The sequence below is a fragment of the Danaus plexippus genome (genome assembly GCF_018135715.1).
Source record: "Danaus plexippus chromosome 3 unlocalized genomic scaffold, MEX_DaPlex mxdp_25, whole genome shotgun sequence".
Classification (NCBI taxonomy): Eukaryota; Metazoa; Arthropoda; class Insecta; order Lepidoptera; family Nymphalidae; genus Danaus; species Danaus plexippus.
The window spans coordinates 2,482,795-2,771,152 of record NW_026869844.1 but is presented as its reverse complement, the minus strand read 5'-3'; the positions used below and the strand labels follow the sequence as shown (position 1 = coordinate 2,771,152).

At 32.9% G+C, this 288,358-nt stretch overlaps 21 protein-coding genes and 2 long non-coding RNA genes across 30 annotated transcripts; 14 read left to right on the top strand and 9 right to left on the bottom strand.

The window, feature by feature from the left end:
• Nucleotides 1-40,596: 40,596 nt before the first annotated feature.
• LOC116769778 (uncharacterized) lies at nucleotides 40,597-43,872 on the bottom strand. Its single transcript, XM_061526733.1, has 3 exons — nucleotides 42,261-43,872; nucleotides 41,777-42,097; nucleotides 40,597-41,708 (listed from the first exon to the last, which is right to left on the bottom strand). Exons 1-3 carry the CDS (start codon nucleotides 42,316-42,318, stop codon nucleotides 40,696-40,698), a joined length of 1,392 nt encoding a protein of 463 aa, XP_061382717.1. The 5' UTR covers nucleotides 42,319-43,872; the 3' UTR covers nucleotides 40,597-40,695.
• Nucleotides 43,873-44,234: 362 nt separating this feature from the next.
• On the top strand, nucleotides 44,235-46,329 carry LOC116769411 (cytochrome P450 6k1-like). The gene has a single exon (XM_032660491.2). It carries the CDS (start codon nucleotides 44,265-44,267, stop codon nucleotides 45,753-45,755), a length of 1,491 nt encoding a protein of 496 aa, XP_032516382.2. The 5' UTR covers nucleotides 44,235-44,264; the 3' UTR covers nucleotides 45,756-46,329.
• Nucleotides 46,330-47,908: 1,579 nt separating this feature from the next.
• On the top strand, nucleotides 47,909-49,681 carry LOC116769661 (cytochrome P450 6g1-like). Its single transcript, XM_032660817.2, has one exon. The coding sequence runs from the start codon at nucleotides 47,973-47,975 to the stop codon at nucleotides 49,461-49,463; it is 1,491 nt and encodes a 496-aa protein (XP_032516708.2). The 5' UTR covers nucleotides 47,909-47,972; the 3' UTR covers nucleotides 49,464-49,681.
• Nucleotides 49,682-51,570: 1,889 nt separating this feature from the next.
• Nucleotides 51,571-53,346, top strand: LOC116769900 (cytochrome P450 6k1-like). Its single transcript, XM_032661099.2, has one exon. The coding sequence runs from the start codon at nucleotides 51,721-51,723 to the stop codon at nucleotides 53,203-53,205; it is 1,485 nt and encodes a 494-aa protein (XP_032516990.2). The 5' UTR covers nucleotides 51,571-51,720; the 3' UTR covers nucleotides 53,206-53,346.
• Nucleotides 53,347-59,677: 6,331 nt separating this feature from the next.
• LOC116768575 (uncharacterized) lies at nucleotides 59,678-70,077 on the top strand. Of its 4 annotated transcripts, XM_061526774.1 has the most exons (7): nucleotides 59,678-59,838; nucleotides 60,145-60,314; nucleotides 60,546-60,597; nucleotides 68,051-68,225; nucleotides 68,423-68,592; nucleotides 68,838-69,004; nucleotides 69,126-70,077. In XM_061526774.1, exons 2-7 carry the CDS (start codon nucleotides 60,283-60,285, stop codon nucleotides 69,319-69,321), a joined length of 792 nt encoding a protein of 263 aa, XP_061382758.1. In that variant the 5' UTR covers nucleotides 59,678-59,838; nucleotides 60,145-60,282; the 3' UTR covers nucleotides 69,322-70,077. The 4 variants fall into 4 exon arrangements, with proteins under 4 accessions (XP_061382758.1, XP_032515213.1, XP_032515220.1 ...); XM_032659322.2 differs by lacking the exons at nucleotides 59,678-59,838; nucleotides 60,145-60,314; nucleotides 60,546-60,597 and adding an exon at nucleotides 67,330-67,462; XM_032659329.2 differs by lacking the exons at nucleotides 59,678-59,838; nucleotides 60,145-60,314; nucleotides 60,546-60,597 and adding an exon at nucleotides 67,350-67,466.
• A 3,503-nt stretch (nucleotides 70,078-73,580) lies between these two features.
• On the bottom strand, nucleotides 73,581-84,576 carry LOC116765593 (DNA topoisomerase 2-binding protein 1-A-like). The gene is made up of 26 exons (XM_032655123.2): nucleotides 84,324-84,576; nucleotides 84,009-84,160; nucleotides 83,798-83,930; nucleotides 82,988-83,095; nucleotides 82,513-82,650; nucleotides 82,239-82,360; nucleotides 81,762-81,937; nucleotides 81,597-81,694; nucleotides 81,384-81,503; nucleotides 80,882-81,109; nucleotides 80,540-80,714; nucleotides 80,305-80,421; nucleotides 79,788-79,984; nucleotides 79,502-79,671; nucleotides 79,221-79,420; nucleotides 78,914-79,063; nucleotides 78,079-78,201; nucleotides 77,422-77,568; nucleotides 76,811-76,953; nucleotides 76,262-76,363; nucleotides 76,077-76,127; nucleotides 75,800-76,004; nucleotides 75,368-75,498; nucleotides 74,677-74,877; nucleotides 74,275-74,498; nucleotides 73,581-73,791 (listed from the first exon to the last, which is right to left on the bottom strand). Exons 1-26 carry the CDS (start codon nucleotides 84,411-84,413, stop codon nucleotides 73,599-73,601), a joined length of 3,894 nt encoding a protein of 1,297 aa, XP_032511014.2. The 5' UTR covers nucleotides 84,414-84,576; the 3' UTR covers nucleotides 73,581-73,598.
• A 311-nt stretch (nucleotides 84,577-84,887) lies between these two features.
• Nucleotides 84,888-85,957, top strand: LOC116768598 (pre-rRNA-processing protein TSR2 homolog). The gene is made up of 4 exons (XM_032659348.2): nucleotides 84,888-85,137; nucleotides 85,212-85,347; nucleotides 85,449-85,585; nucleotides 85,730-85,957. The coding sequence occupies exons 1-4, from the start codon at nucleotides 85,033-85,035 to the stop codon at nucleotides 85,892-85,894; spliced, it is 543 nt and encodes a 180-aa protein (XP_032515239.1). The 5' UTR covers nucleotides 84,888-85,032; the 3' UTR covers nucleotides 85,895-85,957.
• Nucleotides 85,958-88,586: 2,629 nt separating this feature from the next.
• On the top strand, nucleotides 88,587-93,732 carry LOC116779190 (alpha-1,2-mannosyltransferase ALG9). Its single transcript, XM_061526631.1, has 9 exons — nucleotides 88,587-88,841; nucleotides 88,969-89,135; nucleotides 89,540-89,726; nucleotides 90,120-90,319; nucleotides 90,738-91,015; nucleotides 91,310-91,464; nucleotides 91,857-92,041; nucleotides 92,432-92,656; nucleotides 92,810-93,732. Exons 1-9 carry the CDS (start codon nucleotides 88,741-88,743, stop codon nucleotides 93,097-93,099), a joined length of 1,788 nt encoding a protein of 595 aa, XP_061382615.1. The 5' UTR covers nucleotides 88,587-88,740; the 3' UTR covers nucleotides 93,100-93,732.
• Nucleotides 93,733-94,060: 328 nt separating this feature from the next.
• LOC116779168 (tubulin beta chain-like) lies at nucleotides 94,061-95,693 on the top strand. The gene is made up of 2 exons (XM_032673351.2): nucleotides 94,061-94,255; nucleotides 94,335-95,693. Exons 1-2 carry the CDS (start codon nucleotides 94,199-94,201, stop codon nucleotides 95,628-95,630), a joined length of 1,353 nt encoding a protein of 450 aa, XP_032529242.1. The 5' UTR covers nucleotides 94,061-94,198; the 3' UTR covers nucleotides 95,631-95,693.
• Nucleotides 95,694-96,306: 613 nt separating this feature from the next.
• Nucleotides 96,307-98,041, top strand: LOC116779183 (tubulin beta chain). The gene is made up of 2 exons (XM_032673379.2): nucleotides 96,307-96,516; nucleotides 96,651-98,041. Exons 1-2 carry the CDS (start codon nucleotides 96,460-96,462, stop codon nucleotides 97,920-97,922), a joined length of 1,329 nt encoding a protein of 442 aa, XP_032529270.1. The 5' UTR covers nucleotides 96,307-96,459; the 3' UTR covers nucleotides 97,923-98,041.
• Nucleotides 98,042-99,037: 996 nt separating this feature from the next.
• On the bottom strand, nucleotides 99,038-100,703 carry LOC116779176 (tubulin beta-4B chain-like). Its single transcript, XM_032673365.2, has 2 exons — nucleotides 100,473-100,703; nucleotides 99,038-100,384 (listed from the first exon to the last, which is right to left on the bottom strand). The coding sequence occupies exons 1-2, from the start codon at nucleotides 100,527-100,529 to the stop codon at nucleotides 99,098-99,100; spliced, it is 1,344 nt and encodes a 447-aa protein (XP_032529256.1). The 5' UTR covers nucleotides 100,530-100,703; the 3' UTR covers nucleotides 99,038-99,097.
• A 450-nt stretch (nucleotides 100,704-101,153) lies between these two features.
• On the top strand, nucleotides 101,154-183,770 carry LOC116769849 (diacylglycerol kinase eta). The gene is made up of 22 exons (XM_061526728.1): nucleotides 101,154-101,500; nucleotides 109,243-109,353; nucleotides 152,659-152,739; nucleotides 160,263-160,408; nucleotides 160,771-160,969; nucleotides 162,738-162,829; nucleotides 166,125-166,330; nucleotides 166,444-166,640; nucleotides 166,845-166,990; nucleotides 172,647-172,758; nucleotides 173,237-173,424; nucleotides 173,662-173,737; nucleotides 173,822-173,932; nucleotides 174,130-174,236; nucleotides 174,420-175,784; nucleotides 175,854-176,273; nucleotides 176,388-176,562; nucleotides 178,019-178,248; nucleotides 178,376-178,496; nucleotides 178,863-179,006; nucleotides 179,247-179,366; nucleotides 179,733-183,770. The coding sequence occupies exons 1-22, from the start codon at nucleotides 101,363-101,365 to the stop codon at nucleotides 180,012-180,014; spliced, it is 4,767 nt and encodes a 1,588-aa protein (XP_061382712.1). The 5' UTR covers nucleotides 101,154-101,362; the 3' UTR covers nucleotides 180,015-183,770.
• Nucleotides 160,214-162,203, bottom strand: LOC133320043 (uncharacterized). Its single transcript, XR_009753503.1, has 3 exons — nucleotides 162,058-162,203; nucleotides 160,798-160,961; nucleotides 160,214-160,385 (listed from the first exon to the last, which is right to left on the bottom strand). It is a non-coding gene; the product is annotated as an uncharacterized LOC133320043 (long non-coding RNA).
• Nucleotides 183,771-184,479: 709 nt separating the features above from the next.
• LOC116767538 (probable glutamate--tRNA ligase, mitochondrial) lies at nucleotides 184,480-188,032 on the bottom strand. Its single transcript, XM_032657925.2, has 6 exons — nucleotides 187,511-188,032; nucleotides 187,218-187,413; nucleotides 186,860-187,074; nucleotides 185,560-185,675; nucleotides 185,084-185,193; nucleotides 184,480-185,018 (listed from the first exon to the last, which is right to left on the bottom strand). Exons 1-6 carry the CDS (start codon nucleotides 187,864-187,866, stop codon nucleotides 184,482-184,484), a joined length of 1,530 nt encoding a protein of 509 aa, XP_032513816.2. The 5' UTR covers nucleotides 187,867-188,032; the 3' UTR covers nucleotides 184,480-184,481.
• Nucleotides 188,033-188,401: 369 nt separating this feature from the next.
• On the top strand, nucleotides 188,402-190,846 carry LOC116767633 (DCN1-like protein 1). Its single transcript, XM_061526756.1, has 3 exons — nucleotides 188,402-188,533; nucleotides 188,673-189,272; nucleotides 189,506-190,846. Exons 1-3 carry the CDS (start codon nucleotides 188,531-188,533, stop codon nucleotides 189,698-189,700), a joined length of 798 nt encoding a protein of 265 aa, XP_061382740.1. The 5' UTR covers nucleotides 188,402-188,530; the 3' UTR covers nucleotides 189,701-190,846.
• Nucleotides 190,847-192,681: 1,835 nt separating this feature from the next.
• Nucleotides 192,682-193,744, top strand: LOC116769317 (NADH dehydrogenase [ubiquinone] 1 alpha subcomplex subunit 2). 2 transcript variants are annotated; one of them, XM_061526766.1, is made up of 3 exons: nucleotides 192,682-192,881; nucleotides 193,016-193,122; nucleotides 193,253-193,353. In XM_061526766.1, the coding sequence occupies exons 1-3, from the start codon at nucleotides 192,802-192,804 to the stop codon at nucleotides 193,336-193,338; spliced, it is 273 nt and encodes a 90-aa protein (XP_061382750.1). In that variant the 5' UTR covers nucleotides 192,682-192,801; the 3' UTR covers nucleotides 193,339-193,353. The 2 variants fall into 2 exon arrangements, with proteins under 2 accessions (XP_061382750.1, XP_032516283.1); XM_032660392.2 differs by lacking the exon at nucleotides 193,253-193,353 and adding an exon at nucleotides 193,602-193,744 and having other exon boundaries at nucleotides 192,689-192,881.
• Nucleotides 193,742-195,511, bottom strand: LOC116769310 (probable pseudouridine-5'-phosphatase). The gene is made up of 4 exons (XM_032660374.2): nucleotides 195,205-195,511; nucleotides 194,878-195,096; nucleotides 194,553-194,785; nucleotides 193,742-194,347 (listed from the first exon to the last, which is right to left on the bottom strand). The coding sequence occupies exons 1-4, from the start codon at nucleotides 195,320-195,322 to the stop codon at nucleotides 194,171-194,173; spliced, it is 747 nt and encodes a 248-aa protein (XP_032516265.2). The 5' UTR covers nucleotides 195,323-195,511; the 3' UTR covers nucleotides 193,742-194,170.
• A 331-nt stretch (nucleotides 195,512-195,842) lies between these two features.
• On the top strand, nucleotides 195,843-233,660 carry LOC116769304 (glypican-6). Its single transcript, XM_032660359.2, has 11 exons — nucleotides 195,843-196,243; nucleotides 217,926-218,078; nucleotides 225,852-225,975; nucleotides 226,187-226,297; nucleotides 227,188-227,344; nucleotides 229,036-229,198; nucleotides 229,374-229,958; nucleotides 230,249-230,402; nucleotides 230,604-230,782; nucleotides 230,871-231,014; nucleotides 231,096-233,660. Exons 1-11 carry the CDS (start codon nucleotides 196,024-196,026, stop codon nucleotides 231,392-231,394), a joined length of 2,289 nt encoding a protein of 762 aa, XP_032516250.1. The 5' UTR covers nucleotides 195,843-196,023; the 3' UTR covers nucleotides 231,395-233,660.
• A 1,175-nt stretch (nucleotides 233,661-234,835) lies between these two features.
• On the bottom strand, nucleotides 234,836-238,088 carry LOC116767878 (kelch domain-containing protein 4-like). Its single transcript, XM_032658393.2, has 9 exons — nucleotides 237,876-238,088; nucleotides 237,610-237,783; nucleotides 237,390-237,511; nucleotides 237,143-237,251; nucleotides 236,353-236,580; nucleotides 235,937-236,137; nucleotides 235,557-235,743; nucleotides 235,226-235,435; nucleotides 234,836-235,060 (listed from the first exon to the last, which is right to left on the bottom strand). Exons 1-9 carry the CDS (start codon nucleotides 237,984-237,986, stop codon nucleotides 234,927-234,929), a joined length of 1,476 nt encoding a protein of 491 aa, XP_032514284.2. The 5' UTR covers nucleotides 237,987-238,088; the 3' UTR covers nucleotides 234,836-234,926.
• Nucleotides 238,089-238,334: 246 nt separating this feature from the next.
• On the top strand, nucleotides 238,335-245,655 carry LOC116767371 (general transcription factor IIF subunit 1). Its single transcript, XM_032657661.2, has 13 exons — nucleotides 238,335-238,580; nucleotides 240,040-240,215; nucleotides 240,900-241,034; nucleotides 241,310-241,411; nucleotides 241,750-241,818; nucleotides 241,978-242,096; nucleotides 242,607-242,732; nucleotides 243,020-243,125; nucleotides 243,332-243,397; nucleotides 243,721-243,863; nucleotides 244,241-244,342; nucleotides 244,584-244,707; nucleotides 245,423-245,655. The coding sequence occupies exons 1-13, from the start codon at nucleotides 238,560-238,562 to the stop codon at nucleotides 245,628-245,630; spliced, it is 1,497 nt and encodes a 498-aa protein (XP_032513552.2). The 5' UTR covers nucleotides 238,335-238,559; the 3' UTR covers nucleotides 245,631-245,655.
• Nucleotides 245,656-245,939: 284 nt separating this feature from the next.
• LOC116778854 (beta-alanine transporter-like) lies at nucleotides 245,940-274,248 on the bottom strand. Of its 2 annotated transcripts, none has more exons than XM_061526765.1 (12): nucleotides 274,093-274,248; nucleotides 257,947-258,173; nucleotides 253,209-253,395; nucleotides 250,179-250,308; nucleotides 249,781-249,909; nucleotides 249,472-249,664; nucleotides 249,246-249,351; nucleotides 248,473-248,705; nucleotides 247,831-247,910; nucleotides 247,367-247,542; nucleotides 246,793-246,947; nucleotides 245,940-246,655 (listed from the first exon to the last, which is right to left on the bottom strand). In XM_061526765.1, exons 1-12 carry the CDS (start codon nucleotides 274,093-274,095, stop codon nucleotides 246,592-246,594), a joined length of 1,683 nt encoding a protein of 560 aa, XP_061382749.1. In that variant the 5' UTR covers nucleotides 274,096-274,248; the 3' UTR covers nucleotides 245,940-246,591. The 2 variants fall into 2 exon arrangements, with proteins under 2 accessions (XP_061382749.1, XP_032528803.2); XM_032672912.2 differs by lacking the exon at nucleotides 274,093-274,248 and adding an exon at nucleotides 259,094-259,198.
• On the top strand, nucleotides 247,899-248,846 carry LOC133320058 (uncharacterized). Of its 3 annotated transcripts, none has more exons than XR_009753512.1 (2): nucleotides 247,899-248,046; nucleotides 248,389-248,846. It is a non-coding gene; the product is annotated as an uncharacterized LOC133320058 (long non-coding RNA). The 3 variants fall into 3 exon arrangements; XR_009753510.1 differs by having other exon boundaries at nucleotides 247,899-248,121; XR_009753511.1 differs by having other exon boundaries at nucleotides 247,899-248,288.
• A 5,728-nt stretch (nucleotides 274,249-279,976) lies between the features above and the next one.
• On the bottom strand, nucleotides 279,977-285,355 carry LOC116778870 (solute carrier family 22 member 3-like). The gene is made up of 12 exons (XM_032672936.2): nucleotides 285,277-285,355; nucleotides 284,794-285,008; nucleotides 284,286-284,469; nucleotides 283,875-284,004; nucleotides 283,598-283,726; nucleotides 283,212-283,404; nucleotides 283,037-283,142; nucleotides 282,654-282,886; nucleotides 281,647-281,726; nucleotides 281,236-281,411; nucleotides 280,491-280,645; nucleotides 279,977-280,075 (listed from the first exon to the last, which is right to left on the bottom strand). Exons 1-12 carry the CDS (start codon nucleotides 285,295-285,297, stop codon nucleotides 280,039-280,041), a joined length of 1,659 nt encoding a protein of 552 aa, XP_032528827.2. The 5' UTR covers nucleotides 285,298-285,355; the 3' UTR covers nucleotides 279,977-280,038.
• Nucleotides 285,356-288,358: the final 3,003 nt, after the last annotated feature.

Below are 288,358 nucleotides of genomic sequence, written 5' to 3'. Positions count from 1 at the left end.
TGTTTTGAAAATGCTTTAAAAATTGAAATTAATTTGATGGGCAACGAAACGAAGACACTTTAGCAACATTGTACTATCGTCAAATGATATTCAATTAACACATATATATTAACAGATGCTGTATAATTTTATTAATAAAACTGAACATCGCCAAATCATACAGATATTCATGGACTTAAAAACATTTGAATAATTTAAACAAACTATAGGATATATCCTTGGTAAAAGGGGAAAAGGGCAAACGAGCAGACGACCAACCTGATGAGGGGTAGACTCCGTCTTCCATGGACATCTGCAACTTAAAGAATATTGCGGGTGCATTGCTGACGTAAATTTTGGAAGAGGGAAAAGAAAGATTAGGAAAAGGGAAGATCAACCAGCTCTCTCACTCATCGGACAAAATGCAGCCATTACGTCACGTCGATCTTCTGTGAGAGGGTGGTACTACCACGGTCGAGTAACAGACTATGTTCAAGTTTGACCATAGCTACGCTCTACCATCATGACATTTAAGATGAATCTAACACTACTTCTCACATTATCAACAACCTAAATTCGGTTCTCCCTAAAAATTTTGGTTTACCTTGTTAAGTAAGGGTTAAAGTAATACCAAACGGTCACAATTTTTGATTATTTCTATTTTACGTTCACATGCAATAATCTATACGAAATTCAAAATAATTTTTAAATATACGCACCAACAGCTGATTGCAAAAAATTTAACCAAAGTAAAGAAAGATTTGCATTATATATCATTATTTATATTTGTATTGTACAGAATGGTCTACATAATGAAAATTGACAACGATTGTTGATGGCAAATAAGATCGAATTAAGCTCATGTAAATAACGAGTCACATTGTTACAGGCAATAATTTTTTAATGACAAAATATTTAAATAAACAAAAATAAAAAGGTTTGTTTTACATCGTATTACTTTTTATCATACGGTAATATACACATTGTTGCTGTCTTAATTATGGTTACTTGAATTGAATCTTGTAGTTATATATAGTTATAGAGATAACGTTCTTTTACAAGTATTAAGATTATCTTGATTGCCTTGATTTAGACGTATAATTAAAATATTTAAAGAAAAAAGGATTTTCCATATACGTGCATATTCTTCGCACTTCGGTTATTTTAAATTAAGAAAATTTTAATTGAATCTCTTAAAGGAATCAAAGAATGTACCCTTCTTGGAAAGTATTTAAATGAAATCTCCTGCTTCTCTACAAAGTGTCGTCACATTATTCAACCGAGTTTTGTCTCGCGACATTTTTACGACAATTGAAGAAAGTATTCAAATGTGCTTTAATCAAAACTTTCAATAATTTCTGTAACTTTGTCTCATCCAAATAGATGTAGAACTGGAAATATTTCGTCCTTTAATTTTTGTCTGTCTGTTTAGATCTTCTTAATCTTATAATAACATTGATTGGCGAAAATATACGAATGCAATAAAAATCTTCCAAGTTACATAAAATATGCTTTATATTTTAATGTTATTTTATATGTTAAAAAAAAATACGCATTGATTAGTATAGGGATGATGTGTGTATAATAACAGGGTTGTTATCTTAGTTATAAAGTTTAAGTTTAAGCTATAAAACGTTTTATAAGCTGACATTAATTTGACCCGTCTTTAAAGGCATCTCCATCAAATCCACTCGATGTTAAGTTGCGTCATCACCGTCTAGAGACTCAGGTGTGTTGTCGTTCTATTGGAACTTAGAAGACAGGGGAAGGAACTGAATGGTAATGGAAGGAAAGACATAAAAAGATCTAAGACTTTCCCGAGTAGTCATTTAAATTAAACTAATATTTTCCTACTACTCAGAGCATGCTTGATCACGGTTGCTGCAAAGTAACCGAAACGTCGGGAGTATGTCGTTTTTAAAAATATTAAAATCCGCGTAGTAATCCGTAAATAATAGTTTCATTTAAATGGAAAGAAATACTTCAAACTGTGACTCGATGCAATAAACTTCAAGGTCTCATGGCCAGTTTATGCTAGTTGCTATATATAAGTATTTATCTAAAATTACTTTTTCCAGTATATTCTATGGGAAATACTATACAACAAAAACGAATCACCAATTTTAAGTACGGTTTTGTTAAAATTTTATCTTTTTTAATATTTTTGTCTAACTTAGTTTTTGAACAATTCAATCAGAGTAGTAAGTACTACACACAAGTGTGTGTTGACAATAATCAAGTCTCTTGTTTTACGCGCATTGTGTTCGCAATTTTCAACTTTAAAGTAAATCATTCACGTTAACAACCAGGCATCATAACCCCGAGTTACATCAATTCGAAAGTTTCTCTTTGACTTTGAAATTGATATACGTTTCTTGTAAATATGTTTTAATGGGAAAGTAAATTTCGGTCCCCAGAAATATATTATTAGCAATTTTACGCATCGAAATTTGTAATTAAATTATGTTTACGTCAAGTTATTTTAAGCTTTTGAGATTTTTCTTATTTTGAGGTTTTTATTTCATAAATTTTGACGTTATCTAATCTTAATCTAAAATTTTTATTAAATTCGAATTAAAGGATAATATAACAAAAGTTGATATCAATGTTTTTTCAATCTCCATTTATATCATTCAAGCTAAACGTTAAATCTTAAAGTTTATTATGAGTAATGTCCTTAATGACATACATTTGTTAGCTCGTATTTCTCATGAGATCCTCTAGACTTATTATTACATAGTCTACTCTAAACAGTCATTTCATATGCAGACGCCACAGCTGATGTCTGCCAGTAATTAACTAATCTCCAAAATTTTCGAAACGTTCATAATCTTATCTTTAGTACTTTTCGTTGCAAGACATGTTTATTATGAGAATTCTTTCTTCGTCCCGATTTTCCTTCCAAACCTTTTGCATTGTTCTTAAAACTAGAAATAAAAAGCAAAAGTGATAAGCTGTTCATATTGAAGTGGCGACTTCGTGTAATATATTTTGTTTATAATAATCATCACAGAAAACCTTATGCGTACTTGGTGTAAATATATTTATAAAAAGAAATTTGTGTATACGAAAATATAGTAGATTCATACTTAGTATTTTTAGTGAGTTTAGTTTAAAGTTATTATTTAAGTAGGACGCCGGACAAAATATATACAAGTTGTCAGTCTCATATAGCCTGGTTCAAATAAGCTCTAAGTCCCTGACTATATCATGGCCAGACATCAGCTGTGCCATATGAATATAAAACGCCTCGTTAGAATAACTCCTTAATAATAAAACTCAAAGGTTTAAAGTGAAACACAGTTTGTTAAAGTTAATTGTTTAGTATGCAAAGCGTTATATACAACTTAACTTTGCTTTAAAATATCTAATTCGTTGAATTATATATATGAATATTGTAAATGGTTATATTTTGTTAGTTTCATTTCGGATTTATAATTTTAATAGAGGTGGTTATTACAGTAAACCAAATAAGTACACATGAAATCCCAAACCAACCGAGGCAAATACGAGAAAGCAAATTCTAAAACGACTTCAAATTCGGTGATATTTGACTAATAAGCATCTACTAGGTAGGTAAAATATTTTTGTGTTAAATTTTAATGCTTACTTAATTAATCGTTAGTTTTAACAATCATTGTTAGATAGTCCAACAATGCGTATTGCTTCAATGCATGTTACATGGCCTTCGTCAAACAAAAGTGATGCGACTGACTTAGTAAAAAATAACAAGAAAAAAGGAAATCAAAAAATAAACGTATATAAAGTAGTAATATTTAACGTTTAACGTGAATCAGAGCAAAATATATTATATTTTACTATCCGTCGGTCTTTTTCAAATAAATCAGTGTAATATTTTAGTCGCTTGTGTAAATTGCAGCTAACAGTCGTGTTAAAGAGAATATTTCTATAATAATAAAGTAATATTGACTTTACGTCAAACTTTAAATAAAGCAAAAGTCCAACAAGATGTTAACTAGTAGCCTTAACCTTATTTGTGTATATATAAATTGATTTTATGATTTGATTAGTAAAATATGTTCTCACCAAATTTATCATATTCAACATAAGAAGGTAATAATTATTACTCTACGAGAAATGAGTAGCAGGTACTTATATAGATTGATAACGTTCTTTTTATAAATCTTAAACTTTTCCTCTATTTATAATCCTGAAACAGAAAAGAATCAAATTACTATTACTTGCTATTTAAAATTAAGATCGTTTGTGCGCTATTCATAAAGGAAAGCGAAAGGCTTAACTTCAAAACTTACTGTAACAGAAAAGGCCCTAAGGAGAATTATTGATAACTATTAAAAAGGAGACCTTTGATTGAAAATAACTAAAACGATATTTTATATAGTCGTCATCTTTAAGACTTTTACGTTTTTTTACATTGTTTTCAAAAGTTTTTTTTATGTTATTTATTGGATTATTATAATATTTTGGAGGCTGTGATCAAAGACTTGTTGCAGGGATTCAAACTCAAGTAACTGTAGTGATGAAAATGATTTACTTTAAAATATTTCGTAAACAGTTTTAAAAGTGCAAAAAGGAGGTTAGAAGATCAACGTGTCCAGCGATGATCAACAAATTTCCAAAGAGGGTAGCAGCCACAGTCGCCGTTGTTCTGCCACCAGGTATTCACAGTCGATAGGGTAGATAGGTACACCCCTGTTACCTAAAAACAGGGATTTAGATTTTGTGCTTTCTCACAAAATCAAACGCCCCAGATCTGTACAAAGCTTATAACGACCAATGTCAGCCTTTAAAAACGACCACGTACGATACAGACAGCCTGGCTTCACCGGGCTGCCCACAACCCCGCATTCCACCCAATATGGAATGCTCCGAATACGAGTCGTCATCGGAGACATCGTCGCTGACCTCAGCTGCGGGCACACCTGTGTCTGCACCTGTGGGCACATTTGTGTCCGTACTTGCGCCTGCACCTATTCGTGTAGCTGTTGGGAAAACCCATTCCACCGTTGAACCAAATGAACACAGGAGTCAAATCTACTTACCTGCCGCCGCTCTGTATTATAGCAAACAAAAACTGGAACGATATTTCCAGCTTCCTCAACAATAAAAATATTAATTTTATGTCAGCCTTGGACAAGGAGGTAGAGATCAAGGTCTCTACGGCCACGCCGGCTGTTCATCATGCCCTGTCCGCGATTTTACGAAAAAATAATATTGAATACCCCAGCTACGTCCTCCCGGAGGAGCGTGGGCTAACCGTAGTCATCAAGGGTCTCCCCGCGGAGATACCTGTTGAAACTATTAAATAGGACCTTCAGTCCCAAAACCTATCGGTGTTAGAAATGCATCGTATGCACAGACCAACAAACAAGAAACCATTCGACATTGTTCCAGAGCACCTGACCCCTACCCCGGAAGTCAGACGTCGACTGTACAGACACAAATGTACTCAAGACACACCAAGACTACATATAGCCACACACCGCCTTCGGGCGTCATACGCTCCATCCAGACGGGCAGACGAGGTGTGCCGTCTGCCCGTGATCACGGTTGCTGCAAAGTAACCGAAATGTCGGGATTATGTAGTTTTTAAATCATAAAAAAAAAAAAACCGCGTAGTAAATCCGAATAATACTAGTTTCATTTAAATGAATACTCGCGAAAATCTTAGATCTCAAAATCGTTAGTCTTACTTTCAGAATGATAAAAAATATTAAAATTATTCTCCAACTGAAATTTCCGATGACTCGTAAGATATCTTTGTCTTGTAATTTTTTTTAAAATATGTTGTATTTATTTTTAACAATTTTTTAAATTTTATATAAAGAGCGATGAAAAAGTTTTTTTACGGCTATATATGTCATTGCAATGAAGTTTCGTTTATATCTCGTTATATATTAAGTAGGCGAGAATCAACATAAAACGTCGGACTAAATTTTATACAAAGGCAACGTCAATCGCATTGATGAGGGTATTCAAAGTCCTCAACGGTGTAAGCTGACAATTTTTTTAGCATATTAAAATATTCGACAACAAAACCATAAAAATAAAACAATTCAATAACATTTAAATACTTTATTTATATGTCATAGATTTTTTTTTATTTTGTTCCAAACAAAGCAAAAAAGACCTGTGGAGAGAAAACGATATGCATAAATTTATATGTAAGGAAAAGTTATATAATTTTTCAATTTACATTTATACGTTATTTATATAAATGGAATAAATCAAATAAATTGTTTCAATGTTTATCACCAATCCCAAACAAATAAAGATAATTTTAAATAACTATTCCAAAACTGAACCGAGACGAACGCTTTTCAATTTATCGTAAGCGTCCCAAATTCCGCATTCAATCGAAATTGGGAAATGACATTTTTTGTTGTCCTCAGACAGACATCTGTTATGCTTGGATGGGAGTAAAAGATTTGATCTTCTATAGAAAATGTTTTATCGAAGTTTTATTACAATGACTCTAAATTTTTTTTTCTATACGTTGAGTATAAAAATTCATAAGCATATTTATATATGCAAAGTTTTTTGAACAAATGAACTATACGTATTTAAAAGTTAAACTTTTGTTTTAGTTTCAAAACCTAAGGTTATATGTTTGTTTTGTTCGGTGATTAAAATAAACATTGTATTATTTCTATTTATTCTATTCCATTCCTATGTTCTAACTATAGTATTATTATTTTTTATTTTAGTTTAAAAACGCGATCATTTAATCTTGAACCCAATAAAGTATCAATTGAAAGCCTTTGGTCAAAAAAAAGTTTTACTTGCAGCCTAGTTTTATAATTCCATCCAAATAACAAATAGTGGATGCACTATCATTCAAATCATAATATGAAAGGAGATGAGCACCACGTATACGAAATCACAGTTTCTGAACGTTAAACATATAATATTGATATCAGAATTAAAAAAAAAAACTTATAAATATCAATCATATTTTTTTTACTGAATTTATAAATTAAATTTTTTAATTCAATTAGTTCAAAATTCAATTAGTATCGGATATAACTCACCCGAAGATTATAATAGATTGTGATTGTTACGATTGAATAAACGAGTAACCTAATTAGAGTACAAAAAAGTTTAAGATCATATAAAGATATTCCATACTGTAAAAAAAATCATCAGAAGTGTCAGATATTATTTATTTAAGAAATATTACAATTAATAAACTGGAAGTTTGTATTATAATTTCTATATAATGCTGGCCAGGATATCTTTGTTTCAAGAACTTTGTGATAGTTTCATCCCGTCTACCCGTGATCACTGTTGCTGTAAACTAAAGTTTAAACAGAGCAATGGAACCGTACATAACTACTACTGTAAACAATGTGCAATGGAACCGAGACATCGGGATTATGTGGATTAAATATAAAATAATAAAAGACGAATAATAGCCCAGAAGCTTTACTTTCATTTAAACCTTGTGCTATTAGACAAAAAAATCAAAATTGTTTGATGAAACAATTTTCTAATATTATAAAAGAATACAGATACTAGCTCATCATAACTGTTTGAGTCACAATTTAACTCTTTGGAATCTACAGTAATTAAGCTTCTATTCTATTCTAAGTCTTTAATTTAATTATACAGTTACTGATCCTGTACTAAGATGGTTACTAACCAAAGAAGTGAATGAAACTGGAACATATCTCTAATATTTAATACCTTCTTAATAAGTATATAGACAAATAAAACAAATCACATGCTCATAATATAAGAAAAAAAAACCGTAAATATAATTGACTGGTGGTCTGAAGGCTTTTTGAGGCGCTCGCGGTACGCAACTCGGTCGGCTTCTGGTCGGACGGCGAGCTACCCTTGCTCGCTGTTCGCAGATCCACGCTTAATATCGCTGGAGATCGTCTCGCGATCCCCAACGCCCGGAGAATCTCCTGCGGTGGCTGGGGCGTGAGGAGGATCGAGGAGGACTGCTTCGCAGAAGGGGGAGGGAATAATAAATTTGTTAAGGTGTATCTCGAAAAAAGATAAGTATCGCGAAAAAAAATCATACAGATTGTTTGAAATAACATTATCACTCAATTTATAATAAAAAATATTATTAATAAATATAATTCACATAAATATATCACAGTACAAGTTACTATTTAGAATATTCTTTTAAGCAAACTTAGCCTTAATTGCAAACTGTAAAAATCCTAATACATCGACACAGTGGAAGATGAAAAAGGAAACTAAATCTCTGAAAAAGTTGTTTAATTCGGATAATCTTTCCGAGTGAACTTCTAAAGCTTTTAGCCAAATTTAATCTGTTATAACTTATTTCGTATAAAAAGGATTTTATCAAAGTTTTTAAACTTGAACTATTAGTGAGTTGATTTTTCCTAAGCTGGTCTTTATTGTACTATTTTTAATGTTTTAAAAATAACTGAAAAATAAATTGTTGTCATTATCTCATCTTTTAATAACAAACTTTCATTACTCATATTCGTGTGTGCTGTGATATATTATACACTCATTTATCTTCAGTGGAAAGGACAAAGCGCTGCCCGGAGTCAATGTAAAGAATTCTTATAACTCTCCAGATAGCGTCTGTTCTAAATAATGTCTTTGTACTACGCTTGAAGCAAAACTTCTGTTTCGTAGTAATTGTATAAGTTCAAATATTGGCATTCAGCATAGAATTTATTCCAGTCTCAATAATTCATTTCTTTATTAGTTACAACATATTTTATACTGTTACTTTTATATAAGCAATGTCCATTGACTTGAAAAACCATCTTCACTCTATATATCACCATCTTCTTGTGAGCTCTTTACAAGTAAAAAATCATTTCTTAAAAGTAAAAACAAACAAAGTCATGAAAAACCTCTGACTAGTTGTGGAATACATTTTCTCATTCAATTTAAACTTATTTAACTGACATCAAGAACGGAGGAGGCGCTTCAATTAACAAATCGTAGGTAATACATAATTATCTTTGTTATTTTACAATTGTTATTAATGTTACCGTAGAATTATCATAATGAAAATGATATAAATTCGTATAATATAAATCATATGTTTTTGATACTGTAATTAATATTTTATGTTGTTGATAATTTAATATTTTATTGAGGTTGCTGTAAAATTTATTCCGTTGTATATTATATTAAATATTTTTGAATAAAATCACATTAAATAAATTTCGTTTCCTATTTGAAGTGCGTTGAGAATTCTTTATTTTTTTATTAAGACCAAATACTATTACTTATACAGAGATGGACTTATTGCGTTTTCTGATAAAGAAAAAGTAGTGTACACTTTACAGAAGTCTGACTCTCCCATCAACTGATTAACGATAAGATGTCGTCGGATGTTATTGCATTTTCTTTTGTCATAGAACTTCTCTTTGACTCTGTGTCCAGACATTGGCTCTGCTGTGAAAACTGCACTTAGACTTATTTATAAATAAGATTGAATGATTATACAGAGTAATTATTTTTTAATTTTAACCTTAACGTAACTAAGTTAGTGTTATAAATTTGTATATTTTGGATTGACCGATTTGTGTAACTAAATATTCGTTTACCATAAATATTGGTAATATCATTAATATAGAGAATAAATAATATTAAATAAATAATAAATTATATTAAATAAAAAATATATTCACTTATATATTCCCTTTTCAATAAAAATAAAAAAATTTAACAACTAACATAAGTTATTTACAAGTCCAAATTAGTCAAGAGAAAATACGAAACTAAGATCTGCTATATATATTTGAACGGTTTACATTTACAAATATAAAATAAAATAGAACTTACTTGGAAATTGTTTAACCGAAAATAGAGGAAAGGGTGCCCCGTGACTTTGATGAGGGTATTTCAAGCCCTCATTGTAATAAGCTGACAAAAATTCTTAACATCTATCAATATTGTAATTTACTCAACTGAAACTTCAAATAGAAAGGAGTTTATAATGTTATGCATAGGTAAATTATATATTATTTGTTCCTATTCTTACTAAATTAAGCAAAATAAATTACAGACAACGCTCATATACAAAAAATAAAACCCAATTTTAAGTTTCACATTGTATTTATTTAGGATAACTAACTTTTCTATACCAACAGGTTAATTTTTAAATATATATATATCTATATCTACATATACGTAAGTCCACCTATATATATATATATATATATATATATATATATATATATACTTAAATTGAAGCGAATCCCACCAATAGATTTCCATAACTAAGTGTGTCTTAATTTTACTGATAATTATGTTGACCTAGACGTCTCATCGACCTAAATTGACTTGCTTATTGTAATTAATATAATTAAATATTTACTGTAACAAATTTATACAAAAGGATACTTTCCAAAAATAATCATTATTTATTATATAATTTTTTTAAAATTTTTAAAAGGTTCTTTAAAATAATAAAATACGCGTAGTAGGTAAATCCAAAATGTATTAGTTTAATGTAAGTTTTAATTAAATTGGTTTTAGATTATCAGTATTTTGTATATTATATCGGGCTTTTAAATAAAGAAATTTTCTTGAAATATTTCACTTTACGTAACACTAATTTAAGCGACCCAAAATTCCTCTAGCATATCGTTCTTCGGAAATATTTAATCCGTTTTAATGAAATATAATTTTGATGTCCCGAATATATATATTGTATCATATGTACGAGTTATAAGGAGCTCACAATGAAATCTCTTATGGTGTACTTAGTCATACTATGATCGACACTCAGATAGATAATTGTAATCTCATTTCCAAATGATGATGATGTATTCATAAATATTACAGAGACAATGAGTTTGTTAAGCAATTAAAAATTTTAATATCTTAGTAGTATTTAATTCATCGGCTATTATTTTAATATACAACACTAGGAGCATTTTACTATAAGTCGTATTTGGACGATTCAAAAATTATATAACCCCAAAATTTACTTACATGGAGGATGTAAATGCCCGGAGCTATTTGATTCTCTCAAAACTTTTAATGAGAATACTAGTTTTGCAAATTATTCATGATTGAAATGTTGAATGTGAGGGCAATTTATACATACAAAAAAATAAGGATAATATCATTATGTTTTTTTCAATTTCCTGCATCTATTTTAGTATTAAATAATAATTATTAAATAATAATGTATGTAAATAAATAGATAATATGTATTTTAATTTGATTTATTTTCAGTATAATATTTTGTAATGTGGGTATGAAAATTAAAAATCTATTTTGAAACACTAAGAAGTTGATATAAAACAAGGTACTATTACAAATAATTTTATTTATTTTTCCTTTGATAACCAAGTCAAATGATATTAAGATTTTCTACACATTAAGCAGTCAGAATAATCACAGCCAGAAACGTCATATAGTCGAAATGGTTCACTTTGGAAAACTTCTAAAATTTATAAAACTTCTAAACTCACATGTCAATAGAAAATGCGAAAACTTTTCCGGGTGAGCGGATGAAGAGTAGCGTGCCAACGCAAAATAGATAAAAATGGCGAGTCACAGTTCTCAATTTAAAATGGAATGCTGGGACACTGAGCAATGGATGCCATTGATAACATCGAGGGCTTGGTATAAGTGTATTTATACAAAAAAACTAACTTTCAACTCGATTGTATAACATAATAAAGAAAGAATAATTCGTTCACGAATCGTATAAAATATTAATAAATGAGTAGTCTGTCACAAAAACAAGTTTTATCTCTATTGATTCATATCGTATCATTTAAATGAAACTAATATTTTTCGGATACTACGTGTATTTTATCATTTCTAAAAACTACATGCTGCCGACGTTTCGGTTACTTTGCAGCAACCGCGATCACAGGCAGACGAGATGTGAATGACATTCACTCGCGAAAGTCTTCGATCTCATTATCATAACATTTTCTGACTTGGAATAAGTTATTAAGGTAAATTATTAGTTTTCATACATTTTTTTGTATTATTTTTTCATTGTTACTGTTGATAGATGGGAATTATGCGGTAGGTGGTGAATGAAGAATCTCAGTAACAGTAGCCTATGTATAGGTTCACTCTAGCCCTGAGCTTTAAACTGTTTGATTGAGAAAACATTGACGCAGACATACTGATGATCCTATGATATGAGTACGAGAAAGGAAGGAAGATATTGCTGAGTACGTACTAAGCAATATTCTCCTATGGATACGGATCTAAATACGATCTACAAGGAAAGGTACATTGACATATGCAATTTACCAAGTTCTCAATTGGTCACCGCTGGGCGATCGCTAGACGCCTGCAAAAAAAAATTATCTCCTCATAGTCCACCAGCATCCAAACCAGAAAAATTAGAGTTTTCCAGAAAATGGAGACGTTAATAAAATATTTTCAAGACAAAATACGAAACCATTCTCTATGTAAAAACAAAGTAACGAAGCTTACGTATCCGAACAACACGAAGATAGATCTTCCCCCATGTTTGACCGCGAGTAAAGTTATGAGGCTTCCAGTAACGTGGCTTTCGTGACGCATGGAAAGACAACGCAGATAAAGTACGAGTACTTCCGAGATAAATGTCAGGCTTGCATCATAAATGTTTTTTTAAATCAACAATATTTATTCTTCTTAACTTCAATGTTGCTCATTAATAAACTTAAAACGTGTATGTCATCATTTTGTAATAGTAAAGACTTAATTTATCCTTCAACTCCTTCATTATTTCACGATACACTTTATTTCACTCTATGAAAAATTTGAAACTGATGTACATAGTTACAAAACGCATTAAAATTGTCGGATTTTAAATATTCAATTAATAAAAAAAAGAAACTTAATATTCTACATGTCGAATCAGCAACTTTGTTCTTCATAATATCTTCTTCTGTTTAACAAAAAGACAATACCATTTAAAACAATAAATTTTTTTTATAACCCATAATTATGTTATTATATAAAAGTTCTTATTATTACGATCTTTTATGAAGCAATGTAAAACCGATTTGGTATTAAAACTGATGAGTCTCAACTAGATGATTTCACTAATTGTAGTTGTTGCGAAAAGAGTAACTTTATTGCATAGATATGAAAGTATTGATAGCTCGTGTTAGACCGATTCCGTAATTTTTTTGAATATTTAATTACATAATCTGCTATCCTCACATCTTTCCAATCGTCTGGGAGAAGGACATCGTTGTCTTTTAAGTCAAAACACATTGTATTGCTGTTTTTATCTACTGTTACTTATACAGAAAGTTTCATTCAATCTTTGTTTACTAAGTTACACTAAAGAATTGAATAAAATAAGTAAATTTAATATGTAATTTATTACTAGGATTAAATAATAAATTAATTATCATATAATATTTTCCTTCGAATGGCTATAATAAATACGTAACTATTATTCTTCAGTACGTTGGATAAATTTATTAATCAATGTTTTGAATTACAGTGATGACATAAAATTGAGGTTTATAATTAAATTTCAATATTTGTCTTCATCAAAACATCTATCAAAGAAATGAAACAGAGAATCCTTATTAAAAATTGTCAAAAGAATGATAGAGCCGCGAGCAAACCCATTAACTGTGGGTTCCTTGTATTCATTACAGCTGCTTGATGGAAATTAAAGACTTCAAATTGAGTTGGACGTCGTTACATGGTGTAAAGAACAAAAATATGACGGCTCCTTTGCGGTTATCAGACAAAATTAATAGGAAAAAATATGAATTTAGAAAGCATTTCGCAATAAAAAAAAGACATTACAAGATAAGAAATAGTTTAAAAGTTACTGATAAATGCGAATGTTTTGTAAACAAAAACTCTTTTTCTAATTTATTAATAAACTATTACCTTTATTTTAATTTTAAATGAAATCTATTCTGGTAACACACGACGTATGTAAAATATGAATTAAACATTTTAATTGTTATAAAATATAATTTATATGTTTATCTTTTGTGATATCGTGTCTTATTAAGTAGGCTTAGACTGTTATAAACAATAACCACGTCTCATGATACCCATCAAAAACCACGCGCAACCAAATGAAAATATTACACGGGTTATTAAAACTATAACCATTTAATTTGTAAAATACAGAGTAAACATTTTAAATTGAAGAAATAATTAAGTCGAAGCCAGGCGACTTATTTATCGAGGACTATACAAACTCCATAGAATTCTATTTGCGTATTGACACAGAGCTCACAAATAAGCGCTAAAGGCAGTTCTACTGAACAGAAAATGCTCTTTTGAAAATCCTTCAGAAAAATTATAACCTTCTCATGAATGAAACAGAATCAGGACGCTATTAAAACGATTTCAATAATTTTCCTCTTTTGTATATTATAGCTATAATTTTAGTAGCATTTCGCTTAAAACTTTAACGTTAAATACAATTAACTCATTGCATACTCTTCATAACTTTTGGTTTTTTTTATTTTTCAGTACTCGAAACCTGTTTTTAATTTATTGATTGCCTTGAATGTGTCAGATAACGATATTATTTTTATACCGCCTTTTTTCAGTTCGTACTTTTCTGAAACACGAATGATTTCCAGGTGTTTTTTATTCCACTGTCATTATTGCATTGATAGTTTTATAAATATCAAAATTGTATGTCCTAAGTGAATATAAAAAATAAATTAGGTACAAAATTATTGAACCGATAAATGATATCAGTAACGTAAACAGATTGTTTGAAATATTCATGTAAATATTTGTTGTTAATTTATCAATAAGGTAATGTATATATATCTAAATTACTTTACAAAACTCATTTCCATGATACACGTATCAAAATTGAAGTTGTTAAGAAACTTTACTCTTGCCAGGCTGTGTACATATTTGTTCATGAGCTTCTGAAATATATCAAGAAATTGATATATTTACACAGTGATTGCTCCTAAGATACTTGATTATACAACTTCAATCAATCACTCAAAACTTCATAACAAGACAGTTGACTTTTAATAATAAGATATTATAAAATTTCACCGATAAAATAGAAATAACGTTTTTTGTAGTGTTCATTTTCAACATTATTGAAGATTTAATTTCCCTTAAACACCAATAGACTAGAATAACATCTTATTTTATCTTTTAAATTCAACATCTAGGACGATAATTACGGTAGAAATTTTTCTCTGAAATAATTTAACTTATTACAACATGATTTATATTTGAAAAACTAAGTCATGCTCAATTCTTAGATGTCACTATGATTCAAGAAAAGCTATGGCATCATTACAAACCATTTGCTTTAAAATTTATTTATGTTTGTTTTTGGCCTAGTATGAAATTATATTTATAATATGCTCTAATAAAACATGTTTAGATTAAATTATTTAAATAAAATTATTTGTAATTTTACTCTAACATACAATGAGTACAATCTCAAAATATTCAATTTAATTACTTACTTTCAACGGCATCACACATAAGTGATGAGTCTAGGAATAGATAAACAGACAGAACAAATTGTCGCCAAGACAAAAGTTACAACCGTAATTTTTAAACCACTTATCTAACTTCAAATAAAAACTGCATCCTTATTTTTGTTGCACGTAACATTCCGCGACCGTTACACCGCTCCGCACGCTGCTTCATTACATTAATACTGCATACTCGTACATAAAAAACACACATGTAGTTTATTCACCTGTACCTTCCTTTGAACATTGACTTTAGAATTCCGTTCATACACTAGCTCGGAGCTCATAAAAGCCACCAAAGACTTAACTCCTGGACTTCACTGAGCAGAAAATGTTTTATAAATCTTTCAGGGTTACTGTTGGAAGTCATCTGTTTAAAAAAATGCTAAGCTTACAAAGAACACCGAACATATACACTTATATACATATATATATATATATATATATGTATATATGTGTGTATCGTTATTTTAAGGTAAATGTAGATAGTTATTTCAATATTTTCGCTTTAATTAGATCAGATATAAATCGGAAAATTAATTAGTTTTGCTCTACCTTCGCATTGGCTCGAACAATGTAACACAAGTAACGTAACGACAGATGATACTAGAGAGTTCAGGATAGGAATAACATTAGTAAAGGGTAGTCTGAGCGTGTGAAATCGACCCTCATCGAATGCAACAGAGCAACGACAGTTACTTCACGCTTAGATAAGTAGAAGTCACGAGTAATCACGAGTAGATACTCTGAGAGGGTGCACAATAACAATACTACAATAGGACTATACCAAATTCCATTATATACTTTGAATTTATACGAAATAATGCTTAAAAATAATGATAGAAGTCTAATACAAAAAACAATGGAGAAGAAGATAAATATTTTTAATAAAATTCAAGAAATAATATTATCAATATCGTATGAAGAGAAAAATATTTTTTTATCATTTACCCCGTAAGCTTGTGATGCGTTAATCATAATTTGTATATATTGGATCGGTTCTTTATATTATTGGGATATGAAATTTTCCTCAAAAACTTAAAGGAGCTTTTTTGAGAAACAATGTAACTGTTATATTTACATATAATTTTTTACAATATACGGATAAACACAACATCTACAAAAGCAGTTACAACAAAAGAACTTTGAATAATAAAACGGCATTAGGCACAATCAAATAAATTGGAGCGAGTGTCAAAAGCCGTGATTAGAAAAAGTTCTCCCTTTACATATTCTGTTTCTTTTACAAATCCCCACAGATTCAAAGGTTTTTCAGCTTCATGGCTTTTTGATATACCTTATACATATTTTAATATCACTTACAAAATTATTCCGAGAACAAATTTAGGATTTGTGAATAATTAACAAGTTAGATTCCATACATTTTCATTGAAGATATTATTTAATAGTAATTCGAAGTATACATTTGCCATTTAAATTTTAAATTTTAAATAGGCAAGAAGATAACTTATACAGAAATAGAGTACAATTAAAAATAAACGGAATTATTATTCAAGCAAATACCAAGTCGTTATCGAAAATTACTTGATATATTTTTGGTAGTGGTATCTGTTTTGGGCTTTATTAATAAAGCTAGGCTCCACGATCTAGATTTTTAAAAATATTTTCATAGAAATAACCATTAAAGTGAGTTTATAAGAAGTTATTATATTTTCACGGCCTTCATCTTATTTATTTTGATAAAAATCTGAAAGTGATCAATATGAATTCCACGTATAAAATTGATTTAGCCCGCGGCATTTTCATTCGCTTGAAAAGTTTTAATGAGATCCAGCAATGAGTTTTTCTTTTGGTCTATTAATAAAAATAAAGAAAGAATATTATATTATTGTTGATCCCAGTCTGTTCAATAATCAAATTAAATTTAAATTAAATGAAAGACTTCTTAAAATTAAAATTCAGTCTTTTATATGAATTATTACATCCATAAATAATTAAATGAGTGTACTCGAACATATAAAACGATGTTCAATTTTTTCATTAAAAATTATAATGTCTTACCACTTATACGAGTACGTACATGTATCAGAGGAAATAAACAAATATTAATACTTGCACAATATTAACATTAAAAAAGTTAGGCAAGCAATAGTTTTGTAAAATTTATTTTGTACAATTAATCAACCAGTGACTAGTGTAAAGAGTTTATTTTGTTTGGAAGTATGGTCTGTAATTTTGGGGAAATAAGATGACGGTTATGTTTGTAGTTAGTGTCATTTCTATAACAAGGTATGCATTAATAAAATAATATAAGTTAGTTCTGCAGATTTTACTTTAAAAATAAGCATTATATTTTCTTTAAAAATACACACATGGTTCATATAAAATTCACTTAAACAATATATAACGAACTTCGACATGAACGGCTTATTACCTCAATGCTCTCAGTGTGTCTTAATTACTTGTTATTAATTTAAAAAAAACACTATGTATTCGAGCAAGCAAAATTAGAATTTTATCAATCTCATTCGTCTTGAACTGGTTGAATCGATGTCATCTCCCACGAATGAGGGTCGTTTTTTTGAGAGGAGACTTTGAAATATATAATATAGGGTTAACTTTCTGTTAAGTTAGAAGAGAATATTAATGATTTCGATGCAAACCAATTTAAATTTAAGAACGAAAACCGGTATAGAAGAACGAAAGCCGGTCGTGACAAATTAAATTTCAGTTGTCAAGGTTTTAATAACAAAAGATAAACCAGTTAGTTAGTACTACTATGCAATTCCATACAAAATAATAATAACTTATCAGCATCAGTACATCTAAAATAAGTCAAAAATAAAATGATTAAGAAATAAATAACTATGACAAAACATTCTCAAAGTATTTATATAAATCAAATTTTTGCTAAGAAAGACAGAAAAATATATTTGTTTAAACTTTTTTTTTGTATTTTATCTATTCCATTATTTTATGACTGGTTCTTAGGCTTGTGTATGTAATATTTTTGGACTACTTATTAGAATTCTCGTCTTTATAAGCGGTTTTCGATTTCAATCCCTCGCTAAGCAATAAATATGAGAACGTATTTTTTTGCTTAAAATATAGAAACGGCGTTGGCGGATCACATATTCTGTTTTCCTTTTTTTTCCTTCCTATGAAAAGAAATATATATATTATACATTTTATATCTACATGACATGTTATTTATCAATTGTACATGCAAGAGATTTGTTAGCCTGCATAATACAATCACGAATACAGCATTTATTTCTACAAATATTATTAAAAAAACTTTTACAAATTAAATGTTAACCATTCAGTTGTTGCAAATCACAAATATTTTGTTTTATTAAGTAAATATTTCGTTTGCCTCGTTTTGTATATGTAAACATATATAATGGATGTGGAATCATAAGAATAAAATCTTTTGCTAATATTAGAGTAACTTATCAGCTCTATTACAAAAAAATCAAAGATCTTCAAAATTAGAGAGTTATTTAAGTTGGAGTTGGGTAAAATTCTCTCTTAGTATTGGATTTTTTTTTCATTTCCTATTGGTGCTTTGAAAATCGAAGGTTATGTAAGTAATAACTTTCACTTCTTTTATGTTTTTAATTTCCTGATCTTAAATGTTCACAATATATATGGATTTTTTATAGTTATTCTAAAATCTAATATTACTATATATATAATAAAATATGCAATCGAGGGCCTATTGTCAGGGATAAAGTAGATGAGTTGCATTTTCGTCACAAAACCTGTTTTAAGTGTAGATTTTTAATTATTCTTGTATATATTTTTAAACAATCCTTAATTACTCTTTCCCTCCGTCTGTGATTAGTGTATTTTTAATCCATATAAATTAAATGATAAGTAATCAAAATATTAACATTGAAATTTTAAGCTGATGTAGAAATTTTAAAAACAAGTGTAGAATTGTGAAAAAAAGCTGAAAGTTAAATTAGTTGCATTTTCAGTATCAAAGAGTTATGTCAAAAAGTTTATCAGATATTTTTTGTGACAGTACGGTTTTTTAAGTGTAGTAAATAGTAAAATTTGAGAAAACTTTTTAGCATGCTGTCTGCAGATGTTTTGATCGGTAAATAATATGCTTCTCTATTCGTGGATATGTCGGGATTAGGATATGTTCACGACATCACCGAGTGGGGTGACAAACCATACAAAATTATTAATGAAATTATAGAAAAAAGACCATGAAAACTTATCCACAGTGTAAATAGACTTGTTTTGAATTCCACAATAAATCTAAAGGGTACTTATGATTTACTTTACCTGTGATTCCTTTTGACTCACAAAAATTTCAAATTTCGAAGATAAATTCATATTTCTTTTTCTACTATAAACTACCACATAATAGGTACTCCTATAAACACAATATTTATCAAAAAAATTAGGTAGAAATACAAAATACTTACTGGAAAAATATCAAAACCTGTTAACCCACACAATAAACACATTAGGCCATAGGAATAATGGTAGGTGTCAAACATTAAACTGTCTTTGTCTATATGTGACTGATTATCTACGAAATATGTGTCAATGAATGATAATAATAATTAAATAAAAGCCTTGCTTCCATTCGACAAACTTCTTCGCGTTTTCTCCACAAAGTACTCTATATTATAATTCGTCGAACAAACAAAAACGTTGACATTGGAGAAATATTCCACGATTCCAGTGCGAATACAGCCATAGCATAAAAAAAATATATTTCAGAATTCAAAGCATAACAAATTATAATTTATACGTTAAATACATGTTATTTTCATCATTTGTAGTTTAAATCAGTTTTAATCATGCTTGTTTAAAATCAGTTAAATACCATCGGCCACTTATTAAATATTAGGTCGTATCATTTTCATTGATGTAATTGATTCAAAACTTCGCATTTTGTATATCACTAAAAAAAATGTTACATCAAAAAGGCCCTTCACCTATAAATCGTTCAAAACCCATAATTTTTTTATACACTTAGAACTTAATTTAAATATTACATTACAAAAGTGAGAACATCAGTATGGGTACGCAAAAACTTTAATTGAGAACCTAAGAGTAGTGAAACTTAAATAAATTTACTTCATAGAAATTGCCTAATTAGATATAAAGGGTAAGTGAACTGAACTGAACTGAGCTATCATTGAACAATAAAAGACGAATGATAAGGGGCTTCGCCTTATCATTTTCCTGTAATAGGCTAAGTTAATAGTGGAGTCTTTGAAGGGGAATAAATGTGGCTCTAGTAATAGTCACTCTATGTTCCTTTAATAAAAGGCTGGTTGACAAACCACGTACTATTTGCGTGGAATTTCATTTAAATAGAAAATTCATCATTAATCTCCAATAGTCTATTTAATGCGGCATTATAATGCGCTGTTTACCATTACTGCTATTAAAATATTAAATAGGCATTAAAAATTATTTATTCTTAATGGTTTGATTTGTTTTAAATAATAATAATAGGAGAAATAAGGGTTTTTACAACCTAATTTATTGAGCCAGTAGGTATATTTTTGTTACCTTATTGAAATTGGTGATATTAATTTCCTCTTGTAAACGGCAAGGATGCTGATGGTTCATATACTATTGGAAGAAGCTGACAAGTTTGATAGGTTAATATTGTCCTCAACTCGCTTTCATCATAATCTTGACTTATAAAATAAAAATTATGTACTTTTTTGTTAGAATATCCGTTTAGTGGTTTCATAAACTAATTATCTTGTTACGTGTTCGGCTACTGTTATTATACATATTTTAATGCTATTTAAAAATCACTTTAAAAAATAATTTTCTGTCATAACTCAGAGTTTTCATATGATTCCGGACACACTCATTAAAGACACAGAAAAATTTAGGAGAAATAATATGTTGAAACCTGAATAAGCAGAATATTATCTTCATAAAATAAGTTTTCGCGGGTTAGGAGCCAATTTTCCACTATCAATTATAATTCCTCTACAATTTTATCATCCTAACCTAATCATAAAGATAGGATTAAATTATCATCTCATCACATATCAACATTTTTGTTGTGTTAACCATTGAATAATTAATAAGAAAACATTTGCTTAAATGACATAAATTTATAATCAAAATATTTTTTTTTTTTTACAAACAGATCACTTCCTTGATTTTAAATTAACTACGTATTGTATCTTACTCGATACTCTTAAAATCTATGGTTAATACTTATATCTTATTTCTCGTTCTTTGACGTAATTATTTAATAATGCTTTCTAATGTTACTTTTTCTCATAAGACGCTTTTTGGTATGCTGTATTTAAAATGTTTAGGTAGCCATCATAGCTTAATGTAAAACCTAAAACTTCAAAGTTAACAAAGCACGTTTATCATACTCAAGTTCTTCACTTAAGTAGGCCATGGAAGTCTTCGTAACTGCTACAAGTTTTAAATGAAGATTATGTTAAGATATAAAGAGTTTGGTCGTGAGAATTCTACAAAATATTGGTGACGTTATTTACCATTTTCATTTTCTAAGTTTCAAAATCATGCTTCGTAATTTGTTAACTGGTGATATTATTTTCAATATAGTTTTATGCAATGTGATTATATAACGCTTCAAAGTAACTTTAAAGAGTGTCAAGAACACCCGTGCCTAATACAGAAACTTTATTCACGAAATTCTTAGAGTAATCGTCAAGAAATGATTAATGTGTGCTGTCAGATATCCAGCTGAGGTGCTATAAATGAATTCAGATCTTATAATCTTCTATTGTGTGTTAAATAGGCCAATTACCTACAGCTGTATATTTACTGGGCAAGATAAAATCAAATACGAAACATAATTTAAATTAAAATACAATTAAATTGTAATGAAAATAATGTAGGAACAAAATAATGTATTATCTCAAACAGAACGAGGTCTGAAATGTCAATATAAACAAAGTCAGAACATAATACCCAAATTGATTGCAAAAGATATGAGAAATATTAAGACAATAATACCTCTGTTTTGAAAACATTATTTCGCTCCAGTTATATGTGAGCTGTATCTCAAACATTATACACTTCTATATTATATTGTTTTCTGTTTTGTTCTCTTATGTGTAATGTGGATCATTTTAAAAATTATGTTTTAAATACTTTAAAAGATCAAGTACTTGTATTTGTAGGTATCTAGAGAACCATTTCTCTAAGTCACAGAATTAGCTGTTTCAATGTTTTACCCTACGAACTTATTATTTGTTTCTCTCCAAGAATTAAAACCACATAAAATAAATACCAATACGTTAAATATCTATTCATTTTAAGCACTCATAGATCCAATTTACCAGAAAAACCAGCAAAGGGTTGGAAAACTGATATTTGTCATAAAAACTTTTTGCGGAAACAAAATTGCTTCGGGCGACGGTTTAAACTTTATCCAGGATTTAAAAATTTTTATCTGATCACTTTGGTATTGTATTGATTAAAGAGTACAAAGTGCCAGTTTTTAAATGAAAACTCTTTAAATAATGGCAATGTTTACTCTAACAGTATCCTTACTTTGATTGATTACATTCAAATAAATAATCTCAACCTAACCGTAAAATTACTAATACACTTATATACGTCACATAACCTTTTATTATGTTTCTAAAACCTTATTACTATTACGGATATGACTTGATTTATCGAGATTTTATCGTTTTCGTTGAAATCAATTATTTCAGAAGAAAGCGGTAAAAAAAAACTTCCAAAAGTAATTTGAAACAAAATAAAATAATTAAATCTTGCATATTATTTATAATCAATATCATTATTTCTTTGCTTGAAATGCATACACAATAATGTTCACTTATTGTAATTTTCTGAACATAAACCTTCTCTTACCAAAACTTATTATTACTTTCGGTTTGGTTAATATTTAATCTATTTTATGAAAAATATTTTATAAGAATACTTCGTAATATCGTTGAAACGAAAATATCAATTATAATTAAATAATACTCAAAAGAGAGAAGAGAGAGCTATCTCTAGTACTCTATCAGTATAGTAGTATAGTATTATATTAGTTCTTTGTAAGTGATGTTGTAAATTTACTATTATCACCGTCAAAGTACGATGTTTCAGGAACATTATCAAACACTCCCCATCGTTTAGGTAAAATATTGAATATGGTCCATACAAATATCACTTTGTAGTACTTGTTTCAACCGCACACTGTGGCTGACTAAATCATCTCATATCGACAAATGCATAAATAATGGAGCACTGTCGAGTGGATCGGTCAGTCTAGTTAAACATAACTGGGTATATTAATTTGTACGTTCCTGTGAAATAAACATCGATGCAGATATAAATTATTGAAAATTACTATCAGTACTTATAACTTCCTGATAAAGTTTATATAAATTTTCATTGCTGTCAATCGTAACTGTTATTATTTAAGATAATTAATTAATAAATATGGACAAAAATCTTTTGTACGTAATTAGTTATCCTTGTTATTTCATGTAGCGATCTCAAAAGGATGTGTCTGCAAACATAATCGTGCAACTTTCATCACGCCAGCATGAATGCATGGCCTTTGCATGAATCATTATGCAAATTAAAGTCAGCCGGCAACTACACACATCAAATAAGATCGCATTAAGCACATGCAAATAACTAGCTGGATTATAAACGAATTAATTTGATGTTTGATTAAAATTTGCAATAAAATTATAGGATCAACAAAAAGGAAGTGACAACAGCTTTTCAGATTATAGTTTTAAATATATATATAAAAAAACGCGTAAATGGAGAAGTTTTGTTTCTCGTTATTTCATGTAATATATTATGGGGATTACGTGGTTACAGAGGACCGTCATAATTTTTATCTGCATATTTTAATTCTTTAACATTTTTATCTAGTTAGGTATATTTATGAATTTTATGAATATTAGATTTAAACGAATGACATGTATAGTATTGTTTGTGATATAAAAATATGATTGGAATAAATCTTTCATAGGTACAACTTGCGCTAGACGTTAAATTTGCAAATCAATTAAAATGTTGGAAATACAAACAGTTTCCGAAGCATATTAATTTTGGACCTCTGGGCTGGGGGATAAAATTACGGTTTTGAAATCCCCGATATAAAGGAATTGCTATTGGGTACTGCTGTTCCCTTCTCAGTTTTCAATTTAAATCAAAGTCATAAAACGAAGAAGTTATAGTTCATTTTACAGCGGGGGGTTTCATACCCTCACCGATAACTTCTTTCAATAGGGGAGCAAGCGAAGAAAACTTTAATTCATAGCAATTAAACAATAGAATAAAGGACAGAAATAATCTCAAATAGTGCAACTTAAGTCAAATAAACCAATTTAATGAGAATCCAGTGATTACGTCGCTTCGTTAATAACACATTATATATTCCTATAAGCTAATTAGTTTATATCATATCTTTATGTTATATTTATGTATATAATTCGATATTATCTTTACATCAGGGAATATCGCTATGAAAAGATAAAAGTTTGAACGAATCAGGCACCAACTTAACAGAATATTCTTTATTTCAATATTATACGCAACGAAAATAATGAAAATTTAAGATTGTATCCATTACTTTTACGTTAAATCCTAAAACTATCGTTTACTGACAGCTTCTGTTTTCAACATGTGAAATTTATTGAAATTTGGGAGATAGCAAAATAAAATCGAGGAAAAATTTATAAATACTGTTAATTGCATTAATTAATAAACCTATTCCAGATATTAACGATTAATAACTGCACAAAGCTTTGTATTTGATTATTAAAATTAAATTTCGTTATTCGACTTGGCTGTCAGAAATGAACATAGCATAGAAATAAAAACATATGAAGTGACGTTTTAAAAAAATATTAAAACACTAGCCGAGGAGTTCATTAGAGCTCTTACCGACTACATGTATAGAAGCCTCCGCTCAACGGCCATTGCAGCATACAAATTCTAATACACATTTGATTACTTGTACGAATTTTTACTATACATACTTAATTATGTAAGAGATTTATAAACATTTCTTATAGTATAAAATAGGTAATTCATTAGAATTTTATTACAATAAATTGTGAGACGATTTTAACGTTATAGTTATTGTAATCGACGTGTTCAGTTAATCGATTCCAGTTTAAAACATTATTGCATCAGCTGTAATTTTAATTCATACTTATAATAATAAGACGACGTCTTAAAAATTCAAAGGCTATAGATGTTATCCGGGAACTACTGCTAAACGGAAACTACTATCCGGGAACTACTGCTAAATGGGTTTGATGTGGTTAATACCAAAATAGGATATTCTGAATCTGTTTATATAAGACATTTTTATATTAAAGGACTATACAACAGAGTACTACTGAAACGTAGTTCTGTTGGCTACAGGACTTCAAAAAGTCATCAACTTATTTGCATTTTAATGTTATTCTATAGTGAAACATGTACATAAAAATATAAGCCTTTTAGGAATTACAATTAATCATGATCCCTTAGATCTTGAGTTACGTGACAGGGATTTGTGGTGATAGCTGTAATTGCGATAACAAACGCAATCACATACTGACAGCGTTAATGTCGCTTCATAGCTTTGCATATGAGATATTATAATATTATGAGACGTCAGTAATCTTATAATTACGGCACTCTTTCTATCAGACAACGTATTGATGTCAAAATATATTTATAGATGGTTATTTATAAATGACAGAAAAATCAATTCATTACGATAAAAACGAGAGATTTTTGTGATTTTATAAATGAATAAAATATATTAAAAACTAGGAAAAATAAGTACGTAGCATAAAATGACTTCAAGAATATCTCCTCATGTATATCCTTATTGCAATATGCGATTGCTAAATGTAAAAGCCAATAGAGGACAATTTATAGCGAAATATATCAACGGGGACTAAAGCTATCGTAAAAAGCCATTTTTTACATGAATCTTGCCGTGATTGTATCGCATTTCCATGTTATATGGATTTGAATAACGGGGAAGATTTTATTTTTTGTCATCTTAAGATACTTTAATCTATAAATCTATAATCAAATCTATATATATCAAATCTGTAATCAAATAAAAATACATCTAACTCAAACAACGCTGAGTAACATCTCCTAAAACATAAATATATATCATAATCTATCAATGCGTTTTTAGTGTGTCTTATTTATGACGACCCATCGACTTGTATCAATGTATTACTATCAACAGGATTTCCGTGTCCAAAATTTCGTAGTTGGCTTTGTCATCAAGAATACGGCAATAGTTGATATTTTTTATTTTAGTGGCTTTGTGTGACATTTTTTCTTTGTATTTTTTTTTTCGTTTATATTATTTTTATTTCCATAATTATAATTTATTGTATATAACTATATTTACAGGCCGTTAGGGTTGGCCTATCAGAAAGTAAATCAAGCGATGCACTCAATACGTAGACCTTTCCAGTAATGAGCAAAGGAAAATCTTTTACTAGTGGATATGCATGTATGAACTGTAGTGTTTATCACGTCGCTCTGAGGTTGTGCGATCGCTCAAAACATAAGTAGTTACTATAATTTTCTTTATTTTCCAACGTAGAGAAAACCTTGAGGCGAGCGAGGATTAATAGATTCTGAAATAAAACCAATTTTTCAATTATTGCCTGGCACAATACTTATACTACCATCAAATTAAATAGTAATAAATTATAATTATACTATTTTTTAAAGATAATCCTATCACAAATTTATTTTGAATTGCCCAAAAAGTTGCCAAAGTTTCCGTGCACCCCGTTGTATAAACAATAGAAAGAAATTAAAACATTGAATGTGATTCATATATAACTATAAAATATATAAGCTTAAGTTTTGATACACTTACCAATAATGGATGGTCGTAAAGAAATGCGATGTTAAAGGCGGCAACTTCTACGTCAAAAATTATTTATGACTCCATCTATTCAGGCTTACACTTACAAAGAACAATGTATAAAACATACTCGTCTTTCATCTTACACTTACAATTAGCACATCTGTGTATTGAAATCTCTATAAAACAAATAACTAATTGGTTCTTACGTCGCTGTATACGGCGGGTAACAAACAACAGAGTTTTCACTAATTGATAAGGCTATATGTAGAGATACTCAATAAATTTAACTACCTGCGTAAATTTATGATTGAAATTCCTCGTACTGATGTTAACATCAAGCAAAACATACTATAGCTGTGTCTTTAGAAGTACAATTTATTCATTATGATTTAAAAACGTTATTATTTTACAATAAAGACTAAGTTTTAATTGTTCCATCATGCACCTTGCTTTTTAATCTTATCAAAAAGTTTATTCTCCCACACGTCGGAGAGCTTTAACAGGGCAACACTAATTAAAAGCGCTATTGTTCCCTTGAGGAATTACCTCGGAAAAATGTACACAAAATATTACGAACAAGGTTTTTACAAATTTTCCTACGTAAAGTTGAACGTACGTCGCTTAATTGTGAAAGTTTTAACGTTTATTGAAAAACGTTGAACGTAATATTCAAACTTCTATGTATAGAATGTGCTCTTCGTTTAATACATTAATATTTTCACTCTGACAGCAACTATGGAGAGTATTAAAACACGCTTCACATTAATTACAATTTATAAGTAAACCTGTTATACTTTATATTTTTTAAATATAGGTAATCAATTAAAGACAAGAAACTTATACAACGAATACATTATTAATTGGATCTAAAGCCCACTTGTTATCTTAAAAGTATAACTTAAATGATTATAAGAAAATAATGCAAGTAAAACATATGTTTTTTTTTCTCGAAAGTCGTTCCCATAAATAAAATTAAGTTTCAACTCGCTTTGATTTCCATGTGGATTAAACCTTTTTGGTAATTTTTTGTTGATATTATTATTAATTTTTAATTTATGCATCCGAGAACAGCCGTGTGTTCGTTTTTTCAATATAAAAAGAAGCTATTAAAAAAAGGGGGAAAAAGAATTGATAAGGGTGACTAACTACACAGTAGTTTAAATCTACGGATATACAGAATTCGTGAAATTATTTCTAAGATTAAATATGCTTGATTTTTTCATATTAATTTTTTTAACATTATTTTGAAATAAAGTCTTATTAACAATCGATCCTAATAACAAAACAACCATATTTGATCCATAAAAAAAATTATTAAGAACAAGCTGCCAGGACAGACTTCGTTCTGTCGAAAGTTAAGAATAAAAATTAAATAAACGTAATGTTTTTCGAGTTATCACCTCGTTTCTATGCTCACAATAAAGAAAAATAAGAATTACATTTTGTAGACTAAAATAATATCTAATGTTTTATGTTATATAATATTTTTTGGTTGATTTCTTGGAACGTAAACAAATATCGCTGATGGTTTCCCTACACGGGAGCATGCAACATGCAACTGTTCCTGAGAGGAACATGGATTTTCCAAATTAACAGCGCAAACACTTAAAGACTGACCCTGTGATTTACTTATGGTCATGGCAATCCCCAGTGGAAATTGCAGTCGCTTACGTTGCGTTAACACTGCAATTCGTAACGCTTTTTACATCTTAAAAATATAATCAACTTCAATATAAATTCTATAAACGCGCATTATTTTTATATTATTGACGTTTCCAATTTACGTCAACTGTTTTACAGCAAATTTTATTTAAAAAAATATTTTTTTACGATTGGTCACACATTTTTTTTTTTGCATAAACATCTTACGTGGGACTTGAGGAACATACAAAAAAAAAATCAATAGGTCGAGCCATATTCAAGTAATGCAAAAAAGTGAGCAACATCCATTTTTATTTATATGCATAGATTATATTTTTTTACTTGCAAATCACTTATAATTATAACATAGTACTTATATAATAATTAATTTATAACATGGAAAAGATTATCTAATTAGAATTTAACTCTGCTTTATACGATAACTGAAAAATCCAGTGTACGATGTTGAGAAAGCAATAAACTACGCAAATATCTTAATAGCCTTAACAGAAAGTTGGAAACTTGTTCAGTAACTTTGTGAATCTTGCCTGCATCAGCGCCAGCTTGTGAACTTTAAAATTTTGCCTGTATGCTTCCATTAGTTAATTTGGAGTATTGTCGGTTTCAAAGCTAGAAGTCTTCAATGAGTGTTTCGTTTTGTGATACTGATATAAATGCTTTACTATTATAATTTATTGAATAAAATATTGCTAAACACTTAAAACTGGATTCTGGACATCTTAATAAATAATTTACGAAAACCAGATTCAATTTAGTAACCTTTGCATTTATTTTTTAACACATTCCATATAAACGGTCTGATCGAATATTATTTTTCTTCATTCAATGACTATAACTTTTCTTTTAAATATAAATTTTATTTCCTTCGCAAAAAGTTATATCCGAGCAAAGAAAATCGCGTAAGTTAAATTTCCTTAAAGTTATACCGTGACTCGTGAGATCGACTCTTAACAGATTTTTGATTGTGCCTTTAATATTTAAATGGTTTTGGTCATGGAAATGTAGGATGTATTTTTACAGTAAAAACATCATGAACACTTTTCGTATTAAAAAACAATTATAATTTTATTACCATCGGTTATATATATGTATGTTTAAATTGAAAATTATGTTCAGTTTAAGTGACTTTAAAAGAGTATATTTTTCATATATTAAGAAAATCTTTTTGAGGATTAAAAAAAAAACTTTGCATTACACTTAAATCAATTAATCCAAATTTAGCCATACTAAGAACAAAATCAGGTTCTTAATATTTCAAAACAAAGATCTGTAAATTTTTCCTTAATTTCTTTGTTTTTCGCTTACAAAATTTTATTTAAATAGATTCTACAATAAATATTGTGTTAACATGGATATTAAAAAATCAACATTACAAGACTACTATAATGATTTTATATAAGCAATCTTAGTTGTTATATATGAGAGCCATTAAATCACAGACTATAATAATTGACTGGCAGCCCGAATACCGAGAACAGAGATAATTAATGGTTTTGTACAGACCAGTTATAGTAAACATAGAATGGAATAAACTAGCAATTAAGGCAGCAGATGTATTATTACGTAACAGATGATAGGATAAGATATATTGAAATTTTCTTGAAATTTCAAGGAATTTTCCATGTTTGTAATGTTAATGAAAATCATTAATTTAGTATAATCGGTCGATCGATATATAATAATTATTGAAATAAAAAAAAATATTCAAGAATCTTTTGCAGTCATACCAGCCAAGCCAACATTAACTGCTGCTAAGAAGTTTATAGAAATAAATAAAATTAGAAAGGTGTTTTGTAGTTGTATAAATAGAAGCTTTTTACTAATATTTTTTTTAGACTCTACTGGACGAAACTTTTGTAGATAGCTGATGTCATAAGAAGTAACTTATACTATTTCTGCTCTGTAATTTTTTTTTTGTTAGACACGTTTATTAAAAAATAAAATAACTTTTTGTTTACTCGTTTTTAAATAAAAAGAGGTAAAATAATATTTTTAACAATAATAAAAATCATTAGCATCATTTAGAGCAGACTTTTTTAAATAATGTTGATATGCTTGAAATCTGTTTACATTTCCAATTACTTATGAAATTGAGAATTGATTAAAGATATGAAAAGATACCGTCTGTCAGCTTGACAAGGGTCTTTAGTCCCTCAAAGCAAAACTTGACAAAAATTCTCAACATCTGGCAATAACATAGAGTAAGGAACTCTATGTGAAGTCAACAATATTTTGACTGATATTCATTTATGAATATCGATTACAAATAACTTTAGAGTAATATGAGATGATGATTGGAGGTAAATAAGACAAAATCTAGTTTCCTCTTTGCCTCAAAATCAACGAATTTTGTCTTGTACCAGCTGAGTCCAAACCCCTTTTCAATATTATTTTTCAACCTTTCTAATTGCTTTAAAAACTATATTTAAAAATATCTATTTGAAGTTCAGAAAATTTATTAACAAATAATTTCTTTCTTGTTGAAAAAAGAAATTAAGCTATTGGGTATACATTTTAAACTGTTTTCGTGATTTTCTTTTACATGGACATCATGAAATAACAAAAACGCATACTATTCAACAAAAAATTTAGTTCCGTTTAAATGAATGTTCGCAAAAACTTAGCTACCATTACCAGTTTACCCGTAAATTTATTATTTGTTAGTAAACTTTACAGACGATTTTTTTTTATGTGTTTAAAGTACACTGTACCACATTTTTATAAGCATATTCATTTTCTTCAATATCTGAACGTTGATATTTGAAATAAGATGCTTTTCAGAAACGTCCTTTCTCCTAATGTATTCTATTCACTTAAAGCGACAAACAGCTGAAAGTTTGAGAAAAGTTATTTTTATGGAACCAAAGTTTTGCAACTCTTAAACCGGCTGAGAGATTTACAAAATAGTTCAAAAATTTTGTACAATTTGTACAAAACTTTTAAATTTCTCAACAGTTATCACTTAATTGCTGCTGTCGTCTTTATCGTACACTAAGGTACTGTCAGTTTCATCGTATCGGTAAATAAATTACCGAGTGTATTTGTATCACTGACTATTTATAAATAAAAATCTGTGAAACAGTCCTTATGCTTGACGTTACAAACTCTCTCTGAGAATGCATAATAATTTATGAGGTAATTTTGAATATAGGAAATATATACAGTATTAATAACTTTCCCATTATTAAATACAATACCTTTTTACGTGTATTATACAAATTTTTATGTAAGATTTATGTCATTTATTCCTGTCGTATTAAGGCTGGCGGCGTAGTAAGTAAGCGTAAGTCGCTCGGTAGGACAACCAGGGCGAGTTCGTTGCCGCCAATATCTCGAATCAGCTGACTGTTCTGCATTCATATTGTCATTAATTCGTGCTATTTGATTGATGTTTCTCTATTATCTAAATGATGTTAATTATCACATATTATTCCGTAATTTAAGTCTCAGATTGGAATAAAAATATATTAGTGAGGTAGTTAAAGTGAAAACGTTGTTTTCATAACCAAAAATGAGTGTATTTTTTAATTTTAAAACATATGCCTAAGATAAAAAAGTTTAACTTCTATAGTGATTTAATAAAACCACCAAAACTTTATCAATTTTTTGGCAGAAATTTTAAAAGTTGAAAAGTACTGTTGTATGTTATATACTAGATCGATCTAAGCGCAACTTAGCGCTTCAGTAATAAATACCTATACACTACAAAGCGAAGAAATATGGCGCTAAAAGCCGCAATTTTAACCTTAAGACATTCTTATTTATGTCTACGTAAAATAAGGATAAAATAAACTTAAGCAAGGCTTTCAAGATGTACGTCGAGGCTTTTTATGTAAAAGTCTTTGGAAGCGGTATTGCGTGTTACTAAATTACGTGTTAAATAATTATAAAAATGTTTGTGCCACAATGAATACTTATACAGATAACATGTTTTACAGATGTCTCACACGTCTCAAAATACAGCTTCATTAGTCTTATTAGTTATTATTATGTATATATTTATATATATGAACATAATACAAGAATTAAGACTTTAAATTAAAATATAAAAAAAAGAAAATTGTAGAAAAGATTCCATTGAAATATGAACCAGAACAGTGGAATGAGATCTTTTGACAGTGTAAAAGAAATAGTATCTTCTGGGAGAAGTTTTGTAGGAGCTTATTTATCCGAATTGGGAAAAAGAAGGTTGAATGCTATTGTTCCTATTATTATTAGATTGTTGATACTCAGAATTACATAATATATAGAAAATCCAAACAGAACAGTGCCAGAGTCTCAAAGTTTAAATTGATAAGATTCATTGCGCAAATACTTTGATAATTACTAAAAAGTTATTTAAGCGATATCTTGGAGGTCCTCGCAAATAACATAAACATACTAAGTGCTTCTTCGTAAATTGCAGGCAAGTGATTTATTTGACTGGAGTATTCGATTACGGACTGGCGTCGCTAGTGGTGCAACGCCGTTTGATTTACGACTTCTGCATTACATTAATATTAATATAGAGCTTATATTTTTCAATAATTATTTTCACTTCACGCTAACGAGGACAAGTAAATACTATTCCATACTTAGCACCGTATTAAAACACATAAATAGGAACTAAAGTAACATATTTCAATCACTACAATAATAATTATAGAACAGTTACTATTAGAACAGAATTTTTTAACCAAGATAAAATAATTAAAAAATAAGTATTTTTTTGAGATGCAATCGGATGATATTGTTTCATCTAAGAAGGGCATCCAGCAAAAAGTATTATCAGATAGCGACGTAAAAAACATTGTTCTCAACAAAATGGAAGTTTGTCCCTAAGAAGAAATGTAATGTTCACCCAGAACCGTCGGGGGCTTTTTATTTGAGTTTCTTATTCTTTGCCGACGATACGAGCAAAGTTTTTCATAATAATCTACTTCTACCGAAGAAGCGTAGATTGATTAAAATGAAGAAAGATTATATAAGAAACAAAACATTATAGACACATCAAAGTTGCAACACATTGATATTTCGTTATAATTAAAAACCGTAATGAAAACAGCGAGGTTTATTATAGCTTAAACGCAACAAATGCACAAGAATAGAACTTCACTGTTTTCAATTGTCTTAACAATCTAAAAGTCATAACAATAAAACAACTCCGAACGAGCGTTTAATGTCGTGATTAGAAAAAGTTATCCTCTTACAACTTTTGCTTCTTCCGCAAAATCGCTGTATCTCGTTACAAAGAAACAAATTTTCGCTTATATTATAAAAATCTCAGAGACATTGCAACGGATCCGTTGATATTTAGTTTGTGTTCAAAGGCGAATAAATCGCTCTATATATATTGTATCTCCAGTAATTGAGATGACAATCAACGAAGTTGGCTTACGTGACTATAATGACAGAAAAGGAGGTTGCTGTGGTGAAATTTCATATTTTCTTTTCTTAGTGGACTGTATGATTATTTTTGTTTAAGTTGCAGTTATAACCAGTACTGCTAGCTTTTGTTACATGCCTTTGTTATTCTTAATTACGGAATAGAATATTTATACTTCTAAGCCAAAGCGAAATCACGTTTACTGCCAGAAATCCTATGGCAAAGATTTTTATGATGCTTTCAAATATCACCATATCCAACCCTATATAATGTTATAGCAAGCCATTACATATCTTTACGTCTTTTTGCCTAAACAGCCAAAAACGTTTTTGTTTATTTTCTATTAAATGTTACCGCAAAACGTCAAACAAGACGCCAAAATTAAAGAATTGATATTCACGTATATATATATATATATCATTTTGCTTTGCACGAACAGTAATTCGAATATAAAAATTAAAATATAATTATACAATAAGTTTGATTGCAGAAAATAATTGTCAAACAAATTAATGTTAAGATATCAAATCAAAACATTGTATTTTATTGTAATTTAAGAATATTTTAAAGCAATAACTTCATTAATTTAACCTGTTACAACTATAACGTCCATTATAAATGGAAGAAAACTTAAAGTGTCATTTACGTTACGTATATTTAAATAAGGTATATAACATTAAATGAAATTTAAATATCTGGATACATTTCCAGTACTCTGGAAAGTAATGTTAAATCTACATACAACTTTTATTGCTAATGTTTGAGTGTCACTCGTCTAGATTAAAACGTGAGGAAATTTAGCTGAAAAATAACATTAAATAAAAAAATATATATACAATTTACTAAGAACATATTCATTTTAAATTCTACATCTCAAAAAAAAACATAATAGTACAATTATTAATTATAAAAATAAAGTAATAATTGAATATAATTATTAATTGCGTAGTTAGATGCAATATCGCAATTCATTGTTTAGAATATATTACTCTCGAGAGCCGTAATAAGATATCAAATTACCTGTTAGAAGAATAATATTAAATTAAAAAACAAATAACGTACAAGTATAGAAAATACATCTATAAAACTATGCATACATCTTTATAGCAGAATTATAACATCAGCAAATAAAACAATTACAGAACAATACGTTTACAGAACAATAATCCTGTACGAGAGCATCAAAGCTAATGGCATTTAATATCCTACTTTTATACGCAATATCGCCATAAACCGAGGGTTATCATTTTAGCGGAGGCTTCGACACATTACACCGAATCCAGATGTTTGTTATGGCGGACTTAATTTTCCTCATGTTATCCTAAACAACTTTATGTTATATCAATTACGTTAAGATTTTCGTACAATCCTTGCTGTTTGTACTCGATATAAAGGACTTTTTTTTATTGCACTATGCCTTAATAAAAATACTTTCATGTAGATTACTCATAAATAACAGCGAAATCAATATATCAAAAGGATGCCAACCCATACCCGTCATCGTAGTTTTTGACAAAGGCTAATAAAATTTTATATTAAATTATTTGTATATGTATAGTATTCGTATTGAATATTTGCTGTGAGATATCAAGTTTACGTAAGAAGCCCGTCGAATTAAGTTGTTGTTCATACAACCACGTTTACTAACTAGGATAACAAGCTTAGAGTTAACTTAGTTCGCATTACATCGGTGGTTTTGAAATAAGAAGTCATATAGGATACTAGTGCACAGCGCAAGTTTAAAATTTTTAATAAATGGGAATTCATAAAGTTTGGCATTAAGAACTTTTTGGTGGTTTAACTCTCGCTCCTCGCGTCATTCAATATCATGACGAGTGTATTCTCAAATGACAGTTTGATAAAGTAATATGGAATACATACATTTTGAGCTTGGTGTAATGCAGAATTTTTGGTGAAGGAAATAAAAAAAAATGGAAAGAACATAAAGAAAACGCCATCAGTTCTATTGTGTGAATAAAATTATCCCAGGTTTCTATAAGTTCATTATGGTATTAAAAGAACATGGTGACGTAAATTGCAATCGTATTTAAAAATAACTTTAATACGAGATGGAATATGTTTTTAAAAAATTGAAATTAAACTCACGTTAAAATTGAGAAACCCAGTATTTTTGAATACTAGTGATAGCATTCTTCGCCTTCCCACAAATGTTTTCGGACTTTACCCCACAAAAATGGCAGAAGTGTGACGACCATCATTGGACAAGAGTTTAATTTTGACAAAGTGATAGATGTGATGATTTATTATTGTCATCTCATCTACCTTAGAAATAAGTTAGATCCGAGGTAGATGCGGAAATTGAGACATGTCTACTAGGGAAGAAGATTTGGTATAATTTTATAGTATAGATAGCGGCCTGTCTCGTCTTCATACCGGTGCATATATAAGATTTTATATATATTTACATTTTATATTTAAGTTTATTTGTCAAGTTCATGTGTTATTTATTTTTAAAAGTTATCCTAAGCTATTTTAATTTTTGAATTCTCTATATCTACATTTTTATTTTAAAGCTTTATTTAAATCTAACGGTTGTTACTTTTATTTTACAAAATTATTATCTGAAACTGTCCACTGCAATCTGTGGTGACAGTGGTATTTGTAAGTGATAACAAAACATATTGATTTTAAGGAGACCCTACTCGAGAAGAATACTATCACCCGTGAGATTAGCACTTTTTTCTTAGATCGACAACAACAATCGAAAACTTTTGTCGCACATATTGGTATATATCTTCACAGGATGCTGAAACCTTTTAATGAATGTCTTCAAATCTGTCGGAATAAACAGAATTTGCGGAATGTGAGCGAGCTGTCCGTCCACACGCCCAGTGATGATTGATACTACAATAACATAGTCCCGTAATTCCTTTATCAACAGCTCTGTGAAATTACGCATACTACGAGGGCTTATATTTCTGAATAGCGTAATTAAAATAAAAATAAAATTTTCTTCTGTAAGACTTTCGATGTCAGGATAGATTCTATCAAAAATTCTATACTGTTAACAATTTGAGCCAATGTCTTGTATAACAATACTTGCGGGCTATTTGTAACTGCCCATGGTAATTATCCATCTATAAGTTATAAAAAAATTTTAAAAAAACAATTTTGGTTAATACTTAAATGTGCTCTCGTAATTGTGCGAATATTAAGATTTTCAATTAATTGTCATGAACGTGATGACTTGAGATACGCTATAATAATGGATTTGGACTTTTTTTCTTAATCCGATAAAATAAGGATACAACTTTTGATAAATGCTAGCTATTGAAAAGGCAAGTAATAGAGAGTAAAACGTTAATGAATAATTTATAAATAGTTCTGAGAAGAACTTTTTATTTGAACAAAAAAATTTGCAAGAAAAATTGTGACAACAAAAAAATGTTGTCCCTTACTACTGTTCCGTGGGAGACCGACCACACGATTGAACCGCGATGATACCTACTTCATATATGTGCCCGCCCCTCTCTCTGCAAGGCCGGGCAAGCATAGATAAGAAGCTGCCTCTCCGAATCGCGGCTGATCTGTGACATTTCAAATTCCGATTATCTTTTGAATTAAATATACGATTTGAAAAATGCGAAAAGTAATGTGCAGGTATTAAAACAATTTTTGATACGAAACAATTTATTACGATGAGGAATCATAAATATTTATGAACAACACGAACAACGGGATAGGATTTTTTTCGTATTTCTATTACTTATTTAATTCGTAATATCTATTGAATGGAATAGCCGATTTAAACAATCAAAAAATATATGAATAACATTATTTTATTTTGATCGGTATTGCTATTAAATTTTAAAATGTAAAACGTGATTATTTTTATATAACTATAATAGTTGGACATATGATATCCCGAAGTTTTTTGCAGATATGTTCTGTAATATTGCAATACTAGATAATACTTTTTTCTAACATTAATACTTTTCGCAGCGCATACGATGAAATACGCTTTAGGGCACTTTTTTATGCCTTGGGTTGCTTTACTTCAGTTTTAGAAAGAACCCCTAATCTTTTCAAACAATAAATACAGTCTATATTACTTAGGGTGAATATAGCTTTTCAGTGGTTAAATAATTTTTGGATAGACACAGTAGTTTTTCAGTTTATTTATTACAAACATACCCACACACACACAATTTTTTTTTCCAATTTGTAAAACTATAGTAGATGTAGATTGTTTATACAAATATAATATTGATATTTACTTATGAGCTATTATGTGGTTTCATTTCGAAATATTTCTTAAAAGTATGCCTATCAGTTTAATTAAAACAGATTAACAATATGTCTACTATTTTAATTAAGAAAATATTTGAATCAGAGATAATGAACTTCATAAAATAAGGTTTCCAAATTATTAGTATTAAAAGTAAATAAGAAGTGAAAAACATAGTAATGGTACGAGATTGATGGTTTATAGTACGTTCGAAATCAAAACACTTGTAAAACTTTCTTCCGGTGACTTGGGAGTATTGTTTTGTAGGTATTTAAATATCTAAATGAGCCAATCTAAATTGTATTGAATGTTTCAAACATTTAAATTTCCTTTTCTTAATGTTGGTATGAAGAATAAAATTTCAAAACTTATAAACTTGGGCAACTTTTACATACATATGGAAGTATCACATGACAATGTAAGTGATGTTTCCTTTACCAAAAATCAATTAAGTAAATTCAATGATTTCATGCTTGTTTTTTTTTATTTTTAATAAATAATTTTAAAAAAATTAAACGAACAAAAAATATAAAGACATACATATATGTATATACAATTTCAACCAAGCATTATTTATTCAAAAAATCGTTCAATTTATTTAACTGTCATGTCGGTACCAAGATGACACAGTGTATAGGAATCCACTTTAAATTCTGACAAAGGTCGGGAATGTGATCATATTTGCGGAGGCAAAATATCACTTGTTTTCATTCTCTCTAGCTTATAAAATTTGTTCTTTGCAGACGAGACAGGTGTTTGTTCTAGGCGTAAATCAAGAGCTCTAGCGAAGGTGAGACAACATATATTTAGATTTTTATAAATAATAAGTGGAAAAAATTATTTATCAATCCTTGCCCTCACACTTAGAGTCCCAATAGTAAACAACCTGACTTTTGTTCGGATTCACTCCGACACCTTAAATTCACTACCGAGTTTGATAGATGGGAAATAATAAAAAAATCTGCTACTAGAAAAGTTTAAGCAAACATTCAAATATCCATGATTCTTCTTCATTCTAATATCTATAGCTTCATTACACTCAGAAAATACGGTATAGTATGTGAAACTAAAATTACTCACAACCAAGCTCGAAAGGGTTTTCAATAATTTCAAGAGACATTAACATTTTTACAATTAGGAGAGAAGAATCTTCATGCTTTACCAAGAATTGCTAGGGTATGCATCCAAACTAGATTGTTTAAAACGCAAAGAAGCCAAAATTATCGCTGAAACAAATTTAATTTATAACTCTTTTGTGCTGTTTGCACTTAAACTCTCCGAAACGGTTTAACTGAGACTGAGATAAAAAAATCATTGGTCATACCAGGTAGGTCTAGAAGAATCGGATAACATCTATTTTTCATCCCCCTAAATGTTAAGGGTTATCATTCATTTGAATTTTATTTTTCTTTTTCAAGTAACATTTTTTGTTTTAATATATATATTTTTTTATATACAACATTTCTAAAATATATACAATCCTATTTTGTTTAAATTCTACATATAATTCCTATTTTTATTTGTTCATTATAAACTTAATTTTTTCATATAGTTTAATCTTTTTCTCATGACTTGCAATAAAAATTTCAATTCAATCTTAATTTTCCCCTTTATGGATTTTTTTTAAATTATTCTGTCCACAGATACGCATTAGTCTTAGAAAATCGCAATCAGTTAAACTCTTATTCAGAATTATCCTATTTGAATTTATTATTTCTTTCTTAATTTAATTTGATCATCAGCTTTCGCTGCTCGGTAACTGATCAACTATCAATCGATCAGTTATCCCCACCAGATTGATTAGGGATGAGAACTTTGCCGTCATAAAGCGCAACATTTATGACCAGTTGGATAAATTAGCCGGCAAAAGCTAGTATCATAATAAAATTATTGTTTGGAATATTAAAGATTCTGAAATAAAAGAATTTGTTTTGTATCACATGTCTAAAGCAATATTTAATAACAACTAGTTAACTGAGATATGCAACTAATTATTGCCTCTATCTTAGCTTGTTGGCTTAGGTTATTTTACCTTTAATTGGTAATTTTTCAAATAGATGGAAATAATATTTACGCTAAAGTAAATAAAACATTTCTCCTTTAAAAAGGCATAAATTTTTATTTAATTTTCATACTCTTTACAAATACAGCTACATTATTATCAAAAATAATTCTGCAGGAACAATAAAAATATATGTAGTATTTATTTTAAAACTACAATATTGATAATTAATTAAAATCAGACTTTATTAGTTTTGTTTCTTAATTTCCGCACAATCCTTTGTTTACTTTTAAGTGGCGACTTTACGATAGGCACAATACGACAAGTGGTACTTGGGACATCACGAATCGTTTCAATCTTGGAAACAGTCGTAGGTATAATATTGTTATCTGTTATACTTAATGTTTTAATTTCAACTTCCTCTGTCATAGCTGTTGTCATTTGATGGGCAGATTTAAGATTTGATACATTGTTCCAAACATCAACACCTTCAGTATTACTAGTCACTCGGTCCATCAAATCCAAGCTTACTTTATTCTGTTTATCAATCTCCTCCGACATAATCGCGATCACTTGTAAATAATTTTTCTCATTCGTCATATTTACGTTAGGCAAATATTTTTCATTATCTGTGGTTTCGTTTGTCGGTTTTGTAGAAATAATCTTCCCAATATTGTCACGACCCTGTTTTGGTTGATCTTTTTGCTCTTGCACATTCATATGATTCGTTTCCGTTATATCATCATCATCATTTAACTTACTTATATTGGAACTATGTTTGTTCTTACCCAAATCTAATGTATTTTCTATCAGACTATCAATTAATGTCTCAAGTGAATTTGCATTCTCCCTCTTATATAAATACAGACTTTCAACTTTAACACCATCATTATTTTCACGTTTAGTTAAATATTTATCATAAAATTTTGGAGCATAGTTATTTTCACTGGCCAATTCCGGGAACATAGATGCTAAAAACTTGGACTTTCTCTTCTCATTGTTTTTTTTGTAATGTCTTATTCCATAAATAGGTTTCTTTCCGTGTAACAGATGTTTGTTTACCGGCCATCTTGTTTTTGAAACGTCTATTTGGTCTCTTTTTAATTTGTCATATTTCATATTCTTCACCTGCTCCCTCAAATTATATTTCATTTGTAGTTTCGGTACTTTCTTATATTTCAAAACTAATTCTTTAAACGGATTTGTTTTATATGACATTTCCATTGGCTGGGTTTTGATCGTCCTTTCTTCTGAAATGAGACACGGTCATTAGAAAATTTATATAACTATTTACCAAATATTTAATTGTATTACTTACCAGTGTCATGATTTATGTTGTCCAAAAAATTTTTATGACTCTCAACCAAAAACAATAAAGATTTTGGTGTTTCACGGTTTTTTGCATTTATGCTATCTACGACAGGTTGGAGACCTGAACATTTTTTTTCATTTTCAGTTCTTTTTAAACAGCCATTTGGATAGCAGTATGTAGGCTGTTCAATACACATTTGAATGCATATACAAGCGGGTGGAAAGTTATGAAATTCAGTAAAAACCATATTAAAAAAATGTTCTACTGCTTCAGTATTACCTACATTTTCACAAGGATTTATTTGTCGAATAACTGTTGTGTGGTATACTGAAAAGCATTGTTTAGTTTATTAATATGTTATTAATTGTGCATAGGTAACAACTATAATATAATCTTTACTTTAGTAATCTTTCAGTATTCTAATTCTATTTCAGTAATTTTTTTATTAATTAATTATTATTATTATTTTTTTAATTCAGTAAAAACTCACCTTTCAAGGATATTAAAATTACACTAATAGTACATATGAAGGAAATGTTAACATTCATTGTGAAATCTACTTAAAATGAAAAGAAATAATACTAAAATTTGAGTTTATGAAGAGTGAAAAAATATTACTACTTCGATATTTACTAGCCAAAAAAGTTGGTTTTCATGGTAAAAAATCACTTGCGACTGAAGCTTGTTGATTCCGAGAACTACTGTGTTTTACTCCAAGACAATGTCAGTGCAAAACTTCCTGTTTAAAATACATATCCTAATAGGAAATTTTTGTGTGGAAAAAACATCCCGTTGATGTTTACCAAATAATTTTAGCACAATTTGTAGATAAAATGTTCTTTTTTATATTTTCTTCCGGATAGTGCATTGTGTTTCTTCGCTTCAAATTAAATGTGTCTTCTAAACTAGTATTACTAGTATTATTTTATCCCAGATGCATTATATGGAATATAGTTTGCCTGCGAACTGACTTTAGCAACTTAGTTTCACACTATCAGAGCTATCCGATGTAACAAACTTTTCCTTCCATCTGAATTCCATCTTATCTAACTACAATTTCAGCTGATTCTATCAAACCCAGGTCTTTATAGTTGTTAACTTGAAAGTACACAAAGTCATATATATAAATGATAATATCCCTAAATGATTTCTTCAATTTAAGTCACAAATTTAGTTGTTTTATAATTTTTCCTTGGCATTATCAATAGCCTCTGAAGCAAGACTTAAACAGCTATACATATACTTTTCTAGAATTCTTAGAACCACTATGTAACGTTGTTATTAAATAGACAACGTTCGTGTTCAAACTACTTATATCTACGATTTAACCAATGACCTCGTCAATTAATCTGTAATCTCTCGTTTTTTTTTTTATTTTGTTTACATTTCTTATCGCAGCAAATAGTTAATAAATTAAGTTATAAGTTGGTAATATTATGAAGATTCCTTATTGTTTTCTGTATCAGTCACGTAATCAAAACTATATTTAGATTATTTTTTTTTTTCAGAAGAAGTTGACACAATCTTTTATCAAATACAGTTAATTTATTATTATATTAATAACAATAATATTGAAATTAATGACTTATAAAAACTATAATATATTCTAGAAGTGATGAGAACAAAATATGTTTTTTTTTAATTTTTTATCCGGAGTTATTGAACTTAATTTTATAATAATGCAAGAGCAAAACAATGCTGATATTTTTTGTCTTCATCGTCATAGTTGAAAAAACACGTGAACAAGTTCCTAATAAAGAGTCTTACTTTGCAAATGGACTCAAAGTTATTAAAATCGAACTCAGCATTCAAAGTCTTTAAAACTTTCAGTTTTAATACGTATATTTTATATAAATTTAAACTTAAGTCATATACAAAACAGATTTTTTGTAGGCAAATTAGTTATTTTGCTAATAGAGTTGCTGACTTTTATGTAAATTCTTTGAGTTCTCTCGGGTCTAATGTCTTGAATTTGCTCTTTTTCTCTCAACCTTATTGTGCTTTGAGGACTAGGTGAGGTCAATATTAATAAATTATGATAGTGAATAAAAACTCCAAAACTTACTTGACTGGAGGCGTCAACTGTTGCCCTTCTTATCGCAGATTAATAAACTTATATTTACAAAAGACAGTACCATTTTATTTTAATTATTCTGCAAATTTATTTTTTTTTTTAATAATTTTTATATTAATGTAAGAATTTTGATCTGCATTTTATATATACTTAAGTACAAAAAATTTGCATTCCTTCACTGAATGAATCGTATATATATTATTATAGTATAAGTAGTAGTATAGTATATATATATAGAAAAGAATACATTTCATATTAATTCTACGTAAACAAACAGAAATATAACATTATAAAATAGCCCTTACAATGAAAGACTTATTACGAAATCGTTTAGAAGATAACTTTATGCATATAAATTCTTATATAAACAATCAAGCTCATTAGTTTTGTTATTGTTGGAGTTCATTTCTCGACACGAACATGTTGTTTACTGTACTAATTGTTATCAGTATTGTGATTGTTATTACTTTATACATTGCTGGAAAATGTAACGAAAATTATTGGAAGAAACGTGGTGTGACTTTCTATGAGAAGAATAGATTGACTGGTCCCTTCTTAAATTTTCTTACTGATAAAGAGCCGCTGTTTATTCATCTGTTTAAAATTTATCAGCAATATCCTAATGAACCGGCTGTTGGAATTGGTGGATTCCTTACACCCACCCTTTATATAAGAGACCCCGCGAATGTACAAGCTGTACTTTCATCAGATTTTAATTCTTTCTATCACCGAGGCGTTGAAATCAATGAGGATGATGTATTGGCCAACAACATCTTGTTTCTAAATGGCAATAAATGGAAACTTATAAGACAGAGTATGACACCTCTATTTACTGCATCGAAACTGAAAAGCATGTTCTATATTATCGATAAGAGTGCACAAGATTTTTTAAAGTACTTAAGGGAAAACAAAGAAATTCAAAAAGGTGACGCGTTTAAGACTTTGTCTACATTTTGTAGTGCTGCCATCTGTGCTACAGTGTTTGGTGTAAATACAGAATCAATATTCGATTCACCATTTTTAAAGATTGCACGGGGAAGTTTCCGTTCAACTCTTATAACTAACATACAATTCCTTATGTCACATTTCGCCGAAAGATTCTGTCAAATATTAAATATAAAAGCTTTTAAGCAATTTGAGGACTTTTTTGTAGGAGCCATAAAGCAAGTTATTCGTCAGCGTGAGATAGAAAATATTAGAAGACATGATTTTGCTGATATTTGCATAGCTTTAAAGAACAGTGGGAAACTTGTTGACCCTGATACTGGTCTGGAACTAGAGACAACGGATGAGTTACTCGCCGCTCAAGCATTTTTCTTTTTTGTCGCTGGAGTAGAGCCGATAGCTACAGCAATGTTTGCCACTTTTGTGGAATTGGGTAAAAACTCGGAAATACAAAAACGTGTTCAAGACGAAGTGGACGGCGTTTTCGAAGAACATAACGGACCATTGTCTTATGATATCATTTCTGAAATGGTTTATCTCGATATGGTCATCAAAGAAGCTATGAGATTGCATCCCGCTATTGGCTTTGTAACGAGGAAATGCGTTCAGAACACTATTTTACCAGTTGGTAACATAAAAGTAGACAAAGGGACAAAAATTTTCGTTCCGATATATGAATTACATCATGACCCGAAGTATTTTCCCGAACCAGAGTTGTTTAAACCAGATCGATTTTCTAGTGAAAATAAACATAACATCTTAGACATCACATATTTGCCATTCGGTAAAGGTAAAAGAATTTGTATTGGTATGAGATATGCTCATATGCAAGTCAAAACTGGTTTAGTTCATATCTTACGACATTTCAGTATTAAGACAAATATAAACAGAGATGGCATTAAGTATATGAAACATCAAATTCAAGTGAGATTGGAAAATGTAGATGTTGAATTTGTACCTAGATAGATGTGAATGACTCGGTGTTTATTATTAATAAATAAACTACAATCATATTTTACAGTACTTTAAATGACGAAAGCTTCAAGTACAGATTTAAACAATATTTATTAAAATAAAACTAATATTTCTCGGATTTACTACGCGTATTTTATAATTTTAAAAACTACATAATCCTGACGTTTTGGTTACTTTTCAGCAACCGTGATCACGGACAGACGACACATCACGGAATTATGTAGCTTTTTAAAATAATAAAATACGAGTAGTTTATGCGAAAAATATTAGTTTTATTTAAATGAATGCTCGCGAAAGTCTTAGATCTCACAATCATTATATAAATAATGTGTTTACTGCCTTAAACATTAGTAATATTTAAATACTAGCTTGAAATAAATATTTGAAAGCAAAACATTCTAATGAATTGCTATGTGAATTGTAACACCTCACAACATGTAATGTATTATTTAATGTTTAATATTAAGCACTAACAACCATCACTTCTTTTGTACTTTTGTAATGAACTTAAATAAAAGTATATTTTTTTTAAAACGCTTATTTCATTTGCGGTCAAGGAAGTATATCCAACGAAGGTGACTATTTATTAGATGAAGATATTTAAATAAATAATCTCATTCCTCTCATTCCTTTTACAGAATTTGGTTTGAAAGAGTTTTTATTTTTTTAATTCAACCATAAAGTTTACATTACAACCGCCTATGGCAGTACAAAATTATACTTATTTTAATTACTTACTGATCCAGCGTCAAACTGCTTGATATTTTCTGTCTAGTAAAACAAAATATGTATAAAAATGTCTCTTATTTGAATATCGAATCCATGCCACTAATAAAAGGCATAAAAATGGAATACAAATAAATAAAAAAAAAAAATTTTGTTCACAAATTATTTCGTTAGCATCAAAGCTACGATAGACTAAGAGACAAACAACAGCTCTACTCCCGACGTAAACTCGGTCAGTCAGCACATGTATATAATGAAATTTATGATTATTATGTATTAACCAGAAAAAATCATAATAAATTGGTGAAAACTGTTTTATGAGTATAGTATATCGTAATTCTTCTAAAGATATTGGAAATATTGTTTGTTTGTTTACCACAAACGTGTCCCTAACTACTTGAATGATAAGAAGTCACTTTACATTTTAACTTCGTATCTCAAGTGATATGACTTGACTATGATTATCTGTTTTCATGTATAGTATTCATATTGAAGAAAGATAATGCTTACATTAATTAATTATTTAAAAGTTTATTATACGCTAAGTAATAGATGAAATATGGGTTAATTTAGTTATTTTTAAATATAATGAGATCTAAGATTTTCGCGAGTATTCATTTAAATGAAACTAGTATTATTCGGATTTACTACGCGGATTTTATTATTTAAAAACTACATAACACCTCGTCTGCCCGTGATCACGGTTGCTGCAAAGTAACCGAAACGTCGGGATTATGAAGTTTTTAAATAATAAAATCCGCGTAGTAAATCCGAATAATACTAGTTTCATTTATTTTTAAATATTTATATTAAAAATCACGATAACCCAAGCTACTTATACATATTATTCTATGATTGAAACAGTATTCTTCCTTTGAGCAGCTTGAATAAAAATATATATTTATGTTACAATAAAGTGCGTCTAATGTATTAACAACAAAGTCATCACGAGCTTATAGTCTGAAGTGATAAGACAACTACTTAAAATTGACTAGTCATGATGATAATTTATTGCAATTAAAACCATACCACTGGGATATTAGGTTATTTACACATCGTAAAATATACTAATATATAATATAATTTTTAAAATATTTGATATTCGTTAGGTATGTTACGCTCAAAGATCGAAAACGCTCAGTGAACGGAAAAATAGCTCACAATGCGTTGTGGTCAGAGTAAAACATCCATATGGCTTAAATCGTGTAATGGTTCTAATGAAAAGGCACACGACGCATTGGGGCAATCGCAGAAAGACCAAATAGCGATATTCTCTGAATACTAGATTGCACATCAGTTTATATGAAATTAAAAAAAAAACATAGATATATAATGAGACGAAACCTCTCAGCACAATCATATCCATCTGGCTTATAATCACTAAGATATTCATTATAAAATAGTAAGTGATAGGCCAATTGATAATCACATATGTAAATCGGTGCACACTTGTTTAATTACAGTAAATAATTAGTCTCAAACATGTTTTTCTCGGTGCTTGTTATATTTTTTGTGATTTTACCGCTTATTATTTATACTATTGGCAAACGTAACGAGAACTATTGGAAAAGACGTGGTATAGTTTTTCACAGCAAAAATAAGATAACAGGCCCCTTTTGGGAAGTTTTCACTAGTGGTGAACCGTTTTACCTACATTTGCAAAACATCTATAACCAATATCCTGATCAAGCTGCCGTGGGAATCGGAGGATTTCTCACTCCTAGTCTGTATGTAAGAGATCCTAAGAATGTGCAAGCCATATTGTCATCAGATTTTAACTCTTTCTACCATCGTGGTTTTGAAGTAAATGAGAATGATAAATTGGCTAACAACATTTTGTTTCTAAACGGAAGTAAATGGAAACTTATGCGACAGAGCATGACACCTCTGTTTACCTCACTTAAACTGAAAAATATGTTTTATATTATGGATAAAAGTGCCCAAGACTTCGTTCAATATATAAAAGAAAGTCCTGAAATAAGGAAAGGCAACACATTTCAAACATTGTCGACGTTTTGCAGTGCAGCCATCGGCGCCTCAGTTTTCGGTCTCACTACTGAATCGATTTTCGATTCACCTTTTTTAAAAATTGCACAAAAAATTTTCGAACCAACGTTGAAATCAAATTTACGATTCGCTATTTCCAATTTGTCCCAAACATTATTTCATCTATTTAAAATACAATTTTTTAAAGAATTCGAAGATTTCTTTATTGATGCCATCAAACGAGTGGTACGTCAACGTAAAGAAGAAAATATAAAAAAGCATGATTTTGCTGATATTTGTGTGGCCTTACAAAAAAATGGGATGCTTAAGGATCCCGAAACAGGATTAGAATTAGAACCTACATATGAATTACTTGCAGCACAAGCATTTTTCTTTTTTAATGCTGGTGTGGAACCCGTTGCTGCAGCAATGTTTAGTGCGTTAATAGAAATCGGTAAAAACCCAGAAATACAAAAAAAGGTCCACGAAGAAATTGATCGTACTTTTGATAAAAATAACGGAAAATTAAATTTTGATATTATTGCTGAAATGGTTTATCTAGATATGGTCATCAATGAGGCGATGAGAATGTATCCACCTATTGGATTTCTATCCAGGCAATGTGTTGAAGATACTGTACTGCCATCGGGAAATATTCCTGTGGAAAAAGGTACAAAAATATTTGTACCAATATTTGAATTTCATCATGATCCAAAGTACTTTCCTAATCCAGAAGAATTTAACCCTGAACGATTTTCACGTGAAAACAAAAAAAAGATGTCAGATATTACTTATTTACCCTTTGGTAAGGGTAATAGGATTTGTATTGGTATGCGTTATGCCCATATGCAAACAAAAACTGGTTTAGTACACCTATTAAGAAACTTTAATGTCAAGACAAATATTGGTAAAGGAGGAATAAAGTATGTGAAACACCAATTTCAAATGCGACTTACTAATGTAGATGTTGAGTTTCTAAATAGATAAATTTTTAACACTAGAATTATTATTCCTGTGTTAATTGTGTCCTATAAAATTTGTAAGGAATTCTTTGCACATTCGTTAAAAAATTATCGTTAATCATGTATAATGACAAAAGAAAATTGCAAAAATTTTTATAACCTACAGACCGATTTTTATTTTTACTAGCGACCATTAACCAGTTTATATACACTAGTTTTTAAATAATATATAAATTCAAGGAAGTTTATTATTTTTTAATAAAGACTGTAACGGTTTAATGATGATAATAATAAAATAGCTTAGCTTTAAGGTGTGTCTTTCAACGTTACATGCTTTTATAATATGAATAGAGCAATAATATAAACTTGTTATTCATAATTTATTAATGACATTTTTTAGAATAAATAGTTAATACGTTTCAAATAATAAAAAATATTTATCTTGTGGTTATACCAAATGTATAATAATACTAGTTTTTATTCTTTCTTCAGTCCCAATTTTCGGTTCTGATGTCTTAATGCTAATGTAGAATGACCTTATATTAATGAAAGTAATGGGAACCCACTAAAATTACAATACCAAGAGAACTTCTTGATCGTAGACAATGATGCTGTTCTGTCGGATGACCCGACTGACCCTCGGCGCTCGTTGATACCCGGGTCAGAGTGTGTGTGAGTGAGAGAAATACCTGTCAGCATCGCACGCCATTAAGCGACTAAGCATGTCCGATGGAAGCAGTATCCCCAGAAACTCTGGAGTCACGATCCTCAGCAGTGAGGTCACGATCAAGACGAAGAAGAAGATCTTTATACTAGGCTATACGATAGACCAAAATGCGGTTTGACATATAGCATTTTTCGCATTCATGCAACCTACACAGCACCAAGGTTAAGTTCAAGGATTCTTCGCAATAATACCTCTTTATATTTCTATTTAATACTAATAGTTTATTTATTCATATAGGATAAACATAATAAGATTATAATTTTTTATTTTAATATCAAAAACGTCCTGTAATTTCTTGTGCAAAAAAAAAGTATAAACATATATTTTTATATGTTTAAACTTACAGAAATTTTAACAGTCAATGGTTATAAATATTTTTAAAGCGAAATTTTTTGTTCAATATTTTGTTTTACTACGTTATATTGAAGGAATGTTTTTTATGAATTCAAAATTATAGAACTGAACTGAGCTAGATTTATTTGTCATATACTATGGTCTATAAATTTTTTCTATTGATAAGATAGCCTGTAATTGAAATAATAAGACTTCGAGAGACAGACTTATGAAAGAAATAAGGACAGAATATCAGCTGATTTTTTCTATATTTTAGGTGCGTAAAAAGTATCATTACAAATGCAAGCTATTTATAGTGTCACATATACTACAATATACTTTAAGGTTTGATTATATGTTCAAATAAAGAAGCAATTAAAATATATTGGTCACAAGTACTTAAAAAAAATATCCAGTAACTTTGAAGAGTACGAAATTTCTATTCAATCCTCCTTAACTTGCGTTACCCTTCGCCACATAAAATCTTATAGCACTGAGATTTAAAAATGACAAATTATACATTTATCAGTATCAAATAATGCTATATATATATCAAGTAATACTATAGCTGCTGATTTTTTATTTACGGTCACAGATCTTCTACGTTTATAGGTTAAAGATCAAAGGCCAACGATCTAAAATTTTAAATATTATAATGTAAATTAAATGTCATTATTGTGCAATAATATCTACAAATTTCAAATTAATAACTAAAATTTTGCTCACAAACTAACTATTTCTACACAATGACACAAAAATAGGTATAATTTAAAAAATGATTAAATTTTATTTTAATCAAAGCTAAAAAAGAGCGTAGATAATTAATAATTTGTAGTCAAAGTCTCAACCGCTGACCTGTTCCCAAAGCTGTAACTAAGATAAATATATTGTTTAAATGAAACTAATATTTTTCGGATTATACTAAGCGTATTTTATTATTTTAAAAGCTACATATTCCCGACATTTCGGTTGCTTTGCAGCAACAGCAGCAGCTGTCTGTCTTTTTTTTTTCTCGCCTTGCATTTTTATATTTTTCAAGGAAATCCACAATACATCGTTCTACAGATAAAACATTAGTCGCATCCACCTCCTGTTAGTGAAGTACGTGTCACAAACAATATTTTTATCGGATTTTTTGAGAATCACTGTGATTTTTTTCAAATAAATAGTATACTGTGTGTGATACGTGTATATGAAAAAGTTGATATTTTTACATTGAAACATGTTATTGACGTTGTTGATTTTTAGTTCATTATTATTACTATTTATGATAATTGGAAGGTATAACAATAACTATTGGACGAAACGCGGTGTAGTTTTCTACAAAGGAAACCTGTTGAATACAATACTTTATGATTTTTTTACTGGAAAGAAATCATTGTTCATGCACCTACATGATATCTATAAAAAGTATCCAAACGAACCGGTCGTTGCGGTTGGACTATTCTTTATACCAGCTCTATACGTGAAAGACCCCACCAATATTCAGTACATATTATCATCAGAATTCAAGTCTTTCTATCACAGAGGTATTGAAACAAATGAAAGTGATATATTGGCGAAAAACACATTGTTTCAAAATGGCAAAACATGGAAGCTTTTACGAGAAAACATGACACCCCTTTTTACTTCATCTAAATTAAAAAACATGTTTTATATAATGGATAAAAGTGCACAAGATTTCGTGAAATACTTAAAGAACGACAGGGAACTAAGAAAATATAACGCCTATCAGAAATTATCGATGTTCTGCTGTGCCGCCATCTGTGGAACAGTATTCGGTATTGGTGCTAATTCAATTTTCGATTTACCGTTTTTAAAGATAGCACAGAAAAGTTTCAGGTCAACCCTGAAAATCAACATGCGTTTTGCGTTATCCACTTTGTCCAGAACTTTATTTAATAAATTTAAAATACACTTCTTTAAAGAATATGAAGATTTCTTTATTGGTGCCATTAAACAGGTCGTACATCAACGTGAACAAGACAATATAAAAAAACATGATTTCGTTGACACTTGGTTAGCATTACAAAAATGTGGAAAACTTAAGGACTCGGATAATGGTTTCGAATTAGAAACAACAAATGAATTACTCGCCGCCCAAGCGTTTTCGTTTTTTATAGCCGGAGTAGAACCTACTGCCACAGCTATGTTCGCTACTTTATTTGAATTAGCTAAAAATCCAGAAATACAACAAAAAGTACACGCAGAAATCGATAGTGTTTTTGAAAACCACAGCGGTGCATTAACATATGAAATGATTTCTAAAATGGTATACTTAGACATGGCTATAAAAGAAGCTATGAGATTACATCCATCTATTGCAACATTATCAAGAAGATGTGTTCAAAATACTGTTTTACCGAATGGAAATATAGTGGTAGAGAAAGATACAAAGATATTTATACCTGTATACGAACTTCATCACGATGAAAAATACTTTCCCGATCCAGAAGCATATAAGCCTGAGAGATTCTCACGTGAAAACAAACATGAAATCATAGAATTTACTTATCTGCCTTTCGGTAAAGGAAACCGAACTTGTATTGGTATGCAATACGCACGCATGCAAATAAAAACTGGCTTAGTTCACATGCTACGACATTTCACTGTACACACCGATATCAATCAAGGAAAACAGAAATATTTGAAACACCTAATTCAATTAAGACTTGATCATAATGACATCAAATTTTTAACTAGATAATATTTTCAAGATACGAAGTTTTTATAAGCATTTAATTTCATTTTCACTCTAAGATGAGAGGGATGTAAATTAATATATCATGCTGTTAAAATTTTAATTCAATTGTATCTTGATATTATAATAAAGAGTGATAAATCAGTATTATTGGTTGCCTTTTGCCTTTTTTTTCTTATTTCTATGTGTTAAAAGTTGAGAGAAAAAACTGTTTTCCTTATATGTGACTAAACTTGTGTGTGTGTGTGTGTGTGTGTGTGTGTGTGTGTGTGTGTGTGTGTGTGTGAAATTACACAGTAACATAATAGCAATTCGATTAAATTATCAGTTATTGTTCAAGCTCATCGTGTAATCTCTTAGCACTGGTGTTCTATACAAAGAAGACGTTTTAATTTTATATTTTGCTTAAATACTTATTATTTGTAACCTGGTTTTTGAAATTCATTATCTGTTTTTCACATATTTTCAGATTATTTATTTTTATGTCCAAATCATTTTATTCTGGTTGCGTCAATAAAATAGCTTACGAAAGGGTTAGAATAGCTTATGGAAGTTAAACGATGCCTGTAAATTATAACCTAACGAAACATACAGCCTCGCTGACCACAGCACCAGTTGGTGGGACAGCTTGGTCTGGAAACTGCAGGACCATTTTGTTGGCTTCTAAAGAAAGGTGACACAAAAGTAATATACCTTCCAATAATGAGATCTAAGATTTTCGCGAGTATTCATTTAAATGAAACTAGTATTATTCGGATTTACTACGCGGATTTTATTATTTAAAAACTACATAATCCCGACGTTTCGGTTACTTTGCAGCAACCGTGATCACGGGCAGACGAGGTGTGATCAGGCAGGCAGGCCCGTGATCACGGTTGCTGCAAAGTAACCGAAACGTCGGGATTATGTAGTTTTTAAATAATAAAATCCGCGTAGTAAATCCGAATAATACTAGTTTCATTTAAATACCTTCCAATATTTAGTCTGTCTGCATATTAAGAAATAGGGTTAGAAACAATTGTTTCAAGTATGTTAAATCAATAAATACGGTAACCAACCCGCAGCGACATCTAGATAGATGCAGATACATCACGTAACTTCATGTACAATACAAATGGTATGCCACGATCCTGCAATGGTTAGACAAATAAATTAGAGCCTACATTCTATTCTAATGTCAAAGTTCTATTTTTCTAAGGATTCATAAAATTCTGTTCAGTAGTTTTTCCTCGAACGATCAACAAACACTCATACAATCACACAGCAAAAACATCTTTACGAAGCTTTGCGTGTATAATATTAGAAGGATAAATTTTAGCACTCTCATTTATTGATTATACATTTGTTTCTCCTAAACTATAATAAAAAAATCTTATTTAGATTGTCATTTTAACTCCAAGAAAGTCTTTTCCAAAATAAACGTATTACTTGTCTCAATAAAAACAAGGAACAAATATTTTTTCTATTATTATTACTATGAAGTCGCTATAAAGCAATAAGTTTTTTTATCTACAAATCTTATAAGCTTAAAAAAATATATTATGTAGTTTTTTTTTTGTTTATGGTTCACAACTTTAAAATAGTCCGTGACATATTTCTTATCTTTAAAAAGATCATAATTTGAATAAAAACAATGTGTAACATATTTTATCTAGAATTAATATTAAGGAAGGTCTCGGAATGAAAGTGAGAACAAGGCCTCAGATCGTTAGGACTTAAGTGTGTGTTCCACCAAAATGGTAGTCACTGGCTTTCACCTACAAAATCTAAATATCGAGCACAGTACAGAAATTTAAACTTCATTGTTTTCAAATATTTGTAACAACCAAATAATCTACTTGTCTATTATAAATGTATATTAAGGTGATGTTAGATGTAAAGTATGGTTTATGTAAAAGACCTATAGTTGAAAAAGAAGTTAATGAAAATCCTTTGGTATAAGCATCTCTCATTATAACAGTGATCAATTTGAGTAGATTTGTCTCTTGAACCAGTTCCAACCCCGACTGTTTACACGTCTGTATCATTAGTAAGGATAAGTACATCAAAAAGATATAATTTTTACTACCACCATAGAAAAGTTGATTGTCAGATTACGAAATAAGCCCGTTGTAGTTTTCTTGTAGACTTGTTTTACCTTACTTACTTTGTTTTTGATATGCAAATAAAATTCGGCGAGTTAACATTTCAAATTAGGAGTACTCATCGTTTTATATATAATATATTGTTATTTGTAATTAATTTATCTACTTACTACTCTACTAGGAAAGGATTTGTGGAAGTGGAAAACTCACTTTCTATTAAATTCTGTTACTCTTAACTAAATTATTTATTTTTTTTATTTAATTTGCAGCACCTTAAGTCTCTTAACGTGTGCATTGATATATGTCATAAACAGGGCTTTCAAGGATAATAAAAACGAATTTGTTTTTAGAAAATTCTGTTTTAAGCTATTCTTTTAAGAGCGTTTACAAGCAAGTATAAGATAATTGGATCAGGAATGTTGTTTCACAAGAATGAGTGAATATTGCGAGAACGATAATAGCCTAAAAACAAATAAGGAAACTATAATTGATACGTCTAGTTCCAAAAACAGTGTTATGTGTAATATTAGAGATGAATTTAATGATAAAAAATATATTACCATCGGACTTATAACTTCACTCCTATTATAATAAATAAAGTTATCACTAAAAAAGGCTTTACAATAAATATGGATCATTTTAAACTTCTGAGCTCATACAAAAATAAACATTGAAATATGTAGAGAGAGTAAGATGAATTTTCGCGTATTTGCTATTAATAAAGATAAATTTGTGTAAAACTTCGTCGGTACGCTACTTCTCTGAAACTATAATGTAAAATCAATTGTTTGAGTAACAACCCGGGTTTGATTAATAGAGAACCAATAAGAAATAACAATACTGAAGACTCCGTTGTATAAATAGGATGATTACAACTATAGTTCGCCTCTTGTTTAGAACAAATTCTTACAGAGCTCTCTGTAATCTCAAACCCTAAAGACGTACCTGAATACTGTTTAATACAGGACAAGGTGATGACTGTAGCCTATACGATATAGGATTATGTAAATAGGATTGTATTATAAGACCTTTATATAGGAATCAAGTAAATGTTGCACACTGACAATAATAGTAAGTGAAAGACAGTGAGGAACTATTAGTTTTTACTTATATTAAGTTTTTATTTTGACATACAAATATATTTGAAGAATTAAATTTACAGAATAATTAATTCACTGACCCGAATCAGGGCGCGATAGTTGAATTGTCATAACGACTGGAAAGCTGCATATCAGAGGTCGCAAGTTCGAACCCTAATCGCTATGATAAGTGTTTATTCTATATTTTCTTTTGAACTTTAAAACAAGGGATAAGCTTCATTTGGTAGAGTAGATGATCTATTATAATAGGTTAATTATAAATACCAATGCCTATAATTTTATTTCTTAAAACAAAATATTCCTATGTGAAAAATATCAGCTAGCCCCGACTGTATTTATTCGGATCGTAATATAGAATGAGCCTTATTCAGAAGTCCGAACTAACAAAATATCGGGCAGAAACTACAACTAGTACTACTAAAACTAGTATAACAGATATTCTTTCTTCAGCTTTTTTTAGACACTCCGGAAAGGCATTCGATTCACTTTACTTTTAATGGCACTTTGCTCTCTTCTCTACCTTCAAGGAGAGACCCTGTGAAGACCGGACAACACGATCTGACACTGGAAAACTGCTGAATTTAAGGTATTATAGCAACTGTGTATTTTTTCAACTGGCTTGCTAAACCGGAAGTGAACAAGATACGTTTTTTTCTCTCAAGCGGCATTCTTGATGTTTTAAAACTCAGTATGCCAGCAATCTTAAAGAGAAACTTGGGAAGAAAATGACGCTAGATATAGACCAACCAAATAGAAGCAAAACATCTTCTACCTCTAACTTAACTTGCGGCTTAGTCTACAAAGCCCATAGCAACTTTCAATAACTACAGCTACTCTATCCCACAGCTCAGACGCAAAATATAAATACTAAAATTTGCAACACAATTCTACATAAAAAGTTACATCAAAGATGGCCTTCCCTTTATGACTATTCTTTTTTGAATATAAATTCCCAAATTTCCTGGAACGAAAAGATCAGACAATTAAGGTATTTTAATATAATCAAAACGTTTGCTATGGAAATAAAATATATCTGAATAAAAAATATGGCAATTATTTATCATGAAATTGAAAAAACATTTTGGTATTAACTTTTACAAGTAAATATTATTTCTAATGAGACTAAAATATAAGGTATGTAAGTAAGTAAGTAAGTACTCGGGGTATATAATATGTACAACTATTTTTCACCTTACGTTTGTTACCATTTTTGACTACGTGCGTTTCAACATTTGATATATGGTTACGCTTTGATGTAAATATTTAGAATAAACAGCACATACCAATTACGATTATCGTTACATTAAACTAACTTTTATAAAAAATATATCAAAAATGTTAAAAATTCAATAATTTTCTCGTTTAAGTAAGAATATATATTTAAACAGACTTTGTACCTACCCAACTATAAATGCAAAGGAAATTGTATTTTCTAATCCCTGAAGAATTTCTAGTTTGCTTGTGTTAGTTAGCTACGAGCTTCAGTATTAAGTGTTATCTGAAATTTATGTGAATGGCCATTGTATATAAATCTCTGAAATATTTAATAATCAGAGCAGTGTGTAATTCTGTACAATCAGCTCGTCCGTTGACGTCTACGACGATGTTACAATTCCAATTTGTTATACTACTACGATGTTACGATTCCAATTTGTTATACAAGTTCGATTAGAAGATACGACAATCAATGAACCCAAACTTACCTGACTACAATATAAACCACGCTACATAGAAAAATATCTTAAGTATTGCTTGCTTTAATCACTGAAAAATATTTTTAGAAATTATATTTTCTAAAACCTTTTTCTTATCATATCATAACCACGATGACAAAGACCACAGAGACAGTAGTAGGTGTGAATACAGTATTGCCAGCTTCCTTTTGCTGACATTCTCGTTATATGACTAGAATAATGTAAACTCAATCGGAATAAATAAAAATATGCCAATGTGAAAGAGAAACCTGTACTTGACCGAATAGATCATATATTCTTATTTTGTCCAGATGGGCAATAAAATGGGTTATAACAATTCAAAAAGACGTTCCACGAACGAAAGAACTATAATGCTGGTTTAACTTCACCTACCTGCCTTAATGCAGGCATACAATATATAAATAGATTACATTTTTCAGGGCTAGTCATACAATTTTGCCGCCGCGAGCACCTTTTAACGATGCAGAAATCTTCGCCAGTTGTTAGAATTGGTGAGTTTTATAATATTACTCTCAATGTTACAATTTTAACCAATTTAGAACCTTTATTAGGGTGTATATAAACGAAGTGATTATAGTATTTATAGTCTGTGTTTATAGTATTTATGCCTTGATTTATTTATACAGATTCAAAATAAAGCAATATGATTATATTGTTCAGGCAATATCTGGGTAACCCATCGTTACCCACGCGCACATTCTTAGTCTCATTATTGAAGTACTAATGGTGTTATGTCTCAGATGTAGTCCATAAGTTACGGCAAAACCAATCAAGTGAACGGGGATTTATAATCAAGAGTTGGAACGTTTTGTTCGAATTACTAGGTACATTTTGCACGTATCGAATATAAAAAGTTTAAAGGGGAAATATTTTCCGTTATTTTTATTAATTGTGATTAAAAATGGCCACATAGTGTCATGGCCACATAATGGTCACATAGTCATGGCCACGTAATGTCAATAATGTAAAAGAATGTGGCGTTTTCGTGTATGGAAGTCATGTGATAGCGTTGTAGTGCCGCTCTATCACAGCTAAATCAACCGATATTTATTTTATGATATCTTTTTTTCAGTTTTAATCATTTGTTGTTGTATTAAGTTTTTTCAATAACGTAATTTTTGATAATTCCAAAATAGTCTAAAACCTCTCTAAGATTTCTCAAATTTTATTGTTGTGTTATCGTATCCACATTGTACACATAAATAAACTTCTTTGAGCCGAGTGTTTGTAATTGACACAGTAAATGCAAATTGTAAAAATATCTACCATTCATAAAATAATTCTACTCATTCATTGCACCATTTGAAATAAATAAATATAAGTTGTTAGTGTGAGTGATGTGTGACCCGTGAATTGCTTAAATATTCTTACGTAAGCTTTCCTACAGTTTAGTGTTGTAGTGGTGCTATATAAGACATTTAAGTGTAACTACTATTTTTCTTAAGTCAAAAATATTTCTTGTAAAAATATGTCATAAATTTGTTTGAAATAAGAAATAGTTCCTTGTTTTGTACTTACACATGGACGGTGTGAAGTGTTACTAAATTGAAAATAGTTTTTTGTAGTTAAAAATGGGATTTGTAAGAAAATGGGACTCTTCATGTCCGCGGGTCTATGTCAGTTGGCACAGCATTGGTACCAAGTGGTCGATACAAGACGTCCCTCCGGAAGACGATGAAACAGCCCTGCAGCTTCTGAGGAACTACCTCATTCCTGATGAACCCCTTGGTTCTATGAGCAGTATGTTAATTTCATGAGTAGAAACTCAATTGTTTCTGTGGTCTTATGAGAGGAAAAGGTAAACCGCCGTTTAATATAATAAATTAAAACTACTAAAGTAAAGTTTTGTACCATACTCCATATATTTTTAAAATGCTACTGTTGGTTTTTACCTTTACGTTTAGCCAATAGTAAAGGAAAAAATTTATATATTTTATATTTTAATATAATAACCGCTTAATCTGATTGCTACTAAAGAATGTCGCTAGTATCGAAACGTAAACTTTGAAAAGTAGAAAATAATTTATAAAATATTGTATCATTTAGAGTTCATCGATGATCCGGTGAGCTTAAAATGCATAACTGATATCTGGCGTGAATGTTTAAAGCAGAGAATGACACTCACTTGTTACATTGAGGAAGAAAGTGAAAAAGCTTTAGTAGCACTAAATGTTTGTGTTGTAGATGACATTGCACAACGGTTTCGCACTATCAAGGTCAGTTATGTGAACTATTATGAAATAATTTATTTTAAATAAATATTGAATTCCACAAGCTGATAAAAAGGTCTCAAATACTTGAGGCACCAGAAAATAAATAAAAATTTATTATTTCCTTCAAATCTACCTTCATTCCACATGTCAGTGAAACCGTTTAATATGTCCAAAAGACTATTATTGCATTTTGTGTTGTTCATTTCGTAAAAATAACTAAAAATAATTTTCTAGGTTGAAGGTGAGGCCTGGAAAAATGTGTTCTCTGCGATGGAGTACGTGCGGCGTAAGTGTGATCCGTTTAGATATTTGAGCTGTAGTATAATACTAAATGCTTTTGGCCTCGTAGTAAAGAAAGAGTATAGAGGTCAAAAGTTAGGAAGCAGGATTTTATCAGCAAGGTGAGGTAATCCATTTCAATATATAAAGAATGAAATTATAGTTTCAAGAGGCCCGCAATAGTATTTATATTAGAATTTTTTCATTGTTACGCATATGGAGAAAATAATTCCACAATTTAGTGATTGATTTGTCTAAACAGCAAATTTAATATTACTCAACGAACTCCTGTGTCATCCCCATGGTATACAAGCCACTTCTACAATATTCAGTGGTTCAGCGACACAAATAACAGCAGCTCTAAGCAGATTCAGATCAATATGTGAAGCTGCCCTGAAAGAACTCGCCGATAACGGTTTGAAATACCCTCCAGATGAGAACAGGTCGATAAAACTGATGGTCAAGAGCTTTGTTTGATTCTATTAAATAGAAATAACTGAGCAAATAAAAAACTTATTTTAATAAGATAAACGTGTTTAAGATATAAATAGAATTTGATATTAAAATCAAGGCCAGTCTTCACATAACTGTGTAATAAAACAAGTTCTTTAGAAGAAAAAAAATAACAATTATTTTTTGTCTATTTTTTTTTCTTGTTGGATATTTAACTTAAAGAAAATTATTAGCAATTGTCTTCGTTGTATTAACAATATATCTTTTTTCATAATTATCATTTTGCTTTTACTAATTTAATCTTAGCTGTTGTGTAAAAGTTCCGTTAGTCAGTTAGGATAAAATTTATGTAAAGGAGGCGAAGTTGTCTTAATAAAACGGATTACTATAGTAAAATATTTCATAACATTTAGTAATGAGATCTAAGAGTTTCGAGAGTTTTATTCATTTAAATGAAACTAATATTATTCGGATATACTACGCGTGCTTTCTTTTTGTTACAAAATAACTTACTCCCGACGTTTCGGTTACTTTTCAGCAACCGTGATCACGGGCAGACGAGATGTGAGTCGTAGTATATCGTAGTAAATAATTTAGAATTCGACGAATTGAATAATAAAATGTTATCAATAGTCAAAAAGCGTTATTTATTACGACATAATGCGCAAAAAATCCAGATCTTGTTGGACGTTACTCTTTACTCGTAGCAAAGAGTTTTACAAGAATTATTACTCTCCAGAAAATTGTAAGTATAATTTTAATTTATTTATTTATATGTAACCTTGATATATAATAGATTTCAATTTCATAATACCTATTACAAATCTTTAGTTCTTTGAGACGCTTACTTATATAGAAGAAAGGCTCCACTGAGGGCTTATTATAACCATAAATTTAAAAATAAAATAAAACTTATCCTTTTTTGAATAATAATAATAATAATATATTTATTTAATTTATCCATTAATATGTGTGTACGTAAACGTTGACTTCCACACTAAGCTAGGTCTATAGCGTAAACATCGATGCATTTGATTAGCATTCAGGATTTAGGTAATTATTACTACGCTTACAATAATAGTAAATGACAATCACACAGGAAGTGGTGTATCCAGAAATCATAAGTGCTTTGGTACTGTATTTAAAGGTTGTTTACAATTTTAAACAAGTTTTATGATGTTATGGTGTTACAACAGTTAAAAATTCAATTATAAAAGAATCATAAACTAATCAATCATTCGAAAGTCTGATTTGTAAGTGAAGTGTAGGAGTTGTGAGTGTGTGTGTGTGTGCACGTGTGCGTGAGTGGGTGCGTGCGTGTCTCTATTTTTAGCTGAATGAAATAAGACTTACCATAGCTATAATTTAGTTTTTATTTGACTACTTTTATAAAATGTTCGGTATCATCGTAAGACCAATTTATTATTAAATTTGTGATATTTATTTTTACTTCTCTATGTGAAATGTTCCTCAGATCGCAAATCTTATTAATTTTGTTGTAAATATAGGTAAAAAGAGAAAAGATAAAAATCGTGCCTTAACTCTGCTTTTTGTTGTATTTTATTTAATACTAGTTTATGAGTGGCTGATACGGTTTGCAAAATATAAAGGATTTTAAAGGATAGAAGGATTTTGGCTTCTATGTATAAGATTGACGTAGGTTTAGGTCGGTCGTAATAGTACGGTTTTTTAAGCATGACTTTTATTAGAAAACGTTGAGCTCTTTTCAGAGTAATCAGGTGTGTTTGGGATGCCCCACCCCAGGTTTTTATGCAGTAGTATATTATTGACTGACATGGTGTGATATATACAGTTTTTGATAGATTCATATCTGCAAGTTTCCTAAGCCGCTTGATGATGTGGATAAGTTTGCGGGTTCTGGCCGACATAGCACCGATATGTTCTTTAAATGTCATTTTCTCATCCAACATGATTCCAAGGTATTTTAGATTGTGTACTCTTTGTATCCCGGTACAATCGCAAGTGACTGTTCGCAGGGAATCAACGGCCATGGGAATCACCATTTTGTTACTTTGTTCTACTTGCTGGTGTATCTATGATAAAAAATACACGTTAAAATACCAAATTATTTGAAGCCGGTCTTAGATACTAAGAGTTTAGTACAATTTTATAGTTTACATATTTTTCCTATACTAGTTGTTAATTACTTGCCAATGTTTATTTTTTCGAAATAAACGGCGCATATTTTTATTGATAAAAGAAAGAAAAACTAAAAAATACATGCAATGAAACTATTTATTATTATAATACACTTCATTAAGATTTCCATATATTTCTATTATTTTAAATCTGGTGGGTTTCAAGAACTGATTATAGTAACTGATTAATTTTTGATTTTTTTACTGATTCCTGTCTGTCGCTGTGCTTTAAGATACATGAGTATAAAACTTTATTCCCTGTTGTTTATTGATTTAATTATTTTTTTATTCTATATTGTTTTTGCGATTATTGAAAGATATTCGTTTTTTAAAGCCTGCACTATTTCTGTATATGAGCGCTTAGTTTAGAGTATATATATTAAGTATATAGGTATATATTTATAAGTATTTGGTCAAAAAATATGTCACAGATGTGTTCACTTTACTCCAATGATCATATATCCTTGTTTCCTTTGGCTAACTCCTAACGATATAATATGGAGTCATTCATGCAAATAACTTACATTACCAGCACGCTATTGATAGGATGTTGGCATTACCAATTTCTGACAAACTAGATATTATCTCCTTAACAGTAAAGAATGAATTTTGATTAGCAGAATTATGAAAACATGACAATCTTTGTAAAAAGCTATCCGTATGTTAATCTATTTAATAATACCATAGACGTATATTTAAGAAATAGAGAAAATGATGCTTACCATGACTGACGGCTTGGGTTAGTCGGGTTTAAAGAATAGAGAACAAACAGATTGTTAAGAAAAACAAACTGCCTCTTTCGGACTCATTTGGTTATACATAAGACAAGTTTTATGAGAATTACTTTTCATACTATATTTATTTTACAAAATACATAACGGCTTCTAACAGTAGGAGTTATTTCAAATATAAAAAAAAAATTGTCAATAATTTTATTAAACTTACTATTAACGAGAGGAAATACTTAAAATTTTAGGTGCCTGTAATATATTTTATACATATCCACTGATTCACTGAACTAAACTAAACAAATTGAAATTAAATTTTACTATCAATTGGGCTTATGCATGAAAACCATTTAAAACCATCTCATACTCCAGTTCTGTGGAAAGACAGACGAAAACTTAACAATTAAGAATCGTACCTTAAAATGTTTTGTACATTTTTTTTCAGCCTGGAAACATTTTTTACTTTTATTTAATAAATTGAAAGTGAAACTTGAAGTTAATATGAAGTATGATCTGAAACAACATCAACAAGATCTGAAACAACAACTAATCTGAAACAACGTCAACAAATAACACATATAATAATTTAAATTTCCTCTCGGTTGGATCGTCCTTGAATTATAATATTACGAAGAAGGTTTTCACTATTGTTATCCAAGTCAAAACAAAGTTAATTATTTAATTAAATTAAATATCCTTTATTTACCACCTATAACGAAATCTGTCTGCAGTAACTAATTCAATCACTGAGTAACTATATTTAGGTGTTACAATTATTGCTACGGCTAATAAATACTCTTCGCAAAGTGATTGATTTTGCTTCTTAAATACATATCAATGGATTTTAAAAAGATTGAAGGTGGTTTTTATGAAACGCACAAATATAATACTTGCGAAGAAGTAAGCAAAAACCAGTAAGAGTTATAAAAATATATAAAACCTCGTATAAACTAGTTTTTACTTATTTTTACTGACATTAATTAAATGTTCACAATTATATGGTTACATAACGCAATAAAAAAGTGTTTATTGCGTAGTTCTATATATTGAATCATTATTTTTTTATAAAAAAACAAACATGATAAGGCTATTCAAGATGAAAAGATATACCAATCACATGACTTCGCTATCCCTGGTACCGTCTACTTTAAGAGGTTCCTTAGTACTTGGGGTTTGAAACTAGCTATTTTTATATTGCTTATGCATTATAAACAAGAAAGATGTAGATGTTGACATTTTCTCCCTAATTTTCCTCTGTTTCAGATTTTCTCTTAATAGGTAAAAAGGATATGTACTTATAATGAAGCCATACAAAGCATTCTCCGTAGACAATTGTCTTTGCATTGTAGTTTTCCCTGTCCCTACCCTTTCCTGCCAATTCCTTATTCTTACCCCTCCATCTTCCTCAATAACCAAGCTTGGCAACGCATCCGAAACATAAAATATGTTGCGGGTGTCAATGGACGACGGTGACTACTGCTTATCAAGTAGGCCGTCTGCTCGTTTGTCACCTTTCTCATATAAAATAAAAGCTAAAATATGGTGTCTTTTAAAGGACGAGTTTACCTTGCTATTTCAAAAGAAAGTCCGTCGCCCATGGACATGTGTAACTTAATAAATGTAGCCAAAGCGTTGCCAACCTTAATTTTTGAGAAAGAAGGAAATTTTGAGAATAGGGAAAGGACATCCGGCACTCTAACTCATCGGACGATAAGCATTGAAGACAACTTCACGCCGATCTATGAAAGGGTGGTACGTTACCGTTCGAGCCAGCCCATGTTCGAGCTGTAGTAATTTGACCACAGCTAGGCCCTACCACCGAAAAAGCTGAAAGTAGCGAAAGAAACATCAGGTCATTACAAGTAATGCTCTGTTAGGAAATACCATCAGGCTTTTTGTTATAGATCAGGGGTTCCCAAACTTATTTTTGGCTGCTGCCCACTTTGCGTACTGAAAAACCACTATAACTTATTCAAGCTAACTGAAATTAGAAATCACCTCCCAGGCTTCTATACAACGTTCCAATTTTTTTTCTGGCTCCCTTACCGCCCCCCTTCAGGCCAGCATCGCCCACAAGTGGGAGTTATTGCCCACTTTGGGAAAGAAGGTTATAGATTAAGACACCGAATGCTTAGTTTATGTAAAAGACTTATCAAACCTTTATAGAAGTAAAAACTATTTTCTAACGTACAGCACCAAAGGCTAAATAATGAAATACTGACGTTTAAATGAAACGAATATTATTCGGGTTAAATTCGAATAATCTTATAATTAGTTTCATTTAAATGAATACTCGCGAAAGTCTTAGACCTCATTACTGACGTTTATCTCTTAAGGGCATGTATACTCTCCTTATTATTAGGATAATATTTGTTTTCAGAACAACTCTGTTTCAAATTGAAAGTGTTTAAAGTAAGACACTATTTTAGTCCGGATAAAGTAAGAACTTCTCTTCTTGCGCGTCAACATTTTTACCATAGTTATGATTCTTTTTCATTAGTCAGCACGTAGTTAACTTGGACAATTCCTATATGATCAATGTATTGTATATTGTAACGAAGTCTAAGTCTACAGTCTCCACGAGAGGATTTAAAGAAGAAGTTCGAGATCATGTTCCTGTTCTCATCAGAAATAACTCAATGTATCGCCATTTTTATTCGTCTCTTAAAATTCTTATATCACTGTCATTATATGTATGTACTTACGCTTTCATATTCTCCTATTTTATCATAATTGATAACTTCACATAGTGTCCTTATCTTTACAATAGATTTCGTTTTGTGATGTCTACTGTTGATATATCACCTGTATTTAGATAATCTTAGTAAGGGCATTAGAAAATGAAAAAAATATAACAAAAAAAGAAATTTTAAGAAATTTCTTACAATACTCCGGTTTCTATATTATTTTTAAGAGAAGACGCGACTTCTTTTTCTGACTGAATATCGATTGTTAATAATTTCACCCTTAAACTCCATCTAAACGTCTGCTACATGTGGGAACTGGGCCTCTGTAAATGTTCAGCACTAACAAAATTACAAAGCAGGTATCAAGTCACAGAAACCTATGCTAATGTCAGTAACACATTGCTATCCTAAAAACGACTCAAAAATGCAAAAGTCTTTATGTTACCTGCATCAAATAAAACTTTGTATGGCTTAAGATATTTAAGGCTCTTAACAGCCGCCTTACAGCCTAAACTGTGAGCATGTTAAGCTTTTATGACAGTTAAATTTGTTTAAGATATCACTTTGCAGTACTATGTGTGTTACAAACGAGTTTTTACCACTTAATCGTTAAGACCAATAGAGGAGTAAGACAATAGTAATTTACAAACAGAACAAGACTCTATATCCATTTACAACGAGTGATTAAACTATTTTTCAGTGTGTGTTTCGTGTTTATCAAGTATATCTCGCATGAAATCATCCGCAGTCGTATCAATTTTTACAATAACCTAGTGTTGTGACTAACGTTTACAATCATAACTACTCGTAGAGTGGAGAGTGACGGTTGTGCTTACGGAACATATGTAGGTATATATTTAGGATTAATATTTAAAATACATCAGTGAGTTTCCTTTTATAATTGTTCTTGCTAAGTTTTCAGCTCTTATATATCGGCCATGCATATTTATTTATTATTTTTTATGTAACGTTTATGCATATATTTTAAAAGGACAATTACATTTAAACGTTTTTAAGGTAAAATGAGGTGAACCGTCACTTTTAAGGCAGTTCTTAATATCTTAAGATGAACTGCTCGCTGTCGCTAATGGGAATGACCTCCATCAGGAAATAAGTCATTAAATTTTGCAAGAAAGTTTCGATTAATATTGTACGCAAAATTATATAAGTGCTTCATTATATTTTTTTCTTTATCTTAACAAAAAATTTACATTTTAGATCTTTCCAACTTAGAAATATTATAAATTATTAACAAAACTTACTTTCTACAAAGTCATCAACCATCTTCAAATAGCACTCTAATTCCAATATCTTGTCTAGCATTCGCGAAAGTATAATTTGATAATGTAATTTATAATAAGAACGACATGTCGTAGGTCGAATAGCAATTATTTTTAAAAGTACGTGTATCAATAAAAATAAATATATTACAGATAAAAATGGGTTTTGTAAGAAAATGGGACTCAACATGTCCTCAAGTTTATGACAGTTGGCAAAGCAACGGTGCGAAGTGGGTGATACAGGATCTCCCACCAGAAGACGACGAAACAGCTCTGCAGCTTCTGAGGGAAAATCTTATTCCTGATGAAACCCTCTGTGCTCTCAGCAGTATGTTGAATTTCATAATTTCATTATAGAATATTATTCAATTTCAGCCACAGTTACTTAAAATAAAACTTTAACTCCCAATTCCAACGTCTGTTCAGCCATACGTAAAACATATACATATGCACTCACTTATGGACTTCAATTGGTTTACATTACTAAAAGTTAATGCATTGAAAATGTTTCAACTGTCGTTTTAGATCTTAAAGATGACCCAGAAAGCTTTCGGTCCATATCTGATTTCTGGCTTGCTTGTTTTGCTCAGAGAATGAGCCTCGCTTGTTACACGGAAAAAGAAGGAAAGAGAACCTTGGTAGCGATAAATGTTTGTGTTGTTGATACAATTGGAGACAGCGTTCCGAAAATCGAGGTTAGTTTTAAGCCTCAATAAATAAGGAATGTTCTTTGAGTTGCGATGTTCTAAATGATAAAATTATACACAGGAAAATAAAAATACAACCAAGTAATAGTAATTCATCGGACTTAGTTTAAAAAAAAAAAACATTTTATTTTTGAGCTCCTTTCTAAAATATAAATTTTCTAACCATCGTTTTAAGAACAGTCGTTGTTTAAAATTAAAATCTTGTTTCATTAGAAGTCAACCTTAAATTCTAGATTGAAGGAGAAGCCTGGAAAAATGTTTTCAACGCTTTGGAGTATATAGAGCACAAATGTGACCCGTTTAAATATTTTGGCTACGATATTCTACTTCATGCACTCGGCCTGGTGGTGAAGAAAGAGTACAGAGGTGAAAAGTTGGGAAGCAGAATGTTATCAGCGAGGTGATATAATCTATTTGAATACAAAAGGAAAATTCATTCTATTAAAATAAAATATTTGATAACTTTTTATATCTGCATTGGAGAGAAATCGTTACATTGAACTGATATTTCTGTTCTCCAGGGAACCCTTGAGTCGTCCACACGGTATAAAAGCAACGTCTACAGTATTCACCGGTCCAGCATCACAAATATCAGCAGCTCGAAGCGGATTCAAATCAATATGTGAAGTTTCTCTTAAAGAACTCGCCGATAACGGTTTGAAATACCCTCCAGATGAGAACAGGTCCATAAAACTGATGGTCAAGAGCTTTGCTTGATACATTAAATACTATCAAATAAAAACTTATTTAAATGAGACAAACGTGATTAAGGTATAAATAGAATTTGGTATTCAATATCAAGGCTAGTCTAAACCAAACTAGTGTATGACGCTAGACGTTTCATAGTACAAAAACACTTATTCATTATTATTTTTTACGTTGAATGACTTGTCATCTAACAATTTATTATTTTCTATTGCAACATTGTTTAAGGATGTGAATACATATATAACATATATTAATTTTTTATTAAAAATCTCGTTGTCATAACCATCAATTCTTTTTAAATAATATATTTTAACAAAGGGTACTAAGTCATTTAAAACTCACTATTAGCTACATAAATAAGTAGGGAACGAGTAAGAGAATATGGTAATCAAAGTTTAAAAGTCAAAGAGCATCAATTATCAGACGATGTGACGTACAGACAATGAAGGTCACTACGCTTAGTACAAATCTGCATCGCTTCTTATCCAACATCCTGCTGTAATCTATCAATAAAAAAACTCTTAACGCTCGGTATGTAGTGTGACAATGCTAGCCTGGCGTAAATATACAGACGCAAGGTGAATGTCTAGTTAAGCTTTGATGATCTGAAACTATTTTTAAAATAAGATTATGCCCTTATCAATATCGTATAAATCACTTTTATCACATGTTTGTTATCATTTAAGTTAGTTTTACTAATTATATGTAATGAAGGCACCACTCGAGGCTTATACGCTCGTAAAGAATGAACAATTTTAAAATTTACTTTTTGTTTTTACATTCTTTTCTGTTTTTTTGGTTTATTTATGATATAAAAAGGTTACACGTGCATTGGAAAACATCGTACAAGTGTGCGTTAGACTCGTTCGCCGATTGAAAAAATAGACCGATAAAATCGATTAAATCGATAAAATAACAAAATATAATCGATGGGCTTAAATGAAGATGGGTTAATACACTTTCACTGGACAGAAATTCACTCACATATTCTTGAGAAACGTGATATTATGACAGATTCTGTATACATTTTAACTAAAAAATAATGATGACTACACTTAAACAGAATTATTGACATGAGAGCCAAAAGAATAACGAAATTCTCTTAAATAATATAAAAATAAAAATTATCTTTTTAATTTAGTTACGTTAAATAATAAGCTGCTTGTTTCATAAGCGATTAATCATACAGAATAACACGTCCACTTTGGCGAAACTCCAAATATTACTAGAGGTCCGCGACTATACATTCTCAAGTCTGCTCTGCAGGCCACTGGCTGATATATTTACTTTAATAGTTAAATTAAAACTTAAGCAAGAGATTAAAACATCGGAAACAAATATATTCTATTATTTGAGTTGTTGGCATTTCCATATATTCGTGAATGAACAAGGTTGTCACGAGATACTGAGGCTTAGTTCCTGATATGACCGTTAAGGAAAAAAATGACATGCCAACACAAAAAGCTCTTCTAAACTTTGATTTTTTTTAAGTGCAATAGTATTATTTATGTAACTTAAATATTTCGTGACAATCAACTATTAACATGACGTTATTTTATTAATTAATCATCATCTATCGTTATGACTACTGTAATGTGTTTAAACAATACCATATTATTATGGAGAAAAAAAAAGACATTAAGAAACACAGATTGTTAGACAAAACAATCGCACATACTTTTAATAATGTGTGTTATATGCTCTTATTAAAAATTAGTTTGAATGTTGAAGAGAAGGTAGAAACTGACAAGAAAGCAAAAACATATCCACGCGCGAACTCTGCCGTGCTGGTTGCTATAAGCCTAAGTGTTGGACACCCTTAAAGTGACCCTGTTCAACAACCCGCGCGTTCGTCAATAAATATAAAGTCATGAACACACTTATATAACAAATGGAGAAGCACTTTCTTTAATCAGAAAAATCTTTATAATATCCCAGTCGAGTCTTAGAGTTGATTACATTCTCGTAAATATTGTATCTTGTGAGAAGGCCACATCGCCACAAATATCATTTGAACTCATTATCTTGACCTACTTAGGTATAACAATCCTAGTTTATTATTAAATGCAGAACTATAGACATTCGCAAATCTTAAGCAATTTACTGGGCAGATGTCTTTTTTTACTGTTATCGCATATTTATAAATAAAAAATTATACATATAATTTACAACACAAAGAGATTTTAAACTTTTAAATTTTTGGGGTCTAATCTTTAGCAATAGTGGCCCCATTATATTTTATAAAAAAAAATATATTAAAATCGAATACACAAAAAAAATTTATTTTACTACCTTTTAAAGTGGCTCTGTCTTTTTGGACATCAGATTAAAAATAAGATTCATCCAGTTCTTCGCGGAATTCAATGCGAGACGCTGGTAGGTAATATGAGCGATTTGAAAATATTTAACAACTAATTAGTATTCAGAAGTTGTTCGGTAAATTGTCGCTAATACAAAATAGCAAATACGATATACCTACTGCGAACATGACTATGACATGTCGCTTTACAAATACCTATTGTATAAAAAGGTAATAAATACATAACTAAATATGTTTTGCTGTTATGACATTGAAATCAGAAATCATTACATAATAATGACTGTATCATTAGTAAGATGACATACAAAATAAACATTTAAATTTTGACGTTGTGCGATGTTTTAGAATAAGATACCTAAGCTTGATCGTAATCAAAAAATAAGTCCTGGTAATTCCCGTATGAAGGGACTTAACTTTTTAATTTTGTTTTCCTTTATAATTGTTTGATTCCAAAACATCACTCAGATCTTCTACAGCGTCTAAATCATTGGTTCTAAGAACGCCTGCTAGAAGTAAGACACAATCCACGAGCTTATATAATTATAAAACAAAATATCATACATAATACGTTTATTAAGCAAAAATTTTGATATTGGCAAATTAGTCTACAAATCAAGTGTCAATGAAGCCATAGCAAAAAAAAACAAACGAAATAATTAACAATTTAAACGTCTTGTGCTCGAGAAAAAGAAATACAACCTAGTTTAAGTAAATACGATGTTTAGGACTATATGAAATGAATATTCAAATAACATACCAAAAATAATCATAACGTGAAGCTAAACGTTGTAAACAATGTTGAAATTTTTAACTAACCATATTAATGTCATTGTAATACCGAAATAAAGAGAAAAATACTTGTAAAGAAATACAAACCTCTTTTCGTTTATATTTAAAAACTCACTGTCGTCTTAAAATAACTGGTGAATTATTCTTGGCTGGTTGTTTTAAATGTGGCCTTCATCTGTGCGAAGACATGCACAGTATACATTCTGCCAGTGTTGTATGAATTGTTCTATCTATATTAAGTTTTGTATATACTATAAAACTTAGCAATACTTTAACATAATGCAGAGAATACACATTTACTATCAGCAGAAAACTTCAATCAAACGTTTATTTATCAAGTGATAAGACTTTAGAAAATTATACGAGAATTGTCTTAACAATTATTGAAAAAAAAAAAAACTAAAATAGGTATAAAGCAATATACATTTTGGGAGACGAGACGAGAATCGTCTGTCCGTGATCACGGTTGCTGCAAGGTAACCGAAACGGTGGGAGTAATCCGAAGATATTAGCTTTATTAAAATAATTATTAATTTATTTCAGAATGGCATCTGGCCACAGCATCCAATACCATGTTTCATGGAAGCTTCCGGGATAAAGTGGTATAAATATTAATTAAGAAAAGAAATTCAGAAACAAAATTTTAGACCGACTTTAATTTGGAACCAAATTGATTATATAAAATACTTGTAAATATTTTTTTTTTTCGGTCAGTCTAGATTATTCCTCAGCGACGAAATCTAAGTTTAAGATAAGTAATGTCTGAATAGCCCGATCTATAAACGAATTCACGAAGAACATACAATTGGCCAAAAATTAATTTCGCTTGTCGATCCTCTAAACAAAAGCAGAAAATTTTCAGTGTCATTTCATAGACTACCTTATTGTCATTACAATGGCAGATTACAGCACGCATGAAGGACATATAAAAAAATAATGGCAAATAATATAAAAGTACATACTATTAAAAACAAGGTAAAAAAAATAGGGTAAATTTATATATTTTTTACCTCTAACGCTATAGTTGAAGATAATTATGTGATCGTATTTCCCATAAGAGGGATTTATTCAGAATATCATATTAAATAAAACGAAAGCCCACAACTCAAACCCACTACACATATGGACGCAGTTCAAACAAACGCAATAAAACACAAACAGCTCTATATATATTTAATTAAGGTCTAAAATTGGGAAAGCAGTGTTGCAGCGGGTCGGGGGGCGTGTCCTCGGTGAGGTAGGAGCTCAGCAGCACCGGGGGGCAGACCGGGGTGCCGCGAGACACGAACCAAGAGGAATCCCTCTCAGACAAGGGATAGCGCTTGAGATCAGCGAAACACACCGTCACGTTCACCTCGGAGTACGGGGGCCTGGGGAGAAATATATTATTATCTTTCCAAATCCGGTCAGGGAGAGGAGCTTGGTCGGTGGGGGGGAGCGTTTATCGCGTTAGATAGACTCCTTAGACCTACACCTGGATCGCAAGGCCCGGCACCGTTGAAGCTCCTCTCCCAGCTACGACGGATCCACCCGCCACCCGCACGGTGAATCCATTACTGCTACAAAGTTTCGTCCCGTATTATTATATATAAATACTCGAATTAAATTTTGCATCAATTTTGATTACATAAAACAATCTTTAGTTATCTCAAAGTCGAAAAGAAAATTCAGCAAGATTTGAGCCTGCGTCTTCTGCGATACCTCGTTCCAGTAACTTTACCGTTTGGACTATCGTGTCCTGATCGTAACCTATGAATTAAGCTATATACTGTGGCTCATCTCTTAGGTTTCGTTAATGAAATCCTTATCCTTATCTATATTATCTAATAATATCGAAGCATGTAGTGACTAACTCATCGTCACAAGCGATTCCGTCGCCAGCCTCCAGCAACCTGGCCAGTAGCCTCTTCCTAGCCGCGGGCACGTGTAGTATAGCTCTCATGCCGTCGAAGGGCCCTCGCCCCCCGGCCTTCCTCACCGCCCTCCAGCGATAGGCCGCCTGCGCTAAGCTCTTCTCGGCCCCGGTCAGAGTCGGTAGACATGCCGCTTTAGGGTTTCCCCACTCGTATTCTTCTTCCTGATAACATTATAAACAACATTTATACGCCAGAATCGCATATATATTTGGGATCAGCCTTTGATATTTTTCCATCAGTTCGAAATGATTTTTATAACAAACAGCGTCTTTCGAATAACGAACAGTGTACTTTGACCTAATATACTCGTTGATACCCTGACGTCACCCATACTCTCACCTCGAGGAACCTCCCAGCGGCACGGCTCCTGGATACATAAGCGGGATGAAGGATCCACTTCCCAGCGGCCACTGAACCCAGCATCTTCTCACTCCTCCCCGGCGCGGCGCACAGTAAGTGCGTAGCGAACAAATCTAGTTCAGGACTGTCCGACACTTCCCCGCCCAGACACTGGATCATAGCGGCGATCTCTTCACGGTTCTAAAATTTAATGTGCACATATTAAAACTGTATATAATGTATTGAAGAATGTTGATCTTCAACGTAGAAAACTACGTGACGGAAGTTGATGTAACTTTACATTAACGTCACGTAGATATCAGCACACATACGGATCGATATATGTCAAAAAATTCCGTGCAGTGCCAGCGAAGTCAGTTCTATTTTGTTTGAAAACATCTGACGATTTGTAGATTTAGCTGCTGGTTAATTACCACATACGTTGTCTGAACACACTTTTTACATAGAGAGAGAAATTTTAGAGTCCATATTAACGAGGACGAGAACGAAAACGATAGCATTTTTCTTATATGAACAGCTTACTGTAATTCAAAGCCTACCTTCATTATTTTTCTTCCTTATTGGATTCACAATAAAAAGGAGGTAATAATGAAAATCAACTATTATCGGACCTCCTTGGACGAAAGCAACAAATATATTACGATTGTGGCCTAATAATGAAAACAATTACGTCGACATTTGACGACAACATGAACTTCCTGACTGTCGGTCTGTTGGTGTGTTCCGTCTTCCTCGCGGTGTCGTCCCAGCCGACTGTGTTCGGTTGTGACTCGGGGGCCGGCTCGCTGTCTTGAGGCGGGGCTGGCAATTAACATTATAATATGATAATTTTGAATCGTTTGTACGAGATTTCACTATGCTGTGACAAAACGTAATAGAAAAAATATTTAAATTTATTTTTTTTCATTCCATTATATACTACATCCCATACTTAATACTAATTATCTATCAATTAGTACGAACTTATTCTAAAGTTGGCATTAAATGCCAACATTGCAAGCAAAGCTGTTGGACATCGCGTCTGCTATTACCTCCTACTGTCATAGCCAATTTCCAAATACTGAATGAAGACACTTTCTTGTTTTCATGTTATAATACATACGCGGATCGCTATTATGTGAAGGAACGGAGTCTCTTGTTCGTTTCCGTTGTGAACTCAGTCGGCTGGCGAGTACAGCGCTCAAGCGCTGCAGCTGTGCGTCGACCACCGGTGGCAATGTTGTGCTTTTCGGCGTATCGACTGTTGTAGCGCTGACAGCGCTTTTGGAGCCGTCGTTATCTTCGGATATATTCATCCCACCCGCGCTCTGGATCGAAAGAAATGTCAAATAGGTCATAACGAAGCTTTACAATACCGCATCATATAAACAACACCTTACCTGATCTTCAAAAGTTTTCGCCATTTTCGCCGGCGGTGTTTCTGCTTGTTCCTGTAAAAATAATAAGATTAGAGTGCATTATCATCAATGATTATTTATACAACAAAACAAATTACTTCATGAATAAAATAAAAATCTCCATTCGACTAGCGATTAGCGACACTGATTAAAGAAATAATACCAACGTGCAAATGCAATTTCCTGGGCACAGTGTTGTTACTGACGCTGCCATCTGTTGGCGAGTCGTTGAACTGAGACAGAAAACGATTCCTGATCTCTGATAACGGCTGGAACATAGAAGAAGACAATATTAATAATAATAATATAAATAAAAAAATCATGTATTGCACGCTCAAACATTTCTATGCGAAAGGGTTTTGGACAGATCAACAAATAATTTAAAATCACAGATAAATAGTACCGCCTCTGTTACAACTTACATATACTGCCCTAATTGATCTCAGCTAAAAAGCTTCGAGAAATTTAGAACTATTATGACTAATTATCAGATTGTTTGAGAAAAAACTAAAAAAAATAATTATATATATGTGTGTATACAGAAACCAACTTCTCTATTTAACATATTAATTATATATATCAATAATAATATAAAGTTTTAGAAGAAATCACAGGAACGTTTATCACCGAGTTCGTGTCACAAATACATATATTTGTTAATTCTTATATAAGACCCATTTCAGAGGTTACCCCCGCCCTCCTACCAAAGAACTGACCGTGTGCGACCTCGCGGCGGCCGGTGTCCCGGTAGGGAGGCGGTCCACCAGCGACCAGAGCGTCTTCCTCGCGCCCGGAGACAGGCGACCGCCCGCCACGGCCGCACAGAACGAACTGTCGGGGGTACACGGAGCACGGGGGACTGCGGGTACATGGACATAGAGAATCATTTTTTTTTCTCATTCTATTTACCACATAGTGCTGTGACGTAATGAATATTTAAGAAACGCGTCATTCCAGAGGTTCCTGGATTCGAAAATCCCGTTCGTGTCGATGAAATTTTACTTCAATGTTTTCTATATGAAATTTGATAATTTTTTTAATACAGCGCTATCTGTTATAATAAACATTAATATTTATAAGTTCAGAATCGGTTTGAAAGTTGTTAGTACAGATAACTGTACTCAGCGTCGTCGGTTTAAATCAATGACCTAGTGTAGAGAGCCGGTTGCCCTTTCCCATTTCCCACCCTTTCCTCCCCCTCTTCCCCAGTCAAGGGTGGCAACGCATTCGCAAGACTATGTTGCGGATGTCCATGGTCGACAGTACTACCTCCATCAGGTACGCCGTCTGCTCGTTCGCCTCCTTTGTAAAATAAAAAAACACATACAGGGATCAGTGGGTGTCCTGATGGGGTCGGAGGGCATCTCCCCCCTCCTGACGGCCCGCAACCTCCGCCGGGTGGTAGGACTCAGCCCCATGAGATTGGGAGTGGACAACGCGTCGTCTAGCTGAGGTGTGCGGACTTGGACGTCGGCTGTTGAGAGAAGATAAAAATAATGACTATAAAGCTATGTACACACGAGATGAAATGACTATAAGATAGTTGTTGAACTTCCCACACGGAAACTGTATTTCACGCAACGAGATCTTAGACTGCCGCGAGTGTTCGCTGACATAAAACTAATGTTTCAGGATTTACTACGCGTTTATGATTATTTTTAACAGCACATTGCCGAGGTTTCACATCACATTGATTGATTGATTCACATCCCGCGCCCGGGCTCACGAGCGCCGCAAAGTAACCGAGTCGTCGGTAGTACGTAGTTAAAAATGATTATACACGCGTGGTAAGAACGAAAAATATTAGTTTTATTTCAATTTACTCTCCGCATTTAGTTGACGCATGTGCTATATTTTTACTTAATTCAGATGACTATTTTGTGGATCACGTTTCATTTAATAATCTTTAAAACCATATCCAGCGTCCTCAGTTTGAGCCGCGGGTAGACCAGTGTCTATATTCTCATAAGTCATCATTCAGTGCCTTGTTTATCTCCGTCCCGTGTGTCGTGGGATGTATTCGGTGTCTCCTGTGAGTCTCCTCCCAGCAATCCTTGACGCGCCATCGCTATGTACCGGGAGGCTGGGGACATTTCTGTGTCAGCACCTGGAAAATTATGACCAACCAGCATTACGACTGTACAGACACACAGTTTGTATTACAGAAAACGGCTGAAACCTTTGAATAATGGTGTCATTTTATGGTTATATGTACTTGGTACTGTTCAATAGTATGATGTCCAGTGTAATGTAGGTAGTTTATTTTCTTTAATACTACAACTGATAAATGTGTACAGGAGTCTCTATACGATAAACTACGGATATAGATAGGGGGGGGGAAATATTTTATTGCAATTGGGGAAAAGGAGATTCTATAAGTCGACGCTATCAGTCCGCTGCCGCGGGACATAGACCAATGTTAACTATTACCAGCTGTTTGCATCATACAATAACGACTGACATGATTTGTTATTTCTTCGTCCCGGCGACAATCACACGTCATTAGTTTTTAATGATAAAAGTAAAGGCATAATGAGATCTAAGACTTTCGCGAGTATTCATTCAAATGAAGCTAACATGTGCGGGTCAGTGCGCGGCATTTTATTATTTTAAACTACATACTGCCGACGTTTTTTAGTCTGCGGCGACCGCGACCACGGGCAGGCGAGATGAGAATGTCTCGTTCGGGAGTATGTAGTTTTTTTTTATGTAGAAAATAATAAAACAACGCGTAGTGATCCGTAAATGTTAGCTTCATTAAAAAATAACGACATTTTTATTTTTTTGATTAAAATTTCTGCTAGCTAATGTCTAAATACCTTTTGTGACTTGTTCCGGTATGGAGCCACGTCTAGGCGCGGCGTTCGGTGGGAACATAGCATTCTCTTTGTCCGTGTGCCTGTGTTCTACACTCGTGTCATCACGCGGCCTCTCTTCCTGTCCCCGCTGCTGTTCCGGAGACGGCGGTGCTGTGGATTTTGATTGAAAAATTATAAACTAAACATATATAATATAATGTACGTAGGACAGCTCTGAATATTATTATCTTTCGACACGCCTATCTCATTTCGGATATTGTAGGCGCCGTGTATTCTATTTTAATTTATTTCGTTAAACGTCACTCACCTTTAGTTTCCCCTACTAAATATTTTGTTTCTTTCTTTCGAGTACCAGCAGTAGCGCAGTCGACGAGCCAGTCCGCGGTGACGGCGGGCAGACCCCACTTCACGGCGCCTTGGTACTTATCGCCCGAGGCCGTCGGACATATCAGGTGAGTAGAGGCCAGAGCGTTCGCCGTGTTGCGGCGACAGAAGCGAAGCTGCGTGCTAGAATAAAGACATTAACAAAAAATAACATATGCGAATGGATGGGATCAAAATGATACGTAATTCTTCATGTTCACTAACGTGGCGCCCAGTAGTTTGGCGAGCTCGTCTAGGAACGCCCTCTCGAATCCGCTGTACGTGCTCAAACTGGCCACCACTCCTTCTAAGGGAGGCACGCTCCACTGCGGCAGTTTAACAGGACGATGATAGTACTGGATCTCTAAGAGTTCTTGTCGGGACAAACAATCTTTCTGGAAGATAAATTTAAATAATAAAACAAAATTCCCATAAAGCTGTTATAAAAATATCACACAATTCTAAAACACCAGACAGGCTGGTACAGAGGCCAGCGACGTTATTTACTCACAATCCAGAACACCGTGACGAGGTCCCCATCCCCGTCCTCATCCCCGTCCCACTCCAGCGGCACCAGCACGTAGGGCGCCGCCCCAGAACCACCCCTCACCCCGCCCCCTGCCACCAACAGCCCGCCAGCCGCGGACACCTCCGCAGCTATCTCAGTAATCGCCTCCTCATCCAGACCTCGGACTTGTATCGTTACGCCTGGAATTTGTTATTACTGAAGGATATCTATTTTTTAATCCCATAGACCTCATTTGATTGAACTATAACAATTTAAAGATAAAGAAACATGTATTTGATTTTGGTTCATATTTCTTCCACTCGGTCAGATGTCTCAGAACATATCCGAATGAAGTGTTTCCGAAATAATTTCTTGGAATGAATTAAATATCTTTTCTCATGATTACTGAAAATTGACTAAATCTTAAATAGTATACATTATCTTTCCCGGAAATACTGCAAAATAACCTACCGTTAGATAGTGTAAATCAACTTACCCTTAAATGTGTAAATTAACATACCCTTAAATATCTGCTCTATGTCCTCCTCAGAGGGCTCGTCGAGGTCTTCTGTCACATCCGGTTGCTCCGGCTCAGCTGGCATCACACGTTCTGGAGTCTTCTCTTGCTCTTGTCTTTCTGCAACAAAGTTTAATGGAAGATAATATTTCAATATATCTGTATACACCCTTAGAGGATACTTTGGCCTTATTTTAATATCCCATTAATGTTTGCATTGGCTATCATATATACTCACGACTCAAGTAATGATGAACGATATCATCCGGCGGTTCCTCCACCTCGGGCGTGGGCGGCGGCAGGTCCAGGGGTCCGTGTCTCAGTAGCTGCATGTTTCGCTTGCTCATCGGAGACGCGGGTTCGATCTTTGTGCGAGCTTTGACCGGTGTTGCAGGTTTTGTATTTATTAAAAACTGAAGAGGCAAAAAAGTTGTCATCATTAAAACTATATGTATTAACTAAAATCACCTGCGGCTATACCCTACGACCTATTTCACGTGCAGGTGTACGCTACATCAACTGAAGCTATAAACTACTGTAACTGTACTCTACAAGCATACGACATGTACACGTCACTCGCCTCAGCTTCTCCCAGCGGCCGTCCAGCCAGCACGCTCTTCACCAGCCACATAGGCTGCAGAACGGGTACACTAGGCAGCGCAGCACTGGCACTAGCAGCAGCGGCAGCAGTACCGGCCAGTGCGTGTGTGACGCGCTCGTGTGGACAGTCGTACCGCACGCCGCCGCAGCGAGAGATACAGGCGGCGGCGCGGTCGCGGGCCGGGCCCTCCACACCCGTCAACCAAATCTAGAACACATACATAAGGTTATTGCTAAACAAATTCCTCGCCAGATTTCATTTTATATTCGGTCATAAGAACTAAACTAGTGATGTATATCTAACCTACATAACTAGTGATGTATTTCTAAGCTACGAGTACAACCTTACTATCAAAGAGATCACCGTTTTATAATACATTAGTATTTTAACACTATAAATAACTTGTCATCTAAGAGTGAATAAGGAAACAAAAATCTTATAAGCCTAAGGATCAGAGGTAAAGAATGACAAAATAACTCACACAGAATCCATCGAATATGGGTCCGGCTTTTTTGATAGTAGTCACATCAAGCTTCTCAAAATGAGACAACAATTCCTTCTCTGCTGAAGTATCATTTGATTTCTTTGCTTCCTGTGATAGCTGAAAAGTAATTAATAATTAGAATGTTTCTCCACCAAAGAATTGATCAATAATATTGTCATAGGACTGAATACTTTCTTCTCATACACTAACCTTCATTCTACCAGACATTGTTGAAATATCGACGGCTCTGCTCTCATCGACAAAATTACTGGGAGGTCTCAGATTTGTTATTCTTGAGAAATTCAAACCTATAGACAGACATACAAATGGTTACACTCGCACAAATATATATAAAACATATTTCAGTACACTCACTCATATCCGGTGCTCTATGTTCCGATAGAGGTGATGATGTAGAGGCCCCAGCGACTCTATATTTTGATAAAGGCAGCGCCACACCACGGGCAGCGGAATCAATCACCCAGGACGGTAGAACACATGCCTTACCATATTCCAAAGCCGCTTTATATTTCTCACTTCCTATACTGTCCCTAGAAGAAAAAGTCTCATATAGTACAAATATATATAATATGAATATTAATTGTATTACAAATAAATACATGCTGTTACATTATTGACCAACTTCAAAATAAGAGGAGGTTCTCAACTCGTACTTATATTTTTTTTATGTATGTTCCCCAATTTTATCATGACTGCGATGAATGGACTCAATATATAATGTCGTACAAAAAGTGCTTATAAGTAGTCTATGTCACAAATGACCAAAAGCTAATCTGCAAAGTCATGTTTTCCATAAAACTATGAATAATTTATATAATTCTACAAACTCACTTATTGAGAACAACAATATCTGTTGTCTCGCTCTGGAATGCTCCGGAGAATGTTCCGCCATTTTCACTGACAAGCTTCATTACCAACGCCTTGTCCTTTTTAGTTATGCCGGTTGTTGTGACCTAAAATCAAATATCATTAAAAAAAAAAAACTTGTCTCAAAACACTGCAACTGTATAAAGAGGTTTCATTCTTGCCAAACATCCAAAAACTAATAAAAAAAAATTAACATGGAAAAAAATGTTTTTAGTTTTATGTTAAATAGTAAAAGTACCTGTAAGTTTGCAAATGGTGGTAATTTATGATCGTCGAAGTCTGATGAGGCAGCACTTATGTTTAGCCTCAGAGATGTTTCCCATACCGCTTCAATCCAGGTATCCTTCATCACGGGTAAATTCCTTTCCACAGCTTTCTATATTAAACACAACATAATCTGAACACTTCCTTGATAATCTTATAAGGACAATTTAAATAATGACTGTTTTGATGAGATAAATTTTGACAAGTTAAAAGGTCCAGAGCTCAAAAGACAAAATGCAATCTTATTAAATGGACTGCTGTATGGGCCGTTATAATTTAGGCCATTATGGGCCAATATAAAAATAAATGCTAACAGACAAGATAAAAAACTTAAGTTGACTCTTATAGTACAATTGTTATTTTGCAGGTCTCACTGCTTATGGTATACAACAAATTTATATATATATATATATATATATATATATATATATGTATTAAGGTAAACATACAACATATTTATCGGAGAGCACTGTGTCTGCTACTAGGTGAGTGGTGTCTTCTGTCAGCACCGTGCTATATAATCCTCCCATCCAATGAACTTTCTTCTTGATATTTTCCTGCGTACACAACAAAAGCTTTCTCAAACTGCTCTATACTTTTAACATTAATATAATGATATCTAAGACATTCGTGAATATTAATTTAAATAAAACTAACGTTTTCGGAAGTACCATCGCTTTTTTTTATTATTTTAAACTACATACTCCCGACGTTTCGGGATCATGTGGTCACGGGGAGATGAGATGAAAATGTCTGTCCTTATCATCTAGTCGTCAAATACAAATGATGAACCTATTCCTAGTGAGGTAGACTTATTGACCTCGGTGGAATGATCTCTAGGGATGTTGGTTTCCCAAGGAACTGTAAGCTCTATTAACACAACGCGCTTTAAAATTCGCAATTACATAAATATGTCTGGTTTGGAGGCAGACTCACAAATATACTCTGAGATTCTGTATGGTTTCTCATATGTATCCATCATTACAGTCCAATCCGGAGTCACTTTAGGGATAGAAAAAAAATGCGATAGTACTTCCAAAAATATTCATTTAATCACCATTAATATGTGCTCCATAGTTAATTTTATCATAATAAGACACCGAGACAACTTGACACAAATCAGTTCAAATTTCCATACACAAAAAGCATGTTACAAGGGTGTGGACAACTTTTTATTTTACCAAATATATTATACTCATGACGAACTTTAACAAATTATATCTTATATGCCATAAATATATAATATATAAGCATCATACCTTCTGTTGTTTTGAAAGACCACTGGCTGTGACCACAAGACCTCTCATGGCTATAGTGAAAACCGGCTCAGGGCCTGATGGTATTGATATGCCCTCCGTTAGACAACACGAAATACATCGAGGCCCTACTAATCTACAAATTTCGGTTTAAAAGATATTTTTCTGGTCTAATAATGTAAAAAATATTTCATAAAGCAAAACGAATACCCACAAACATTTGGTCAACCTGAGTCTCTCAAAAAACTCTCCTTGAAACTCAGAAACAACAAAAACATCTTTCTTTGTTAGTCCTATAAATTTCTTCCAAGTAGCCTGGGCTTGCCACTGCGCCTTGATACCTCCACCGCTGTGTTGCTCACAAGCCTAAAATTTAAAATGATAATTAAATGGAACATTACGAAACACTAAGCATTTAATTGAGAGAACTGTAATTGACGGAAAACTATCCAATTGACCGGTTAAAATATTTTGAAAAATTTAAAAGCACTAAATAATATATGTGTCAATTATCTAGTCAAGTTCTTACAGTGAAAGCCAGCTGCATTTCCTCAGAACAATCATTTTCATTTCTGCACTCCGGAGGGATAATAAACGTAACATTTATATCTTCATTCATGTTATTTACTAAGTCAATAGTCTAATAAAATTTCGAATATTATTTACAATTAGAGCATTATAAAACCTTATTTAACATATTTATACACTTTGGCGAGCCTCAAATATATTTTTTAGTTCAACAGCATTGCGCGCGATTGTTTACAACTGTCATTTGTCATTTTGAATTTTTTATTTTATGTAAAACAATGTAAATATTGTAATTATTCGTCTATTAAATTAAAAATTTTTGCCTGATCGGAAATTTAAGAATATTCTATTTTTTTAATTTTATTTATTTTATAAAAATTATAATTTGAATTTAAATTCGTTTTTAGTTTTACAATAAGATTTATTAGATAATCAATAATATCCTATTAATTATATTGCAACGTTCCAGCTACTAAGATACTATTTAGCTTTTAAGAATATATTTTCTCAACTTTCATTTCACTTTACAATCAAAATGTGTCAAACACAGATGTCAGTTGTTACTGTCGCTTACTCAGTACTCACCAATATTTCATTACTATGTATTAACGATACTTGTATAGGTTATAGGTATTTTGAATTTTATAAGAATGTGTGACGATCGATAAGTGTAACAATATTATTATTTGAGTGAAAATTCAATCGTAAAAATGTTGTACGATGATTTTAAGCCCATTGTTGATCTTGTTTTCAACAATTGGACTGCTTTACAGCTGGCCGTAGAGCATGGAATGGGCGCTCCGGGCGGCGAAAAAGTAAGTAGTTATATTTATTAATGAAAAATTGAACAATAATCAACGTGAGCTTTTTTTAATACGTATTTTTTCAGACAGCTCAACTGATGTGTGTTTATGTAGCAAGATATTGTGTAGAAAATGTAGTCGACCGGGACGATTTAACAGAACTACTAGAGGACTTAATGGATGAAGAATTTGAGACAGTGTGCCACGATAATTCACCTAAAGGTAAAAATGTTTTTGTTTTTGGAAACCCTTTTTATACATAACAAGATTCAAAAATAGATGTGTAACTAGTAACTACTTTCAATATCAATTTTTTTTTATAGAGGTAGCATCGTTACTGGTTTTCTACCTGGGCCTTTTAAAAGAAGGACGTCATGAAGAACTCAGAAATCATATAGAATCAATGCCCAAATGTCAAAAATGGCTGAGTGAACCAATACATGAATCTATACCACCTCAAGTAAGTTGTTTTAATGTAAAAAGATTAAAATATTCATCTTTATTAAAAAGTACAATATCAAAGAGGTTGTAAAAAGAAAAAAAAAAAACAGTGTAACACATTAAATAAATGAAGGGTTAACTGTAATGTAGAATATTTTATTAGTGTCATGGTAACCCTGATGACGATACCACAAGCAGCGGTGAGGACAACAGTGATGAAGAAAGTGAAGCTGCAACAAGTGCAGCTGCATCACATAATGAACCTGAACCAATGGATGAGGATGTGGAACCCGGTTGGACCATGGTCAGGAGCCGGAGGAGGAAATAAATTATTAATTAATATAAAATATGTGTAACGTTGTAACATAATACAGGAAAATTTGTTATACAACTTCATTTTATCCGTAAAATAATATTATAAAAGAGAAAATGACTATATCATTGTTAAATGTATTGTTCCCGGCACATATCTTGGCAAGGTTTTGACATAGTGCAACAAAAAGAGGTCACTAATGATGCTTATCGACAACAAAAACTTGTAACATTAACTAAAACAATGAGTTCAGTTTAAGTGATCGCAAGTGTACTCCGGAACAAACATCCAATCACATGCATGGGATTGTGCCGTCTCGTCCTCCTCCTTCCGCATTATACCTAAACACCTACAAATGTCATTCAGTGCAACTGTTGTAACTTGCCAAGTTACGTGCCGGCTACTATAACATGTTTTAAATGTTGCGGTCATTTAGATTTTTCTGAATAACTTTAAATTTAAGTTAAATTAACCAATATGTATTGCATATTGGAATTATTTACCATAGTTTTCTGGTAAATTTTAAAATACATACTTTTAATAGTGAATTTTTTTAAAATAATATATAGGTATAAATCTAAAGAAATCCATTAGGAAGGTTTAAATGAGGAACTTGTTTGTGAATCACATTTTAATTTAATTTCAACTGAATAGTTTATATGTAAAAAGATATAACTCTGAAAAACTATGCAAAATTCAAATATCTTACCATAGACAACTAATTAAGATTTTTCTATTGTCATTGGTATTGTAGATTTTAATGAATCAAGGTATCTTTATATATCAAGAATTTAATATATTCATTCGTTTTGTAATTCACCAATTTTCACTTGTTGGGTAGAAGTTAAAAAAAAAAAAGTAAAAAAAATAAGTCATAGAATACATATACAGTTTACTGTAGCCTATTCCAGTCTTTAAGTATAAGGTTGAAAAATTACATTCTTTAAATCTATTTTGTACTATTTAAATAAAGTGTTGTTAGTTTAAGTAACTACTTTTAAAATAAATGCTAGGTATTTTTTTCATTAAAAACCTACTGGCCTAAAAGTTTTGAGTGTTATCTGAGGAGATAACACTCCCATTGTCTTTTATGTACACATTTTCGAAACCGCAAACCTCCGGACGCTTGTTATTTTAAAGAAGCCCTAAAAAAAATTTATATATCGTAGTAATGCTTATGTCGCGAAACTGATCAATCTTCCGACAGTAGTTTTCCATTGATCGAGACCAACTTCTGTAAGTCCTTACATGCATTTCTGGCCAAATCTGATGGTACATAAGCTCATACGAAAAATGAGAACGCCACACTACTCGCTTCTGTCCGAAAACTGAGCGCACTTGCCTTTCCCAAAGTCGACTATAACGCCCCCTCGGGGGACTTACGGGCCTAAAGGGGGCGGTAAGAGACCCAGAAAAAAACGAGGGCGTTATGTAGAACTTGGGGGGTGATTTGTAATTTCATTCAGCTAGGGTAAGTTATAATGGTTTTTCAATAGGTGAGAAAAGGGGGGCGCAAAAATTATTCTCAAAGTGAGCAGAAGATAAAACAAGTTCGGGAATACCTAACTGGAACGAATCTAGTGCTCTCGATGGTATTCATGCTATAATGCTGAAAACTTGTTCAACGGAATAGTTTCCTATTTTGACACTTATATACCACTAACCTTTTATGTTCAGTATAGTGCCCAAATGTTGGGAAATGCCAGCGTGAAATTTGTACCCTAGAAGGGAAACAATCCGTACCCTAATTATAATTGTCTGATTTCAATTACCGCCGTAAGATATATCGGTACACTAAGAAAACAATGATCTCGGTGATCGACGATCCGGATTTTTCAAAATTGGTCGACCAGGGACCATCTGGTGCCACATATTAATGGGGGTATGCTCTAAAATACAACGGTGAACCTGTCTAAAGCTTTCAACACGGTCTGGCAGAATAATCTTATTGGAAAACTTTCTAGCTATGGTCTTGGTCTAACTTTCTGGAATTCGGTCTTACTGAGGTACCGTCCTATACAAGTAGTTCTTAATAACTCGTCTGAGCTGCTGGCAATCAACGTTGGAGTTAATCAGTGGTCTGTCCGCTCCACAAGTCTACTATTGCCAGGTATTTTTGGTTACGTATATAACAGCATAGTTGTGGAATGGTTTCAGTCAAGCTCTATCGCTAACCGATATCAAATAGTGGTGGAAAAAGAGACCATGTTGGAGAATTTTTACTTCACACTTCAGTCCAGGAGGCGGTGACAATTATGAGGAAATTTAACGCCACCAAAAATTACGTCTGTTACTAAGACTACACTCAATCAAATAGCAAGTAAAGCGCCATTTGGCGTCTCAAAAGGAATATACCGTAACAGTAGTTGATAAAGAGTTTTTTTTGTAATGTATCTTGGTTCATTGGCTATTTTAAATGTGGCCTTCAGAAGTGTATTAAAGCTTAAAAAAGAATTTTAGATTGTACCTGTAGTTTCAGAGCTTAGCATTAAGCTAACCAAATAAACTTAATAATTTTGATATATATGAATAATTAAACGTATCATAAATTTTGCAAAGTAACTTTTTAATTTAAAAATCAATTATGACAACATTTTGCGACACTGACTTTATGAAATTAATAACAAGTAAAAATCTAAAGCATAGGACATTCTTAGTTCATAAAATAAATATTTATATTTTTCAAAACGCAACATTTAAATTAGCTTTTATATTTGACATTGCAGCTGACAACTGTGAACCGATATCGCGTTAATGTTATGTAGGTACCGAAAATAGTTTTTGTTAATATTAATAATTACTAAATACGAATTTACATTCGATGAGGTAGTACGTAGTATTGAATCATTAAAAAAGGACCAATGCCACTAACTGCTCGACAACGAAGTATTCACAATAAAAATGGAGCTAAACGTACTGCTAGTTTTACTAAAGGCAGAAGATCGCAGAAATCTAACGAAGGGTAAGATTTACAGATAAGTGGTATTTTTATTAATAAATAATCAACTATAGTCAAAATTAATGCAGATGCCATGATAATGGAAGAACATATATTTTTAAATAACCTAGAAAATATTTTTGTCTTATAGAGAATATCTGTTTACAAATGCTCCATCAGACCTTCGAAGTATAGCATATCCTGGAGGAGCAGTGGCCCTAGCACTGCTCCTGTCAGCTCGCCTTGCATCTGCTTACTGGGGACAAATAGCAGACTGTGATGAAACTTACAATTATTGGGAGCCATTGCATTATCTGGGTAAATAGTAAAACATGTGTGTGACGTATAGCATAACTTGCAATTTAATAATGAGACAATGTACAAATTGAATTTTTACTAACAATAACATACTCTGAGAGCCATATTGGCAGAATGTTTTATATTACTTTGTGTTCATAATATCTTCATCTATTTGCAGTTCACTCTTTTGTTGAGCAAAAATGTATATAATACTAATATGTAAAATCTCTATTACAATTTTTTTTGAATGTCCAATATATTTATAATGTTAAAACATTCATATATGTTGCTACTTAAATGTTACTCATAATAGTATGTATGAATAATAAGTACGTATTATTGTGACTGTTAACAACTGTGTTAGGATTTTATTGCTTGTAATATTTTCTATACATATAAAATTGTGTGAATATTTTTCACAGTATACGGCAGGGGTCTTCAAACGTGGGAATACAGTGCCCAATATGCCATTCGATCATATATGTCTCTCTGGTTGTTTGCCGTACCGGCTAAAATACTATCCCTCATAATGACTCCTGTGACTATATTTTATACTCTGAAAGCACTACTGGCAGTGTTGATGGCTTGTTCTGAACTGATGTTTTATAAGTAAGAATATGTAACTATAACCATTTTCCATTTTGTGCTGACAATGTACTACAATAGTTTAAACTTTTACACTTCATCTCTTGAATATATACATATTACTATTTAAGTAAATTAATTATGGATTTTGTATAATATACAGAATATAGTAGTGGGAAATCAAATAAAATGTGTTATCTGTGATGATCAGTGATATGTAATGCTGAATATTATTTATTACAATTATGTTTATGTTCTACTGAAGTCTTGGGAAGACTAGAGCTTGCAGTACGAGATATATCAACAAAGTATGGAATTGAACCTTAAAAAAATTTAAAGTATTTTTATTAATATTAGAATGTTCTATAACGTGTTAGAATTTGAGCAAAAGCATTCTAGAATTTTCTATCACAACAGAGCCGTGTGCCATGAGTTTGGGGTCCATGTTGGTCGAGTGTGGTTGTTCCTGAACCTTCCAGCGGCTGGGTGCTTTGCTTCATCAGCTGCTATGTTACCGTCGTCTTGGAGCTCAGCGCTGGTGACGGCGGCCCTCGCTTGTTGGTGGCGTCGTAGATATCCGCCCGCTATCTTCCTTATCGCTGCCACTGTACTACTAAGTGAGTAAAGAGTTTTTTTTTTTATATGATAAAGGAGGTAAACAGACGGCCTACCCGATGGAGGTAGTGCCGTCGCCCATGGACATTCACAACATATTTTTGTGGATGCGTTGCCACCCTTGACTGGGGAGGGGGGGAGAAAAGGTTGGGAAAAGGGAAATTGCAATCGGCTCTCTCACTCATCGGAATTAGAACAATGTCTCAGTTGAACCCTTACTTACGTTTCGGTATGGAAATAAATATATACAAACTTTTCCGCATGTAATGTATTGTTATATGGTTCAATATTTTCTATCTAACATTCTACTATACATTTAATTTAATCCACATGCGGTTTTTTTCCTTTGATTATACCCCTATGTAATAAACATTTTTCTTGTATGTATGCTTTCCTTAATAATTCCGTATTTCTTTCCAGGTTGGCCATTCACAGCACTCCTGGGTGTACCGATAGCGGTGGATATGTTGTTATTCAAAGGACTTTTTAAAGAATTCATTAAATGGTCAATGATATCACTGGTCATAATCCTTCTCCCGACTGTTGCTGTGGACTCCTGGCACTACGGACGCCTTGTGGTCGCTCCGTGGAACATTGTAGCATATAATATATTCACCGAGCACGGTCCTGACCTGTATGGCGTTGAGCCGTGGACCTATTACTTTGTGAATGGATTCCTTAATTTTAATATTGTATGGGTAAGTGTTATACCTTATTGGTACCAAAAAGAAATAATGAATCATCGGTATTATAACTTAATTTTGTATATCGTGACATAGGTCTGTGATTTTTCTATTGAAGGAAGAAATGCCGGAACTCAAAAATGTTGGCATTTAAAAAAAATATCCTAATGACTATCCTATTCCGATTTACTTTCAATCTTAGTATATGGCAACTGTAATTTTTTTATCGAACTTCGAAATCATGAAAAAATATACACACCTAATTTTATTTGAACTAAATTTTTTATTGTAATTGTTATTTTTTACCAGGTCTTAGCTCTGTCCTGTCCCCTACTACTGGTCGCGTGTTCCCTTATATCAACTCGATCGTCGCGTGCGTCGTTTTGTATCCCCTACTGGCTTAGTCTGATGCCATTGGCCTTATGGCTGGCCGTGTTCATGACGCAGCCGCACAAAGAAGAGAGGTGATAATAATTTAACATCTAGAAATACCTGTCTTTCAGCATTTTGATTTTTTCTAATTTATCTTCAGACTTATCCTCATATTAACGTCCTTTAAATCCTTTGAATTATATATCTTAATCTGAATATTATATAAATCTGACTGAGAATATAAAAATCAATATTGTATTTAGGATTTTATGTGTAAACATTTAATTTTATTGAATAATACTCTTATTTAGAAAATTTCAATTGATAAAATAAAACGATTTCCTATTAAATCATACTAAAAATATACTGAATTGATACTTAATGAAATCTTCTGTTAAAATCCATTTCATTATGAACATTAACTTGTAATGTAGAATATAAAATATGTTCAATTTTGTCTTAATACAACTATAATCTGTTGCAGGTTTTTATATCCTGTGTACAGTATGATAATACTCTGTGGTGCAATATCCTTGGACTGTCTCCAGAAGATGACCTTCGCTGTCGGAACTGAACTGCTTCGGTGGAGGAAGGAGAGGGAAAGGCGACATTATCTAGTGTACACCGGGCCACTCGTAGTCATGTGTGTCTTGTTGGCCGGACTGTTGAGTTAGTACTGATGAGAACATTCTAGACATGACTATGATTTATCTCACACATGATAGACTTAAATAAAACAGTGAAATTAAAATTAATCTCATTCCCATTTATATGAGAATAAAATATTATAAATGCAAAAACCTCTGCAGATATACGTTTTAGGATGTTTTCAACAAATTCACGCTAAGACTACTGTGTTAGTTTTGATGGATCTGTCCAATAATATAGTTCATACATCAGAATAACATGCTCTCTAAGTCATTTATGAAGTCTCGCGACACGGACGGCAGATGGCGCTGTTTCTAAATATCCAAACTTATTGCTTATCAAAATCTACGGGAATAAATCAGCGGGTTAAATTTAGTTTAATATATGATAATAGGGTAAAATTCATTTCAGGTATATCCCGTATAATAGCGTTACACAGTCATTACGGCTCAGTTTCTTCGTTGACCAGCCACGTGTCCCCTACTACAGCTGCTAGCGCCACCAACGACGTCCTCGTGTGTTACGGCAAGGACTGGTACCGTTCGTCTTCGAGTTTCCTAGCTCCTGGGCACGTGAGGTTCATCGCCAGCGAGTTCGACGGACAGCTACCCGCGCCATATTCTGTCGGAGCCAATGGTATGTCCATAATTTTGACTGTAGCGAGTTTTTCATATCTGGGGGATATTGCTAAAAAATTGCGGAGAAGGAAATTGTGGAGATTCATAATTTTTTTTACATTTACCTCTGCATATGTCTACACTATACTGAGTTAGCTATGCATATTTTCAGCAACCCGCGTGATACACCCGTACTTCAACGACCAGAACAGAGGCGATAACCGCACGTACCTACAACCGTCGGAATGCCATTACCTCGTGGACTCGGACGCGGGTAAACCGACAAGGCTTCAACCACACTTCCACAAGAGGGACGAATGGGAGATAGTTGCGAGAGTGCCGCTACTGGACGCTGACAGATCACACAGGATATTCAGAGCCTTCTATGTGCCCGTGTTGACTAACAAGAACTGCGTTTACGCCAATTTGTACTTATTAAAGAACAGGCTTATAGAGTTTTAGGTGCAATTTCGCTTGAACGTATCTCATAAGCACGTTTTTACAGCTATCCTATGTTAACGAGAAATTATAATTTAAAGGAATTGTATTTATATTTTTTATATATTTTTTTTTTCTAATGCATTTAGAATACATTTATTTTTGTGTTATATTTATATTAATATTTTTTCTAAGTAATTATATAGTTTTTTTGTAAATGTCTTTTTATCTTATTTATTCTTACTATGAAGCTAGTCATACAAATAGCCTTTTAAGTACACTCGTCTCTTATATTATTTAAGTAACTTCTATGGTAATTGTAAAATAATAAATTTAATAAAAAAATAATCATATATTCGGCACAGTTGTTACACAATTAAATAATAACTTATAGTTTTCTCGCTGAAACTACATACTGTCGGTTTGATGTGTTCGTAAATTTATACAAACAAATCAACGAAACGGCCACACTTATGCGAGTTATATTAAATTAAGTAGTTGCCATAAGTAAAAATGATATGAAAAAAAAAATACTGGTCGATTCAAATAATATAAGCAATATTTGTAATTGTTATAGAACACCAAAAATAATATAAGGATATTTTTTATCTTTATAACCACAGTAGGTAAGATTTTTAATAAAGATTATATAAATGAGTTTTGCAGTTTTAATATTTTTTTTTATAGAAATTCAAATTTAAGAAAATACTCCGTTAAGATGAATTCCATTTTCAAAATACTGTTTGTGTGCACGAATCATTTTTACAGGTGTCAATACCAGTGACAAATCTTTTATATTGTATATAATAGCAATGTTGCCATCGTCACCTGATTTAGTTTTTTTTTGCAAAATATGTTCAAAGCTAATACGGTTAGGGATTTAAATTAGTCGTTTCGGATTTTTTTTACTTATTTGGAATTCAAATTCCAGTTTGTAGAATGAAAAAGCCAACTAGAATGTTTCAATCCCACAGCCACGATGAAAATCCACTCACTTATTACTTTAAGTTAGTTAGAGTAGGTAGCTTAATGTAAGGTATTGATTATTTTTGTGAATAATTATTTTATTTTGTATAATTTTTTTGTCAATTGTGTTTAATTGTTTACAAAAATTTCCGTTACAATGAGGGAGATCGTCCACATCCAGGTCGGGCGTTGCGGAAATCAAATAGGATCGAAGGTATCGTGGAGCGTAGTTCCGAATACATAAAACGCTCTTCAGGGAGCTATTCATTATATGAAACCAATGTTCCTTACAGTTCTGGGAGGTGATATCGGATGAACATGGCATAGATCCAAGTGGTTGCTACGCCGGAGATTCTGATCTACAACTCGAACGCATCAACGTGTATTACAACGAAGCGGCAGCCGGTAAATACGTGCCCAGAGCTGTTCTTGTCGATCTCGAACCCGGGACGATGGATTCGTTACGCGCTGGGCCATACGGTCAAATATTTCGTCCCGATAACATAGTTTTTGGTGTATCGGGAGCTGGTAATAATTGGGCTAAAGGACATTATACAGAAGGAGCGGACTTACTCGAGTCGGTCTTGGATGTTATTAGGAAGGAAGCTGAAGGTTGTGACTGTCTTCAAGGTTTCGAACTGATTCACTCGTTGGGAGGCGGTACTGGCTCAGGTTTAGGAACCTTGTTGCTGAATAATTTAAGGGAAGAGTATGCAGATAGAATTATTTTAACGTTTTCCGTCGTCCCGAGCCCTAAAGTTTCTGATACCGTCGTAGAGCCGTATAATGCCACGTTATCATTAAACCAGCTCATAGAAAATTCCGATCAATCATTTTGTATAGACAACGAAGCTTTGTACGATATTTGTTTCCGAACGTTGCGACTGCAAACACCCACATACGGTGACTTGAACCATTTGGTGTCGGCGACGATGTCTGGTGTCACGACGTGCCTGCGGTTTCCCGGGCAATTAAATGCGGACCTTCGAAAGCTTGCAGTCAACATGGTGCCGTTCCCGAGGCTACACTTCTTCATGCCGGGATTCGCTCCGCTCACAGCCAGGGGCAGTCAGCAGTACAGAGCATTGACCGTACCTGAGCTCACTCTCCAGATGTTCGACGCCAAGAACATGATGGCAGCGTGCGATCCACGTCACGGACGATATCTCACCGTGGCGGCTGTGTTCCGCGGTCGGATGTCAATGAAAGAAGTCGACGAGCAAATGCTTAATATACAGAACAAAAATAAAGACTACTTTGTGAAATGGATACCCAATAACGTTAAGACCGCCGTGTGTGACATCCCACCCCGTGGATTGAAAATGTCTGCAACTTTTATTGGCAATACGACCGCCATACAAGAGATTCTCAAAAGAGTGTCTGAACAATTCGCCTCCATGTTTCGAAGGAAAGCATTCATACACTGGTACACCGGCGAGGGTATGGACGAAACTGACTTCACCGAGGCAGACAATAACCTCAGCGATCTTATATCAGAATATCAACAGTACCAAGATGCGACAACAGAAGAACAAGAATTCGAGGAAGAGGAGGACGAAGCTGCACCAAATGAAGAGAGTGACCAATAACGAATTTATAATACAATATTTATTCCATTTATTATATTTAAATATTAAAGACCTCTTACAGTACTGCGTTTATGGCCTAAAACTTAATGCTCACTAAGCCATAGTAATGATTTTTTCTATACGAAAATTATGAATAATTTAATATCACACACAAAAACTTAATTTGCCTATTACAAAACAACAAAAATCTAACATACGCTGAAAACTTTGCTAAATCATACCATGATTTCTATACCTACAGAGTTCATTGGGTATGAAACTAAATCCGTTTTAAGGTCATTTAATTAATCATAGTTTTAGATTCTAACAACCGTTGCGTTTAAAAAATATTGCGTCGTACTTCATCAGGTCCGCCGTGACTGCTTTTTAAATAAAATCTAATATGAAAATGGTAAAACTTGCTTTCGCGATGTTTAAACTTTTAATTTTAGAATTAAAATGATGTTAAAGCTATTTATAGGTATTTACTTCCTAAAATCTGGATTGTATTATGTTTAAATTCTGAAGGCTGCTGTTTTTTTGTTAGCCTTAACTTTCATTGTGTAAACCTTTTTGTACTAATTTCTTGTTTTGTACACATCCTCATTAAATTTTCATTGGCATAATGTAACAGGCAAGCGATAATATAATTTTAAATAAGGAATGTATTCCATTCCGTTATTGACAACCCAATAATTGTAAATCATTATTCAAGAAAATTTCGTGTATAATGCACGTGCATTAGTTTGCATGTAGTTTTTTTTTACACATTTTTTTCTTATGTAAAGTTTATCAAAGTAAATTTTAACTTTCTAGCTTTTAGGCTCTAAATTCTTTGTGATCCAACAAAATGAGGGAAATCGTCCACATCCAAGCCGGGCAATGCGGCAACCAAATTGGGGCTAAGGTATTGTTGAATAAATTTACAGCGTCCATAAAATATAATTCTATAGAAATGATATTTTTTTAATGTCGCAATGCTTTTGCGACAAATGTAATGTATTTACTTGAAAATCACTAATTTCTATCATTACTTCGCAGTTTTGGGAAGTAATATCAGACGAACACGGTATTGACCCTACAGGAGCTTACCAGGGTGACTCCGACCTGCAATTGGAGCGCATTAATGTATATTACAATGAGGCTTCCGGCTGCAAATACGTACCGAGAGCCGTTCTCGTCGACCTTGAGCCTGGCACTATGGATTCTGTAAGGTCCGGACCATTCGGGCAGATATTTCGCCCGGACAATTTTGTTTTCGGGCAATCTGGTGCCGGTAACAATTGGGCGAAAGGACACTACACGGAGGGAGCCGAGTTGGTGGATTCGGTTCTCGATGTAGTCAGAAAGGAAGCAGAGGGTTGTGACTGTCTGCAAGGATTTCAGTTGACGCATTCTCTTGGTGGTGGTACTGGTTCGGGGATGGGTACTTTGTTGATATCAAAAATAAGAGAAGAATACCCCGACCGGATCATGAATACCTTTTCGGTTGTACCCAGTCCAAAAGTGTCGGACACTGTAGTCGAACCTTACAATGCTACTTTATCTGTCCACCAATTAGTGGAAAATACGGATGAAACTTACTGCATCGATAATGAAGCGTTATATGATATTTGTTTCCGCACTCTTAAATTGACTACCCCTACCTACGGTGACTTGAATCACTTGGTGTCAGCGACGATGTCTGGTGTCACAACCTGTCTACGTTTTCCCGGCCAACTAAACGCTGATCTCCGTAAACTTGCTGTCAACATGGTTCCATTTCCGCGATTACATTTTTTCATGCCAGGTTTCGCACCGCTCACATCAAGAGGCAGTCAACAATATAGAGCACTCACTGTACCAGAACTTACTCAGCAAATGTTCGACGCTAAGAACATGATGGCGGCGTGTGATCCTCGCCATGGGCGGTATCTGACTGTGGCTGCTGTATTCCGTGGCCGCATGTCCATGAAGGAAGTGGACGAGCAGATGTTAAATATACAAAATAAAAACAGCAGCTACTTCGTTGAATGGATTCCGAACAACGTAAAGACGGCCGTTTGCGATATTCCACCTCGTGGACTCAAGATGTCCGCCACTTTCATCGGTAATACAACAGCTATACAAGAGTTGTTCAAGAGAATATCTGAACAATTTTCAGCCATGTTTAGACGAAAAGCTTTTTTGCATTGGTACACTGGCGAAGGAATGGACGAGATGGAGTTCACTGAAGCTGAGAGTAATATGAATGACCTGGTGTCTGAGTACCAGCAGTATCAAGATGCAACGGTCGATGATGAAGGGGAATTTGACGAGGAAGTGGAAGAATAGTGTTTGTAATGTCCAATGTTTTGTGTGTGTTTAGATTTCGTGTTTTTGTTTAGTGTTAGGCGTACCAATTTAGATGTTTCTTTTAATAATGCAAAAGAAATAAAAAGCACTTATAGACATGTCCTTTTTTTCCACTAATTTTATATTGAAATTTCAATAAGCTATCTCACAGCTGTATTTTTATAATACGAAAACGATACCGTATTAAGTATGCAGTTGCATCAAACTAGCATTTTGCTTAGTATTCATTGGTTTTTAAAATGTACTTCAAACCAGGGATGTAATCAGACTCAGGTTCAGGAGGGGCAGGTTCAGAAGTGGTGGCATCATTTCAATTTTCAATTATAAAATAAAACAAGTGTATGGTCGTGGGTGGACTTAGTAGTACAAAATCTTAACAAATTAAATTAAATGAATTGACTCATTGCATTATACTTTTCGAACTTTGAGGCTGTCTCCGTTCAATCTATTAACTAGTCTTGGAATGGGCCAGCGCCACTAAACGGTTCTCGCTCGCTACCGAGGCTGGTGTACGACAACTTCTTTTAAATAGTTTTATAATTCATAACAGTCGACACAGGTCGGCGCGTCGCCGCCATGTGTCCTCCGATTAAAACCTTCGATTTAAACGTGTTGGAGCCGAAGTCGCAACCGAAAGTAACAATAAGCGGAAGTTCCGACTTCATGGAACCGGAGTCTTAGCTCCGCAACATCCCTGCTTCAAACGCAATTCATACGCTTAATGTAACCCGAAATTGTCCACGCGGGAATAGTTCTAGCTACGTTACGGACAACGGCAGCCTCACGTACAACAAAATCGTGAACAAATCGGTTGTGAGAATCGCAAATGAAACTTAAATATGGAATAATCGGGCAATTTTGGTAGATGTTAAAGCAGAATTAAAAAGCCTCAATTTTCTAGATAGTGTTGACGTTACTTCTCTCTTAACTTTTATTATCGTTTATAGCGTAGTAGAAATTTAGGTTTCACAAGTTATATATTCGTTTTATCTACGAATATTCTTAACTCATTTAAATGAATAAAACTCGCGAGAGTCAACCTAAACTCTGAAACGTTTCCAATAAAATTCTACTTGGGTAAAAATTACAAGAAATTATATGTCAATATTTATATTTTAAAACAAAAAAGGACATCACAAATGAACACCTAAACTTTAACCCTCCAATCCTTCACCCTCTGCTTCCTCATCAAATTCTCCTTCATCGTCCGCCGTCGCGTCTTGGTACTGCTGGTATTCAGAGATGAGGTCATTCATGTTGCTTTCCGCTTCCGTGAACTCCATCTCATCCATACCTTCACCAGTGTACCAGTGAAGGAAAGCTTTCCGCCTGAACATGGCCACGAACTGTTCCGCCACCCTTTTAAATATACTCTGTATAGCCGTCGTATTGCCAATAAATGTCGACGCCATTTTCAAGCCTCGAGGCGGTATGTCACATACTGCGATCTTGCAGTTATTCGGTATCCATTCAACAAAATATGTACTATTCTTATTTTGAATATTCATAATTTGTTCATCCACCTCCTTCATTGACATACGGCCTCTGAAGATTGTAGCTACTGTAAGATATCTCCCGTGCCGTGGGTCACAGGCGACCATCATGTTCTTCGCGTCGAACATTTGCAGTGTCAATTCGGGAACAGTAAGAGCTCTGTATTGTTGTGCCCCTCTGGACGTCAGCGGCGCAAAGCCTGGTGTGTAAAAGTGGAGGCGTGGGAAGGGAACCATATTCACAGCCAATTTTCTCAAGTCCGCATTCAACTGACCGGGAAAACGAAGACAGGTCGTAATACCGGACATTGTAGCGCAAATCAAATGGTTTAAATCGCCATATGTAGGAGTAGTCAGCTTTAGTGTTCTGAAACATATATCATACAGCGCCTCATTGTCCAAGCAAAAAGTGTGATCCGTATTTTCCACCAACTGATTTACTGCTAGAGTGGTATTGTACGGCTCCACTACACAGTCTGATACTCTCGCGCTTGGAAAAACTGAGAAAGATAGTATGATACGATCGGGGTATTCCTCTCTAATCCGGTTGATAATCAACGTGCCCATGCCCGACCCCGTCCCTCCTCCAAGCGAATGACTAATTTGGAAACCTTGCAAGCAGTCGCATCCCTCTGCTTCTCGACGGACCACGTCCAGAACCGATTCTAATATCTCTACGCCTTCCGTGTAATGGCCTCTGGCCCAGTTGTTAGCACCGCCACCCTGGCCGTAGACGAAATTGTCTGGTCGATAGAGACAACCAAACGGTCCAGACCGAACAGCGTCCATCGTCGCAGGCTTCAGATCAATCAATATAGACCTCGGAACATATTTACCACCAGACGCCTCATTGTAGTAAACATTAATGCGTTCTAATTGAAGATCCGAATCCCCGTGGTAGCAGCCGCTGGGGTCGATGCCATGCTCGTCAGATATTACCTCCCAGAACTAGAATCATAATAAAACGCCGTTTAGTCTAATCGTCACATAGATCTTATATCGGTCGCAACAATGATATATAGAAAGTAACCACTACCTTTCCTCCAATCTGATTTCCACACGAACCAACTTGAAGAGTAATGATCTCCCTCATCTTTAAAATTTATCAATCTTCGCTCCTGGTACTTGTAAATTTCTCCCAAAATATCAAATAGTGATTATATAATTGAAGCTTAACATTAGCTTAAAACTAATAAAAAAAATACAAAAATATCTTTCAAATTCCCACTGTACGCATCTTACGTTGGATTTCAAGTAAATGAAATCACATTACAGAAATTTCTATTCCTACAAATTTAAATTTGAGTTCTAGAATTCTTCTATACATGTTTCAATAGAAAAAGTTTGTTGGCCTTAAAAAGTTTTTATTTGAAGGCTTTAATAGTCAATACTACTGTATACGTCTGTGCCTCAATGTTCTGAAAACTTATAAATAAAATATACATATGTACGAAAGTATATCTAAACATTATTTTATTATCAATATTATTTCTCAAATTGCGCTCTTTGATTTTCGTATACAATTAAATTTTATACAATGTGTCATAATTTAATCACATTGTTTATAAAAAATTAAGTGATATTCTGTGAAATGAAGCTAAGTCGTAAGGCAAACTGGCATTTGAAACCACAATTTAAATAAAAGACCTAAACAAAATGGCGCCACCTAGAGACCATTTTCACATACCCGTCCATTGGAAAAACTTTCAGGAACATTCTTGTTGCTTGTTCAAATTTGTACTGATAGATGTCGCTAGCTCTGGTCGGCTTGTTTTGTTTCCGCAGCTATTGTCACAATAGTCATGGCGCTCGCTCGAAATGTCAGCGAGGTAGCGAATTAGTGTATGTGATTTGTTGGTTTATCCTGTATGATGTAGCCGTATTTGATGTGTTCCGAGTGTGAAGGGAGCGAGCGCCGGCGGCGCGATGTCAATAGCTGAAGGTAATGCGACCGGCCACGAAAGGAAAACAGCACCCGGAGAGGATAGCACGGATAGTGACAATGAAGCTGAGAGAAAAGCTCTTCTACGCAGGATATCCACCAGCAAATGTGTCGGCAGACTGGTGAGTAACGTTTGGGCTTCGAGGATATGTCTAGGTCAGGGGAATAGCTCCTGAGTATGGGCGTGCCATCTGTCAGTGTTCGGGGCGCGGGGAGGGTGCCATGTGCCCGGGCAAGCGGTTGATATTTTTCAACGATACACTTTGTTTGGTTTCGATAATTAATTTTTGTGTACAGAAGTAATGAGGTGTGGAGCTGACCTATTTTGTACATAGAAACGAAGCTCTGTATTGTTTCATTTTTTCCTTTGTTTCTGTAGATACGGTGCCACTGTTTAAGATTAATGATTCATCATTTTTAAAGAGACTTCTTCTACGTTCATATTTAATTGTTTGACAATTATATTTTTTTAATGTACAAATAAAAATTTCTTATCAGATTGTTTATATGTGAAAGATGTCGCAAATTTATTAAGTTCCCGCCCATTTTTTTATATATTATTTGGAAAGCCGTTTGATAAAAAAAATATATTCTTAACGATTTTCAGAGACAATAGAATATTGATATTTTACATTCATACAAGCATTGTACCCTTTGTTTATTGATGTTGTTCTAAACTGAAATTACTCCGATTACGAACCCTGACGTAATCTTTGACAACAATACAATAAAAATAAATAAATTTTACTGTTGTATTAAACGAAATAAAAACTGTTATTATATTTTTATTCTGTATTTTAAAAAGCTCTTAACGTATCATATATCAAAAATGTATCTTTTAAGTATACTCGAGAACTCTTTCGTTACAGAGTAAACCTACGAAGCTAACAATACGTCACTTAATTTATCTGTGCTAATGGAGGCTGCAGTATCATTATCCCGTGGTTTTAACACTCGACGGCCAAAAGCATGCAATTAAAACTAAAAGCCTCAATTACCGGTACATTACGGTTATATATATATATATTATATTTAGTAGCTGGCTCGTTCTTAACTTCTAAATTTTACTAAAAATTATCTATATAAGATAATTTTGTTGGGAGTAGTTTCCGTGTTTATGATACTTTTTATAGGTGTAATATATTATATAGATTTGTTATATTTACGTCCAGTTTAAACATTTTGTATGTATTTTATACACCTTTAATACGAATCCGCATCAGTAATTACTACCACGCAGTTCTTGTTAAACCGAAGTTATTTAGGCAGACGACAATAACCCGTACTAGTTCAGTGTACTCGAACTATAATGGAAATACCGATGCCATGTGAATAAAATACGTCGCAGCAAATTTTTTTTTCCAGAAAACCACTTAACTATTATCACTACAGCTATATTTACGATTATTTATAGTTATAAGTTTAAAATTTATCATAAACCGTATTAAATGTATCCATGAACAACTGTTTAATAGTTTTTTGTTTGAAAATTATACGGAAATATATTTATACGTAGTCCATATTGGATTTTCTATTCATGCTATTTATGTATACAGAAACAAATTCCTTATATATTACAATAAACAAAATTTCCCAATATTTTACGGATAAATCGATTCCAACGAGCATTATCCCATATAAATATTCTTTTTTAATACAAATAGTAAAGAAAACAAATATAGCCTCGTAATTGGGATTACGACCAACCACCGCCGGCTATGTTTTCCATTGCAACATATTCCTTTGTACCTTTATAGCGACGCCAGAAGCATCTTCCTTTAATAATTAATGTGAGCAAAAACAAACGTATTATTTTAATCTTTGACAGGGGAAAACCATAATACGATATGATTTAATTTCTCTTTGTATCTCTATACATTTAAAAATCTTTAGCTTTATATTTTAAAGCTAAAACGTATTTCCATTATATATATTTAATAAGACGATAATAGCAGACATTACGTATATAATTTTGAATAAAAGTCTTTAACATACACACAGTATCTGTGAACGAATTCGTTTGCGTCATCGTATTTTATAGTTTGGTTAAAAAATGAATTTCTGTCCAGTTTTTAAAACCGAATATTCGATACGTGAAAATGGGTATACAGAAATATGTATATTCCATTTTTAAAAACTTGTACTAGAGTTCAGAAACGGAAGCTGAAAACATATTTGAAAATCAAAATCTAAGTAACATTTGTGAGTCGAAATATAATACGTAATTAACTTTGCGCTCTAAACTTCCCAGACCAACTGACCCAGACGATTCTCGTATACGTACTGAGAACTTTTATTTCTTTTAAATTTCAAAGCCGAGATACTTGGCTCTGGTACTACTTTCCCGGCAAACGAGAACTTATAATTGTATGCTACAGTTTCCAGCAGATTTTTTTGTAGAAAAAACCTCTTTACACATAAGAAATTGAATGCGAATATCAAAGGTTGAACTTTAAAAAGGTGTATGAATGTATATTTTATTTATAAATGAATGAATGAACTGAAAAGCTTTTCGTAAGAATATCTGCAGTATATAATAAAGAAGTGCTGATATATTGTCATAGTGGTTTTTATAAATGTAGTCATTGTCTTGAACTTCCTTTCGCCAGCCGCGTACAGGACGTCCGGCTGCCAGTCGTTCATTCGTTCCTTCATTCACAACACTGACATACGAGTGAAACAAGACCCTGATAAAACAAGGCGGAGATGAATGATTTTGCGAATGACACGGCGCTAACAATTTTCTATCGAATCTCGTTCAAAAGTATTCTTGAATATTTTATTTTAGAATCATCTCATATTTACACATCATTAAATATAAGTAGCGATGTTTCTTTCAACGAACCGCCGTATGAATTAATCATATCCAAAAATATATTAATTGTTAAAAGCCCCGCCTATATAACAATATACTGGCCATTCACCTGGCGAATACCTATATAGTTTCCGAGCTTCGTATAAGTGAATTAAATTCATCTCGGACTATGTCAGAAATAGCATGTTTGTAATGGGCCTATGAGTGGTTAGAATAATACATACGATGTGCTGAACGTTTGTTTATCTCATAGAATTAACTCTTGCTATGACTTCATATCATACTGATGGTAGTTAAGAAATAATTTATTTCTGCATTCATAACAAATTGAACTTGGTTGTTTTAATAAATTGAAAATCTTGACAGCTTGTTCCGGTATTTAACAAAGCTTGTAGCCAGCAGCTGCAAGCATATAACAATAGCTTCAAATTGTTTATTTTGTTTTCACGCCACAGCATCGCTCACGTAAATGGTTTGTTTTTTTAGAAAGTCTCAGCGGGTATTCTATTTTCTTAACAAGTTTATGTAATAGAAAATGTTTATCGATTCCATACATGCTAAGAGTTTCTTATTAACCGCACTACTTATAAATTTACGGTTTCGTTACGAAAATTACGCTGATGTCTACTCCATTACAATACTATGGTAATAGAATGTAAAAAAATAAATAAGCTGTTAAATCTTTACTTTATATAAATGAAATGAAAAAAGTTAGTTTTATTCGTTTTGTTATCATACACAAATATTAAACTTTGAAAGTAACGAAAAACGGATAACTTACATGTAGATTTTTTTTATATTCCATGCAATTTGACGTTTAATGAGAACGTTTGTTTTATTTTGTAATACATCACTATCAACATTCAATACTATCAGCTATGCAACATAATATCATGGGTAGACAGTTAACGAGCATTCTCCTGTCACTATTGTCACTGTTTTGACATATGTCAATTTGACAAGACAATCTGAATTCCAAGATATATCAGTGACAAGTGTTTCCAGTCGCTTTGTTCGCAGACTCGAATGTTCCAAGTAAATCGGAGACAGCAGCTATAAATTGATCTGTATCATTTTCTAAAACTATTTTATAATATAGATATTAGTAAAGTAGTATTATTAAAAACCTTTAAAGAACATTTTATTAATAACTATATAAAATTATATTCCTCCTCCTTTTAAAATTTTTCAATCGGTATTTAGAACATCAGTAATTTTTACATTTTTTATTGTTAACAATTATTTATTTTTTTACCTTTTTTTTTATTATATATTATTAGTTTTAAGATATTTTTTCGTGTTAGCTATAGTGTAACATCCTTAAGAGATATGATCACTAGTTTAGAAGCTTTGATTTTTTTAGGCGAATCGAATAAAATATATGACGAAAGAAAATGCTACTAAATTTAAATTCTACAGTTTCAAAATACATATGAATATTCCATTGAATGTAGTTCATACCACGGCCTCACGTGGACAGTTAATGTTAATGAAGAGCTGTCTGCTTATTGCGATTTACCTTTTGCAGCATAACCAGTTACTGTGATTTGTGTTATACTTAATTATGATTTATTTTCAATAAAACTGCCTCAAAATTTTATAACGAAGTCATTTCTATATATATATATATGACAAAATAATAGCATTCAGCTTAGCTATTTTGTTTGATATAACGTTACAATTAATATCTTATACTGTATAAATATTGTTAAAAGTTCTTAGTGTGCTTTAAAATGTCTTGTTTAAAATATATTTCACGTATCTCATGACAGGATTATAATTACAATGAAGATAGAAAGTAAACATTTTTGATGTTTTATATTTCATAAATCTTTAAAGTTTTAAAAGTAATAATAGATTTTATATAAAAAATAAGAACCTATACTTTATATTATAGATAAATAATCTTTTTTTTTTAAATTTTATATGGACATTTAGTGTTCAAATTGAATGTTACGTTTATTTATGTTTTCATGATGATATAATATGCATATATAATGTATGTCAAATAATTACGTTTTTCACTGCCGTACTCGTTATAACCGCATCGTTTTCCGATCGCCTCTGAGGTCATAGAACTTTGGTTATAATTATCGAACGTGCATTGGCACTTCGCCAGTACATTAATTTAGTACACGTTTTACTGTTTTACATTGACTGCATTTAAGCACTCGCTTCTATGTAACCAGGTTTAATGTTGTTGGGTCTTAATTACATAATATTGGACTCGAAACGAGGTTTTGAACTTGAAAATTATGATGTCATTTTTCATTAAAAATTACTGCCATTTTTTTTTTCGATCGTACTATTTTTGGTAAGAGGTGATTATTCAGTTCGACGTCCCATTAAATATCCTTATCTAAAGTTCTCATAGTTACATTTAAAGATAAAGTTTAAACATTTTTGTTTTTAAAATCTCTAACTATAAATACAATCCTTATGACATTTGTTTATCGTGAATGAGAAACCTTATAACTGGCAGTGTTTTGGTGAAAAAAGAAAACTAGTTAGGATACATAACAAAGATTCTATAAAAGATGCCTTCCATTCATTAAATGTTACAGTATATACACGTTTTTTTGTAATTCAAATCATCTTGCGTTATGTAAGTTCCAAAAAATGGCGGGAATTATTCTTACTGGGCTTCAAGTGTCTAGAGCGATATGCAATTCATTCATATTTTTCTTCACCAATGGGGAGTATTCAAAGTATATTTCGACAGTGACAGCTAGAGAGAGAAGACACAAAAAAGAACTTTATTAAAGAGCTCTTTCTAAAGCGATATTGCACTGAAGTAAATTTTGTATCAAGGCCAGTCATCTAACTATAGAAATATGTATAAAAACTGGAGTGTCTGTTTGTAATATTGAAATAATCGTTTTTTACTACATGCATATGAATACGGTACTTACACAAAAATAACATTTTTTACAATTTTTGTCTGCCTGTCTGTCTGTTTGTTCCGGCTAATCTATGAAATGGCTGGACTGATTTTTACGGGACTGTGATTGGCACGTAGCTGATGTAATAAGAAGTAATTTGGGTTACCTTTTATCAAAATCCCGAATCCCGATCCCGAAATTATAACGCTCTAGTCGCAGCCAGAGCTACGGAGCTACGGAGCTTAAATTTTTTCATTGTTTCTTATTATTTTTCTTAAGCAGACGGAGTCGCGGATACCAGCTAGTAACATGTATATATATATTGATCCTATTACAAAGTACAAATGAGATCACTCAGTCTATATATTTTTTCCTTGTATTATTTATATAAAAATCGATTGTTATCCTATATTATTTAAATATTTAATGTAGCTATGTTTTACCTTCTTTGTATCGGATATTAATTATTAATGTTTCACAATAAAGTGTTTCGTAGAGCGTTCCAGAATTTACTGTTACAATCAAATAGATTTTACTTCAGCTTGGCACCACGCTTGCAATACTCTGGCGTCCACGCCACTTAACACCCATGAAACAACCCAAGAAATTATTTGTTCAAATTTAAATCAAACAGTTCTGACATTGTTTATAATTCACATATTATATTAATGTCACTAGTGATACATTGATACGGGATAGTGACCATGCTTTTTAATGTTGTCAATAAAACCTACTACCTAGTAAAAAAAAATGTAGTTAAATTTTACATTTGCAGAATTATAATTAAAATATTCATAATCGTGTATTATAGAAACGTAATTAAACCAGGTTTACCTTTCAAAGGCACAAAGCGATGTCTGCAAAATACATTTATCTATAATTGTATTATCACATATTTCGTTCGTAATAAATTGAATTGAACAGTGCTGTGATAGTATTTTCACTTTTAACGGACGTAAACATACACACACACGCATGCAGTCATGCACAAACGCACACATGCACATAAATACATACATACATACACGCGCACACATGCATATACACTCGCATTATTAGCTTTGGTACTAGAAGGATAATTAAGAAATAAGTTGTAAAGTACTATAAGTCTGTTTTTGTAAGATAACGTCTATCTTGACCTTCAGGTGATTCAAAGTAGGTCAAACATAAAAGAAACACAGAAAAAAGAAATGAATACCAGTAGCAACAAAGGTGAGAAAGAAAGAGTGAACATTTGTCGTATTTATGGAAATATTTACTATGATAGATAGTTGTATTTAAATTTATTTCGATACTAAAAGTAATTAAATTTTCATTCACTTCATAGCTTTGACATTAGAATAGGATTTAGATGATAATTTATTCCTTCGTTCCATTTATTTTCCGCGAGCATAACATTCGTATGTAGTATCAAGTCAGGGGGCACAGTCTATAGATGTCGTTGACAGTCACTTAACTTAGCATGTATTAGTTTTTTTCGGAAATCCAAGCGAACAAAGCCGCAGGCAAAAACAAGTTATTTAAATAAAAAAAAAATAATTAAGCTTTCCAATATTTACATTAAAACTCAAAACAGAATAAAAAATACTATAATTTTATTATCTGTTCTAATTACTCTCTGGTCGATAATGGGTGTATTACTTAGATTTAATGGCGTCTGCTTATATAGGGCCATTAAGTCGCCGCAATAAAATTGTAATTAACAGGATCGCTGTAATAACGTCCTTGAAGTCTATATCAGATAATATAAGAGTTTACTACAGCTGTAATAGCCTGTGACAGGTAATGGGTATGGTCTTAATTGTTATTCAATCAATGTTACTCAAGCTTTAAGTACGGAGAATTTTTTGTTACAATAAATAAATTATTAAATCAAAATTTCTAGTAGCGTAGTTCGTAAACGGAATGAATATTGTTTTTATTATGACGTCGGAAACTCGTGGTAAGAGAAATGTAGGGTACATGGATAACGAGAGTTTTAAAACTTTTGATTCACAAGTCGTCAGCGATCCTTTCCATGAAAATGTATAATGTGAATGACGAGTAACAACTACAACTAATAGCGATACGCAAAGAAGTAGTTACCGAACTGTCATTAATGCAATGTAATAATTTTATTATTTTCTTAATAATCGTATATTTAAAGTTATATGTTTTTTGTTTGTAGCCGGTCGTGAAGGAGGGTTACTTGATGAAGCAGACACGAAGCTTCCAGCGATGGCAGCGACGTTACTTCAAACTGCGAGGTCGGACCCTCTACTACGCCAAAAAGAAAGACGTAAGTGATGAGATCTAAGATCTTCGCGAGTATTCATTTAAATGAAACTAATATTGTCGGATTACTACGCGAATTTTATTATTTTTAAAACTACATACTCCCGACGTTTCGGTTACTTCGCAGCAACCGTGATCACGGGCGGACGAGATGATATTCTCAATAACGTGAAATAATCCGAAAATATTAGTTTCCTTTTAAGACGTAAGTAGACAGATTGGTATTCAATAAATGCTTGTAATAATCAATATAACCTTTTAAAAATATGTTAGATATTAAGTTTTTGAAGTAAATTGTTCTAATTAAAATATTATATATGTTTTAAAATATCATTGAAGTTTTTCAATGTTCGTTATTGTACTGTATATTACCATTAACAATACTGTACTCTCATAATAAAGAGGTACTTTTTCGTAGAATATAAATTTGTATCAGGGACAAGTTGAGGAAACTAACAAGTCAACCGATTCAAAAGATTATGGTAACGTTATTTAGAAAAGGATTAATGAGGGAGATGGACATGAGATGAATCTCAAAAAGCATCCATTATATTTTATTTTAAAACTAAACGATAAATTAAAGTTTTCAGAGGGAAACTTTTCGGAAAGAATTGTTAAAAATAGAAGTGTAATTTTATGGACATATGTATATCAAATACAGTATAAAGAATGAACAATAAAAACTATCACAAGTATCAAAACTAGATACATTAAATAAAAATCTGAGCTTGTCTCAGGATTCAAGTCAGCGTCAGTTAAGATTATCAATATTTTTAATACACTAATAGTACTGTACTGTACTATACTGCAGTTGTTTACACTTTTCTGAGGGGAAAGATTTTCGATGAAAATTGAAAATATGCCATCAAAAAAATACACACCACATATTTGACTTAAAAAATATGTATATTTTTAAAGAGCATAATATATTTTGCTGTACAGCAGGACTGAATAAGGACGTACATAATACGTAGATTAGTATCACGTAATAATCACTTAAGCGATATTAGCCAAAATTTACAATTAACCAACCAACATGTCAGATTAACGTAAAACGTTGTATTGATGCAGACTTAACCCTCGTTTGGTAGCAGACCAATTAATTATTATAAACTAACCCAAATTAATTTAATATCCACGGATAAGACGCTCTGAAATATATTTGCCTGTGTTAATTAATTTTATCGTCACCCACCAACAAACCTTGACATTGGCCACTTGGTCTGTCGTGTCATAAACATCGTGATGTGCGGTTATTGTAATTATCCACTATTACAGAGAACGTCACCGGATTAAATTGCTTATATTTAACCACCAATTTACTTAATCACTCGGTCTTGTTATTTATCATTTGACTTTGATTATAATATTTTAATGAAACACGCCGTTCTAACAGAAATAATCACACTCGGTAGCTCTAACGTATAATGAATTTTTATGTATATTATAGTATTTCGTAATTTTTTTTACCATCGCTAATAAAATTATCATTAATTGAAATTTCTAGATACGTAGACTAAAAGGGAAGGTATACATTATATTTTACAAATATTCGCCGTAAATATAAAAACACTTGTATACTTTAAAGATTTTAACACTTCACAAAATTTTTCATATTTTCATTGTCATGTCCCAAATATGTCAAAAATATAATTTACAAAAGAGGGCCATCCAAACTTAAACTTACCTTCAGATGGGAATGGATGTCTCGGAAAATGATAAAGTCATCGTTGTTATATTCTGAGACATTTTGTTTTTAAGAATAATGATGTAATCTTTACAAGAATTTCAAGAAGTGTCGTACCCCTGATAATATTTATGCGACTCGGTTACTCCTTTTAAAACGTCCTTATTTAATATTTCCAAAATAAACTTCTTTATCAGAATTAGACCTTTGTCCTCTTTTTTTTTTGGAGCATTGCTTTTGATAGATTGTATCACCGGGGATTTTTTTTTATTAAATTAATTATAGACCTAATTTCTGCTATACATTGAAAAAAATATATATATTTTTACTTTTAGAATTTATTTCTTTTAATCATTGTGTTTTGTTTTTGTAAGTAATAAAAATTTTCATCCAACCTTTTTCCATCTCTATGATTACACAAAAAGAACAAAACATGGAAGAAGTCACGCAATATCGGTTGTACGCCAAAACTTTTTAGAAGATAAAAGTACTTTATTCGTAAATACGATCTAACCTTTTTCTTATTATTTTATTTGGACACAAAATTATTATTGATCATTGAAAGTGACTTACAGGGAGCTTTTAGATTGTAATAAAATTTTCATCGGTCTCGATATCCAAATAAAAAACTTCTTATGATTTTACTAACTTTACTTAAAAATCAATGACACTTTCAATGTCGATAAGATCGAATGTACCAACTAATGTATACCGCGAATGTGTAATTAATTGACCGTTATCTGCATGTGAGGAATTCCGTACACCGGAGCCTCTATCAGGGTGGGGATACCTGGCTGATTGAGACCGCCGGGCGCCTCACCAAGACTGAGATCTGAACTCTGATCGAGTAGCGCTTGGAGCGCCGCACCGACCGCTCGTCTCTGTGTCGCTAGTACACAAAAATACCGCGAGCTCTGAAACATAAAACTAACAATGAAAATTATGTTTGATCGGCTTTAATATAACTGAAAATGCCTGAAATGTATATCACATATATTTATTTAGTGGACAATTAGTTTGTATGTTTGTTTACGATGTCGGTTGATTGACCTGGTTGTAATCTACGCGCTCCGAGTGCTGGGACAGATGTGAAGGAAGAATTTTTTTTACTCACGTAAGTATAGTATAGTGTAGTATAGTATAGTATGTTTTAAAAATTCGTTTATTTGAATACGAGAATTTACAAGTACGAACGTTCTTTTAATCGTTCGTTATGAAAAAAATCTATTAATTTGATTAAATAGTGAAAGGAGAAATATTATATAGAGTACATAGGTATGACTAGAGTGTTTTATATGTAATTATAAAAAACCATTGTATTTTAATCAATCTGACAGTCAAAAAATAAAAAGCAAACATAAAAAAAGAGTTATTCACATAAATGGGTGATGAAAGGGTTTATTCGAAAACATTTATAAAATTATAGTAAAAAACACAAGGGTTTTCTAAATGAAACTAGTATTATTCGGATTTACTACGCGGATTTTATTATTTAAAAACTACATAATCCCGACGTTTCGGTTACTTTGCAGCAACCGTGTCACCTCGTCTGCCCGTGATCACGGTTGCTGCAAAGTAACCGAAACGTCGGGATTATGTAGTTTTTAAATAATAAAATCCGCGTAGTAAATCCGAATAATACTAGTTTCATTTAAATGAATACTCGCGAAAATCTTAGATCTCATTAAGGGTTTTCTATTATATCTATCTATAATATCTATCACAATTACATTTATTTTACTTAATATTATTATGGCAACCCTAAAATAATTCAATATAACTACTAACATAAGCATTGTTATTTAAATACATTTGTAAAGTAACAAGAAAAGGTTATATTTTACTTTGAGACTAGCTTTTAACCATGGCTTTGTTCGATCGTAAGTTTTGTCATTCAATATTTATTTTACAATCGCTAATGGTAACCTTTTAATAGATTAGGAGCTTTAGGAGCATAATTAAAACTTTGGAAATAACTTTAACTTAGTATCTACGCATAATACATTATATTTAGCAAACCTTGTTTTTTATCTATATATGTAGGTATACACATAATTATCATTAGAAAAAAAATGCATTTTAACTTTATAGTATTCTATGTTATAAGAATAATATTAATAATCGAATTTTAAAGAACAATATGTATTCTATATTTTATATAAAATACATAAAAACACACGCATGTCATTGTTGCCCCCGCAGAGAAACAGCGTGTTATAAATTTTACATCGACGTGTCTGTTGCATTACAGGATATAGTTATATAAACAATATATAATTAATACTATTTTTGATGCCAGTTGGATAGGAATAAAAATAAATGCGAAATTTAAAAAAGACTCGTTCCTGTAACATGAAGCAATTATAACGAAAACTTCGTGCAACCTTGAAAAAACCCTCCATGTATTAATTGTCATTTCAAAATTATACATTGGAATCATCAGACGCCATAAATGGCTTACTTAATTTTGGAGAAAGCGGATACCCTTTACTGCTCGACAAATATAACCTAACGTAGCTAAGAATTACCTAAAGGGAATTTCATCAGAATCAATCAAATCGTTTACACACTTACACAAAGACACCGACTTCAAAGTTATAAAAGAGGTCCCTTGCATCGGGGGTTAAAAAGAACTATTTAAATATATTGTCTTTTTATTAATCTTCATTTTGTTGAATAAACAGAAACAATGTTATAGTAAGCTTTATTCGTTCCGAGTTCTTCATACCAGAGCTACATTTCCATTCTTCATCTCACATAGAGCTTGTAATCAACAAAACAATAAGCCAACACATTCACCTTCAGGTTTTATTTTCATCATCAAGGGCTTATCAGTGAACACAGGCACAAGTCGATTATAATCCCAGCCGGATGTAAAGAAGAATAAATGAGCTTGTGATTAAAAAAAAATAGACGAGAATTTTTATCAAAGTTTGTAATGAATATACATAAATATATTTTCCTCTAATTCGTGTCGGAAGTTCCTATTTCGATGTAGTTCCTTTTCGTTTTGTTTCGCAAATTAATTATCCACAAATGAATTATTTCTTTAAAACCTTCCATGTATTTTTTTCAAGTTTAAGGCTTAACACCTTCGTTATATCAATAAAAAATACATGAAAACAGTTAATATGAAACGATATACATTTTAATTTGCATTTTACTAGCCTATTTTATTATCAGAAGAGCACTTTGGGCTTTAAATAATACAAAATTATAACATATATAGTTTTATTCATGTTCAAAAAGGTAATTAAAAAGGAAAATGTGATATAACATAACAAGATAACGCCGTACTCTAAACGTTTAGTGACTTGGTTTTAACTCAAATTTCCGATTCTGATTTGAATGAAATAGATTTCATGTGTTTGTTTTAAGTAACAACACCTTATTTTGTTTTCGAGTCGATTACACGAAAGTTTTAAGAAGTTACTCCCAGAGACTTAAGCCCATCGGTCACTCTGACGAGATAGCAGTTTGAGAGATTGTAGACATCTGCGACCCGTTTGATTGTCTTGTTTGTTAGGATTGTGATAACTTAGTGACCCGCATATCTGATAGACAAGCTTCTATTGATGTTAGCATCCTCTAGATTTACTTGATAAACAATTAGGTTTGAGGTTTGGTTGGTAGTCGTTTACGTTTGACTTTGTGTGATGTACGCATATACTCGTATGTGTGTAGAATGTAATTAAAAGATTTTTCCTTTAATTAAATACAGCCAGACTAAGTTTTCTAAGTAAAATGCAAAGCATAATTAATTATTTATACATGCGTGGTAAATATTATGTCATTTTTTTGAACACGCGGGCAACAATTTTAATATCTGAGCGAGGAGCGCGAGCTTGTCGAGCCTCGAACTTCAATAATCTAAAGTCTAAACCATTTCGTGATTAGATCGTTGCCTGGAAGAGACAGTCATCAGCGGCGATGTATTAAAACGTACTAAGCTCTTTATTCGTTTGATTTGATACGAACTTTCATATGATTGCTGAATCATTCGTATATATGAATCATACATTCTAATTCCAGACTTCTAATGTATGAAAAAAATACGAGCTTGAGAAGTAAGTCGTATTTTTGTATGTAATTTGTGACCGAAACTCTATTTGAATGAAAGGTTTAAATATTCGTAAAGGTCCAGTAGATTATTTATATTTACTCTTCTCTTGGTTATTTCGTTATGGTCTTTAGCATAAGGCAATTCAATAAATTTACTTTCTAAAACTAAAATATTTGAATAATAATAAATCAGTATTTACCGAGATTAATAAATAACAAAGAAACTCGTTAGCCTTATAATTCTTGTATTCATACTTTAACCCAAAGTCTCTATAATCAATACACCATTATAATAATTGTAAATGTTCCTATTTACATAAATCTTTTTTTCTGACTAAAAGCTTTTGATCAGTTTCTTACGGCAGAGTAAGTACGTGAAATAATATAAGTCCAAAAACATAGGATAATAGGAATTAAATGTCAACAAACCCTGTGATCTTATTTTGTGTACCTCATTATAAAACTTAAATCCTCTCTATTTTTATACAAATAAATATCACACAACATAATATTCACACTCTCTTTTAATGTATAAGTTTCGTTGTATTTCAAAATCAAGCTTTAAAATTTGCTATCCAACTTATTAAATCTAAATTTCGTTTACTAACTTTGTTTAATGTACCAAAATATTAATAGCGAGAAAGAAATAATGCTCTCGTTGTTCAGGTATATAAAGTTGTATACTATATGCGGTAGAGCCTAGCTGTGGTCAAATTACTACAGCACGAACGTGGGCTGGCTCGACCGGGGAAGTACCACCCTCTCACAGAAGATCGGCGTAAAGTAGCTTTAGTGGCTGCGTTTCGTCCGATGAGCTAGAGAGCCGGTTGCCATCTCCTTTTTCCTCAACCATCAAGGTTGGCAACACATCCGCAACCTCTATGTTGCGAATGTCCATGGGCGACGGTCACTACTGCCCATCATGTAGGCCGTCTGCTCGTTCGCCACCTTTACATAAAATCCTTTCGATTCTGGGAAATTATAATATTAACCTTCCAGATTAAAGGTCGGGTGAAATCTTTGAACATGTCAAAAAAATCTAATTTCAATATTGTTGCTGTATAAAATTTTAATTCTACTCCATCGTAATTCAAACTATTCATTGCATCAATGAGAAAGAGATACATGTAACTACCACATCCGCTAATTCGGGATAAAATTTCTACTTGAGATGATTCAACAAGTAGGTTTGAGTAATGAAAATGAATTGATAACAATACAAAAACAGGATCAATGTTTTTAAATAAGCTTATATGGTACATGATGTCATTGTGTAGGTTGTTAAGCGTTACTCCTTGACTTTGTACATAAAGAAATGTCGGGATCGATCTAAGTCTTATCTGAAACACGTTTAAAACCAAAAGGGATTCAATTAAACTTGAACAAATACACATAATATTTTATAAACATATTTCCCTGGATTGATCTTATATATATTCTGTATAAAAATACATCGTGCTACATAAGATTGTTATGATAGAAAATATTTTCAATAAAATGTCACGCTGTTTACTTAACATATAAAGTGACGTCTCGTCGTATTCCGACCGCAATGAAAACATGTGGTAGTTTAAAAATGCTCTATTAATGTTAGGTATGGAGTGCATATAACTTAGACTTCGAATCGTCCCGCCACTGACAGTCGACAATACAAGCAATTAAAGAAACAGCCCTGCGTGTTTACTAGGTGTTGGTAACCGTTCAATTAATTACAACTAAGTGCACTATAGAGAATTAAATTTATTTAGTTTTTAAAAAATATATTTTAACATCAATGTTTGAAACTCTGCGTCTCGGAACCGGATGAAATGTGATAAATAAAATTAAAATCTCTCTGCGATTTTTAATACGAGGTGATTTTTTTTTTCCAATAAATTCCTTTTAAACATTGCCTCTCGTTATTTCGTCATTTGTGGCTCTTCGTATATCGTGGCTTCTAAAGTAATCAATCGATAAACATGTCTTTTTATTTCAATATGATTCTAAACTACCATTCACGATTATGTTATCAATGGAGAAAATTGCTTGACAAATACGCAAACTAAATTTATTTTACTCTCATAATATACAATATTATATTCAAATGTGATGGTTTCATTTAAGTTTTAATTTTCTATGTGTCTAGTAATTTTAATGTTCACCCCAGTACAATTATACACGGTCGCTCAATTAGCATATTTTACGTTCTGTTTCAGAAATTTTCCCTTTCATAATTTTCAGTCGTACATGTTTATAGTTGACTTTGAAGTATGTTAAAGAAATTTTAACAAATGTCTATTATAATATTGGACTGATGTTACGCTATACAAGTTTTATTATATAAATAAAACGATAATTGAATAGAATTGTATCACAGATTTATCTCGTAACGTTAAAGTTGGATCGGAACAGGTATCCTTGTCTATTTACGTTAATGAGATCTAAGATTTTCGCGAGTATTCTTCATTTAAATGAAACTAGTATTATTCGGATTTACTACGCGGATTTTATTATTTAAAAACTACATAATCCCGACGTTTCGGTTACTTTGCAGCAACCGAAACGTCGGGATTATGTAGTTTTTAAATAATAAAATCCGCGTAGTAAATCCGAATAATACTAGTTTTATTTACGTTAATATTGAGATTTTTTTCCTAAACTTGTTAACGTGAAATCAGACATATACAAAGCTAGAGGCTGATTAATTAACAAAAATTTAAAAATACTGACTTTTGATTACTATTTATCAGATAGAAATTACATGTGAAAATTTTTCTGAAGATTTCAATCGCACTACTGATATATCACGCTCGCGCATTAAACACATTAAAGTGAGATTATGAATGAAATTATTAAAATACTACATCAATTTATTATCAGTAAATTAACTCTTGTCGCACCTACAAAAGGGAAAGGGTGAAAAGATTTAAATTTCATAGATTTTCAAAATAATTACAGTACTATCAACAGTTATAAATTTTTTTGTATCTGAAATTAAAGCTTTCGAATACTTTAAAAGGTTTCGTTTTGAAGATTTCACTGAAGTCGAACGAAAAAAAGTATTGTTCTGAAATTATCTCCGATGACACGATACGAGGGGATGTTATTAAATGAAAAGTTATATGTAATAATACACGTAATTTTAAACGGAAACAGGTATGTTGATTCATTGCAATCAAAAAAGATTTTTTTTTTTCAAGTAATATGTAAATGTATATTTTTTATTATTATTGTTATCTGTATATAGTCCACCTGAAATCGTATTTATTCTAACAAAAAGTATTTTTTTATTCATGTTATGTTTTACTGGAAGTTATGGTTAAAAATTATTTATTAAATGACTTCGGTTGGATTAAATTGAAGCAAACAGATTTAGCTTTTTGATTTTTACTGTAGTTTTATAGCTGATAAAGTGCGGGTAGATGAATTTTTTAAATATATGTATACATAGGGACATAATAGATGCGGACGTAGATTTATCCATTAGATTTTATTGAGAGACAACTTTCAGGGACTACATACTTGATGAAGAACGCGATATTAGGAGTAAGCATTCATTACAATAAACATATAATATTATAATGTACAAAAACTTATTGAATTGAGATCAAATCAAAGATCAAATTTCAATTTTACTTATCAAACATTTCTTGAAGATGATTAATTTCGTTTAAAAAGAGATGAATTGAAGGTCTTATGTAAAAGAACGATTAAAAATAAAACATAATCCGAATAACAATCCTCTACAATCCGATGACATCCTTATTAAAATCTGTTCAGTCGCTAAATGACCAACCGATGCTTCAATTTTATTTCTACAGAAATTAACAATGTATTTTATTGAAAAATATTGAATAAAACATTGCTGGATTAATTCCTATGGTTATATATTTAACATAAAATTATGTGAACTCTTCATTGACTCAAAATTAAAATGGAAAAAATGAGATGAAAAATTTTCGTGATATCGCTGTCTGGTCATTTTGCCAACTAAGCTATCACGCCTCGTCTTGACTAGGTGAACTGAGCAGTTTTAACATTCAAACGTCACATGAGATGTTATGTGCTCTTAGAGGTTGTCTTAAGAAAATCCTAATCGATATTTCTTAATTATCATTAATACAATTTTCTGGTTTGTAATGGTTTCTGATAGGTTATAATATATTATGTTTTATGGCATGGATGCATTAATATCAGACAGGGTCGTCTCGGCGGGATGTATTTCAAATTGTAATTCGATTTTAAGATGCTACGCTTGGTAATTTCATCGTCCTACAAATATAATATTTTCAATGTACGGGGTTGGTTCTATCTTCTTGGAGTTTTATTAGACTCGTATATTTATTTGTGTTTTTTGTAGATTTACCCGATTTTAAATGACAGCTTGGTATTTTGCAGTGATATAAAATCTGCTTAATTGTGTGCTATAATATAAATATTATGAATTATTTAAAGTACTGCTATAATTTTAAATTAAACTCTGTATATTATTACCAGAAATAATTCATAATTTTTCCAACGACGAATTCATGTTAGTTGCGTCGTCAGCTCAGGATTTAAGACGATTCTAAAGTATGCATGACCTTGTTTTATTTTTCAATGGTTTACTAGTGAATTAAATTATAATCCTCCTACCAGACTCATGAGAAATATATTGTATAATTCATGTAATTTAAACATATGTAAGTCATCTCTAATCTCCAAGGTAAAATAAAATAGATTGTATCGAAACTGTCTCAATTATAAAATCAAGTGAGTATTATAAAATTTTAAACAACCCCATTAACGTTTCTGTTTTCTGAGCTAGGTATTATTCATGCTCACACGCTCCGTTAAACCACGAGTATCAGGTAATCGACGATTAAATCACATTATATGGCACATTGGGGTCACAAACAATTTTGCGTGTATATTATTATTACTTTCATTTAATACGGACCTTTTACTATTTGAATAAGACAGCTTATAGCGATCTTCACCGCGGTCTAAAATGATGTAAGAAACGTTCACGTTTGATATCGTAACAAAAAAAATTGTACAGAAACCAGGAAGGAATAAATTGAAAAACAACAAACAACATACAAATATGTTATCTTTGTTAGGTGTATCATGAAATATTTGCCTAATATTATACACGTGTAATGAAGTCATCTCTAAACTTAAAGGAGAACTGATATCATTTGTTTTTCTTATTTTACTTTAAATAACAACACTCTTTATTGAATTTTTGTGATTCTGCAATAAACTAACTCAATGCAAAAATATGCCTTACAATATTAACTAACAATCACTATATATAGATATATTAGTGTTATAACGTTCAAGGGAAACGCTTTTAAGAGCTTAGACGACAAATAGGCGTAGTGGGTTGGACTAAAAGCTACACTTAAGTAAGAGGCTTGACGTGGAAGCGAATTAGTTAATATTATTATAAGAGCGTTGCAGTAACTTATTTATATGGAAAAACCTAACCTTGACATTACCCGTGCAGGTTTACAAGGTTTGAATAAAGTAAAAAAAAAACTATGACAATTAAAATACTACAACGATATACTATGAAGAACTCGTGAAGGCTTATACTTAATATGTCTCTATATTGTTTTATACTAATTGGAAATGGAACGGGACAGATGAGTATGATGTAAAGTGAAATTTGACGTTTTGGTTCCATTATCAGAGAACAATCGTTCAATCACAATTTTATAAATAGCGTCCGTGTTCTCGACACTCCATTTATACGGACGATGAGATATTTTATTTGATTTCACGTTTAAATAATAACGTTATATTAATTAATTATTATTATTTTTTTATATTTATATTTGTTTTTCAATCCAAATATGTTTGTTTTATTCTTTTGTATATTATTTTAATAATGTTTCGGAGTGGAACGTTTTCTTCCGATAGGCAGATTATAGAAAATATACGTTAACAAGTAAGGATAATTTGCCTTCGGGGAGATCCGAAGAACTCGAGTAGCTTAAGGTTAGAAAGCTCATTATTTTCTACGTTATATACCGTGTATTCGTAACAGTGTTTCCAAGTTGAATAATCACATTGTTGAGAATATAATAATGAATATAAAGGCATTTTATTTATAAGTAAGCTTGTATCGCCTGAAGTAAAAGTTGTTATAATTCTTGTCTGTTAATTTATCTCTATAGATTATAATTATTTGATTTTTGTATCAGAAAACGATGTCTGAATAATTATTATATTATTTTGTGTTTTTATATTAATGTTATACTTATTAAATAAACGAAATATATTTTTCACGTCGTTCAAAAAACGATAATGACATCCGAAATATTGATTATTATATTATGAAGGTTTTCTCATAAAGGACTCAGTAATATACTAATCTGTAAACTTTGTTAGATGCTCTCACCAATAAGTATTAGTTGAGCAAACAAATACAATTCTGGTCTGTTTTTTATATCCAAGGCGATTGTTATTTTTAGCGTGTTTGTGCTAATGATAGCGACGAGACGTCTTTACGTTCACCACTGCAGTTAACTGTAAGGGATCTGTGCAAAATAAAGCGTCGAGTGTCCCTCCTTACTATGGACGGTTGGAATTATACAAGTCTTACAAATGTTGAGCAAATATTTTATGAATACGGAATATTGTCTATAATTTCTTAAATAAATTATTAATTAAATTAAACTCGGTCTTGTTAATTTGACGTTCCAGATTAGTTTCAATGTCAGAGACATTTTAAACATCCTTTTAAATTTTATATTACAGAAGCAAACGTAATAAAACATGTACGTAATTATGTAATCTAACATCCTCTCCGACAACAGACAGCGATTGATTGTCATATATGATTCAAGTAACAATATAAGAGGTGAAGGCAACATGGTTTAATGTCCGCGTTCCAAGACCCAAATATCTTCAGTCCTCAAAGAGACGGTGTTTTGGGACTTGGGATTCCCGATTGTGACGGATTCTTACCATATTTTAGTAGACAATACCTCTATACCAAGGCGCTGTGTAATTGAAGTATTAAATTACTAAAACTGGTTGGATTTAATCCAAAAATTGTCATATACAAGATTTTTACATGTTACGTATATAAAATTACATTACTCAAAGATGTTTTAGTAACGAGAAGTTGTTTAAATTCATAAGTATTAAATTACATGTATATATTGATAAAAACGAGTATATTGTTACAACTCACTTACCGTAACATAAATAATCTTCCTATTTGTCTATCTTTTTAAAACCTCTAATGACCGAAATGGCCAGAATTATTTTGACAAGCCGGCTTCTGATACCAATAGTAAGGGAAAAACTTAATTGTATTCAGGTTTCATTATGATTTTATTCAAAAATAGAGACATCGCGGTGAAACAGTGTCGAGTTTTTTATAAATGAATTATATTTCCATGTTTAAAATTACTTTCAGAATAAAAAGAGGTATCAGGTTCGATGTAAGCCCAGCAGCAGCAGTCTGTGTCGTGTTACCACCTAAGTGACTCTGGAATGGCCAGGCTCAAATGTAACGCGCCCTCTTGTACCTGAGACTGCTTTAAATAGAACTGATATTATATTAGAAAGTTTAGTCCTTTTGCCATATAACAAGCTCACCGAAGACCAGCACGCTTCTTATTCTCATTGTTTTTACCTGTTACTTTGTTTTTGTTTTGTTTCTTCTAAATAAAAAACATATCCCAACAGTCGTTCTTGAGTTATAAATAGTGTAACTAACACAACTTTCTGTTATATATATATATATATATATATATATATATATATAGATTACATACTCGTAGTACAGTGTGTGTATCATAAAGGTTATGCAGCGCAGTAGTGAGAAATAGAGGTCCAGCCAATACTATATTGTTTTTCAATCTTTATTATACTTAAATATTTTTTAATATTTTATGTTAATATTATTATTATTGTTACAGCTTTTTACAGCCTTAATAAATCCCTTCTTTGAAATTGGTTATATAGATTACTGACAACACATTATTATATTGAAAAATTTGAATTTCAGTACGTTAGTCTGTATGCGACATCGTATCCCTTGTTATATATAGGGTTTTCCATTAAGGGCGCTTGATCTTTGAAATGCAAAAAAAAATACATGTAGGAAAGATATTTGCGAAATTTTTTTTTATTTGGAAGGTCTATCGACCCCATTATGTATGGAATATGACATCATTCAAATGACCGCCACGGCTTCGGTTGGTGGCACGCACACGAAAGGTCCAATTTTCGATGACTCTGGCGCACAAATCGGGCTGTATTTGATCGATGGCGTGGCGTATGTTGACTTTGAGGGCATCGGTGGTTTGCGGCTTGTTGGCATAGACCTGCGACTTAAGAAAACCCCACAAGAAAAAGTCCAGCGGGGTCAAATCGCACGATCTCGGTGGCCAGTTCACGTCGCCTCCGCGCGAGATGACCATGTCCAGAAATTGCTCGTGCAGAACTTCCATCGTAGCGTGTGCTGTGTGGCACGTAGCGCCGTCCTGTTGAAACCACATGTTGTCCAGATCCATATTCTCGATTTCAGGCCAAAAGAAGTTGGTTATCATCGACCGGTATCGCTCACCATTGACGGTGACGGCCACACCATTATCGTTTTCGAAAAAATACGGACCAATCACGCCTCCGGCCCAAAATCCGCACCAAACAGTCACTTTCCGCGGGTGCATTGCCACTTGGTGAACCTCGTGTGGATTGGTCTCGTCCCAAATACGGCAATTTTGCTTGTTGACATAGCCATTCATCCAAAAATGCGCCTCGTCGCTGAAGATGATTTTTTTGCCAAAATCGGCGTCAACTTCCAACTGCTCTAATGCCCAGTCAGCGAACACACGGCGCTGTCTATGGTCATTAACCTTGAGCTCTTGGGTCAGCTGGATCTTGTACGGGTGCAGGCTCAAGTCACAACGCAAAATTCGCCAAGTTGTCGTCTGCGAAAGGCCGAGTTCCTGTGCGCGACGCGGAATTGACTGCCGCGGGTTTTCGAGGACACTGTCGCGCACAGCGGCGATATTCTCGGCAGATCTCGCGTTACGTTGACGCACGGGAACCGGCTGATTGTTAACTGACCCGGTTGATTCGAATTTGTCCACCAATCGACGGATAGTCGACTCGGCAGGACGATCATCGCGACCGTAAAACGGGCGAAGTGCGCGGAACGTTGCTCGAACTGAAGACCCATTTTCATAAAACAATTTTATGATTTGCACGTGCTGCTCGACACTGTAACCTGCCATGGTGGTTTGGGAGGACGGAATGAATATAACACACTGCATTTGACAGCTGTCACTCAAACAACATGGCCGCAATCAGCTGTCAAAGTTTAAGCGTCCCTATTGGAAAACCCCTTATATTTAATATTTTTAAATAGAATTTAATAAATAGTAATAAAGGTGACAAAGTCTAGAAATGGAAGTATCGTTCCGGATTACTGGATTTCCTTTTATGTAAGATACAAGTTGGCTTCTTTTCGATTAGTGAAGATTTTGAAGCCTTAAGTAGTTTCCTTGATAATCTTATTCCTCCCATTAATTTCCAAATCACGTCCTTTATAGAAAATCCTTTGTAATTAAATAACAGTTATCCGTGTGAGACGTTTTGATATTTTCTAGTGGACCGTTTGCTTAAATTCTTCATTTTAATTGTTGGAAAACAATTTTCTTCGACACAATTTCATGATTATATATATACAAATAATATTATATTTTAAGTGGATGTCTAACACAAATATCCTATCTTTAAGACGCAATGAAATCATACAATAACTTATAATTGCTTTTAATTTAGAAAGTATTTGCACACAAATAATATTATTGGTTGGTTGTTTTAAATGTGGCCTCAATAAATATAATATTATTATTACGTCACATTGAGTGGATTCTAAGTGAATTTAATATATGAAGTGTGCAGGGAAAAAGAGAATTGAATTACAGTGAACGTTCTTGTCGGTGACTGTATTAGTAAAGATTTATAGTAAAATTATATAAGGTCTTATAGAACATATCTTATAAAATTTCCTAATAAGAATACTATGCATTATTGTAATTTTAAGATAGAAAATGCTTAATCTTTTATTATGTCGTCGCATGCTCTCCTATTTTTAAATATTTCCATGGAAATGAAGAGAGAAAACTAATATTATTATAAGGAAATGTTTCTTTTGTAATGTTGTTTGTTTAACTTGACATCGAATGCTATCTCAATAAAGGAATATTATTAAGTTTCTGCTTAAATAACAGTTTACCTTGTACATTGCATTGCATTATATATCTATTTTAACTGATTTTAGTATATTATTTCTAAAAATTTATATTTTATATGTACATATTGTGTATTCTAAACAAAGGCTAGATACTTTCCTCGTGTTTCAAGTTAACAAGTGTCTTAGGTTACAGCTATTAGCATCAATTAACCTTCAAAAAGTAACCGAAGTTATCTTAGGTGTCTCGTAAGCGTGATTTCAAACGATAATATAATTATAAATAAAAATAAAACTTTTTTTTTATAACAAAATAACCTTATTTGTCTTACATTTTCGGATGATATTTTTCACCTGACATTATAAATGATAAAATAGCTTTGTTTGTCTGTTGACTCTACGAGCTGAACCGCTTTTGAATGATAACTAAATGATAAATGAATATTTCATAAATGGAGTCGTAGGTTAATGCTAGTTTAATTATTCTTAAAAACTGTCACGCTACTTCTGTTTAGTTTCAACATCTTTACTGTTACAATATTCTGTTTTCAATAACCCATTTAATCAATTTCTAAGAATCTTGTTGCCGTCTTTGAGAAAAACTGATTTCCATTGAATTTGTCTAAATTGTTTATTTTATATTCAATAGCTGATTTGTAAAGTCATTCGGCTTACTAATTATTAACTTTACAAAAACAAAACTTACCATAATAACGCTGGAGCGTTAATTGAGAAAGTTAAATTCGGTGTACATCCTAGTGGGTCGTGACTCTGCTTTCATTTCGCTTCTTGTTTGATGTTTCGGAGATCAAACATGGGTACAGTCTGTAACTAAAGTTGCTTTCAAACTATTTCTTAACATCAGTTCTTGGAATTTATATTTCAGTAATTACAATAACTTTCACATAATTTGCTCAGCAACAGGCATTGTAGGCAAAATCGCCAGACAGGGTTTTTACAAGCTAGAGTCAAGACTTAAATTCCATAAACACTTTATGATAGGAGCACAAAGTAACAGAGTAGGAGTAGGATCAGGTAAGAAGGCCCAAGATACGGATGTATTGAAGTTTTTTATTCGGCAAGACGAAAATGGTAAATATAAGATCCATGCAATGCAGTTTTAACTGTTAAGCATTTGCTTATGGGATGAAGAGTACTCTTGGATAGCGATCAATACACATGTAGTCAAGGGTGCTGGAAATCATACATGAAGCGGTTAGTCTTTCGGTAGCCAGAGCGCAAAGGGAAATAACCACAAACGAGTGACGATAGCTTTTGTGGTAGAGGGCATCAAGGCCATAAAATCAAACCTCAAACCTTACTCTATGCGTAAACGGCTTCGGATTGAACAAAAGCAATGGATACGTATGAGAAACAATACAAAATCCCAAAGGATATTTGTGCGTCAACCTCCAAACCAGACATATTTATGTATTCCCGAATTTTAAAGCACGTTTTAAGTTATTAGAGCTTACGGTTCCTCGGGAAACCAACATCTCCAAAGGCCATGCCATCAAGGTCTATAACTATTACGAGCTCACTAATGAACTCGCTAAGAATAGTTTCGTCCTAGACTTTTCGCGCACAAAGAAGTGGGAGAAAGAAGTATGACAACTAAATTTCTCAATAACCTATTAAAAGACTGGGGCCCGTCCAGAGCTAAGATCAATTCTTTCTTGGAATGTACTTCGAAAGCAGCCCTAGTTGGTTCTTTTCAAATTTGGTTAGGTAGAGAGAGGAGTTTGGACGGTGGAAGTAGCATAAACGCGCTTTAGATAGGGGCCCCTTAAAGCTTAACCTGGGTCGCAAGTCCCAGAGAAATTTCGTTTCTTTATACTAGACATATGTAAAATAATCTCTAATGTATGTAATATTTTATGGTTTGTTTATTATAAATGCTAACAATTCTTAATTTTAGTATGGAATATTTCGGCTATTACATTTTTGTATAAACTTATTCGCTGACTGTACTGTATTATGAACGCACACAGTCTGCTGGTTAACAGATTAGGGTTGTTGAACACAGTGGTATTATTTATTTCTATACCGTTATGATTGTAACTACATATTACATAATACTATACTCGTCTGTTATGTTATTTACGTTTGTAGTACATGCTACTAGAATCTAAATTATTTGGGCGTACTACTAATAAAAATCACTGTCCTATAGAGATGGAGGTGCCAACGAGTAGTTATTCTTACTTAATAGAGATTTTTATAAAAATATAAAAAGAATCCACCTATCTGGGTCGGGACATAATAGCTTCATCTGTAAACCAAGTGGTATGCGATGTTCCGGGGATTGCAGATGCAAATCCTGCTCGTCACGATGATTTTGTTATGTACCTTATATTTAAATTTAAATAAAGACTCAACATAAATGTTAGAAATATAATTTTATGAAACTAAAAATAGCAACAAATTGATAGAAATATCGAATTAAAAACAGATTCTGGACCTTGGAAGGAAACTTATATTAGACGTACTCTTTGAAACGTAATACGATTTGTCTAACGGTAATAGATTTTATATTGCATTACACTCGTATCATGATTGCGATTGAATACCTTTAGATATTTTCCTACAATTCAAGGTTTTGTACAAATTTTTAAACCTTCAATTTTCTTTGAAGCTTTCAGATTGAATCGACTGGGTCAGCTTTCATTATTAAAAAGAAATAGTTTATCAGAGGAAATAATGGAACTTTTTTTTTAAATTGGGAATTTCGACCTCTAAAGAAAAAACTTTAAGCGTCTAGATTTTGGTCACGGGTTATAAATTTTTGGACATCAGCCAGGCATAATTTTCATTTTACGATAAGCCATTGTCATGGTACGCTTCGTTTTGTTCACGTGCATTTCACATGCATTATTTAAACTCACATGTATTTTTGAATCTACGATAGTGTTCTTTGTGTAGAGTCTAGACGCTGTAAATACTAACGTTGTCATAGTTTCAGTTTTATCTTTATTTTTAAAATTTATTTAAATTTTGTTTGATTTGTGCCCTTTTTTATTTCTGGTTTTACGATCTGCACATTATTGCACACACATGAAATATTTTTAATACATTTTACATTCAATAACAGTGAGTCCAATTTTCTGTGTCCTATATATGTATTAATGTATTTTGATTATTACTCATAAAATATTTTCAAATTTATATTCAGTTAATGTTAAAACAATATCAGTATATGCTTTTTAAAGTTATGATTTGTTTTTGAACGCGATGTTTTATTCGATCTCCCAAATGATTCGACCCATTTAGATAAGGCTTGTAACATGGGGGTTGTAACTCATCGTTATAATTTAGTGTGCTGGAATGTGACAACTTTAAAGTTGACTTTTATTTTAAGTTATATTTTTATGGGATCTAGAACCTTCCGTCAAATTATATGAAAGGTATTATTTGAATACCAATAAAGACCACAATCAGAAAAATTCCATGTCTTTAGCAGTGACTTTTTTAAGAATATACGATCGCTGTTACTCAAGCATAACATGGACATTTTTAGATTTTTTTTTTTAATTCATATTAATTTTACATTAAGTACATTAAAAGGGTTTACTTTAAATTCTGTGAAATTTCTATATATGTATTTTTTTTTCATAAAAGCGCTATATTGGAGTTGCCGATAATCTGTAATGCAGCCATTCGTCAAAGGAACTTCGGATACGATCTCTTGATGTGGGTTTGACGTGATGGATGTGTTTAGTATGAACAGACAAAAACCTAAAAGGATCTTTCATATACAATGTATAGGTGTTAGGCCAACAAATGTAAGTCTCTCAAAGTATACCAATAAGGAAAGAATTTTTTTTTTGAAAATGTCGAAATATATCGATCAAGTTGATATCATAATAAATAGAATTTGTTTCACTTTAAATTATATGATATTATAGTGACTATAGACATCTGCACGTTGTTAATGAGCTGAGAAAGCTGTAATGTATGACATTAAATAGATCATTGGTTGTAAGGTTTATTACTTATAATTGATATGAATATTAGGCACAATACTTCTGTGTCGTAAATGTCACTCCCTCTTTTTTCTATACATGTATAAACAAGATCGAATTTTTAATTTACTACAAATATTTCATTAATTTCTGGTGTTAGGAAACCAAATATATTTGCCTGCATAAATGGGTAAGATATTTGAGATTCTTTATACAAGTAATTCAAATTCGCAATGATTATTATTAAGACGCATTGCTTTAAGAAAAGCTCTTAGATTTTAAAGTTAGACATTACTTAAAGCTTTGAAAGAACACAAAGAGCTAGTCAGTTGGTGTGAAAAAGATCTGAAGATGTGTGAGAGTATTAAATATCTTCAAAGGACATCAACTTATCTTTTAGCTAATGATATAATCTCTTATGGTACGTTTTTCGTTTAATTCCTGGGAGAGACAGACGAAAGGGGAAATTTACAAGATAAGAGCAAAATGAGGTATTTCTTTTAAAACATCCCAAGGTTATAACTTAGTGAGAGACTTAACAAACAAAGGAAGAATTCTTCCAGCATTGTTTATACCGATAAAGTTTAATCCAACGATCTTGAAATATAGTTTTATTATATTTCATGAAATAAATATGTAATGGTTAATTATGATTTAAATCCTCTATGGAAGGATGTTAAGTCTGACGTTGAGCTTCAGTGACACACATATTCAATAGATAGTCATTAAATGTTAACAGCCGGCTGAAATTTATTAAGATGTGGAGTGTGACACAGAGTTAGTGAGTGAAACAGGTAATTGATTCTAGATAAATTAGTTACAATTATAAACGTTAAGATAATATCAGAGACGAAACTTCTCAGCGTTCCATGGATTCACCGTGCGGGTGTAGCGGCCGGGTCCGTCGCGTTGAAGAGAGACGAGCGTTAACAGTGCCTGGGACTTGCGACCCAGGTGTAGGCTTAAGGGGCCCCTACCTAACGCGCGTTAAACGCTCACCTCCACCGTCCGTTCAAGGATTGTTTTTTCTCTGAAACTCGTAGATAGAGTGAATTTTAATTGTAAATATCATATATGATATATTTTAGAGCAATGAAAGAATCAATTATTGGCCTTTAATTTCGTATAGTTTTAAGACTCGCAAACCAAAACCTACAGGGAACTTCCCGCCGATCTAGTATTTTAATAAAAAACATGTGAAATTAAATCCGAAGGCCATAGATTTATTGAAAAATAAAGTAATAATATTAAATATAATTAATTTTTTAACATTTCCCTCATTATAGTCTGTTATCACTCATAACATCTTTATTTAATTACATCATATTATGTTATGATTATTTAACAGAATGAGATCTAAGACTTCGAGAGTTTAATTCATTTAAATGAAACTAATATATTTCGGATATACTACGCGGATTTTATTATTTTAAAACTAGATGTGCCCAACATCTCGTCGGCCCGTGATCAATAAAATCCGCGTAGTATATCCGAAATATATTAGTTTCATTTAAATTATTTAACAGATTTATTTAATGAAACGATCTTCGCTTAATAAATTTTTAATTGTAACCCTAGAGTCGAGAATTTCACCGTGCATTTTGTCTAGTTTTTGATATACGAGTATACACGAGACCGAAGCGTTTACTGTAGCTTTGAGGCATCAAAATTACGACTTTTACTATTGCGTTAAAATAAAAACACGGGTACCATATAGTTTCTTGTGCTATAGGATACGCAACGATTTATGAATAAAAAACTCGAAATAAGAAATTCGTTCGAGGCGAAGCGTTGTTTAAGACACTCTAGAGGATTGGAATTCTGAAATGACATAAAGTTACAAACATATTAACCGACGCGACGTGGGGGAGTATGAGAATATGGAGGAACATTTAAGGGATTACGTGTATAGGCAGGGGTGATAGCTACTTCACGGATTTTGAAAATGTTATCATTGAGATAATAATATTACCACCTTAACGTTTTTCTTAAGTTCTACTCGGGGGAAATCTTGTGAAAAACTAGATTAATATTTTGCCTATTTCGAACACAAAATTTAATTTGTATACATATACGTTTTGTGATATATATATATTTGTGTTATCAGCTCGTCCGTCTCCTCATTCATTGGGACGGATTTCCGAAACATTTAGAGGTCTTCGGATGGGATTATGAGTAAGAGATAGCTCTTTCAGTTGGAAAAACGAAGCCGGCAAAACGTTAGGTAATGTGTTCAGATATATATATATATATATGATAAGATAAAATAAATTTGAACGTACATTGAATAGTTATTGTAAATCAATTGATGAAGTGTTTAAACTACTGAGTTGGAGTCAGAGATTTTCTCAATATATTATCTGGAAAAACTGGTTCGTCTATAACTAAAATTATAAGTTTTTAAACCTAAAAAGAAACTAACAATATACCTACCGTGTAAATATAAATTGATGTTATATAAGTTAAATCATAAAATAAGCACAAACAATACCAGGTGTGATAAATTTAATGTTTTTGTAGCGGCAGTCTGTTTCCCATCTCATGTTATGTATGTATCTTACCAACCCTCTTTTTGGAGTTTTATTATACATTTATGAAAGGGTAAAACCTCTTTTTCACATGTATTTGATATCCATCAAAAAGAATAATTCAAATGAATCCTATGTTTCTCGTTACAACATTATTATTTCACAACATTGTTGTATTTCATACATAGTGTTAGAATTTTCAGTTCAGTGTTATGCCCTCTAACTTAATAGTTGCTGCCTCAGATGACAATGGCGACATAAATTTTGCCGTTCAATAGAACCATCTATCCAATGTTACTTAGTGAGACACGCTATTCTATATGTATGACAAGATACAGTCAACGAGTTCTATACCATCTAAATATAAAAACTTTTATTAACCGAAAATAGTTCTCTTTTTAATATTAAAATACATGAAAATAGGTCGTAAGATACAAGCGAACAAAACGTCGATTCACTTGAACAGCGCAACAGACCTAATACATCGTAATGGCTTAGTAATCGGGTTGAAAGCTAAAATTATGGCCGACCAATAAAAAATTTAATGCGAAGAGGATCACATTAGACCCTTTGCAATACTCCCGAATGAGGTCGGCGGGGTCAAGCTGCGGACGGCCGGCTCGTGTGAAGGTCAGATATTATTCAATGCACCCGTGATATGACGTTGTGGTTATATCCAACGTAAAAAAAAAAATCGGCCTCTGTTTAAAATATAAACCAATGCTGTGAAAAATTGTAACACTAACACATTTTATAAACATATTTTTTTGCTACTTCAATGTACAAATCATTGTAAAACAGAGATTTTGTTACTTGTATTACCTCGGAAGATGTATTGTCAATGTTTTAGATTTCAAAGTTAACTAGACTTAATACAGGGACGTACATATGAATAAATTTTTCTCGTTAAATATAAAATTTGTCCGTGAATAAACATTTGACCAACCAAAGCATGTCATTCGGTTACATTAAACATGACTTAGGTTAATTAATATCCACGAATATGGTTTATTTCATTGTTATTATGTATAAATATATAGGGAAATATATGCTATATATATATATATACACACTTTTTTAGTTCTGCTGAATATGTTCAAAAAAATATCATGTTTGTTATATGTATAACAAACATGATATTTTTTTGAACTTTTTCATATTAATTTTTTTCATATTAAGTAATTTTTCTACGTCAATGGAAAAACAAACACAAAACGTTTGCCAATATTTTAAATACATCTGAAATATTTGTGTATCTTGTTTAAGTTTTAATTCCAGCCTTTTTCGTCGGAATTTTTGTTCAAGAATTTGTGCTTTTACGTTGCGAATGCTAGAAACATTTCGTTTAATCTTAATCCGACTCAAAAAAAGGCGCTTAAGTAGAAAGAAAAGGCAACGACCTAAGCGTTAAGTGATTTCGGATCAAGTATCTCTTTACAACGTTTTGTTCAATGGAAAAATAAACAACTGCACTGTTCTGTAGCGAAACAATTTTGTTTATATAATGTTAGATAGCGAGATAAACAGGAACGTATTTTATATGACACACCTATATATTCCTTTCAGCATATATTTTATAAAACGTTATTTAACACTTAGTAATATTACTCTCAACTTTTTAGTATCGAAGTAACTTTTTTTATAGCTTCTAGTTCAATATAAACGAATAACTTTGTTGACTGTAGTAGTTGTATGTTTTTTTTTTTTATTATTTACGGAACGGATTTAGTGACATTTTAAAATGATAGCTCTTTTATTTCAGAGTAACAAGTTTGTTGAAAAAAAGAGAAATAAAATATATTTGTTTGATAAAAGCGCGGAAAGCGTGGAAGTTGAATTTCATTTTAATCTTAAATCATTTACATTTAAATATTAAAAAAATGTCTAGCATCTCTCGGAGGGCTTCAGTGTCCTCACAAAAATGAGAGTGTCTTAAATTCCACTCTCGGCTTGGGTCGCTGAACTCGCATTGTGAGATTCGTGTTATTTGGTCACGAATCATTCTTTGTTGGAACTTCGATATTGATCTCAATATAAGCTTTTATATATGATGAAATAAACATCCGGAAGATACGAGTTTAGAACATTGTATCAGTGAAATATATAAATACTTTGGATGTGAATCGTTAATGTATTCACGTATTGATGTGTATTTTGTTTTAAAATATAATATGTATTTTGTATTTTATCTCATTAAAGTAATATTAATAATAATAATAATAGGTCTACCATTTATTCAGCTAGATTTATGTATATATTTTTTTTCCATTCAAGTTTTCTGTTCCGTGTAGAGCGCGAGTATACATTTTGCAGTTGACGTTTAAAGTTACATGCAACATGCATCTCGCAAACCTGTGTTCCGTTACCCGGTCTGTATCTAGACTGACCCAGTTGGAATGACATCCGGGGAACTTAAATCAAAACTATTTTCAGTATGTCATATATAATTTGATTAAAGTCGCTTTCAAAGTCCACTCTGTCTTGCATTTTGAGCTCAAACGAGACGGGCGAAATTAAAATATTATTTAATATATTCGCGTATCACAAGGTACGTACGTTCTTTAGAACGTGTCACATCGTGTCGCGTTAAGGGGCTTTGGTTGTCTTATCTATAATTTAAAATGTAACATACGAAATTAGGGCGAAATGTATAAATTTCGTCCTAATTACATACATTGTTATCTCTAAATCCTGACGCAATATTATAAGACCTTAATAAAACCATCTTAGTTAATATATTGTCACTGTATTGGGCGGGGACAATGTTTGCCTCAGATATTTCATCTCACCTATACAGCCTTGAGGAAGACGCTTCAAATTGATCGTAAATTGTTTTACGAGCTAGCTTTATGTGCGTTTATGTGGTCTGTGATGACCTCACAGAGAAGCACGGACTCAACCTTCGATTGATACATAAACGAATTAGAGAGACATGACCGAGATATACTTTTTCTACTTTAGGGACTAAGATTTACGTATGAAAAAAATTGCTTTCTAGGAACAGATTTTGTATGATCTGTTAAATGGTCGGTTTTATTATTCATTGAGGTTATTAGAGGCTCAAAAAGGTACCGTAAGTTTAAATGAAACTAATATTTTTCGGATAAACTACGCGTGATATATTTTTGTAAAAAACGAGATGTGATGTCGAGATGTCGTCCGCCCGTGATCGCGGTTGCTGAAAAGTAACCGAAACGTTGGGAGTATTTCGTTTTTGAGATACCGTATTATTACCATTATGACATACCGTAAGTGTAAGTAAAGAAACGCAAGCATAAAAAATTATGCAACATAGCAGTAAATTAGATTTTACTTGTATATATGTTTAATGGTACAGCTTGAATTTTTATTCTTAAATTGTTACAATTTAACACAACGTAATCATTTTGTCGTCTTTGTCATAAACTGAATATGAAACTGGAGTTAGAATGATAGAATATGCGAAAAGTATCTTAAAATTACCATATTTTTTAATATATATATATATATATATTTCCAAACCGCATTTATTAAATATCCATACTAATGAAAACTTAAACGGTACTAAACACTCTCTCCTTATAGATGACGTAGTGAAAAATTTTTCATACAATTCTCTAAGTAATCGATTGTATACTTATTTATTCTTTATATTGCTTATATTTCTGTCTTCTGTAACGTAAATAAAATATCATCAATTCCATCAATTATCAAAAATGTATCTCCACTTTCTCATTTCTATAGTACTAAATGTATGAGCTCACTTACAGGTTAAGTTAAGTCACATAAATTATATTATTTTTATAATCTATATACTCAGAATGAACTAAGATTTTAAAACTTTGAACGACCATGTATTAAAAGACCCAATATCTAAGTTGGAGAATTTTACAATTAAGATTTCGGTTACATATGAGAAGTTCTTGAATATTTTTAAAGATTTGTTGAAAATTTTACCGCGTGTGTTATAACAATTATATAGTTTTAATTTCCTTTCTTTTAACTCCGTATAAAGTTGTTTGTTATACTTATTAAGAATCGATAAACGATAAGTAGTATTCAAATACCTCGTTGTGATATCACTTAACAAATAAATAAATACTAAAAAAAGAAAGGACTTTAGGAAAATACGTTATATTGATAGGGTCTAACTTAGTTTCGTAATAAACGATCTCTACAGAAATGTATTGCTAACGAAACATGCTAATTATTAGTCGAGAATTAACCTAATCTCAATTTCATTGCATTGCAAATTCAACAGGAAATCATATAGATAAATATAATACCAACAAAGAGGTACAAATCCTAATTATACAAACATTATATAATTTCTAAAATCGTCAATATCCGCAAACATAACATATAACAAACGAATATGTAACAACTTGTGACTACGAATTTCCTCTACCTTCTTATAAACGTAATATTCTCTCCGACTGCAAATAAACTTGTCAAGTACACTCGCTGTTGTTAGCTTCGAGCACGTGGTGTGGCATTTATTTAAACAAGATCTTATCATCCGTACCTATATTGGAAATATCTGAAGTTGCTCCATGAAATATTCGTCCGTATGTCGATGAATTAAGTAAATAAAAAATGACACTGAAGTTCAACATACTAATTTAAATGTTAACTTAAATTAAAAAAAAAAACTATGACAATGTTTCCGAGTGATTAAACTAATTGTAGGAGGTATTTGTTACGCTTTTCATGTTTAATTTACGTTTCATGGTTTCTGTTTATTATTGAATGTAAGCCTATCTGAATATCGCGAAGTAAATATATATATATTTATTGAAAATACATTTTCGACCTTCCAATTATTAATTTGAATGTACGAACTCACCAAATACTTGACTTGTACGAATTCACATCATAATGTCTGCGTGGAAGCCAGTTGGAATTCAGTAGAATAATTCATTTGTACTAATAACAAGGTACTCTGGCCGGACGTTGGTTTTAGACCCTCGTTAGACAACTAAGTAACTATTGTTTTAAAGAAATAGTTGATGTATATTTAAATAGTATCATATATTATGGATTAAGAATAATATTTCTTTTATTTTATATTTATTATACTCAAATGTTAAATATATATAATTTGATCGTAGCATTGTGTTTGAATATTTCGTTTCTTGTGTTTTCATAAAGGTTTTTAAGGTCGTAATAGTGAGGTGTGTTTGAGGAAAGACCTCTTCAACAGCTTTTAAATTTACAGTAACGTATTTCATCATTCGAATAATATTTTATATTAATCTCTGTTTCACTGTCCTTTGAGACGAGTTGGAAAAACGAAGTTCTAACAAGAAAATATTATAATAAATTATTACCAATTGATTATCATGGAATAAGAAAATTAAGTGGAAAATACGTCATCTTTTAGCCAAAATATTATACATGCGACCAGTCTCGCGGAGTCAACTTCAAAGCTGCATATAAATATAATCTGCCAAAATAAAATACTCATCAGCTTTGATAATACACAAGAATTATATTCGTATTCCGTGAAATCGTCTCGACACTGGTTCTAAAAGCGCTCCGTTTACTCTTCCCATTACTACTGTTTACACGATGTTAACCGATATCTCTCCTAGCTTTATGAGCGGTGCAATGAACTTTTATAAACTGTTCCACACTATACGATCACTCCACAATAATCTTTTATTAGAATGTAATATTTTTAGATAAAAACTATTTTAATGATATTGAATTTTGATACGCAGCAAATTTTTTTATTTGAATCGTATGAGTTGTTAGAGAATATTATATCGCTGAAATAACTTCTAATCAAACGTTTGTTTGTTCGATATTTAAATATTTTTTTTTAATATATAAATGTAATCTATGGTGTATGGCCAGTTATTGTTAATATAAAAGCAACGGTTCCGATAAAGCTTAGTTCAAATGAATGTTACGAAACAGTGATTTTGATGTTTACATTCAAATTGATAATGTTCTTTAAATAGAGGTTTCATTAAAAAGTCTAAATATAAAGTATTATTTTATTGTTGCTAGATAATAATTTAAATCTGCGGTATTTTTTTTTATCGCTTGATATTTGGCGCAGCTCTTTTTAACTTTATGGGCATATGTGAAGTGTTCTCGTATAGTCCAGCGAATTATATTTACAATACGCTAGACGGTCGTATAGTATATTATATCTTTATATAGAAAAGAAAGTCGTGTTAGTTGCACTAGTTATAACTCAAGAACGGCTGTACGGGTTTGGCTGGAAATTGGTTGAGAGAAAGCTTAGAACAAGGGAAAGAAAGATACTTTCCATCCGATTGAAAAAGAAAAAAAAATTGTTGATCAAATCCTAAATCTTCCTATCCACTGTCTTTAAGGAGGAATAGAGCTCGCCCAGTCAGCTATACATTTTGTCATTCTGAAACATACGCAGACGTAATCGCGGACAAAAACTAGTTATGTGTTTATTTAACATTAATATCTTAAATGTACCTATTCAGGCAACATTATATTTTTTTTATATACTAAGCATAAATATGACAGTTGTCTTATGATTTTATATATAAAACTCAAAAAATCTTTCATCTGCGAATATAATAGTCGCAGTAATTTTTCATTAAAAACAAAATTCCCTTAACAATAAATAAATTAAATTTTACCTTCGCCTATCTCAAATTCATTTACGTTACCTTAAATTAAGATAATTAAAAATTCTAAAGTAAGATAATTACCGGAACGGGGCGGGAATAAGATAAGTAAGATAATCATGAACAGAATTATGTAGTATCATCAATATTCACAGCGGGCTGAGCTTCAAACGGAGGCATTTAAGGGTGACGTCAGACGTGGCCCTCACAAAACATGTTCTTTGAATTCAGAGATTTAACACCTTAAGTATCGTTTATTTAAACTAAGCCTGGAGGAGCATTAACCCTCAAATAAGATTTCTTGCGCGCCTGTGTTAATTTATAGCAATTCATGAATTTAATTAATAATTATATCCATTAGTACATAATATATGTGATTTTTATCCATAAATAACACAATCGAGCAATATTTTCTAATAAAAAAAGTTAAATGACTAAAACTATGGGAGAAATAAAAGGCTTTTATTTTGTACTTTACTTGAAGTAACGATCCAACTTGTTGCTATCGAAAAAGGTTTTGATTCAGTCATTCAGGCTGCTAGCAGTGGACCGACCGGAAAATGGTGCTGTCGGTTACATGCAAGTGTTCTTGGTAACGTAATTTTGCGGGAAATGTGAGAACCTATGAAGACAAAATCGATGGTACAGGGAACTATGTACTGTGTTTAATTTATTTTTATATACTCGTATGTATGTATGTCCTCTTCCTTATTTCTCCTTTAACTGTTATGCGTAAACGAGCTCTACAACTGATGATACATGTATATTGTATATACATAGTTTACGTAATGGTTTAAGAAAAACGTATGAGTGTACGTAATTGTTGATTTTTTTTTTAATTTTCATATACTTTGATATGACTTTTTCAGTTTTCATAAGGTTCTCAATAACACTTCATCTCTATTTACCTTTCTGTTTACTATAAGTTATAACAGTCCTCTTACTTTCAACGTAACAAAATACAAGTTTAAGTTGTGATAGAAACTACTTTTCCTTTCCACGAGTCGTGGCTACTTGGTTCAGATGCTTATAATTTTCTCAGTTTTTTCTAAAGTCACACTGTGACAAAAAAAAACAAAATTAAATATTAATTTTTCTCAATACAATTCATTACTATATACAAAATTTGCTGAAACTATTTGCGTTGATAATTACAAACGTAGATTTATTAACTCAATACTAACACTCTCAGTTCGTGTCACAGTAATGTTTTTTTTTTTTGTATTCTTTCAGTTTTTATTACTTATCTTCTTGCAAGCATTTGATAATAGCTGTATTCCATAAAACTACACATATTTAGACTTGCAAAAGTTCAATTCAGATCAATAACAATATTGTCAATATATGATGACGTGATAGAATCAATGAATCCATTTAACAATCGAATAATAATAAAAAAATCTTGTTGAGTGTTTATTATTCCGATAGTTTACTTCTAAGACGCCATAAAAAGTGTTTATGGCGCACTAAAACACAGTCAAGTGCCGGTAATAACGTTTCCCCTCGACGTCGTGCGTCCGGCTACATATATTTATATCAAAACAAAATTAACACGAACCAAAAATGAATAAGATTTCAATGAAAGTAATATTTTTCGGATTATACAACGCGTATTTTATTATTTTAAAAATCTTCATACTCCCGACGTTTCGGCTACTTTGGAGCAACCGTGATCACGGTTGATACGTCAAGAGTATGTAGTTTTTTAAAACAATATAATATAATACGCGGCATATAATCCGAAACATATTAGTTTCATTTTAATGAATACTCGCGAAAGTCTTAGATCTAAATAAATATGATTTATATTACAAATGTATGCGTTTTGTTTATTGAATATTGAGTATTTATCATATAATAGTAAATAGAAGAGCAATTGAGGAAGGATAAAAGAGTTAAAATATGATAAAAGAAAGGATTTGAAAGCGTGGATGCACTTTTCACTCTCATTGGATTCTAAGTCTGATGTTGTATTGAGAAGTTAGTTAGTGAGTGAATGAGTAAGTATCTCATTGACTATCCGCATTCAGATTTCAACGGATTTCTATAAATCTAATAATTTTTCTCATAAATTTATCTCTAAAACAGGTATGAAACGTCGCTATAGTCGAAGTATTTTAATTCAATTGTTATACTCAGAGGATCTTAAAGTTATTGAGTCATAGAAACATTCCAGCGTCCATAATATCTTTATGATAGGGAAATAATGGATCTCAGTATTGACATGTACTAAAGGTGCCAACTATTGTCGTTCTGGGGTCGTTTATGGCCGTCGGGGTCGTAACGGAGTATTTTTAAGACGAGATCACATCCCAACCGATGCTCTACATGAATTCATAGAGCTGTATTAAAGTGTTACGTTTTATAACAACACGTCATACTTGAGTATTGTGTAACATGTTAATGTACCTACGTAAAATATAATTTCTAAATTCATTTATATTAATATCGTCAGTTGTCAAATTAATTTAAATTCATCTGACCGCTAGTTGGGGAAGCAATGAATTTAGTTAACTAGTTTCTGTTAAATGAAAATGTAAAAATCATAATTTTAAATTACACTTAATGAAGATCTTCAAAATTATCAATTTACTTATTATTTAATATATACTCTAAATATTTGTGGGATAACTCATACATCAAAGATGGCGAAATTAAATGCAATCGGAACTAGGTCTTGAACAATATTTTTTTAATAGTTATCTACCACCGGTAATACGTCAAGTTAGTTAGTTAGTAAGTATTTCCTTTGATCAATCATTAATTATTCGATCGCATGACATGAAACTCATGACATTTGTCGTAATCGATGTTTCGTTTACATATTTATTGAATATCGATTTTATTCCGCTCAAATTGCCTTCGACTTAAATGTCAAAGCGAAGTTTACTTTAATTTTATTTAATAATTGATAGTAATGTATTCATTTTATCCATTACGCATGTACTCATTTAAATGAAAGAGTGGCTACTTTCGATTCATCTTCGTGATCACGGTTGCTGTAAAGGAAGCGAAAAGTCGGGTTTTTGTAGACATAAAATAATTAAAAAAGCGTAGTATCCGAAAAAATTAGTTTCAGTAAAATTTATTATTTATCAATTATTTATACTAATAACGAAAATTAATTCGAAGAGTTATTACAAAATAGATGTTTATATACAAGCCGTTAATTATTAATATTATCCACGAACATTTAATCTTAAACAAAAAAAAAATATAAATAATTTGTTGATAAATTAATAATTATGTATATATTGAATTAATTTTATTCCTTATGTACATTTAATGTGCGGGGATATACTCGAGAGTACGATGATGAGTACAAAGGGAACGTTTATCCCCCACAATTCCGTATCACCGCAATCGCTTGTGAATTCCGTCTGTTGGAATTGTTTCAGCGGTTTGAAATACAGTCAAAGCTCCCGACACAATGTTTATTTTAATTTTTCGTATTAATTAGTCCTTTTTGTTTTTGTTTTCGATGGGAGATATTTCTAATTAAATGTTCACAATATCGTCCTAAGATTTTAAAATAATCCGAAGTTTTCAAAGAAAGATTTTTATTTTTATTTTTGTATTGTTAGATTGTCTTTATAAATCCATTAGTGGAATAAAAAATTAATGCCTGTTTTATTAAAGAAACTTTATAAGGAAGTGGTGCGTGTCAGGAACATTTAGTATGTTGTTTTTTTTATTAACAAATATATGAATTTTTATACAGCTATAACTATTTTAAGAGGAGAAACCTTGAACAAAACTATATCAAATATATTTTATCGTCTCAAGTAACTTTTGATTAATGTAGAAGACGACAGGTTAGAAAGTACCCATCGTAAACTCTACCGTGTATTTTATTTGAAATATGGTTTTAATCTAACTGGTATAGTTAAAATGAAACTCTTTTCGTAATATACATAAGGTATACTTTTATATAACCAATCATTGTTGTGATAAATACGTCACTATGGCAAAGTTACCGGTTTATTCTATACAAGCTATCGATAAATAATGTGAATAAATAAAGAGCAATAATTTATTCAAGAAGCTGTTGGAGCGTGGCTCTCGTACAGTTTAAACGGCTATCTACGGCGTAGCAAAAAGCTACAACGTAGCTACTAGCTACGACGTAACTCCGTTAAGTTTTAAACTTAAATTGTTTTTCTCGTGTAATAAATTTCATACATCAGAAACTATTCATAATTGTTGAAATATATAGTTTCTGTTCTTAACATGTTTTCAGAAAGAATAGTCTTTTAAATTTAATATCTTAAGAAATGTATTTTTTTGCCCTTTTAACTTGTTTAGCGAAATGTCTTAAAGATTTTGATTTATGAACGCTGAAACAATAATGAATATTAAAATAAATGGAAAAAAAACATACTGCTGTAGAAATATCCAGTTGGCGGAGTTCCAACGGTTTGTGCTTGTAGTAGCAATTTAAATATGGCCATTTTAATAAGTAAAAATATAATTTAGGCGCATTCCACTATGGTAAAAGTACTAATTGTGCTTATCTCAGAGTTTTTTAGCTGAAAAAATCCAATCTAATTTCAAGAACTTCGAATAGAACTACACATTTATATAGTGCAGAGCGGGGCCTAATATTTTGAATAACCATACTTAGGTTAGTAGTGACTAATAATTGTGAGAAGAGAAGAAAATGTTGTAATTAATAAAAAAAATTTTTGGTTAGCATGTTAATTGAAGTCCAGAGACAAAGATATGATCAAATTTGCACTCCTTGAATATAAATTTAGTTAAAGGTAATCAATCAGTATTGAATTATATGGTTAATACGAGAGTAGTACGGGTAACTGTCATCAAAAATATTGAAGTTACATTTTAAGTGCATATAGGTTTCTATATGTGTGTGTGTGTGAGGGGGGGTGTATGTGGGTGCTTGTGCGTGTGTGTGTGCGTGTGCATCTCACTTTTTAACTGAATATACCTATATGAACGCACACGTACAAGCACCCACACACGCGGCAACACGCATACGCATCCACACACACACAAATATGTCAATATAAGTCATCAATTTTATGACTAATCACCAACTTTAAATCAGATGACTGTCATCAATTTTATTTCTATTACCTTGAACAGTTGTTGTTTACTTTTGCTTTTAACTTAATTTATCTGTATTCAGAGCACTGTTATGTACCTACAATGTGCTATCAAAGTAAGCACTTTGATTCATTTATCCAAATATGTTAAGCGGATCTATTTTCGCTATTGCAAAATCAGTTCTGCTTGGGACCAAAATAAAGTATGTACATTAATAAGGACAGCATTATAATTTTCGCGAGTTTCAAAACTACATACTACATACATTTCGATTTCTTTGCAGCAACTGTGAAAAGGGGCAGACGAGATGAAAATGTCTGTCAGTTGGTCTTTTTCGGGATTAATCGTTATATATGTCTTAATACAATCTCTAAGCTGTAAAGTTTCTTCTATATCTGGTGGCTAGTTTTTGCATTGCATAGTTACATGGTTAAAACTTTCGCATTTATGACATCAGATGGCCTGCATTACTTAAGCCATTCCGTCAACATTTCTTTAAACTTGTGTATCCAGGTGTATTTATTGATAATTGTCTCGGGCAGATTTCGTCCGGTTTTAAGGCACCTAACGTATGCCAATAGCATGTTTTCTGATCTATTAAACGTTCACGAGATCAAAACCGCGGGCTAAAGACATTATATTTATAATCACGCCGAAGTCCTGAGCTCAAGTCAACAAACCTAACGATATAACCGAATTGGTCGTTCCTAAATCAACAACGAAATCTCTTTGGAACCAATATAAGTATAATTTGTCCAGCTTACGCTCTGGAGCGTTTGTTTGTTGAGGAACATGACCTTGACGGGGTCGCGCTTGCTGCCACGAGGGTTTGTGCAATTAAGTTACACACTATTAGAACTATTCATCAGCCTTGAGCACAGGAAAAAACGGTTCGATTTCTTCGTCCTTTTTACCATTGGCCGACCAGACGCACGTCGAGACTCCATCCTTCTGTGAATCTTCCTCGCATGTGTCGAAAGCCATACTTTTTACTTTATTATGCACACAGCAAAAGGATAGGGGCAATTGTTATTCAAAAATCTTGAAATATATACTACTTCCAGAGCTTATCTATGATATGATATCCTTTTTTTATTCAGACATCAGAATATAGAGTTTTCCCGTTACTGTTACGATTGCGGAAGCTTGTACTTCTGTGCGTTTGTTTCATTTGGATGTTAATTATATATAAATAGCCGTAGAATTAAAATTACACGGATAGATTCTCTTTGTACTAAGACTCGAAATAATGGACATAAACCTGGAATCATCTTCAAAAGCCCGTGAGCGAACACGAGGAAGAAGATAATTTTACTTAACAATAGACGCTCATGCATATTTTAGCACACCAATACTCACGAACGGGTTTGAAGTCATCATATTCCAAAAGCATCATTATAATTAAGCTCTATTTTAAAGTTTTAAAGCTTTCGAAGTATTACCCAAAAAAATTGACATAAAAACTTAGTTGTTGTGGTATAATAAATTTTAAGGGGCTTTTATGTGGGTAACATATTTACTAATTTTACAGTTAATTGAAAGTGTTTCAAATAATTGTGGTTTCAGCAACGTAATAAAGTTAAAAAGAAAAAATGTATAACGATCTTGTAATTAGAATAGAATTATATAAAATGTGTTTTGTCATTTACAGTTGTTACAAAATAAAAATAATTAAAATCTTTGTTATAAAGTTCACCGAGTTTGTCTTAGGAGCTCGTTATGTCGACCAGCCGTGACAAGTCGGTCGGTACTGACATCTGTAGAACTTTGTTAGGATGATTTCGGACAAGTTTTAAAATTAGGCACGGTTCTAAATAACGGAGCGACTTATTGTTAAGTTTTGGTTATCGTTATAATAATAATGGCACTGTCAATGTCATCTGGATTTTGAGGACGATGACTAATTGGAAATCAAATCTAACGGATAGCTCTACTTTTATTATCTTAACTTTAAAGGGAATCCTGATTTTTTTGGATCGAGAAGCGTCGTTTGAAATCACTTAACGTTATCTCTGAGTACACTGAGGTCTCGTCAACATAGCAGCGGAAACCTAACGAGCCGCCCCGGGTGAAATTTACCCAGTTTTATAGCTGCTTTTATAAGAGGAAGCGCAAAGTCAGCTTTGACTTCCGTTTAAGTCACGACTTTATCACTACACACATTATTTTATACCAATTTCTGTTAATTTTTTATACACTAGTATTTCTTGTTCTTTTATATTATTTTGTATAAAAAATATGTAAAAGAAATAAATTACAAGAACTTATAAAAAGTACAATGTATTGTTTTTTTTATTCTTAATTAGTATCAGAATAATATTATTCATTAATACACTGATGAGAATATAAACTGGAACAAGAAAAATTCTTTAGAGAAATAACGATGTAGTTTTCGCCCGTTCTTGTGCCATAGAACTCAGAGGCTACAATGCCAAGGTTACTATATAGTAGCCTTGTGACGACGTGCCTTGAATCTTGGCCGATATCTGTGTACTACTACCCTGATACGGACTCTTTTTATCTAAAAATGTTTTATAAACAACTCTCAATCGTACTATTTATGTTGTAGGCTTAGTTACTTTTCGTGTGACTATTTTTTAAGTTACTGTTGAGGTGTTCTTCTCAATCAACTTAACTGTTTTTTTTATGTTCTAAATATCGTCAAATTTAAAATTTGCGAGAAACTACCAATTCTTATTTAAGTACTCGTCTACTTTTGATATAATTATTTAAAATATTACGGTGATCCAGAGAGCAGATCTGATTCTTTCACAGTGATACATCAATGAGGACTTGCATTGAATATGTTGAGTCAAAAATTTAATAAAGTGACATAATAGAATGATATCTTTGTATTCCGTTGAATAAAAAGAATGCTTTTATTTGTCCGCACCATAATCTTGAACCAACTCATTCGCTTCGCTGCTTTATTCAGACTTTGCCGGGGGTGCGCTCTTCTCAGGTAACTATTACTTGTGAAGGACTAAGTTCTATACAGTTTTTACTTTCATGATATTTTCCTCAGACAAACAAACTAGCTAGAAGCTGGTTTTGTATTGATAAAGTGCTTATGAACAGTCAGTTTATTGACTGTATGCTTAACGTACAATGTAAGTTCTATCTCACTCACTCTTTTTCTCTCTGTCTATCAATCTTTCTCCCTCACACTGATACAATCACAAACAATTTTTCTAACCATTACTCTCCTCTCATCCTTAATTTAACGTCTTCTTGTTATCTTTATTAAAAAAAAAACTCCAGATGTCCAAAATTAATGTCGAATCTGACTTTAGAAGTAGTATTTCCCAGTCCGTTAAAAGAAATGCACCAGAAATTGATTTACCATCGGACAAAATCTGATAGCTAAGTTAATAATCAAATAAAAGATTCAAAATAATTTATTTGTAAACGTTTAGTTTAACAGATAATAGGAGTTGTATAAATACATACAGGCTTGACTGGTTAATGTTATGCCTTCACCCTGAGAGGAACATCCCCATACGTTCTCATTACACACCCGACGGTTATAAACGACGCATTACGCTTTCTGAATCTATTTCTATAAACATGAGTAAATTTCACAATAACTGTGTTAATTTTCCATTTAACCTATGAAATTATTAAAATACACTCCGTAAAAATGTAACGGCCCAAGAAAAGTGTGTTCACAGTTTTTTTTTTTACTAATTAAAAGAATACATTTTACAAATCAAATATTTGTGTGCCGAAAAAACAAAAGTTTAAATGTATTTAAGGAGGATATAACGCACTTACTGAATAAGAGTTGATTTTAAGTTAGCTTTGTAATTTCTTAGAATATCTACTTTTAAGACAGAGACAGTGAACACAAGAAGTCCATTATAACTTTATATCACAATCTAACTTATTCTTTACGATTTTTGTTTGACCTTTTTCAACATTATAAAATAATATTAAACAGAGGTTTAGCAGTGGAGGTATGTTATTTTATTTAATTATTATTATAAAACACAAAGCTTTTTTTTAATATATTCATTTATTTCTCACCTAAAATCAAAATTTTACCTCATCTATAAAATAGTAGTTGTATTTCATGTCAAGGAACCAGTTATAGGTAACATAAAGTCTTGTCTCTCGATCATATTTACCTTTATATTTATATATACACAGATATTTCATCTATACAAAATTCAAATATTTAATTTAATTAATTATCAAACTTTTAAATAAAACTAATATTTTCGAGTTACTTCCCGTTGTTTTTTATGAATTCTCATCTCGCCTGCCCGTAATCACGGTTGCTGCAGAGGAACCGACATGTCGGGTATGTATATCAAAATAATAAAAAAATAAGATACGCTTAGTAATCCTAAAATATTAGTTTTATTTAAATGAAGTCTCTCGAAAATCTCAGATCTCATTATCAAACTTTGTTAGTCATGTTACTATAAGAAACATCCCTATTATAGTGTTTATAAATTATTTATCAATATCATAAATGGATATTCCTTTTGAATCTTAATATTATTAACAATGACGTCACATCTATTGTCTGGATGTTTAAGTTCGGTTTGTGGTAATATTTTACTAAACTAATTCAATGGGTCAAATCGATGTTAAGTTCCTTAACAACGTTGGAACAACTATTAAGGTTTGAGGGCTTGTCTCGTAATTTAATGATTCCGTTTAAACTCAAACGGCCCCTTCAAATCATATCAGAGATCTCTTAATTATGTGTGATTGATATTAATGAAAGGCATCCGTGCTAGCTGATATACATACATATATAATAGAAATCTGTATATTTGATTATTCATCAAACAAAACTTACTCGAACGTAAAATGATCAATTAGGAACAATATAACCCGGGATTGACACTCGCGTACGAGTCGTCAGAGGAGGCACGAACCGAGGCACAAGGTGACAGTTTAAATAGTCGCTCGAGAATGTAAATAACCGTTCTTATTACGAATATTATGTATTATGTGATACAAAAAGGAATTAATACAGAAAAAGCATTTAAAAAACACTAAATATATCGAAACAAATATTATCATAAAAATTTCTCTTGAATTTCCAATAGTAAAACCAACTTCTAGAACTGAAATCAGTCGTTGAATAAAATAAGAAGTGAAGCGGACGGGCTGGCTCATGTATAATTCACGTATCGGTGACGTTATATACTATTTAAATATAATAACTCTTAAGTCTTACAACATAAGCTTCATTTTACATCGCTACACACACAAGACGTATGTTCTCATACACTCAGGTGAGTCGGTAAGTTATGACGTATTATTATTTGATATCGTTCGGTGCGGTCTGTTTTTATTTCTCTGAAACGCAATATACTCACGACATGCCAAAATTACTTGTATGTTAATATTATATCGAGTAAACGAATTACAAACTGAAAGTAACCTGACTGAATGTATCCAAAAAAAGATGCTCTTAAAATTATTGGCTCACAAAGTGTACGTTATAACCGGGAACCGTCTCACTTGTAACGATTGTAACCGACGTCACACTCCTTGGATATGAAAATTTAAAAGGGAATGCATACCATAGAGGTGGATACTATGAAGCAAATAAAAACGAGGTTCTCACATCTGCGATTTATAGAGAGTACTTTTTAATTCTATTCAGGAACGTTCAAAGTTAATTAATAAATATTATAATTCTTTAAATTAAACTCTAAAGTTATGGAATTTAAGGAAAATCTATGCTCTAGATTTAATAGATATATTATTGTAAAGTAAACTATTATGAAAGAATAAAATAGGAGCTTTTATGTTTCATAAATATTATAAAAATGATCCGCGGGGATATGTGAGATGTAAGACAAATTTGATGCGATGAAGCTCTCGCTTCGATGAGATACTTTAAGGAGGCGACTAGATGTTACTGACATATAGATGTGTAATAATGTTGAAGTAAAGCGTAAATATACATATATATAAGCTTTTGCCCGTGACTTTGTCGGTATGAACATCAGAGTTGCGCTCAGAGAAAATGTACTCATATAAAGTGTGTTATAACAATGCACGTAGTAACTTATTTATCTTTTCATTTAAACAATTTACATACCGACTGCAGTGCCATCTGTGAATTGATTTTTAAATCGTAGCCATTTGGGGCGCCTCCGAAATGGACAGAAAAAAGCAGATTAATCGATCTGACCCTTTAGGAGGATTTTAGTGACATACACGTGTACAGTAGAATTATATACATGTGTATGTACATACATACATAAAAATATTGTGAAACAGATACTTTCTTTGAGTAGTTACTTAGAAATTGTTTTTACAGTTCGAGTATAAACCTTTGGTGCCGTCAAGTTCAATTCAATAGCACTGAAAGTTCAAAACAATGTCTGCTGCTCGATATTCTGTCAGAACTACGCCACAAAACTGTTGGTATGGCTTTAGGATTAACTGACCACTGTCCGGTACACCATATGGCAATACACGTCAGATACTATAGGCTTCCTACTGACGAGGTACGTAGACATTTGGTGAGTGGCCAAATATGAAGCGACACATTAAACGTTACCTTTTTCAAAGTCATTTTATTTTTAAATTAATTTGTATGAAGGTAGTCGGAATATCTGGATAAAATTAATATGAAATGTCATAGAATTCACAGTCAAATCACCTTTCCTTTTGTTTTTAGCAAATAAAATTGTTGGATTATTTATCTTTTACACATTATTAATAATACGTCCAGTTGTCGTAGCAGCTCTACGACTGCCTCTACGACTTCTGCTACGACTAGATCTACGATAATTTTGTTGCCTTTTGTTTTTAGTGGTTAGGCTTGAAAATTAATCTGATATCACTAGTAGAAAACAAAACTGTGAGACATTTTTTATTAGTACTGCAATTTTTTTCTCCTTATCATTACAATGTGTTTGGATATATTTTTTAAGAAAAGTGTGATCGAAAGTAGGTCATTGCTTGAAAGTGACAGGACATTTGATATATACATACTTAATTATGAACATATAACGTAAGTAATTACTTGTAATTTTTGTTTGTCCCCGTAATATTAACCTTTTAATATATTCATTATTTGTCAGGAACAGGGATCTTCATATACAAATGTACATACTCGTACTCGTATATTTCTCTTTAAAAAAATTTAAATAATCATGTAATTCTCTTTAGAAAAATTGAAATGAATAAATAAAATATATGTGATTCAAAGACAAAAATAACATTCCTGTCTGTCTATGTGAGTCTTAAGACAGACTTAAGGTGATCGTTTAATAGTTCCTTGCATTTTCTTTTCATTGCATTTCATATTTCTGTCAAATGTTTGTCTTATTATCTTAAAGTCAAACTGATACTTGTCTTAACGCCTTTTGTACAATGCAACCATGAAGTCTCAAAGTTAATTGTTCGCTGTTTTTTCGTGATATAATAGACAAATAATAAAAAAAATCATACGTGCATTAAAAACGGAAGATGTTTATCGTTCATAGCATAAAAGCTTGAATAATAAAGAGCTTGTGATTGTTTGAAAACACTTTTCTTAATTATATTGTACACAAAAATATTAGAAAGTGAATAACATTATAGGACGATTAATTTCCCTTGAAGTTCAAGAAGTTTTTAAATTGTTTTCCACGGACCTACAGTCAATGCAGCGGAACAATTCCTTTGAGCAACAAGACTTCCGAAACAAAACTCTTTGTATAATTATCTTGAACAAACTCTTATCTCTTTTCAACCGGACGAATGAAGTTACCTCAAGAACGAAGAATAAAATATTATTATTTTAATTTTTAATTTCATAATAGAGGAAACGTTTTGGGACAATCAGAAAATATTTTTGGTACGATTTTTTACCAAAAACATTGAATACTTTTACACGAATTTTATTTCGAGCAGTACAGATGGAGCTTCTGTTGTTATTGCCTCGTATTGGGTTATTAGAAATCTGTTTGTTAGAATACAATTTATACATTCCAAAAACTGCTCAGCTTCCCGACGCTGATATTTGTCCAAAAGATGAATTAAAAAAAATGACAAGTTATTGAATTGGTTTATATTTACATATATGTAGAATTTCAAGATTCAGTCTCGTAATGAAAAATCCCGCTGTCATCTTACATGTTAGCCTTTGATGTATAAATATCAATGTTCGCGAATTAGAAATAATAATAGGTTGAGAGGAAAGTTTTAAAATACTTAAACATTTCGGTCGCTGTCAGAAATATCCTAAAAATATACACGGACTGTGGGAGATTGTGGTCAGAGTTAATAGTGTTTTCCCTCGTCAAACAGAATCGACAAAAGTTATTCGATACAAACATTTTAACAACAAAAAGGACAAACTTTTGTTTCCACTAGAACTTAGACGCTGTATGAGACCATACGTTCTGAACTTGCCTATTCGACATTTCAACAAAATTACAATAATATTTTTACTATTTACGTTTTATAATATTTATTCGACAATTATAGAACTTTTTTATTAAGAGGAGATAAAAAATACTAAATTTTTCTATTTATTACCACCGTTGCGAATATAGATTTGAAACCCAGGATTTCAAACATAGGGTGGAAGAGCAAAGTAAGAATATTGGTTTTTATGATAAAGCAACGTTGTTTGTAAAAATATATTATAATATTATAACATTTTTATCTTAATTTTATATCAAAATGCTGTAAAGAACGTTTAACTGCTTCAATAAGTCTTAATCGAACCGATAGGTTAGGATTCAAAATTGTTTGTCTTTATATTAAAGAGCAACGGAATGTTGATTGTAAAAAAATACAATATATTTATTTGGTGACTAATTATTATAAATCATAAGGCTTTTTATAAAATTATCACGAGGACGTAAAAATTTTATTAATAAATTATAGCTAACTGAGTTTTCCCGTTGGCTGTAAATAAATTACCTCGTATTATGAAACGATCCGTCTTTCTTACGTTAATACTTTTTTTACGGTGTTTCTTACTTTTTCCCGCGCTGATTAGTTATGTAAAAATATCTTTCATAATGATTAAAATGGTACTATGTTTTCCTCAAAAAAAAGATTAATTAGAATGTTCCATTAGTTATACTTGTGTTTGAATTTATTGTATTCGTTCATATTGTTAAAAGCAATGTTTTTGTGTATATTACTAGTACTTCAAGGGGTTATCGCTTGGAAATTTCACATGTAATATTTGAATATAAACTTATTTACGATTCCTAGTATCCTTATGTATTAATATTTGTATAACGTTGTTACAGAGTCAACTTTGGGACGAGTTCGAACTAGAAGACGCGACGTATGCGGAGTGTAGCACAAACAACGCGCAGAACAGCTTCCAGGTCAGTTGATAAACTAACATTAAATACCATAAATAAATGGACACATTTATTTGTAGACAAAGAAAACTTAAGTCAGTTAAAAATATATTCTTTAATATGATTCTTCGTTGATGTAGAACAATGATAAAAAGTTTTTTTTTTATGGCAACAATACAGCAATTTTTATTCTTATTTGGAAAATTTCCAGAAGTTTTGTAAATTGGTCTATTCATAGATTTTTGAGTGCTCTCACTAAATCACAACTAGGCCACCTCGTTCCATCTTCGCAGCTTCCATCTTGGACAGATGATGCGCTATTGCAGTTTTCAACAATGTCTCCCCTTCACTTATTTGACCGTTTGGACTTTAATAATAAGAATTCTCTAGAAATTAGTTAAACGAAATTTATAAATGCTTATGTTCTACATATTGATTGCCAATCTAGCATCAACCAAGAGATTTAATCGATCAAGTTTATCAGAACAAAGGTAAAAAACAAGATACTCAGATAATTGAATACTGAAATCAAACTACTGTAATTTTCAAGGCATGTTTAAAAATGCATCATGCTCTGCAAGGTGTTGTGAACGTGAGGTTTTAGGTGAAGACCGCTTCACGGAGCACGAACAATAAATGTATTGATTGAAAACAAGTTTATTGGTTATTGGTAAAATATCTTTTTATATTTACATCGTAATATTTGACGGGAGGTTTTGTCGAATATCCGTTAAGACAACAAGACTGCAATCGTATAGAGCACGTTATATCTATACACAAAACAATTAATATAAAGTTTTATATTATTGTAACAAAATAACCCCTGGAATTAATTATATTTCGTCAAGTGAACTACTGAAAAACATTTTAATAACTCAATTCAAAATAACGAAGGCATGATCTCAAAACTACTCACTACTTTAAAAGGAAACTAATATATTTCGGATATATTACGCGCATTTTATTATTTTAAAACTACATAATCCCGACGTTTCGATTACTTTTCAGCAACCGTGATTGAACCGTAACCGTAACCGTAAAGTCCGCGTAGTATATCCAAAATATATTAGTTTCCTTTAAATGTATAAAACTCCCGAAATTCTTAGATCTCACTACTCACCACTGTTTAATTAATGATTACAATTTAGTTTTTAAATTTTCAAACAGTGTTAGCACGTGCATAGTGAAATGAGACATAATTATAGGTCGCCCCTAAGCCGTAAATAGGTGAAAGCCAGTTTGAATGCTGTTTCACAGTTATATAAATAAAACACTTAACCCTTGTGCGCAATCCGTTGAAAGAATATAAAGCTTACTATGTAGTTAGCAGCGCATTAACAGGTTTATGTAAAGCATCACATACATAAAAAATATACATCAGACGCTTGAACCTGTAAGTTTAAAATAAAACGCGAAACTCTTTCTTTGTCGCTTCGTAAGTTCTCAATAGGGAAATTAACGAAATTTCAGGCAAACGTATAAAAACTCTGTGGTCTCCAGTAACGTAGCTATTACTTATCAATTTAAATAAGTAAGCAATATAAAATAAAATTTATAATATTAAATAAAAACATAAGTTTATAGCCATATATTATGGATACACCCTGTATACTATCAACTTCAATACAACTTCAGGAGGCTTTGCTTCACTTCGTGCAGCCTGTTTATATAGTTACGACAGTTGTACTGGGATACATATTTTATAACTGTATACGTTATTCCATAAAATAGTAATAAAATATTCATGGTAATTTCAAAAATAGAACTATTACCTCGATGTCTCCGCCCTGGCTCTTAATTTTTGTAACAGTACTCAGTATTGGGTTAGATATTTTAATGTTATCTTTTATAGCCTTATAATATCTTTTCAGTACTATTTAAAGACCTCTTTAACATTACCACATAACATGCTTTTTTCTTTGAGCAGACTGACTCTAAAAATGCTTTCAAAAGAAATTCTTTGAAAAAACAAAGACAGAGATATTATCATAATTTTTGATTTATATTCGTGTTAATATAAGTGTGCAGCGCTGTACCTCGACATTAAACCTGTCTAGACAAAGATATTGTTCAAACCACCGGGTGTAAGGCAACGTGTGATTCAGACGCCAATGAGTTGCGACAGTAACTGACCTCAATAATATCCAACTTCATATAGTGGGTCACGAGGGTGAACGGAACCGTGTGTGAAGTGAAGTGTGTTTCACGTAAGAGCATCTTTTACAGTCTATGAGCTACTTCAAGTATGCATCGCCTTTAAAAATCTTTTTTCTTTTCTTTTTGAGAAGAAACTTGCTAAAGTTATCGAGAAGTTGTCAAAAATACCGATTCAAGGCGTTCAAGCAATTCCATTAACAGGCCAAGGCTTTCGGAAATAACGTCAATATTGGCTTCGGCTACCAAAAAGGCACGAAATAGCTAGCATTTTATTACAGCGTTAATGAATGATGTATATATGTATCTGGACACATTAATAATACCGGCCTTTAAATGAACCGCTCCTACAACAAAACCGGAAACCTTTCTGAAAAAAACTCGTTAGATTAGCGACCTTAATTTGAGGAGACCGGATACGACGCCGGTTTCACCCTTCTGAAGTAATTAAATTATACTTTTTTATATACAGCCTGTTCACTTTCAACTGCTGCCGAAGCCGCACTAACATGATGCCTTAGATGACGCCATGAACACTTGTTTTTTCATCACGTCTGAATCATGTTCTTAGGAAATTACGTTAATGATAATTGGTATAATTTTGATTCCAAACAATATCAATCTTTTGTCTTTGTATGTATTTATCGATTTGACGACAATAACGGGGTTAATGTATTTCAAACTTCACATAAGACTCCCTCCGTCAACAGTGTGGGGGCGACCTCATTAGTAGAACCGGTGTCATCAGCATATTGGGTCAGAAGGGTTCGAACCCTTTGACCAGACAAGAGCGGGCAAATATGAATGACGTGCGATGTCATTAGACTCGTATACTTGGAATTGTTTTTTCAGGTTTTGGATTACGTTACAGCAATTTATATTTAAGCAATTCCGTCACGTTATCAACATTACATACATAAAGCAATTTAAAGAGCATGTCTTTGAAATTAATAATATTTTTTCATAACATACAACAAAAATACAATTTTAAAATCATATTGACAGTCTGCATCTAATCAACGTAATCACCAGCATTATTGAATTATGGAATAAATCAATTATAATTATTTCACAGGCAGTAACTCGAATAACGTTGTAGGTCTATTATTTACTTCATATTTATATAAACACTATTGCAATTGTAAAAAAAAAAGAATTGCAGCTGTGACGCAAGCGATGCCGAGAAAATTGCCCAGAGGGCCGACGCTATTGTTCTCAATACACTTACTAATGGATCTTTCATTCTTTCCATTCATGAGACACGAATTGAAAATATTACTATCTGAAATTGAATTCTTAAAAATGTTTTATGTGACATCTTTAATATCTTTGTATTTTAACTGAGAGTATAAAGCATGAATCATATTTAGTACGTCGAGGCTCAGAAGCAGGTCAAATATTATAGTAAACAAGTCAGAATAAAAAACACAATACATCTATATAAAGAACAATTATAACGAAGAGGTATGAGTGCTTTTTCTGTGACAGCCTTAGAAAATGTAAACCTTTTTTTTAAGGCTTTTGTGATTTATTGAAATCCAATGTACAAGCTATAAATATACAAGTACTTAACGTTACATTACCTTCACAAATATCTCTGTATTGTACTTAAAAACTGAGTTATTCTAGGTTTCCTATTCAAAACATATTTAACCAGTTATTATAATGAAGACTTTTGATTTTTGAGTTACCAAAAAGTTCCATTAGAAAATAAAAGAATGAATAGGTATATTTTTTTTAACATATTTCGAAATGACTATCATTTTGGTTCCATAGAACATAACGTGTTTGTTCTATATTATTGAAAAGTTATAAAAAATTGCAATATCGCAACTAAACTTAGTTTGTTTATCAAGTTTTTGTTTATCAATTGTAAAAGTTTGATTATTTAAACATTTAAAAGACAAAATTTTCCTAATATTTTAACTGTTTAAACCTGCAACTATTTTTGGAGAAGAGCCAATTAGGTCCAAAACTTTCTGATGTTACGAACTAAGGCAATAAAAATGTTTACCCACTGAAGAGTAATGATATAACTTTAAAGTTTTAGCTTACAAACGACTCTTATTTAAATTTTAAACAATTTTGTATCTTAGGTCATTTTAGTAATAACGTCTATAATACATTTGTAATGACAGGTTTGATGATGGGAATGCTAAAACCACATCTCCACCGATGTTCATATTAGTAGTAATTTTCTTAACAATAAGAGCATTATATCAGGAAATTGGAGAAGTAAAGTCACAAAAATTTTATATATATCTAGATGTGTATAACGAAATCAATCATTCCTAATCAATTGATTATCTCACGAATAAAAAGTTCATTACAATTACCCTTTAGACGTAAGAGAGCCAATAATACATACGACATTTTAGCATATTGAATTCTTCCGAGATAGCTTCATGCTAACTCGATAAAATGTATTTACATGCTCCACGTAACAAGTTTGTAGTTATATTTGTTTAGTGATATGCCGAAGCGACATTATGTAATAATGTGAACCCCTTCTCAGAAGCAGATAATCAAATGCGAGAGGCGACCCTCGTTGATGAGATTATCTTGTATCTCCGTAACTAAATTTAGTTTTATATATTCAACTGCGTCTGTCTAGCACGAGAGCACTTTAGAGGTAGAGGTATACGGGCGTCTGCAGAGAAATTCACGGATTCGATTTCCTTAACAGCAAATATTTGTTTGAATGAATCTTATATTTCTTGAAAACTGGATATTATCTGTGTTACTATCAAGAAATTTTAAATTGTTTGACAATAACGTTGCGTATAAAGCTCTATAAATGTATGTTAGGTAGGCCTGGACCTAACCCTATAAAGTTTTATGGCCATATTTCTATATTTTTGTTCCAAATAAACTATGTCCAATTTATATATTAATAAATCATCATGTATTTAAAACTATCAAAGTTATTCCTTGCCATTTTTATCTTAATAGTATTACTAAATTTGTTTTTAGTCGAGGCTTTACCTACCGGGATTTAAGTAATGAGATCAAAAGGAGCTGATAGGATTAGACGAAGGTAAATAAAACCTTGAAGAAGGGAACCTTAAAATTTTATTTAAATTAATTCAGTGTTTTAATTTCAATAGTAACTATAAAAAAGATAATATTTTTTATATAATATTAGTTTAGATAAGTTTACACAAAATCGGGCTTGTATTAAAGGATTTGCAAAATTAAAAAATAATAAAAATTATATGTTTGAAATAAATGTATATAACGTGATCCAAAGAAAAAAGGTTTTAAATAAACATAAAAGCCGGACCTTGAAAATTGTGTTATGCGTTGTTTTGCATTCCACTGTTCTGAAAAGACAACACTTACACGTCCACTGTACAGTTTTCAAAATATTTCGCTTACAAACGAGCTCTCTAATTACCTCACGTGTTCTCAGCTATTATGGGAAACGATGTTTGTATTCTGGTTGAAAATTTTTGTGTGGGTTAAAACGGACATTAAACGGTTTGGCTCATAGTTTTCTAAACATGAATGACGGCGATAAGTACAGTCAGCATTTTATGAAAATTAAATTTATCATAGATAACCACAGTGTGGACGCAGCTCCAGGTACACTCTGTCTTCAACAACGCCTGTAAGAAAGTTACTGGAATCCGATATCCTATAATAAAGAGACGACACTGCTGTCAAAGGCGATTAAATAGAATTTGTGTACCATCAAGTGCAGCAAAATTTTTAAAACATTATATTAGAACGCGTTTCATGCAAAAGAAAATGTAATTTGAATCGTAGAAAAAATATAGTACAGAATAATACACAGCATGTGTACTAATAAGTCTAAGCAAATATTGTAAACGTTGCATATTTTGTTGGAATTAATTGATAGTAGGTTCGTGTGTGAAATTGTCGTTACAAGAGTCTCATATGGAAATTGGCGTTGCCTTGTTGAAGTCATTAATAACAGGAACTGGGTCACGTTTTTAAATCGTTCTCGCTCTGTATTTATGAGCTAGGTCGGCCTTTATGAAAAATTTACGCATTTAACTGTGAACACTGATCTGCCTTCATGTTAAAGTTAGGTTCAAACAACACAAGAAAAATATCTTTATTGATTGTCATGTTTCTTTTATTTAATTTTATCCTAATATTTTTTACTGAAGAAAAAACGAGGTTCTGAAAATAAAATTCAAATCTTCAACGTCGGTGAGCATTAAATATTTTTTTATTAACACTACCATATAATTCTCAGGTCACATTGACAGAAGTCTTAAAGTTCTTGATGAGAAGCTTGTGACTTATAATACATTTAGTAATGTTTTCTTTGTGTATGTTTGTTATCTTGTTCGTACGACAGTTGCGTGTAAGAGTAAGGATATCGTTTGTAGTACATTGTTTTTAAAATAAATCAATATAATACTTGTTAGTTATGATTTTTTTTTATCATTTGTTATGTTTCTAACCAGTTTCAAGATGTTAAATTTAAAATTATAGTTAATAATATTGCTGGATTAGTATTAAAAGTTTAAGGATCTCCTGTCCACGTGCAACTTGTCTATGTGACTTCGGATATGTGAAGTGTCCGCTTCGGTACGGACGAAATTTAATATTGAAACGAGAAACATCACCGTAACATGTTACATCTTTACAAGTTCCAGCGGTACTTAACAACAAACAAAAGTCACATTGGTTTATATATGGACCCGATACACGTGTATAATATTTTATTCCATAACAATGTTACAAAACACGTGTATTGAGGAACGTAGTAACTGCATAGTAATATATTTAAATTGTACTTGATTGAAATTAACAATACCGATAATGATGTACATCACGACTGATAGTCGACACGTAATAGAGGCTTAATTGATGTATGAATTAATTGCATAACGCATACGCAACTGATATTGATGTTGTTTTTATATAATAAATAAACAATCCCGGTATAACAATGACCAGTTTCGGTTATTTCAGATAATAATATACAATTAAAATGATTTCGTTATGAACCAATTCCGTATTAAATTAATCGACATACATCGAATTTAAATTGACGTTCTATTTTTAAAAGACATTTTTTTAAATTCCGAATTCTTTTAGAAATATATCTTACGTTAAAGTGTTAGTACTTTTTTTTTATTTATCATATTTTTCTAAACCTCTAGCAAGTTTGCAAGCAAGAAATATACCTGTAATATTTGATTATTACATAAAGTATGGTTTTATACATTTATAGTCTATGTTGAATAACGGCGTTAACTTCATCGATGACATTGGCGGAACGATAAACGTATTGACTGACACCGTAAGGACACGTCTCTTTGAAAACTTGCAGGAGTTGTAATACTTTTTCACTGATATAAATTTATATTACGTGAGAATATATCAAGAAATAATATATATATTTTGTTATATAGGTAATAACACCGAGCCGGTGTCTGGTGTTGTGTGCAGCCAGCCGCGGCATCATGGAGTCCTGGGCCACTGCGCTTCGTGGAGCTCTACATCGTGGCGCAGAAGTCGCGGACCTGGTCGCCAGTCTGTCATCGGGGGATCATCATTGGTACAGAACTATATAGGAATTGATATTGATAAAACGATAATAAGCCAGGAACAGGTCAAAGTCAACTCTTCAAAGGAATGTCTCCATTCTGTAGATGTTAGCTTCTTGTTTCTCGTATATATTGTTTTTGTTTATTAACAATTAGATGATATTCATATCTCACAAGATCGATTCAAAGGAATAGGAGTTTTTACCTTGACAAAATAAAACAGTTGAAAGATTTTTATCTGCACTTTCAAATATTGCTATAGAACTACCAAAAGAGTTGGCGTCAAAAATTTGTTTGTTAATTTCATTTCGTTTTGATCTTGTAAATGGTTTCTTTATTATCAAGCGTCTAACTTAGTTGTAACGTTGCCCAGGTATGCGGCGACACACGCGAGGCCCACCTTCTGTAATGTATGCCGTGAGCCACTCGGTGCTCTGGGAACAGCGCATGCTCTCGCCTGTGAACTCTGCAAATTCAAGGCACACAAGAGATGTGCAGCGCGGGCGCCGCCTTCTTGCAAGTGGAGCACGCTCGCCTCACTCGGACCACACCTCGTTGAAGATGCTGACGGGGTAAGTTTATACATATATCTCTTGTGTGTTTAAACTAGGTACCAAACGATCGGCCATTGCTTAAATATAAACTAAATTGTATATTTACAATTAACTTACTACCTTTTGTCATTAACCTACTTGTGTCATAAAATCCATCGTAATAAAAAATTGTTTTGAAGTATTTTAACGAAAGCATTATCTAATAGAGAATAAGACATTCGCAATAGAACCGATCAATCAATAATAACGAGTTATAATAAAACGACTAATCTCAGGGAAGTCCATCATCTGTATTAATTCGTTTTACGACTCGATATCTCCAGTAACGATCGTTTTACGAGACTCTCACGTCCGGAGTGACGTTTAATGTTTGTCTATTAATCAAACTCTTACTAAATGTTTTATACGCCATTGTGTTCGACTATAAAACTAACGGTCATTGATTTGTCGTGTGCGAGTTTTAAGAGGTATCTCATTTCGTCTCGTAGGTTATGTTATTATTGAATACGAAATTCAAGATTATTCACATATCATATACTATATACATAATCTGTAAACACGTTTGTGTAGATCGAAAAAAATTATATAATTTTTATTATTATTATAATTCTGTAATATAAAAGTAGCAGTCATATATCTTTGACTTGCATTGGCTTTCCAATTTTTCCATTTTCCATTCCATTGTCTTTCCAATTCCAAATTTCCAAAGATCTTTATCTTCTAGAATCTGGAAAAAAGACTGAATATAAGTTAAGATGTAAATATATGTTAATATTTCACATAGATACGTTGGTATATATATAAAACTACAATTCTATAGATAATTAACCTGTAAAATAGTTAGATCTAAGACTTTCGCAAGTTTTATTCTTTTAAATGAAACTAATATATTACGGATATACTACGCGGATTTTATTATTTTAAAACTACATAATCCCGACGTTTCGGTTACTTTTCAGCAACCGTGATCACGGGCAGACGAGATGTTGGGCACATCTAGTTTTAAAATAATAAAATCCGCGTAGTATATCCGAAATATATTAGTTTCATTTAGCTGTAAAATAGTTTTAAGTTCGAAACCAACGATCTTATTATGATAGACTTACTTCAAAAATATAATCACGTTCACCTCGACTTAAATTTATGAAACAGGACCACGATTTACGGGATCCGAGTAAAAATTTAATAAACCCCCTTTAAGATCCTGAGAATATAATTTTTTTATGAAAAGAAATTTGCTCACGTACACCCGCGTTATATCACACTAATAAATATTAAATTCGTTTCTATGAACGGCCATTAAAACACGCTGTTGGTCATTTTATAGCTAATTAATGTTTTTTAATATAATAGAATTTCAATCTTATAATATACCTACATTTTCACATAATACGTTGTGGCCTGGAGGTTAAAGGCTCGCCTCTCATACGCGAGGGCGCGGGTTCGAAACCTGGTAAGTACCAATGTGATCTTTTCCGAGTCATATGTACTTTCTAGGAGTATTTAGACATCACTGATAGACGGTGAAGGAAAACATCGTGAGGAAACCTGGTCTTATAATTTCAAATTATAAGATTGAAATCGTCAACCCGTCTTGAGCAAGCGTGGTGATTAATGCTCTAACCTTCTCCATGTGAGAAGAGGCCTTTGCTCAGCAGTAGGCTCCGATAGGCTGATGATGATGATGATTTCACAAAATTTATTGATTGTCCATTATTAAACTAAGTAAAATCCAAAACAATTTAGTTCGAGTGGGTTGAGTAATAATGAGAACATTTGTCAACAGAACATTATAATGCCTCATCAGTGGCTGGAAGGCAATCTGCCGGTTGCTGCAAAATGCGATACATGCGAGAAGACTTGCGGTTCTGTGCTCAGGTAAATAGTTTTTATATCGTAAATAATCTATCCGCAGTTGGTATAAAAATATAGATTGTTCCCTATAATTTTTATATAGTATAGGACCCGTTATTCCCTATCAGATACCTTACTACGCGACCAATACATAGTGTTTCATTGTAAGGAAAAAAGTTTACACTATTCCAAGCTTTCCAAAATCTTATATACCTTTTCAAGCTCTTTAAAATTTTGAAGTAGAATATTTTTTTTTTTATTAATTAACGCTTATAGTTATAGTTCAAAGGCTGAAAAATAATAAAAAATATATTGATAATTATTAAATATGAAAAATCTGCACCACGAGGACTTCCATGCGTTCATATTTTCCATAGAAACCTCATCTCGCCTATAATTACATTCTTTTAGAGCTGTTTTCCGCGAACATTAATTCCTATTTCGTGCTTTGTTAATGTTCTAGTAAATATATTGTATGTTATTGAGATGAAAATTTTATTCTAGTTATTAGATTTATACGCCAGATGAAATGCCAGAAATGTTAATATTCAAAGTTTTGGTGCGGATTCATATTTCTTTGTTCGTATTTATTTATTATCTAGTTTTTGACGGGACGGCGTTGTCGGCGGTTCTTTGAAAAGATACTCGTAGCTTCATCATGCACAGTATTGTGAAAAAAAACTGGTTTTGCGTGACAGCGTTTATTTGAAGGGTTTTTTTTTATTATTTTTTTGCATTTTTTTTTATTTTGCGTTTAATAAGGTTTGTTTATGATTTTTTTTTGTACAGTTGGTTAGAGATAGCAACAGAAGTCCCCAATATGAAAAAAAATATTTAAAAATTATTCAACAATTTAGTGATTTAAAAAAAAAATTAAGAACCTTTTTTTAACAATAACAATGAAACGAGTCAATAATCATTTTATTGATATATGTAAATATTGTCATTTATTTCGATTTTATTTTGCATACCGTTTGTTACACACACACACACGCACACACACACACACACGCCGTAGACTTCAGAAGAGCACATTAAAGCTAGGATTGGATTCTACTTCAGATATAAGGCGTGTGTGTGGCTCGGGTGTGAAACGATCTCCACCTTAAACTATGCAAATATATCCTACACGGGTACGTCGATATGCAGAAGAGCAGTTAAGGGGTAGCCTATTTACATGTAGAAATTACTTACAGCACTAGATTCCTTCGGGATTTTATCCGACGAGACTGACATCTTAACCCACGAGTATACTAAACGGGAGAGTTTGTTCTGTGTCTGCTCAACACGAATTGTAATCTATTTCGTTTGTTTTTTCCATTTCACATGTAAATTACACGCTCAGTTCAAATGACCATTGGACGTGACGAAATTAAAAACTCCGTTACGAATGTAACGTGTGACGGATCGGAGGACACGTTATTCGTTTGTAAAGCACGCAGATGTGATTTAGATGAGGTTATATTGTAAATAATATCTGGGCTCGGTTTCGGCTTTATAAATATTATGTGAAGGTTCTCGTTCAGCGATTAACATAGAAAATATATGTTTACATAGAAATTAAATATTATTTTCTTTGAATTTGGATATAAGTTTTAACCATATTATAAGTAATTGACGAACACTGTTGGCTTTATAATATGTTTTTTAATGATAAACGTTTTGATTAAAAGCTATATTTTACTATCTACTTCTAAAAATAACTTTAACTTTAACGTTAACTAACTTAAGAGTTAAGTAACGTACGTTAAACTAACGCACGTCTGTTTAATAGGTTACTGGAACAAAAAAGACATACATACATATAATCTTTTCACATTTATAATTTTAGTGGAATAGTCAATAGGTCTAGGTATTCCACTAATACTACGAACAGACAATATGTTGGAAACTACAAACATATAGAAATTAAATGTATAGAAAGCACATTATTAATATTTTTATACATACATTACAGTAGAGTTAGAAAGATACTGAACGAGTGTTATAGGCACCCGAAAACATATGCATTTACAAAGCAACTTAAGACGAACAGTATTGACATTGACATGTAATATTTTATCCAAAGATTTGTCACACATTGATCTCTGTTACACGTGCCAGTAATACGTAAACAGTGCAGTTGCTCCTGAGTGCGATCTGATGTCGAGCTGGTGTGCATTCATGAGCGCACCAATAACATTCGATTAGAAACTCCCTTCACACATCACCATTTAAAACATTGTTCGTTTAACCCGTTTCTCCTCTTACAGTTGATAGATTTATTTTTTCTATCTTTTTACTATCTGATTAGTTCCATTCGTTTTCTTTTTTCAAACAGATCTTCGTAATTAAAACGTATTTATCTTAACAAAATAATCGTGAAAGCATCTGTACTGTTTATAGGGTATATATAATTTTGCTCATCACTTAGTTGATGACCTGATTTAGCTATACTTTTAACTCAAGTCAAAATTATGTATTTCTAAATTTTCTATCATAAAAATGTCTAAAGTAATATTTTACCCCGACCTTTTCTAAATGTCAAATAAAAAAGAAAGTTACGGAATAAAGACGCCAATGGACGGAACTCCAGAGATGACAGGAAATTGGACGAGCAACCACGTTGGACGGTTCCTTACATAAATACAACATATAGACAAACATACAAGATGGATACGATTCTATTTAAATAATCCGAACCGGATATAATATGTGCACACGTATATTTTGTATAAAATTATTATTTTTTCGTAGTCCCATAATAAAACAAAATTTTATTTATCATATACTTTTGTTCCTTAATCGTTCAAAGCCTATTTGTTTTCGTCTGATAATCATTGTATCAAATCTAGTATACGTATAGCTGGTTGTATGAAGTCAGATAATCCTGGTGATTGAAATATCTCTCGAACCAGAAAACGCTTTCTCAGAACTCGACCTCCCGCAGAACTCATCCCGTCAGGAAGTTTCTGTGAATCTGTACGTACTCGTATGCGTAACGTGTAGCAACACATTATTTCAATTTAATAATGTGGTAGTAGAGTGGATATAACTAGATTATTTTTTATTAATGTCACATTATGATATCTAAGACTTTCGTGAGCATTCGTTTAAAGTAACCGAAACGTCGGGAGTATATAGTTTTTTAAAATAATAAAATACGCGTAGTATAAACCGAAAAATATTAGTTTTATTTTAATGTTACATTTTCAAGGAGTCGATTTTATTTGATCACATTAGGGAAACTATTTGAGAAAATTATTTTCTATGATCATTAAAACATTTAATAGCAGTAGCAGTACGGATGGATGATAAAATATGATAAAATCCACCGCAGACTACAAGACTTCCGTTGCATCTGGTGTCGCAAATGTGTCCACGCGAGCTGCAGACCGAGCTGGCGAGCCCCTTGCTCCTTAGGTCCTGCCCGCGCGTCCGTCGTACCACCGACACGTCTACACTCTGTGGGCCCCGACGACGGCTGGCTACCAGACAGACCGCCGAACGCCTCACCGCTCATTGTATTTGTTAACTCTAGATCTGGTGAGTTCTAACTTATTGTCACTAACCGCGAATCGCTTTAGCTATAACTTGATATGTTCTTATATAATTTCGTTTCCTGAAAATTATTAGTATCTACCAAATTTTTGTTAAAGGTGACAACCAAGGGGTGAAATTCCTCCGTCGTTTCAAGCAGCTGTTGAACCCGGCCCAGGTGTTCGAGCTGAGTGGTGCCGGTCCGCGCCTGGGCCTGCGTTTGTTTAGACACTTCGCGCCTTTGAGGGTATTGGTGTGTAGCGGAGACGGCTCCGTGGGGTGGGTGCTTCAAGAAGTCGACAAACTTGATATGCATGTAAGTTAAAGCCAGCTCAAACAGAACACCGTCGTAATTGCCACTTCAATAACATATTTAGAAAAATGTTTGCATTAACATCTGAGTTCTGAGAAATACTCCACGTAGGTTATAATTAATTACTGAATAACAATCACCACGTTTCTAAAACAATACATCAATAGTTAGTTAATAACGATTCCGTTTCCCTGTTGACGTAACCAGCGACAGGTTCAGACAGCTGTGCTACCGCTGGGTACTGGTAACGATCTGGCGCGGGTGTTGGGTTGGGGCGCCTCCTGTGATGATGCTGCCAACCTTCAGCAGCTTCTTGAAAGATACGAACGAGCCTCAACCAAGATGCTCGACCGGTTAGTGGAAAACTTTTAAAATTCTCACAATGATGATGACCCGATGAGGTGAAACGTACTTTGATAGAAAGTATTTGATTTTTAAGAGCGGAAGCCATGATTACCATCTTAGATATTTCCGAAGAATATTATATAATACAATCTAGATGGTAAAATGCGTTCTACAATTTCCTTAACACAAACATGCCTATACCAAAGTTATTAGAAAAAAGTACCACAACCTGATAGTTGGTTACCAGACGGTTACCGAACCCGGTTACAGCAGTATAATCAATATGAACTTTTAAATGGACCTAAATCATTATATTTATTAAGAAGTAGCTGTTCCGCGACTTTGTTCGCGTAGAAAAAGTACCTTAATACAAAATATCTTCATGCAAGTTCACGCTGTGTACGTGAACTCACGGTAAGTAAGAACGATCTAATAGTGTTTTGCTAACCGTTGATAAGGCCTGGGAATAACGGGCGTAATTATGTTGGTAATTCTTACGTACCTATAAATATTTCTTTAGTTTTCGCGAAGGTTACAGCTTGACCCGGTAGGTGACGCTGCTGGCTGAACGGGTGCGCTGATTTGGTTGAAATTTTATCCGTATAAGTAGCAGAGTTCTGCGTTAGTTCTAAATGCTATTACTATTAGACCCGGTAGATGACACTGTTGAGGCATGGTCTTAAAATATAAATTTGTTTACTACGCTGTGGTGTATACCTGCCTATCGTTTTTTAATTCCTGTTAAATACAATTTAAAATTTGCATCTTTTGTAAACCTTTAACCGCCTTGTATATGATTTAATTATCTTGTATACGTATTTAATTAGCTTTCGGGATGATTACAACTGATTCCGGTAGGTGGCGCTGCCATTGGTCTAAGAACTTTTACACCACTGGGCCGATTGGATTGAATTTCCCTCGGAAATTAGTACATTAATTAAATACAACATGTCATTATTAAACACATTAAGTATTCACTGCAAGTAACTTTACATAAGTTTGCTTCAAAGTAGTTTAAAAATATTCCCATGGGAATGAGGCATTTTCCCGCGGTATAAGGTACCCTAAATGTTGCGTCAGGTGATCAGCAACCCCCATCTACAATTTTATTGAAATCCGTCCAATAAGTATTAACTTCTAAGTGTACAACAGACAGACAGACAGATAATTTAAAAATCATATTTTTGGCATCCGTTTCTTCTAGGAATACCCTTATAGGAATTTATTTTCAATGTACAGAATGGACCCCGTGAACGATTTTGTTATATGCATAGATCGTATTTATTTTGATTTGAATTACTGATATATTTTAATGGAACAAGCAAGATCTTTTTCAAAGGAACACACGCTGAAAACATTATTAGTCAACCTCAAAATCAAAAGTTTAATTTAATTATGGTTTAAAGATCTATAAGGAAAACAACTATATTCACTTATTTGAACATTTTCATCATCATCATCAGCCTATCGGAGCCCACTGCTGAGCAAAGGCCTCTTCTCACATGGAGAAGATTAGAGTATTGATCACCACGCTTGCTCAAGACGGGTTGGCGATTTCAATCTTATAATTTGAAATTATAAGACCAGGTTTCCTCACGATGTTTTCCTTCACCGTCCGTCACTGGTGTCTAAAGACTGTTAGAAAGTAAATATGTAAAGATCACAATGGTAGTTGCCAGGTTTCGAGCCCGCGCCCTCACGTGTGAGAGGCGAGCCTAGCCTCCAGGCCACCACGACTTGAACATTTTATGGAGTTATTATAAATTGACAAAGGAGCGTAAAGAGAAATTGTGGACTTAAACAAATATCTGCTGAATTTATACGTCTGTTCATAGCCATATTAATAACTTAAGATAAAAATATGCATATTTTCCTTTGGGCATCGATTTATGTTTTGCCAAATCGATTAAATTTACTGCAATTTATAAAAAGTGCATGTTCCAATAAACGCTTAAATGAAAGCTAATCTCTCGTCGGATCTCGGAAGCGAATCTGAAATCGTTCATCTTCAAAGAAATTAAAGATTATAAAAGCAAATTCGCCTTCCGATAAAAAATTATTTTCATATAAATTACACACACTCTTCAATTTAACTTATAAAAATTTATTTCTACTATAATAACGGCGCCCGTTTGGTAGTTATAAAACTTTTAATTGGACGTTAATTTTATTATTATAATATCACGGAAAATAAAGTTTTCCGTAAAATAACATTATAAAATAAGAGAATAATATCCTGTTTAACTTATTTTTCGTCACATCGAACTTTTTAACACTCAAAGAATGAACAAACGAAGTTATAATGGGATTTCGTGTGCTACAAATATTTTAAACGAAATTAAAAAAGAAAAAATGTTTTCTAATTAATGGAAATATGTTAAGTAACGTGTAGTTTTAATATTAATTGAACAGATCTATGACATTTAAATGAAACTATATATTTTTTTTCATTTAAATGAATAAAACTGAAAAAAAAAAACATTTAAATGAAAAAAACTCGCAAAAATCTTAGATGTCATTGTGTAGATCTGTGACAGTTTTCCTAATACTATGAATGCTTAAACAATGACATATGTACGCAATTATTGAGCTTGCGTTCGGGTCATACATTTTCTTCCACTGTTTTACACTTAAACATGTTTTTAAACTTATTTTTATATTATTGATTATTAGATTTGTTTCTCGAAGAATCCAAAGTTTCTGTGTTGTCCATGTTGCTTGTTATCTATTGTTGTCAAGGATGTAACTGAGGGTGTTGGTGTTTAAGCACGCCTACCATTATCACTGCAGCGATGGACATCATCAACTAACTTCTATATAATAGAACACTCTATAGCCTGTCTGTATAGGAATCGTTATTCTCAGACCTCAGACCTCAAAACACCTACGGACCTAGAAAGCTTAGGCAGTTATATTGCCCATGCAGACCAAATCCAGAGACAGTGACGCATTCTGCTTTGTGGACACCTTTAAAGTAAGAATGAAACCTTTAAAGTCTCATTTAGAAGTCACCAGTTCTGGTTTCTTTCATAAAATGGTTCTTGGAGAGTTACATGTCCCAGTGCAGCTTGACTTTGAATGTGATCTTCAAGAATATAGCATTCATCCAGCAACAAAGAGATGTTTAGCAATGAGATCGCGCCTTGTATATCAATACTAGGCCAATTAGTTTTTGGTTATAACACAATACATTTTTGTAAAAACAAATAACAAAACAAATAATGAAAACTTGCCCGTTTTCAGTTACTGAACATGTAACGCAAAAAATAATTGGTACGAGCATTATGTTTCGATTTATTCGATCTCGTAAATATATAAATATAGAATAAGTTTTACAAGGAAGTCTGGTCTCAAAAGAGTTCCGGCTATATCTCAAAATTTCACTGAATGTTCGTCAAGTGCGGGTTAGGTTTCCGTCTGCAATGTCGGATTCAGGTTCCTGCATAAATAATGTATTCTCAAAAATCCTCCATCTAAGTTTCCAAGCTCAAGCGGTCGGCTGTAATTGGACTATGAAGAAGTAAAAAATAAAATTTCAGCCTTTTAATATAACTAATTGCTTTATAGATTCGTCTCAAATTAGGCAAAATAACAAATAAAAGATACAAATAAATTATTTTAATGTGAATAATATCGTCTGTGAACATTCGTCTCAAACGATTGTAAAAAAATACAAACTTAAAATGGCGCATGAGACATTCGTATCTCGACTTCCGATTTCAGATAACATGATAAAGAATACGTCGTCTTCCTGTATATATCAGTTCCTTCTCGGAGCTTGCTATAATTTCATATTATCCATATTCAACTTTGCTATTCGATTATTTCAGGAGCTTTTACTATACACAGCAGTATATCTATTGATGTGTGAATTCTATTATTGTCATTTTTTATTAATAAACACTATTGTCCAGTGATCGGATCTGCCCTTAATTACCGCTCATTCTTTCTATCATTCGTTCTTTTATTAAGTTATCAACGACAACGGCCTTGGCTATTGTTAATGACGATGAATTACGAGAAATTCGATTTATCAATTACTGTTTGATGTTCGATTGTTTCTGACTCGGCGAATCGGAAACGAACTTCAGTTAAGATGATAGATTTAATTTATTTGTTTGTTAGTTTCGGTTGATTTGATAGAAATATATCAATAATTTGATTGATGTAATGGTGGCGCGGTTCACCACGCCTTATTGTTATTAGTCGTGTGATATTTTAGACGAATTAAAATATTTACGAATAAGATAACAGAAATTTTATTATGGTTCAATACTTATACCATTTTGACATACCGTAATATTAAATAGCAGGTGATGTTTGAGGACAATTAACTATTCGGATGATCAAGTTATAATGCGTCTTAATTAATGTAAAAGGGTATATTGATGTTTTATAGTACGGAATTGTTGTAAAAAAACACATTTAGATACATTGAAAAATATCTTAAAATGATTAATGTTATTCCATCTCGAAACGTTTGAAAAAAGTATTTATGACACATGAACAGATAGTCTGCGGTCGATCTCACAAACGTCAGGATTTAGTAAGAGTTTTGTTCGTAGCAAAATTAGTATGTGTGCTAATAAAATTATTCAAAACTTATATCAATATTTTATTTCCTAATGGGTAATTATTTAAGATAAGATGTTTCTTATATTTTTTTTTTTTACTTAATTATGGAATAAATCAATCGACTGAATATTTTGTGTCAATCTTTTGTCATTGGCTATGCGATTGTCAGTTCCTGTCAGATTTTTAAATATGTGACACTAATTGAGTTTTATTGAAGCAAGATAATATTTGAATCACCTAGGAATGTCGGAAATGCAATAAAGTATCGATATATATTGTATCGATAATTTTTGAATATATCAATATCGATATTGATATTTTTATTTAAAAATATCGATATATCGGTGTGATAGGAAAAAAAAAATATTTGGCCTAATCTACTTCAATCATCTTACATTACTAGATTGTTTGAGAACTATAATCAACTCAAATGCAGGCAGAAATACGCTCGCGTTGAGGTTATAATACGGATAACAGACGGATAGTTGAAGCACAGACACTGACAATGAAATGACATTGACAGACAGAGTTGCCAACTTAAAAGCCAACTTAAGTACTAAATTAAAACGCAGTAAATCGAGTCGACCAAAGCCAAAAAAAAATGTAATTTGTTAAAAAATGTTAGTATAAAAAAGTATTCTTTTTTAGGATTTTTTAATTATAAAAAATATCAATTTTTATACCTTTTCAATACTTGTAATTTTATATCGATACATCGAAACATTAAATATCGCTCAAAAATATCGATACATTGAAAAAATAATATCGATGTATCGATATTTTTTCGACGAGCCTAGAATCACCTTCCCTCCCTTAAGTATTAATTTGTTCCATTCTGGAAAATGCAAATGAATTACAGCGGCAAAAAGTAATTGTCCCACTTCAAAAAAATCTCAAAAACTCATTAACAACTTTGTTCTTTGAAACCGACCGAATTTGTGTAACTCGATTGACATATATATTTTTTTAAAATCTGGTTAAGTAAAGGCTTGTTTATGTACTGAAATACTATCGTCTTAATTCCAAGCGAGTCTTTATATAGAAACTTTTTATTTTTTTTAATTTTAAATGATAATATTATATTCGTAGATGGTCGATAATGACATTCGAGCGCGCCCTGTCAGCGCCTCCGCCACCTCCGGCACCACCAGACCTGCTAGATGAAGGCCCGCTTCTGAAAAATCTACAAGAAATCGTGCAGGTTTTAATATTTTTCACCACTGATACAACTATGTTGTTTGAGAATTGTTCATTGTTCATAAGCCTTTATTATACTATTCTATTCCGTACTGAGGTTTTCATGTATACACAAAATATATATAACTTGTGTTTTTCATTCTACCAGTTATATCTACGTCACTCGTCTTTGCCACTTTTTGCGAAAGGACGAACTAATTTCGGCAAAACATTATACCAAACTAAATTATTTCGTAGAGAAAAACTGTCCATTTTGAATTGAAATAATGTTTTATGTGTAATGAGATGTTAATCTTTCGCGAGTATTCATTTAAATTGAACTAATATTTTCGGATTGGTACTCGTTATTTTATTATTTTTAAAACTACGTACTCCCGAAGTTTCGGTGACTCTCAGGGTTGCTGCAAAGTCGACCAATCCGAAAATATTATATACATTTAAATGTTATATAGGTATTGATTGATTTATTACTTATTTATTAGGCGGGTGAGTGTGGTGAGAGTGAGTGTAGTAGTGCCCGCGCGTCGCTCAGGGCGGGCTGCTCTCGTATAGCGGCGGCCGGGGAGCGGGCGGGCGGCGGCGCAGCACGAGCTGCTCACAGGCTGAGACGAGCGCTGTCCTTACTGCTGCATGCCAGGACTCACCTGGCTCACGACCATGCTCGATGCGAGTAAGCACGCACGGGGTTAGGGGGCGCATGCTCGGTTATAACACACGGATGCATGTCAACAGTTAGTGTGGGTGTTATAAATGTACGGATATGAACAAAAGTTTAAATATTGAATATCGAACCTTTTTGGTATATTAGGTTATTGTATTTTTCTTTTTTTTTTGTAAAAGACAATGACTAGTGATTTACATTTTATGATATTTAGGGTATTGTATAAAATCTATAATGTTATATCAGCACGTGGGAACCGATGGACGGGAGCGACAGCGAACCTGAAGCAGCTGAGAAGGGCATCATAGAGAAGACTGAAAAGGTAACCAGTAGGATTTTAAACTTAGACTCTAAAGTGTATTGAGTTTTGAGACTTTGTGTTACAATAGTAAGATCCATTATCCAGGAGCAGCTGAACTGGGCAGCGCGGGGCTGTGCGTTGGCAGGTCGAGCTGACAGCGTGCGGCGAGCTTTAAGATCACTCCTACGAACCTTGGCACTGTTGCAACCGCCACAGGTTTGTAGCATATGCTTAAAATATTCACTAAATTGACCCAAATTTTCACGTTTCCTGTGTTTTTTATAACTTAAACTTAAAATTAAACTCATATCAATTTCTAGACACTTGTTTGATTGTAAAAATTGAAGTTATATAATGTGCTATGAAAATATACTTAATTATTAGTTTGATAAAGATTCCTATGTATCTGTCAGGTGTCGAGTACGTCAGAGGGCGCATTGCCGGTGCCTCGCGCCTTCGCTGATAGTCGCCGGTCATCTGCCGCTTCTGCTGTCTCCGCCGCCTCAATGCAGCCCGAAAAGTAAGCCAGTTTAAAAACACTTGGTTATTGAGCTAAAAACTTGTTTTCCTCATCCTTAAGTCCTATGTTTTAAAACGGTGGTTGTTTCGGACAAGCTCATTACATACGTAGATATAATACTCTGAGTTTTGCTTAAGGTAGGCGACCCACATTTCGATACAATCATATTTATTTCATCCCCAGCATTCCAGATGTAGATGAAGACATAGCTAAGTTAATAAGTTCAAATCCAGCGGATGTGGACAGCTTGGATATCAATAAACGAGAGCGGAGTAAGACCAGCTCGATCTCGCCCTCTCTGCTCTCGTCGTGTGACACCAGCTCGTGCAAGAACCTCTTGAGGCCGGACGTGGAGCGCACCAGCGGCACGTACAACAGCAGCACCCTGACCATACCCAACCTAGTCATCTCGGACGACAGTGATAGGAGAGATTCGTTAATACAGGGAGAAACTTATGAATCGGACCAATTGACCATCATAGACATCGACAGACCGTACACGGACGACGTCCACTTCGACGATATAAACGAGCGGTTGACGCCCGGCAGTGGCGACTGCACACCGGACAGGAAGCTATCCTGCGCCGACCTAGATGTAGACGGAACCACCTCCGAAGGTTCCAATATCAGTGATGATTTCAGCTTAATATCCGAAATCATAGATACGAAGCCGGAAGACATCGAGGAGGGGACTGGAATAGGACATATTGACTCTCCAGAGGCGTCTGAGACGTATATGAACTCAGAGACTATTCACGGCGAGTCGATTATGGACGACATTAGTTCAATGCTGGGGCAAGAAGTTCTGTTAGCGATGATGGGTAAGAATGGCGAAAACGAAACCTATACTGACGACACGACCCTGTTCACCTCGGACACGGTATCCGACATACCCATGGACAGTAGGAATCCTAGTCTTGAAAAACACAAAGAGGGGAAAATTAAATACATATCCAAAATAAAAAAGCCGATTGAGAGCGATGTGGAAAAGTTCGGTTACGAAAACAGAGTGTTTTACATCGAGAACGCAGCTAAGGCAGAGGAACAGGTGAAGTATTGCAGTCTGGCGCATTTCGAAGAAGGTAGTGACATCGCTAGGAAATCGTTTCGAAAACAACTACGGAAGAGTGTGAAAAAGAGGGTCGCAGATGAACCCGGCTTAAAACATCTCTTAACTAAGACAGCGGAGGAAGTTTCGAGGGAAGACGGAATCGCTAATGAAGATATGAAATCTGAGCTACGACAGCAAGTGCCAGCATTTCCTCAAGTCAGCGTAGTAGTGGAACCGCCGTCGCCATCCCACAGCGAAGATAGGAGTTTGAAGACTTGTCAGAGCCGAATGGCATCAGTTCTTAGTGACATTTTTGAAGGAACAGATACACTGAGCGTCCATTCCCCAGAACCAACTATTCGGGAAAGAGAAAGACGTCAATCGGATAACCCAAAACTGCTGGCAGATTCTGAGTACGGTCAGTTCCTAAGCTGCTCTCCCGCAGCTACGCGACGAATATCATGCGGGAGCCTCTTCAAGCCCGGTGAACCCGATAAGTTAGTGACTACTTTTTGTTATGAAATATGTCAAACTAATCCTTACTTAACTAACGTATTGTCGTGTAGCAGGTTATCCACATCAGTGTCATCGATCTGGGGGGAGAGTGGTGCCGGGGGCGGGGGCGGAAGTATTACTAAATCGGAATCCAGCGATCGCGCTAAAAAACTACCGATCATCAATCCCTTAGTGCAGCTGCCTGCCTGGCCTCATGTGACGCAGGGATTTATAAGCCAATGTCTGCTAGCAAACGCGGACGCCCTTTGTGCGGCGGTCAGCCCCCTGATGGACCCGGATGAGACAGTTCTAGAAGGTTTTTATGAAAGAGCTGTCATGAACAACTACTTCGGTATTGGTATAGATGCGAAAATTACTCTCGACTTTCACAACAAACGAGAAGAACATCCGGAGAAATGTAGATCCAGAGCCAGGAACTATATGTGGTACGGAGTGCTCGGCTCCAAGGAGTGGGTTAACAAAACTTACAGGTACCAATTAGTTTTACTAGTTGCGTTTATTACATAATAATTTTTTTTTCCTTTTATTCCATATCTGCAAGTATTATTTTATTTTCGGGTACCAATAACTATGCTGCTTCTCAGACATCTGGGTCAACGCGTTCAGCTGGAATGCGACGGCCAGAGAATCCCACTTCCGGAACTTCAGGGTATAGTTGTGCTGAATATTCCTTCTTTTATGGGAGGAACCAACTTTTGGGGTGGCACGAGGGGAGACGATTTGTTCCTAGCTCCATCGTTCGATGATAGAATTCTTGAAGTGAGTATAAAAAATCTGGGTTTTTGTGATACATTTATAATATCTTAATACTATAATACACTCGTGTGTATGATGGCCCCGACAAGAAAATAATGCCTATTATGGGGTTTTCCAATAGGGACGCTTGAACTTTGACAGCTGATTGCGGCCATGTTGTTTGAGTGACAGCTGTCAAATGCAGTGTGTTATATTCATTCCGTCCTCCCAAACCACCATGGCAAGTTACAGTGTCGAGCAGCACGTGCAAATCATAAAATTGTTTTATGAAAATGGGTCTTCAGTTCGAGCAACGTTCCGCGCACTTCGCCCGTTTTACGGTCGCGATGATCGTCCTGCCGAGTCGACTATCCGTCGATTGGTGGACAAATTCGAGTCAACCGGGTCAGTTAACAATCAGCCGGTTCCCGTGCGTCAACGTAACGCGAGATCTGCCGAGAATATCGCCGCTGTGCGCGACAGTGTCCTCGAAAACCCGCGGCAGTCAATTCCGCGTCGCGCACAGGAACTCGGCCTTTCGCAGACGACAACTTGGCGAATTTTGCGTTGTGACTTGAGCCTGCACCCGTACAAGATCCAGCTGACCCAAGAGCTCAAGGTTAATGACCATAGACAGCGCCGTGTGTTCGCTGACTGGGCATTAGAGCAGTTGGAAGTTGACGCCGATTTTGGCAAAAAAATCATCTTCAGCGACGAGGCGCATTTTTGGATAAATGGCTATGTCAACAAGCAAAATTGCCGTATTTGGGACGAGACCAATCCACACGAGGTTCACCAAGTGGCAATGCACCCGCAGAAAGTGACTGTTTGGTGCGGATTTTGGGCCGGAGGCGTGATTGGTCCGTATTTTTTCGAAAACGATAATGGTGTGGCCGTCACCGTCAATGGTGAGCGATACCGGTCGATGATAACCAACTTCTTTTGGCCTGAAATCGAGAATATGGATCTGGACAACATGTGGTTTCAACAGGACGGCGCTACGTGCCACACAGCACACGCTACGATGGAAGTTCTGCACGAGCAATTTCTGGACATGGTCATCTCGCGCGGAGGCGACGTGAACTGGCCACCGAGATCGTGCGATTTGACCCCGCTGGACTTTTTCTTGTGGGGTTTTCTTAAGTCGCAGGTCTATGCCAACAAGCCGCAAACCACCGATGCCCTCAAAGTCAACATACGCCACGCCATCGATCAAATACAGCCCGATTTGTGCGTCAGAGTCATCGAAAATTGGACCTTTCGTGTGCGCGCCACCAACCGAAGCCGTGGCGGTCATTTGAATGATGTCATATTCCATACATAATGGGGTCGATAGACCTTCCAAATAAAAAAAAAATTTCGCAAATATCTTTCCTACATGTATTTTTTTTTGCATTTCAAAGATCAAGCGCCCTTAATGGAAAACCCTATATTAATCGGAGATATGTTGCTAGTGTCGTTGCTTCTTCTCTATCAACAGGTGGTGGCGGTGTTCGGGTCGGCTCAGATGGCAGCGTCTCGTCTCATCAACCTTCAGAAGCACCGCATCGCCCAGTGCCGCGCGGTCCAGATCAACATCCTCGGCGACGAGGGAGTTCCCGTGCAGGTGGACGGCGAGGCCTGGCTCCAGCCGCCCGGCTGCGTCCGCATCATACACAGGAACAGAGCCCAGATGCTGTGTCGATCACGGGCGCTGGAGACGAGTCTTAGGTTCGTGTGAAGTAAAATATAATGTAATTATGAAGTGAATGAAAACATAGAAACAGTTATAAAATGATTACGTTTGGATACATGTTGCCATATAATTAAGGCATCACTTATACAGTTTCTTTGACAGAACTTGGGATGAGAAGCAACAGCAGAAGGTGTCAACGCTGGGGCCGACGAAGGCGCTGTCGCCGGCGGAGGCGGCCCACCTGCTGGTGCTGCTCGACGACATCAACACTATCGTCAAACACGTAAGTCTGTTCGAGGTAGAGTTTCAGATTTGTTCTTCGTTATGTTCAGCGTTACTTCCAGTAATGACCTACAAAATGGCCGAAGCCAGTGTTTATAGTTTTCAGATACAAGTCGATACTTAAATGTTGCCAGTACAAAACTACAATGGTTCAGTATTATAATTAATTATAACCAGTCATAAAATAGAATAAAACTCTAAGGATGTTAGTGTATCATAGTTAGTACGGCACAGATGGCGCCACTTGTGTCAAGTCATCATATTGTCTATACCATGCCTTATTATATTAAGGATGCTGGCAGCCATGATCGGCGAAGAGTTTGAGTTGCTTCTCCAATAGCTGTCATTAATGTGGCGTCGCGTCCAGGTGAAGCTGTCCTGCATCAGCACCGAGGGCGCGAGCGCGGCGCTGTCAGTGGCTCGGCGCGTGTCGTCGCAAGCGGACGCGCTGCAAGACGCCGACGGGCACTTACTGCCGGCGCCGCAACTCCGGCGCATGCTCGCTACTTTGGTGATTGTTGAAATAAACAAAACTTATATATTCGGATTATTACAAGTACATATTTTACTATTATAAAAAAAATTACATTACACCGGCAGACGAGATAAAATAATAAGATATATATATTGTTTTAATAATAAATTACGCGCAGTAATCCGAACATATTAGTTTGAGTTGAGGAATTTAAATATTTTTTATTTAAAAAAAAACTGTTTGTAATATTTATATAATAATACTTTCGTCAACCAGCTGGAGAGCTGTCATGAGTTACTGGAGGGCGCGCCTACAGGGACAGCGGCCGGGGCGCTGAGGGCGCATTTGACGAGATGCTCCGTGAGGGATGGACTCGCGTATATTAATACGGAAGAGGTGCGCACACACACACACACACACACATACACACACACACACACACACACACACACACACACACATACACACATACAGTACAGACGCAAGAATATATTCCTTAGTTTAATTTAAGTTATTCGATATAAGTTGACTTTACATTTTTGACGTTTCTGATAAAACCCTTTATGTCATTATTCCCGCCTCCCCGCCAAACGCGCAGACGATTAAAAGAAATCACGTTTACCACAGACTGTCATTAAATGATCTGTACACCTAGATTTTACTTTTGCACCCTGTACTTCTTTTAAGCCACTTTCTATATTTTTATCTGTCGAGTACTAGGTCCAACATTCCCCGCCCGCCCTAACCATTCTGTCATCCTAGGCTCCAAAAAAAGGCAGCAGGTGGCTGCGAGGGCGTCGGAGCGTGTCCGAGGGCGGGGCCACATCCAGTCAAACGCCAGCGCAGGTCCGGGCCTGGGGCATCAAGGAGGTCCAGGTCTGGCTGGAGTCTCTGCAGCTCGGCGAGTATTCCGAGGCGTTCGCGAAGCATGACGTCACCGGGCGCGAGCTGCTCTCGCTGGCGAGGAGGGACCTGCGGGACCTCGGCGTCACCAAGGTGGGCCACGTCAAGAGGATCCTGCAAGCGGTCAAGGAGCTCCAGTGACGACGACGTGGTCGCTCCGAAGGGAACGGCCACGTATAACTCGTGAAGCGTCACAACTCATCACGGACCTCTGGACCAAGGCTGCCTGCACAGTGTATATTGTATACATTTTTTTCTCGTAACTAGAATATCTTAAGATTTGAAAGTATCGGATGACGAAAGGACGCAAGATTTATTGAAACTACCACAAGGTTACTCACGGCACCCTCGGATTTTATATTTTTAATGTAACCGTCACTTGTCCTGGTCGGATCTCCCAGACGTTGCGGACAGGTTTAAGCAATAACTCTAGGTTATGCGGCGAGGCGCGCTGCATCTCGTCACTATGCTATGAAGAGCTGGTACAATAGAATATATTTGGCAGCTGACGGTCATTTCTCTCCACTTGTCTCGTGGCACATCGAAGTTTCTACCTCTCTCACTCTAAGTTCCTCTGCCAACGAAATTTAAATCTCTTCTTGTGTTTCTATCCAATGTACATGATCTGACGTGTACAATTTAACGTAAGTATAGCAGCTGATGACGTCACAGGAACCATGAAAGGAGCGCGCGCAAAGAAAATACATAAGATATAGAGATGAAACGAATTAAATAGGGATCAGTATGGCGAATTTACTAGCTAATTTACCTACTTATAACTTACACTTTATTCACTTAAATATCTTATTAATCTGATAATCAATCTCAAAACGATACTGATTGTAGACTTAGAGGTAAGAATCCAAATACTCTGACGGCGAAAGTACGGAGTACGGACGAACTGTCATTAACAGCACAGAGTGTTACAATGATAAATATAAAAATAATTTAAAAGAAATAATAATAATTGAACGTCAGTCGACCTTTGAAACATAAAGCAATAAAATATAACGGTTTTTAGATTAAAAGCTTGGAATCTTTTAGACGTTTCGTAAGTATTTAAATCTAGTCCAATACTTAAAGTCTCCCATTACGCTTACAGCGATTCATTTGCTTGTCGAATGACGACACGGATAGCGGCATTCGTATGGCAAATGAATGGCGAAGTATTTGATAGTAAATATAGTTGAGAATATAGATATATACATAGATTACTCTGTGATGAGGAGTTATACCTTTCATTTGTTCTTCGTAATCTACTGCTAGATGACTAGATGTTTAAAATAGGAATAGTCTAGGAGTATACAGATCGAAAATCTCTAATCAGCAGAACGAAAAAACACGTTTAGGTTTAGATGATAACTGGATAATGAATTCGAAATGTTGTTCCACATGTTACGTAATATGTAATACGTACAATACTTGTTTATTCATATTATCCTATATAATTTATTCTCGATTTAAAAAGAAAAGTAACAAAAAAATCGTTTCTAATGATTCCTTAACTAGCGAATAGTTAAACGTTAGTATTAGATCGTTTACGTACATCTGTTAGATAGTTTAGGTGATTTGTTTCAATATGTTTCGTGTTGTAAGACCGTCGTTGATAGTGATTGAAAACATTTTTACTATCGAGAGAGCTCCTCCCTTGGATTTATCGATTTTGGTTTATAGAAACCGGTAGACAATCACTAGTAGGTGTCTTAATCGCAATTTAATATTCTAAATATAAATAAGCAATTCGATGACATGCGATCTATCGTTCTGATGTCATGTAATAAATATTCTTTATATAAAATGTGATCTTTGTATTATGTCTAGATATATAGGGACCGCGTTGGATGCATACACAACATATATAGAATAATAATATTACGACATTCGGCACTGTAAAACAGCACAATGGCTGCGAACAATGTTGCCAGCACATTGAGTCTTTAAAACTTGATTTTCTGTACAAGCTTCTTCTAAGCTGTATAACATGTGATATTTATTCCCTTTGTGTATTTCAAGTCAATTCCAATGCGGTCGCTCTTCCTTAAAGGATCTGCCTTATAGGTGTTTTTATAAATGTACCTCCGAGTTATTTCTATTTATACGTACTCGCGTGTGATGTGTGTGAGTTGAGGCGTGTGTCTACAATATTTATATTCTTATATTAGTCGTAACTACGGATGAGTCGTGTGGAGTTAACAATATACTTAGAAGTTAAACACTCTCCCGCACACTGCGGTCTAATTGCCTTAGAAATCTAGACCTATTTTATCATATACTACTTTCTTAAAATCGAAATATTAATATAATAGAATAATTGAAAATGTCATTTTGTTTTCATCATACCTTCATGTCATTTCGTACTCGTTGGTTCGCTGTGTGATTTAAACATTTAGTAATTTTTAAACCTCATAGATCCTTGAAACGATTAATAAGGGTGTTTTTACTTATAAAGTGTTGGATGTTATATGACTGTATGCGAGACTGTTGTTCCCGTGTTGTTTGGAATTTTTAATGATAATCTAGTTTCCTTTTTTATTACAACTTACTCAGCTATGATTTTTTTACAGTATTATTATTCATTTAGCATTTTGTTTGTACTAAATTAAGTTATCGTATAAATGTTGCCATATCAATTGTCTAAGTAATCTATTCGTGATATTATTTATTTTTATATATTTATAAGTAGCAATAATTTTATTTTATAATAAATTCAGTTGGTCATTACAGCGTTTGATTAAAAATGTGTTAAAATTGATGTTTATAACTAGTCTATATTTTAGGGCATTGTAAATTTGGTACTGAACGGGGCAGAGATTACTTAACAGTTTTCAATAGCAACATTTTTTGGCCTATTCTTGATTTTATATTTAAAATCTAAATATTTTACATTCATCAGTAACTTCAATACCAATTACATATAAAGGAAAATGTTTTGCTGTTTAGTATTTTCTTGTAATTTTTACATACAAATTTCGTCATATAAGCCGTTCTGTTTATTTAATAATTTTAATTTTAGTGCTGCTCAATGCTCAATGTAATATAAGTTCGTGTGTGAATGGAATATGTTTGTTGTAAATTTATTTATATTTCAGTCACTTTCACGGTTATGAATTATTCGCTAAATAAAGATACCAGGTTTTTTAAAAATCTATATTTTAATTGTGGTAACATTTCTATTGGAAGACTAAAAGTAGTTTTACTAAGTACTTAATAGAATAGTTTGAAATCTAATTATTTGAAAATGTTTATTAATAATGTCTGAAATTCATATATTATATTGTCATTACGACACTGCATTTCCAAATTCAATAAATAAATATTTTTTAATGTAAATGAAAATAATAATAACATAATTATAAGGTTGGAAACACAATGTCAATAAGCCTCACATTATATACGGTGCGTTAACAGTTTTTTTCATTCATATACAACATTAAAATATCAACGTCCATTATAAGGCTCAAAAGGACTCGTATCCAGAGCCGTAAAAAACATTTACAAAAAAAAACGTACATTATTGGATAAGAAACGGCTAACGCTTCGTATGTATTGTGACAGTGTTAACTTGGAACGAGCGTACAGATCGGCCGTTTGCAATATGCGATTATTATTAACTTACCTATGCATTTTCGACTATATTAATATTTTATTAGAAATGCAGTGTAATTCTAACTACCTTATGTTTCAAGCAAAAATAAATCTTTATCAAATCAAAGTAAATTTATACTTTCTTTGACTTTTGACATATGTCAGTCTTTCAATTTCAAATTTTTGACGTATTTTCGTTCATTGAAACATTGGTTCGTTGGTGACATTTTGAATTTAATAGTCACCTGTCATTGTGTATTTTTCTCTCAACGTTTATATTTGGGAATTCAATAAATTATACTGTTACTCATGTTTCCGTGTTTTTGTTTTAATATCCTAGTAAGTAGTAGGCAACAACTAGTTTTACTTACTACAACTAATCTATATTAATTTTCTAGTCACATTTGATTATTATCGTGAAATAGTTTTAGAAATGTCTTTCATCTTTATACAGAGCGAAATTGTACTGTATACAATCCTTCATTATCAAAAGTGCTATATTGCTTTAAGAATTTTCTACGAATACAAATAATTTGTAACATTTTTCATATGGAACCATTCGAAGGCTACCTACGGTTTTATAAGTACGTATCCCAACAACCATATAATATTTAAGTTTTTTTGTGTGTGAAAGTAAAGATTTGTGCGAGTTCATAAGTGAACGTTTTCATTCAAACCCATTTTTGACAGTAAATTAATTTTTCAACATCTCTTTTAAAGGGCCTCCAAAATTTGCAAAGTACGGCAATCAGTTTGCTTTTAGAGAGTAAAATTTCACGGTTAAACATTTTATTTTCGCATTTAATCTGCTTTAAGGCTGACGTTACAATGTGCAGACAACATTAAGAAGGGTTGTATCCGTAAGTGATATTTTAATGTTTATTTAATATGTACTCCCCCCAAGTTAAAATGTACAACAAACTTTTTTCTTCTTTTTTTTCGCTTTTATTTGGCTCCATAAGAAACCAGTAAGAAAATTCGATGAGTAATGTAACAAGGAATTCAAACAAAATAAAACATGTGTTATCTTACGACAGCTTTAATTCTTTCCAATGATTGCACTTTTCCCAATAGTTGCATCATCTCTGCTACAGACGGCCCTTCGTCCAGACCGCTGAGCACTGACCTCAACGACTTCATCAGAACCGGAAACTTGACTTTCTTCTGTTCCGAGAAAACCCTCAAATTTTCCTTTATCAAGTCCTGCTCAAAACGTTCCAAACCTTGTAGACTTTCAAGCAATCCTTCTAGTAGATTCTTGTTGACTTCTAGCTCTTTGGCTGCGGGGAGAATCCAGAGGAAGCCGAATTTTTTGCCAACTAAATCCTCTATCCTGGATATTCTCGAGGTTGCCCAATTCAAAACACTCATGATGTGATCTTCAGAGACATTAAGATGTTCATTTGGATACTTTTCCGTTATAATATTTCTCAGAGCGTAAATCATTTCGTTCGCTAGTTTGTCATCTCTTAATCGTCTCTTTATCTCCAAGCGGTTACATTCTTCGAGTATCTCTGAGTTAAGGCGGCTCGGATGGGACGCCACCTTATCGATTTGAAACTGTGGAGAGATGATACCTAAGTAAAAGAGGACCCATCTAAAGGAAGCAAGCGTGTGAAACTCACCTCAGCAGACAGTTCTTCAATAGTCTTGAGTCTGACCCCCTCTCCCACCACGTGGTTAAACCCGCCCCCGGATAGTGTTATGTAATTCACTAATGCTAAAGGATATATTCCTGGAAATATACAAATGTCATAGAATAGTACCTTTTTAGTCATCTACCCCCCATAACAATTTTTTTCACAGTACACTAACTAATCATCTGAATAGTAATTATCAGAACCTTTCATAATACATTCTTGATACTACGTGTTCCACATCAAAACCGCCCACGTCCAATAAAAAGATATTAAATATAACATTTCTTTTAAAACTTTCATCTAAACTTCCAAATAATAGGCCTGTCACCACGCCACAGTAACTATTTTAGTAAAAAAACTCATTCGATAAATGTGAGCACAGTTAAATCATAAAGAAATTTCCCATCAAAACATTTTACGTAAAAAATGCAATCGACTCGGAATAGTTTAAGTTCAATCACCTTTATTCCTGTAGTCTTCAACTTTGACATCATTTTGTCTCTTACTGAGTTTTGTTCCGTCGGAATTCACTATCAACGGCAAATGGCCAAATTCAGGAGGTGTCCAACCGAAGGCCCTGAAACGGTTGTAATTTCGCTCTGATCCCTCTAAGATACCTAGTTATTCTTAACCGCTAATGACGTTTGATTGATATCGTTAGAAAAATAGTACACAGTTAGTGCAGCCCGAGTCACATACTAGTTAAGTTTTTGAACCCATATACGTTATTATTTTTATCGATACTTAATATTGATTGACTCACTTGTCAGGGTACATGTGTATATGATTCTTGTTTGTTTATAAATCACTTTGATTTGATAAATAATCATGTTAAAACGTTACTTAAACATGGGAGATCCACGAAAAACATCGCTCGAAGGTTATAAATAAATCAATCAAAAATACGGAGTATGGGAGGAAATTGAAAATTTTTATTTACCAACTCAGGTGGAGGGGGTTGATTTAATAAAAATATCGGATGGAGAAATAAGAAAAATATTTTACTATCTAACATCTAACAAGACGTCTTCAACTTCTAGCAAGTAGCAAACAGCAAGTGGCAATTAAAAGGCGAGACACTGGAACGTCAGTATGAGCTTATGTCGTTCCTTACTAAAAACAAATATACGAGCTATCGACAAGAAGAAAAAACTCTTCTGACAAAATAAAAATATATCCAAGCTATATATAAATGTACCAAAGAATAGTTTAGGAGAAGTTTGAGCGAGGGTTACTTGGTCTGAGGAGACCGAAATTAATATACTATATAGTAGAGACAAAATGGAAGCTGAAAATAATACGAAGGAATACGACCTTTACTAATAAAAGTCTTACTAACAGTGTAGCATGATGGTGGCAAAACTGAATTGTGGGTTCAAAATCTGAGGAATTATGGATGGCAAAATGTCCAACAATCTTCATACACATCTTCTGAAAGTTATTGAAAATATGCCGCATACTGTTCAAAACTAACAAACCAGCAGGTATGGTCCTAAAGAAACATGTAAAACTGTAGCCAATCAGCCAAATAAGCAAGGGATCTCAGTTCTGCCTGGGATATCTTATAGGCGGGACATGAATCCAACAGAAAAATTAAGCATACTTTTAAATTAAATTTAACAAATAAATGCCTTTTAACAGTGAGTTCCAGAATAGGGGTAACATATGTCCACAAAACATTGTGAGATACTGTTCACGCGAAATTCTTAGACATCATTATAGTTATTATGGAGAGAGTAAATTCAGAATGAATAATCATACTTATATATCAAGAGATGTTTTGTGGTCGAGATCTGCCATTCAACTCCTCTCAATACATGCGACACTCCCATGAGATGGTCGTCCACAACATTCGCAAAGTGGTAGGTCGGGTAGCCATCGGACTTCATAAGCACTGGATCACCCTCGTTTAAAGATACATCATAGGCTATACCTCCAAATATAAGGTCCTCGTACGCTTGAATATCTGATGACAGCTAATATTATTTTGCTTGTAAAAATATCACACAGATACATACATAATAGATTAATCAGAAATTAAAAGATAATTTTAACATTATGAAATGAAGTGCAAAACAAATGTATTCAAAAGCAGTCTAATTTTATATGAAGAATATACCTTAAATCTAATACAATATGGAATCCCCGCTTTAATCTTGTCTTTTATATCCTGATGTGATAGATTGCGACATTTGTTATCATACTTCGGTATCCTCTGACTCTTAACAGCATCCCGACGAAGAATATTCAATCTTCTCTCGGTACAAAAACATTTATAAGCCGAGCCATTTGCTAGAAGCTTACTTATATGCTCCCTGAAAAGATATATACACAACGAAACTTTTGTATATCACTGCTTACAGTGTTCTCTTAATGTTTATCAATATTTTCTTCTTATTAGTATTAACCTACTGGTAAATATCCAATCTTTCACTCTGAATATAGGGCCCACAAGTCCCACCTCTGGTAGGACCTTCGTGACATTCAATTCCTGCCCACTCTAAATCACTTATTAAGGCATCTACGGCTCCCTCCACTTTCCTAGTTTGATCTGTGTCTTCTATGCGTAGAATAAAAACACCGCCTCGTGATTTAGCAAATAAATAATTATACAATGCAGTTCTTAAGCCGCCTAAGTGAAGATATCCTGTTGGACTGGGAGCAAACCTGACTCTCGGCACTAATGACTTCAAATTGCGATAAAAATACCGCTTAGACACGACATAAATACCTCTTGAAGCAAGTGAAAACATTTTTGATTCAAACATAAACAAAAAAAGATCGTACACAGAGACTACGTTACCAATTAATAGAAAACATAACTTTACAAATATATTTTATTCATATCCCAGACGATTTCATACAAAACCTAGATTTTTTCATTAAAAAACGCTAATAACACCCTAATAAAGTTAGTCATAATGACAGACGAACTTCATGTCATCATCAGCTGTTTAAATGGAAACTATTATATAAATTGGTCAATTTGCCATTCTTCATTACATTTTAAATGTAATAAATATAAAAATATATTCAATTTATAAAAAATTTAAAATTTCATTTCACATTTATTATAAATTTTTTCAGATTTTCTACTACATCTCAAGTTGTAGTAAAATACCCAATATTAAAATTACAACATGACGATACTAAAATTTAAATGTAGATGGAGTTAAGATTCGGTAAAAAAATATTGTTAAAAATTCTAATAACCGGTTTATTGATAATCTCGTTTAATTAAAAAAAAAACATTTTTAATCATGAGAACAGAAAAATTCTCAAATCATTCATAGGTACCTATATGACAAATTTCGATACGGCATAAAAAATAAAATTGTCTATGATGGTCAGTTTTCATTTTTATTTCTGATGTCGAAACAACAGTGAATTTGGTGAAAGTTATTATATGATATTTTTGAAAATCATTCAAAAATGGTCAGTATAAAAATTCGTGGTGCGTTATATAGAATAGTTGAAAAAGAATAAATGTATAAAATAATCTTATAAGCAAACCAAAATATTTTTGACAGCTCAGCGAAACTAAGGTTATGACATTACTGCGTTTTCTTTTCAGAATAAATTAAAATCATCACAGAGAGAAATAGTTAAGAAGTTCTTAATGTTTACACAAACGAGTGAAAGCACTGCCATATATTGCCTCTCACAAAATGATTGGAAATTGGATCTGGCGAGTGACAACTATTTTCAGAATCCAGATGCCTATTACAAAGGTTCCGTCAAAGCATCGGTAGATAGAAAAAAAGTAGAGCAGTTATTTAACAAATATCGTGATCAGCAAGAGAACGATAAAATCACAGTCGATGGTGTGATGAAATTTCTAGAAGATCTTAATTTAAGTCCTGAATCTATATTAGTTCTTATAATAGCATGGAAATGCAAAGCTGCTGTTCAATGCGAGTTCACTAAGGAAGAATTCATGACGGGTCTCATAGAGCTGGGAGTGGACAGCATAAACAAATTAAAAACTAAATTACCAACATTAGAAGTAGAAATAAAAGATCCAAATAAATTTAAGGATTTCTATCAATTCACATTCAATTACGCCAAAAATCCAGGCCAAAAGGGTTTAGAACTCGACATGGCTATAGCATATTGGAACATTGTTCTCCGTGGAAGATTCAAATTTCTAGATGCATGGTGTAAATTCCTAACGGTATATTATGATTTACTATAATTACTTTAAAATTACTAAAGTTACTTTATCAAATGAACAAATTTATGTCACAATTTTAAGATCCTTAGATTTTTACAGAACATTGTTTTGCTAAAAACTTAAATTGACCTATTCATGTTTTATTAATCTTAAAGTATTATAATTTCAATATGTTTTTTAATATTCTATAAAGTAATGATCAATGACCTTATATATTACTCTTAACATTACAGGACAACCACAAGCGCTCAATCCCCAAAGACACATGGAACCTTCTTTTAGATTTTGCCACACAGATTGACGATGGTATGAGCAATTACGATGCCGAGGGAGCCTGGCCAGTTCTCATTGACGATTTTGTAGAGTGGTGCCAGAAACAAGAGCTGACGGCCGACGGAGTCAAGTCTTTAGAGCCAGCATCCGGCTAGCTGATACTGAAAGGCTTCCAGTATGAAGCGAGTGTACAAAAAGTTTGTACAAAAACTGATAAACCAGAGGAAAGTGTTTTCAAACAGTTGCGGTTGATTATTTTTTTAATTTTGGCTCGCCTTCTACTCTTCGTCCTGGAACTGTGCACCGGGGAGGGTTTAGCTATCTTTATTATTTACTATTTTTGTAGATGACTAAATTGAGAATTTTTGTTTTTGTGCATCTACAACAAACTGAACGTTTTGTTCAACGAATTACATATTAACAGAAACTTTATCACAAAGATACGTTGTTCTCGTCCGTTAGTATAATGTACTCTAGGCGACCCGTTTCCTAATGGTGTGTAGCGAAAAATAATTTTGAATTAAATATTTGCATTGAAAATGTAGGGTAAATTGAAATATTTGATTTTAGAATTTTCGAATCAGATTTAATCCTTGCGTTATAGCATACTAATCTGTGAAAGTATAAAATTAAGATGTAAATATGTATATACATGTTAATGATATTATTTTTTTTTTTATTTTTATTAAACCCTAGATCTCTTCCTATGTTTCTTTTTGTCGCCAGTTGTTAAATATTCAACCTTTATTCTTAATATTATGATCAGAGATGCAAAAAGAAGACATCTCACAGTTGGTAAATAATGCAACGTGGTTCAGACATGTTTGCATATTTTATCCAATAAAAATGAGTGTCTGTTGATTGTATTTGTCGGTTTAGAAAAATATTTATGTATAAATTAATAAGTTTGGGACTAACGGTGCCTAAATAACAACAGATTGTGTTACAATTATAACGTTAACTGTGATTGTCATTTTAATAACTTAAAAGTAAATTATTTATATTAAATTTAACTTAAACTAGCTCATGTTGATGTAGTTGGACAGCGACATTATTTACTCTCTGATTAGGCGGCAATAGTTGCGCGACAACGTTAGTCGCGTTTGTCGAAATATTAAAAAAAGTATAGGTACACTGTCAGTATGAGTTTTATGAGGAAATTTCTGATATTTTAGCTGAAATTGTTACTTCTGTGGTTAAATTGATACATTTGATTGTTTGGTACTTACAATTAGATTTATTGTACAAAAGATTTAAAATTAATGTATCGAGTATTAACTAAAAATAAATTGTTAAATAAATTGACTTTTGATACGCAGTAACCCAGTAGAGACATCTCGTTTGTTATACGAGTTCCATCCAGGGACTAATGTTTGCCACCGTTGCACCTTGGAGGACGTGTAGTGCTTATGAGAAAAGTTTTATGCAACATAAACAAATGAAATTTCTAAATTAGAAATTTTAAAATAATCTTAGTTAAGATTTTTCATTCAGAAGTAATGACCGTAAATCATTCGTGAAGCATTTCAACTGAACTAATATATTTCTTCAGGTAACTTATTCAGGTCTGGAGAATAAGAACCAAAAAAATAAAAATGCATTGTCTATGGTCTCCAGCTGTCTTTGGTCCCCCTTTTAAATCTGTAAACCCCATCTACCATATTATTTCGTATACCATCTTGCCTAGCTTCAGGTAAAGCGAGGAACTTAGGACACTGCCCTCATCATAAGTTTACAAACCCTAAAGCGGAATTTCTCAAGTTCCGGAAGTGAGATTTGTTAATCTCATCTCACATCCATAAGAACTCATGAAGGTAACCTGCTAGTTACCCTTCATGAGTTCTTCCAGAGACTAATAGCTGCTTCACGCATTTTCGGTACATATTGTGTCCTCTTTGCTGGTCTGCACTATGAAAAAACTATATAGCCAAGGTAAATGCAAACTCGGGCGTGATCGACCTCTGCACCCATTTGCGTCTTTTGCTAGCAGTGAATGGACATAACTTTTGTCTTGGCATATTCATCCGCAGTTCAACTTCAAACAGTATGTAGTTTTTTTACAAAAATAAAGCACGCGTAGTATATCCGAATAATATTAGTTTCATTTAAATCACTTCAAACATTGCTTTGCTAAAGCCTTGTAGCTTAATTTCTCAGTCTAATTCTGAGAAAACAAAAAGGATAACACCATCGGTTAATATCAGCTCGGTCAAACATTCCTCCGTGACGACGGTACTATTTTCATCCTGTTACGAGCTTTTACTAAATATCCACGAGAACGCTAGTGAGTCAAAATCGCTACAAATCAGGTGATCCTCGAGCGGAAGAAGCGTACGGCCACAGCGGTAAGTACACTGTTCATCTACCTACCAACACACACTAGACAAGCGCTCTGAATTCTTCGTAAAACCCATTTCATTAAACAATCATAACAAGTTACCACATTACGAACGTAAAAAAGAATCAATGGTCTCAATGAACATTATGCACTTTGTTGTCAACATATTTATTAAATAAAAAATCAAAAGGAACTGAAGATATGTGTATGTGTTATGTGTCCTAAAACGTGTTAAACCCGTAATTTGTTTCAATAGATACTCTTTGTTTAGACATTATGTAAAATTTAAAGACAATTGGGCTTTGGTTACGTTGATAAATAAAGTTAGTTATTTCAAACTAAGTAAAAACTTGTCTTTGTTTTTATATAGTGTTTTAATATTGAAAAGTTAGGTTTACTTTTATACTATTTAAAAAAATTGTCTCTGATGCAAAAAAATATACGATACGGATTGCGGAATAATACAATTTTTTTTTGTTTTTAGGTAAACTTGTCTCAATACAATTCGATTTTGATATAAGAAAAATACGTCTCGAACGAAATATTTACAGGATATTATTTTCAAATACTTCAGGTTTTCCGCCATGCAATCTATGACGTTTCTGTGTCCGATTTTACAGTTTACAATAAAGCAGATAATGATATCGAGATAACCTGTAATATTACAGATCTTTTTATATTTTTCCTATAAAATAATCCTATGGAAATATGGAAACTAAAATATATAAAAAATACGTAGGAAGATAATGGAACTAAGTGCACGTATGAACTCTATGCTCTAATTAACGAATGTCAGTCAGCTGTATAATAAATGTCACTGTCAAGTGTCAACTAAATAATATTCTCAAAACGTTAGTGTTGTTGATCTAAACTTTAATTCGACATAATTTGCAGGAGAAGCTACGAAAATAATTAATAATGGCCGTTCGTTTCGCCGGTGCTCTGAAAGAGCTTAGAATTCACTTATGTCAAACTAACCAACAATCTGCTGGTGTTAGGTATGTTTGATTACATAAACGATATTTTAACCTTATTATTATTAAAATAAAACAAACTTTAATTATATCAAGCTCTATGTTTCCGCTGGTGTATCTTAAACAAAAATTTAATTATTGTATTTATAAATTTACAGAGACTTCATCCAAAAATACTATGTTGGTTTAAAAAAAGAAAATCCGAAGTTCCCTATACTGATCCGCGAGTGTAGCGGTGTTCAACCCCGTGTCTGGGCTCGCTATGGTAACATTGTTTTGTCATATTTTTTTACGATTTTCAATAAATTTCTGTTGTTATAATACGCGAAATGAAAATATAGCAAAATCTATACCAGAATAAGTAATATTTGATTTACCTAAACTAATAATTTCAGACAGAGGGGTTGAAATGAGCGAATCACTTAGTGATTTCACTTCTGACCAAGTGTTGCAAATTATTCAAAAACTTAACTCAGTGTAATGTGACCTTAATATTTTAGTAGTATTATTTCTTTTAGTTATTACTACTTTTGAATTTGTGAGCCAAAATTTGTTCAATGAATTTTTGAGGATGCCTTACACAATGTATATATTTATATTTCAGTAGACTTCTTGTAGCAATCTGTAGTAGAATAATTTTAAATTTATTTCTTACTTTATATTTTCTATTTAAAGGCATTTGTTTTATGTTGTTTGTTTGATAATTTAGTTATACACAAATTAAAAGTCCAATTTTTTTTTCAGACCGAGGTTCTGAAAAGAGTGCATCTTTGACAAACCTATCTTCAAATGATGTACTATCCACCATTAAGCAACTAGTGAAGTGAATTAACATTCTTGTTGTTATAGCATAGAAATATTATTTAAATAAATAAAAAAAGCTGTTATACCAATATTTTATTTTACATTTAAAAATGACTACCAAAATCAACTAGAAAAGTAGCTAAATAAATTATTTTTGTAAATGTGTATTTTATATTTACTCTTAGGTCTAAATTGGTAAAGATTATACAAAAATACACAATTTACCACAGACTAAAAATATGCAGAGCTGTACAAACTACTTGGTTATGGCAAATGTCCACCCATTATAAAATGTCTCTTTCATCTGTTGTATTTGTTACTACTGATCTACAAAATTATGTTTAAAGCTATTATAACAGGGATACTAAAAATATAACAGATATGTAGTTTTAATTTTCACTTAAAAATTCAAATTCAACAAACTACTGACCATTCCTTAAGTTCAAGAACAATGACTACCATCTGGTATTTACTACAAATTTTCAGTTCACTACTTTCCTTAAATAATATCACTGAAATGGGGGTAGACCAAACATTTCTGGTTGGAACTTTGCTAAAGTAGGCAGCACTATAGTAGCATGGGTCGTCAGTCTTTTGTCCAGGTGAGGATCAGGTACCATGACCACTTGCATGCCCGCCTTCACTCCTGCTGTAACCCCGTGAGGAGAATCTTCGAATACTAAACACTACAAACAAATGACAATCATCACTGCACTCATTACTTCTGACATTTCAATGGTAAATGGCAAGTAATTTTAATGACAAACAGTATTTAGGCATTGTTTCACTGTAGTAAGTAACAACAATAAGTTTAAAGCGGTTTATCTACTAAACATATAAGAAATTAGTCTTAATGTGTCATAATAATGAAATTGTTATATAACTAAGTACCTTTTCTGGTTTTGGTTTGTCCGGGAAACGTGATGCAGCCACAAGGAATATATCAGGATGGGGTTTGCCAAATTTGACTTCCTTGTCCGTGCTGCCCATGACCATGTGATTAAAGTAGCTGAAGAGTTCTCTATATGAGGCTATTTTAGTCTTTACCGACCTTTCACTGGATGATGTTGCTAGAGCAAATGGCACTTTTGTTTTATGAAGATGGCAGATTAATTTTTCAGCACCTAGAAAATTAAGTATTAAGATGTAATATTATCTTTACCCATGTTTGAGGGTGTATAATGTTTACTGCTTTATCAGTTTTATAAAAACAAACCATCTAATAGTGGAGTCCCCGCCAGCATTTTATCACCCATTTCTAACAACTCGTCTCGAAATTCTCTAGGAGTTACAGGCAGACTTAAATCCTTGCATAGTATTTCCGATAACCTCTGCTCAGTTCCTCCTAAAACTTTCATCATTAATTCCTCTGTATATTCATGCCCATATTTAGCACAAAGCTGTGTTATCATCTTCTTATAAACTTGCTCGGTGTCTGGAAACACAAAGTCATCAATGTCGTAGAGCGTTACAAATAATAAAAATTTACATAACATCAGGTATTTATATTAATAAACTAATAAACGTCTTATTTTATTCCCACCTAAAAGCAAGCCGTCCATGTCGAAGATGCAATGCGTAACTTTTTTCACATTCTTTGTAGAGTAACATTGCTTTCTAAGAGAATTTGACAAAGTTTTTAATAAAAATATCCTCATCATGAAGCCGGTTGGTTAACTTTAGTATTTCTCAAACATTAAAAGTAAGAATTATTATAAAATGTAATTTTTTATCAATAAAAATTGTTATGTAGTAATTGTTATTATATAACTTTCCTTGCTAAAATACGTAAATATAAACACTAACTACCAAACTAGCCCTCTACTTGCCAATTGATTATTGATCAAATAAAAACTGAAACTTCTATTTGACATTCGAAAGTTTGACATTTTAATATGCACTAAAATTAGTTTGCCTTTTTATAACTATACAAAATTCTTCTTTCTCTGTCTTTCTCGTTTAATTTCCATTCAGCTATGAAGAGGATGGTAAATAGTATTGCTACTTTTTATAATCCACCGTTTCCCTGTGTAAAAGAATAAATAGATACAAAATTTAAGTAAAATTTTAAATCATATGCGTGTGTTGAGCTGAAAGTGTTTTAAACAGTATCCATAATTAATAGTTGCGAGTTTGCTGGCAACAATGACATAAGCAGATCTCTCGCTTTTAGCGCACTTCATTCGACGCAGTCTTACTGCGGCCGTCATGGAACGCAGTTGAATCGTCGTTAGTCGCTTTTATGGCGAAAAAACTGTTCAAAGTTCCAATCAAAATATTTTATTTTCACTTTAATTTATAAAACATTTAGTGGCTTAAAATAATCTTCAATAACTTTTAATAACAAAATTATACCGCGAACATGGCTGTGAACGTGTGTTTTTGTGTAAAACTGTCGCCTAACAAAAAATCGATTTTTGGATTGAGAATGAGCACCCAAATCCTTTATTTGGTATTGTTTGCCGGTTTCTTGGCGGCCAAGGCTGCTGCAGACACAGATGCGTCTTGTGCTGATGTGAAAAATATTTTTGAAAAGAAAGGAATGTTGTTAATGATCGATCTTCAAGAAAAGCCAAATTCAGGTAAGAATACCACGCTCTATTTACACATTTATAACAAGATAGTAATAAAAGATAATAATTTATCGGATCGTACACTTCAAAAATAATAAATATCATAGTGATAGTACCGAGTTAAACACTGATTTGTAAGTCCATAACTTTAACTGTGACATCTTATTTTATTTTGATTTTGGTTAAAATATTTTTTTAAGTATTTTTTAACTATTATTATTTTTTGTGTGCCTCTTGTTGGTACTCAGAAATCATGAAAGATACAATCAAAACAATAATTATTAGTGTCATTATAAACGTGTATTGTATTGGTAGAATAATAATAAACACAGGCTCAGGTAAATACCCTCCACAGCGCTCAGAGAATATCAAAGTAAGTGTTAAGAAAGAAAATCTTTGTAACATGAATCTTCAAATTAATTATATCGCCAAAAAAATATTCATTATAATTATTATGGTAATACTTCTATATTAACATTTCACTATAAATAAAGTTCGAAGCAACCAAACAATTTGACATTAAGGTGTAGTAGCCATTGTTTCCATACAAATTATAGGACCCCCGCCGTTAAAGAAATCCCACACTTTACCTGTTCGTGAAACATGTTAAGACAAGAAGTTTTAATATATTGAAACCGTTCAATGATACCCCGACATTTAAAATAACGAAGCATATTTAATGCCGTGAAATTCCCTGTTGACGTTTATTATTTAATAATATTAATTAAAATCGAAATCACGGAACTTTATTGTTTGTAATTTTCTTTTAATTTTTTTTTCTGTCTTTGATTCTTTAAATAGTTTAATGTGATTAATTCTTTATGTGGAATGAATAGAATGATTTCGACTTTTCGAAAATAAGTAATAGTGTTTATCGAACGTGGGTGTCGAATTTGACGCGTGGGCATATTATGAAACTGTCGATGGCAACACAAAACTCCCAATGCTTCTGCGAAACATAATAAAATGCATTAACTCAACGCGTTTTATCTCGAAGTTAAGTCGAATTAAGCTGTATGTACTAAACTGGAGTCGGCTTATAAAGAGGTAATATTGTGTGGGCGGACTCAATAGACGTTCACGTATTTTAGTGAGAGCTGTAAAATTTTATCAAATAGCAGCAGTGGATGATGAAGGCTGGCTTTCTGGTTTAACGAATTATAGTTTGACAAACATAAAGTTGATTTATAGCTAAAGGAAGTCGTAAATCAATGGATCCGAGCAAGGTTTATTTGATTTTGCAGCTGAATGTAACGCTACTTGTTATGTGTCCGAATTTATATTTGTTGCTTTTAAACAACAAACACATATCTTACGTCGCTTATGATATAATGCATAGTCGCGACTTCGACCGCCCTGTCAGCAGTTATTACTTTCAACAGTACGTATGTACTAGAAAATGCACATAACTGAACGGGTGTGCTTAAAAGATAGCAATTTCCTAAAAAAACTATTTCCTTTTAAGTATAAATATCGAACGTAATATATACAATTAAACGTAATATTTACAATCAAATAAAATATAATTTTATTTGTATTCATTTTATTAGTTTTCCAACTCTGAACAACTGTATATACAGTATATGTTGTATATAGGGTGTATGTCATATTTTAATCGTCACCTATAGCGTGTTGAAGATTTAGATCCTGTTTTGGGAGGGTTTATTAAGTGAGTTAAAATCTCAGTAATCATTTACTAACACACTGAACAACCGAAACATGATAATAAACTATTATATATTTATTACGTTTACTCATTGATTTGAATCTCGCTGGGAATAATTACTAATTATGACATTTGCACGTATATTTTTATAATGATCTATTTGTTTGCTTAGTTTTTGCAACGTCAGATAACATACACATCGTTGACCATTTCTGTTTCAAGAACGTTAAAAGATTTAAGAATGAAAAACTTCAAACGCTAACAATAGCGGTGATTTAAACTTAGTATAATACGGATGAATTATTGATTTTAATTAACATATATATATATATTATTAAGATTGGTTCAACTTTACTTGCCATATATGCTGTTATCTGATGTGCCACGGCTGTGCCGTGTTGAGCGTGTTCTTCTAATTAGTATTCAATTGTCGATCGTCGCTATTAACTGGCGTCCGCGTGCAAAAAACATTATATTCCCCTATATTATGTATGACACGTCAAAGGAAAAGGATATATTGCACCGTTGGAGTTATTATAATATCCGGATATAAGATTTGAGGTGCATACATTATTTTTTACTATATATACTTAATTATATTCATATGGCTATCCAAGATGTTCAAGGATTTTCAAATCATCTCGATACTTTTAAAAAAACCAGTCAATATCAAAACTAGATTTTTTCATTTCATACAAATTGTTATTTAATTATGTAAATTAATAAATCGAAAATCGTTTAGAGCTTAATGAATTTCGCTTACCGGTTGTTATGTTGTGTTTTTCATAAGAAAATATTTAAATGTATAAAATAACTGTGCCTTAATTTGTGTGTAATAAAAAATATTGTGAGTCGCCTGCGCCTGATATATTTAAAAAAAATGAAATAACTGTGCCTTAAGTTTAAAAGAAATTTTGGATAGCCTGTGCCTTAAGCTGAGAGTATATTAAATTATTATCGTGAAGTGAATGAAATCTTGATATAATCAATTTACTTAGTGCGCGCCTTCAAATATAGGGATGCACTTATCACAAGGGATATATCCTGTTGGTATAATTTTTTGAACGGGCTATCTATCATGTCGCAGGAGGTACATCTATAGATAACGAACGCCCACGCCGGGAAAGAAAACTTGATTTAAGAGGAAACGACTTCTGACCATCGCTTTATTTATATCCATTTGACATCTTTTTAGTTTATAAAAAGAAATTATATGACAGCCTGTTTTATATATTTTTATACTTAACACATTCTGCCATAGACATTCTATAACTTCGATTGGCAGCACTGCTTTATATATCTTCAGCGAATATAATCAATGAATAATGTAATTTGGATATTATATATACATAATACATATTTTTTATATTGTTTTTCTCTTAGGTTGGCACCGAACTTCTTTTTAAATATAATATCATATTTTTGACAGTGTCAAAGAAGTGAATTCCATTTGACAAGTCCGGACAAGTAAACAGAAAGTTCGACGACCTGTTTGTTTAACTTCCACGTGATATAGTTATTACCGATTCAACTTACCTACCGGGAAAGTTACTGCATTAATGCTATTTACATGCATTGCAAATACCTGTCCTCATGATACACGGTTTGGCATTTTTTTTTTTATTTGAACGAGACCATTATATTAAAATAAATGGCCAGTGTTGAATATGGAATTCCATCGACCAAAAAGTATAATCCGCGCTTTCACATGAACCCTTTCAATCAAATTAACTGAATGGGACTCCATCACTCACAGGCCTTTATGAGTTGGTAACGTAACCTCTTATTCTGTAATTAGGCCCTTAGATTCTTCTGGAAACAGGATGCTTCGTTGGCTGTTTCTTTTTTATTTATTTTTTGTATTGGCAACATTAACAATATAACTGTGGGAATATTTCGTACAATATTATTAGCTTTATATTTTTTAACGCTGGCATCCCTAACATATATTTTTTGTATTTTCATAATGCACTTGTTTCTCAAGTCGTAAACAAGACTGTATTAATATTTATTGTAGCCATCCTCTCGGAGGTTGCGCCTCGCGTCTGACGCAAGCCTTCAATATGCGAAATATCATCGTCGAGCCACGTTCCACGTCTATAAACATATCCTGTGTCAAAGCGGCCAAATACAAATAACACCGGCCGTAACGTAACAATACACTAACATACACTATATAACAGTATATTTAGTTAGAAATAAATAAATTTCTGCCATTAAAAATGTATAAAAGTCGAGGACATTCCGTGGGTGCAGGCCGTGCAGGTGGCCACAACCGGTATAGCGAAGCCGCTCACAATCTTTGTGCTATCCTTTACGTGGATTTTGCATATTGAACATTTTTATGTTAAGATTTTAAAACCGCCATTTTAATTGCATTCTCCTAGTTAAAAATTGCTAAACGGAAATATTTATGATTTTTGAACGTGTTATAGCCTCGAGATTTTATATAGAATATAAAAATAATAAGAAAATATATGTCAGCTGCGAACAAAAATCTCTATTCAGTATCATTTTTTGATTCATAAATCGAATACATATAAATAATAAAGAGTAAAATTTAAAATAGGAATGTTTCGGTATCCAAAGTTGTTTGTTATACAAACATGTATGTACACGAACATAGCTCTGCATGAATTATAATGGCAGGGATGTAAGTCGTGTCAACGGACTCGTATTATTATTATGTGAAAATGGACAAGTATCGATTGCATATGAACACGTTTGAACACAAAGATATATGAAACATGACATATTATACAACGAATTATATTATGAGTTTAATATGTTGTTTGCTTTATTACAGTTTGCAAGTGAAGTGAATTGTTAATTAATGATAATAATATGTAACCAGATACAATGGAACTCGTTAAGTGTAAGTTTTTTTTGTGTCTTTTGTGTATGCAGAATCTGAATAATTGAGCCACTAACGAACTGACGTGAAACAGAGTTATTATTGAGATTTAATATATTTGTTGTTTTTTTTTAATAAAAATCATATTAATCATTTAAGATGATACGCATGTTAATGAAAATATAATTTTTTTATTACTCTATGAGTTTTTTCATCACAACCTTCATTTTTTTACTGCAGTCTTATTGTGTTTTTTTTTTTTCTAAATATAATCTGAATGGACAAGAATAGAAGCAAACTTATACGATTGATATTAAAACCCGTATAATAACGTTCAATAGTTGTTCACATGATTTAACGGAAGTCATGTGTAATTCTATCAAGCAATATTATTTTTATGCATTGAAGCAGATTGGTTTCTTGTAGAAAGTTTTCTCATAATCGATTAATCGATACCATTATTGATTTATTTTAATTGATATTTAAGATATTAAAAAAAACGCTATAAAAAGAAGAAATCGTTCTTCACGTTGAATTTATGATTCTTCGGTAAATTTGTAAATAACATCGATTGTGATAATCTTATAATAAATGGTTGCTAAATGCAAAACTGTGCAAACATTCTATAAACTTATTATTAATCTGTGGTTAATAACTATATTCTGAATATATCTTTAATCGTGTTTATATCAAAGGATTATTCAAAGTGTTGACATTAGCGATTCGATTGTATACGAAAATATGATACCTTTTAGAGGCGAGTTATGACGTGGCGAAAACAGAACGAGTTGGAATCGATTCCGTGCATTCCACGGGCACACGGATTCCTCGGTAAGAATGCGACCCCGCGGCCCGGTAATGATAATAATATCGATTCGCTGATCGATTCGTCATCGTCCGATTTACTTAATGGAATATCTATCGTGGGAATCTCTTTCAGATGTTTGTTAAAAAAAAAAGAAACGTCAATTTATTTTTTTATTATAACACTTATTACATCGATGATCTGTTTTATACATACCAGCCAGTGTGTATATACAGCCAGTAAGGATTTATACAGATATCAGATATGGAAGCCGGGGTCGCCGGTTACGGTTATATAATAAAAAAGTGTACATTTTGGTGAGTCCTGGAGTCGGTCGGTCGCATGGGAGCGGAATGCGGTCCGGCGGGGGCGAGGGCGGCGCGGCCCGGTAAGGCCCGTTTTCATTATGGCCGGCGTCTCGTTACTAACACTAATTTACTCACCGTTTTATGGTATCTTATATTTATTATTCAATGTTCTCGCTGATTTGCAATTTATATATAATATATACGTGTTCTGGCCGGAGAGAATTCAAGTTGAACAATTGTAGTTTCCTCTTAGTATATTATACTGTATCGTGGAGTGGGCAATAATTATGAGGAGTCGAGGGAGGCCGATCACCTCCAGCGGACGAGACCGTGTCGATAATCACTGTTGCGGATTGCATGAAAATGTTCGCCATCACACCGAGCGATACTGTTTTTGTCACATTTATATACGATCGGTGTGGTTTGAGACAATGATGGCACGAGACACAATATTACAAAAAAAGCTTTTGATACAACATTATGCGTACTAATTATTATCTTAATTCCTCAAATGCGAGAGAATTGTAGGCATTTCTGACTACCTATATTTGAAGTTTTCAAACAAAGCGTTATGTTATGGCAGATGACATATTATGTTTCCGTGGCAAAATTAATGGTGACCACAGGCGATGTAGGCGTTTCAAAAAAAATACACAAGAAATAAAATAAAAAGTAGTGTATATAGAATAACGAATCCTTAACAATACAATGCTCTGTTTTCACAAATGTTTCCTTGTTGGTGTCTTTCAGATACAACAGATGTATATTGAGATGTAGTGCCGTTTGAGTCACTTAATTAGATGTATTGTTCTGTTACTATGTAATATTATTATGCTATTAAGTCTGATTCATCTTAAAGTTAGAGAAGTAGAATATTTGACACAGTTTCGATATTTTATTATTTTATTTAGGATATAGGTAAACAAAAAATTTGATTCTATGTAAATCCTATTATTAATCCACGCGTACAATGTACGATACTGTAAATTTTATTTTTTATCTCATTATAAATTTTTATATTTATATTATGATTGATAATGTATTGTTAATGAATGGGGATGACCGAAGTCGTGTGCCAGTGTCTAGTGTTATAGCGGAGGGTGTCAAGAGACCAGCGTCACGTGGGGTTATGAATGAACGTGGACCCCCGGCGGTGTGGTGGGGTGGTCGAAGGAATTCCAAAAACTTGAGTGGGCGACTCGCGCCAACAAAAAACGGTCCCCGGGACCCGGGATCGAGCGCTTTCATATCACAAATTGATTTAACCAACTCTCAGGCGTCTCCCATGGAATTAATTTGTTCAATAATATATGTTGAATGGAAAATAAGATTGATACAATCATATATATGCATATTCAATGTACGTGTTAGTTTTCATCTGTGTGTATGGCTGTCGGATGTTAGTGTGCGTTATTAATAGTGTTCGCTGTTCACCGACATCTGTATTTGTACTTCACAGAGTGACGTTTGTTCCAAATGCACCTCAAAAGCCTCTCGAAACAAGCGCTCTCTCACCACCCTGCTCTACTTTAACGTACATTGTTATAATGTCAATGTGCTAAAATCTAAATTGGTGCTATTATAATGGTTTTATAACCAAATATTCATGTTTTTATAGTGTTCGATGTATAAAATATTTCGAATTTCAATAGGTTACGCTAATTAATTCAGTTATTGTGTAACAATAATTTGGTTAGTACCGCAATTGTTTGTGATTAATTCAGTTTAGACGTTATCGATTATAGGTTACTTACTTTAGGTGAGACTTACACTCCACGTTTCGCGTGCAGCATTTTATATCGTATCTGATAGTTATACTTATTAATTAGCTTTCCATATAAATTGTAGATAGTATTCAGAGCTTATCTAGTAGACTCGACCCATTAGCTATCTCACCATCTATACAGAAGCTAATGAGCATAGTCTCGCTTTGTCGCCGTCTACCAAGGGTTGCTGGCTTCAAGGGCTGTTTGTCCACGCAAGGCAAATGTTTGTCGCTGGTGCTTGGTTTCATTCCCGCGATTCCAGGTGATACACGACCCCTACACTCCAAATCCATTTCCAACCGTCTCACCATCAGAATAAGGATCATATTTCATTTCTTTTTCGGTATACAAATCTTACTTTTCATCTGAAATGTTATGTATCAAAGCGGTATCACTGGAATGAGTTTTTATATCGCTCGCAAGACAATATATGGAATCATTTTAATTTATGAAGTGTATGTAAATGAATTCATTGATTTATTTTTTAATACATAAATAGAATAATTTAAATATGGCAATGTATATAAAATAGTTATTAATATATGTTTATATAAACACAGGTTCGTGTGAGTGCAACACTCACAGATCATCGCGTCATAAGTAACACTAAAACTGTAGTTTTGTGTTTAGGACCGCTCCGGTAATAAAAGCCTACCTGCCAATGTAGATGTTATCTCGTTCAGTCAAAGGCGCCGACGGAGCTCTGTATCTGAGCGCTCCATACAGAACCTTGTATATAATAATATAAAGTTAATTTTCGTTCGTTATTTTTCTCAGCTTTTGTCTGATGGTTTTTGTTGGCGGCGCATTAGTCATAAATGATATTGTTCGTCTGTGTGTTATGAACTGTTTGTGTGCACAAGGATCGCTCGTTGAAGAGCACAGCCTCGTACAAACACGTCTACACTCGTCCGTACAGGTTTTAGTCTAATGATATTAAAGATTTGAATTTAATTAGTATTGAAGAGGTATTTTGAACTTTTTACTATATTCAAACTAGTTCCATCGGTGTCATCGTAATTAAATATTTTGCTTTACTTTAATTTATTTTAAGATATATTTTATTGTGTGTGAAGTAAAATAAATTAAATTGTTGATTTTTTTATATATATTAAGTAACAATTTCAGCCTTTGATTGATGGTTCATAGTCAGGTCGTCTGAGACGATACGGGACGAGTAACCTTAAAGCTATATACCGCAAGTTTTCCGTTCAAAATATTTCGTGATACGATATTCTTTTTTACAATAAACTTATTTACTCGTGCAAAAAAGCTAGGTTTAAGAAGTTGTCGATTCATTTACAATATTATTATTATATAACAAAAAACATAGAAAAAAGTCAAAACCACGAAGTTAAATATTATCATGGCTGAATAACATCAGATTGGATACAAAAAAAAAAACTCGAGAGATGCGGGCTTTCAATTAACGAAGACATTAAAACGGGTTGAAATACAAACGGAGCAGCTGCATTCAGCCGATTTGGAAAAGGAGGTTTAATATTGGGATTGTTAATTTCTGCAAGGTGGTAATAATTCGTTTATTATGTAAATTCTATGATAAAAAATATATTTTAACCTACTGGAAGCTGACCGTAGACTGAGCTAGGCGCAACGGATGTTCTATTTATATTTGGCGAAGCTCACTCTCTACTCGCCACATGCCAGGCTTCCTGTAAATACTTCGCGAAAATCAGCTGACGATAAAACACATTCACGATGTCTTACATCTACACTTCAGTACAATTAACACTCCTGTGAACTCAATACATGAGATTGGATCAGAATGTTTGGTACAACATGTTCCTGTTGTTTTCTGGACCTCTCTATATAAAACGATATTTGTACTTGATTCTTTCTCACGAAGTAATTCACGGATTTCAAAAATCACGAGAATAGTGTAATGTGTATGTAAAATTGTGTTGAAGGTTCAAAGAAATTGAACTGGAATTATGTTTTCCTTAAATACTTTACGTCTCATCTCGGATGATTCACTCGCTCTTCTTACTCATCCGTTGAATGTGAGAGATCTTGTCACAGACACTTAATATATTAACATATGACGGGTTGTTCATTCATAGACTTTATTTTCCTCTAACAATAAAATCGTGTTATCAGTCTGTATGTTTGTAGACTTTTGCATTTCTTCCTACTCTACGCTATATCACTTCATGAGTCACGCTATTCGTATATAATTTCAGCGGTAAATATTTATTTATTTCTGTGTTTCTGGAAGTGCAGTCGAAGGTGACCGAATCAGGAGCATAGCCGAGTGTTATGATCAGTTTATATTAGAGCATATCCGAGAAGGACGGTGGTTTGTTTTGATACTGTTTAACGTTAATCGCGTTAGCTTCGACGAACTATAAAATAAACATACCGTCACCAAGCGCTCCTCTAACCTATTTATAATATATATAATCGTTTATATTATATAATCGTTCTAATCGAAATACTACCACCTTGATCGCATACTATACAATTTAATGTAAATTAATAAACTCGAAAGTGAACGTTGTCAGTACGTGTGATACAACGTTAGCCGAGCCATTTCAAATAGTGCGTAACATTAAGATTTTTACTATGTGTCTGTGGACAATTAGTTATTATGCACGGATCGCGTGTGTTGAGATTCCGTCATAAAAAATATGCGATCATCCAACCGTTGTCCACGATCGGCGGAGTGCACTGCTCTTAATAGGGGTTTTCACCGTGACGAAAACTTTGATAGCATACGAGCTGACGTAACGGGAATTAGAATGACTCGCATAACAGAATGAGCCGTAATATTGACCTAATTATGTGCACAATAAATGATGCTCGGTTTTATATAAAATAAATAAGTATACAAATGCAAAACGCTTGATTAATTCCAAAACTAATATAGATCACATTTCAAAGATACATCAAATAAAAAAAAAGTGTGAAGTCTCTTAAATAACATTTATATTATTTGTATATTGTTTTTAAATAGTTGTCACTTGTTTTAAGAAAACATTGGTTACAGGGCTCGTTCAATGTAATCTTTCGTGATACAACTACGATTATTTCTAGCACTTATAGTACATCATTACTATTAATTATCCCTTTTAATTGTCATTGTAAACAACTTATACGTGTTGTATACATATACTCAGAAAGTTTACCGTAAATGTATTTACCTTATCGTATAGAAAACTACAATAGCTGAAGCTGTGAAGGAACGTTCAAAGGAACTTCTTAAAAGATAAGTAAAGATAAGGCCGGTTCAACACGTTACTCAAACTTATTAGTTTAGCGTCTGTTAGAATACTATTCAGTATCTTGCAAAACCGTGGTAATCGATTCAGTTAACTAACTATTAAGCGAGCTTGCCTAATTCTGTGCTACAGAAATGTTGATTTAAATTTTAAACCGTATATAATGCGCTGCCTTCGAATCAATAATTAATTAATAAACCAAATATATGTATATTTAAATTGTAATGTGTATAAGGGAAACAGAAAAATTCGTATAAAACTAAAAGAACAAAATTTTTTAACAGAAAAATTAAAAAAATATAACACGCTACGTTGATTTTTGTAAGAAACGAACTCGCTCAGCCACCGCTCCCCATCACACGACACTCGGACTTAACAGCTTATACACAAGCCATTATATTGTAAGCTTTTCAAAATATAAGTCATTTTATTCCACCGGTCGTCCAATTAAGCGAATTATTCCATACATGCTGTATACGATTTATTAGCGCATACCAAGGCCTTATGCTGATTTACCGGCGACAGCGGCGCCGCGTCTTGCTCTTTGAATTTTTATTACCGATGTAGTTAGCATATGAATTATTTATGAAATATTCAATATAAGCTATGCTGCTCGTATCGTATCGTGTTTATCTTTAATGATAATAATAGATATATTAAGATAAAGATAGATGAAACAACGGATTAATTATTGATAGATGTTTCCGTCGCGGTGACCGTGTTACCTGTGTGATGTCTGTCTGTTTGTCCAAGTGTTATATATATGTATATTTATATTGGTACAGTTGTATCGAGGCATTCCGATTCAGGCATCTCGTGTTCCGAGCGTTTCAATTAAGGAATGCATTCGTATAATACATTTACCCTTTGATCGCACGCCACTGTGCTGGTCCGCTCCGCGTTTAATGCTATTTGTATTGAATTACATATATTTTATAATCGTGAAGGAATATTATTAGTTATTTATTGTACTGTAATAAATATATGAGTGTATTAATAATTTTCATATAATTATCGTTCGATAATAATCCGGGTTTCACTACCGCATTGGATCGAGTTAATACGTCGTTTAATATAGTTGTAAAATTTTTCATTTTCTACTTTCTATATTATACCGATGGAAAATATATATAACCGTTTTTTCTATGGCTTTACGTATAATATTGTATATATATGTATGTGATACAGCTTGAATGTTATTCTATTTTGTTAGTTCTCATCCAGTGTGAACACCCTGTGAACTTCGTGGTATAATGTTTATAAACCGGTGATAGTGTTGTCTGTATGGGATCGTAATCCACAATGGTGCCGTACTGTTTGCAGCACATAAACAAAACAAGGTACAACTTAGATGCAGATTAGATATCACATAGAGGAATTCGTTTAACACGACCGACTCGAAAATAACTTTTAAAACTCTCTGAATTAATAACTCTTGTATTTAGTCTGTGCTATAAATAATTTATTGTAAATCTAAGTGTAATTAAAAATGTTGTATATAGAGTTACAAACAGTGATCCTCCTACTTTTTGTTTCGCTTCACAAAGCCCGTGCATTTTAATAGCGAGTGCTCTCACAGCCCTCAACGTCTTCCAACCGTTGATGTAAACTTTACATATTTCTATAATAACCAGGCCGCTGTTTCTTTCAAGAATCGTGTGTGCGTTCGGTTCTCGAGTCTCAACCCTTTGAACGTCATCACAAACACGTCTATTTGCGGTGGGATATTGACCGCACTAGCTGTCTTTGTTTACTCTACACCTCCGGAACGCTGGCTAAAGATAGCGGGAGGCGCATTACGATACGCTTTAATTGTCGTCCGGTTATTATACATATATATGTTTTTTTTATTTTTAAACGGCTGCATCTATGTTGTTGGCGGCCAGTTTTAAAACTTAGTCATACCCAAGGAGTTCTTATCTGTTATTTTTATTGCACGCCTTGCGATCGTATTATAAGTGTATAATAGCGATAATGCCGGTGGTTCCCCATTCATTTTTTTTATATTATACCGTCGGCACGCTCATATTACTTAGCGATGGGCTAATAAACACCGTTTCTATTCATGGTTCGGATCCACGGCCGTGGGGTCCCTTCCTGTTTGAACAAATATTTTCTAACTTTCGCCCCGGCTGGGAATGTGCGGCCGTTTAAAAAGAATATAAATGCAAGTTATACAGTCGTACACTTCTTTCAAACGATGGACTAACAAAAGATTTTTTTTATTCTAATATAATTAAATAGCTATATATATACAGCATAAGGAAAAAAAAGAACATGTGAAACAAACAGAAAATAAATAAAATTAAAAAAAGCTTATCCATGTTTTTTCTATAAGTTTTTAATTTTTACGTAGACGTTGCAGTTTGTGCGTTAATCTCTTTGGCCTTAATACTCGTACTAAAGTGAGTCACATTATCTATCAGAGATGGTCATTCGATTATAACACGTAAATACCTGAGATAAAGATGTTAATGGCGTGTACTCACAGTTTTTTTTATTCTCACAGGTAAGGACGTGCTTCAATTCTTTAAGGGATTTCGCTTTGTAAGGTATTTGGAATGCGTCACATTTCCTTTCAATCGGAATTTTTTTTCACTTGTTTTATTATAAAGTACTTAAGTATCTTAGTACAAGAAAAAAAGTAACATTACTGTGGACTAGGAAATAACGAATTGAAGTCTCCTGATATTATCTATCGATAGAAATCATTTGTAATGTGTATTTTATCTTTTTAAAAGAATGTTTCATAGTGAATATAATTTATTTTTTTTACAAATAATGATGTTTATGATAAGAAGATTTGTGTGTGTTTGTGTACGTAGCAATAACTTCGTTGGTTAGTTTGTTTTCATAACTTAATTTATGGTATAGGAATGAATCCTTAAAGTAAACATGACCGATGGTTGCCCTGTAACGACCGGCAACAATTCGATAATATATATAATTATATCTTTATTCGTAATATATTATGTTATTTCTCGACAAATATGTTTTTTCTATAAGACGAAATCACTCGTTATATTTAGATTTTAGAGACATTAAAATTGTTGCCAGCTTAATAATAGACGCTGGCGTTCATTGTAAAGGTTCTTTACATTCAGCCACAAAGACTTTACAGTGGCACTTCACCTAAATGCTTGGATCCGAAGCGTCGACCCCGCGGCTCTACGGAGGTTATAGGTCGGACGAATAAGACACTAAAGAAGTAAACTATATCGTAATATAAAAGTTATATTAAAATAATTATTTTTTCTATGTATATTTTTTAATTAACAGCAAACAGTCAAAGTTAGATCTTAAATTGCGAGCGAATGTTATCTTCGTCGGTTAGTTTAAGAGAGAATTTCAATTTGTACAAAACTTTCTGACAAGCGACAATAGCGGAGTTTGAAATTATTTAAATTTAGAATCGGGTATTAACTTGAAATACTTTGAATTTATAATGTCTCTTATAACTAGCTGGCACATAATATATTGTACAAAAAAAACCAAGAGTGTTTTATATTATTCTCATTAACCTTACATATGAGACCTCTTTGTTCTAATTATACAAAAACGTTAGTGATGTTTTTTGACATTATCCGGCAGTGATTTGAAACGATCTCCTGAAGTGACATATCCGAGTGTAATTAAAACACGGGGGTTAACGAACCGTGTACATCGCTGAGTCCCCAGCTTTCGCATACTTGCATATTATAATTATCTGAATGATTTTAAACTTTCTTATTCAATAGATCGATATATCTTGATCAAGTTTTTGAGTTCTAATTTCAAATTAAATGATGTAACTATGTAATTGGGTTCTAAATTCTAATTTCAAATTAAATAACATAACGTAATTGTTATTTATTTTTTCTATGTGAAAGTACTCGTTTTGGTTATTTTAAAAGAAAATTAGGACCTTTTAATATACTTGTAATATTCCTCTGACTTTACATATCGGATACAGCCAGTGAAGTCAATGTATGTATGTCCGAGGATCCGTTGTGAGTGATTTCAGAACAATAGCTAATAGAAATTCCAATAATAAGTAGTCCCCTTTCATCTCCGACACCGCTTTGAACCCAACTTCACAGACAAATGCTTGAAATTTACGTAACGTTAGACACAGCATGTTTAGTACAAGTCTGCATCGTTACACTACACACGGGGCGTTTCCCGTTCCTCATTCAATAATCTACGTTAATACTATAATATGCTAGATTTATAGGTGAAAAACTGTAAATGCTCCGTATTTAGTGTAACAATTCGAAATTGTGGTAAGAATACAGATCATAAAGATAATATTGAGTTCATCGTCCTTCAAAGAAACGCTCGCGAATAGCTAAATCCACAGTTCAATACAAAGTAAACAGAAATATACAAATTAAGCAATTAATTCTCTAAAACACGTAAAACACTAGCCATTATGTCAATATATTCACACAATTATAGTTGAAATGATACAAACATCATACTGTTAGCAAACGGACGCGAAAAGCTTTTAGTGTGATTAAAAAGGCTCTGCTTCGTAAATAGGTCCTGTTTACCGTAACTTATGCGAGAGAAAAATATTCATGAGCAGTCTATTATACTCTGATTAATAAACTTTTGTGTATTAATTGAGTAATTTCAACGAGATATTAAATAATGTAAATAATATGTCCAATTTGGGCCGTTGTGCGTGTTATGGCTGTGTTGACGAGTCGATAGTTAGTGAGGCGGTCGGATAGTGAGTGCAAAGAGTCGTCATAAATCACGCATGTCTCTGATAGTAACCAATTGATCTCATTCCGAGGCTATATTAATTTGGAACAATAAACAACCGTACGTGTTGGCCACTAGGCAACAGCTATGACCACGATACAATGTGTAATTGAATTTTGCGTCTCAAATATTTCTATGGCCTTTAAAAATCTGCCCGATAATTAGCTTCTTAACATCGGTACTTCAGTTTTTAATGTAATCTTAAGTCAGAACATTTGATAATCAACTAGAAAAGCTTCGAAAATATTTAAAAACTAGGTGCTTATGACCCAAGAATGGTAGTTAAATTGAATGTTCCGGAATGTAGCTGACTCTGCATAACAATAAAGTCTGCTTCAAACAATAACACGGTAGGGCGGGCTGGATTGGACAGAAGTTTCAACAGAATGCGAAGGATTATCACACAAAATGCTTAATCAGTAAGGGCTATAGTGGCGCGCCGGCACCAGGCTGGTGTCTGGGCGTTGAATTTGTGTATTACGTGAGATGCTTGCCGGATTCATGGGTCGATGTGTCTCTAATGTCACATTTCACACGTGGAGATATTTGAGGTCCGCGATGTTAGATAGTCTCAAAGATCTCTATATATGATAACTGTATGCGTTGCACTACACGTGGCCGAATGCCGGAGTATTTGGTAGAAATTGAGGCATCAACTGTAATACATACGTGTTGTTCTTCATAATGTTCCTGTTAAATGGAACAAAGGAATGTCTCGAGACGTTTTTGGATATCGCAAGTCTAAAGTGCAGTCTTCTCCATAAAGGGCGTCTACTTGGATGTGCACTTATTTGATTGCTTGGAATCCCGTCCGCTTCTCGTTACAGAACTCATGATGTGGGATTGCAGCCCCGCTATTGTTTCCATGATGTTTTTCGATTAAGGCCGACATAAATTACATTAACATTTACGCCGGACATCTTAAGCATGCCAGTGAACTTACAGATTTTCTACCAATTAATATTTTTTGTGCCCCAAAAACATGCCACAAAAATCCGAATGGTCAGAATTCGGGATCGAATTGCAGAATAAAATTTTCTACATATAGGTAGTGAGAAAGATTCGATGTTGTGTGTCTGAAGCGTATCATTAGTACACTATTATATTATCATCTGAAGTGTTTATCTTTTATAACCTAACTGTATTCGATCCGTTATACCTTAATTAAAGCCTTTTTGGTCCGAAAACGATCAATCTTTGTTGCTGCGAACCTTTTCTTTCGACGTGGCCAATTTCGACGCGGCTAATTAAAATGGAGTCCTCGGACGCGTCATCCTATATTTATCCCCGTGGATCTTGTATCAAGCTTTGGTTTAATAAAATAAAAGGAGCTCTCAGGTTATGACTAACGCCTTGGTTTACTCGACGAAAAGGGTTCAGCCGCGTGTCTTCAAAAATGTTGCAGGCTTATATTTTTACATCAACAAATATGTCTGTTTTGTTAAGGTTTTAGCTTAGAACCTTCAATAGTTGATAATATTTTTGTTGCGATGGAACAAACGACTGTAAAGAACAATTAGGAGATCCGACAATATGTTATACTCAATTCAATAGTCATAATCAAAAGCCATTGAACGTATAAATTTGATGTTCCAAATGAAGAGTCCCATTTGTACACCAATCAATGATCAGTGATAAATCATGAGCGACAGTGATGTTCATGAACCGAAAAAGAATTGCATGAACCAGGAATTTATATGTAACTAATTAATGAGAAATAAATATAGCGTGAAATAAACACAGTAAAGGGTAAAATTTAATTTGATTTCAGCTATAGAAATCATACGCTTATATGTGACACAATAAAACCGCTCAATATAATTCCCAGTATAAATCCCCGTCTAGCTGTAAAGTCATATGTAAAGTGAAGTGTGATGATCCTATCTCCCCGGATATTAGCCACTTCATCAGTTGTCGGGAACTTTGGATAAACAGTCGTGTGAAATGCGGGTTAAGGGCAGATAAGGAGGATATCGTGACAGCATTTTGGTTACGTAACTCGTTTCACTCCTTTTTTTTAATTTGGCTGGAGTTCTATTAATGTGAACCTCCTTGTATATATATTTTTTTAATCGGCTGTATAATAGTGTGCCTATTGCATTTTAATTATCCACCGGCCAGTATCATTGTGAAGTACGACATGGAAGTTAATATTAAAAACTTCCGCTCGGAAGAAGCGTCCGTCTGTGACCGAGTGAGTTCGCTCGTTCCGCACAATTATGCAACAGCAAATTATACAATATTCACTTCTTTAATTATTACACGAAGGACCAGAATTGGATGTTCCAATATTTGTCTGTAGCTAACTTATAAGTTTTGATTTAGTTCAATGAGACAAAGTTTTTTTAAATTATCGAATTTTCGTTATTTCTAAACATTTATATAATTTAACAATATATTATTAATAAGATAAATACATTGAATTCACTCAGTTCATTACATATTTTTGTTTAATTTAATGGCCATGGAATGTTCAAATGTATTTTTTAAATACATTACTAATAATTCTAGCTGACATTAGTTTAACGTCGTAAGTTTTGAGTGTGTATAATCCTGTAAGTCTTATTGATGACTTCATTGTCCATCATAATATTGTGTGGGGTCGCGGGTGGCCTACGTAATTATAACTCTATTACTCTATGGTCCCTCCCAAAAAGGTTACAACCGCATGCTCTATTTAATCTACGGTTTATTCCAAAGAGTTTACTACGTTATGGCTGTGACTCATTTTAAATGGTTACTCTTTGCTCAATTAAGGTGGTTTTTGTTATAAACAATTTTTTTTTGTTTTTGGATTTAAAAAAAAATATTGCAAGTTGTTTCCTCGATTACATATTTAAAAAATTTTTTTTTTTGTATTTAAGCGAAATTTTAAATAATTTCCTGCATTCTTTTATATCTAAACAGAACTATAGGATCTTTTAACATGGTTTCAAAAAAATATCGAAACATCGGGCTAAAAATTAAAACTATAAACAATATATACGCTAGTTAAAGCTGAAAATTTTGTTAATTTTATTCTACTATAATTATATATAGTATAACAGTTTCTAGACAGGTATCTCAATATCGTGTTACTGTGATAGTCTCATACTATTAAGTATTATACCGACGTCGGTGGTCTGTTCGTCAACTATTAATTTTCTCAAATATCTGCTGTTGTCATTGTATCACGAGATAACGGCGTGGTTCCATTGTTCGTTACAGTCGGTCATTATAATTTATAAAGCCTCCATCTTAACAGAAGTCCACTGGAATTATTTTTGATAAGTTTTTTTAATATTTAAAATAAACACTATACGTTAATGCAGAATGATATTCTGCAAGCTAGTTCATATAGCCACATTTCATACAAACATGGTTTCAGTAATAACAAGAAACTGGCCAGATGTGGGTTACATTAGAAAGCTCAGCTTCAAATGGACGGATCGTGTCTGGAAGTCGCTTTTAAATAGCACGGAAATGTGATGAAAAAATGATTTACCCTTCGATACAGTCACATTAAACGTAACTTCAAAGTGCTCGTTAATTTGAGTTCCCAGTCAGAATCGACACCTTGTAGAATGGGGAGGCTTTTAAAATTTGTAGCTCGAGGGCTGTTGGGTTTAGGACGAGGGATATGAAATTATTGGCCCTCACGCAGCTACGCCTGAAATATTTTTTTTAAGAACCCACAAGCACACTTCGTTTCGCGCTAAGCTGATTCTCTTTGAATGAGCTTTTCATTTCACTTCTTGACCTGACAGTAATTTTTTCGCATGTTCTAATACAAATTTTATTTACGATTTCAATGTTTATAATATTGTAGTGCATTATTTCATATTTGTAGTTATGCCTTCAGGCGTTGGTTTCCCTTGCAAAGAATACAATCAAAGCAGATGGGGGCTCTGCAACACTGCAATTATATCAGACGTCTAGCCGAGAGGGGCTTGGGGACAGTGTGCTTGTATGTATGTTTAGTATATAGAGAAGAATGGCGGAACAAACATATAAATACATACCTTTAATGTTATATTAAAGTTATACCGTAGATAATAATAGTAAATCGTTTGGCATATGGGATAGACAATAGTAAATCGTTTGTTGTTAATTTTGTAACCAACAGTCTAAATGTTGAGACGCCATGTGGTTTATTCTTCGTTTTGTTTGTGTTTTTTTTGTGGTCGAAAGCAGGGATGGCTGTGATAAAAGATTCTTTATAATTGTCTCGTTATTTGTATTGGACGAATACAAGGAGTTCGTCTCAAATCATCGAGAAAAATGTACGTAGTTTATTCATGAAGAAGTACAAATATATGTATATTAAAACAGATTCTATATTGTAAGGTGCAAGTCTGAACACTGCAGTCGAAGGGAATCTCGAAAGTCCGTTAATGTATTATAAGTAGTGGGTGATACTGTTTACTTTTCATTGTTTATTTAAGTAACATCACGCTGAGATTAAAGAACACTCTAAATCATGCAATACGGTTCTATTTGTGTGTGTTTATCTTCTATACGTACAGAACTGATAAAGATTTTAAAAAAATTATTTACGCTTAACAACGCTTGAATATTTTTGTAAGGTTAATATCATATACAATAATAAAATAGATATATGGGTTTGAATCAAAACTAGACAGATTTCACACGATAGTAACAACACGGGTTTATAAATGAAAACTCAATACTCTCTGTGATAAGTTTGACAAAGCAAACTTGTGGTAAGAATGAAAAAGTTTACATTAAAAGGGCGCTATCACAGTATATTTTAATATGAGATTCATTTTATGAAATATAATTCATAACATTACGTAGTAAATGTAAAACCAATCGAGTACGTAAGAATACCCCCACAAGCTCGTCCCTTCCGATTCATATATTAAAATATCAAAAGCCCTTGTCACCCCCAGATTAGAGACAGCTGGCGCAATTCTAAGACACGCAGCGATTTCGAGAAAAATAATAATTAAATAGTGTTTAATTTTCGTCTAAACTACGCTCGTATTTGTGGCCAACGAAAAGGCGAAGTGTAGACAAAATATAAACATTACCAGTCATTGCAGAATGCCAAGAAACAAAAGACGTCACTGTAGTTTCTTGGAATGTATAGAAGTATTGTTTGAAATTACCACACATCTTATAGTATTGTTCATAGCTAATATAAACTACTGTTATAAAGAGAATTGATCACATTGTCACACTAATATTTCTTTTTGTTCTCATAAAGTAAAGGCTTTTTTTTTTCAAAGATATTTTTATTTGGAATCGTCTCCGAGTAACCTTATAGTCACCTTTGGTTAGATAATTATATGAGATGTAATAATTTCTTCAATGTCTACCATTTATACCTTCAACCACAGTATTAATTGAAACTGACCCCCATATTTGTCATTCAAATAATTTTAAACCCTGTCACCGCAGCTCTAGGGCTAGTATCGTCTGTAGTCCAGCATTGGTTACCAGTTTATCCAAGTCTTACCATGGGAAGCACGTCTCGTTCCGCAGCATCCTAATATCGGAAGGATTATTATTGATTATGATGCAATTGTTTCAAAACAATACGCTCTGTACATTACGTAGACCATTACATTTAATAGTTCCTCAAATACACCAGTATATAACGAAAGACCTCAATTCTCGTTTATTCGTAACACGTTTAATATATTTGTTTCAAAACGATATCTACACATTGAGTCCACTGTATAATATGGTACTCTAAGAATAATAGTTTCGTCAGAATCTGTCTCTGTGTACTTACAATTTTTAGTCGACAATTCCTGCACTTCATAAACCAATAGCTGATTTGCTAACTTTGGCTGACTGATTCGTCAATGAAAGTGGCACTGAAGATATCAGTAAATAAGGACAATGTCGCGGTGAAAGCTAGTATATTAAATGACTGTCTTTTATTATATAGATTTTAATAAAAACACTCGAACGATTTCCACGTACTTCTGTGTTAGGCGTGATCTTAAACATTTGTCAAACCTCATGGTCTACTCAACCGTGGGGACCAATAATGGCTTCGTGGAGTACATTTATATTGATGCCATAGCCAGCTCTTCCTGTGTATGTATTCAGCACATCCCCAAGATAACGTAATGCAATAAGCAACCCTCGACGGATGTTTAAACTTATTTCGGCCCCGGAATTCACCCTCCATAGATACGACCACGCTATAAATATATAAATACAAAGCAGTTGAGATCGATTTATATACTTCAGTGTACACCGTTTGTTCAATTCATTTACTCCGTAAACAACGTACAAATGATTTATTTAATGTTAATCTAAAATTTAATATGAATGTTACGTTTCTTAGATGCCGGCGAGCTTTGTCTCAACAAGGGTTGCTGCGGTGCTGGTGCGCGATCTCGTCTGAGCACTCAGGCGAGGACACAGCTTGAAGATGCACTACGCAGTGAACTGAACAAACTAGCACAAATACTGTCCAACAGAGCCAAACGATTTGATGGTGAGTATATAACGGTTATTAAAAATAAGTCTATTTGACATTACAATAATGACGTATTCAATGCATTTTGTTACGATATTTTTGTTCTTCCGACAGATTTAGGTTCAAATTCTGATCACGTGTCAGTAGTTCTTTATTAACATTGTCACATAGTTGTATTCCTATATTAACTATATCAAAAATGATTTAAGACAAATGTTTGAACGTCCTCAAAAGCTACCTTACAAAGTATGCACACAAATTAATTACTCGTCTATAACACTTCACAGAAATCACTTGACACTAATGACCTTATACTAAGTGCGATTTTTTATATGCTATATTACGCTATAATTATATGATTATTATTTTTTACAAGTTAAGTGCATTTTTTCATATAATATTTCACCTTGAAATCGCTAATTTATTTGCAAACGTTAAATATTCTAGTAAGAAAATTAAATGTTATAAGTTATCGTTTATAGTAATATAGTGTCCTATAATATGAATATGATTAGTGCGTTGAAGTATTTTGATAGCAATGAATAAATCCTTAAAATCCATGTTAACGATGTGATTAAAAATTAAAGCAACCAACTCATTTGATGTAACACAGAAAACATATAGTAATTCATTAAATAAAATATTCATAAACAAGCTTAAACCGCACACGCTTCCGTGGGCGTGGACCGTGGGCGTCCGTCTGAGACCAGATTCTAGTTTCTGATTTCATAACGATTATGACGATCTTATCGATGTTTATAATCGATATGCAATCATCACCATATCGATTGTGAATAAATTTCTACAAAAATTACATTAAAAATATTAAATTTAACTATATCAAGGAATGACAGTGTAAATTCATACTTGCGAGAAGTCCTTCCGTAGCCATTAGAGTGCTCTGGTATAAATAGAAGTGCGCTCACACTCGAGTTATCGCGAGAAAACTGCACTTGAGAGTGCTAACACAACTATATTAAACAACAGATTTGATTAAAATAAATAAAAAGACTTTATTCACAACATACAAACATTATTGCGTAAGAATGATACTGTACAATAATATTTAAATACACTTCATTAACAATTACTGCCATATTAAAATATAATTTTCAACCGTACAGTGAGCTGTAAGATAAATCGATTGCAAATAAATAGTCGGAATAAATTATTTGAAGCCTTCTTGGGCTTTATTAGTGTATAGTCAAGTGCATTGAAACGCTTCTATCATAAGTGACTAATGTGGCTGCTGACTTCACAGTACGTCGTGTAAAGAGACATGTCTCAAGATAAACTGGGGGTTATCAGACGCTATTGGCTCCATTGTTTAATATAACAGACAATAATAAACATGGAATTATTATAAATATAGTATTGGAATTCACATAACACATTGAATGTACACAAGTCGGATGAGATAAGGCTCGAAACGTTTGTTTTAGATACTATGAAGATTTTAGAAGTAGAGCGAAGATTGGTATTAAATACTTATTTGTGTTTGCGACTTCATCTGTGGGTTTAGGAATTGTATTGAGTAGCGAATGGTAACCTAGTAAGCTGTATTCGTCGTCAGTGCCACATCAGTTTATACAAAATATAAGTGTTAAAGGATATTTCTGTGGAAACTACACGGAATGTTAGATCTATTATAATCTATACCTTATTCTGTTGCATAAACTTCACTTAAAACAAAGTTTCATTACAATAGATTCAGTATATTTTGTGTAAAGGAGCAACAAACATCCACGTAATGTTTTTCGTTTGTATCATTAGTAGAACAGGCAGGGTCCATGAACATGTATGTATGTGTCGCCTTACCTATGTACTATCCGAGATGTATGTGTCATGTTAACAGTGAGTTAATTCAAAGTCACACAATCTCCTACGTTCAATATTGACTCGTTCACTTTCCATTCACTCATTCAGTGAGTAACAAAACTCTCACGCTGATGAACCGTCCACGGACCTCTGTTGACATTTATCATTCTGAACATCTCCATACAGTTATTAACCAAGTTATTAAGGAAGTTTAATATTCCTATATTGAAGTTTCCAAAACGTAGGCTTCTATATTAAGGACTGAATTGGAAGGAGCCTTGAATCTTTTCAGTATAGAAATAATTTTGATTACTCTTTAAATTAAATGCTGGTTTATAATTAAAATCACAAAAAATATATATAATCTGTTGAAACATATACATGTAATCAACATTGTACACCCAATTTAGTTTAAAACACTTTGATACACTGTTTAAAACATTCGATATGAGCTCTTGTACATAATTGTCAGTATCATAAAATGCTCCTAAACAGAAGTATGTAGACAATTAAAGAGGCTGTGTCCGGCCAATCAGTATGAAGCCGGAGTTTTCTCAGTGGCGGCATAACTTTCTTACAGGTCGTAAGTAATCAGGCCTTATTTAGACACTGGATACCAGTTCGCCTCAATCGATGTCTTTTAAGGGCCACGGCACGACGGCGATCCGATAAAGATGTTACTACACCTACGTAATTATACCATACAGTAATTATATTAACGTGGAAAAAATATAATTGATTTTTGTTGATAATTTGCACTTACGAAATCTTAAATTTTATTGACAATTAAGCGAGACGAATCGGATGTATTGTTCATCGGTATAAATTTACAAACCAAAATGGCCGCCTACTAAAATGGGGGGTAAATAGTTCTGAAATTATGACCTATTTTAATATTGTTAACGTGTAGGTCTACCTTCATATTCTACTCGCCCACCATACAAGACAATTATGTCTGACCTGTATGAGTGCTATCCGTTGTATCTATGTAATTTGCTGGTTCCTTTCCAATGAATCAAGTCTATTATATTATTTAAAGTTCCCAATTTCTCTATGTATTCTTGTTGTTTGTATAGTGATCTATACAAACAACTTAACAGTTCTTTTCACAGCAAACCCGACGTTTGATATCTCAAGATCTCACTAACTCCGGGCCATCTGCTGCATATCTTTCGTCCGAAATAAAGATGCACGTGTGAATGTATATTTAGAACGCATTTCGGTTTGCGCCACCACCTACCACTGACATTAAATCGATTTCAAATCATAAATCATTATTGTTTTTAAAAAGTATGTCTAAGCGTGTTCGTTTCAATCATTAATTCTCCATAGTTGTTAATTCCTCTGCAGTTATAAAGTTAGTGACGAGAAGCACTTCAGGAAGGCACTTAAACGTAGATATACGATAACAACTTAAGACCCTTTCGTAAAATTGACATCGATACATCTATGCATAATGCAATGAATGAATATTCTACTTATTTGGCGAAATATTTCTTCTTGTATTATATAAAAACCTTCAGACTAAGTATCCGCTGGTATCGTCGAACACATCGAAAGTTAGGTGGTTAAGGTGTATTAATAAAGTTGATACTATCAATGTCCAGTTAAAACACCCGTAGTAAGGGTATAAATGATAACTATCAGATGTTACACTTTAATTAATTATAATTCAAGTAACTAATCCTTATACAAGTATACAAAGAATTTAATAATATCCTAATAGTGTTGTAGATGTGTTAGTTTGTCAGAATGTTTGTTGCTCTTTCAAACGAAAACTGCCATAGTGATATTGATGGAAAATAATAATAATATAGCTTAGTTGCCTCGGGATCGTCACTTAACAGTTGTCAAACGAAACGGGCAAAATCGCAGTCAAAAACTAGTATTCAATAAAGCTCACGCGACCTCACACCACAACAAACTGACCCTTTAACATATAAAATACGCGAAATTAATTTCAATAACTATAAATTATCTATAAGTTGCTAAATTTATATTTTATTAACATGAATTATGTGACGCTAGTTTGAAATGACAAATGTCTAGTGACCGAAATAGTGCTATTCGTTGCTTAATGACGCCCAAGCATAAAAAAAATCTTTGTCGTTTGGCATATTAAAAACTTAAATTAATACTCCATGGTTCTTAACGAATATCGTGTAATATTGACGTGTATATAAGAAATTTGTCTGTATGTTCTTCGAGTACTCACACGCGACGTAATTATCAATATAAGTATCGGAATACATGCATTTCTAATATCTACACGAACTAACGATCAACACTTTAGCAAGCCACTTTTTAACACACACTTAACTGATTGTTGTGCATTTTTTAGAGGACATATGTGTATATAATTCTCGTGTATAGTAGTAAATAATTCATAGGGATTTCTTTTTTGCCTTCAAAATGCTTTTTGGAATACCGCCGACTAGCATCTGTCACGATGACAGCAGGATATCTATGATCGAGAAATTTATAAAAAAATAAACACCTGCATACAGCTCAAGCGATATAGACGTAATTTAATTTAAGAAAATTAGAGCACAGAAAATCAGTTACAAATTATATTCTATACGACATATTTATCACTTCAACTTTAATGATTTTTTTGTTTGAATCTTTTGAGTTCCATTGCAATGAGAATCGTCATTTACCGCTATCATGATTCCACTGTGGTTTTTAAACGCGGAAGTATATACAATTATTTACAAACTAATCAAACACGTATAATAATGTGTGCTCCGCTGGTATTCGAGCTATTTTGCAATGCAACCGTAATGGGAGACCGTTATTTCACGATGATCGGTAATCACCTACAAAGGAGCCGCTGACAGTGACGCCATGACAGATATGTTTGACATTGACGTACAACATCAACCGGGACTATTTACGAGCGTTTAATTTTTTTTTTAATATCACATCTGCATTAACTGTACTGCCAATGTTAATTTTTAAGAATTCTCTAAAAATTAATTCCAATAATAATTATGTTATTACATAGTATATGTTACCGATAACTTAAATAACTACATGTAAAAACGTTAGGAAAGACATCAGCACTTCCCTAAAAGAAAAGTATACTATCAAACGTTTCCTCATACCGGTCGTGAAATTTTTAAACATAAATTCAACGTGCTATTTGCCGTGCCGTGTGATCGTAAAGCAAAAAAATATATAACAATTCAACCGTTAAAATGTTCGTATTAAAAACAAAACGCGCCAACTTTACATTACCATTTCCTTATTTCCTTCGCGTATTATTTAAATGCTATACCTAAAATGGAATCGCTTCCTTCAGAGTTGTAAACATTGTTCCTATGTAGCATACATTTTGACGTAACACATATGACATTAGTTTCTTTTATGGACACGGCTCAGTCGTTCATATTGTTGTAAGTTAATTTATTGCCAAATAAAAAAAAGTTTTTCTACGTATATCTTATAATGGATGACTTTTTTTAAGTTATAGATATATAATGAGATCTAAGACTTTCGCGAGTATTCATGTTAATGAAACTAATATTTTTTTAAACTACATGCAGACGATAAAGAACACACTCATATGATCAGCCCGTGATGACGATTGCTGCAAAGTAACCGAAACGTCGGATGTACGTAGCTTTAAAAAATAATAAAATAACTCGTAGTATTCCTAAAATATTAGTTTCGTTTGCACATATATTTGGAAGCTGGCATATGATTTATAACAGCTAATTTTATGAGAATCTTGTATGTACATCTCAAGTAAACATCGAGCGAGTGTGTTGTTTGTGTGGGAACACTAAATCGTGTAGGCGTACTCAAGTGAAATGTGTTCTTTTCACATGACAGGATAATTTCCGCGGTACTCTCTGTTACACGTCAACCGAATATAGCGTACCTCGTGGGGATACATATGATGTTCCGCTAATGTGAACTGATCGTCTTAAAAAACAATACAAATCAATAATACTGTAAAATCTCTTCGTAAAATTAAGATAAACGCTTTTCAAATATAGATAAAGTTGTGAACACACTAGATGTTTCGAATATTCTATTTGATCACCATATCTGTGCGTCTGTCTGTCTGCTTATGTGGGAACCAGCTGGTCCGAGCTTAACGGGACTTTCACTAACAGATTGATATAATAAGGAGTAACTTAGACTACTATTTTGTTTATTACTATCAATATAAATAATAAAATAATACCTTTATCGCGTCGACGGAGCCGCGGGCACAGTTTGTAGGCAAATTAATATTGTATTTTCACTAATGGCCGAGGTGACTTCTCATTAAAACTGCTCACTATGTTTTCGGGCGAAATTTAATTCCGATTGAAGTCAGTACATTTCTTAGAATAATCAGCTAACGTTAAAGTGTTTATTTTCCTCATTTTATTTCGTCGTGTTTTCTTTACTTTTAGCGACTAGTTTCAGTATTAATTTTCATATAAGTCTTCAAACAATTTTGTATTTTATTAATTTAACCAATAATATGATTCATAAAAGTAAAATTTATCTTTGAAGTGCCCTTTTCTTTCATCTGTCTTTGCTCCATCGAGACAATTACCTAGTGTCATGTATTGTAATGGGTCAGCGAATACTTTTTTTTTATATTTCAAATATAACATAAAGCTACAAACAGTCAAGTAATCCTCAATCAATAATCTCATAGGAGAAACGCTTCATATAAAAAAGCCATACATATGTAGGAATATCAGCCACCAGACACGTTTTTTTTGGCACAGCCTCAACTCACATCACGAAGTCCAATACAGATTTCATAGATAAAATATAAATCGTTGTTATGTAACCGGATTAATTTATATGTTTTATGTTTAATTATATTATGTAATTATATATATAGATACGATCGATAATCAATTTTATTGTCCAATTAATAGAGAGTGAAATGAAAGTGCAAGTACGTAACTATGTATTCGCACGATGAGTATGTATTAGTAATAAATTATTTATTTTTTTTGCGTACAAATAAAATATTATTTATAATATTTCCATATTTTCTTCCGATCTGCATTTTCTATGTCAGACATTCCTGAACGGTGTCGTTTGGCTAATTACATCGTTAAAATGTAACAAAGAGAGACGTCTCGTGATATTTTTATGTCTGTATGTTCGTCAAACTGGGGCGTTGAATATGTTTATACAATTTATGTGGAAATATTCTCGCTCATGTCAGCGGACGAGGAAGGATTTTGTTAATTTTCATTTGATTCGAAGTAACTTATAAAGATAATGTGTAACATTCATGTTATATATGCATAATATTTTCTGTTTGTTTTTATTTTTCGTCGTTCTATATCACATGCGTGGGCAAACTAGAAAAGAGTTAATTAATGCTCTCTGCGACACGTGACTTATAAATTAAAACGTAAATGTTATATGGTCGACCTAAAACTATCTGTCGAATGTAAAACTATTTAAAGTCCCCTCGAAAGTTTAAGACTTTAGCGAGTATTCATTTAAATGAAACTAATGCTTTCGGATAGCTGCTCGTTATTATTATTATTATTTTTAAACAACATACTCCCGATGTTTCGGTTGTTGCGAAGCAGTAGTAATATGCAGTTTTTAAAAATAATATTATACGCGTAGTAATCAGAAAATATTAGTTTCATTTACCTTCGTAGAGTTAAAATCTCAGATTTCCATAATCCAGTACAGCGGTTTTGAGGTCCGCAATTATTACGCGGCGACTGTACCCAACGCTTAACGACCTGTTCCAATACAAAGTGTATCGATTGCTCCGACTGTTATAATGAAACAAACCACTACTTGCAACTCTCGAGGGACCGCGTTCATGTTACAGAGACCGCTTGTGCGATATTAAGACCTATGTATTAGTTCGAGATATATGTAAAATAATATCGCATACCGGCTGTTTCAATGAGAGACGTTTATGCATTTATGCATTTATTTGTTTATTCGTTCATTCATCTGTAAATAAAAACACTATAAACATTTCAGATTTCTTCCGAAAGCTCCTAAAGTTATCCAGAGAGGAGTTCCATGCTATGTTCAAACGAACGTACGGCATGATCTACGAACAGCACTCGTATGTCTTCGAACAACTCTTTGAACAGTTGGAGAGGTGAGAATCTTTACCAGATGCAGGTGTAGTATACAAAAAATATATAATACTCATCAAGACTGAGAAAGGTTTTGACTAAACTGTTTAAATAAGCAATCTGAAGAATAAACGCAACTGTATACAAGGATAAATTTCAAAGGCTGCCTTGAATATCCGTATATTATAGTCTAGACCAGTAATAAGTCAACTCATCCCTGTCTCACATCATCAGGTACTACACAAGAGGAGACAGCGACTTCGACGAGATGATGGACAGCTTCTTCGGGATCCTGTATCAGAAAATGTTCGCCGTTCTGAACTCACAGTATACCTTTGATGACAAGTGAGTACATTTACACCGTCCAATAAAATTGATAGCCCCTTTTATCTCTCATAGCGATAAAGTTACTGTTTCCAACACTGTGACCACGTGGACGGCCCATTAGCGAACATAACAGCAGTAAAACATGACACTTATACCATGTTTTATATTGTCCGCAGACGACACTTATTGTTGGCTGAAGGATTATTATAAACATGTCTCAACTACATGCTGTTATGACCCTTATGTTACTATAATAAATGCCATAATGGTATGCTTATTTAGTTTTTTATAATAACATCTGACAGGGGAATCCGAAGCATACTTAGTATTCTTGGTGTGTTTTTTTGTAACAGTCTCTGGTTATAAATATTATAATATTGTACGTATTCCAAATGTTTTTACATTAAGAGTATCGTAATCTTCTCGCCTTTGGACGTTTGGTCTCTGATCCTTTTAACTTTTTGCTTCCACGAACTTTGATAAAACCCGTCGTTAATTAGCGATGCAAATATCTTATTTTATTTAAAACAATGATAAAATTCCATATCAATGTCTATATTTCCTATAACAATGTATTGTAGACACGTTTAATTTAAATTCATTGTGTTTTAAAGACATTCATAGGGACATATTTAACAATCTATAATATTTTTTATTGATAAGTTTCTTAAGGAAATGTTCAGTTTGCGATGTTTTAAAAACGAGACATAAAACACGTGGTCATAAATTTAAGTTATCAATAGAAATAACGGTGTGTCGGTTTTATCTGAAAGCAATATAACAATAATGTTTGAAGCGCCAGAAACAGGCCGAATATAGCCTGGTTACAGTGAAGGGAGCAATAAACTATAAAATCATTTATTGGTACGATTACTGTAACACGTGGATCCTATCCCCGCCCTCTTCAGGTATCTGAAATGTGTGAACGAGCACATGCGGGACATCCAGCCATTCGAGGACGTGCCATCAAAACTATCAGCGCAGCTGAGACGAGCGTTCGTCGCCACACGCACCTTCCACAAGGCGCTGCGTGCTGGAGCTGATGTTGTCAGGAATATGATGCAGGTGAGAGAGGTTAGGTTAGGTAGAGAGAGGAGCTTGGACGATGGAGGTGAGCGTTTACGGCGCGTTAGATAGGGAAACCTTTAACCTACAACTGGGTCGCAAATCCCAGGCACTGTTGAAGCTCCTCTCCCTGTTAACCGATGGACCCGGAACCCGGACGGTGAATAAAAGGAATACTGATAGGTTTCGTCTGACGTCACTAAGGGTCCTATCACCCTAGGGCTGTCATAACACCGTTAAGGCGGAAATCACACTAGGCCTTTTTTCCTTACTCAGTGTCAAACTATGTATAGACAAACAGGTTTCAGTTATAATTTCGTTTGTCATAATTATGCTCTACCGGTTACGATGAGCTGGCCCAGATTGCGGAATGTAAAATATTATCAGATAAATATGAATTTTATGAATTTTCATTATCTATAAAATTGACGCAAGTGAAAAATATTTGATAAAAAAATCTAGTGTAATTCCAGATGCTTTAACTTTAAAGAATTTATAAGAGAGAAGTAAATCAAACGTGTATATATCATTAGCTATTTAACGATATTGTTTTCCGCCAACTCTTACATGTTAAATCATTTTCATGTCACAATATGTTGTAATACAAGCGGTTGCTATTGTTTCTATTTTGTATTTGAATGTACAAATGAAGTCGAACGATTTCGTAATATAAGATGCCAAATATAAGCAAGAGGTTACTGGCTACGGCGACGTCCGAAAAAGGCGCCCGTAATGGTTTATAATTTGCCATATGACCTTCAGAGACCACCTCAGATGTCGCCGGAAGTTTTTGGAACGGCCGTTTTACATAGCAACCGTATTGTATTCGCACGATCATTATGGAGGACAGCATGCATATGCAAATAGCATGCGCAATTCGGCACTGAATGTAGGAAACTTCATCGGTATTCAATTCGGATGAGTGGCCCATCTAGGGAACAAGTTCTTCGACTGTGACTCACTCGTGCGTTGATCCCTTATGGCGCCAGATGACATATGAATTGGCAATTAATATTATAATTATACAGCACACATTTCGCGTCCCGGACATATTGAATGAAATCATTATGTTCTCACGCACACACGCACACACACACACACACACTCGCAGGGGTGATGTCACTCCAACGTTTGGTCGCAATTTATTTTAAACTTGATATATTGATGATGATTGCGAAAATTATTTCTTGGAATATATTTATAAGAATACCAAAACATATAGGTATTAGATGACGGACAGTTTTTGTCAGTTACGTTCGCATGTCGTGGCCCATGTGTTGGCAATTACGTCTTACGACAAAGAAATATCGCGATTAAACCTATTCGTATGTCACTCGACAACATTCCACTTAAAGAAATACGCGCGGAATGCCGATCAGCGTTTACGTCTTAAATGACCCGTAGGACGGAGATCAAGGCATGGACACGACCGGAGTTATGGTCCGATCAAGTGTATGGGATGTTTGAGAATATCAATCACAATGATCCGGAGACTTGTTGTTGCCTCATATGTTTATATTTCTTTGTTTAGAGGGAAAAAAAAAGAAACGAGAACTAGTAGTTCCTTAGACACTGAAAATACAAATATTTTAATCATAACTAATGCCTATCTTACTTTTCTGTTATTCGGATCTGTATTATATCCATTAGAAGGGTCAATAATTAAAGGAGTTTTGTTAATATATCTTCAGGTGGGTGTAACCCAGGAGTGTGTTGCCGCATGGGCTCGTCTTCGTTACTGTGGCTCCTGCGCGGGTCATCAGGTCCCGGCCTGTAGTCGCTACTGTCACAACGTCATCCGCGGCTGTCTGCCTACACACGCAGACCTCGGAGACCAGTGGGATGCCTATGTTGGTGAGTCATGTCTACAGGATCTTCTTCCTAAATTTCTGTTTCTTAGGACTTCATATCTCAAAAACTATAGTTAGCCATGGAAATAGTGTGAATGATGCTAATATAAATGTAAAAATAGCCATTTAAGTTACAATAACGTATAACACAAGACCCTTAAATGCAATTTCGATTTCAGATGCCGTCGAGAAGGTAGCAGATCGCCTACTCGGACCGTTCAACATAGCAATGGTCGTGGAACCGATTGACATTAAAATATCCGAAGCCATCATGAGCTTCCAGGAGCGTAACCAGGAGATCTCGCAGAAAATCTTCTCTGGTTGCGGGAAACCGGTTTTGGGGGGTGGCGGCAGCACTGGCCCGTTCTTCCCCCCGGGCAGGAACAAACGTTTCGCCCGATCGATACCCGACTTCGATTGGAATCATAAACCTAATGATGTGGACGATTTTGAAATCGAGGCATCCTTTGAGAGTGTTTTCAACGACGACCCGTCGCTCATGAGCCTCCGGACGCCCGAGGGCATTCGCAAAGCGACGGAGGAAATGGCAGAGAATGCTAAGTCGAGGGAGCGTTTCCTCCAATACATGAGAGGACAGATTCAACTCGAAGAGTACGAGGAACACGAGCGGAGCAAACGTGATGCGGACCCTGAACCGGCGGCGCAAGGCGGTTCAGAAATAGACTACAAGTCGTACGAGTTTGAAGGCAAGCGAGGATCCAAGAAGAAGAAGCTGACGGCGGCCAAGGCTGAAACCGGGCACGGTGAGCATCCACATGCAACTAGTATTGGTACTTTTTGACACAAAATAAGCCCTTACATTTCGGTACCACTCTTATAATGTAAAATGTATAGTTGTAATGTAAAAACCAAACTATTTATTATATGAATGAAGAAGATTTTCTAGCAGTGTGAATTTACTGAAACTGAGTTTCACTTATGGGGATACATCGATTAAATTTCATATAATATTGTGTGTGTGTGTGTGTGTGAGTATTGGCTGTGGTTGTATCTATGTGTGCGTTTCCGTAGTCTCAACAAGTGTGTTCTATAGGTGCGGACACTGGTCCCGAGTTAGAGAAGTTGGTCCGCGAGACTCGTTCCCGTGTCCGAGCATCCCGTCGCTACTGGCTCCACCTGCCGGCGCTTCTGTGTGCCACCGCCAGTGTTACCACCGCGCCCTGCTACAACGGCAGTCACGTGGCCAGGTACACAGGAAATACTACCCTCGATACCAAATACAGCGACTTTGTAAATGGAATTAGGGTTTTAAACAATGATTTGATCTTTTTTTGATTCACGTATTCTATGAATTTAAGTATTTTTCATTTCGCAGTAGCTTTTTAGGTGTCACGTTTCATGAGGTTCATCGTAAAACCGATTTAAATTGACCTGTGACGTCTCCTCAGCTACACGTCGATAGCTGCTGGTGACGGCTCCGCGGCGCTGGCCTCCAACCCGGAGGTGCGGTCCCCACCACCACCACCCCCGCCCGCGAGCGACGCGTCACCGCTGGAGGCTCTCCGCTCACTCACCGGAAGGCTCAAGGATGCTTACAACGGAGTCGAAGTGCACTGGATGGATACAGGTCAGTCCGCACACACGACGCCTACACGTGACGTCACTTGACATGAAGAGACGACAACCAGAATATATAACACATCTTCAATTAACAGCCGAAGACCTGCAATCTGCGGCCGCGTCTCAGAGCGAGTTCATAGACAATGGCGGATCAGGGTCCGGGTCCGGAGACGACACGGACGACACAGAGGATCTGCCCGACGACGACGAGGACAGAGACCCCAGCAAGGACTATGAAGGTAAAATTGCACCAGTACTATGGGATATAAAACAAAAGCCATAGAGATGTCAGCTCTAACGAATGAGTGAAACCCTTCCAGGCTCCGGCATCAGCGAGTCGCCGCTGGACCCAACCGACACGGAGACGGAGAAACAACAGCCGACCGAGACCGAGGAGCCGGTGGTGCCGAGCGTAGTGAACGTGCCGGGCACCAAGAACGTCAACCTGCCCTCCGCCATAGACGCCGGCGACGACGCCGTGGACGTCCGCGGCCGCGTGGACGAGCCGCAGCCCGCGGCGGCCGGCGCCGAGCGACCCTCGCTGCAGAACGCGCTGTTCACGTACGCGCTGCCCGTCGTCTGCGCCTGGTTCGGCTCCATCGTCACCGACCTGTTTTGAATTTAGAACGGTGGCGTCGGACTCGACCGGTCGGCGGGATTCGAACTTGGAAGCGTGACGTCACAGCCGGCCGGTGACGTCACGCCCTCGACTAGTCAGTGTCAGTGACGTGAGCGTGTGGACCGTCAAGGGACAGTGTCGTTAATTTATTCCTGCTCGGCGTCCGTGTGGTCGACAATAACAGTGGGGTTATGATTATTTTTGTATAACCGAAACAATTAGCTCGAAAATGTTTAGGAACAGCCAAATCGTGTATTTATTTAGTCTTGTAAATATAAACTTGTAAATTATGCTGGTGTTAGATAGCGAATGTTTCCTCTCTCTGTTCTCACGCGACGTGCGCCGGGGCTCGGGCCGCTGCTCGTCCGTTGTCTTCGGTTCGTGTAAATAAAGCTCGCGGCGAGCTCTAGCTTCGAAGGAACGAATATTTAAAGTGTACATATTATTAATGCTAGACTAAGCTAAGACTGATTCGCTCCCTGCGATACGATTGCGAGGAAAGCCGCCGACACACTTGTACATAATAACAAAATATATGCAATAGAATATTATACGGTGTGTTGCAATCGTCGGAACGTGCTTACAAATGCATACGTTTCCTAACATTGTATCGTGAGATATTCATCGGACTAAGTTTAACCGACTGACGTATGAATAATGGCGCTTAACTTTTTTTTTTTTTCTATAATGCAATTTATGGTTTACAGCTTTCAGCTTGATTTTTTTTTATGAAATTAATTTACAATGTATTACGTATATATACAAGTACATATATTTTATTGGACATAATAATGAATGAATTAATTCTTTAATGTATATAATTGTCATTCGGTGCATTGTGAATTAAGCTTAATATTTTTTACAGTAAGTGAGACCAGTGTATAGCGTCTAAGTGAACTGTCTACATGCCATACTTAGTCTTATAGATACAAACGCACAATATTTCTATAATAAATAATCGATTTTTAATAAATTCGCTGAAGATTATTTTTATTTTTATTTATGTATTAGATTTCTAACTATGTGTTTAATACTTCTTTTATTCGACATTCAGTTAATACTTTTTTTTATTTGACATTCGCATGTAGATTGAGAAAAAAAAAATTAATTATTTATTGGGACCAAAACTTCTCGGGCACGATTTTAAAATTTTAATTTTATGTTCTTATCGAAATTCATTAAATTGGTTCTGAAATATAAAAATACAACGTTCATAACAAACCTTTAACGTAACTTGAAAGCTGCTCTGGATAAGGTGTATTGATATTTTTATAATAAACTAAATATTTAAATATATTAAAATACTACTAGTCTTAAATATATTAAAATACTTAACATAATTTTCGGTACTATCGTGTAAGTTTTGTAAGTTTATCATTTGAATAGAATTTAATAAAAAAAAAATCATCACTCGTGGTTTATAACGAGGACGCCGCGTATAGACGGATTTCGGTACGTTCAAACTGTCGGTTTGAAATTTGTTCTAGATATGACAGGGTACTGTTAAATAATTTCCTCTGAAACTCTCTGTATACTTAATTAATTAAAAAGGAATAAAGTTTAGACATATAATGTGATGTTAAGAAAATATAAATTACAATTAATAGAAACGTTGTATGTTGTATGACAATTTTTTAACGTTCAGAATCTGAACCACAATTTTATAGTCAATGATAGATAGAAGTTAGCAGTCTCAGAGAGATGTTAAAAATTAACTTTCAAATGATACGTATTTAACGTTCGGATGTCGTCGATAAAATCAAAAATATTGAATTAATTCTGAACATCTACTAATATTATCTGCCAAATGACATTTAACTGCCAAAAACATATCAATGTTCCGCCAATTGTCACTTCAACGTAATTTGTAACCTTAGTTTCTCATAAAACGAACACGTCGCGTAGTTGTTATCGAATTGTTCTGATATTATTTTCTGTAATAACGAGAGATTGTAACACTATGGAGTTTATTGTCTTTCTCAGTGCTTATATTTTCTTCACTGAATAAATGATTTGAATGACTTGTTTTATAACTGCTGAATATTAATGTAATGAATAGTGAAAGTGATTTGTTGCTTTATAGTTTATTATTTAAAAATGATTATACACAGCACACAAATAACATCTCATCATATAAATTATGTACCTATTGGTTTACTTGTGAAATCGAAACATAAAAAATGTAATAATGTAGCCTAAACGTTATATGTTATGTAGACACAACACATAGTTATGTGTAAATATACTGTCATGTCTATTGACTAAATTGTTTTATTTAAAAACTTAAACCCTCTCCTGTTAATTGATGAGATAATTACATGAAGTTATTGCTAAAAAGAATAAACTTCCATCTTAACTTTAGTAAAGTGTATTTAGAGCAAATTCTGATACCACATGCCTATTTTAAAATATGCGTTCGTAGGATTTTCAAATAGTGTTATAATAATAAATTAATCTTAACATTTGTCCTAGTTATTTACTGTAATAGTTACGCCTGTGACAATCACAAGTTATTCTAATTTTAAAATATCTTAGAACATCTGGTCACAGATACAGATTAACATTTCATAAACCTGTGTTGGACAGCAAAATGTAAAAATATTTCTATTTCTAATATTTCTTAAAATTTTTATCGTCTTAAAATGTTTTGACATTGATCGTTAACAGTATTATTTTATCGACCCACTAAAGTTTGCAATATTAAAGTATTTAATTCTTATAATATGCGTATGCTTATTCTATGTCTGTAGTCACACTGCGTACGATCATTTAGCAGTTTGTCATTCACGTCTCTTCGTTCATTACAGTACTGTCGTAGGTTATTGAGTGAAAAACAGGAAAAGCTTCGAATAAGCATACTGAAATAAATCAGCTTATATCCATTAAATAAAATAAAAGATTCCTATTATCCTATAGATTTAAGTAGCCTATTGTATCACTTCATAACTTGCTCTATTAAAAATGTAAAGTGATCTAATTGAATGTTGCTATGGCAATATAAATAAGGATTCATGTTAAAATCAATTATTTACTGTCTAAAAGTTAAAATATAAGCTTGGGCAATTAAAAATTTTGTTTAGGCATTTTAAATCATGATTGGAGAGTAAAGATAATATTAAGTGTAGTTTATGTGTGGAGTACATTATGGGATGTTATAACTTGTTCCACATGAACACATTTTCAATATTTTATCTATTGTATTAAAGACTGTAGTAAAGATTTAATAAACTTAAGCATTGGGTAATTGTTTTATTTAAAAAAATGGCTGAAGCAGAACAACAACTCTAAAATTATCGTTATTCAGTTTATTAATATTTTAAGTGGAAACTGTTTTTTTTTATGTTATTTAGCTGGTAATTTGTATTGGAGACTGTTATTAAGAAGTTGAACTTGGAAACTACTTTTAAACACAGGCATCATCAAAACAGATAAAAGAGTAAGAAAATTCTTAAATTTTTTTATTTGTATATCAGTTTAGAAACAATAAAGAGTTTATGCTTAATTCTATATATTATTAGAGTTATGTGTATGTCTATTCATCATCGGAGTCATCACTGTCTTCTGTTCCACTGTCCGAGCTCGTCTCATATTCTGAATCCGTTCCGAGCCAGTCTGGAAGCGATGGTTGTTCTATGATTGTCTTCCATTCATTCTGTTTGTGCAAATCTGAAAACAAATTTCATGTAAAATTAATTATGTAGTTTTTCACTTGTTATAGAATTAAAATATTGTATTGTAGTCAGATGACAGAGTATTCTGTATTCCGTCCGTTGCATTATTAGTTTCCAAAGTTAAAACCATATTAAAGTTGAGAATTATCTTCAAACCCACCTAGGCTGTACATATCTCCGAGATAGAACTGTTTGTCATCTTTTTCAAGGACACCTCCATACACATAAAGTGTTGATCGTTGGACTGTCATCATAGCAGACATACGAGCGGTCGGACCCGAAGCAACTCTTTCTGTTTGCTGAACTGGTGTGGGCGACTGTATGCTTGGGGCCGTACCAAGCTTCATAGTGAACACATCATCTGTTACCACTGAAATAGAAAATCAAAACTTAGCAATAATCCTATTCTAGATTACAAATGTTAGACATCACAAAACTCATTGAAATATACATAAAGTATAGCAATAATATATATTAACTTATGTATGTACCTGTAACAGATTCCTTAGTATCATCTGAACCGTGGGTATCATGTGCTGGCGCGCTCTGTGCGGGTGCGCTCTGTGCTTGTGTCTGTGTTTTCAATAGTACTGGATGCCACCTAAATGTCTCTAAATCCAATACTTGAAGCTCGTCACTCATCTCGCCACGAAGTTCCTCTTCGGTTTCTTCAACATCCTAATTACAAATTAATTATATTCCTGCATTTTTAACTATATATAAAATGTTATGTTTTTTTTTTAATTACTGACATATTTAGCAATTTCTAAATATTTTTCTAGCATTTTCTTAACCAACTCCCACAATTATTATTTATTGAACACCACGGTTCATAATCTAGATCAATTAAAACTGCTAAGGCTGCACTCACACACACTCCTCCAAAAACATATCCTCTGTTACTGTGAACGTTAACCGCCGCCGCCAGTCCGGCGCGGGCCTTATTCCCGCCGGAGAGTGATCGCCACGTGTGTGCGGTGCCTTTGACGCTCAATTTGAACATGTCTGTATGTGTTTGTGTGCGTTCAGTCCGTCCCTCACGAACTCTTGAGAAACCTCCGTAGATTATAAGCTGGAAGGAAATTTTTTACATAAAATGTATTTGGTTATAGAATGAAAAATAATATTAGTTGCCAAAGTAAGATTATTCATATATGTCTGTGTAGATAGATTTAATTGTACGTCAGCATGCAGTCATTTATAAAACCAATTTATACTTTTTTGCTCCCAATTTCATTTTTCTTTAATGTGTTCTTATAAGGAAGAGTTATACTGTAACCAACTCACGGCTTCATTCCCCACGGGCAACATAATACAAGCGGATCTCGCGCAGGGTCCCCTACCACTGACGGTGAGTTTCGTCCACGTTCGTGTGTCGAGACAGAATTGGTAGAGGTCGTCGAAGTATCTGCACTCGCGTCCATCATCATTGTATCCACCGAAGACGTATAGCTTCCGTCCAAGCTGAACCATACGGTGACCGGAACGTGGAGAAGGGCCGTTTGGCGCTATGACCTGGAAGCAGTAGGGATAATGAGATCTGAGACTTTCGCGAGTATTCCTTTAAATGGAACTAATATGTTCGGATAACTACAAGTTATTTATTATCAGATGATTAATGAACAAGACCAACTGACAGATATTCACATCTCGTCCGCCCGTGATCACGGTTGCTGCAAAGTAACCAAAACGTCGGGAGTATGTAGTTTAAAAAAATACTAATATAACGCTTAGTAATCCGAAAATATTAGTTTCATTTAAAGGAGAAGGGACATTTGCTATACTTAAACGGTTCACTTATGTGATATGATGTCCGAGACTATTGGCTTATTTAATAGTTCTCTAATACTAGTGTTCTTAAACTATTCACTATTTCATATTGCTTGGTTTAGCCTACGAAATTGTATGAATACCAGCAAAATTTTTATAATAAAGTTAAATCTAAAGATCCCGAAGATGATAGTATATTAGATCAAGTTTGGCACTCGACTCAATGAAAATAATATTTCTCAGAGGACATTAAGACAGCTGTCAGATGCACTATATACATTAAAATGCTCAAATAATCCTTATTTACCTTTTCCCATTTCTTCTCAGCAAGTGAGAAACACCATAAATCTTTGTAATGATGAAATTGAGTTTCTGTCGGACTAGTGAATTCTCCCCCGAAGATCCAGAGCTCTCCCCTAGGATTGAAAGAGGTTGCACTTAGCAAATGACATGTGAAACCTTTTTCTAAATGAGATACGCTGTATAATGACACATCAAGCTCATTTTTTATTAAAAAAAAAGTTTTAACCAATTTTTACCAAATATAATCTCACTTATTTGATGGAAGGGCAATAGCCTGGTGTGCACTTCTTGGAGGTGGAGCGCCAGGTGCCTTCACTTGTCTCCAAACACCAGTGACAGGATTGAAGAATAATAATTCATTGTAAACTTCTGTCTGCAATAGTATTTAGGTTTGATAACAACATTCAACACATCAAGTAGCTCACTGACTATATTCAACAAATATAGTCTTTTGTAAATATAAGGATATACCTGTTGTCCATTGTGAAACTCTCCTCCAAACATAATAAGTTCATTGTTAGTGGGATGCGGCGTCAGGCTTGCGTAGGCACGAGCAGAAGGCGGCTGAGACAATATCTTCTCAGAAGCTGCCGCGCGTTTCGCTTCTTCTTTCTCGATTTCGGCTATTACTTTTGCTATATCTTCCTGCCAAAATTTTATTATTATGTACTGAACTTTAAAGAACATATTAGTTATTAAAAAAAACTTATAGACCCGGAAAATCTTGTTGAACTAACCTCGCCTAAATTCGCAAGTTCCTTTTTTAATTTATTAGCCAACTTCTTCTCTGTTTTGGCAGCAGTTTTGACTGCACCGCTAACCTTATTTTTATTTTTCTTTTTACCCATTATTAGAAAATGTACATAAAATCTTCGTAAGTATCACAACAAAGTACACAACAATAATGTTTTCATTTGAAAATCCCACATGTAGTTAATGTCAAATATGATAATTGGATAATTTTGTATACATCTGTATTCTATCATAAAGTATGGCTAAAAAATATTTGTATTAAATTTAAGTATATATTATGAAAATTATATTTAGAATAAAAAAGAGTATGGTATTTTTTGTAAGTATACATAAGATATGTTTAACAATTCCAGTAAAGTAGAAAACAGTTTGGTAAACCACTTCCGGTGACGCTGTAAAAAAAAAAGAATATTGGTAGACTACCCATGTACCAAGTGACAATTATAATCAGCTGTCATTCTGTCACCTATATAAAAGTTACTGTAAACTAAAAACAGTTAATTTAATACTTATATAAATTATATTTATATATAACAGGGAACTCTTTTTTAAGAGACGAAGAATATGACTTGACGTATTACAGAGTACTCACAAACAGTACAAAAGGGTGACAGAGTAACTTACTCTAGACTTTATTTAAAATAAAATAGGTTCAATACAAGACTAAGATGACGACACCAGGAACTTCAGTACGTATTTGTTAATTTGTTCAATGATATATTCTTTACTATGTTTTTTATATACTATATAAGACACAGTGAAAATTTTAAGGTTAGTTTACTATAAGTATTTTTAGTTAATATTAGTCAAAAAATTTAATAAATTTAATAACGTATTAAGGGATCGTTTTGACGTGTTAAAGCATGCAAATGATATATATACAACGTTCAGTAATGGTGTCTTAAACATGGTTTATTATTTTTTATTGCATATAATGCCTGAGGTCAATTTGTAAAAGTCAAACGCGGTCACAAGTGGCAATACAAGCCTTTATTGTTTATAAACTTGATGGACTTACAAAACATCTAAGTTGCTTGAGTAATACCAACAAAGTCATCTATACTCAAACTGTCTGATAGCACTTTTGTCACATTGTGCTAATTGATTCATTAATAAGCTTATACTCCAAAGAGTTTATATATAAAGGCTTGTGTAGATTAACTTATGTACAACAACAGAAGGCTATAACGTAAAAATATTGTCTAACAACATTTTATAGATCCATTGTATGTACTTATAAATTCCACATTCAAGACATTCACAATTATCAATAGATGATTATGGACTAAATGTTTTAATAAAATTCTTTTTTTTCATTTTATTGTATCTCTGAGTGTATTAACTATATCACTATTTATTTGGTTAATATAAAAACAAGACATTTCTACATTTTGTTTTTTAAAACATATATTTTTTGATAATGGCAATTAATATTAAATCATTAATAAGCTAATATTTTTAGGTACAAATATGGCAACCTCTTTTTACTAGTAATTTTGAATACCATAACGCATTTTACTCTATTTGATTTAGACATCACGGAAGATCGGCATGAAGTAGTCTTTAATGGCTGCATTTTGTCCGATGAGTGAGAGAGCCGGTTGCGCTATCCCTTTTCCCTCCCTTTCCCACTTATACCTCCTCTCTTCCCTAATCAAGGGTGGCAACACATCTGTAAAACTATGAAGTGGATGTCCATGGGCGGCGGTACTACCTGTGTCAGGTAGGCCGTCTGCTCGGTTGCCCCCTTTAGCGAAAAAAAAAGACATCAAGATATTGCTAATTTCCCATTCAATATTTTTGTCATGAGATCAATAAGGGGTTTGAATGAACTCTCATGACATCTCACCAGGGAGGGAGTGACAAAAAATTAAAAAACAGCTCACGTAATTAATTAACGCCCCCTTACTTATTTTCATCACATTTAACTTTTAACTTTAAGAAAATTTAATTCTATATATAGTATCATTGGCATTCAGACATAAACCATACATTTTCAACCAATTAAGTGTATGTGAGGGGGAACTATTGATTCTCTTGTATTATAACTTTCTAAAGTTAAGTCACATTTTTAAAATACAGCAATTTGCGCGTATCGTAATTATAAAATCGCGTTAATTAATAAATTACACATGGCCTCCTTTATAGCAACCGGCCACGGTACAAGAATTCAAAATCAGGGTGCCAAAGAACGTGAAGAAGAAATACCACGTGATGAGATTCAACGCGACCCTCAACGTTGACTTCGCGAAGTGGACTCACGTGAAGATGGAGAGAGAGAACAACATTAAGGAGTTCAAGGGAACGGAAGAGGAAATGCCAAAGTAAGAGTTACGATTTGTCTATTATAATATATAAGATTTTTAGATGAACGAGAGCAGCATAATATAAATAATCACATATTCTAGATCCTACTCATGATACAGTTAAACCTACGATGTTAAATTCTTACTTCAACGTCTTAACTCGCGCATCACTCAGGCGTATACACAGATTTATAATTCCATTAATAGCTTCCTTCTATACTTGAAGAACTGGCATCCAACATATCGCCCAACGAAGATATAAGGGAACGCTTTAACTGCTCTGAAAGCGTGTAATAAGGACATTTCAACCAAGCCACAGATACCTCTACAGACGACTTCATTTCTGAGAATTTTTATCTGTGAGATTTAAGCTCTACTTGCAGGATCGCGACCTCATGAGACAGTTTGGAATTGTCCGCTCTCAGTTTATGACTATTGCTCGACTCAGACTGCCTACTAGCGTTTCAACTTCCAGAATGATCTATGCTTAGTGTCTGAAATGCTAGGCCCATTTACCTACCGATGCAGAGAATGGAGATGAAAGCTATGGTTTATATTGCAGGATCCTCTGTACATACTCAGTTTATACCAACAACAAATAGCATACGTTACTGTATTTGGACGCACTAAATACAGTAATGTATGGGTTTTGGTCAAACAATATATGTATTGGACATAAAATTAGTTTTTCGTATTTTAAAGGTTCGGCGCCGGTTCAGAATACGGCAGGGATGTGAGGGAGGAGGCTCGACGGAAGAAATTTGGTATCATCTCGCGGAAATACAAACCTGAAGATCAACCCTGGATACTGAAAGTAGGCGGGAAAACTGGCAAGAAGTTAGTAATACATTAGTATATTTTGACCCATAGCTATGAGACGAAACTTCTTAGCATTCAATGGATTCACTTTGCGGGTGCCGGGTCCATCGCGTAGCTGGGAGAGGAGCTTTGACAGTGCCTGGGACTTGCGAGCCAGGTGTAGGCTTAAGGAGCCCCTATCTAACGCGCGTTAAGCGCTGGCCTCCACCGTCCACGCCCCTCTCTCTACCTAATTTTGTTTCTGGTAGCCCATATTATGTGCGATTTTGATATTTTCTCGTCCACATCACCAGGTTCAAAGGTATCCGCGAGGGTGGTGTCTCTGAGAACGCAGCCTACTACGTCTTCACGCACGCCGCTGACGGAGCTATCGACGCCTACCCTCTACAAGAATGGTACGCTGACATGTGACAAATGTCACGGCAACTTGACACGCAAAAAACTAGACAGAAATATCATTCGTTCAGAAAATTCTTATTCGGCTCTATAAATAAAAATGACAGATATAAAACTAACTCAACTCAACAGTATCAGTCATGTCAATGTCAATGTCAGATAACTGTAAAGTATTACAACAAGATGGCGGTAGTAAGAGCGTGTAATTGTTTTTGTACAGCGAAGCCGCGAACCTATTACGACGTCAGATATTAATTTTATACTTATTTCAATAACTCTATATTTTCTGTATTAATTTTTCAGAAGTCTACCTTAAATCGCTTTTTTATTATTTAAGGTACAATTTCCAACCGATCCAGCGCTACAAGGCGCTTTCCGCCGAAGAAGCGGAACAGGAATTTGGAAGGTTGGTCCTTAATTTATTCCTAACAGACCCCTACCTATGTTTACTGTAGCGAGGGCCGCGGGTATGTCCGCGTGGAGGAGATATTTCCTTATAATTTATATTACAATACATAAATAAAAATCGTTGTGTGTGTGCGTCATGTATTTTCTGTGTGTGCAGACGTAACAAGGTGATCAATTACTTCTCACTGATGTTCCGTAAACGTATGAGAGGGGACGACGCGGCCGACGAAGACGATCCCGATGACAAGAAAACCAAGGGGGCGAAAGCTAAGAAGGGTGTGTATATACTGCATGTGTACAGACCTTTATATACCAGTTTTATAAATTTAAGGAGACATTATTTATTAACGTATGCTTAAGTTGAATAGACACGGCAGCCGCCGGGCAGCGCCATCTGTGGTCTAGACGTGACTCCATACCACATACAGCTCTATGCAGTGTTCCTTGAAGGAATACACGGAGTTTTATTATAAAACACAATGCACATGTTCTGATGTTTAAGCTGCGAGGCTTTTCACCGGAGAGTTACATCAAAATCTGTTCGGTAGATTTCTCGTTAAAGAGCAGCGTACATCCATATAGTCTTCGCATTAACATTATTATCAGCCTAACTTTTAGTAGAAATTGAATATACATAGGACATGCTATGTACTTATATAACACTATGTCCCAGGTTAACACAGCATGTTTTATTTAATGTGGTGGAAGGAACCTTATCTGATGCTTTGCGCAGGTCACTTGTCTCATACCGACTCTATCATCATAAAATGTTATTTCTCTCCCAAGATCTGAAGATATCTGAAATGGACGAGTGGATAGATTCCGACGACGAGTCCTCGGATTCAGAAGGAGACAAAGACAAAGAGAAGGAGGACAGCGACTCCGGCACCAAAAAGAAGAATAAGAAGAAAGGTACTTTAATATATTAATATAGACAAACTATTTTAGACTCTAATGCAATGAAAGAAGGCTCTAAATTGTATGCTATAATATGCTGTGTACTGAGCCTATGATCACAGACAAAATATCCTTAGAATAGTATTATATAGTAAATATAATGAATTCAAAGAAAACATAATCAAACCATGATATATATAAATTACTAGAGCTGTTACTACTAATATAAGACTAAGCTTAATATTATTGGGATAGAAAGAAAAGATATATATCTTTTTATCTTATCTTATGTTTATCCTCAGCGGTGCCAAAGAAGAAGAAGAAGGTCAATGATGAGGCGTTTGAAGAGAGTGATGATGGAGACGAGGAGGGCAGGGAGAGAGATTATATATCAGACTCGTCGGAGAGGTTAATATACAGACATATATATATATATAATGTGATATGGGATAACATATGTTAATTGTTTTGATATCCAGTTTAAGTGATTGTTCCTCTGTGTATGTGAGTGTGTAACAAATGTACAGTCTCGCCTGTGTCACCATGCAGCCGGAGCTGGTTGTGTGCTAATGATGTGAGGACATTTATGTAACCCATGTTATCATCGCCCACAGTGAGTCCGACCATGAGACGAAAGCCAACAAGGAGCTGAAGGGAGTCGCCGAGGAAGACGCTCTGAGGTTAACTTCATTTATCGAATATTACTAGTTTTTGAACTTAACATTTGGGCTCAAGGAAAAATGTACTCAATTTGTCATAGCAATAGACGTGGTAATCGACCGGCGGCGGCATCTGTAGCCAAGGTCACGTGACGTCATACATATCCAAGCCCGGCATAGATTCTAGTCGATGCCTCACTCTCGAGTGTGAGTTACATCATTATAAAGTCTCATCAAAATCCTTGAAGTCGATTTATCTGCGAGGGGCAGCGAACTGACATCATTTCGCATTTTTTATTAATAGGATAATGAAAGTGTTAAAAAACATATATATACATTCCCAGGAAACTGCTGACATCGGACGAGGGTACGGACTCGGAGCAGGAACAGAAACAAGAGTCGGAGGGAGAAGACGAGCCCACCAAGGAGGGGGAGGAGAGAGCGAGCAAACTCACCAAGAAGAAGAAGAAGGAAGACGCCAAGAGAGGTTGGAGATAGACAGAGATAGATAGAGATAGACATAATAACTCATAAAAATACGCCTGGCTGTACACAGAGGACGTAGACTGATTGATTTCGTAACTTCTGATATCTAGATCCGCTGGCAGATAACCGCCGCAGTAAAAATTGATTTAGACGATTGTTATTCAAGAGATCTCGTTTTTATCATCGATAAAAAAATATATAAACAGAAATTACTATTCCACGCATATTCGCGGCCTCAGTTAACACAGCACGACTAAGTCAAACTGAACTACATTAATACTGTAGTAGGTACCACTAACACAGCAGACATACCCGCACAAATCAAAGACGTCACCTGGGACATGAAGATGGATTCTTACAGGCATCTTGTGGTTACAGACACCAGCAGCGACTTCAGCTCAGACTCCGACACCGACCCCGAGAACAGCAACAAGAAACAGAAGAAAGGAAAGAACAATGACGCGAAAAACAACAACGCGGGTATAGTGATATTGTTTGTTGTTGTTGTTGATGCTTCTTAAAGAATTTTACTTTGATTAATATTTATTTAAACAAATCGAAAGTTCTTTTGATTTAAAAATGATATTTGTTTCAAGGCATTAGTGGTATGTCACATATAATTCTTCTTTAGTGGTATGTCACATATAATTCTTCTTTAGCGGAATGTCACATACAATTCCTCTTAATGTCACATTTATTTAACTCATACAATTATCGTCAGGTGGTAGCGCGAGCACGTCTCGCTCGTGCACTCCCACACCTTCAAACGCGATGTCCGCCGTGGCCGCAGCCAACGCCGCCAACAACCAGCCCGCCAAGAGAGCGAAGCTGGACCCCTCGTATACGTGAGTCTAGACATACTATAGACGCAGAGAACAAGGAGCCACTAACAGCTGGAATGTCCAGAAGGAATGACAGTAAGCTTATAGGCTTTATCGTACTGCACTGTCCCTGCTCGGTGCCGCCGTGTCTACACCAGACATGTAACCCGCGATAACCGGACAGCCCAAGCCCTGGAGGCTAGGAGAGAATTAACTTATTCCGCTTGTACTTAAATAATATTAGCTTAAGTTTTTGCCTCTTCGATATTAGCACCGGCTAGTTGTTCACGTCTGTGGGTCAATGAACTGTTCCGTAATGAAACTGTGAGAGACGCACGTCTTTGTTACGGTCCCTGGATAACATGACAGATATGAAAAAAGGTTTGACAGAAAATTTCCAGTGGGATGAGTTGTGACACGGAATTTTTAGGACGTGAAATCTATATATATATTTATATAATAACCTATAAGGCATATATTCAACGTTTTTAAATGGCTGGAGTTGAAGCGTATAATGAGATGTAAGATTATCGCGAGCGTTCATTTTTTTTAAATTAATATTTTCGGATTGCTTAGTGTTATATTACTTTTATAACTACATTCTCCCGCCGCTTCCTCCTGGCCTCCTCATCTCGTCTCCCGTGGGCGCGGTCGCTGCACAGTGTGCAGTTAAAATAATGGAATAATGAGAATATTAGTTTCATTTTAATTGTGTCTTATGCTGTTGATACTGGTGCAGGGAGTGCGGCGTCACGGAGGAAGCCGTGCGCCGTTACTTGACCAGGAAGCCGATGACCACCACGGAGCTGCTGACCAAGTTCAAGTCCAAGAGGAGCGGCGTGTCCTCCGAGAGGCTCGTGGAGACCATGACGCAGATCCTCAAGAGGATCAACCCCGTCAAACAGAACATCAACGGCAAGATGTATCTTAGCATCAAACAGACGTGACATTAAAATGTGACATTAAAATCCATACACAGCGTTTTATTTCGTATGAACGTGGCTTTCCCTGTATATGTATATTTTTCGTTACATCTTTCGTCACTAGACATTTCAGACATTTCAGTTCTCGTTTAAATTTGGAACTCGGAGTCTAAGTTCTTTTTTTGAATATTAAAAAGTTTAAGTAACTGACAGTTGTATTTTTTCTAGTTGCGTTTAGCGTAAGCCTCGCCCGTCGTGATAATTATATTTTTATATAATTTCTGTAATAACCACTTTTTTTTTTGGGGGGGTTAGGAATAAAATAAAGAAAAGTTTTGATGTTAAAATATTATTTATAACACAAAATGCATTAAAATCTAAAATAAAAATATATATATCTTACGGTATCTAGTATCTAGTAGTAAACTAAATTATAACTATTAAAGTGTAACTTTTAACAAAATTGACTTTTTATCACAGAATATCCATCATGTACAATTACATTAAAAGTTATTTCGTACGAGACAAGCATACATCGAGAGGTCCATTGTTCTGCCAAGGACTCCTTCCTGGCCGATCTTACCAAAGAGGCGTTTCACTAACAGTCTAAACATTAAAAACAAAGATCTATTTTAATATAAAGAAATATAAATTATAAGAATTTTTATATATTTCAGCGTCGTAGAATACTACGTCTGAAGCACTCGGTTCATTGGTCTCAATCAGGCGATTATCATATACTTTGTACCCGTCTCAATTATCTTTATTAAGATATAATTCGAATTATGCGACCGTTTGTACGGAAATTATAATTATATATAAAACGCATTTCGCACAAAACACATCTTTGTAGATGATAACTGTCATCTGATATGTGATACTTTTATTTTTACCAAGCTAACATCATCTAGAAATTCGAATCGCTTCACGTTTTTACATTACAGGCAGAACTTATATTTAATGCTAAACTATTAATGTGTTGTCTCTAAGTGATGAGGGCCTTCTCCTTCTCGTTTTGTTCAGCAGTTACTTCTGCGTCTTCGACTTTCCTGTAAAATTTTATTAAAATGAACCGACGAGTGTAGAAATAGACATATTTTTGTAATATTGAAGTATTAAGAAATTTAAACGTATTTTTCGAATGTGCAATAATCATTTCAGATTCCATATATCCTTTTATATTTACCCGCATAGCGTGTAGCTCCTCACGACCTGTTCGCCCTCTTCTATAGTCTGTGGCATCGGCCGGCCGTTGGTCTCCGGCACCATGAGAGAAACTCCGCTCGCCACCAAACACAACGCCCCCAGAATGAGGAGAGGCAATAACTTCCACGCTCGCTCCTATTGGTAATGATATGCCTTTTACTTTTTAAATACTTATTTATGGGTTAAATTTTATTCAAATAGCCAATCGACAAAACTTCTAGAGTTCAGACCAATACTCACTCGCTGTCGTTCCAATAACAGTTCCTTATCGAACATAGAATGTCATTTGAAAATACAAAAAAAGGAAAACTTTTCTGAGAAAACCAAAAAAACTGTATGAAACTAATAATACATTTTATATTTCTGTTCTGTGATGCGATTGCTGCTTACAGATCGACAGACCCATGCACTCATGATACACAGCGAGTGACAACAAAACTATATACAAATTATAAAAAATAATAATAATAATGAATGTACATCGCTTGAACAACAAACCGAACAAGAGCTATGTTAATGTTAATTCGTCAATAGAGATGTTGTTAACAGCTCACCGAGTACACGACGAAGGGGGACACGAGCGTGGAGACGTATCCCATGACGTGTATGAAAGAGGAGGCCGATCCTCGCACGGGAGTCGGCATCAGCTCAGCGGACCACTGGATGGCCGCGTTGTACGCCATGTTGATCATGAACCTGGCCATGATCGCCAGCGACACTTGCGGTACACCTCGAAGGGTAGTTTAACAAATTACTATATATATGTATGTATGAACTGCTAACCGCCATTATTAAAATTACATTCCACAGTCTTCCTTTGGAATGTCTTTTCTGTAAGGATACCAGAACGCCTCGTATGCCCATACAATAAACAAAAATTTTAATCAATCTATATTGCAATATTTAAGTATCTATTTAAAGAGCATTACATTTTGATTGTCATTATTCTTTGTTTATCGAGATTATTATAATTATATTTTTTTTATCAACGTTATATGTTGTAAATGAGAACACCTACCTCTAGGCACCAAAGTGGCAATGAGTATCAGCGTCCCTGATATCAACAGCGGGACGGCGGTCAGAACCCGACGACCGAACCTATTAATAACAAAATTACTGTAATCTGGATACCTTCACAAAATTCACACTCCTGGAAGAAATCCAACGATAAATATACGAAGTTACAAAATAACTGCTCAGCTGTGTCAAGAACAGGGCCATCTGTTTATAGTAGGTTAGGAAATTTGGAACTATTTGTCGCGATATCATCACCTTGAAGGCAGAAAATGTCGAAGTTAATAAAATTTCGGTTTGTTTGTCTATGAATTTATTTCTAATAAATCCATAAAAAGAAAACTAATTGAATCATATTAAATATTAATGTATGTGATACGACACAGTTTCCATAATTGGACTACAGCTACTTGACACAGGCACTTGAGATAGGACTACGCTATCAAAGAAGATAGACATTAAGTAGTTATTACAGACACGAATCATTTTGATATACAAGAATTGTGCCCTATCTTCTTTTTATCTTATTGTTTCTTTTCTATACGAGGTCATCCAACTACAGGTAGCAGATGCGTCATAGTCACTCACCATCACAGACTGTCAACCGTAGGTAGAAACACGAATATAAGAGTGAGTCCAAAGATACCTGTCCAGTACTAAGGCCAGCAGCATGACTGACGGTATCTCGGTGGCGGAGGTCAAAGTGAAGGTCACGAAAAAGTCCAACCCGAGGCCTTCCGACATACGGACCAGCCCGTCGAAGACCAGCGCGCATGTCATGTACACTATAACCATCCGAGCGAGGAGACCTCGGAGAGCTGAACTCTTGAAGACATCCATTATAGACTCTTTTGTGCGGCGAGTCTGACTGGCTGAGACCTACAGAGCAAAAATATAATGGCTTCCTCACATAAAAGCACCCGAGAATAGTTACTTATACCAAGATAGGCCATCATGTTTTACTAATGGTAATTTTTAGATGGACAAGGTTGTGTATGAGAATAAAGTAACTGTATTTTGTATGGAATATTTTATTATTGCGACACATTCACTGTGTACAAGTTGAATAACCGCTATTGTTTTGTTTCCAGTGTTTTGTTGAATACAAAACCAACAGAAATGATTCATGCAATGTTTGTATTGAAACTGTGTCAACTTAAAGCGACGATAATAACTATTAGTATGGATACTAACTATTTACAAACGATAATTAAAAGGAAATTAAAACACGAGAGACTTAAGGAAATAAATACTTCTTTATAATATATAAATCAACTCAATCATAGACGTGACGTTTATTTAATTGCATTAATCGAGCTTCGCAGTTAGTTCCTGAGGTATTTGTTTTGAGCTAATTTATTATTTAGTTTTATTAGAACAGTTTATTGTGCATAATATAAATTTGTTATGTCAACTTACAATAAACTCGTCCATGACGTCATCAGGTATTTTCCTTCCATTGACTCTTTCGAATCTTCTCAGAACTTTTACAGCATCGTTAACCCGCCCCCGAGATGAAAGCCATCTGCAGTTCGAAATTCAATTTTTATAAAAGACAACACATTTTTTACGATTATTATAGAAAATATACATAGAATACTAGATATTAGACTAGGTAACGTAAGTATTTTTTTTTTCACATCACCTAGCGCTCTCCGGTACAGTGAAAGGCACAACTACCACTAGCAGCATGGGCAGTGAAGTGACCCAGAGGAGTGTCCTCCAATCCGAGACCCACCACGCCACCCAGGGAAGGATGAGGCAGCCCCCACCGAAGAACAGAGCTATCGACATGTTCGCTGCCCACGTCCTGTACTTGGGACCCGTGTACTCTAACACTGTGAAACTCAATTGCAATAAGTTTGGACGTTTGTAACCGAAGCTGAAACAAAACTAGCCATTTACAAAGTTTAAGCCTTCTGTCCGACATTAATAAACATTTTCTTAGGATCACCTAAAATATACATGGCCATAAAAGAGGTGTCGTAGGAAGTGCCGACGATGAACCGACAGAAAGCGAAATCCCATATCTCCGTCGTGTATATTGTAGCTATGCCGCCGACCAACGCCATTACGTTGGCACCTGGATGTGTTTAAATTATTAACAGCTTAAATATAAATTTAATTATTCACATTTTTAAAAGCATTTTTTTTATACATATTTATCTTAACCACTTAGTTTAGCAGTTGCGTTTATCAGCAATTAACGTCTCAGATAATTTTTTTCTTCAAAACTATATAAGTATGGAAAAACGGTTTTGTTTAAAAATATTTTTCGTCAAATAACAAATTATTTTGTTAAAATAAAAAGAGCACCAATGAGGTGCTAAAGCACAATAACGAAAGTCTTACCAAACAAAGCCGGTACCCTTCCAAAGTAGTCAGATACCCATCCAAAAAATAAACCTCCAAAGAAGGAGCCAATGAAGAAAACAGTCTGAGTGAAGGGAGTGTAGCCGGAATTATCACACACCCAGCCGCGCTGCAACAAATACAGTCTCCTGAGTGACAAATCTACATATGACCGCATACAAAGTAAGTTGTATTTCCATAGCTTTACTGATGTAAACTTTTATTTCTTTCAAAAGATTTCTATTTTAAACTTGTGATCAGTTAAATTTTTCTTTTACGCTTGATTTACTTTTGATAACACGTGTCAGATCACAGATCTGTGAAGTGAAATGCCTTCAATATTCATTGTTTTTGTAAATTATGTTGTTATTATTTGTGTTTGATATAATACGTACCATAAGCTCCGTACAATTTATTTATAGAAACCATGGACCTTTTAAACTGTTTTAACAAAGAAAGTTTAAGATTTCTCTTTCATTCTAAGTCAGTTGGCAAAAACGAAAACCCTTATGGCTTATATGTATCTCGTTATCCTCTTTCTCATTAACTTAACCACAAGTTTATATTGTCACAGGTATGGGGCGTTTCCAATTTTCGATCGTAAAGTTATTTGTTACTGTTATGTACGAGGATTTATGAACGAAAATGAAACTGTGACGATGTGGACTCGACTTAAATTAACGCATATAGGTAAAGAAAAATTTATACTAACGTCTTTCATCAGTAACAAAAACAAAACTTCTCCACCAATGTATTCAAGAATGAATTTCTTTTATTTTTAATTATATATCATAAAAAAATATAGATGAGTTAATTTTATATAAGACCGTTAATATATGTTATATATTGTATTTATGTAGCAAACGGTACATCTCTGTTAGTTTACCGTTTGACAATAAACGGGGATAAAGGTAGTTGAAGTTTCTCTCTCAGTAATAATCTTTCGGATAACTTGAGGCATGTTGCAAGAAAAAGGTATCAGTCGGTCGTTGATAATACTAACAGAATTCTACTGATACATCTGTTGATTGATCTGTCCTTGAACACATGTTATATATTAGTTTATTATAGCTAGCTTTTGCCAGTGACTTCGTCAGCGTTTCCGTCGGTTTTCGTAAAGAAGTAGCATATGTCCTTCCTCGCGGTTCAGTGGTTTTGATGTAACAGACAGATTAACTTTCGTATTTTAGTAGTGCAATATAATATGTCAATCCGCAATGCTGTGGAAAAAAATAAGGAACCGCAGAATATTATTATTAATAGTCGTGCCCGCAACTGCGTCAGCGTGTACATCCTTATTTGTTGTTAATTAAATGTATTGCTAATATTGTTTAGATCACTTTCACATGAGGCTTAAGTATCTATGGAACGAAAATACTACAGTGCAAAGCTTTCGGGTGAACTATGTTGAAAGTTAACCCGTCCGGCACTTGAACATAAAGATTTCTAGAACTACTAACCCGGGAAAGAGCGACGTATAGCTAACCATGCGAGAAACAACTGACACCGAGATCTACTCCAGCAAACAAAAATCTGCCTTTGAGCCTTATTAATCGTCATTGCATAGCACAACGATACTAGGAATTGCGTTCTTTTAAATTGGAATGGAAAATTATTTGGTATTATGGGAATTCTGGGAATAAAGACGGTTTTAAAAATTTGAGCCTCGATTACATTTTGTTGCAGCTGGGTTACTTGTAGCCGAGTTCCATTGTAAAGTTGTGGTGGTCTTAAATTTTGGAGCAAAATAATCAGAATGCCAATTTTTAAATGAGTTTCATGAGAAGCAAGTCGGAGCATATTTAAAGAATTAAAAATTCTATCGGGTAATTAGTCGCTTCTTATTCATCGACCATTCTATTTATTAAACTATTTTATAAAATAACGAAAAAAGAAATAAAAATAAAATATTTAAAGACTAAAAGTCGCGCTGATAAGCACGGTTTATAATATCAGTTATTGTCTGTCAATTAAATCGAACGCTTTGAACGAATCAACAGCCAAAAATTGAATGAGGCTTACGCTCGCCTCACGCCTTTTTATACCCGCCTGCCGCCGCGAGCCGCGTCGAGCGTGGCTACCGTTACGCAAAAATAATCCTTATATTACTCACCCGCGATGGCTTATTAGGAATAGGTAATAATGTTATTTTTTTTATTAGGGATGAGTGAGAGTATTATAATGGAAGAATAAACAAATATAATCAAAAAGCTACGAACTGCTAAGCTACCGGGAGTTACACGTGTTATTGTGAGTCAACCATAAAAGATGGACGTATGCTGTTGTGGGATATTTTTTATATGATTTTATGTAGAATATTTCCGATACACATGATTTCTAAATAGCTTTAACCATAAAAGCTTCACACGCGACGTAGGCTTAAAAAAAGGAGTTTCCCGTTTTCCCAAAATTTCCCTTCACTGCTTTGCTCCTATTAATAGTAGCGTGATGATAAGTATACTATAACCTGACTAGGAGTATGATAAATAACTGTACCAAGTTTCGTTAAAATTCGTCGAGTAGTTTTTGTTTGTATAAAGAACTTACAGACAGACAAAAAATGTACTGATTGCATTTTTGGAATCAGTATCGATCACTAATCACCCCCAGAGAGTTGAAAATATATTTCATGTATAGAATTGACCTCTCTATAGATTTATTGTAAGTATAGATAACGTATTTATTTTGATATTATTTTATTTTGACCCATAAAACCTTTAAAATAAATAACGTATATAAATTTGTCGAGAAAATATAGCAATAACTTTGCTTCGTCTTTCCTAATCTTGTCTTACTTTTTTTACAAACATCAAATGTTCTGTCTCGAAAAAGATGATAATAGTTTATCTTAAAACCTAGTTATCTGTAGTCCTGTAGTCATTGAACACTGAAAGATCACTTCAAGATAAATAAAACAAATAAATATTGATAAAGTCAAGGCGAAGATCGCTATAGCTGGGCGTTCAATACCAACTCTTTTGTGTGGCACTAGACTATATAACAGATAAATGTCTTAATATTTGCTCTCACCTCACTAACTACAGTATGGTATGGGATGTCTTTCAGTTCGAACTCCCAGCCGTTCTTGCAGGCTGTGATGGGTGTGTCGGGATCGGTTCTGTTGCTGAGCAAAACCTCGGTCCAGTTGGCGTCGTACATGAAGCAGCGGTTCCATTCCTCGCCGTCAATACTTGGTGGAGGAGCAGTCAAATTTCGCCTGAAATCATAAATGTTACTAGCTCATAGTGATTAAAGAATGTATGTATGTATTACAGTTTACTTTCTCCGCTATAGGTTATGTGACGTCATTCTAGATCCAATATGGCTAAACATCCAAGATGATGGGCTCCGGATATTTACTATACTCATACAATGTCGGAAACAAATGTAAAAAATTGCTAGCAAAAAGATGAATTAAAACTATATAAAAATACATTTAATTTTGTAGAACTCAATGTTTTTGTCAAATATGCTGTTAAAAGTATATACAATCAAAAAGGTAATGTCAAATCGAGCTTTCGCATACTTCATTTCAATGAGGCTATAGGTTTAGTTATAATACACAAAATTGTCCCACAAAAAACAAACGTTACCAAAGAAAGTGGTATTGTCTGTACACAAATTCTATAGTTTCAAGGAAGGAAATAGGAAATTGTATTTACATAAGTGACTATTAGTGTCAAAGTAGATATACAGAAGGCTATTTACATTTTCGTTGAAAGGAGAATTTACCCAGACCATAAAAAAATATATAAAATGTGGATTTGATAATACGCCAATGAATGAAAAAAACGCTTATTCCTAGTATTTACTTAACATCACTTACTCTAATAGTACTTTAGAGTAAGTAAGTCGAGTAAACCGTGACATTGAAATAAAAAAAATACCCATTTATAAAAACTTAAGATCACGATAAATAAATCGAAAGAGAACACATTTATAAAAAATCGACTGACTGACCGACGGTTAAGAAGAGGCAGCTTCACGTCACGTCACCTGTGGCCAATTAAGATTTTCTCACGAACTGAAAACTATAAAGTAACAAACTGTAAAAAAGAGCAAGTGCGGCAGCACAGGATCCAGGCGGCACAATGACCTTTTGGTACTCTGACCTTGAAAATATAACCAAACCAGAGATTCCCAAACTCTTATTTCGCATAGACCACTTTAAGAATTTTGATGGCACCGATGCACACTCCGCAACTACATTTTAATTCTAGAAATCAAATTAAATATTTGTACATATATTGATTTGGTTATTCCTATGTACATATTACTGCAAGCCCAAATATATGTACCCACTGTGTTAGATTGTTTTTAGATATTAATAATTATAAAGCATAAACCAATACCAGAATTGACTAAATCTCGTGTTGTTCCTGAATTTGGGCAACACTAAAATTAATAAAAAGTAGTGTTTCATAAACCACGAGTATATAAAAAAAATTATACACTAAAACCGTCCTCGAGAATCACGTTATCGAGCGGTGATAACTGTTTGATAATTGGTGCAGTAGTTTTTCCGTTTATCACGAACAAACAGACAGACAGACGCGGCGAAGGACTTTGTTATATGTTATGGATATTGATTGATATTTTATACGATTTTTCAATTTTAAAAAGCTCAAGAAACGGTTCTTATGAGTTAGAACCACGGCCGACTAGTTCATACTCAGATAAAATGAACAGGTTTAGCAGTAATCTTATGGGGTATGCTATCAACTATCCCGAACAGTATTCGTTAAACTATGCATTAGCCGGCATCTTTATAGTAAATTGTATTTATGTACAAACAGCATGTTAGTATATATATAATATTAAACAGTAACAATAACGTTTTATTAATGACGAAGGCTTAGATGTAATTAACAAAACCAGTTCAAACAGAACTTCAGATATTTTTAGTTCACAGCGACATCGAAACGTTAGTCTTATTTTTTTTTATTTTTCTTAACGGCTACCTTCTCAGCCACTCACTTATACCTCATCCCAAGGTAATGTGATAACAGATCAATATGCTTACTAATAGTTTGTACGGTCACACTACATATGAATGTTTTTAATTCAGTATCTTCGTTAATATAAGGAAATGAAAAACTTAACGCTCCGTATGTAGTATAGTACTTATGACGATTTAATTTTGAACTGGTCATAAGTATACAATTATAGCATCTAAACATCGAACGTTATACTTCTCTTATCACGGTAATTATATTAATATTAAAATTCAGTTCACTATAGAATTTGAGGCAAATAAATCTTTAGTTTTTCTTGGTATATCTGACAGTGATCGGGGACATACCGTTTATAGGAAACCCACCCAGATAATCTACGCATTGGTTCTGGGTGTATAAAACATGAGTGTGGCTTATCGTAAATTGGACAAACAAAGACGAGCATCGGTACGAGGTTTAGAGAATATATCTCAGATTCATTCTAAACGTGCGTTGAAATCACAATGGATAAACAAAATAAGTTAAATAACAGGCGGTAGATGACAAGACTAACTGAAACAGATGACAAGACTTACTGACGCTTTCATTACGTCCGCCCGCGTCCACGGTTGCTGTAAACTGTAAAGTGACCGAAACGTCGGGATTATGTAGTTTTTAAAATAATAAAATTGGAGAAATAAATCCGAAAACAATTAGTTTTAATTTTGATAATCAAAATAATTAAAAGCCGGTTAATAAAATTTTGACAAATAAAAAACACAAATTAATATTAATTTGGATTTGTCGAATGAAAATTAGGCCTAAATATGGCCGTTGTTATTGTGTTTGATATAAATAAGACGTTTATATTTTTTTAATATGATTGGAAAACAATAAGAAATAGTTCAGAAACGAAGAGTAAAAACTATTAATAGCGATCAATGAGCGGTCAAGGATGACCGATAAAGATCCTCTGATTATTGATAAGCATATAATGAAGTGACGTACTCTTATTGATGCACTTGGAAATTTAATTAAGCGTTTTGTTACTCTATAAATTCACTAACAACAATTTTATAATCTTATATTAAATTATTGTACTGGTGATATACACCGGTGAAGCCTTGGGGTCTAAATAAAAAAGTGCTGGCGCAGAAGGCAAGGGGAAACCACTGCAACTATCCTCCCAAGATGTCATCATGTATACGGATCACCGATACCGGATACGTGATGACCACGATTTACAGAGACGTGTTACAGCCTCTTTTATATATATAATTTATAATTATGAATAATTTTGTAAAAGAATGTACATATTAATAATATTTACAGTGGCTATTCCTATTGTTTGATTTAAAGAAGATAATGTATATGAAGCAACTAGAAGAGGTCTAAAATAAAGAGATAGACGTGCGATCTTAATAGTGATCGAGCCCTTATTATATCATTCTCGATTAATATTTATTGTGCTTCTAATATCTACGATATTTTATATATCTGTTAAATCATGCCAGACCCTCTCATCCCATATCACCTATGAAACTATTAATCTGATAAGTCAAAATCAGATATAATTCTAAGCGACAATTCTAAATAGAATTTTATTTCACCAAAAAAAAATAACGTTGAGAATTAAGTTTAATTCAAATTCGTCAATTAAATCTTGATGCAATTTTCTGTTCTTTTCTTTCTCAGTTTTTAGCTATATTTTTAATTTTCGTTATAAGAATTACTGTAACAGAGCATTCGTTCCCAGAAAGAAGGATCGGGCGAGGAAACCTCAGACCATTTCTTAATGCTTAACAACGGTAACGCTAAAACAGCCCTGCTAGAAGTGGAGACGAACCTCGTTCTATATTTCCGATAGATTTTTTTAAATGTCGAAAACCACTTATCATATAAATATAAGATGGTGCCAGATCCGAAGAATCAAAAAACAACGTTTCCGGCCAACAACTTGCACTGTAGCATAAAAACAGTCGAGTCTATTATTATCGAGACGAAAAGTCGCAATTTTTGTTTATTGTAAACAATTTTGTAACGCTTGGTTTCCAGAATTTGTGGCTAATTTAATGAACAGCTTGCATTTAAAATATTGAAGTAATCAATAAATCTAACAGAAGCCACTGATACAACCAGCTAAGTATTAGAACGAGAAGTTACCTGGTTATTTTTTAACTGTCTAACTTTTTTAGGTTTTAATAGATTCACGGGGGAGGGAGGTTAGTCTGAATGCGTCCTTAAAAGTCAAGACCGAAGGTCTAAATAAATTAAAAAGTCCAAATTCTTACATAAAATAAATGAAAACCTTGATGACCTTAACAATCCGTAATCATAGATCATCTTCTAGTTTATTTACAATTAACAATACGTTATAAAAATAACGTTTAGTAAGTTTTCTTTTAAATAAACTTATTTCTTCGAATGGAGATCGTAATGATGTAGGTGTACCAAAAACTACACAACAATTCGGTGAGTCTTAGACAGCGGTTATCAATGTTATACCTTGCCTCTTAAATCTAGGGCATTGTTCAGACAATACAAGAATGTTAAACTATAGGGCCTAGCAGAACCTGCGTAAATATATAACTAATATTTGTAATGTGACTGTCGACACAAAAGTTACACGCTACATTGTTTAATATTCTATTGTCTCAACAATAATATAGATTTACAACGATAGCAACAATATATTATACGGTACCGTGATCAAAACTAAAAGAGCCTAATAATAATTATAGCCTATTGTTCGACAGGAAGTTGGTAACATTTCAATTACTAATATAACCAAAACAAAGGAGTCAAACTAAACAGAACAGTTTAAAAAGACTCACCTCAACTCGGGATCTAAATGAGTTAGTTCTGGAACTTTACACCAGTGCCGTTGTGGGGTAGCGGCTATGAACATTTGGACGAAATATATGAATGCGAAAAACACTCCCACTGGTAACATCCCCAGGAACAACAGCTTCTGGTAGCGGCCGAACTGACCTATGTGTACCAGCACAGATTCCAGCGCATCGCTGTCATTGCCTTTAATTTTCTCATCTTCTTTCTTATCCTGAGAAAAAAGGACAGCTGTTTTACTCGTAACTCATTTAATTTAAACCTAAAAATGAGTAGGTCATTGAAAAAATATATTTATCTTGAGGATAAGCACGGAAAAAATAGACGACATTTATAAGAATATATCAGTTATGAAAATAAATTTAATAACACACGTGTAATAAACTCTTAGACGATGTAATTCATTTAATTGATTGTAATCGTTCCAATTTATTACTACTTTTTCATTTATCATGAACAATTGTCTGTATACAACTTAACTATGAAATTAAATCGAAAATTATCTAGGACTCCCTTACATAAAAACTATTTTATTCCGTTATGCATTTATTCTTTCCCGAAATTTTTAATCATGCAACAGTTATAACAAAATTACACAATCCTTTATCACAATGTGGAAAAACAGACCGACAATAAAACATTTTTTCTCAAATGTCACTATTTCTGGGAAGCTAATAAAATCTCTTTTTGAGAAGTTCATTATAAAATGACATTTAAAATCCCTATTGTGCCCAGGGAGAGACTGATCTAGGGACATCTAAAACAAATGTTTGGGCGTCTTTATTCTTCACTATAAAGATATTTATTTACCTACTTATGTTTAAATCAAAGGGAGTTTCTGACATGTAACATGAGAGACAACACGCTGCGTGATAAAATATTATTTTGGAGGAATTTATCAATTATTACTGAAACCAGCTCATGCACGTTCCAAAAAGAAAACCCCTGGATATTCCAAAAATTTCTACAATTAATGAACGCAATTTAAGTATTTAATAGTGTAAAGTAAATATTTGTTAAGGATTTTGCTACGACCAGAAAAACAAAAGAAAACCGATATTTTCGCCACAGTTGAATTTGGGAATAAAAAGCAAAAGAAAACGATACGTCCAATGTCATAACATAAATCTATACCTTCGTGTGTTGGTCTTCATTTAAATCGTTTAATATCATTTTACACAAACACAGAACGGAACAGTTGTTAAACACCCTCGCAGTAACAATACCAACTAACTGGTTACTGTCGCCTATAAATCTAACGTGGTATAGATAAAAAAATGTCCAATATCTTGCCGTATCACCAGCCGATCGATGTTTTTCGTAATCGATCTTTGTGTTACGTAAAAAAAATATTTTTTTTTTAGTACTATCACTTCTGCACACTGCTACCGTCCAACATACAGGATACTTTTACGTTCCAAGAAGGTTTAATATATACAAAATATAATAAAAAATCCTAATGTTCGAACAGATCAGTACGATATCATTTTAACACTACGAAAACCATGGCAACTAAATCAGATATCAAACAAGTTGATACAACTAATTACTATGCGCTAAAATAGGTTTCTATATGTAGGGCACATACATACTAACATATTTGTAACAAAAGAAATCTTAGCGTATTTAGTATTACTGGAAAATTTATTAGATCTTTAGTTGCATTATAAACGTTCCCGAATATTCAGAACCAATAAATTTTATCTAAAATTAGTCATAGTAAGTATTTACACAGCGGAACAAATGTTTTACAAGCGTGACTCCTAATTAATTATTTCTTTAGTTTGTATCTATTTTAGGGTGCAATTAAAGTGACTGGCGTTTGTTAACCGTTCTTATTATAGAACTTGAATTTATAAACATGTTAATGTTACCGGTTCAGTTAAATAATGTAACATTACGTTGTCTTTAAGAATACTTTCCACTGAGCATGGAAAACATTTCTTTGATAGTGAAAAGGAAAATAGGCTCTTAATTGGTAATTATATTTAATTTTTGATTTGTTTCTTTTTCAAAATATAATTTAATTTGATTCAACAATGGATTTTGCTTTTCAACCAACAAAAATATTAAATTTGGTGTTAGGAAGAGGAAGACTGTTTTCTACTACAGGTAAGTAAATTTTTTGTAACCAATCTTTCAGGATATGGACGAAATTAATAATTCTTAGATAGCGACAAGTTTTTTTCATTTTCCAGTGTCGTAAAAGAATAGAATGTGATGATTGGTGATTGAAAAATCACTTTATCGATCGCCCAAATAGGATATAAAAGAATATTACGTCCCAACATCTTTTCCCGAGTTAAATTCATAGTACACAATTTAGTGGCATATGAACTTAGAAACTTTGCACATTATGTATATGCCATCAAAGACTTATTTACCTTTAATATTATCAAATATCGGTTAATGTTTATAAATCAAACCGTCATCAGCAGACAACAGAATTGTATTCAAATTAAAGTTTATGTCAGTTCCTATGAGAATGTGCACACGAACGCATCGAAATTGATTCACCAGCAATTTATTAAATTTAGAAACAAGCACGGAATAAATATCAAGTACAATGTATTAAACTCTGCATTAACCACAGATAAAATTATATTTCTTTTTTTATGAGAATTAAAAGACAATTTAGCCATACAAAAAATATCATGCCAATTTAAAAACTCTTGCAGGTTGACAGTTTAAAAATTTCAACTTTATATTGAGGTTTGTTATCTTTCTCAAGTTTTTGAACGGTTTAAACGAAACACTTCCAATTACTTTTTAAATATATACAGATTAAAAACTTCTTGTTATGAATCTAATTAAGATAGCGATATTATCTTCATCAATTAATCGCTGACTTTGAATGCTTGCATGCTAAGAAAGATACTGACTTCACAAACGGTAACTTTACCAGGTCACGGATAGCGTTTTTCCTTTACAATTCTCGTCCTTTCCTGTCTTTGACACAAGATAGAGATCTTAAACCACTAAGGTTTTTGACAACTATTTCTAGATGTTTCTTAAGAATAAACACTTCTCAAGTATCTTTATAATAGAACTCTTATGACAAGTCGTACTCAAAAACAATCTCTATATATACGACTTGTAAAAAAAACAATGCTGACATCGGAATAATATTGTTTTGATAATAAATAAATTAGAAATATATTTAAGGCACACGTGAATCGTAAAAAAGATTATGTACGTGACGTGTTATGTGTACATAATCATGTCAACTTAATGTTACCAATATATGAAACATATCAAACGTGAAACAAAGGACAGATTCGTCAAATAGTAAAGCCGTAATGTGTTTTATGGCGTCATTCAAAATAGTTATAAAAGAAATACAATAAAATGCAATCAACTTAATTTAGCCCTGATAATGAAGATCGTATTCATCCTCATTACAAACATAACCGCGACACGACACATGTTTTGTTTTTGTCTCAAACGTTATTATGTCGTAATCCCAACGTTTCCGTATTCCTCGTTTCATTGAACAGCTGTCGTACATTTTAAATTTAAGTGCAGTCCAAACTAATGTAACGACAACATAATAAATGATACAAAATGATGAGTATAAGACAATGGATCTTTCGCTTTTAAGCAATGAATTAATAATGGATTTATTTTTAAATTATTTGTGTATTCGTGTCTTTATTTATTAAGATATCTACAGAATATCATTATTACAAGATCTACAAAACTTTTTCCATCAGTGTGATTATCATGAGACAGTCTTTACGACTATTTCTATAAAATAACTTTTATATTGTTTAATCTCCTTCATCTAGAATCATGAAAAATTATTTAGACGTGATCTCATAATACTTTTAATTATAAAATAATTACAGTTTTGTGTTATAAATATTTGAACATTTGGTAAAATAAGCACGTCCTAAATAGATGAAGGAAGTCACGAGATTTACCTCAAAGTTAAGTTTGTTCAAATTATTTCAGTGAAACCAGCTTTTTGCTAAGGAATCTTTGATTGCAAGTCATCATACATTTGACTTGTTTTTGATTTGAAAACAGTTTTTTTTGTACTACTTCATTGCCATGACTTTAAGTTATTTTCTTAAATACGCTTAATATCAGCTGTGGTGTAGTTGCAAAAAAAAACTCGCCTCAATTGTATCCCTTACCTTAAATATTTTTTAAACTTCCATCATGACCTTCATTTTCCCCACTCCTTAATGTTATAAAAAAACTAAACAATAACCGTATACACTGATTGTCTTAAAAGAAAATAATATTAAGGCAATTTTTTGTTGCAAGAATTCGTAGCTATAGGTCCAGTATATTTTCTCATCCATAGTCCTATATTATAAGCCGTCTTATCTCTCCTGTTTGATTGTAAGCGGTCGGATATTTTCTGAGGAGGATGCTGACTTTAATCTAGAAATTAGTTGATTGAGTTCGACATGAACGTCTTTTTTTTCATAAACACAATACACATTTAGACCTGATTAAATACGGGCAATATGTGTAACTACATTCATATCAGATTTCGATGTGAATGAAGATTTGCTAGTATTGCGCACTATTCAAGTGGAATTTCCCCAAATTAACGCTTCCAGCGAATTCCTTTAGAGTTTTTCCGAAGGGATTAAGGTATGGCGTTATCCAGGAGAGGAGTGAAAAGTCCGAAAAGAACAAGGGATACCTACTCCTGATACTGCTGGCAACATGATATAAAAAGTACCAATTGAATTGTAAGTGTGTGAACATACGATGAGGTACAAAGTACTACGTGATTACTTATTTAAGACTACGAGGAACATATCACACGATTATATTAAAAACCTTGGTAATCGGTATTTACTTTATGTTAGTTCGGCCTTAGGAATAGAAACATGGTCTTGCTTTGAATAATAATGAAGATAACGATTAATTAAAGTGACATTTGTTAAAACAACCCTGATATCGTTTAAAAAAACTTATATATTGAAGTCTAAGTGTTTCATATCAGAAAGCAGGTTTAGCGGCGACCGTTTGATTAAGGTATTTAATTCAGACAATGAACAATTAAAAAATTAAATAATATTACTGAAACAAATTTTAATATTCATATTGAAAAACTACTCTCTAACACTGAGAGACTGCTCTTACTAGGTAATTGCAAATAGTTAGTAACATCAAAACATAATGAGATCTAAAACTTTCGCGAGTTTTATTCATTTAAATGAAACTAATATGTTTTCGGATATACTACGCGGATTTTATTATTTTAAAACTACATAATCCCGACGTTTTCGTTACTTTTGAGTTACGTTACGAAACGTCGGGATTATGTAGTTTTAAAATAATAAAAACCGCGTAGTACATCCGAAAATATATTAGTTTCATTTAAACATCAAAACAGTAAATATTTCGTGTAATATTTTCATGTTCAATGGAAGTTATAGGATTATTATTTACTTATAATATAAGAATGCTTCTTCACAATGTCACTCGGATTAATTTGCTTAATTATGTTAATTTTGATTCCCTTAGGAACGTCAAAAATGCAAAATCGACGCAAGATGACACAAGATTCTTAGATTGCACAGACTTATGTTTGTTTTTTTTCTGATAAATGGGAATTCAGTGTGATTATATTGTTATAGTGTTTTCACAGAAGCAAAAGCAGACGGACGACAAATATTTTCTATGTATGTATTTTCCAATCGTGTTACGAAATTCAAATTTTAAGAGGAGACAGACTTAAAGAAAATTATATTGAAATCTTTACCGTCTACTCGCAATCTCTGTGGGATGACGTTGTTTAGATTACGCCTTAATCAGATTCGATGACTTTTTACTCTGTTTAAGACACTACATATAAACAATAGAAATTTTATAAAGATTTCAGTTCATTCTATTGTATTCAAATTTCTTTTAGAGTATAGACGGATACGCGTTTTATATTCGACAGTTGTCTCGCTAACACGTTTATACAATGACCTCAAGATATAAACGAACTGAATTTGAATAACTTCTTTGTTAGTTACCGCTACGTTTTGCTATTGATGGTGCTTTGTAAAGCTATAGTTATTTGCGAATGTTTCTTATATTGTAACTTTTATCGAATAAAGTCATTAGCTGCCACAGTTGTGTTGAAACTGGCATACTAAGGACAAGTTACTTGGGAAAGTCTTCTCAGAGCAACATTCCACGTCCAGTTAATTTTTACGCGACAGTTGAAGAGCCTTCACAAACCCGTCTGTTTTTTTCCTTTTTGAACTTATTTTATTCTGTGATACTCCGCCATTAATTCACTGGAATTTATATCTCATTATAAAAAATGGTCGTGATTTAAAAGCGCCTTGCCTTTCTTTGGTCCATGCTATATAAGATTAAGGATAAAAAATAATTAGGTACTAGAAGTAGACTAAAAACAAAAAGGACTTTAATAATCAGCAATGCCTACGTTCATAAAGAGTAAATATGAATTTTGAACCTTCTGTAAATTCAACTAAATAGCTTTTTAACATTATAAATAACATAAGGATAACGTTGAATTATCGTCAGAATGTTTTACGACCTCTGTATTCAATATTATACGACTTAACTTTGATACTAGCTAAAGAGTGGTGACTAATATTAACGTCGTACAAGTAATTACACAGATAACTATAAATTTGTTGGCACACAATATCCTGCTCTTAATACATACTTGAATGTATTTGATATATTATTTTTTTCTATTAAATCCTCCATTTTTTATGCTACGCCAAGCTTATAATATGGAGATTTACAGTTTTCATTAAAAATTGTATGTCGTTAATGATTTTTGTAAATAAATACTGCATTCGCAATAAAGTAGACACTGTTGATGCCACAGCGAAAACTCAGTTTGTCATTTGTTACATAGTTAGCGATTACTTTACAGACATCTTATAATAATTACATAATTTTGCGAAAGGAGTCCTTAGTCTATTACACAATTATTTAATCTATGTTTGAAGTATAGTTTTAATATAAATCCACAGATTATATTACTATTATTTACTTGGATATATGAACTATTTTCCATCTCAGTCTCGTTTGAAATAGACTTTATATTTATTAAAAGACTTACATATGCACAAAAACAAACGACCTTGTTTCAAAACTCTTTATCATCCTTATTGTGAGATATTTTAATAATTTTCTTTATTATTTTGTATTAGATAATTATTTTTATCTCTTGTATGCTAATAAAATGTAATTTTTATACTTGATGCTTCATGTTTCGGATCTGCCTTTCTTATCTTTTTAATGTAGGTTATAGACATTTTCCGTTAATTTATTGGAATTTTTTTGGAATTATCTGTATCTGAAAATTTTAAAATACGATAGTACCTTTTTTAAAATTTCGTGCTTCGGAGATAACCAACTTTTTTTGCGTTTAAATTAGATATTGATATAACTGTGCTTGAAAGGAAACATCGCAAGGAAACCTGGGCTTATATGTAATTTCAAGTTCAAAGTTTGAAAACTTGAAACCTCCTTGACCTCGCGTGGTGATTAATGCTCTGACCTTCTCCATGTGAGAAGAGGCCATCTTCTCAGAAGTGGGTACCTACTCTGATGATGATGACGATGATGATAGCCGTGATAAATATTTAGTAAAGGATTTTTAGTTTTGTTTTTTCTACTGTATACTGTTGTCTAGTTTCTTTTAATTCGTTCACTATTCGTGTTAAGCTTTCCATATACTTTACGTTTCTTTTATTTACGTATATTGTCAGCCATTGCTAGTCCCTGCTGACCTCACTAAGGCACTTATATTTTTATAATAGTTTTACTACTATTAATGTTATGTTATTAGCTTGATTGATTTGTGTTTAGCGATAAAAAAGCGATCAATTTCAAGCAAAAAGCATTGCTTTTTTGTTGTAGTGATGTTAATTAATAATTATCTATAATTAATTGAGCCTCTTTAACGTCAGTTATTGTTAAAACATTAACTAATTAAGTCGCCTTGAAGCAACACAAGTGGATTTCTACTATCTTATTCACCTATACTTTGACCGTTCTATATTACCAATAATCAGGTATTTTTCTATTTCTCAACAACCTGCCCTGTTTTTTATTCTCCACCCAATATCTTCTCGGAATTCGGATTATCATCAACCGGATGTCCCCCAGAGACCACGTCATTCGAAACCTAAAGAACATTACTCGGAGATGCTTTAAAAGATCAATCTTTTTCATCTTTTGAAGTGAAACTTCTTTAGAATCGTTGTGATTTCCAACTCGATGTTACGATAAAATAAGTCTATGGAGACATTAACACAAATGTATAGGATTAAGCCGGCGAGAGAAGGAGATAGAATACATTAGTCCTTCTCGGTCTCCTCCTTGCGCGACTCTTCGCAGCATCCCCACTATAGTCTACTAAACATTGTCCATATGTGTGTTCCTGTGTAGTGGGATGGTTAGTATATGCTGTATCTATTTCTTGCGCCAGGTCCGAGCGTTCTACGTGTTATGTTAGTATGTGTTTAGTGCATGTGTTTGCGACTGCGTATTAGAAAGTTTTTAGTATAAATGTGTTGATTGTGGACGAATTTTTATTTGTGTCGATATTTTCATCCCCTTGATAAATTAATTTTATAACTATGCCAAAAACTAAAGCTGAAAAGAATCGTGAATACTGACGGAGTAATTATTTATATTAAATTTATTGATTGACTATATCCGTCTCAATCTGTCATAGCCTAGCCCTGATAAATAAAACTTATTGAAGAGTATTAAAATGATAACATTTTTATTGTTTTCCGTAATTCCAATTCTTTTTTTATGTACTTATAAATATACAGTTTACCTGAAGCGACTGTTCATTGTCTTAATATTTTCTTTAAGTTTTTTAATCAGGGACTTTTCAGAGGTTTCACTTCTACCGTGTGTGTCTTGCGCACACGCACACTTTTAGTTTTTGTATCCGGAGGTTTTTCCTTAACATCAAGAGACCTTTTTGCTATTCTGATGTATGAATTTAATACATCGAGGTCTTCTCTTGGAATAATATCGCAGTATGACATTTGCACAAATTGACACGCAAACATATATAGCCTCTATAAATTTTCCACTAACTTCTTTTTTCTATAAGAGCATATTTCTGAGCTTATATGTAATCCTGTGATTATACTATGTAAAATGATTTTTACGTCCATAGATTTTACAAATGATGTATTACTAGCACTTTATTCGAGTCTTTTGAAATATCCAGAACTATATTTAGAACACTTTTTGACATTACTGAAAACGATTTTGACAAATCCTCACCAACGTTACTTGTAATCTGTAGACATCTAACTAATACATGATATATAATTAAAAGGCTTACAGATACACATTATTTACCACAGATCAAATATAATAGCTATAAGCCTATTTATTCTTTACTCTAAAATCTAACCGATTGTCTTGTTTTCCTAGGTATATTCCGATACTAGTAAATACGAGTAGGTACTCGATACTTTTGATTCGATACCAAGTAATTATAGCATCGAATCAATTTTGCGATACATACTCGGTATCGAAACAAAGTTACTTGATATCAAATCGAATCAGCATCACCATTAAAAAAAATCCGAACGCATCATACATAACCTCGGTTACCGAGTTACCGGTACTTTCCGCGTGGTGGCGTGGCGTGCGTAACCTTGAACACTTACTCTTTTTGGAGAATCAAAATGCTGGAAAGTTTTTGGTTTAAAGAATGCACGCAACGCAAAACATTTTCAATGAATAAATATTTCTTTCTTCTCAATTTTGTTGTAATTATTATCCTTCAACGTTCATTTATAGCGTCCTCAAAATAAATAAAAAAGTATCGATACTTACTGGTATCGATACTTTAGGAGTATTTGTATAAGTAGTATCGAAAAAACACTAAAATACTTTGATGGTTTTGGAGCAACGAAACCATTGAACTTACCATTGATATATTGACATTGACATATTTGACAGATAACTTTGATTGAAAATAGTAAATTATATAAATCCATGGTAATACGGAACGAATTTTAACAAAAAAAAAATCTATGGTAATAAGAATTTAGTTGACACAATCATAATATAAAGTGTCGTAGTGTAATTTCTGACGATATTACTGGAACAGCTTCATTCTGTATGTTAAATAAGCAAGTGTATTTTATAATAAGTACACCTCATAAAAACATAATCTTGTTAACAGCTGGTTTGGGTGAGTAACTTTCCTCTTATCGAACATTTGTCACGTCTGACACATTTATTTGTTTAGTTTTCATTCCAAATTTAAATTTTATAAAAAAAATATATAAAAATAAGAGTAAACGTAAAGCCGGGGTTTTTCAATAGTATTCGAATCTGACTGCATTGTCCATTATGACTTAGATCACGTGAAAAATGTTAAATACATTGAAATGTGTATTTTATTTGATATGAAGTTTCTGAAGTAAGTATATATGTTTAATATAATGTTCCATTGTATTTTAAAGAGTTATTAATAATAGAAAAAACTATAGATGAAACATTGTTTTTTGAGCAACTTTGTACTGGCTTGTAAAAAGTTTTTTTTTTTGATATGTGTTTTGCTGTTAGCCCTGCGGCTTTTACAGTGTCACCGGAAGAGCGAAAGTTATATTATATTTAATTTGATTAATAAATTATTTATACGTTTGATTTGTTGAACGAAATACAACATATTTCTATTCTTCATCACAATCACAAAGACTCATTAGTTAGTAAATTATTAGTATAGTAAACAGAATATTTCTTAAGATTTTATTATTTATTGCTTTAAAATAAGCTGTTATATTGGAATAACAAAAAGAAAAACGATCATAATATTTTTATGACCTGAGAATACTGCGAGGTTTAGGCTTTGTCTGATCACAGTTACGACTTTTCTGTAAAGCATTCCGAGTTCTGTACTAATAATAAATAATTTCAAGAACGCAGGTTAGTAGAACTTATACATGTAAAATAATATAAAAACAACATTATCAACATGTCTCTTAAAATGTATAATTATAACATATTTGCATAAATACTTTTTTGTAATTTGAAAACGTAATGACTTCTGAACTTGCATGACTCGCGTAATTTATGTAATAACATAAATTCCGTGTATATAGTAAAGGTCAAAGTTTACTTCTAACATTGATTTTTTTTTTAATATTTTAAAATAAAAGGTTAAACCATTCATATTATATGAATTGTTTTAGTAAGTGGTTTATTATTTTATTTGCAATGACAATGGCAAAGATTAACATAGTTTCCTCTTAAAACAATGAGATCCAGTAAAATACTAAATATATGTGTGTGTGTGTGTGTGTGTGAGAGAGAGAGAGCGAGGGAACCGAAAGCAAGACCCTGGTTCCTTAAAAGGCCTTGGAGTCTGGGCGTTCAGTACCTACTGATGACGGACGGGTTTCCATTTTGAAGCAAAGATAGTCTTAACTCAAAATGATACTTGTGTTTTGCAAAAAAATGCTTACAATGAAGGTCAAGAAGTGTATAGCAGGGATTCTACCACTGTGGCTCCTAAGAGCGACCAGTGTGGAAATTTGGACCAATGTGGACTTTTATGTGGTAAATTCTGTATTAAAATTGTGGGTACTTGAACAAAACTAATCACCTGATGTATTACTTGAATTATTTATATCGGTGAAGTGAGTAAATTGAAAACAATTATAATGAATGAATACACGATAAGGAATATTTTTGATACGACGAGCGGCAAGCCACTCGGCGCGACATATATACATATATAATGTATATATCGGCGCAAGCAGCTTCAATGACGGATGCAACATGAAAATAACTCAAGGCTGTCATCAATTATTATAACAACTTATTGGTCGTCGTTACTATTGTTAAAAGTAAAACGAAATCAAAGAGAATAGAACTATGTATGAATTCTGGTATAAATATGACGTCTGGACGCACGACAGCAGACTGCAGAGTTCAGCGAGTGCGGATCATAAAGAATGTGATTATGAAGAACCTTCGAGAAATACAAGGACATTTAGAAGAATTGAAGTTTCACTTTAAAATATCTGGAACGTACTGAAACAAGTGACATTAGTGACGTCAGCTAGGCTGGCGTCCTATCTTTAAAATAATGAATTTGTAATAAATCCGATATATATGACTGGATCTCAAAGAATAGACACATGTATAAAATTGTATGATATATTTATATGCTATTTTTCAACATATTTTTTCGTAGTTTTTTAATACTAGATTTTTTTAGTGCGAGATGAAACATTCAATTCGAAGAGTCAAAATCATATATACGTCAAAAATGGCCATTTTTAAATATAGTACATCGATGTCGACAGTATAGATTCCAGAATCGTGAAATGATTTTAAGATATTTCTCATTATGTTATTCAAAAATCTCTACAATTCTATTCTAAATTACGAATGTATTTTTTTTTATTTAATTGAACAGATAGAAGGTATAATAGCAGTTTTTATTTTTTCTCTACGCTTAATGAAAGTCGGACCAAGGAGGTTTTAATGAACCTTTTTATTAAAATTAATGTTATTATTTTATCGCATTGCTCAATCTCGACTACGAGGGTAGCCTTCGTCCTCGGTATACCGGAACTACCTTTATGCAAAAATCAATATTATTCAAACATGACCTATGACCTTACAATAAACATTTTTTGTACACGAATAACAACAGCACTAAGCAAATTCTGTTTATTCTGTAAATAGTGATCGCTGTGAAGCCGAACTCGCTACATTATTCATTATTTTGCGCTTAAACGCTGAATAATGAATGTTTTAACTTACAACATCTGTAACCAGAATATGTCTACGTTGATAAATATTATTTAATCGGATGTTTTAAATACAATTTTAAATGTTTATGTTTATTGTGAACATAACAATTATAGGTAGGCATTAGCATTCAATAAAGATATACATGTTTTGTTATAATGGTATTTGTTTCGAGATTCCAAAGATCCGGTGGTTTATAATGAAAAATTTAAAATTTTTATTTGTTTATATTGAGGATGTAAAGTCACGGGATAAGTACTTATTACCTAAGTAGCCTCAAAGTAATAGTTATGAAAACCCTTAGGACCTGTTGCTTATCTACATCTTGCTACGTTTCACCCAACACACAAAACAAAGAAATGCAACGTAATAGTATCATTAGAATTAAAACCTCCTTTTTTACAAACTGACCTTAATATAATTTTTATATGAATTAACCTTACTTAAGCTAAAACTTGTAATAAAATAGCGTCTAATATGCCTGCCACATACGACGTAACATACGAAGCTATTCCCGTTTACTACTTAGTACTATAATGTGATAAGATTTATGAATGACAAACGGTAAGACGGTAAGTATAAAGAAATACAAAATTTATAACTATATTAAAAGTAATATCGTAAACACAGCCGACATCTTAAAGGAGGATAAAAGTATAAAGTTATAAATTATCTGTGACATAACTGTGTTAATTGTACTCTGTTGGCGATGTTTAATGGAGAATGCGAATTTAAATTAATATCGATCGATTTATGTTTATTTTAAAATGCTAATTGAGTTCTAAAACCTAGAAATACTGCGGTAAGTATGGAACTATTTACTCGTTAATATAAATTGTTCATATAAGTTATTCCATTTAATATAATTGGACTTTCAAATCAGAAAAAAGGTTGGTTGATGTGAGAAACGGTTTTATTTACAAAAATATAGAAGCATTCACGTTTCCAGTAGTTATATGTGATATTTTCTATCGTCTGCGATGTATTGTAGAAGACTGTTCTCAGTTCTTCTTAATCTGAACAGTCAACTTCAGCGTGCTTACCAAACGTTTTCATTATCATACAACATACGAAACGTTTCCCGTCTCGCATTCAATGACCTACGTTAATACTTTTATGTGACGAGGTTTATGTATTAAAAATCGTTAACACTCACACGGAGTGTGACGATGTAAACTTGTGAGAATGCTTTATGCAAAGGACAATAAGATTATCGAGTTTGTCACGATAATCGTTAAATATTTATTGAGAATTCTCATTATCATTGTGTAGTTAAAAATATAAACTAATATTGCGAACTAAAAACTATTTTTAAATAAATGAAAAAAAAAACTGTCAAGACGACAATCAAACCAGCCATAGACAATAATAATATTTTATTTCTAGCTCTCGTAAGTTTCTGTTTGACATGACAAAAAAGTTTTTTTTTTAATAATAACTAAGCACGTGTCTGGTAGAAGATATTCAATATTAATCCTAGGAATTACGTTCACATCTGCATCATTATCTATGTAAGTAAACTATGATAAACCTTTAAACATATTCAGCTGAGATCACTTTATAATGCTAGAATTATAAAAATCATGTACCTTTTGATTGGTGTTACGTAAACACAAAAAGCATAGCATCTGATGTAACCCGACACTACAAATGTACATATAACATAGTAGATTAAAAAATATTTTTGTAAATTTAGACCTAAGCACCAAGGTATAAAGACGATTTCGCTTTAATTGATGTTTAATATATTCATGAACCTATGTTAGCGGTAGAAAGTTTTGCTGTCAAACAATTATTATAGATATATAGAAAAAATATATAGATACCATATCTATCGTTTTCTCTTTTAATCAAATAAGTTAATTGATTCGAGGCGTTCATCAACTTTATTTATATATTATAAACGAAGATAAACCTATTACTATAATCACAGAAAACAAGAAATCCGTCTATGAATTTCGAACGTGTGACTTCTTCGTGTTCTAACTTCGGAATCGACATAAAATTGTAATGACGTATAAAAGTGATGTAGTTAAAAAATATACACAACTACCACAGGTTTTGCAACTACAAACTGGATACACACAGTTCGCAGTTTTTCATTCATAAAACCTCATACATTATGGTATCGTACTGGCTGTTATGTGACTGTTTAAAAATTATTCAAAGACTCGTATCGGTCAAATGCAACTCTGCTGTTCGATGGTGTTCCATTCAATAGTTTTTGTGTAATGGGTAACAAATATCCATACATCCTTCCTTACAAACGCTTCCACTAGTAATATAAGGTGGATTATAAAATTTAATTGTCAATGATATATGAAATTCATACTCTCTCCTTGTTCAGTCACAACTCGTCCGTAATGACTAATTTGTCAACCGCTTTTTTGCTTACGCACCGAATTAAGTTATTACTTTCACAGATAAAATGTGTTTTGTGTGAATTTTTACATGTTTAAGTCACATTTTAGTCCTTCCTAGAAAATATTACGTTTATTCAACTTTCAGATAATATAAAAAGATATTACAAATGACATATTCCTACTGTGTATTTCATAATGAAATATTTGCTCAATAATGTGTTTTTTTTTTTTAATTTTATCAATCGTATAAGGTCGGAGGTTATCAACAAAAAGTTTTTATAAACAATACGTATTAAATATTGGGTTAAGGTTTTTCAATAATAATTATAACAATATTACATTATATAAGAAATTTTTGAAAGTATGTAAAGAAATTAATATTAGGATAAAGTGATACGTAATCATTGCTCATTGTGACGCATACCTACTTATCAAATTAAATTATGCTAAAACAGTTCAAGTTCAATAAAAATTAATACAATACGGAATCGAAATAATATTAAAAGTGGAAAGAAAGTTGCTGATAACGTAACATTAATATGGTGTTCAGTTAAATAATCAAAAGTTGTGTGTTGGTAGTTTTTGGCATGACTCCAATGGTCGAAATTCTTAGGAACTAAGGTTAATAAAACCTAAGGTTTCAAGGTTATGTATTCATAGGTACTTTTGTATCGGCAAATATTTATGAATTAAAAACTAAACATAACGTTTGGTTATTAGGTTGACGGTCTAAACTTGTACTAAGACTACTGGATCGATGCCAAAAGTTATCTAAAATAATTTAAAATATAATTCAAATTAATATCTTCACAAAATCGTAAACAACATTAAACAACCTTATTGAAATTAAAACAAAAAAATGTCATTACCTATATAAAAATTACTGTAACAGATTATATTAAAATATGTAATTTATATTAAAACGTAATCTTAATAGAATTTTCGAAACATCTTTAATCAGTCATTGACTTCGCAACGGATTAACGCACGAACTTATATTATCTATATAAACTTGGATTATCTTACCATTTTATTAGTTAAACTGTTTTTATTCACTTATACAAACTCTTTGTATTTCACAACTTACAACGTAAACCTTTAACAAGCATTAAAAAAAAAACAAGAATGGCATCTGGCGCGTCCGCCCGGCGGCGGCACAAATATGTACTGCCATATGGCAGAATGGCAGACATGAATGAGTTCGACATCATTTACTAATAACATTGAAAATCATGCTTTGAAATTTAAAAAATAAAGTTCATATCGGATTTCGAAAATATTGTGATGTGTTTATTTTAAATAAATATTTCAGTTCATAGTTTGTTCATCGTTGTGTGAGCCGCAGTACGCAGTGCGGCATGCTATGAACATAACGGACCTCCTTTTTATCGACGATCCTGGTTTCGTCACATGACATAATGAAACTTTGTTGAAAATAAGAATAATTATGCTTTCAACCTGTGAAGATAGAAAGTTTGAACTTTTTTTAAATTCTGTATATTTTTGCCAAATTTTTGTAACAGCTGTTATAAATGAGTTTAAAAGGTCAATGAAATCTATAATAATCGTGGAGTGAAAACAATGGTCGTGTATGATTGCCTTATTATAATGTTTGATTATGTTTTTAACGTGATTACGTTTTTAACCACATGTAAAACATGAGCGCACATGGTATTATCTAAGCAGGAAATACATTAGGTACACTGATGATATAATTAGTTGTTAGTTTGCAATAAATAAAATACTAAAACTTTTTTTGTATTTTTATCGTATTGTGAACACTTTGTTTATACAGATCTGCTAAATATAGAAACAACGATTTGTTCTATAGATAAAGAACACGCAAGAATGTCTTCAGACGACCGCCGCCGTTGACTAACAAACGGCTAACAATTAATTTACTTAAATATAGGTTTAAAAGGTGAGAGTTGATGAAAGAGATAAAAACTATCTACCCTCATCAAATATACTGAAGTATTGTAAACAGGGAAATATTAAAACAATGATTAAAGAAAATAGTGGAATTATTATTGTTTACTCAGAAACCATAAAAATATAAAATGATATAAATGATAATATGGCCACCATTAATTTAAATTGGTTTTTGAAGAAGCATTACGCTTATGAAACTGTTTCTCCATACCGTACTTGATAGCTCATTTCGAATCCCCGTCGCCTTTTTAATAACATTTATTTAAAAGCTATAACGACGTGATAAATCTGATTTTGACCATTACTGGATATTTTAAAGAATGAGGTTTTATTCATATATTATATAATATATATAATTAAACAAATATAACCTATCATATGTAATATGTTTTAACATTTCACCACAAGATGGCGTTTTCTAAGAGATACATCATACGATCCATTTTTGAGTATAAAATGAGAAGTAATAATTACATTTTAAAACAAATGTTAGTAAAGCTTAAAGTGAAAGTAAATAATATTAATACAAAGCTGTACCGCAATTAAAATACGACAATTGTGAAGAAATCAAAACACTATTTAATCTTAAATATATCAATAATAATATATACGATGAACCTTCGACTACCATGTTTGTAGGAAAGTAGGGTAAATGCAGGTGTCAGCGAACCATCGGAAAACCTGTACAGAATGAAGTTGGGTTGCAAGAGTGCTTCGAATGTTCCTTTGTTGGAGAAGGTTAAGGGCCTGTTGCAATGAGTTAAAAATTGTATATTTAAAATTGATTCATAATAAACAAAAAATAATAATGTAAACTAATAAACAAGATAACTTTCTACGGATTTAGTCCAATAGGACTAAGCTTCCGAAATAAAAAAAAATATTTGTGCGTGTAGTCCGAGCCCGGAAGAAGTGAGACTTCGTAATTTAAGAATGAAAACAGGATGGGGTAGAAATTTAGGGATTTTTTAGTGTTTCTTCAAGACAGACTTTATTAATATTACATACAAGTCGCAATTGATTGCCCGTCAGGGTTCGAGCGCCGCGCATTCTCTCTAGCTCTGTCTCTTTTTATGAAACCCCCCCCCCCAGGACGTTAAAGTTTAACGCAACCTTGTTGGAAATCGCATAAGAAGTTTCACTTAAAAAAACAGCCCCATGTAGTCACTAGCATTTGCAATCATAATAATTATAAATTTATAATCATGAATCATAATAAAATATATTTAATACTTTTTAACAAATTTTAAAGGATTAAATTTTAAACGATCCACATAACGAAGGTTTTAATAAGCCCTTCTAATGATTTATCATGCAAATTCTCAGTCTCAACTATTGATTATCAAGAATTATTGAGTGTGACCCCAATTATGACGGAGAATTAGTTCACGTTTACCATAAAATACAAGTATAGCAAGTTCACTTAAGGAAACTACGTAATCACTACTGTACAGCCAACTAAAATATTGCATAATAATAATGTACCATTAATCCTATAAAAATACAAATTTTGGACCAGGACATGCAAAACGTTCAGGAGAATATTCCATTCGGCTGAAGAATAAAAATATATTATTATATCCTACAACACATTTACGTCGCCGATTCGTCGTAGACTTATGAACGAAAGAATTTAAATGCTAAATATTTAGTGTGACCATTATAACTTGTGATAAGGATACAATTTATATTTTAACTCCATTCTACAAGTGAGTATAGTGGAGGAGTCAAAAGGAGATGTAGAAAACTGAAGTTAAATTGAAAGAATGAGAATTGGACACGTCTGCTGTACATAATTTCGCTGCTCTCAAAAGTGATTCGAAAAACCATAGAAGCTAGACATAAAGAATATACTTGACAGAAATTAATATTAAATTCATACTTTACTATCATAAACGTTACCAAGCGGTTAAACGAGTTAGTTTGACTAACAATTTTGAAGATAACTTTGTTAATTTTATTTAATTATTAAATAATAAAATTGGGGGATTTCATTTGTATTCACAGTCATAAAACATATATTCTTAATAAATAATCCACGTCTTAAAATATAAAATATTCTTAATAATTTGAGACTATTTTAAGAAGCGCTTAAAGAGTCGCTAATAGCAACACTCACCTTATTTGCTTTTCCTCATTTTTTGTCATATCAAATTAAGGAAATCGCAAACATCTGTTAAGGCGATGTGTATCTAACGATTATTGCTGTGATAAAACAAACCGTAATTTATATAATAAAATACATAATCTCTTTATATCTTTAATTCAATACATATAATAGTGATGTGTACTTTAATTCTAGTGAATGTAACGCGATCGAAGTGCAAAACCGTGATAATATAAGTTTTATGATGAGGCCGAAGTGTAGTCCTCCAAATTTATACTTTTCACACTATATACGTAGAGTTTAAAGTTTTTAATCGTATCTTCAGACGTTATTAGAGTTGGTTATTGAATGCTAAAGAATGAATTAATGCTAAGCTAACAGAATTCTTACAAACATCAGGTTGTGACAAATCAAACTTTTATTTGACATGTGCATTGAAGGATATTTTTAATACAATATTCTGTTTATTCTACTTGAAACATTTATAAACGTAAAGGGTTTTCCATTAAGGGCGCTTGATCTTTGAAATGCAAAAAAATTTTTTTTTTATTTGGAAGGTCTATCGACCCCATTATGTATGGAATATGACATCATTCAAATGACCGCCACGGCTTCGGTTGGTGGCGCGCACACGAAAGGTCCAATTTTCGATGACTCTGGCGCACAAATCGGGCTGTATTTGATCGATGGCGTGGCGTATGTTGACTTTGAGGGCATCGGTGGTTTGCGGCTTGTTGGCATAGACCTGCGACTTAAGAAAACCCCACAAGAAAAGGTCCAGCGGGGTCAAATCGCACGATCTCGGTGGCCAGTTCACGTCGCCTCCGCGCGAGATGACCATGTCCAGAAATTGCTCGTGCAGAACTTCCATCGTAGCGTGTGCTGTGTGGCACGTAGCGCCGTCCTGTTGAAACCACATGTTGTCCAGATCCATATTCTCGATTTCAGGCCAAAAGAAGTTGGTTATCATCGACCGGTATCGCTCACCATTGACGGTGACGGCCACACCATTATCGTTTTCGAAAAAATACGGACCAATCACGCCTCCGGCCCAAAATCCGCACCAAACAGTCACTTTCTGCGGGTGCATTGCCACTTGGTGAACCTCGTGTGGATTGGTCTCGTCCCAAATACGGCAATTTTGCTTGTTGACATAGCCATTCATCCAAAAATGCGCCTCGTCGCTGAAGATGATTTTTTTGCCAAAATCGGCGTCAACTTCCAACTGCTCTAATGCCCAGTCAGCGAACACACGGCGCTGTCTATGGTCATTAACCTTGAGCTCTTGGGTCAGCTGGATCTTGTACGGGTGCAGGCTCAAGTCACAACGCAAAATTCGCCAAGTTGTCGTCTGCGAAAGGCCGAGTTCCTGTGCGCGACGCGGAATTGACTGCCGCGGGTTTTCGAGGACACTGTCGCGCACAGCGGCGATATTCTCGGCAGATCTCGCGTTACGTTGACGCACGGGAACCGGCTGATTGTTAACTGACCCGGTTGACTCGAATTTGTCCACCAATCGACGGATAGTCGACTCGGCAGGACGATCATCGCGACCGTAAAACGGGCGAAGTGCGCGGAACGTTGCTCGAACTGAAGACCCATTTTCATAAAACAATTTTATGATTTGCACGTGCTGCTCGACACTGTAACCTGCCATGGTGGTTTGGGAGGACGGAATGAATATAACACACTGCATTTGACAGCTGTCACTCAAACAACATGGCCGCAATCAGCTGTCAAAGTTCAAGCGTCCCTATTGGAAAACCCCATACCTAACGGATACAACGACAACGATTGGAAGAATGGAACAGTTATTGTCTGTGTTCTTCGTTGTTTTGCCAAAAAAATCGTAATTTCGAAGCCATTTCGCAAAATATTTTAATATATTTCTTGCAAACAAACACTTCTTACATAAAGTTCCTAATATAAACACGATTATCGTGTATCTAAGATAATATTCACATTATGATATCTGAGATTTTCTCCAGCACATGTTTAAAATGAAACAATGTTTTTCGTATAAACTTTATTTGCAGTTTCAGACAGTCACTTTCACCTCGTCGCCCGTGATCACGGTCGCTGTAAAACGATCGGAACGTCGGGAAAATGTTCATTATAATAAAACCACGTAGTATATCTAAAAAACATAGTTACATTTCAAACATTGTCATTTTAAAGGTGGTAGAGCCTAGCTTTTTTTATGAGAGAGTTGGCAAACGAGCAGACGGCCTACTTGATGGGCAATAGTCACCGTCGCCCATAGACATCCACAGCAAGTCTTATGTTGTGGATGCGTTGCCAACCTTGGTTATTGGGGAAGAGGGAGGTGTGGGAATAAGGAAATGGCAGGAAAGGGTGGGAACAGGGAAACGACAACGGGCTCTCTCACTCATCGGACGAAACGCAGCATTAATGGCTACTTCACGCCGATCTTCTGTCAGAGGGTGGTACTCCCCCGGTTGAGCCAGCCCACGTTCGAGCTGTAGTAATTTAACCACAGATAGGATCTACCACCTCCAAGTGTGTGTCAAGTCAGTACAGCTCGAACACAAAAAAATAATTCCAAGCGTAAGCGTTTAGATGCAAAAAGTATTATCTGTGATTTTGTGGTTCGAAAACAGAAAAACCTCTTTGTTAATTCATAATCTGATGTCGCGTGACTGTTGCGTGTCGAGTAATGAAAAATGACATATTGACGAAGTCTAGATTTGGTTATAAAAAAAACCTTTTGTTACTTTTCGCTAAAAAGTAGTTTTAGAAATACTTAATTTAATGATTTAGCAATGAATATAATATTTCAAATTAAATAAGTTTAATACGTTCTGCTTTTTTATACAGAATGTAAGGTAAGATAACATTAAAATAAAAGTATTATTTTGCTTTCTTATTTTTGTCTTTATTTTACTTTGACATAAGAAGTAGTTTGTGGAATATCAGCTAACTTCCGTTGTGGGATTCACTTCCTTTTTCCTGGAAATAAACAGTCACGTTTTCTTTTAAAAAACGGTCTTTTTCCTTAAATTGTTTCATACAACATTATAAAAGAAAAAATCCTTCCCAACGTTCGTGTCAGCTAATAATAAAAATAAAATATGTCAGAAAATCAATTTATCTGACTGCAAACATTTTTATACTACAAAATTTACTAAATGAGGTCCTAAGAAAACGCAAGATTTCAATAATTATAATTTTTCAACTCATAGGTTGGGTTTAGTGAGAATTGAAAGCTACAAGGCAGATTTTTTTACTATTAAAGAATGTGAATAAACAGCCCTATCCTATATATAAATAATTTAACATAAAAAATGACAATGTGAAGACTATAAAACCTATTTTCTACTTATTATACATTAACGTTGGGACATCAAACAAAATGTTGTTTCACCTGGAGAATATGGTGTCGTTATTGATCGTCTTCCAGTCGTCCATAGTCTGCGGCATGCTACGGCCCTTGGTCTCCGGGACCAGTAGTGCCACCCCTGCTGCTATCACGCCGATCACACCAACCAGAATTAGAGACAGACCCTCCCATACACGGTCCTACAATAGTAACATGATTTTAACACCTTCAAAGATAATGTTGTGTTTTCTACACAGAAAACTATATCCTCCAACATTCCAAAAATCACAATGTTTATAATTTGTATGTGAAATTTTATTTTGGTAGCGTTAATCTCAAACAAAATAAGTTATAACTAGCGATTGTCTAAACTATGAGAAATGCCTTATTTTTTTACTTAAAACCTTATTTAAAACAATTATACAAGTCAGTCAAAACGGACAAATCATTTATTATCTGTGATTATGCCTCTACGACCGTTTGGAATTAACAGCACAGACATTTCAATTCCAGGCACAAAAATTAACTTCACTTTTAATATAGCACGATTGTAATATGATGCAATCAGTACTTATGAATCAATGTTTGTGCCCATTACTGTCATGACATTTGTAAATCAATATTTGATGGAGATTAAAATAAAATCATTATGTTATTCACAATATATACTCAACAACCAAAGTATAAACTATAATCTGCATCAAACGACGCTATTATTCGTGAGCTTTTTTAATTTTATATAATCGATATATCATATTCTATTCCCAAGAAAATATTGAAGTATACTCACAGAGTAAATTATAAATGGAGATACGGTGATTGCTGCGAAGGCGCTGATGTGGACGAAGGATGCTCCAGACGCTCTCATCGGTGTTGGCAGAAGTTCTGGTGTCCACTGGATCACGGTACTATACGCCATATTGTTGAAGAAGCGAGCCGTTACAGCCAACGCGACTGATGTTATACCTGTGGAGTGGATCGGAGAATATAGAAAAAAATTATATTATTGAATACGGGCAATAGAAATAAAACTATTAGAAGGCAAAGAAATTGCACGAAGAGACGAAAAATCACTAACATACATAAAGAGTAGAGATCTAAGCAATTTTGTACGACTTATGTTGTTAGATTCAATGGAAAAAAGTGTCTCTCTTGATACATAACTACATACATATATATCTTGGTCATATTGTCGACGTACCTCTTGGTACGAAGGCAGCTATTAATGATAATATACTGGCTATGAGCATAGGGCCCATTACCATGTACCGCCGACCTAATCTGAAATTAAAACATATTTTATTTATTAAAAATGAGATATCATCAAAATTTCGTAATATATTTTTTTTAAACAACTCTTAAACTGTTAAAAAACATGTCTTTTAATATTTTTCATTACGTGTTATAAAACAAAATCCCCCGCCGCGTCTGTCTGTCAGTCTCTTCGCGATAAACGGAAAAACTACTGCACCAATTATCAAACAATTATCACCAATCGATAGCGTGATTCTCGAGGAAGGTTTTAGTGTATAATTTGTTAAGTTTTTGTATTTACCTGTGTATACATTAACGATAATTGTTGAAGATGTTGAGAAAACATGATTCGTCTGAGAGCTTATAACGAAAACGCTGCCTAAAGTCTTTGAGATATAACAAAATAATATATGGTGGAATTGTGTATCTTACATAGGTCTACAGAAAAGTCCGCGGTGCCATATGTCTATACTTTAAGGATAACATACTATACCCATTTTATAACTATTAAAAATTGGCATTCCTAAAGCGTTTATTGGAAAGCTATTTACATAAATGCGATACTAAGTCTTAACAAAATAAATTACTTCGTTTTCAAGCCTACATCAGTATCAGTAAATTACTTTTTAAATCATTTAAATGGGACGTACCATTTGAAATTTATCATAATATAAGTTTAAAAATTCTCAAAATTAAAGAGGCTATTTTATATTTTTTGTAAAGAGCCCGTGCGAAGCCGGGGCTGGTACCTAGAGTCTATTATAAGTTAAAGAAAGATAAGTCTGTATTACATTTTCAAAAAAAGAATTAAAATAAAGTATCTAGCGTATGTGAGATTCCAAAACCTTACTTCCTTTAGTATTTTTTCATCTCGTTTAAACATATACATATCGTAATTATTTCTTGTAATTGGTGAATGTAAAAATAAATTGGCTAGAACATTCTACAAATAACCTGTCTAATAAGACGATCAGGATGAGAATCGATGGAATCTCTGTAGCTGAGGTCACAGTGAAGGTCAGGAAAAAGTCCAAGCCGAGGTTTTCAGAGAGCCGGATGATACCGTCGAACACGACAGCAACACCCATGAAAGTCATGATCAAAAAAATCACCGTAACACGCAGCGACGGAGTCTTGAATATAGTCAAAACGCTTTCCTCCTCATTCTTTGTTTTACCTGCAATAGACTTCAGTGAAATGAAAAATTATTCGAATACTTCAAAAATATCTCTATACTGCATTGCAATTACGTAAACATGAATTTCTTCTTTGTCCAAAAAGTGATAGCTTAAACTACGCGGGACCAATTAAGTAGACGACATTTTAGTCCAACTTACAATAAATTCCTCCAGAACTTCTTCTGGTATCTTAGACTTGTTTATCCTTTCGAATCGTTTGAGCACCTTCACTGCTTCGTCGGTTCTGCCTTTCGACACTAACCATCTAAAAGAGTTAACCTATATAATAAACGTGTCAGCTATCACAGAGTGAATATTAGGATAAACTTATTACTGCGCACTCTCTGGCACAAAGAACGGTGTTAGCAAGGATAGCAACGCTGGCAAAGAGGTAGCCAGAACAAAGTACTTCCAATCAGCGATCCAGAGAGCGAGCCATGGCATCAAGAGGCATCCACCACCAAAGTACATGGCAATTGACAAATTCCCTATGAGAGAGCGATACTTTGTCCCTACGTACTCTAAAACTGAGGTTAGACAAATTACTTTACATGTATGAATGTGATATTATAACTGGTTCCTAAAACTTGCGCGTTAAACCAATGCCTTCTCTTCATTTAATCATTAAGTACAGGATACATAACATCATCACGTTAAAAAAACACTTTCCATACATTTAATACAATTAAAATGTTCATAAATATGTCTATATAAGCATACCTAAAATATATATCATTATGAAACAACTGTCACATGACATGGCCACTATGAATCTACATATAGAGAAGTCCCAAAATCCGTTAGTAAACATAGTGCCAATACCGCCTACAAATGCAAATACATTTGACACTGCAAAGAGAAAAAACAATGACAAAATTTTAACACAAAAACATTTGATAATACACAGAATTTCACATACAATTTCTTTGTTAAATTACAGGAAAACTTCACAAAGTTTATAAGATTTAGTTTCCCACGATAATATTTGTATACTTACAAATTAAAACTGGCAATCTTCCATACCTATCAGCCAAAGTTCCACACAAAACTCCACCCACGATTGATCCAAGGAATCCGATTGTTTGAGACCACGGCACTAAGTTTGATCTATCACATACCCATTCACGCTAAAAGGTTTTATAAAGGCACCTATTAAAAATAATAAAGATACAAAGGGCCTTTCAATTTCTTAAATTTTAACTAGATAAATTATTCCACAATTGGAAGACCAAAACCCACAAAATATTGTTTTTTTTTTTATTAATTCAAATAACGCTTTATTTATTACTATTATTTTAATTACAATATTCTAAGTAATTTCTTTTTTAAATTTTTAATAAACATTGATATTTTTTTTATTTTAAGTTATCAACAAATTACTTAATATGTTTTTGCGATATCTACAGACCTCATTGACGATAGTAGAATATGGTATGTCTTCAAATAAGAACTCCCAGCCGTTATCACAAGGCATAGTCGGGGTGCCAGGGTCCGGCGGGAGCAGCGTTTCCAAAACAAGCGTATAATTAGCAACAAACATGTTGCAATTATCATACACATTGTTAGAATCCTTCGGTGTTGCCAGAGACCTCCTGTTTATATTTAATATACTGTTATATCAAACTGAGACTATTCTTCCAATAAAAAAATATAATTTTCAGAATCCTTTAAAGTCAGTTAAATTTAGTATTACATTCTTAACTCCTCAATGTTTACACAATAGCTATATTACATTAACTTGTTTAGGGCCCTAAGCAAGTTAAGTATTACCAAAGGATTAAAACAAAATTAATATATTGCTAATAGCCTTAAAACACGTCGAATTATCCCACACCATATCAAAACTCAGGGCAATCATTCTGCACTGTATTCGGTATGAAAAAATTGCAAAAAAAATTGAATATAACACAGCTTACCTAAGATCGGCACTCAATCCATCTAATTCTGGCACCCTGCACCAATGCTCTTGGGGAGTTGCTGTGATAAACATCTGACCAAAATAACCGAAAGACCACACCATTCCAAAGGGCAGCATCACAAGGAATAGCCACCTTTGATATGTCCCCAACTCCCCCACGTGACTTAAAACTTTCTCTAAAGCGGTACTAATATCTTCGGTTTCAATAGAATTCTGTAAAATACATACAGATTTTTTGATATCAACTACATGTTGCTGTTCATCATTTCACCTGTTGGTAGATGAGAATGAAACCGATTGTGAAAATACTGTCTCACTAATATACTGATTATTCACTTTGAAGACAAACCCAAGGAAAAAGAAATTTTATGTGTTGGAGCTTGAAGAGCTCTGCAATTTAATGCTAACCTTTAAAAAAAAAATTCAATAACAGTCGTTACATAATTCCCTTTCTAACTGAGCTATAAACTGTATTTATTACCGCTTTATTAGAAGTATCCATTGTTGATTATAAGTAATATTCTCCAACGTATCCTATAAACTTCCGAACGACACTAAATACGAACAGATAATTTTTTTCTTATCCTTTATCGGAACGAATTATTTAATCGAGAGGCCGAAATATTCATTAAAAGATAAGTTTTTATTTCTATACGAAAATACTGAAATATAAAAAAATTTGCATAGATCTACTAAAAAAGTGGTTTATATGTAAAAAATTGCGTATACACATTTAAATTACTGTAATTATTTCGGGTATTAGCTTTCTTTTTTATTTAATAACTTAATTATCTCGACGTTCCGGTTCCATCACAGCAAAGCTGGTCACGGACAGACTAGATGACAGTTGAAGATGAAAGTCATTAAGTTGATAAAAAAAAAATATATAAAAAAAGCGTAGTATTTGAAAAACTAATTTTTATTTGATAGTAGTTTATAGTTTTTCTTCGACATATAAAATGTACAGATATTTACTGTTAGTCTGTCACCATTTATATGTTCAATATATACATGTAAATGACTTGAAAGCATATGTCAATTCTTATTTCTATTTCACTAAAAACCTTATTAAAACATTATTATTATTTGAAGACACCTTATACAGATTATAGATGATGCTGCTTGCTGAAGCTGGGTTACTATATTCTTGAGCGTATACCTATTTTTCGTTTTTAAGATTTCAAATGAGAAGTACTCACGGACAAACTCGCAAAACTAAATCTTGTATAGTGCATATATAATATAAAATATATATTTTATAAAATATAAACCCATTTGAATTAAATTTCCATTAAACTGACAAAAATAGAAATAGGACAACAATAACGAGAATAATCCTATGTTTTATAATTGGGAACATCCATGAGATATATATGTGTATCTGATCATTGCGTTTATTCGATAAAAAAATTAAAAAAAAGATTCCCACAGAGACCTAGATTATCTGAATGCATATTCTAAAAATAGATTTAATTTTTTTTTTGATACAAAAATTAAGCAAAATATTTTTCAACACAACTTCGTTATATCTGTTTATTACGTTTGTCATTTACATTAAGTAAATGGATTACGATATAATTAAATATTGGTACATAATTAATGCTCCAATTAGCAGAGCTGATACTATAAATTACGAGGAACCATCATTTAGATTAAACAATATTTTTATACTTAGATTCCAAAGCAGTACTATAAATTGTGTATTGTTCATATATATGTTCCAATGTCAAAATTACGTTATTATCTTTTATTAGGTATGTAATAAATAACCCAGATATGAATGATAAAAAAACCAAAAGACTATGTTATTGTGCCTCGATTTCAATCTTTAGGAGATAACGTTTTACTCAATACAATCGATATCGCCTCTAAAAAAATATATGTACAAGAAAAAATAGAAAGAGTTATATATAAGAAGAAGCGTAATATATCATGAGTAACTTTGTCAAAGAAAATCAATCTATATTGCAAACCTTTGTACAACAAAAAATAGCCGTTGTTATAACTGTGTCAAACAAAATAGTTCTTTAAAAGGCCACTAAATACAACCACAGATACAATATTCCTTAATAGAAACCTAAAGGCGACAAAACTACTCCATATTTATGAGCGAAGCTGATTTATTTTTCCTTATTTATTTTACCATAAATATTGATAAATTGTAAATATGGCACCCAGTATATAAAAAAGTATATTTTTTTACAATTCTGTAAATTATCACTCGTAAAAGACATCATGAATAATAATGGCAAATTTTGGCAATTATAGCTCATACATGCGTGACTTGGAGAGTGGGTTGGTGAATGATAGACGATAATGAGGGGAAAAATGTTATCGAGCGAAGCGATCTGAAGATGAGAGTGAGATAAGTTGGTGACAGAAAGAGAGAGAGAGAGAGTTGGGTTTTGGATATTACTGTAGGTAGTTAGAGACAAGTAATAGAGAGGGATGTGACTTGTGAGTACACGTTTTCTTTCTCTGTTTCCGTCTTAGAAATACTAACAAAAATAAAAACCTCTGAAAAATATATTTGTGAAAACCTATTTTTTTTTTTATTATGAATGAATTAAGCTGAAGTAGTTTTTCATCAGTCATGTTTAAACATCCCCAAAAACCATGTCATCAAGGTCAATAAGTATTTCGAGCCCATTAACGAACTTACTAGGAATAGGCTGGTCGTAGATTGGTACGCGGTAGAAGTGGGATCGAGAGATATATCAGCTAGATCTGTCTACAACCTACTAAGAGACTAGGGACTGTCAAAACTAACATATATTTATTCCTGCAACATATTTTGTTGCAGCCCTGATAGGTTCTTTTCAAATTTGGTTCCATAGAGAGAGGAGCTTGAACAGTAGATGCGTCTAAAATAGGGGCCCCTTAAACCTACACCTGGGTCGCAAGTCCCAGGCACTGTTGAAGCTCGTCTCCCTACAACACAATGGACCTAGCACCCGCACGGTGAATCCATTGAATGCTAAGAAGTTTCGTCTCGTCTCATTTCACTAAAAACTAGAATGACAGGTTATTCTTAATAATTATAAACCCCAAAATCCACGACTCTTTGGTGGGTTATTTGACTGAAAATATGCAAATGGATGGGTTGGAAAATCAATATCAGTATATTGTTTTCCTCAAATCTTGGATGAGAAATAGAAAAGAAATCGCTTTAATGTGAAAAGGTTTAAGTGACGCTATCGAGCCCGTAGTAAACAGATATATTGGAAGATTACTGCTGGTTTTAAAAACAGAAAGACATTTCCAAACATAACGAAAAAATGAGGTACAAATATTACATAAAGCACAGTATTCAATTATAATTAAAGCGATGACGTCTAGCACTTTTCAATAAAAATATCGACATACTTCAATAAAAACTGTCACTTGCAGTATATTAATAACAATAAGAGATATATTTATTTAGACAACATTGCTTTACATATTATCATAGGAGCAATTGATCAGAGAAGATAATGTAATTTATTGTATTTTGACTCTATGATATTTACTTTGTTTTTTTTTATATTTTTATATACTTAGTCTTTTAATACCATTAAGTATTT

Excerpts from the sequence above, each read along its gene's own strand:
- LOC116769778 (XM_061526733.1), bottom strand. The coding sequence starts at position 42,318 with ATGAATGTTAACATTTCCTTCATATGTACTATTAGTGTAATTTTAATA. Across the intron at positions 42,098-42,260 it reads AATTTTAATATCCTTGAAAG|TATACCACACAACAGTTATT; the intron begins GTGAGTTTTTAC and ends AATGCTTTTCAG. Across the intron at positions 41,709-41,776 it reads CAACATAAATCATGACACTG|AAGAAAGGACGATCAAAACC; the intron begins GTAAGTAATACA and ends GTCTCATTTCAG.
- LOC116769411 (XM_032660491.2), top strand. The coding sequence starts at position 44,265 with ATGTTGTTTACTGTACTAATTGTTATCAGTATTGTGATTGTTATTACT.
- LOC116769661 (XM_032660817.2), top strand. The coding sequence starts at position 47,973 with ATGTTTTTCTCGGTGCTTGTTATATTTTTTGTGATTTTACCGCTTATT.
- LOC116769900 (XM_032661099.2), top strand. The coding sequence starts at position 51,721 with ATGTTATTGACGTTGTTGATTTTTAGTTCATTATTATTACTATTTATG.
- LOC116768575 (XM_061526774.1), top strand. The coding sequence starts at position 60,283 with ATGACATTGCACAACGGTTTCGCACTATCAAG. Across the intron at positions 68,593-68,837 it reads ACAGCGTTCCGAAAATCGAG|ATTGAAGGAGAAGCCTGGAA; the intron begins GTTAGTTTTAAG and ends CTTAAATTCTAG. Across the intron at positions 69,005-69,125 it reads AGCAGAATGTTATCAGCGAG|GGAACCCTTGAGTCGTCCAC; the intron begins GTGATATAATCT and ends TCTGTTCTCCAG.
- LOC116765593 (XM_032655123.2), bottom strand. The coding sequence starts at position 84,413 with ATGAATGAAGATATAAATGTTACGTTTATTATCCCTCCGGAGTGCAGA. Across the intron at positions 79,421-79,501 it reads GCCAAACTACTGGGCGCCAC|CACGCAGCTTCGCTTCTGTC; the intron begins GTTAGTGAACAT and ends TCTTTATTCTAG. Across the intron at positions 76,005-76,076 it reads CGAAAACTTTTGAAGATCAG|AGCGCGGGTGGGATGAATAT; the intron begins GTAAGGTGTTGT and ends CTTTCGATCCAG.
- LOC116768598 (XM_032659348.2), top strand. The coding sequence starts at position 85,033 with ATGTTGTACGATGATTTTAAGCCCATTGTTGATCTTGTTTTCAACAAT. Across the intron at positions 85,348-85,448 it reads CCACGATAATTCACCTAAAG|AGGTAGCATCGTTACTGGTT; the intron begins GTAAAAATGTTT and ends TTTTTTTTATAG. Across the intron at positions 85,586-85,729 it reads ATGAATCTATACCACCTCAA|TGTCATGGTAACCCTGATGA; the intron begins GTAAGTTGTTTT and ends ATATTTTATTAG.
- LOC116779190 (XM_061526631.1), top strand. The coding sequence starts at position 88,741 with ATGCCACTAACTGCTCGACAACGAAGTATTCACAATAAAAATGGAGCT. Across the intron at positions 89,727-90,119 it reads TCTGAACTGATGTTTTATAA|AGCCGTGTGCCATGAGTTTG; the intron begins GTAAGAATATGT and ends CTATCACAACAG. Across the intron at positions 92,042-92,431 it reads CTTGTTGGCCGGACTGTTGA|GTATATCCCGTATAATAGCG; the intron begins GTTAGTACTGAT and ends AATTCATTTCAG.
- LOC116779168 (XM_032673351.2), top strand. The coding sequence starts at position 94,199 with ATGAGGGAGATCGTCCACATCCAGGTCGGGCGTTGCGGAAATCAAATA. Across the intron at positions 94,256-94,334 it reads GAAATCAAATAGGATCGAAG|TTCTGGGAGGTGATATCGGA; the intron begins GTATCGTGGAGC and ends TGTTCCTTACAG.
- LOC116779183 (XM_032673379.2), top strand. The coding sequence starts at position 96,460 with ATGAGGGAAATCGTCCACATCCAAGCCGGGCAATGCGGCAACCAAATT. Across the intron at positions 96,517-96,650 it reads GCAACCAAATTGGGGCTAAG|TTTTGGGAAGTAATATCAGA; the intron begins GTATTGTTGAAT and ends ATTACTTCGCAG.
- LOC116779176 (XM_032673365.2), bottom strand. The coding sequence starts at position 100,529 with ATGAGGGAGATCATTACTCTTCAAGTTGGTTCGTGTGGAAATCAGATT. Across the intron at positions 100,385-100,472 it reads GAAATCAGATTGGAGGAAAG|TTCTGGGAGGTAATATCTGA; the intron begins GTAGTGGTTACT and ends TTATGATTCTAG.
- LOC116769849 (XM_061526728.1), top strand. The coding sequence starts at position 101,363 with ATGTCAATAGCTGAAGGTAATGCGACCGGCCACGAAAGGAAAACAGCA. Across the intron at positions 109,354-152,658 it reads ACTACGCCAAAAAGAAAGAC|AGTCAACTTTGGGACGAGTT; the intron begins GTAAGTGATGAG and ends ACGTTGTTACAG. Across the intron at positions 166,331-166,443 it reads ATTTGTTAACTCTAGATCTG|GTGACAACCAAGGGGTGAAA; the intron begins GTGAGTTCTAAC and ends TTTTTGTTAAAG.
- LOC116767538 (XM_032657925.2), bottom strand. The coding sequence starts at position 187,866 with ATGTTTGAATCAAAAATGTTTTCACTTGCTTCAAGAGGTATTTATGTC. Across the intron at positions 185,676-186,859 it reads AAACATCTCTTGATATATAA|GGCCTTCGGTTGGACACCTC; the intron begins GTATGATTATTC and ends CAACCGTTTCAG. Across the intron at positions 185,194-185,559 it reads TGAAGACTACAGGAATAAAG|GAATATATCCTTTAGCATTA; the intron begins GTGATTGAACTT and ends GTATATTTCCAG.
- LOC116767633 (XM_061526756.1), top strand. Across the intron at positions 189,273-189,505 it reads CATGGTGTAAATTCCTAACG|GACAACCACAAGCGCTCAAT; the intron begins GTATATTATGAT and ends TTAACATTACAG.
- LOC116769317 (XM_061526766.1), top strand. The coding sequence starts at position 192,802 with ATGGCCGTTCGTTTCGCCGGTGCTCTGAAAGAGCTTAGAATTCACTTA. Across the intron at positions 192,882-193,015 it reads CAACAATCTGCTGGTGTTAG|AGACTTCATCCAAAAATACT; the intron begins GTATGTTTGATT and ends ATAAATTTACAG. Across the intron at positions 193,123-193,252 it reads CCGTGTCTGGGCTCGCTATG|ACAGAGGGGTTGAAATGAGC; the intron begins GTAACATTGTTT and ends TAATAATTTCAG.
- LOC116769310 (XM_032660374.2), bottom strand. The coding sequence starts at position 195,322 with ATGATGAGGATATTTTTATTAAAAACTTTGTCAAATTCTCTTAGAAAG. Across the intron at positions 194,786-194,877 it reads GGGGACTCCACTATTAGATG|GTGCTGAAAAATTAATCTGC; the intron begins GTTTGTTTTTAT and ends TTAATTTTCTAG. Across the intron at positions 194,348-194,552 it reads ACAAACCAAAACCAGAAAAG|TGTTTAGTATTCGAAGATTC; the intron begins GTACTTAGTTAT and ends ATTTGTTTGTAG.
- LOC116769304 (XM_032660359.2), top strand. The coding sequence starts at position 196,024 with ATGGCTGTGAACGTGTGTTTTTGTGTAAAACTGTCGCCTAACAAAAAA. Across the intron at positions 225,976-226,186 it reads CTCTTTGAACAGTTGGAGAG|GTACTACACAAGAGGAGACA; the intron begins GTGAGAATCTTT and ends TCACATCATCAG. Across the intron at positions 226,298-227,187 it reads CAGTATACCTTTGATGACAA|GTATCTGAAATGTGTGAACG; the intron begins GTGAGTACATTT and ends CGCCCTCTTCAG.
- LOC116767878 (XM_032658393.2), bottom strand. The coding sequence starts at position 237,986 with ATGGGTAAAAAGAAAAATAAAAATAAGGTTAGCGGTGCAGTCAAAACT. Across the intron at positions 237,252-237,389 it reads ATTGCCCTTCCATCAAATAA|GGGAGAGCTCTGGATCTTCG; the intron begins GTGAGATTATAT and ends TTTCAATCCTAG. Across the intron at positions 235,061-235,225 it reads CGGAGATATGTACAGCCTAG|ATTTGCACAAACAGAATGAA; the intron begins GTGGGTTTGAAG and ends ATTTGTTTTCAG.
- LOC116767371 (XM_032657661.2), top strand. The coding sequence starts at position 238,560 with ATGACGACACCAGGAACTTCA. Across the intron at positions 241,819-241,977 it reads GCGGAACAGGAATTTGGAAG|ACGTAACAAGGTGATCAATT; the intron begins GTTGGTCCTTAA and ends CTGTGTGTGCAG. Across the intron at positions 243,398-243,720 it reads GCCGAGGAAGACGCTCTGAG|GAAACTGCTGACATCGGACG; the intron begins GTTAACTTCATT and ends ATACATTCCCAG.
- LOC116778854 (XM_032672912.2), bottom strand. The coding sequence starts at position 259,132 with ATGATATTAAACGATTTAAATGAAGACCAACACACGAAG. Across the intron at positions 253,396-257,946 it reads CATTTAGATCCCGAGTTGAG|GCGAAATTTGACTGCTCCTC; the intron begins GTGAGTCTTTTT and ends TTATGATTTCAG. Across the intron at positions 247,911-248,472 it reads CTGGCCTTAGTACTGGACAG|GTTCGGTCGTCGGGTTCTGA; the intron begins GTATCTTTGGAC and ends TGTTATTAATAG.
- LOC116778870 (XM_032672936.2), bottom strand. The coding sequence starts at position 285,297 with ATGGATACTTCTAATAAAGCG. Across the intron at positions 285,009-285,276 it reads TGGATACTTCTAATAAAGCG|AATTCTATTGAAACCGAAGA; the intron begins GTAATAAATACA and ends TGTATTTTACAG. Across the intron at positions 281,727-282,653 it reads CTGATCGTCTTATTAGACAG|ATTAGGTCGGCGGTACATGG; the intron begins GTTATTTGTAGA and ends TTTTAATTTCAG.